The sequence below is a fragment of the Pristis pectinata genome, chromosome 24 (assembly GCF_009764475.1).
Source record: "Pristis pectinata isolate sPriPec2 chromosome 24, sPriPec2.1.pri, whole genome shotgun sequence".
NCBI classification, from domain to species: domain Eukaryota; kingdom Metazoa; phylum Chordata; class Chondrichthyes; order Rhinopristiformes; family Pristidae; genus Pristis; species Pristis pectinata.
In genome coordinates this window covers 32503017-32791374 of record NC_067428.1, presented here as the reverse complement: position 1 = coordinate 32791374, position 288358 = coordinate 32503017, and the positions used below count along the sequence as shown (strand labels likewise).

At 43.0% G+C, this 288358-nt stretch overlaps 2 protein-coding genes across 3 annotated transcripts; both read left to right on the top strand.

The window, feature by feature from the left end:
• Window positions 1-17485: 17485 nt before the first annotated feature.
• org (oogenesis-related gene) lies at window positions 17486-33036 on the top strand. 2 transcript variants are annotated; one of them, XM_052038175.1, is made up of 7 exons: window positions 17486-17555; window positions 17639-17713; window positions 20062-20281; window positions 21108-21253; window positions 25565-25701; window positions 27030-27084; window positions 32942-33036. In XM_052038175.1, exons 1-7 carry the CDS (start codon window positions 17517-17519, stop codon window positions 32978-32980), a joined length of 711 nt encoding a protein of 236 aa, XP_051894135.1. In that variant the 5' UTR covers window positions 17486-17516; the 3' UTR covers window positions 32981-33036. The 2 variants fall into 2 exon arrangements, with proteins under 2 accessions (XP_051894135.1, XP_051894136.1); XM_052038176.1 differs by lacking the exon at window positions 25565-25701.
• Window positions 33037-100577: 67541 nt separating this feature from the next.
• On the top strand, window positions 100578-254811 carry LOC127582485 (leucine-rich repeat and immunoglobulin-like domain-containing nogo receptor-interacting protein 3). The gene is made up of 2 exons (XM_052037785.1): window positions 100578-100655; window positions 251317-254811. Exon 2 carries the CDS (start codon window positions 251329-251331, stop codon window positions 253171-253173), a length of 1845 nt encoding a protein of 614 aa, XP_051893745.1. The 5' UTR covers window positions 100578-100655; window positions 251317-251328; the 3' UTR covers window positions 253174-254811.
• Window positions 254812-288358: the final 33547 nt, after the last annotated feature.

Sequence of the window (288358 nt, the reverse complement as noted above, 5' to 3'; positions counted from 1 at the left end):
TGTCTATGAGGATAGGTTGAGTGAGTTAGGGCTTTTCTCTTTGGAGAGGAGGATGACAGGGGAGTTGATAGAGGTGTACAAGATGATAAGAGGCATAGATCGAGTGAACAATCAGAGATTTTTTTCCCAGTGTGACAATGACTAACACGAGGGGACATAATTTTAAGGTGTTTGGAGGAAGGTATAAGGGGGATGTCAGGGGTAAGTTTTTTTACACAGAGAGTGGTGGGTGTGTGGAATGTACTGCTGGTAGAGATTGCGGGGGCAGATACATTAGGGACATTTAAGAGACTCTTAGATAGACACATGAATGATAGAAAAATAGAGGGCTATGTGGGAGGGAAGGGTTAGATAGATCTTAGAGCAGGATAAAATGTTGGCACAACATTGTGGGCCGAAGGGCCTGTACTGTGCTGTAGTGTTCTATGTTCCATGTTCTATGACGTCAACATCTCTTCAATTCCAATGCCCCTTCTGTCCTGTCTCTCCCTTCACTTTCTTCTGACTGCACCTCTCCCCTCAGTTCCACCAGTGCCAGCTTTTCATTGTCCCTTCTGAACTTCCAAACTTCTGAACCTCCCTTCCCTCTTGCCCTTAGCAAGGCCTCAGCTTCATCCACCTTCATCCCTATCTTAGTAAATTTCAAGCCTGGTGTGACATTGAGCAATATCTTACCTCTTACATCATGAGCTTTTATTTTACTTGGTAACCTTTAGCGGGGCACCTTACCAAATGCCTTCTAGAAACTTGAGCATCTTACATCCACTGGTTCCCCTTTATCCACTGCACACGTGGCTTCTTCGAAGAACTCCAATGCACTGCTCAAACACTGTTTCCCTTTCACAAAGCCTTTGCCTAGTCACCTTGAATTTTTCTGAGAACCCTGTTCTAATGTCTTCAGTAATGGCTTCCAACATTTGCCTTGTAATTGCTTTAAGTTAACTGGTCTGTAGTTTCCTGTTTTCTGTTTCCCTCCCTCTCTGAATGAAGAATTACATTTACTATGTTCTAGTCAAAAGGAAAGTACATGAAGGCATTCATGTACAGCAGTGGCCTGGAAGATTTCTGAAACCTGGGTGTGATATACTGAGGGAAGAGGTCCCTTTGGCAAACCACAGGTCCAGTAACTTGCTCAATTACACAGACCAAGCTCAACCTTTATGGGACAGAAATACATCTTGTCTCACTATATGTTTTTACATTGTGATATTCAGACTAACCTTGCACACAACTTCACTCAGTAAAGAAAAAAAAATTGAGAGGTTGTCCCAACTGGTTGTCCCAACTATCAGCCAAAATATCAGTTCTGAAATATTAATTCTAAATCTTCCCTCATAACCAATTTCCCAATGTGCTAATTCCTCTCCAATACATGAGAAATTCATATTTTCAAAGTACACACACCTCATCATATTAACTTGGATTCCATGTAACTGGTGTGAATCCTGGGTCTTTCTAATTCTTTGAATATTCATTCAGAAAATAAATGAAGCAAAAAGAGAAGGAAATAAAAGTGCACGTGCTTAATACAGGGGAACAGAAATAAACTAAATGCAAGGCTGTGCTTTTGTTCTGGAGAAGGCCTGCGTCACTAACACATTAGCTGTGGGTAGGACAATATAGCTGCCTTGCACAGAGAAACCTCAATCTATTTAATCAAGTTATCCACCAAATTTAGACAGTATTTATTCTCCCTGCTGGAATTGAAGAGGTCCAATAAAGTCTGTCTGTACGCACTGCCAAGGCTGTTCTGATCTTCAGGTGTGCCTTAGAGATGCTGTTCCCCTTTGTGGGTGTGGACTCTGAGCCACACACAACAAATAATTGTGGCAAAAATCCCTCACGTCCTGGACCGATAAGGCCACCATCCCACTGCATTCACTTGTTTTCCGTGCATGCTATCCATGCACCAATCAGAGGAAGTCCTCCCTCTGGGATGTGGACACCATCCGTGAGCATCATCCCTAACTGCCATTCTTTTATTCCCACTTCAGGTCTTCCATTCGGTATCTCAATGCTTGCTCTCATTTTCAGCTTCTCAAAAACTTCCCAAATCTCCAGGTCTGTTTTCTGCACTTCCTTAGGATCCCTTCCCAAATCCCACCTATTTCATCATGGTTATTTCTCCTGTTCTCTCTACTAAATCTGAGAGGCTTCCCTTTCATTGCACCTTTTCCCACTAACCTTTCCTCCTTTCTATCACCTCCCCATCCTGGCCCCATTTAGAATGAGCTTTCACTTTATGCATGAAGTTACATTTTCCTGCATTCCTACTGCCTAAAATAATCACGGTTCACTCCCTCACTACTGACTACTTGCAGAGTTCCCATTAACACTGGGCTACTTGAAAGTGGATTCAAATCCTTGCTTTTCCCAAATAGCCCAGAAATTCTGTCAGTGAATTGCGGACAAGCATGGAACCAGCAGAAACAGTGTATGTTGTTGGGATCTCAGTCAAGAGAGTCACTGTATATACAACAGCTGCCTGTTCTACCTGCACTCAGAAATCTCGGTGACATTGCTGCTTCTTTACTTGGATACCAAATGCCACAACCCCTCTTTCTCCCTTTTCCACACAACTGGATCTAGTTATAAAGATCTTCTTTCCCTGCGGCGTAGGTCGGCACAACATGGTGGGCCGAAGGGCCTGTATTGTGCTGTACTGTTCTATGTTCTGTGGGCAAATGCCCTTCACAAATCCTCCTTCCACATCCCACCTCCCTTCTGTTGTGGTTCCCCTACAAAGCCTGTGTTCGCTACCAGATCACACGATCCTAGTAACACAATCCGTCTACCAATGGTGGGACTACACACTGTCCTTTCCTCAGTCCTCCCATTTAATAACAGCTTTGTGAAAGTATGCTCAGTCTCAAGGGGGCTGTATTCATTTCTGTCAAACATCTTAATTGCCCAATAAATAGCTTAAAAGATTTCCTGTGCATGATGAAAATGCTGATTTTAGCAGAGACAAAGTCCCAGAGGCACATGCTCCTGATCTAAGTTTCCATAAGCTAATTGTAACAGTGGCTACATATATTAGACAGAAATCGTCACCAACACAGAGGAAGCCAAACTGAGGGCACTGAATGCAATAAGTCAAGTTGGAGGAGGTGCAAGTGGGTCTGCCCTTCATCCCTCCGTTATCTAGTTCCACTTATCACCTTTCAGCCTCTGTGTCACTCCTTCCTCTCATTTCTATACATGGCTATCTTCCCTCTACACTGATGCAGGGTCTCTCAACCCGAAACATCAACCATCCCTCTACCTCCACAGATGCTGCCTGACCTGCTGAGTCATTCCAACAATTTATTTTTTGCTCCAGATTCCAGCATCCGCAGTCCCTTGTGTCTCCGGTTGTATTAGAACATAGAACACTACAGCACAGTACAGGCCCTTCAGCCCACAATGTTGTGCTGACATTTTATCCTGCTCTAAGATCTATCTAACCTTTCCCTCCCACATAGCCTCCTATTTTTCCATCATTCATGTGTCTATCTAAGAGTCTCTCTACTGACCTCTTGTTACAGACAAGTCCAAGTGTACTGCTGCCCTTAAAGTAAAGGCATATTTGTACTCATCATCTTTGATTGGAAGAGACTGGACCCCATTACAACTATCCAACACTGTGTGTGCTTGGTATAGTACTGATTAAATCAATCAAAACAGTAACAGGTCGAGAGGGTTGAGAGCTTCTAGTTGCTAGGAGTGGACATCACCAATAGCCTGTCCTGGTCTAACCACATAGATGCCAAGAAAGCTCACCAGCGCCTCTACTTCCTCAGGAGGCTAAAGAAATTTGGCATGTCCCCTTTGACATTCACCAACTTTTATCGATGCACCATAGAAAGCATCCTATCTGGATGCATCACAGCTTGGTACGGCAACTGCTCTGTCTGAGACAACAAGAAACTGCAGAGAGTTGTGGACACAGTTCAGTACATCACGGAAACCAGCCTCCCCTCCATGGACACTGTCTATACTTCTTGCTACCTTGGTAAAGCAGCCAGCATAATCAAAGAACCCACCCACCCAAGACATTTGCTCTTCTCTCCTCTCCCATCAGGCAGGAGATACAAAAGCCTGAAAGCACATACCACCAGGCTCAAGGGCAGCTTCTATCCTGCTGTTATAATACTATGGAATGGTTCCCTAGTGCAATAAAATGGACTCTTGACCTCACAATCTACCTCATTATGACCTTGCACCTTACTGTCTACCTGCACTGCATTTTCTCTGTAGCTGTGACACTTTACTCTGCATTCTGTTGTTGTTTTACCTTGTGTCGCAATGTGTACTGTGTAATGAATTGATCTGTATGAACGGTATGCAAGACAAGTTTTTCACTGTACCTCGGTACAAGTGACAATAGCAAACCAATTTCAATTCTAACCTTCTGGGTATGTGCTAGAGTGTTCTTCTGAACATTCTATACTGTGTTGATTAAAATTCTCCCTGCCAATTTCAATACCTGAAAAGAAAATGAATGGTTTAATGTTTTAGGTATAGACTCTACCAGAGGATCTCCACTTACTTCACTAACACGATCTTTCACTTTCAGATTGTGGTGCGTATCTGGTTTTATATGCAGCACTGATTTTTCTTTTAAGCCTGAAAAATATATTGCACCTCAGTAAACCATAATGAAAACATCTTTCTAAACCTAAAAAGGTGGTGAAATTTGATCAGTTTTGTTGAAAGCTCCCTTTATGTTATTTGAGAATTTAATTAATCTTCTTTAATTTTGACAGCGCCATTCTCAAATGAGCTACATATCTGTCACCTGAGAAAAATTTGATCAATTTCCTTCTAAAAATTTCTTCTGCAAAAAGTGGGGCAAGATCCAAGCTTCATCAGAGGATCAGTGAAGGAAGAATAATCAGCTCATCTTACTTCACCCAAAAGATCCTTAACACCACTTCATTCTGGAATCTAGCTGCTTCTTAAAAGGTTCAGAATATTTTGCCTTCATTCCATTTCTCAGTCAATTCCATACTTTGATCAAACTTTATGTAAAGAATTCACTGATTTAATTTAACTGTTACCATGCTAATCCTGTGTCATCTTTTCCTATTTATGGAGGGTCCTCTACTACTCCCTCAGGATTGAGGGGGACTTACTGCCACTGGGAAGGTTTCTCTGGGTTCTGAGGTAGCTGTTGTGGGAACCAGAGACTCTCCCACAGACGGGGCAAGAGGTGTTTGATAGGTTGAGTGTGTGGGTAGTTTGTGAGCTGGTGCACTCCTTCATCCACTCACACTGTGCTTCCCAACGCAAGGGCTTCAGATCCTTAATACCTAGCAGTTAGCATAACGTTTTACATTGCCAGTGACCCAGATTCAAATCTGAACACTGTAAGGAGTGTGTATGTTCTCCCTGTGTCTGTGTGGGTTTCCTCCAGGTGCTCCGGTTTCCTCCCACATTCCACAGATGTACAGGTTAGGAAGTTGTGGGCACGCTATGTTGGCGCCGGAAGCGTGGTGACACTTGTGGGCTGCCCCCAGAATACTACGCAAAAAAGATGTATTTCACTGTGTGGTTCAATGTACATGTGACTAACAAAGACGTCTTATCTCATCTTATCTCCATTTTCAATGGTCATGGGCCAGACATTCCCTGGTCTCAGTAGTTTGTTGTAGTTCTTCAAGGACTCTTTGAGCATATCCTTGATTCTTTTCCTCCGTATGCCTGGTAGTCTATTTCTCTGACAGAGGTCAGATAGAATATCTATTTTGAAATCAATCTCCTATCCACCTTAGATCTCCCTATAGGATTTTGGCTCAGAAACCACAATTCCAGCTTGTAAAACCTCACCTTTCGAGTCCACCCTCATACCTGTTTGTGGGGTAATAAAAACAGAAGATGCTGGAAACATTCAGCAGGTCAGGCAGTGTCAGTGAAGAGACAAACAAAGCCAACGTTTCAGTCTGAAGACCCTGGCTGTGGGGGCTCAGATGTGGTGAACTACTGCCTTTCTAACTTTAATATTTAGTCAGAAATCAGAGTTGGCTGCTTCTTCTAATATTGGGTGTGGCAGTATGTATCTCCCTCCTGCAGCTGACTGAGTACATCAGCGAGGAGGAGGATTGTAAGAATATGGGGTGGGAGAATGGAGTGAACTTTTCAGTATGTATGCATCTTCTAATATCACGTTTCTATGTATTATTTAATCTTTCCACTACCTATCACGTTCTTCATGAGAGATCTGCAAAGAATTTGTTTACATAGAATATGGCTCATGCGTTCCCAAACTGAACAAAAATTCCTTTCAGAGGTAGTAAAGTAAGAAACAGATGAGGCCAAGAACTAGTGGCTCCCTGCATCTCTGGAAACACCTTACCCTCACTATTCTCAATGTTCACTTGGAGACTGTTAATGTGTTATTGTGAGATACCTCACCTCGAGCTACATTTAGATTCTGAAGTTTAAACCCTGATGCACAGTGAATCACAATGAAGAATGTCAGGAACCATGGGATTAATGGGAATCTCCTGTTATTTGGTTTTCATTCCTACCCTGGGACCTGCTGCTACAATAGAAGAGGGACACCAGGTTGGTTAAGTACAAAACATCTTGAATTCAAATGAAAGAGAATATGCATATCATTGCGAATGACCTGGACAATTTGGCAATTATTAATTCATTCAGTCTGTTTATTTGTTAGCCTGCTTCCTCGTTCAGTTGGAGAAAGATAGGCTCAATAACGATCATGCCTCTTAAACTCCACTGCACTGAACGGCTTGCTTGTGTAAACATTATTTTGATTCCTTTATTCTGTGAATAGATGAGGTTTGACCCAAGGTATTTCAGTTTCCTTGGGAGAAACATCGACTGTTTGACAGCCAAGTACAGGCACATCTTGAGTTATCTCTGCAAATTTTATTCTGCAGCATTGTGTTACATTTGATATGCATGCAATTCCTGCTACATCCCATGGTCTGTCATGAATAGGATTATGGACTCTGACACAGGTTTAACATAATTACTGAAGCAAGAGAAGCCTATTAATATTTTTACCCAAGGAAGACAGACTTGTCAAACTTATAGTCAAAATAGGCCAAGATGATGTATTTATTATCTGTTCCTGCTGCACATTTTGTTACTTTCCTTATGAATATGTTTGGTAGGGTTTATACTATTTTAATCTTTTGAAGATTGTACTAAAGAGAAAAAGTACAACTGAATCTGTAACTGAATCCTTGACTTTCTAACAAACAGACCGTAATCAGTGAGGATAGGCAGCAATACCTCCGGCACTATTATTCTCATTTCCAGTGGGTGAGTCGGCAGCTCCCACATTGGTCTCATCAGCCACCTCAGAACCCACAGAAGCAGAGCAGAAGGAAGTGATCCCCAAACCCAAGGGACTGCCTAAGAAGAAGGTAAATATAATAGCAACCGTTTCTGTTTTATTCACACTCTCACTCGTAAGAAGCACAGGTACCTGATGAGATTGGTTTTTTGAGTGACTTAAAAATAAAACCTTCACAAAAGTATTCCGTAAGATTGATTAAGCATAACCTACAATTTTGAAATCCATGCTAACTGTTTCTTAATAACATGTTTCCCCATTTTATCTCAAGGCACAAAAGGTAAGAAAAGGCATTGTGTAACTTTAACACAACTAAGTACTGTGTGCAAAAGGGCATTGAGTGTATTGGTAAAAATAGTAACCTGCCACATTCCAAATTCAGTTTATATCGTAGTTAATGGGTTCCATTACAACTGGGAGATTGACAACTTCCTTTGCTTTGTTACTTTTGTAGTCAGGGACAGATGGCTCTGTAGCCTTCTTGGATACAAGATTCTGCTCTGCCTTTCATGTCAGCCATGGTTAAGCTGGTTGAACTCACAATGAGTCAGAAAATTGTGGGTTCACATTCCACACAGAAAAACAGAGGCTGGTATTACTGAGGGAGTGCTGCACAATCAGAGGCACTGTCTTTCCAAAGACATTAAATCTGTCTACCCTCTAGGATGGATACAAAATATTCCAAAGCACAATTTTGAATTGGATATTATCTCCAGTGTTCTGATCAATATTTATACCACAATCAAAGTTATTAAAACAGATTACTTGGCCACATTAATGTTGGCAGGAGGTTGCTGTGCACAAACTGGCTGCTGAGTTTTCCACGTTATGACTGTGGCTACACTTCAAAAAGTACTTCATTGGTGATAAAGCATTTGGGGCATCTTTGAGGTCAGAACCAAGCCATTCTTCCTTTGTCTCTGGGGCAATGACTATCGACCAGTGGCTCTGACATCCACTATCATGAAGTGCTTTGAGAGGTTGGTCATGGCTCGCATCAACTCCAGCTTCCCAGACAACCTCGACCCATTGCAATTCGCCTATCACCAAAACAGGTCTACAGTGGATGCCATCTCCCTGGCCCTACACTCAGCTCTGGAGCATCTGGACAGTAAAAACACCTACGTTAGACTATTGTTTATTGACTACAGCTCTGCCTTCAATACAATAATCCCAAGTAAGCTTATCACCAAACTCCGAGACCTAGGACTCAACACCTCCCTCTGTAACTGGATCCTTGACTTTCTAACAAACAGACTGCAATCAGTGAGGATAGGCAGCAATACCTCTGGCACGATTAATCTCAACACTGGTGCCCCACAAGGCTGTGACCTCAGCCCTCTATTCGACTCCCTATACACTCATGACTGTGGCCAGATTCTGCTCTAACTCCATCTACAGGTTTGCAGATGATACCACCGTTGTAGGCTGTATCTCAAACGGCGATGAGTCAGAGTACAGGAAGGAGATAGAGAGCTTAGTGGAATGGTGTCACGACAACAAAACAAAAGAGCTAGTCATTGACTTCAGGAAAGGGAGTGGTGTACATGCACCTGTCTACATCAATGGTGCTGAGGTAGAGAGGGTTGAGAGCTTCAAGTTCCTGGGAGTGAACATCACCAACAGCCTGTCCTGGTCAAATCACGTAGAAGTCACGGCCAAGAAAGCTCACCAGCGCCTCTACTTACTCAGGAGGCTTAAGAAATTTGGTTTGTCCCCTTTGTCTCTCACCAACTTTTACAGATGTACCATAGAAAGCATCCTATCTGGATGTATCACGGCTTGGTACGGCATCTGCTTTGCCCGGGACTGCAAGAAACTGCAGAGAGTTGTGGACACAGCCCAGCGCATCAAGGACACCAGCCTCCCTTCCTTGGACTCTATCTTTACCTCTCGTTGTCTTGGTGAAGCAGACAGCATAATCAAAGACCCCCCCCACCCACCCAGGACATTCTCTCTTCTCTCCTCTTCCATCGGCTAGAAGATACAGGAACCTGAAGGCACGTACCACCAGACTTAAGGACAGCTTCTACCCCACTGTGATAAGACTATTGAACAGCTCCCTTATACAGTGGAGATGGACTATGACCTCACGATCTACCTTGTTGTGACCTTGCACCTTGTTGCACTGCACTTTCTCTGTAGCTGTGACACTTAGTACTGTTATTGTTTTTACCTGTACTACATCAATGCACTCTGTACTAACTCAATGTAACTGCACTGTGTAATGAATTGACCTGTACGATCAGTTTGTAAGACAAGCTTTTCACTGTACCTCGGTACAAGTGACAATAATAAACCAATGCCTCCTTTGTGTATTTCCTGCCTCCAGAAGGACTAGTGTTGCTGAGGGATTTCCATTGTTCAACTGTGACAAAACAATTCACATTCTACCATTTCTGTAACCTTCTCTTTGGTTCACGACAAAGTGATTTGTCACTTGGTTACTTGGTCTTACCCTGCCCTGGCCACATTAACCCCAGTTAACTTTTTCCCTGGCTGGGGTTATGTTGCTGAGCCAGCAGCTAGTTCTATTAAAGGAAATAACTTCTGCACCAGAGCCATCATAGTGTTAAATATCATGGGCAAACTCATAAGATTTTGATTGGAGTTTCCATTTCAATTTTTACTAACTCCCACTGCTCCATATACAATAGCACTCAAAACTGAACTCCTGAGGAAAAATATTATTAAACAGCAGGAAAATCGACCAACGCACCAACAGTTTCTCTGGATCAATTATTTGCTTCGACCTCATCATTTAAGAAACACTTTGCAGGATATAATCCTTGGCAACTGATTACATTAAAGGTGAGATATTTTTAAGTTTGCTTAATTACTTGTATGCCATTATTGTAAAAGGATTTGTTTGACTGACCTTGATTCTTTTAGATTTTATGTTCTAACAAAAATTAAAAGGTAAAAGAGTAAGCTTAGCAACTTTAAAATTAAATCTGTGGCAAATACAAAGGACATAACATGTTTCTTGATAACAGAGCAGAACAAGTGGGCTTTATTTTAATATGCAAAACATTTTTAAAAAAGGCATGAACAAATCTCATAACTGAAAATGGGTTACTCACGTTTTTACCTGCTGTAACAATTTTCCAACTGTGAGTAACCCAATTTTAAATCACTTGAAACAACTTTTCAAAATTATACCAAACTACTTGCACTGACCTACAGGCAGAGTTATGTTGGCAATGCAATGGTTAGTATCTTAGTAAAAGCAAAATTAATTTTAATAGTATTTAAAATGTATGTATCCTTCAACCCAACAGAAAGATTTTAAGGTCTGCAAATTTTTCAATTAACGCCAAGTCCCAACGGTGATTAATTCAGCTTGGGGTGTGGTCAGTTTTTATTAAGCATGTTGTTCTTTGAACTGGTGCGAAAATGTGCACTAACTTGATTTGCCCCAGAAGAAATTTGTATTTAAAATATCATGACCTTGGCTCTGGTTATGCCCACTTCAGACAAATGGGCTGAGAAAATTAGCACAACTAAGCTGAAACTTTACCCTCCTCATGCTGCCCTGAGGAACAACTCAACTACTAATCCATTCACCGATTAAGGATTTTCTAAAGGTCACGTAGATTGATTCGTGAGAAGATTGTTCATGAAAGGTGCCAACAATAAAGGCATTGTGAATTATGGGAAATTGAAGGCCTGAGCCTACCTGAGCTTCTATGAGGAGACTGGAAATCTTAACATCTAAAGTGAACATTTTTCTTTGTTGGCAGTTGAAGTTGGTTGTAATCCTAGCACTTTGCAAATGAGGTGCTGAGGTCTGGCCTCTTGTCTTTTTTTTATTTCATCTACCTTCATTTTCTTTTTCAAAAGTGAAGAAGCAGCCATGGGAGAAGGCATGTGAACCATGAGGGAGTTGAGGATTATGAGGAAAGAGCAGGAAAGTGGTGTTGAGGTCAACATTGGATCTGTCATAGACTCAGAGAGTCATGCAGCAGGGGAACAGGCCCTTCAGCCCACGGCGTCTGTGCCAACAACCTAACACCCAGTTATACTAATCCTACACTAGTCCCATGTTGCTATCTTCACATTGTCATTAACGGCTCCCAGATTCTACCACTAACCTACTCACTAGGGGAAATTTACAGCAGCCAACCAACCAACCCGCACATCTTTGGGATGTGGGAAGAAACCTGGAGGAAACCCATGTAGTCACAAAAAGAACGTGCAAGCTCCACACAGATAGTGCCCGAGGTCAGGATTGAACCTGGGTCTCTGGACCTGTGAGGCAGCAGCTCTACCAGATGTACCTCCATGCCGCCCACAATGTGACCCCACTGGATGTTGAAAGAGATTGTGCTGCCATGCAAGATCGGTCCTCCACATCTGGACCTGGTGAGTGCAAACAGGCAGCATCCCAGCTCCAGCAACATCAGACTCACTATCTCCGTTTCTTTCTCCACAGATGCTGCTGACTCAGTGAGAATTCCCAGCACATTCTGTTCAAGTTCAATGTCATTTCAATGTCCAGTTTTTCAGCTGTAGAACAGTTGTATTATTTGAGGTGTATTTTTTTGCACGCAGCTACTGAAACCTTATCAAGCAGATTCCATTCTTTTCAAACACTGCTTAATGCTTTGGAACTTTTAATGACTTAGCATTTTTAACAAACCCTATAATATTCCAATATATTATATGCATATTAACATTAAAACATGGGTTGGTGACAGCCAGCTCTTGGAGGTTGAATGTGATACAGCTGAGCAGTCAAATCAGAGGAACTGTGGAGTGTGAATCAGAGCGCAAAGGGAGAGAATTCTTTTCCTTAAGTGTTTGTGTCACAGGACACCACTCAAATTCCCTCAAGACCCTGCATTGGGACCGAAATGTCCACCATCCCTTTGCCTCCGTGAATAGAAAGTTCAATTGATAGAGTAAGCAGATACATCTAACAGGGAATCAATGGTGTGAATTGTTGGGGTACAAATAATTATTTTGGCTGTATAAAATAGAAGTGGACCATATTATACAAAATTATCCAATCACTAATAATTATGTGGCTAATCTAAAATTTACTGTCAGTGCACTTGGATTCTCTTCCAAGTTCAGTAACAAGGCCAGCATTTATTGCCTATTCCTAATTGTGGTGAGCTGCCTTCTTGAACCACTACAGCTTTCTGGTGAAGGTGCTCCCACAGTGCTATTAGGGAGCAAGCTCATGGATTTAGACCCAGAGATGATAAAGGAATTACAATATATTTCCAAGACAGCACAGTCTGTGACTTAGCATCAGAGTATTACAGCACAGAAACAGACCTTCAGTCCCTCATGTCCATGGTGACTTATTTGTCTATTTACATGAATCCCATTTTCCCACATTAGGAACATATCCTTCTATGCCATTCCTTCTACGGCAGTCGCCATCTCCCTGGCCCTACATTCATCTCTGAAGCATCTAATTGGACTATTGTTTATTGACTACAGCTCCGCCTTCAATACCATAATTCCAAGCAAACTCATCTCCAAAACTCCGAGACCTGGAACTCAACGCCTCCCTCTGCAACTGGATCCTTGACTTCCTGACCAACAGACCGCAATCGGTGAGGATAGGCAGCAACATGTCCACCACAATTGTCCTCAACACTGGTGCCCCATAAGGCTGCGTCCTCAACCCTCTACTCTACTCCTTATATACTTATGACTGCGTGTCCAGATTCTGCTCTAACTCCATCTATAAGTTTGCAGATGATACCACTGTACTAGGCTATATCTCAAATAATGATGAGTCAGAGTACAGGAAGGAGATAGAAGGCCTAGTGACATGGTGTCACGACAACAACCTTTCCCTCATTGTCATCAAAACAGAAGAGCTGGTCATTGACTTCAGGAATGGGGATAGTGCGCATACTCCTGTCTACATCCATGGTGCTGAGGTCGAGAGGACTGAGAGCTTCAAGTTCCTTGGAGTGAACATCATCAATACCTATCCCGGTCCAAACACGTAGGCGCCACGGCCAAGAAAGCTCACCAGCACCTCTACTTCCTCAGGAGGCTAAGGAAATTTGGTATGTCCCCTTTGACACCAATTTTTATCTATCCACCATTGATGCATCATGGCTTAGCACGGCAACTGCTCTGCCTGTGACCACAAAAAACTGCAGAGAGTTATGGACACAGCTCAGCACATCACAGAAACCAGCCTCCCCTCCATGGACTCTGTCTATACTTCTCAGTACCTCCGTAAAGCAGCCAGCATAATCAAAGACCCCACCCATCCAGGACATTCTCTCTGCTCCCCTCTCCCATCAGGCAAAAACTACAAAAACCTGAAAGCACGTACCACCAGGCTCAAGGACAGCTTCTATCCCGCTGTTATAAGACTATTGAATGGTTCCCTGGTGCAATAAGATGGACTCTCGACCTCACAATCCACCTCCTTATGACCTTACATCTTATTGTCTACCTGTACTGCACTTTCTCTATAACACTTTATTCTGCATTCTGTTATTGTTTTACCTTGTACTACCTCAACGCATTGTGTAATGAATTGATCTGTATGAACGGTATGTAAGACAAGTTTTTCACTGTACCTTGCTACGTGTGACAATAATAAACCAATTCCAATTAACAACAATGATTGTATCTGATTCCACCCACCTCTGGCAGCGCATTCCAGATATCCACATTCTGTGTAAAAAAACTTTCCGCCAAGTCCCTTTTAAAACTCCTTCCTCACATCTTAAAGATGTGCTTTCTTGTTTTTGAACCCTTACTATGTCTTCCCATTTCTAGATTTTACCTGCCCTATCTGTGCCTCTTATAATTTTGTACACTTCTATCAAGTCGCACCGTCAGCCTACTTTTCTCCAGGGAGAACAAACCCAGCTTCTCTAATCTCTCCCCATAACTAAAGTCGTCCAATCCAGGCAATGTCCTGGTGAAGACACAAGAGGCTGCAGATGCTGGAATCTGGAGCAACAAACAATGTGCTGGAGGAACTCAGCGGGTCGAGCGGCACCTGTGATGCTGATCACGCAGCATCAGGACTGATGCAGGGTTTCGACCTGAAACGTCGACAATTTCTTTCCTCCCACAGATGCTGCTCGACCCGCTGAGTTCCTCCAGCAGATTGTTTTCATGTTCTGGTGAATCTCGTCTGCGCTCTCTCCTGTGCAGTCACATCCTTCTTGGAAGAGAACCTGTGGGTGGTGGTGTTCCCCCGTACCTGCTGCCTTTCTTGGTGATAGGTCACAGATTTGGGAGGTTGGGATATGTTGGGATATATTATTAGATGTGCTTTATGGAGACAACAGTGAGTATAAAACTTCAAAGAAAATTTTGAGATAGCATTATTACTTTGAACAAGCATTAACAATTAAAAGCATAATGCCATGAACACCTAAACAATTGTATGTTAAGCAGAATGCTTAAATTGATAATGTGTCTAAAACAGAGACCGCCATCTGTCAGTGGGGTGAATGGGAAAGTGACATGAATGAAGAAAGAGACACATCAAGTAATTCCCATTCTATCCACCAAATGGTGCAGTTAACGGCATTCGAGCACTAACCACAGATAAGTGGCAATGTTACTCCTGGGAAAGACATAAGCAATAAAGAATCAAACACTTCCAGATTTCATTCCTATCTGCTGAGCTAAATGTGTGGGGACGTTAATTTACACAAAGAGTTCTGCATTAACTTGGCTCCTCAAAGACCAAGCACTCTGCTTTTCAGGTACACATTTACAGCTGGAGTTAAAATCAATGCCATAAAAACAGAAAATGATCCTTATCAGCAAGCCAGGCAGCTCCAGTGGAGAAAAATCAGAGTTAAGATTTCAAGTCATTGGCCTTTCATTGGAACAGGTTTCAATAGAGAGTATCAACTTTTAAGATGCAGAGTACGATGGGGAGGAGGGAGCAAAAGGAATCAGGAGGGAAGGCAGCAGAGATTATCTGACAATCAGAGAGATCATGCAGAGTAACAGAATTTTACCGGAGACACAAGAGACAGCAGATACTGGAATCTGGAGCAAGACACAAGATGCTGGAGGAACTCAGTGGGCCAGGCAGCATCTGTGGAGGGAAATGAACAGTCGATGTTTCAGGTTGAGATCCTTCATTTGGATCAGTCCAGAAGAAGGATCTTGACCCAAAACTCCTGTGGGAATGTGCCTGAAGATGGGGTCACATTGGAGGTGTGGGAGATTGTGGAGGATGCTTTTTTTTTCCACTTAATCTTAAAATATACTGTTCATTCAGTAAATCCAAAATTAAAACATCTTTCTGAACCAAAAGAAGGTTGATTGATGATACCTGATTAGTTTAATTGAAAGCTCCCTTTGTGTTACTTGAGAACTTGTGGAGGACAATGTGAATGAGAAGGCTGGTAGATCAAAAACTGAGGACATCCAATCAAAAGCTTTTCACTGTATCTCAGTACACGTGATGATCATAAAGCAATAGATTAAATGCTGGTCTTGCTGAAGATACCCAGATCCTGAAAATGAATGTCAAAAAGCCTCCAAAAGACAGAGTTCCAGATTCAAACTGTTAACTGTTTCTCACTCCACAGATTCTACCCAACTTGCTGAGATTTTTTCCAGTTTTTTTTTGTTTTTGTTGCAGATTTCTAGCATCTGCATATTTTTTTATTTCATTTTCTTGATAGAGGTGTACAAGATGATAAGAGGCATAGATCGAGTGGACAGTCAGAGACTTTTACCCAGGGCGAAAATGGCTAACATGAGGGGACATAATTTTAAGGTGATTGGAGGAAGGTATAAGGGGGATGTCAGAGGTAAGTTTTTTTTCCCCACATAGAGAGTGGTGGGTGCGTGGAACGCACTGCCGGCAGAGGTTGTGGGTGCAGATACATTAGGGACATTTGAGGGACTCTTAGATAAACACATGAAAGATAGAAAAATGGAGGGGTATGTGGGAGGGAAGGGTTAAATAGATCTTAGAGCAGGATAAAATATCAGCACAACATCGTGGGCCAAAGGGCCTGTACTGTGCTGTAATGTTCAATGTTACTGGATTATCATTGTTTTAGTGAACTAGTGATTTAACTTATGAAGCAAGAGGTTAGCCTTGCTCACCACACTATAGGAAGGATGAGATTGTGTTGGAAAGAGTGCTGAGGACATTCACCAGGATGCGGCCCGGATTGAGGACTTTAATTATGAGGAGAGATTAGATAGGTTGGGTTTCTTCTCCCTGGAGTGAGGGGGGCTGACGAGTGACCTGATAAAGAGATGGACAGTATAGATAGTCAAAATCTTTTTCCCTCATGGAGGGGCATCAAAAACAAGAGGGCAGAGGGTTGTGAGAGGTAGGAGATGTAAAGGGAATCTGAGGGGTAAGTGTTCCACACAGAACGTGCAGCCAGGGAAAGAGGTGGAATCAGATGCACTCACTATGTTTAAGAGGCATTCAGTCAGACACGTAAATAGGCAAAGCGTAGAAGGATACAGAGCTGATGTGAGCAAATGGAATTAGTGTAGGTGGGTGAAATGGACAGCATAGACATGGTGGGCCGAAGGGCTGCTTCTCAACTTCACGCACACACCAGCGACCCGGGTTCAATTCAGGCCACTGTCTGTAAGGAGTTTGTACGCTCTCCCCGTGTCTGCGTGGGTTTCCTCCGGGTGCTCCGGTTTCCTCCCACATTCCAAAGACGTACGGGTTAGGAAGTTGTGGGCGTGCTACGTTGGCGCCAGAAGAGTGGCGACACTTGCGGGCTGTCCCCAGAACACTCTACGCAAAAGATGCATTTCAATGTACTTGTAACTAATACAAAGGGACTTATACCTTTATGACTTTTCCAACTGAGCAAGCACTCGCTCAGTCCCACTGACTTCAGTGCACAGATCTCCAGAACCTTCTCACACACAGACGAAAATGAGCTCTACCCGCCCAGAGGAAGATGAGGAAAGTTCTCCCTCTCAGCTTGGAGACACTTTTAGCGTGTAGAGTTAGCCATTGTGGTGCTTAAAGGAAATAGAGGCAGTAAAGAGGTTTAAAAAGAAAGTTTACCGGAATTATAGCAATAATGAATGGGATCCCTGTCAGAGATGGACTGGGGTCTCCTCTGGAGAAGGGAGCCGAGGCTGGTGCTGTCCTTTTAAGTCTGGTTGACAAGGCTCAGGGCGCACGTGTGGCCCGTGGTGTTAAACTGGCTGCCGCTGGGCTGTTGGTGATAATTCTGGTCCCAGCCAGAGCTCCTTATTGACAATGTCTCTGCAAGAGGATGTGGTTACCGGTGAGGGTGAGGTATGGTGTGGCTCCTTGGCAAGGTTGATCAGATCACATTGTTGGTTATCTCCTTTCCCACTGATTCCTGCTTTTGTATTTAGGTGAAACATCCAGCTGCGAAGGTCGCCTCGTCGCTCACTCTGCTGAGCAGGTTGTTGGCGCCGGTCAAGTACCTGGTATGTAAGTGACCGCGAAGCTCGGGGTCTCTTCTACATAAACCACGGGCTCTCATTCCCCAACCTGAGCACGTTTTTCTCATCAAACCATTGTCCCTCATTTCGCTTCGAAGTACGTTACCCAACACTTATGTAGTGCAGTGGTATTAAACGTTATTTTTGCACGTCTACGCTGTTAGTTCAATGCTTGAGCAGCCGGCTCTGTATCTGATGCCTGGTGTGGCGTATAGTCCGCCTCAATGGCGGAATGGATACCAAGATCGATGACTTCTTAGAATGTCAGAGTAAGGGAATTGAGCTCATGTATCTAACAGAAAATTCAAATTCCCCAAATGTTGGGAACTGGGGTGGAAAGAAGCTGGAAAATGTTGGGAACATCTAGTGATCAGGCAACCTCTGTGGGAATAGAAACCAAGTTAATGTTTCATGTTGAAGACACTTCATCAGAACTGGATACTTAAGTTTTACCGACACTGCCGGACCAGTAAATTGTTAGGGGAATTGGGTGGGAGAGAATGGGTTGTGGGGATTGCTGGGAGCTGGCAGAGACTTGATGAGGTGAATTGGCTTCAGCTACACTGTTAAATGGACAGAGGAGAGGGCAAAAACTTGAACTTGTTAACAGGAAATGTGCAACAAGTTGCTCAATAACTGGTGCTGATGGCTTTGCAATACTTTACCAACCACACAAAACAAAGACGAACCCCTTGGCATTTAAGTAATTGCAGTCAATAGTTGTCCCTTTCTGCAAAATCAGGCACCCTTCAAAGCCTGTTAACTTTTGGATCTTTCCCCACCCACTTGCTTTGCTCAAAGGTAAGTCTTTGACCATCAGGGATCATCAGTGGGTGTACCCCTGCGCTTCTCTGCTGCTGCTGTTTGCCCCACCAGCCCTGACCTACGGAATATACAGATTCATCTTTGCTTTTGAAAGGCACGATCCTTTGTAACTCATTTACCCCTGATTCCCAGTTCCCTCCTGTTTGGCATCAATTTAACCTTTCTCTGTAAAACCAGTGGATGTCTTTGAATGGTGTGGGAGTGGGTCACAACATTACTAATGATCTGTGCATTTCCAACAATTTATTCCTGTTTTTAAATAATCAAATCAATTATTGTCATCTCCTTGTGTTTTTGCCTACAAGCTCTGTGTTGCTAATTAGGAATCCAGATGGGACTAATTGCATTTGCTTTTTTCTATTTTTAATGCAGTTGTTGGATCTCTCCAAATGCAAATAGGCATGTTCTTCATTTGTGTGCAATGTCACTTTAATCCTTTTGTGCATTTTATTGCTGGAATAGCAGGTTGAAAGTGTGCCAGGTCCCATCTATCTCCCTTGCAGCTTTCCAAATGGTAGTAAATACATTTGGCATCTGGTACTAGGGCTAAAAACTGGAGTGGACAAGTGGGAGGTGTGTGTGCATGGATTGGGGGAGGTTAAGAGTCTGGGAATTGAACTGGATAAGTTTGATCCCGTCAGCCGGATGGTGGTGGGAAGTACTGGAGGGGGTGGTGTGGTTAAAGGACAAAGGAATAGATTAGCTTTTTCAGAAAGGGGGGCCAATACTGACTTTGTTCAAAGTTGTCTTGGTGGTGAGTCGGGGCTGAAACTTCCTCAAAGATTGAGGACGTCTGACAAGATGGATGTGGGTTTGGGAGATGACACAAAGACTTGACATGAAAAGTAACTTGGAGATGGAGTGATAGTTTGAGGTCAAGCCTGTTTGTGAAGTGACTTGTGATTGTGGGACAATTGAGGGAAAAGAGGCTACCTGTTATAACTACCTGAGGGATATCCACAAGTTTATCAGCTAAGAGATGTTCCTCATCAGCAGGAGGCTTTGATGTGGAAGACAAATGAGGCATGCACGCTTGAGATGAAGGCTGGGAGGGAAGCATTGGCTGAGGGGAAGGAAGTAGTGGAGCCAACAGAACAAATGGTATTGATCTTTGTGGCAGAGGTTTGTTCACTTTTACAAGAAGTGGGTGGTAGGGGCAGGATTATTGTTCTAGAGCTAGTTTTAATTTTAATCATATTCCATGGGTTTAGCCTTGTACAAATTAGTCTCTGATTCAAAATGCTGTACCCAATGATAGTTCAAAATTATAGACCATCTCGGAGTAAATTCTTTTTTGTTGTGTGGTTATTTATATTGGCTGGTGGTCTGAATTCTTCCATTGCCAAATCTCAAACTCCAGGAGAAGATGGGATGTTCCTGGATCACCTCAAAGACATTGCAAGAGCTCTGAGCAGCAGGTTCAGAGCCTGCCTTTCCCTTGATTTTATATTGTTGAATGACTTCTAGATGTGACCAAAGTTCTTGCTTGTGTAAAACTTGTTTTCTAGTTTGGGGTGATCCGGAGGTTGTCAACGTGGGCCATCTTTTCTCCACAAGTGGAAGTGAGAGCTGCAGACTCCAATCTGTTCCCGGAAAGGCGCTGGCACACAGTGAAGAAACGCCTGAGTGTACTAGCTCGGCTCATGCTTGCCATTCTTCCCCGCAAGATACAAGGGAGGCTTGGCCTTCCTGTGCCACGTGATTTGGGCCGAGGTGAAATTTCAGGTGGTAAGTGTTTCTATTTCTCAATTTTGTCCAGTTTATGTACAAGTATTTTCCAAAATGTATTCTAATCAAACTTTAATTTGCAGTTGGGCTGTTGTGGCCTTGTATTGTAATATTTGCTGTTGAGAAATGAATAGAGCACGTTTGCTCTCCACAGCTTGGTAGTATCAAGGTAGGTCATGAATTATTTTTAAAATTCTGAGCTTGGTGATTCTGTTTAGTGGTGTGAAATTGCAGGTGCATTAATATAGTATTTGCAAGTCAAAAACTGAAAATGCTGGGAATCTGAAATATAAACAAAGACCCAAGTGTTAATTATTTCTTTCAGCAGGTCCAGCAACATCTACAGTGTGTTCCCAACACTATTTTTACAGTTTTTTGAACAGCACAAAGTACTATTTCCAAAAAACCCATATCATGCAATAGTTAAAATCTGAAAGACTCAGCAGATCAGACAACATCTGTGGAGTGAGATGGGGTTAATTTTTCAGATTGATGACTTTGAGAATGGGGGAGGAAGTGAGAAACCAAGCTTGTTTTAAGTTAGAGATGGGGGAGATTAAAGAAAATGCCAGGGATAAGGTGAAAACCAAGGTTTGGGTAATGGTTTCTTTGGGTGATGTCTCAATGATTTATTTTTGGTTTTCATTGGTTAAGGCCTCGTGCTGCTGGTGTGGCTTTCAGTCTGGCAGTCCTGTGGCCCAGGAAGAAGTATTAAAGTCTTGGAATATTTTTTCTTTTTTTTTTTGTTGTTTAGAAGTGAAGATTTTGTCTTTCATCCACTCCAACATACAGGAGGATGGCCAGTAATTTTAACAATTCATTTCAGAACTCAGAAAATCACCAAATAAACCACATGGCAAAGGAAGCAAAAGGAAACAAGATGACCTGGCTGAAGAAGAACTTTGTTGGATCGAATCTTTGTCTGGTGACCTGTCAGATGCTGATGATTTGGTGGCAGATCCTAATTATGAGGTGTGGATACTTGTATCATTGTTGGTGGTCTAAATGTGTATGAACAGAGATAAGTGCAATTGTCACCAAACTGTTTAATTTGTCCTGAGGGTGTTGTATCATGTTGGAGGGCTTTAGGTATTGGGGTATTGAGTGAGAGATGTCTCAACTTGCATCATAATACAAAAGACAACAGCTGTGGATACCTGAATTTAAAACATGCTGGAATACTGTAATTCATTCCTCTCTGTACCATCTTTATTCACCTTGCACATTAGCAGTTTTATAAACCCTTCTGCTTCTACCCTATCACAGAACACCCTTGTTCTCCCCTCTAACTCTACCCTGTAATAAAGTGAAGCTCCAGGACCCAGATGTTAAAACTGGACCAACCAATGTACATACCAACATCATAGGATAATACAGATCAACCCTACGAGGTCCGTGCTCTGCCTAGTCTGTGAAGAACCTAGATGCCTGAATGCATCATACTCAATGAGATTATCAAATGATTAATTCTCCAAGAAGCTCCCACATGCAACCCACTGCTCTCTATTCCTGTCTAATTACACATCCTGCTGTATACTTGCAATTGCTCTTGTTCTTTTGAGAGACCAGAGTGCAAGAGGCTTTGTTATTTTGAGATCTTTTATGTGGGGCCCAGTATTGGAAGAACTTGAGTGAAGGATCATGTTGATGAAGCTGTCTCCCATTTGTGATTGGCTTCTTGTTCCACTTTGGAATCTGGTGCAGTATAGCAAGGGTCATGGGTCTATAGCATAGCCTCTTGTCTGGAATAGAAGTCATTCTCCAGTCCAATCTGGAAATGGATAATGACCTGCTTGTACCAGGTCTGAATGATTGTCCAGCACTGGGGGGAAAATGAGAATATTTTTGTGATAGGCTGAGGTCAGTCCTCAGACTGTCTAATGCCTGTCCCTTCTGGGGCTTTGGTGTGGCAATAGTTTTACACATGTCTGCTTGGTACTCCCAAAGTTCACTTTGCCCCATTCTTACTCTTGATGGTAAGATGCAAATGTTCATGGGATCCAGGTTGGAATCCACGTCCACCAGTTATCTGCTTCACAACAAGACCAGAATCTGAAGAGTACAATGTCCTCTCCTGACACTGGCACCTCCCTTTCTTTGGGTTTACAATAACTTTTTACACTGTTTTGAGTTTTCATTTCAATAATTATCCTTTGTGTACCTGAACCTGATGGGACATCTCCAGGAGAAAACTTTGCTCACTTTGTCAGACCCAGCTACAGGGAAGGGGAATGCACTGAAGCTTCACACTGCAGTTTCATTTACCAATGCCTGAGGGTACATTTCTGCTTTATCTGCAGGTCAGCAGAGTCTTTCCCTTGGTCTGAAAATACTACTTCTGTTTCCTTTGTTTGGAGGAAACATTGGGTTTTTCATCACTTTTGTATGAATCTCCTTGACCATTTTCATTTGGGTTTCACTTTCTGAAAGCTCCAGCTTGTGTAGAACTCTTGTTCTTTCCTGATGTAATAAACCAGCTTGAAAGTGCTGACTGGTTCTTTATTGGCAAGAATAGTCTGTAAACAAAGACCTTTTGACCATCTTGAGCATCCTTATTCCCTTTCAGCTTTAGTTGATCTTGCATATTCTTTGGTCCAATGTTGACAGGTTTCCAGAATGTTCAACCATCTTGCTACAAATGATGTCCATTTGTTCAACTGGCTTTTATGCTCAAGTCAATTTGTGAGCAGGAAGATTACCACCAACTACAAATTCTGTCTCCTTTGTAACTTAAATGAATCTCTGTTGCTGCTCAAGGCCTTTATGGAACAGTCTTTATCTCCATATCTCTACAACTTCCCTTTGAAGCAATGTGTTTAACTTAGTTTCTGAGACTGAACAACCTCTTCAAGTCTGCTTTGAGCTCATCCAACATCTATAAGGTATCTTAGTCACATTTACATTGAAACACAGTGAAATGTATCTTTGTGGAGTGCTCTGGGGACAGCCTGCAAGTGTCACCATGCTTCTGGCGCCAACATAGCATGCCCACAACTTCCTAACCTGTACGTCTTTGGAATGTGGGAGGAAACCGGAGCACCCGGAGGAAACCCATGCAGACACGGGGAGAATGTACAAACTCCTTACAGAATTGAACCTGGGTCACTGGCGCTGTAATAGCGTTGTGCTAACCACTATACTACTATGCCTGCCCATAGCAGATTCTTAATGAACAATTCAAGCAGAAAGCTGGATATACTCTGCAGCTGGGGCAGTCTGTGGGAACAGAAACAGTTAACACTAAAGCCATTTTCTGTGGGTGACCTGGTCTCCCTGCTTGGAGTTTGCTTTTGTTTTGCCTGCCTGTTTCCACTGTCCTGACCTTCAATTGTTGGTTGTCATACAGCAGAGATGTAGGCCCTTCGGTCCATGTCCATGCTGAGCATCAATTTTCTTTCTATACTAATCCTGTGTTCTTCAGCCATCGAATGGTTTCTTTTGGGGAAGAACTTTGTGCTGCATTTAGATCTGAACCTTGTTGTCCATCTTCAAATCTCCCATGAAAATGCAAGACTGTCCTTTTGCCTCCTGAGCAGAGTTGGTCCATACTCTTCCTGATGCTCCTTTTCTGGAGCATTTGTCAAATTACCCCTTTTGGCAATGGGTGCCATTCTGTACAAAGATCCAATTGAATTTAAGACTTAGCCAGTCCATGAACCATGAACTGTTATACAGCTTCTCCTGACCAGTTTTGGTTGAATATTCTCATCTTTAGAAACTGCAAAATAAGTTGTTCCATGGGGCTCCATACAAAAATATTCTGTGATTGTTTAATTATTAGCTAGTGATTAATTTTCACTGACTCGAAGGTTCCCAGTTTGTAACATGCTGAGCTGAAGTGAGTGAGTACTGTGGACGTCCTTTTTTTTGAAACACTTGTGCATACAAAGCTTCTTGTGCTGTTTGGGGATGGTTGTACTGGATTCAAACGTGTGGTATCCTTCTGATTCAATTTATGTCAGAATGGGTTTCTTCCCTCCCCTACACCATGTGTAAAGCTAGCTCTCACCATGTTTCCCACTCTGCTGTATTATTGGTGGGAAGGATCACTGCTGTCCTTGAGACAAAACCCCTGCAGGCTGGGCTTGGATGTCCTGGGTCAGTAGATACCACTGATAGTTTTGTCTCCTCCTGCTAAACTGGAGCTGTGATGCACCACCAACCCACTCTGTCATTGGACACTGTCCTGTATTGGTCAATTACTCCCCAATGATGCACTCCATGCCTGAGCTAAAAGCCTCTGCCAGTCTTGCAGACTCCAGCTTTGCCTTGCCACATTGTGACTCCTCCATGCCCTGAACTGTGCACTGTGATTTGTAGGCTGCTACAGAAATGCAGGCTAACTGCACCAGATGTGACCAGGATTCCAGGTGACTGCACTCAGTACATGATGAATTCATCAAATCCATCCTGTTAAATACTCAGCTCTACTATACTGCCCCCTACCACTCCTCTGCACTTTAAAACATGCTTTCCATCCAACTTCTCCCACTTCTGTCTGATAGCTCACTGACCTGAACCATAACTGCCTCTCCACAGATGCTGCCTGACTGACCTGAGTATTATTGGTGTTTCTTGTTTTCATCCTGTCCTGGGTGATGGCATGTAGCAGCAAGTGGGATCTGTAAATGTATCCTGGGAGTATACTTTGACACTTCTATTGTTGCTGCCATTGAGATAGAATAATTTAAGAGCAAACCTGTACTATGCCCTGCCTTTAATCAGAAGCATACCTTTTGTAATTTCCTCCAATTTTGCCACCTAGAGTTGGATTAAGTTCAACATGTATTCGGGTCTTCAAAGTTTGAAGTCTGGTACTGTATTGAATACTGACAGGTCTTGCAAGTCCATAACCCACCATGTCAAGTGACAATAAGTTCCATTAACTTGTGAATAAGATCTAAAATATTGCCCTCCTCTTGGGGTAGAGGATAAAATGTTCACCAGTGTTATGGACCCTGTGGTATTGGAGAAATGGTGACCAGCACTGCTATCTGCCCTGCTGGTTTGGAGCTGTGAAGGTCCATTTCCATCAGAGACAAGTTTTCCTCTAATCAAATCGCAGTCAAAACAGTGGAGAGATTTCCCAATATTGACTGCAATTTTATGACAGCTACTTGCAGCTGTTGTCAATTTTCCAATATCAGGCAAGGCAGCCATTCTCACCTCTGGAATTGCTTGATTAGCCCCTTCCCTGTTTATATTTTTTAATGCTGAAATCTGGATCTAAGTGATGAGTTGTGAATTCACTTCAAACTGATCTACATTTGCCACTGTATTTAGCTGAGCAAGTACTACAGTGAATCTGAAGTCAGTGAGGAACACAGGGAATGTAACGATACAGAAACCAGTCTGCAGTGGAAGAAACAGAATGGCCGGGCCTTGGTAAGGCTGAAGGAAACTCGTCACCAGGAGGCAAGGTCTGTTAGCACAGCAGGGGAATGACATTTGGAAATGTTTTACTTTGAGCAATATATCTATCAAGACAGGAGACTGCAGATGCTGCAATCTGGAACAAAAAACAAACTGCTGAAGGCACTCAGCAGGCCAGGCAGCATCTGTGGAGGCAGAGGGATGGTTGACATTTTGGGTTGTTCCTGTATCAGGACTGATCCATTTTACATATTACTTTGACAATGGAGATCTGCAATAATTCAATGTCTAAGGGAGAGGTTCAAGGTATCCTACAATGCAAGTCTGCAGATGCTGGAAATATGAGATCAAAAGAGAAAACACTGGAAATGCTTAACGTCTGTAGAAAAGGAAACTGTTAGTGATTCGGCTCAAAGAAACAGCTCTTCTGATAAAGGGTCTTCAATCCAAAATGTTAACTGTTTCCCTTTACAGAAGTTTTTGTCCCTTTTGTCTCCAACCATTTTAATTTTTTTTTTATTCTGGGCTGTTTACAGAATGTTTTCTGCTGATGTCTTTCCTTCATTGGTATTAAGTTTGGAACTACAGATTAATGTGCCTGGATTACTGACTGTGGTAACTGCACTTGTCAGTAGCATGCACCTGAACTGTGCTAGAAATCTGCTTTGAACAAAGTTCCAGTATCACATGTTAAAAGTATGAAATTAAACATTGTCTTTGGGTTGATTATGTAGTAGCTTTTATTTTCAAAGCTGGTTTCTTCAGGTATTTTTGGTGTTTTAACTGCTACTTTGGCTGCCAATGTTTGTTCCAGTAATGTTGCAGTAACACTGGGTCCCAGTAGATTACTGATCCATCTTGTACAACTGGTCCTTGAATATTGGTTTCCAGGTTCATTCTCTCCTGTCTTAACCAGCCCCCAAAACAGATGGGATATGAACTCCCTTTTGCCTTGTACCTTTTCCTGACTATTCCCTTAGAATCAATACCAAGTGTAATTTGAAAATTGAAAACATCTTGTTAATGTGTTCCATTTATCTAGATTCGTCACAAAAGAATTAAGCCCAAACTAAAATACTTGCTCACTTTTTCTGAGTTTAGTGGAGCCCAGAGTGTTTTTGCACTCTGACATTACTCTAACGCTGGCACAACCTAGTTTAACCCTGGTGAAGCCGGACTGGTTCCTAGGCTGAAAATGAAGAGCAGCTGTTATTTTGCACATTTGAGAACTGAAAAAGGCAGCAGGCAGAAGAGGTGACATGACCCCACTGGCTGTGTGGCTTTATGCAGGACCAGGCTATTTGCAAAAGGCTCCATCTTTCTCCAAGTGCAAGATGCATATATTAACTCAACATTGATTATTTCCTCTTTATAGGAAGATAAAAATGTTGCAGCCTGTGCTGATTCTGAAACACGCATCAGTTCAGAAGGTAAGAATTCAAAATCTCTTGGTGTCAATACCTGTCTTGCTAACAGCACATTGTTATTGATCCAGTAATATAAGGGTTGATGTACTGTGGTCCACAAATGGGATCTAGACCATTGGACCACATGTGTTGCACATGGGGCCATGCTAGCAGGCTGTAGAAGGAGCCGAACTTGAGTCTCAATAAATTTTACAAGAAACCTCATTTTAGTTGGCAAGGTTTTTTTCATGGAGCCTTTTCCACTGTGAAAACAGACTAGACTGCTATGGAACCATTTGAGTGGTTCTTGGAGTAGATATGGTGGGAAGTATAAAACATTCCTATCTTGGTTTCAGGTTGAGGCTTTGGAACTGTTCATGGGTGTCTATTTAATGACTAGAAGCAGCAAGGAGTTTTGACTCAGCTTTTCAAACAGTGATGGTTGAAGGGCCAACATTGTGGCAGTGAAGTAATTGGTTTGATCCTGCTCACATTCAATAGGGAATTGAGAAGAATTTGGCATTTCTCAGTGGGTGCGGTTCCAATCTGAGCAGACCAGAGTTTTTCCTCATTTTAGCACATCTTATCTCCTTGAATTGTTTACTGTTGTTTGATTTTTTTTAAATGCAATCCTTACTGTTTTATTTGTCCCTGAGCTGAGCTTTCAATTTTTTTTTTCCTCGGGTCCCATTTGGCAAACCCTCACCCACATTGCCTCACCCACATTGCCTATCACCCACAACACTAACTTACACTGACTTGACTAATCTACAGCTCCTCTGATCTCATGGGAAACACTGCTCACTCCACCTGTAGTTAGTGACCTGTAGTTGGCTAAATCCAAAGGGAACCACCAAAGATCAGCAGCCCAGAATCAGCTTTGTTGTAAAATTTGTTTTGCGGCAGCAGTACAGTACAAGGCAATTACTGTAAGTTACAAAAATAAATAGTGCAAAAGAGGAATAACGAGGTAGTGTTCATGGGTTGTTCAGAAATCTGATGGTGGAGGGGAAGAAGCAGTCCTAAAATGTTGTGTGGGTCTTCAGGCTCCTGTACCTCCACACCGGTGGTGGTAATGTGAAGAGGGAATGTCCTGGATGGTGAGGGTCCTTAGTGATGGATACTGTCTTGAGACACCACCTCTTGAAGATGTCGTCAATGGTGGGGAGGGTTGCGCCCGTGGTGCAACCCTCTGCAGCCACTTTCAATCCTGTGCATTGGAGCCCCCATACCAGGTGATGATGCAGCCAGTCATCACCTCCATTGTATGTCTGTAGAAATTTGCAGGTATTTGGTGATGTACCAAATCTCCTAATGAAATAGAGCTGCTGACATGCCTCCTCCATGATTGCATCAATGTGTTGGGCCTAGGATCGATCCTCTAAGATGTTAATGCCCAGGAACTTGAAGCTGCTCACGCTTTCCACCGCTGACCGCTCAATGAGGACTGGTGTGTGTTCTCCTGGCTTCCCCTTCCTGAAGTCCACAGTCAATCCTTGGTCTTACGTTGAGTGAGGTTGTTGTTGCGATACCACTCAACCAGTCGATCTCTCACTCCTGTACACCCCCTCATTGCCATCTGAGATTCTGCCAACAGTGGTGGCATTGGTGAATTTATAGATGGTGTTTGCACTGTGCCTAGCCATACAGTCATGAGTGTAGAGAGAGTAGAGCAGTGGGCTGAACATGATCCTTGAGGAGCACCTGTGTTGATTGTCAGTGAGGAAGCGATGTTACTACCAATCTGCACTGACTGTGGTCTCCTGATGAAGTAGAGAATCCAGTTGCAGAGGGAGGTACAGAGGCCCAGGGTTTGAAGCTTGTTGATTAGTACTGAGGGGATGATGGCATTGAACACCTGAGCTGTAATCAATAAACAACAACCTGACATATGTTTTGCTGTTGTCTAGGTGCTTCAAAGCAGAGTGGAGAGCCAGTGACACTGCATCTGCTGTAGACCTGTTGTGGTTGGCAAATTGCAGTGGATCCAGGTCTTTGCTCAGGCAGGAGTTAATTCTAACTATGACCAACCTCTCAAAGCACTTCATCACAGTAGATGCGAGTTCTACCAGGTGATAGTTGTTGAGGCAGCTCACCTTGCTGTTCTTGGGCACCAGTATGATTGATGCCCTTTTGAAGCAGATGGGAACCTCCGACTGCAGCAATGAGAGGTGAAGATGTCCTTGAACACTCAGCACAGGTTTTCAGTACCCTGCCAAGTACACTGTCGGGGCCTGATGCCTTGTGAGGGTTCACCCTCTTGAAGGATACTCTGTCATCAGCCTCTGAGACAGGTCACAGGGTTGCCAGATGCTGTGGGGATTCACACATGTAGTGTTATTCTCTTTCAAAGCATGAATTAAAGGCATTGAGCTCATTGGGGAGTGAAGCATCACTGCCATTTATGCTGTTAGGTTTTGCCTTGTAGGAAGTAATGGCATGCAGACCCTGCCACAGCTGTTGTGTATCTGATTGTGTGTGTCTCTCTCCATTTGGAATTGCCTTTTTGTTCTCAGTGACCTTCTGTAGGTCAGACCTGGACTTGTAGGGTTCTGGATCACTGGTCTTGAACACCACAGATCTAGCCCTCAGCAAACTGAATCTCCTTGTCTTCACAGACAAGTCCGACCTAACCTTGTGCAGGCCCACCAGCTGGGCTGAGTGACGTCACCACTTCCACGTCACTCAGCCCCTGACTAAACCTACTCTGAGCCCAATCTTACAGGGATTCCCCAGCACTTCACCAGGGACTCTGCTTCTACAACCCAGGTCACCTGGGACATCACCAGAATTCCTGTCAATTGGAATGGGGATTCCTGACCTGGCAGATTGAGAAGAGAAGCAATTTTAGCTCTTATTTCAATGTTAAATAAGTTTAATTTATTTAAGATGAACTCTGCCCATTGGTTTCTGCTCTTTCAGTGTTTAAAATTTCAGCCAGGTTCATTTCTGATTACAAGAACACTGTTCACCTTGTTTTATCAGTTTGCAAAACAAGTCTTGTTTCTGAAGTTTATTTTTAACCACAGTCCATTAGATCACCAGTTTACCACATTCAGTCTGTAATACCTGCTGGCTGTTCAAGCAACCCCATCTTCCTACCTTGCTGGTCACTATCTTTAAATGTTAAACTTTATTTATACAGCATGGTAACAAGCCCTTCCAGCCCAATGAGTCCACATTGCCCAATTAAACCCATGTTAACCTACCTGCACATCTTTGGAATGTGGGAGGACACCAGAGCACCCGGAACAAACCCACACAGACGCAGGGAGAACATACAAACTCCTTACAGACAGTGGCCAGAATTGAACCCTGATTTCTGGCACTGTAATAGCATTACACTAACCACTACACTACAGTACCCCCATCTGTTCTGTGCATCTGCCATCTGTGTTGCTACCATATCCTTGGGTTATCTCCATACCAATGTTTATCCACTCTCCATTACTGATGTGACTGTACAACTGACCATGGTAAAACATTCCCTGCTCCAACAGTTACCACACACAAATGTTTCTCTGGGTCACTGACCCTTGGCTGCAATTTTAAGTTGATCCTTTTCCTTTCAACCGTCCTTGCCACTGGAGCCTGAAACTTTTCACCCTGCAATGAACTTCTGTTTCTCATCATTTCCAAAGCCTGGCCTCTCATCTGAACACACAGCTCCACACCTGTTGGTCCTTAACTTGCTGTTGATTCTTAATTTGTGATTTGAAATATTAACTAATGTGTTCTGAGCATCTGGCAATCACTTCCTTCATGTTGCTGCCAGAATAGTTCATGTCCTGTAGATCTTCCATGATGCATTGAAGGGTAGATGGTCATTTTCTACTGTAAGTTGGTTTACTAGAACATAAAACAGCACAGTACAGGCCCTTCACCCCTTGATGTTGTACTGACCTAGATGAACACCTGCTCCTTGATCAATCTAACCCCTCCCTCCTCCACAGCCCATAACCCTCCATTTTCCTTGCATCCATGTGCCTGTCTGTCTTTTTAAATGTCCCAATTGTATCAGCTTCTACTACCACCCCCGGCAGTGCATTCTCCTACCTCTGACATCTCCCCTAAACTTTCCTCTGACCCTAAACTGATGTCCTCTGGTATTGGCCATTTCTGCCCTGGGGCAGAGGGTGCTGGCTGTCCACTCTGTCTATACCCAATGATTATTGTCACGTACCAAGGTACAATGAAAAAATCGTCCCACCTCAGCTGCTGGAATTTCATGGTTGTACAGCAAAGACCCTTCAGTCCATGACAACCAGGTGCTCATCTCACTACCATTTACCAGCACTTGGTCTGTATCCAACTCAGCCTCAGTGATTCAAGTGCTTGTCCAGATACCTGTGGTGTGAGTACTGTTCCACCATCCTTGAAGGGCATTCAAAACTCCCGTCACCCTCTGGATGCAAAAGTTCTCCTCTTAACCTCCATCACAAAAACCGATGTCCTCTGGAAATGGACACCTCTGCCATGGGGAGATGTTTCTTACTATCTTACCAATCCTTGCTTGTAATTTTGTACATCTCCTTGACTGTTTTGCCCCCTCCCTCCATCTCCTGAACCTGCATCTTGTATGAATACCCTGCAGCCAGGAATATTGAGCTGCTAATGGTCCTTTTTCAAGCCATATTTCTTTAATCAATATGTTGCAATTTGCCCTTGGCCTTGTCTCCTGGGCATTCTTGTGTTCGAGTAGAACCAGAAAATGCTGGAAAAATACAGCATGGATGAAGGGTCCAGGATCTGAAATATTTCCTTCCTACAGATGCTGTCTGACCTGCTCAGTGTTTCCAGCATTTTTTCAAATGTCCGGCATCTGCAGATTGTCATCGATGTTGGAAAATACTTTGGCAGCAATAGTTCATTGCTTTGTAGCTTTGTTCTAATGTGCCACAGATTTATTTCATGTAGCCTGTAAATTGGTGTATCAGGCTAACTGCTTGATATTTATAAATATATAAATTAGATACAACCTCCAGAGATTTCATGTGCTATCAAATGAGGAATCAGCTACCACTGATGCTTCCCCCTCCAGCTCATGCATCAAGTGTTTGGACAATGTCATTGGTGCACCTGTCATGGGTTTACACAGGCAAATGCCCCAGTAAAATTGGGCTGCTTCATTCCAATGTAAGTTCACGCTAACAACAAGGCAACTAGAACTTGTTGCCAAACCAAATGTAACATTAAAAATTGAGCTGCCTTTGACTTTTTGTTGGCCATCTAACTTTTACTTTTGTCTGTCTCTTGCTTAATCCACTTTTTTAATCCTCTGTTTTCTGCATCTGGTATGACTTTGAATTAACTACTCTCATGGACATCAATTGTATTGGAATCTACAATTCTGAAGAATTATTAAACTGCATTGGTTAAGGAGATAACTTTGCATGGTTTAAGATGCTGTAGTGACAGGAGTTGCTGAGTGTTTTCCTGCATAGAAATCTGTGGAAAATCTCTAAGGAAACATTTGGCGTTCTTTACTTGCTGCTGACTGCAAAATCCAGGCCATGGTGTTGGTCACTGCGTGAGAACTGAAAGGGTTAGCTTGGAATAAAGGGAGTTGAAATACTGCTCTTCAGCACAAGTTTTGACAGGCTGAGAACTTGAACCACTTCCTGCACTCTTGGATGTCGGTGGCTGATTTCTCCCTCAATGTAAAGGGGGGTGGGGGAGGAGAGAACCAAAAGCTGATTTGAAATGATATTTGTCCCAGAGATTGTTAATAGTTCACCATTTTCTGCCATAAGACTTGGATCAAATTGTTTTGTAATTTTCTGGTATTTGATGTACTATCTTACCCTGGTTCCAATGTATTACCTTTTGGGGAAAATGTCCTTCTGACATTGGTAAACTGCATTTTGTTTTCTTTCTGCAGAAGCTGAGAAGTGATTGTTGCTGTGGAGGTGAACTCTAATTTGAAGCAACTGGACTTTTGTACAATTCAGTTTTGTATTTGGACTTTAATAAAATTCTGTTTATCATTAAGCTGCTTGGTGTCTAATTGGGAACTCTGCTACAGCATATACATTTTGCTTTCCTGTCTGCTCTACCTTTTTATGATCTCAGAAAGCAGTGGGACTGGCTCAAGGGCTCTTTGACCCTCTGATGGAATGTTAATGGTTTAGAGAGTAGAACTGAGTCCGTGCAGGGTCTACAGCTCGAATAGGCTGTCAACAGCACAGAAACAGCAGGGTGACCAAAACTGAACTCCACACCCCAAGTACAGCCTCAATGTCTTGTACAACTGCAATGTAACCCCCCATACTCAATGCCCTGACTGAAGGCCAGTGTGCCAAAAACCTTCAACCTGTGACACCACTTTCAGGGAATCATGCACTTGTACCCCTGGGTCCCTCTGTTCTGTAACACTGTCCAGGGGCCTACTGTTCACCGTGAAAGTCTTACCCTGGTTTATCTTCCAAAAATAGAACACCTCACTCTGGTCCAAATTAAACTCCATTTGCCATTCCTTGGCCCACTTATCCAGCTGATTGAGATCCTGCCATAATTCTTGATAACAATCATTACTGTCTATGGTGAGTTACAGCAGCATCACAGGCAGGTAGGTTTAGACAACACAAAATAAACTATGGGGGGGGAGGAGTCTTTGATTGTGTAGAGCAACACAATAGTGCACAAAGTCAAGTTCATGGTAGTGCAAGAGGTGGTCTGTAGTGTTCTGTTGTTGAGGTAGGGTTAGGGCAATTAGCACACTTGCCTTCCTAGGCTGTGGCACTAGGTATAAAAGTGGACATCATGTTGCAGCTGTGTAAGGTGGTGGTAAGTCTGCACATGGAACTGTGTGCAGCTCTGGTCACCACACTACAGGAAGGATGTGGTGGTAAGAGAGTACAGGATCGATTCAGGATGTTGCCTGGAATGGAGGGCTGTAGTTCCAAGGAGGGGTCAGATAGGCTGGGTGTATCCTCTAGAAATGTGGGAGTAAGGTGAGGGGAGAAATTTAAACGAGATCTGAGGGGTAAATTTTTTTCCCAGAGGTGGTGGGTGTCTGGATCAAGCTGCCAGAGGAGGTGGTGGAGGCAGGTACAAGTTTAAAAGACATTTTGGCTAGGTCCACATTTAGAAAGGACTAGAGGGTGATGGGCCTAAATTGGGCAAAGGGGTTGGTGTCGGCAGGAATCACAGTCGGGATGGACGAGGGGGCCCTGTTTCTGTGCTGTATGATGTTATCAAATGTCCATTCACAGAGCAAATCCTTCTTGTTTCCTGCAGTGATGTGCTGCTGCCTGAGAGACTGCCTCCCGCTGTTGGTCAGTCAATTTGATCCTGGCAAAGACTTTATCCGATTCCTGCCAGTTTTATAATAAATAAAATCTGCCTTGCTCGGATTTCAGAATGGAAGCTGATTTCTTCAGTGGAACTTCTCAAAGTTGGTAGTTTTATTCAGTGGGTCCAGGCTTGCCTTTACTGAGGGAGGTGTAGGGTGGGAGTGGATTGCTGGCTCTGTTCAGTGTACATGGGCCATTGTATGGATTTGTTTAACTGCAGTGAGACCAGGAATGTTCTCTGTGTGTTCGCAACAGAAAACAGGAAAAAGCCGCTCGGATCCTCAAATCCTCTTGTGTCAATTCACCACAGCCCTCAATCCATCATCTGTCAAAAATATCGATCTCCCAACTCTAAGCATAGAGAACTCCAGAAATTCACCACCCTCTTCAAGAAATTGCTTTGCAAGAGACCATCCCCTAATTTGTAACTATGTCACCTCATTTGTGGCTCTGACTGTTCTGTTATCCCAAGGATCTTGTTTTAATACGATTGCTACCGGGGCTTCTAAAGAAGATTGACCGAATTCTTTTCACCCTTTTAGTCATTTTAGAAATTGGCTGAATGAAGTCCCTGCAAAGCCAGAACACTTCTTAATTCACCCTTCACTGTCTCTGTAGCCCCCTCTTACCCCAACACCCCTCCCTATTGCGGGAACCCCTCCCATTTGCGGAAACAGTCCCACCTACCCCACTCTCATCTCTGGAGCATTTGGACAGTGAGGACACCTATGTCAGACTATTGTTTATTGGCTACAGCTCCACCTTCAATACTATAATTCCAAGTAAACTCATCACTAAACTCCGAGACCTGGGACTCAACACCTCCCTCTGTAACTGGATCCTTGACTTCCTGACCAACAGACTACAATCAGTGAGGATAGGCAGCAATACCTCCAGCACGATTATTCTCAACACTGGTGCCCCACAAGACTGTGTCCTCAGCCCTCTACTCTACTCCCTATACACTCATGACTGCGTGGCCAGATTCTGCTTTAAGTCCATCTACAAGTTTGCAGATGATACCACCGTAGTAGGCTGTATCTCAAATAATGATGGAGAGCTTAGTGGAATGGTGTCATGACAACAACCTTTCCCTCAATGTCAACAAAACAAAAGAGCTGGTTATTGCCTTCAGGAAAGGGGGTGGTGCACATACACCTGTCTACATCAATGGTGCTGAGATTGAGAGGGTTGAGAGCTTCAAGTTCCTTGGAGTGAACATCACCATTAGCCTGTCCCGGTCCAACCACATGGACACCACAGCCAAGAAAGTTCACCAGCGCCTCTACTCCCTCAGGAGGCTAAAGAAATTTGGCATGTCCCCTTTGACACTCACAAATTTTTATCGATGCACCATAGAAAGCATCCTATCTGGATACATCACAGCTTAGTATGGCAACTGCTCTGCCGGGACCGCAAGAAACTGCAGAGAGTTGTGGACACAGCCCAGCGCATCACAGAAACCAGCCTCTCCTCCATGGACTCTGTCTATACGTCTTGCTGCTTTGGTGAAGCAGCCAGCATAATCAAAGACCCCACCCACCTGGGTCATTCTCTCTTCTCTCCTCTCCCATCAGGCAAAAGATACAGGAGCCTGAGGGCACGTACCACCAGGCTCAAGGACAGCTTCTACCCCACTGTGATAAGACTATTGAAAGGTTCCCTTATACGATGAGATGGGCTCTTGACCTCACAATCTACCTTGTTTGACCTTGCACTTTATTGCACTGCACTTCCTCTGTAGCTGTGACACTTTACTCTGTACTGTTATTGTTTTTACCCGTACTACCTCAATGCACTTTGTACCAACTCAATATGTCTGCACCGTGTAATGAATTGACCTGTACGATTGGCTTGTAAGACAAGTTTTTCACTGTACCTCGGTACAAGTGACAATAATAAACCAATACCAATACTTTCTGCTCCTTCTCCATGTTGAGTGGTCATGGGTCAGTTGGAATGTTGGACTTCTCCAAGGAAGCTTTGAGCACATCCTTGAACCTCTTCCATTGCCTCCCTGGTAACCAGGAATCCCAGTCTCTGAATAAGGGCCGGACTATTCAGCACTGTTTCAGTAATGTTGGTTGAGAGAGTAACATTGTCCAGGACACAGGAGAGATCGGTTTTGCTCTTCAAACTATCCCCACCCAGAGGGCCTGTCATTACAGCAGCACACCACCAGGCGGGAGTGTTGTCCACAAATCAGGATTTACTGTTATTGCAGCATAACATCACCAGGTGGGAGTGTTGTCCACAAAGTTGGAGGGCCTGTCGCAGCAAAGGAACCCAGTGTTTGGACCAAAAGCAGAACACAGAAATATTTGCGTGTAGTCTTTCAAGATTTTTTGCTGTTTAGCTCAGAAGTTTAGGTAAAATTTTATATTACACCTTTCGATTCAGGAATGTGTTCATTGAATATATTTCAGAGGCAGTGCATCCCCTGATATTAGAATGGGTCTGGAATTGGAATCGGTTTTATTGCTCTTCACCCTCTTGACCTCAGCACCTTTGATGTAAACAGCAGCATGTGCACCACTCCCCTTCCTGAAGTCAACGACCAGCTCTTTTGTTTTACTGACATTGAGGGAAAGGTTGTTGTCATGACACCACCTCCAGCACGATTATTCTCAAACACTGGTGCCCCACAAGGCTTGCGTCCTCAGCCCTCTACTCCCTATACACTCATGACTGTGTGGCCAGATTCTGCTCTAACTCCATCTACAAGTTTGCAGATGATACCACTGTTGTAGGCCGTATCTCAAACAGCGATGAGTCGGAGTACAGGAAGGAGATAGAGAGCTTAGTGGAATGGTGTCATGACAACAATCTTTCCCTCAATGTCAACAAGACAAAAGAGCTGGTCATTGACTTCAGGAAAAGGGGGCGGTGTACACGCACCTACATCAATGGTGCTGAGGTCGAGAGGGTTGAGAGTTTCAAGTTCCTGGGGAGGGAACATCACCAACAGCCTGTCCTTGTCAATCACGTGGATGCCACAGCCAAGAAAGCTCACCAGCACCTTTATTCCTTAGGAGGCTAAAGAAATTGGGTTTGTCCCCTTTGACTCTCACCAACTTTTACCGATGCACCATAGAAAGCATCCTATCTGGATGTACCACGGCTTGGTACGGCAACTGCTCTGCCCAGGACCGCAAGAAGCTGCAGAGAGTTGTGGACACAGCCCAGTGCATCACGGACACCAGCCTCCCCTCCTTGGACTCTGTCTTTACCTCTCGTTGTCTTGGTGTAGCAGCCAGCATAATCAAAGACCCCACCCACCCGGGACATTCTCTCTTCTCTCCTCTTCCATCGGGTAGAAGATACAGGAGCCTGAGGGCACGTACCACCAGACTTAAGGACAGCTTCTACCCCACTGTGATAAGACTATTGAACGGTTCCCTTATACGATGAGATGGACTCTGACCTCACGATCTACCTTGTTGTGACCTTGCACCTTATTGCACTGCACTTTCTCTGTAGCTGTGACACTTTACTCTGTACTGTTATTGTTTTTTACCTTACTACATCAATGCACTCTGTACTAACCCAATGTGACTGCACTGTGTAATGAATTGACCTGTATGATCGGTTTGTAAGACAAGCTTTTCCCTGTACCTCAGTACAAGTGACAATAATAAACCAATACCAATACCATGTCACTAAGCTCCCTATCTCCTTCTGTACTCTGACTCATCGTTATTTGAGATATGGCCTACTACGGTGGTATCATCTGCAAACTTGTAGATGGAGTTGGAGCAGAATATGGCCACACAGTCATGAGTGTATAGGGAGTAGAGTAGAGGGCTGAGGACACAGCCCCGTGGGGCACCAGTGTTGAGAATAAGCGTGCCAGAGGTATTGCTGCCTATCCTCACTGATTGCGGTCTGTTGGTCAGGAAGTCAAGCATCCAGTTACAGATGGAGGTGTTGAGTCCCAGGTCTCGGAGTTTGGTGAAGAGTTTGCTTGGAATTATAGTATTGAAGGCAGAGCTGTAGTCAATAAACAATCGTCTAATGTAGGTGTCTTTACTGTCCAAGCCTTGAGTCCAGTTCTGCTCTTCAAATCATTAATTTTCCATCCGAGGGTCAAAGAGCCCTCAAGCCGGCGCTGCAGGTTTCTGGGATTGTAACAGATCTGTGACCTAAACCTTTCCCTTTTCTCTTTAATACCTTTAGTTAACCAAAATCCAGCAACCTCAGATGCAAAAATCAATGACCATTCCTGGACAAGTTCTAACTTGCTGTCACCCTCTGCATGTACAAGTGTTTCTAATTTCACTTCTGAAACGACCTCTAATAATTGGACCACATTTCTTCATCTTCCAACCAACTCCCCGACCAACACAAATACTTTCTCTCCATCCAACCTGCAGTTTTGATTCATATCCAGAAAGTTTTGATGAAGTTTGAGCACATCCCACCCTCACACAAGTAAAACAATCTTTGTCATTTCTACAAGTAACTTAACATTTAGACTCAGGTGCTGCTGTGATAAACCTGCACCGTACTCCCCCCAGGAAGATGTGTTCACAAATTGTGTTGTGTAGAACACATCAGATTTCGCCTCATGAATATTTTGTCAAGTTGCTTCAACATTCCTGTTTCCCAACACATCTCCTTGCATTTCATTCCTTTAAAGAACAATATTCAAATGGCTTTCTGATTACAGAACACAAATCAAATGCTGGAGGAAGTCAGTGGGTGAGTGGTCTCTGTGGCGGCAGGGTGGGGTGTGAGTGGTGAAAGAGAAGAATTGTCGACATTTCAGTTCGAGACCCTACATAAGGACTGAGAGTGGAGGGGGAAGGTCGCTGATATGAAGAGGAGGAGGCCTCCAGCAGTTTGTTCTCTCTCAGATTCCAGCCCCTGGAGTCTTCTGTACCTCCAGCTTTCTGACTTTGTTCTGTACTGACCACAATGTATTGGTGATTCTGTCCGTGGACTCAGGCCACTGCTGCCTTTTCATGATCTGAGCTCTGTAGGAGTAAAATGGATGGTCCTCACATGTCCCTGGATTGAAATTAATTTGCCAGTTCCCTCCCCTTCCCATTTATTTAAATCATTCAGTATTCCTCTTGTAGTGTGACTGTTCCAGCTACAGTTCTTTGTGTCAACTGCACATACTCAAGGACAAAAGGGAGTTTAAGATAGGATAAGATTTCTTTATTAGTCACATGTACGTCAAAACACACAGTGAAAAGCATGTTTTGCATAGAGGGTTCTGGGGGCAGCCCGCAAGTGTCGCCACGCTTCCGGCGCCAACATAGCACGCCCACAACTTCCTAACCCGTACATCTTTGGAATGTGGGAGGAAACCGGAGCACCCGGAGGAAACCCACGCAGACACACGGGGAGAACGTACTGTTATGTACCTGCAACAATAGAAACACAGTGAGCCATGTTTAAATGTTAGAATCTATTTATTAATAACTACTTGTAATAATCAGAGAAAATAAAAATGTTAGATATCAGACATTGACCCCAAAATAACACGAACTGTGTGTGTGGCAAGTTCCCAAACCCCAAGTGTAAGAACAGTTCTCAAAGTTCAGTTCAGCAAGTCATGAAGCAAAACGATGAGCAAAAGCTTCTGAAAACCACATTAGGATGTAGAGAGAACGTAGAGAGAAGGAGTTTATGAATGTACAACTTCCACGATGGAACCAATACGACACCCCAATTGTTGGAGAACTCTGTTGCTTTCAGTCAAAGATATCGTCCACTCCGAGGGCACTCGATACGGGGCCGCCCATACCTGATTCCTGGTACAGGTTAATGACAAAGTGGATTCCACAGATTGCTCCAATTGTGTGCTTGCAACAACTGTGCTTCACTCGTGGATAAACGGGCTGGAGGTCAGTGCTACCGACTTTTATTTTTTCATATATATGTATGTGCATATGTACATAATATGTACATATGTACATATATTTGTGTTAACATTTAGACTCAGGTGCTGCTGTGATAAATCTGCACCGTGCTCCCCCCAGCTAGATACTGCCTTTCTACCTTTGTGTTGTTACTTGTCTGTTCTGCTCCTTTGTATCTCAAACCTCTGAAGACAAAAGGCAACATCCTGTTAACTTTTGTACCACTGCACTAACTGTTATTGATCTGGTTTCAGTAATTTTAGTGGATAGACAATAGGAGAGACTCTCTGATTGCATATTTAACTGCATCTATATTTTTTAACTTTACTCTGTGACTCCGTGAAATCCAATCCATCCAAACAAACCCAAGAAAATCTATCCCAGTGTGCCTTTGTGGATTCAGTTCACTTCATGAGTTAAATGGTGAATTCCTCTTCGCCCAGTAACCGGGACCTGAGGTAATTTGATAGGTGGAGCTGCTCGGCCACAACCTCATCCCCCACCCAGGTGTCAGACTTTGCCAACTGAGGTGAAACTGGAGCTAGAACTACAACACTGAAAGGGTGCAACCTAAAGTCAGGAAGCAATATGAGTCTGTTTGACATTGAATTAACTGAAGTGTGCAATTCCTCAATGCAACTGGAGCAACGTAATGCTGTTCTGGCTGCACTAAAAATACATCAACACTGGTAACAATCTGCTACAGGAGTCTAATCTTACTGCAAAACATGCTTTAAATGAATGAGAAACATTTAGACACCCGAAGCCAGAATATTCACGAGTGTAGGGACAATTGATTTGTTGGCGGTCTTTGTTTCAAGAAGTGACTTTTACCCAAATAATCACTTACATATATTTCCATCAACATTTGCAATTTTTCTGTGAAAGGTGGATTAACCAAGACCTCACAAAACACATGCTGTTATTTTCTACAGTTAACCCATATACCATGAACTATGAGAGTCACAGAGAGCTACAACATGGAAACAGGTCATCAGCCCACGGAATGGGCACTGACCATCAATCACCTATTTACGTTCATCCTAGTTATTTTCTCATCAAGCCCCCCGCCCCAGATTCTACCACTCACAACACACAAGGGGCAGTTTACAGTGGCCAATTAATTGAGCGATCCCTACATCTTTGGGATGTGGGGGGAACCTGGAACACGCAGTGGAAACCCACGTCATCATGGAGAATGTGCAAACAAAGCATACAACACCCAAGGTCAGGATTGAACCCAGGTCTCTGGTGCCGTGAGTGGCACTACCAGCTGTGCCACTGTCCATTGAATTATCAGAGAATCCCAGGGAAATACTCTGTTATAAGTATTTTCTATTAAGCACATGCTTTTGTCCCTAGTGTTTTATATAATAATGCAAATTTATAGTTGCATGCTTTTAGCTTTGATACAGTTGGGGAGTTTCTGGGGTAAGTGAGGCAACTTAGAATATTCTTGGACCAACTTCAACCGGAAGTACTGAGGGAGGATCCACTTCAGTCTCTCCTGAACAGAGAACAGTACCGTCCAGGATCAGGCCCTGTGCCCACCATGTCTGTGCCAAACATGGTGACAATCGAAACAAAGATTGGAACTAACTGGAAAGAAATGATGAAAGTTTAAAACCATGGTGAGGTGAGGGTGGGCGCTTTGTGTGGTACAGTAATGCCAGCAGACACCAGTTGTACATATACTTTGTTTGTGTGCTGTCAGTCCCATATAGTTACAACAAAACAAGTCCTACAGCACAGAAGTTGGCACAGAAATGTTAAATGTTAATTTACAAAAATATGAGGCTTAAATACTAGTCTGGGTTTTAAATTATATTTGCACAATACAGATAATTAGGATCAATACCTTTGATTGAGTATTACAGGGCAGATGTTTGATTGTCAGTGTTGACATGAACTTATTGTCACTGAATACGTAGTTGTATTCATCCAGAATTAGGGGGGACCATTTCAGAATTAGGGCCTGCCATTTTAGATGGAGATGAGGAGCAATTTCTTCTCTTGGACGATTATGGAGTCTTTGTAAAGTGTGGAGATTGACTCGTTGAATCTATCCAGGGGTGCAACTCAGATCTTTGGTCCGCTGGGGAGTCAAAGGCGATGGGGCAGACAGGAAAGTGGAAATGAGGTCAAGATCACATTGGCAATAATCTTCTTGAATGGAGGAGCAGGCCAAAGGTCCAAGTAGCTCATTCTCGCTCTCATTCAGCAATGGATTGACTTGAGGCTGTGCATGATCTTCATGCGCTATGCCATTGAACTGAGGCACTAGGTCAATGGTAAAGGGTTGTTAGCAGGTTCCAGTGTACAAAGGGGAAATTGAACTGAGTGTGCTTGATGCACCAATGACAGAGGATGTGGAGCCCACATCTGACGTTGCCGTTGTAATGCTGGAGCAAGGTTACATGAGAATGAAACATTGTGACTCTTAACTGCGATAGCAGGGCTTAATGGAAATGGCCAGCTATGGTTCTTTTCAAAGGGACAATCCTTACTCACATCACTACGGGGGAGTCTGCCAGAGAAATAACAACGCATTTTTCGACGTAAGCTGATCCATGAGTTCTGTCAGCAGTTTGCAGATGAGGCTGCCTCTCTCTGTGCAGACCTGATTGCTCTGAACTTCTCTCTGGCTGCCTAGCCCCACCGATGTAACACCTGATCCATGGCACCTTAACGTGCTCCAGCTACCTGCAGCCAGCTCACCAGTTCCAGCAAAGGCTCCTCTAGGGAACAGCCGTTTCAGGAGCTGCTGCCGCCTGGGACAGTGCACAAGTCATGAAATGATTCCTGAAATTATGGAGTCCCTGTTTGTAACGGCAGTGAAGACTCAGGACTTGTGTTGCTTCTGTTTAGGCACCCTGTATATTGTGGGCCCCTGCCCCTGAGCGAAACAGATGTGGGACCATCACTCAGGCCCACGTCCATGCACAACACATGATCTGGGCCAATGTCTCATCATAAATATTTTCTCTCCTTAAGTCACAGTTCCCAACATCTGAGGGTTCTAAGGAGTGCTCCTGAACAGAATTCCAAAACTTTCCTTCAACTTTTCAAGTTCCAGCTGTCACTTCTTGCTGAGTTCCCACCATCTCTGTACTCTTCTGTAGGGAACAGGGGCTTGATAGAGGTGGGGGAGTGGCCGAGGAGGGTTTTATTTGCACCCATTATTTTATTCCGATTGTAACCTTCAGCATCTACCAAAAGGAATAATGCCTTTTTGAACTAGCAATCAGGGTGGCAGATCCAAAAATACTCAAAGTACTTCAGTAATCCATGTGACACGGAACAATTGGTTGCACCTGTTCCTACTGTTCCAATTGCCTCAATTCAGGTTCACAGGATCTCCTGCAGGCTCAGGGGAACTTTCCTGCAGTACACAACCAGGAATTTTGTGATCTACAATTGCAAGGAACAGGCAGAAGTGGACAGAGGCGGGAGTTATTGCCTTTACACATCCATGGACTTTCTGGAGGAGAATTTCATCTGTGGCTGAGGAGGGAGCAAACCAGGTGGCACCATGCCAGCAGCAGGGGCAGGTTGGAACTGTTCACACTGTTCTGCACGTGGATGCCCTGCACGTGGATGCCATGCCCTGTGGGTGAACAAGAATCACCAAAGAACAGGTTCAAGGCCAGTCAGTGAATCCTGCATTGGAATATTTTTCAAAGCCCCTTTCCAAAAATATTACTGGAGATTTGACACTTTCTCGCTGTCAATGAATGCTCAAGGACTGCGTGAGCAGTTTTTGTAGGCAGGCCAGTGGTGGGCCTTGACGGGGGTGTATTTGTGCTTGGTGTAGAGTTAAATTAACCAAAAGTCATTTCTGATTCCTCCTTAGTATGTGCAGTAGTGTGTAACACAAAATGTGGTGTCATCTCGGACTGTGGGAATGTTTCGAGAACTAACAGGAGTAAAGATGCACATCCTTGAGATTAGATACAGGTGAAGAATATTTTCTTCTTTACAGGCCTGTTGTCTCTGTTTCTAAGTTAGGTGTTTAGGCCGAAGGTCATGGGTGATAAGAAGGTACAGGCTAGTACCACTAAGGAATGGAAAAGCACTGGGGTAAAAGTTATGTTAAGTTTTTGAGGGGTATAAAAAGGGGGCACCTTCTTTGTGCAAATCGGGACCTTGCCTTAGGCTGGGTCATGACCAGTGCTAAGACACAGACAGAAGGCTGCGTGAAAGGCTGTTGAACACCTGAGGTTCCCTCCGGCATTATATTGATCAATTTATTGATTGGTTGATAAGTATTATTTTGCTTCCTTCTGTATTTTATTCTTTTATTCTTTTCATCTCTGTCAGGAAAGAGTTCAAGGAAACTTTCTTCTTACTGTTTTTGTGTTAAGATGGTTTGTGAAAATAAATATTACTTTCAGGATATTGACTGCAGTTATTTATTTGTATAAATAATTATGGATCAGATATTATTGAGAAGCCTGTTAATGTAGATGTTAGATTAAGGAGGGACTGACATTCTTTGCATATCCTCTAGTGGAACACTTACCTTTGATTGTGGGTGAGTGTTGTGACCAACTGTATCAGCCACAATGTGTAACTCATCTTGACAAAGACTCACTCTGTATTATTAGCTTATGACACATAATTGGGATGGTTGGTTTGTCCAGCTTGGCAAAATATCTGTTGTCCCCATGCAGAGAACCTTTGAAGAGATCAGTGGAACAGTTTTTCCAACCTGCCTTCCATTGATGCAAACCTTCTGTCAGACACAGGTTGATGCCTTTATTTCTTGACCCGTGCAGAGTCTGACTTGTTGATTTGATAACACTTTTTTTAAATAACAGATTGAAAGAAAACAAAAAGATGTTATTCCATATTGGGTGCTTTACATTGCAGTCCATTCTGAAGCTGGAAGTGTGCTGAGAACTGCAGGGCTAATTATCCTATACAGTATATCAGTCCTGCCTTGTCATCCAGTTCAACCCAAAGAAAGTCACAAAGAAATTAACAAATGGAGCAAATCATCAAATGCTGCCTATTTTTGTGACAGATGGTGTATTTTTTAATTTTGACCAGCAATATTCTAGGTGACCTGACGTTAACAAAGGACACTTGGGGCCAATACTGGTCTTTGCATCGCAAGTAAATGTAGATCATCAGAAATTCCTCACTCTGTGTGTGTGTGTTTGTGTGTGTGTGTGTGTGTGTGTGTGTGTGTGTGTGTGTGTGTGTGTGTGTGTGTGTGTGTGTGTTTGTGTGTCTGTGTCTGTCTGAGTGTGTGTGTGTGTGTATCTGTCTGTGTGTGTGCTCTCACAGGGTAAGAGTGTGCACTTATTATCGGTCAAACAAAAATTCTTTGCTTGTTCTGGTTGGAGATTTGAGCAGAGCGATAGACTTCTGCACGTGTCCATATTCCAAAATGGCCAAAGTACAAGAAATGGTCAGAAGGTAAGTTTTAAACCTATTGTGTCATCCAGCGTGACATCAATTATTTCAGTGACTCAGATAGAATAGCTATCGGAATGGTAATAATAAGCAAACCAAGAAAAGGCATCAGAGAATTTGTGAAGACTTCATCAGTTGATTGACACTCAGCATTAAATACCAATGGTCTATCTGTCTAAATTTTGATATGATCCAAGTTCTTTGGCAAGAAGCAGATTCATAGCAGTTGCTCGGTGATCACAGTGTGAGAAGAAAGCTTCAGTGTAGGATAGGATAGGTGAGCTGTCAGGCAAACAGACAGGCACAGGTTGTTCAGACATATTCCATAAAGCAAAAGCACTGCCTGCCTTAACTGTTTGAAAAAAATTAGACATACTGTAGCTCGTGGTAAACATCATCAAAATCAATGACTTCATCAGAGAGAAAGTTATAAATGTTGATAAGAACCAGGGAATTGCCAAAGTTATTATTGAAGAATAAAACTTTTAATTAGAGGTTAAACATTTATAGTAATAAATTGGAGGAGGAAATGACAGAACATATTCATAGAAACCCACTGCAATTTTGTCTCCTGGTGAATTATAACAAGGAATAGGTCTCAAATTCAGAAACGTTGATAAGATGTCATCAGCAGATGTGGTCAAGCTCCAAAACAGGGAAGCAGTTTTGTTCCTGAAAGTTTGGAAAAAAATGAGCTTGTATACTTATTGTGTCTTCCACTGCCTCAATGTACTTCAAAGTTGTTTACAGCCAGTGAAATGTGTTTGACGTGTCCCACAACAATACAATGCTGAGTAAAGCTGCTTTGGTGATGTTGGTCATGGTGCTCGCCTCCAGGATGTGATGATGCAGAACCAGATTGAGAAATCGTTTGGTCCAATCTCCTGAAGGGAAAATGACTGTAAACAGCATCTTCTTGTATCCTAAATCATGGAATATTTATTTCAAGAAAATCCAAAACATGATGGGTTAAAGCACTTTCAGATTGATATATGTAGCACTAACCACAAATCCTTTTGTTGAGTCCAGTTGGAAAGGCTCTCCCACGAGAATCTTTAAACTGTTCCATATATAGCAACTCATCATCAGGGTCCCCTGCAGTCCCTACCCCAGGAACAGGTGGCAGCACAACGCCTGCCCTCGGAATCCCATGGTAAAGATTCAAAATGATTTCCTGTTGCAATGTATCTCTTTATCGCCCAGCATATGTTTTATTAAAACATACGTTGCCTTCTAGCAGGAATAAAAACATTAAATAAAAGTGGGCATGGCTTGTGACATTTAAATCTCTAACTATTTGCATCTTCTGATCAGTTCAGTCCTTAAGCAAGTAAATACCCACAGTTTCTTTTCTGTAGCAATCACAAACACCTGGTAACATACCTTTGTATTTGGTCTGTGTTTGCGATAAAAGTCTTTGTGATAAATGTTGTTTCTGTGCATAGCTGGCCCTATAGAGCTTAACTAAGCTGGTTTTTCAGCAAAATCTGAGGGAATCCTGGTCAGTGTAGCTTGATGACATATATAAGGAACATCTTATTTATTATGCACCTTAACTTTAAAAAAACAGATCAAAACTTGAGTTGCTAATGTGTTTATTACCATTTTAAAGAGTAATATTTCAGGAAGAATCTGACCTGTGATTTATTCCAAATAATTTTATAAAATTGTCACAACTACTTGTTTCTATTAAGCTGTGACCTCTCTCTTGTGTTTCCTATGGGTTAATATTGAAGTCTGTGAACATCAGAGGTGCTGTTGCAAGTACTGGGCATTAACTGACATCACAACATGTTCAGTACTCCTGCCGTCACTTTTCAAAAAGATCTTAAGCCCAGGCTCTCATTGGTCCATTGCTTAATCTTGGGCTTTCTTCTCCGATGGGAATTATCAGTTACCCACATTTCATGCAGCTTGCACTGTGCTGGATATTGGGGGAAGCAGGGTGGAAATCTGGAGCTGGGTAGTGTGTAGGATGACACAGATGGATTTTAGTATCGTTGGGACAGAGAATCCAAGGTGTGGGCACTAGTTTGTGGCTAAGTGGCCTAACTATCAGTTTTCTTCTCCCATAATTATTAGACAGTTTCATTGTTTAACATGATAACCATCCGTTGATAACATTGCATATATGTGACAATGTTGATCATTGTACGAAACATTTCATAGATTATATAATCTAGACAATTAATATTTCTGTTGTCTGATGGTCAAAATAATTTTACCTGCCTGATTTACTAATTACTTCAGAAACTATGTTTGTAATATGCTTGTCTGCACATTAAGGCACAAACCTTTTTCAACCTATATTACTTTGGTAATAGTTGTCTGATCATAAACATTTCCAACACTCCGAGTGTTGGAAAGAAGCTGGAACATCTGGCATTCACCATTTCCACCTCCTTTTATTGCTACACATGTTGCCTGAAAGTAACTGGGCAGTAAGTCAAGATGAACATTGAGTGAAGACAAGCAAAAAGCTAAATGCAAAGTAGTTATGTAGTGATAGATTCCCCGAAGAGAAACCGTTCAGTTTACTCAGACGAGTGACATATAAGGAATATTTTATTTATTATGCTCCTAAACTTTAAAAAAAAGCATATATATATTTGAACTGCTAATGTGTTTGTTACCATTTTAAAGAGTAATATTGCAGGAAGGATCTTACCTGTGATTTATTCCAAATAATTTCATAAAATTGTCACAACCCACTTGTTTATATGACCACCTCCTTGTGTTTCCTATGGGTTAATATCGACAGCATTTAAATTCAACCTCTCTTTATTTGGGTAGAATTTAATGTCAATCTACAAGAGATCTTACTTATTCATGATGTGTGAAGATTTCTGACAAATCTGGCATTTATTGTCCATCCCTGATGCCCCCTGTACCAAATTGCTTGGTAGGACCCATCTGAGTCAACTCTTCTGGGAAGTCTGAACTCAGACGTCAGCCAGACTGGGTAAGGATGCCAGACTTCCTTCCCTGAACCAGATGGGGGTTTTCTTACAATCTGGCTCATTCAACCTGCCACTATTTTAGTCCACAAGTTTTAATTTGTTGAATTGAGATTCTCTAGCTGCCTTGGTGGGACAGTGATTGCAAGTCCAGTGACTTAACCAACATGCTGTTGTACACTCATCACTGAAGGCAGCCTCGTAGTCTGCGCCATGCCATACAAAGCCACACGTGCAGATCTGTCACACAAACCGTACCCTGCACTGAGCTCTCACAATTCATGGGTGAAATGGTGGTGTAATATAGATTAGTAATAAATGTGTCACCACATTCATTTCAAATTACCTTTGTGTGGGTTTTCATCTCTGTTAAAATAATGGAGTCCTGATTTCTATATCAAGTAATTAACACATTCATTACTAACAATATATTTCCAAGTCAGGATGGTGTACCACTTGACAGGGAACCTGTGGGTGGTGGTGCCTCCATGCACCTGCTGCCTTTGCCCTCCTGTGACAGAAGCTGTGGGTTTGAGAGGTAGCTGAGGTGAGTAACTGCAGTGCATTTTCTAGGTGATTCACACTGCAGCTCCTGTGTGCTAGTGGTGGATGGAATGAATGATTTGGTAGGTGGTTGGTGTAGCAGTGAGGCGGACTTCCTTCCACGTCTTGAAGGTGCAAAGCTTCCCGAGAGTTATTGAAACTGCACTCATCCAGATGTGGAGAGTGTTCCATCAAACTCCTGCCTTGTGCCCTGTAGATGATGGAAAGACTTTCTGGTATCAAGAGGTGAATCAGAGGAGGCTACCCAGCCTCTGACCTGCCCTCGTAGCCACTGTATTTATCCTGCTGGCCCAGTTGAATTCTGATCAATGGTCACCCTTAAGGTGTTGATGGTGGGGAACTCAGCGATGGTAGTGCCATTCAAGGTCTCAGGTAGGTTGTTATACTCTCTCTTGTCAGAGATGGTCATTGTCTGGAACTGATGAGGCTCTAATGTTTTGTGACATTTGTCAGCCCATGTTCTCCAGGTCTTGTTGTATTCAGGCTTGGACCACTTTGTTTTCTGAAGAGTTATGAATGGAATTGAATATTTCATCATCAGCAGACATCTCGCTTCTGACTTTATGGTAGAAGGAAGGAGGTTAATGAAGCAGCTGAAGATGGTTAGATCTGGCATGTTGTCCCGGTGAACTCCTGCGGAGAAGCCCTGGGGCTGGAGATGATAAATCTTGAACAACCACCACGCTCTGCCTTTGTGCAAGGTTTGACTCCAGTTTCTGGAGTGTTTCCCCTTTGAGGCCCATTGACTTTAGTTTTGCCTGGGCAACCTGATGCATAATTAGTCACTCTCACCTCACCTCTGGAAGTCAGCTCTTTGGTCCATGTTTGAATAAGGTTTGGGGCCAAATGGTCCTGGCCAGACCCAAAATGAGCTTCGGTGAGCAGGTTATTGGTGAGGAAGTGCTGCTTTCTTCACTTTGCTGATGATTGAGAGGAAATTGACTGTTGGTAATCAGGTGTAATGGAATTATCCTGCTTTTTGTGGACAGTCTGATACAGAAGTGAGAGTGCCACCTCTGAACCAGGGGTGATTCCTGCCAGAGAGAAAACCAGTCAGGCAGCACCTCTGGAGACAGCAGCTGAGTTAACCTTTCAGCTCAGTGATCTTTTATCACATCTTCCAGTATCTGCAGCATTTTGATTTCTGCTGTAGCCTTTTTACCAGGTGCCTTCTGGATGAAGCATAAATATCTCTGCAAATTGCATGTGTGGCTCTTAAACAAGCTTGCACCATCTGGATGGAGTAAAGAATTTAGGACAAAACAGCATGCCTAGAGAGAAAATTAAAAACAAGTAATTGCAACTGTTATAAGACAGAACTGTCGTGTCCACTAATTAGACTCCTGTGGCATTGGAAAATTCTAAGGCCTTGACATAACCCCACAATGGCATAGTTCCCAAAAGTAGCAACACACGTGGATGGGGTGATGAAGAAGGCACATGTCATGCTTGCATTCAAAGGTCAGAGCATAGAATATAAAAGTTGGGATGTTATGTTGCAAATTTAGAAAACACTGGGTAGCCCCCACTTGGAATATTGTGTCCAGTTCCAGTTGCCGCTCTGCAGGAAGGATGTGGTTGCATTGGAGACAGTGCAGAGAAGATTCAGCAGGATGTGGCCTGGATTGGAGGACTGCAGATGTGGGGAGAGATTGGATATGCTGGACTTTTTTTCTGGAGTGAAGGGGCAGAGAGGTGACCTGATGGAGTTGTATAAAATTATGAGAGGCATAGATGGGGTAGAGAGTCAGATTTTTTTTCTCCCATAGTAGGTGTTTCAAAGACAAGAGGACAAAAGTTTAAACTGAGAGGAAGGAGGTTTAAAGGGGATTAGAGGGGTAAGTTTTCACACAGAGGGCATTGGATATCTGGAACAAGCTGCCAAAGAAGGTGATGGAGTCAGATACAGTCACTATGTTCAAGAGATATTTAGACTGACACTTAAATAGGCAAGGCAGAGAAGGAAATAGTCCGAATGCAGACAAAGGGGATTAGTGGAGATGGACAGAAAGCTTGGCGGGGCAAAGGGTCTGTTTCTGTGCTGTTGGACTCTATGACTCAAAGAGGTCACCATATTAGCATATTTAAATTAGGCTCCCAGATTAATTTTAATTTAACTGCAACATGGTTTCCTCAGGACACACAGCTGGCAAGGAAATTTAGGTGGGAGCTCCTGGTAATTCTCTTTCCTATGAAAAACCCAAAGTGCTGGAAGTAGTCAAGAAGTCAGATGACATCCATAGATAGAGAAAAGAACGTTAACGTTTCACTTGGAAGACTTTTCACCAGTATGATCTCTCCACAGATGCTGCCTGACCTGCTGAGTGTTTCCAGCATTATTGGTTTTTGCTTCACTTTCTGTTACAGCTTCCTGTGGGTCACCACAAGGAGGGGAGCTCTCTCTGGCCTCACAAGGATGTCTCTATCTTTCATTCATTCTGCTGATCGTCTCTTTCTCTAGCCCATGACACTGTTCCGACCCTAACCACTTCCACCCCTAATGGATCCTCTCTCAACCTGAATTCCTCAACCCCAGCCCCAATCTCCAGCTTAACCCAATTCCACCATCACAATATCTTTCCTCTCCCCAACCCAAAATGAAGTCTGCCTTCCTTCCAGTTACTCCTGACTGTTCACAGGGCATCCCAGGGACACCAGTTTGGCCAAATTGTGGGTAAGGAACAGAGTCAGAACAAATGAGTTTCTATCATTAAACTTGGAAGGGTCCCACGTAGCTTACCTTTAATTATTGGGACCCAAGGTTAGTCTTCAGTAAAGTCAGGTTAGAAAGGGCAAAATATCTGGATCAGGACATGTAAGCACAGTTCAATCAATTTTAAATTCATATTATCATAAATTAATTAAGTTTTGCATTCTCTATATTTCAAAACCAAAACAGGACAATTTAAGAAGCAGTTAAATTGGGCAGTCGAGGCTGAGAAACAGGAGATGGAAAATTTAGACCAAATGCCAAAAATATCATGTTACACTGGAACTTACTATTGAAAAGTTTGACATAAAACTGTGAGAAGAAGAGTATGTTCTGTAGACAGAGAATATGTTCTGGTGTGAGATTCAAATTGGCTGCAAATTGCTGAGTGCAGTTGACTGACTGCACTCAGTGCTTTGTCCCACAACAACCAGGATGCAGCATGATCCAGGATATTTATTCAAAGTACTGAAGATTCAAGGCCAACCCTGGAGGTGGTTAATCATGTCAGTGTGCTCCCCTCCCATTGTATTTCTCTCACACTATGCAAGGACAAGGAAGCTTTCTGATCCAGTGAGTCTATGCTGGTTTTCCGAGTAATCCCATCAATCCCTTTCTCTCTCATGTGATCGTGGGGATGTGGGAGGAAACGGAAGCCCTGGGGGGATCCCTATGGTCACAGGGAGAACATGCAAACTTGCAAACTCCACCAAAGGTCAGGATCGAACCAAGGACACAGGAGCTGTGAGGCAGCATTACCACCTGCTGCTGCCCTAACTGATGGTGAGGGCAAGAACTTGGTCACCATAGAACCATAGAACAATACAGCACAGAAAACAGGCCATTCAGCCCTTCTAGTCTGTACTGAAGCTTTATTCTGTTAGTCCCATTGACCTGCAAAATGTGACTTTGTTGTATTGGCTGAGGAATAATTCTTGCCGCAATGTACACAGGCAGCTCAATGATTATTCTTCAGCATTTTAACAGTTTGAACTTCATGAGTAACTTGTTTAGTCAAGGCCAACACTTGTTCCCCATTGAAAAACAAAATCCACGGATACTAGAAGCACAAAATCAAAATAAACAGAAAATGTGGAAATGCTCAGATGGTCGGGCAGCATCTCTGGAGTGAGAAACAGGAGTAACATTTCAGTGTAATGACTTTTCATCAGATGGAACATCATGGACCTGAAATGTCAACTCCTGGGAACTACCATGGACCCAATGGGCGGAGTGGTCTTTCTATGTATAAGACAAGTACATAATATGATAGGGGTGCCCACTGGCAGGGTCTTTATTCCCTTTTCTTTTTAGATGCTAGGTTGAAGTAGTAAGCACAGCAAGTTTTTGCCATCAACAATTGGTTAATATTCAAGGGGGCTACACAAATTAAGCTTGCTTGAGGTGCAAAGGCTTTAAGTGTTTGCAAAGGAAAAATTGTACAATTGACAAAATAATCCAATGAAACAAAGTTATTTTTTCATTGTTTTGTCTCATTTATTGGAGGACTAAGCAGTTAAATCTTCGCAGAATTCAGAACAGGAGGGAACTTCAAGTTAATGTTTTTCAAAGACATCTGCAGTGATATTTAAAATCAACTACTTCATTGATGGTGAACAAGTAACCCTTGGTAAAATGTATTTTTTGTGATCACCATGTTCAGCTGTTCCAATTATACATAAATAATGTAAGTGAATATTTTTTAAAGCAAGAATTATTGTTGAATTATACAGGTAGATCATTCGGGTTTTGGGCAGGTTTATGTTTGTAATTATTTTGGGCAGAAACTTGGACCAGATTTTGTAAAAGGACAGGCTTTCAGACATCATTTGCTCCCAGGTCTCTAAATGATCTCACTTGAACTCAGGTAGTATCACCGGAGGAGTGACATGGAATTTATTAGTTTGTATTATTTGGCTTTTCGCTGTTTTGCTTGTATACGGTCACCAGGTTGGCACAAGTTCTATTTTGGCAGTAAGGTGAGTGAATGGACTTCAGCTGAGTGAGAGAATACTGATCTGTAGATGTAGCAGATGTATAATGAGTATTATGTATCAGTCCATGCCTGGCTGATACTAATTAGAGACATTATGAAAGACATTCTTTAACTCTTATCAATACAAAAAGACAATTGAGTATGTTAAAATATCTTTAAATTATACTTCTAATATATTTAAATTATACAATAAATGTACATTAGAACATAGAACATTGTTCGTAGAAAAGTACAGCACAGGAACAGGCCCTTCAGCCTACGAAGTCTGTGCCAACTATGATGCCAGCTTAATCTGATCCCGTCCACCGTACATGGTCTACATCCCTCCATTCCCTGCCTGTTCATGTGCCTGTTTAAATTCCTCCTACATGTTGCTGTCGTATCTGCTTCCACCGTCTCCCCTGTCAGCGCATTCCAGACACCTACCATTCTCTGTGGCACAAGACCGGCAAGACTACTTTAATCCTTCCCCTGCTCACCTTAAAGCTATGCCCTCTGGTATTTGACATTTCTACCCTGGGAAACAGACTACCCTATTTATGCCTCTCATAGTTTTATATAAGTCTTTCAGGTTGCCCCTCAGCCTCTGATGCTCCAGAGAAAACAATCCAAACAACCCAGGCAAATCCTGATGAACCTCTTCTGCACCCTCTCCAAGCCTCCACGTCCTTCCTGTAATGCAGCGACCAGAAATGCTCACAATACTCCAGATGTGGCCAGACCAAAGCTTTATACATCTCCTAATCTTTATACTCAATGCTCCATCTGTTAAAGGCAAGTATACCGTATTACTTACACGATTCAAAATTCTTCGGGGTCAATACCATAATGAATCTTGTTTTCTATTAAAGAACTCACAAGATAATAAAACTCTCTCATATTTCCTTACAACACAGGAGGCCATTTAGCACATTGATTCAATGTTAGCTCTCAGAGCAATCCCATTAATTCCATTCTCCAGTCATGTTCCTGTAACCTATTTATCTCTCGCTTATTTCCCTGTAACCTGTTCTCTGTCAGATGCCCATCAATTCACTGCTAATTCTCATGTCACCCACCTACACTAGGAGCTATTCACAGTGACCAATTAATCTACTTGCTTGTTTTTGGGATGTGGGAGAGACCAGAATGTGCAGGAGAAATCCTGGCAATCACAAGGACAACATGCAAACTCCACACAGGAGGTCAGGAATGAGACACAAGAGATTCTGCAGACGCTGGAATCTGAAGCAACACACACACAATGCTGGAGGAACTCAGCAGGTCGGGCAGCATCCGTGGAGGGAAATAAACAGTCGATGTTTCGGGTCGAGACCCTTCACCAGGACTGGAAACGAAGAGGGCAGAAGCTGGAATCCAGGTCACTGGTGCAGCAATGCAGAAATCCAGAAGTTGCTGTCTGAGATTCTCTGCTCTGCCATTCGCTGTGCAGAAGCAGTGTTTTGTTATCGTGCCTCATACTGAAATGCAGCGAAGCTTCTGAATTTGTTACAGGGAGACTGTAAATTACCACCAAATATCTTCTGAAGATCGACTATGAAAAGTAAGATACTCATTTCTTCAGATATTAAATGTAAGAAGTTTTGATAGACTTAAATACTTTTATTTTTTTCCCTCTCATGATTTTATTAATCTCGCCCTCTCTACTGTATATTTCTCTTTCTGGATCTGATTTTACACTGAATTCGCTCACTCCAATCTATACCTCCCTCTCGGTTGTTACTTTCACAATCCTTCAGTCCGTTTGGTAGATACAGTTACTCTTTCTGTATGATCAGGTCCCAGATGCTTTGTTTCCCTCGAAGCAATGTTATTAACTTGCACATGGCACACAGGGAATGTAAAAACCTAAATGTCCAAGGTCAAATCTAACTAATGACAGGCTCTGTTAAATACTTGGGAACTTCAAATTAAGGGCAATGTGGAAATAGGTCAAAATCTACAGAGAATGGAATGTGAAATTATATGTTATCTCCATTATTACCCAGTACTTTACAGAATCAGATCCTTGATCATCAATATGAATTTGTTGCAGAGAGCAAAATGAAAATCTGTAATATGGGAAAATATGGATAATCCCAATGAGGAAAATTAAGACATTTTTTTCAAATACAACTCTTTAATTGCTTTGTTGGACAAATGGTAATATTCCCATTGGTTGGATCAAAACATTTTTGAATAACCTTCATTTATTAACGCAATAAAACAATCACTGAAATCAAGATAAAATTTTGTGGATGCTTGATATTTACAGCATTACAGCCAATGTTTTTGGAGAAAGAATTAGCTTCAATGCCTCGGGTTGGAAGTATAAACTGTCTCCACAATAGGACTGATTTGAGTTTCCTGCACTCCTTCCACCTAATGAAGTTATTAAGTGAGATCTGTTTCATTTCTTCTTTTCCAAAGAAAATGTTTCTGAAAACACAGACAGTTCCCCGGTTACATTGGGGAACATTTCTGAGAACTGTCCATAAACTGATTTTTCTATCAGTCAAAAACAAACAATTTCAATGAGGGTCAATTAACATGAACATTTATTTATTGTCTTCTACTGTGTAGTCATAATGTTACAAAATAAGAACATCCCACATCCTATGGCTGGTTTCAATGACCTTAAAGTATCAATGAATATCACATTGTTTGGTAAAGTATTTTACAATTGTCAATAGAAGAGATTGCCTTGTCAGTTTCCAAAGCAAATCTCTTAAATGGCCTCCTGCTGTCAACCAGCACCTGTGTTCTTAACAGACAATGGTGTCTGTTTGATTACTGAGGAGAGGCCTCATGTAAACAGATTTTTTGAAGACTAGTTGTCTTTAGGAATAACTAGCTGCTACCCCTATTCTATTAGTCCTGAATATGATTGCATTCCTGTAACTAACCTTCCTATCTTGAAAAATTCTTTAAAAATTTATGGGAGAATTTGTGTAAAGCTGTATTTCTGTAAGTCAGGTCTTCTGTAACACAGGAAGATGCTGCATTCATCAAAAAATATAGAATTAAATGGTTTTGATATTTGTCGATAACATGTGTTCTGAGTTTGTTTATTGGGATGAGTACTTGAAATAATGACACTTTCCAAAAAATAAAAGAACTTGTTTTTTTGGATTAATACCAGCTCAAGAATTAAAATTTGTAATTCCTAATGTGCCCAATACTTATATTATTTTAATGGATTAGCACATGGGCCAAAGTATATCATACAAACAAATTAAATATTTGTGCACTGTTATCATAGAGCAAACTCCAAGCTCATATTCCCTTCGCTGTATTCACCAGGCCACACGCTGTTCCCAACAGATCAAACGCAGAAGTATTGTTCTCCCTTTCACATGCAATCTACTCTCTCTCATGTGCCCATCATCTCTCCCAAGATTCTTTTGCCATCCACCTGCACTAAAGGGTAATTTACAGTGGTCAATTAACCTATCAACATTTCTTTGGGATGTGGGGGAGGAAACCAGAGAACCCAGCAGAAACCCATACAATCACAGGGAGAACTCCACACAGGCAGCACCAGAGGGCAGGAACGAACCAGGATCCCCGGACTAGTGAGGCAGCTGCACTACCACTGTGCCACTGTGCCACTCGACAATCCACCAATCCAGGGATGTTTCTCACACCTGAACTCCCCAAATGATTAGATATTTTGTGCATAAATTGCTAAGCAATCATTATATTTCATATATACCCTCAGAAAAATATCCTAAAAAGTACCCTTCCATCCTCTTTGTAATCTTGCTTTTGACACCAAACCCCAAAGCACAATGGTGAATGTCCACTTTAATCAGATTCTGAGAACGTGACAGTTTGTGGATAAAATTAACAAAATCTCCCTGCTGCATTGTGCAGTGCCACATTTAAAAAACAATGAGTTTCGAGCTTTGACCCAATTCCAGTGACCTGCTTTCAAGAAGGCAAAAATAGATCAGATCTCATTTCTAATAATCTAATCTATGATTCTATTGGGAGCTGTAATACTGAAATAATTTTTGTGGAGCTGAAATAGTAATCAATCTTCTACACACCTTTCTATCTTCCAGGATTTCACGATGCAGAAGCTGTGTAGTTGGCAAAGGAGCAGTGGATATATTTCAGTCGGCTTTGCTGGAGGTGGGACATAGTTCACAGTGCAAATACACCTTTGATTACACTGGGTAACCAGCTCTTGAGGTCTCTCTTTATCAACAGATTCTGAGAACATTAATCATAGAATTAGACACTAGCCTGAAAACAGTTGCTATTGATTTTAGCAAATAAACACATTATTTTCTCAGCTATTTATCGTGGCCATTACTCATTTGTTTTAAGCTGGTTATTCTTATGAAATTTTGAGCTGGAATGTCATTTGAGCACATTGAATATTCACCTGCAAATGCTTAAGCAGCCTTTTCTAGGTAACAATTTCTGATTTTTTTCTCATTTACTATTTTATCTCATTATGAATATCCTAAGTCCATTGTTATCCAATGCAGTCCGAGGTAAAACATTTACAAAATACTCAACAAGGTGAAGAAAGTCAACCTAGCTATTCTGGAGCACTGGTGGGAGTCCTGCAGGAGTGCTGCGGGGGTACTGCAGGGGCACTGGAGCAGTGCTGCAACAGTCACTAATGACCACTTAGGTTATGGGCTGTCCCAGTGCAAACTTCAGTGCACTGGACCTCAGGAATAACTGAACAGGCATTACTTGTTTCTGGAGCAAAAAAACAAACTGCTGGTGGAACTCAGCAGGTCAGGCAGAGACAAAGGGATAGTCAGCATTTCAGATCGAGACCCTGCATCAGGACCTACTTGCATCTGCCCAGGAGTCTGAATAGAGGTTGGGTTTGGGGAAAGGGACAGGGCAGGACTGTCATTTTAGGGAACAAGGGGTCTGCTGTGATTAGTGGGGTGGCAGGAGGTGAAAGGAGAAACGTGCTTATGCTGTGGTTAGGGAATTGTTGCAAAGACCAGGTCTTGTGCCCAGTGTAGGGAATAGGTTGAGGGATGGAGGATCAGACCTGGCTGCGGTGGGGTGGGACGTCTGTGAGTGGAAGGGGTGGTAAATCAGGCCAATGATTAGGACGGATCAGGGTCTGGACCTGAGTTCAAGGGCAAAAACCACAGTCAGAATCAGATGAGAATGTGTCAGAGGAGGGACGGATGGGACAAGGGGAATATGACTCTGTAACTGAAAACAAACTTTTCTCTTTCCCAGTTCCCTCAAAGGGATTCAGATCTGAAACATTAGTTCTGTTTCTCTTTCCACAGACACTACCTGACTGGTTGAGTGTTTGCAGCGTTTTCTGTTTTGATTACCGATTTCCAGCATCTGCATTTCCAACCTAACCCAGAGGCAACCTGCAGCGGTCAGTTAAGCTACCCGCACATCTTTGGGATGTGGGACGAAGCCAGCACACCTGAAGGAAATCTACACAGTCACAGGGAGAACATGCAAACTCCACACAGTCAGCACCGGAGATCAGGATAGAACCAGATCTCTGGACCTGTGAGGCAGCAGCTCTACCTGCAGTAAGTGTGCCACCCTTGTGACTTCATGCACAAAATTGTAAATAATCATATATCCATGGTTTAGACTGCATAAAGCATACATGAAATGAAAGTATTATTTTGACAAACAGGAATTAATTACTTTATTGAGTATAAGGTGGTTTGCTTTGTGTGTCTTCTCTTTGATAAAGTTAGCTTTCATGTATCTGGCTATAGAAAAATAACCTTTGTCATTGGTCTTCATTACGAATTGTCTTCAATACATTCTTGTTGCTTTAATCCATGGACTTCTCCCAGGAGACTTAATCTGAGTTCCTCTTGCCACTGGCTGACATAAAATGTCATTACTCCTATTACTGCTTGACAGGCATGGTAGTGTAGCCGTTAGTGTAACGCTATTACAGTGCCAGTGACCCGGGTTCAATTCTGGCCGCTGTCTGTAAGAAGTTTGTACATTCTCCCCGTGACTGTGTGGGTTTCCTCTGGATGCTCCAGTTTCCTCCCACATTCCAATGACATATGGGTTAGGAGCTGTGGGCATGATATGTTGGCGCTGGAAGAGTGGCGACACTTGTGGACTGCCCCCAAAACATTATACGCAGAGATGCATTTTACTGTGTGTTTCAATATATATGTGACAAATAAAGAAACATTATCTTTTCCCCTAAGTCCCGACCCGACACATGTCGCTGCTTCTCTGATGCCACATTGAAGAATTCCTTATTTTGCAAACTTCTCAGGATACACGGCCTTCCAATCTCGTCTCTAGAGGTCAAACAGAATCCTTGTCTGTATACTAAGTTCTGAGATTTCAGTGACCCTGTTCAGCTGCTGGAAATGCAGTGGAATAGGACTCAATCATCCACAGGCATCAATGTAGACCCTGTGGCAGAGCTCGTGGCAAACACAATCTTCAGAACGTAATTCATCAGAGACATTTGCAGTCTTGTTATTGATAATTTAGTGTAACCCTCCTCCTCCAAAGGAGAGACCTGGAAATACATTGTAGGCTGGGAACGATGTATGAACATTTCTGCTCTTGAAAGAGAAACCAGCAGGAAACAGGTCCCAGCTGGGAACTTTGCTCAGCACACGTTAGACTCCACATCAGAATGTGTTTGGACTGACAGATGCTTCCAGTTTCCAAAACATGCCTGAACAATCCTAGAGTTGTAAGGTGATGAAGGAGGATAATCAACACTTACAGAGAGAGTAACAACGGTGAACACTGAAATCCTTTCAGGGCTGAGTCAGCAAAATCCCCGAAGTGAAATAGAAGTAACCCTGTTCAACCACCTCATCATCATCATGTTTGCATTTAATTTAATTTGCTGGGATATTGGAAAGCACCCAGTTTGAATACAGGAGACCCAGGAGAGAAGTGCTGTAGTTATGAGAGTGGAATCATTTATTAGGTAGAATTTTGGGGTCTGTTGATTGTAGAAAGGATAGGCCTTACCTTAATAGAGAGGGGGAGTTAGTCGGGGGTGGGGGGACGGGGGTAGTTAGAGCGGGACAGAGAGAGAACACTGCACTGGGACCTCAGAAAGGGACCAGTACAGATAGATGAAGGTCAGAGAGGACAGGGGTGAGTGGCCAGTATCCAGCTGTAACTCTGGTCACTGTGAAGGCCACCAGTGGAGGCTTTGGGCAGTCGGCCTGCCTGCCATTGAGAGCACTGGGCCAACCGATTGAAGCTGCTCACGGGGCTGGATTTGGATGAGTGTTGGGCTGGACCCCCCCGCCAGGTGTGAGGGGGAGCAAGGCAGCCCTTGCACCTGCGGCCCCCCTCCAGTGCCGAGAGCCACCACCCTCACCTCTTGGTCCTCAATAAAGAGCAACGGCTGGCGGCTGAGGAAGTGCACTGCCTGTTCCCAACTGGAGCCACAAGGCAACATCATTTTTAGCACGGATAAAAGTTTCCAAAAATATAAGTAGTGTTTGTGCAGTTTAAGCTGTTTTCTCTCCAGGTGGCTGCTGACTGTTGCAAATTACTGCTATTAATAAAAAGTCAATAATACTTCTGTACAATTTTGTCCTGTCTTGTCTTCAATTTAGCTACAGTTTTCTGAAGTTTATCCGGGAACTAGGACAGGGCTTCATTTCTAATGTTCTCCAGGGTGCTGTGGGACAGGTTGGAAACACAGCTTGCTCTCTTCCTCCATCAAGGTAGTACACTTTGGGTAGTCAGATTCTGGTAGGATGTGGAAAGTAAATGGCAGGGACCTTAGGAACATTGATGTACAGAGAGACCTTGAGGTGCAAGTACATAGCTCCCTGAAAATGGCAACACCGGCGGATAGTTAGTGAAGAAGGCATTTGGCATTCTTGACTTCATAGGCTGAGGCATAAAGATGGGACATCGTGTTGCAGCTGTACAAAACATCGGTTATTGTGTACAGTTCTGTCACTACCACAGGAAGGATGTGGTGGCAATAGAGAGAGTGTGGAAGAGATTCACCAGGATGAGGTCTGGAATGTAGGGCTGTAGTTATAAGGAGAGATTGGATATGCTGGATATATTCCCAATGGAATATAGAAGGCTGAGGAGTGACATTATAGAGGCTTATAAAATTATGAGGGGCATGAATAGGATAGATAGAGTCTTTTTCCCAGAGCAGGGGAGTCTAGACCTAGAGGCACATGTTTAAGGTCAGAGGAGAAAACGTTTGAGGAGATCTGAGGGGTAAGTCTTTCACGCAGAGGATGGTGGGTATCTGGAATAAGCTGCCATAGGAGGTGTGGAGGCAGATACAATGACAACATTTAAAAGGCATTTGGACAGGCACTTGAATAGGAAAGGCAAATGGGATTAGCATAGTTAGGCATTGCAGTCAGCATGGACCAGGTGGGCTGAAAGGATCCATTTCTGTGCTGCACGATTCTATGAAGCTTTGTATGTTTGTGTGACAAGATCCAACAATTTGACATTTCATTTGATTACCTGTTAAACTTCAATAGTCCAATTGCCTAAATTTGTCGTTACCCAGTTCACAGATGGAAAAATAACAGGTCGTACCCCATAACTGTCACAAATTGCATGTAAATTGGTTTATTATTGTCACATGTACTGAGGTACAGAGAAAAACTTCTCTTGCATACTAATCATACAAATCAATTCATTACAACAGTGCATTAAGGTAGTACAAGGTAAAACAATAACAGAATGCAGAATAACATGTTACAATTACAGAGAAAGTGCAGTGCAGGCAGGCAATAAGGTGCAAGGTCATAATGAGGTAGATTGTGAGGTCAAGAGTCCTAGGGGACATTTAACAGTTTTATAACAGCGGGAAAGAAGCTATCCTACATTGTGAATATATGGACTATAACCTGCACAAAGGACAATACTAAGAGTTGAATATCTTACAACAATATTACTCCTATTTCTTTAACTCTCTATTCAAGTTTACTTTGGCTATGAAGCCATATTCTCTCTTTGTTATTCCTTGTGGGTTTCCTGCCAGTCACATTTCCATTAGAATTCCACCTGAGTTTCAAATTAGCAGCGTGAAACAAGATGTCCTTGCTGAAAGCCCATTCTCCCTCAAACATTTACCTCCAGATACGTGATGTGAACAGTGGAATTTCACACATACATATAAAGCAATCATCTGAAGCTTAAATCTTCATGAGTGCATTTAACTAAAAGGTTTTTTCTACCTAATGTGGTAGAACTAATGGAATGTTGGTACAGGCAAGACTCTCAGTTACACGATGTAGTTATCCATGTCTGTTTCTTCTAAAAGGGGGAAAAAGATCTTTTTAGTAAGTATTCAAATGAGTGGATCTCATTTTATTTTGTATTGAGCTGTTAACTGAGTAGAAGTGACAATCAGTGCAGATAAACACATGGGCACACTAATTACTCGCCAACATGAATCTCAAGACAAAATAGCACAATACAAATTTTCCAATTTAAAGGGAGACTTTTCTCTGTTAAGGCAGCAAATTCTTACCTTTCACCTCCTGTGGGTGTGAGTGTGGCCTTTTAGTATTCCCTAAGCTCACCTCAATCAAATAAGCTGCCAGTGCTGACTCAAAACTTGAATGTATTGAAATGCTGCTCCATTTTCTGTGCTCTGGAAGAACCCAGCAAAGAAATAGAAATTGTTTACCAATACATTTCATTCTGCTTTAGGAACGTCCTTCCTGTGCTGGTTGCCATTTGATATGAGTTCAAAAATTGAACAGGGGATCTTTACTGAAGATCTCATTATCATACCTCTGATCTGCTAAGAAAAACAACACAACTTAAAGACTGTTCTCTAATGATCATACAGTTTCCGCATGGAATTAATTGACTTTACTTCCATTGGTGAATGCAGCAACATTCATAATTAGGGGCATGGAGATTAACATAAATCAATTTTACCATGCCAGTGGTAAACAGGAACCGGATGTTTTATTATTCCAGCACCAATGACCAGCGAGCGGAAAGGCTCTGTGAGGATGAGGTACACTGCTCAGTCAGTGTTGAGGAAGTTTCTACATTTCAGCTTTATTTTCATCGCTCTCTCTCTCTCTCTCTCTTTCTCTCTCGTTGCTTCTATCTTCCTACATGGTTGTTTTTACTTCAACATGCAATCTGCAAATCTTTTATTTACTTAACAGAATTATAGACCAAATTAAAATTGTATTAAACCAAATTAAATTAAAACTCAAAACGAAAGCCTCCATCAGCTGGAAGGACCAATGCAGCCACACTTGGACACCACCATCTCCAAGTTAACCTTCTAGTCTCACACCATCCTTGGAAAAATGTTGCTGCTCCTTCATTGTCGCTGGAGTGAAATCTGAGGAAACAGTATCCAACAGCAAATTGGAAATTCTTTGCTCAAGGGTGTGCAGGAATTCATGAAGGTCACTAATCACTACCTTCTTAAGGGCAATAAATATTGGCCTTAAATCCCATGAATGAACACAAAAAACTTCGTAACTCTAAGAAAGAAAATAATTTTTAATTTTTGCATTGAAGACTAGAGATAGAGAAAACATGTCAGTAACTGATCAAGGATTCATTCATTGATGATCAGTGCAGGGGATATGAAGGATTCGAACATAGAACATAGAACAGTACAGCACAGTATAGGCCCTTTGGCCCACGATGTTGTGCCGACCGATATAAACCTACTCCATGATCAATCTAACCCTTCCCTCCTACACAGCCCATAACCCTCCGTTTTTCTTACATTCATGTGCCTATCTAAGAGTCTCTTAAATGTCCCTACTGTATCAGCCTCTACCACCACCCCCGGCAGTGCATTCCAGGCACCCACCACTCTCTGTGTAAAAAAACCTACCTCTAATGTCTCCTTTAAACTTTCCTCCATTCACCTTAAACTTGTGTCCTCTGGTATTGGCCCTTGCCACCCTGGGGAAAAAGTGCTGGCTGTCCACTCTGTCTATGCCTCTCATAATCTTACACACCTCTATCAAGTTACCTCTCATCCATTTTGTGTCACTTGTGCTCTCTCAGCTGAGTTTCAGTGAACTACATCAGTGTTAATGATTGTTGTGATGACAGTGTCATTTTGTCTGCACAAAAAGTGTAATATCATCACCAACTGGGAATAGGGATCATTGGTCCACAATGTCTCAAAGTGGAGAAGAGCATTCCAGATGGCATTGACAACCTTGTCCTTTCATCAGGAGCACAGAGATTCCAGTGTAAATGGCTGAAGTGGTGTGCCATGTTCCAGACCGACTGCCTGTCCATCCCTTCAGGCACTTCCTGCCTCAGCTGTGGCAGAGTCTGTAGGTCCCACACTGGATTCAGCAGTCCCCTCGGAACCCACAGAACTGGAGTGAAGCAAGTCATCCTTGAGCCCAAGGCATTACCTGTGAAGGAGAAGAAGAGTTGGGGTGTAATGCAACCAAAATGATGAGGTCTTTGCACTAGAATATCATCTTCAGAAGCCTTATTTTGGCATCTCACTGCAGCAGTGCTCAGCCACTGCCGTTGAAGAGAGTCACTGGTGTGAGAAGTCAGGGAGGTAGAAAGTAGTCTCCGGCTTCCAAGTCAGCTTCTCCATTCATTGTTGACTGCAGAAAAGGTCCAGCAGTGCAGACTCTCTGAGGACACAAGCATTTCCTAAGCTGCTTACATTTTCTGACATCAGATGTGCACTGTTGTTTCTACACGGCATGCATCTAGTGTCCAAGAATGTAAGCAGCACTGGAAATATCCAGGCAAGTCCCGGATTGCTAGGGTGATCTAATATAGTTTAAATCACTTTCATGTGCAACTTGTGCATAAAATTGGACTCTAACTGATCCAAGTTCAAGCCAAGTGTCCTTGAAGAGTGGGAGAGGATGGTGCTACCACTAACCCTTGGTTCGTAGAAAGAAGCCTTTAGTGATAATGATGCTTGTTGCAGTAAATACTGCCTGAGACTCCTTTGCTCCACACTGTGCTGTTGACTTCACACTTTGAGAATGCCATGGAATGATATGACCATAGGGAGTGCCTTAATTGCTGTTCCCTGACTGTGAGTTTGAGGCATGTGACTGGAAAACTGCCAGTGGGATAACCTTGTGACAAGCAAACCTTTGCAGATGTTTGTTGCATAATGAAAGACACGATGATGATGGAGGAACTCAGCAGGCCAGGCAGCATCTGTGGAGAAAAGCAGGCGGTCAACGTTTCGGGTCAGGACACTTCCTCAGGACTGTTATGGAAAGATCAAACATGATCTTATTGAACGGAGAAGCAGGCTTGATGGGCTGAATGGCCCCACTCCTGCTCCTGATTTGTATGTCTGACTATTTGTATGTCTAACTCCAGAGGAGCCAGCCTAACATCAGTGGTGCTGACATTTCTAATACTCAGAATGTTTAATTTTGATTATCAATAAAAACAGAAAATGCTGGAAATACTCAGTGGGTCAGACCTCATCTGTGGGAAGAGAAGTTAACGTTTCAGATCGAAGATTGATTTTCACTTTTTAATTTTGACATGGTGCCAAGTTATAGAACATAATAAATTGGACTTAGTGAGTTTGGATAAATTTCACCCAAGGTGCTTGTATGTGTATGCGTTCGTGTGTGTGTGTGTGTGTGTGTGTGTGTGTGTGTATCTGTGAGCACATGTGTGTGTGTGTGTGTGTGTGTGTGTGGGGGGGGGGGGGGGAGGTGGGGGAGTGGTGGTTTGGGGAGGTCAGCATTTATGATGCCTCCCAGTGCACTGTATCACTGTACAAACTGGCAGTGTGACTCATGGATTCTACGTGAGTTTTTGACGTCAATTTTGCTCCATTGGGCAGTCACCTTGGTTTGTTCTCATGCAGTTCATGAACCAGCTAATCACTCACATTAGTTACTCCTCCTCTTAACTGAGATAAGTGCATGACAAAGAAGATCCAACAAAAGGAGAAGAAAATCATAGAGTTAAAATATTCTATTGAGGAGCTAACATCTCATGGTCGTGCACTCTGAATTGTCTGTAAGAAACTCTTCTGATTGTGCTAAACAGCATCATTGTTGTTCATGAATGTTATCACTGTGGCTTTTTCTAACCTTCCTGTAATTGATTATTTACTTTAAATGCCACTGCCTGGAATTGCTGCTGCATGAGAGATGATAACACTAAGTACTCTTACCTCGCCTTGCAAATGACAGCACGTTCTCAACCCTCTTAATCATGGATTTCTGTCTTAAACTGTCAATTCATTTATTTTAACGATGTTGACTTGTATGCGGGGAATCGAAGTATGAATATCAGCCCTCGCTGGTGACCCTTGATAATTGTCAGGGAATGAAGTGTCTGTCCATTATCTGATCTGAATTTCAAATTGGAATCCCAGCTGAGTTTTTGAATGGTATTCCAATGCATTGTATCCTTGGGAATGCTTACTTACACCCATCTTTGAAATAAAGAATGATCAATGCAATTTTTTGTTTGTACTTTTATCTGTCGCCACACCTTTGAGATGATGTTGGAACCAAGGTAATTTACATAGTTACAATGACAGTACCCCTTCAGGCAACAGAGGCCAGAGAAAGAAGATTTGAACAGAACAAATTATTGCACACAGAAAGATCCAGAAAACCACAGATTAATGACTGGTTAATCTTTTCTGGTTTCAGAGTGTCGATTTGGATCAGTTGCTCCTCTTCAAGAAGTATCGATGAGATCTTTCATGTGGGGTTGACTGAGCTGAAAGATGATCCTTGACAATACAGCACTTCCTCCAAACAACACTAAAGCCAATGCCATGAGCTTAAATACTTCCCACAATATTCCATCAGAGGAGAAATTGATTCAGCCTCATATTTGATGCCTTGACATAAAGATCATGAATTGAATTCAACAGAACCAAATTTCAGAAACAGAGTTCAATGCCCAGGCACGACCACATCATGTGGTTAGTGCTACTGATTCAAAGTCTAAAATCTGCAAGTCTAGTTCTAGGCCATTTGTATAACCTTGCCCCTTCTAGTGGGACCCACTAACTCCTTTGTGGACCCAACCTCACTGCCTAATATTGGCTGCCACATGGACATCAGGTCCAAAAGGAGCCAATGAAGAAGTGACTTAGTACATATGAAGTGCATGCCCCAGTTCATCTGCTCACTGGTACTTGCCCTGGAAGTGCAGGCGGAGACAACGAAGCAGTGAAGAAACTCTCATTAATAACAAAAAACTGGCATGTGAGCATTTTCCTGAGGTTTTGGCTAAGCTCATTCGATTTAGCAAGAAATTGGTGGACGCTAACTGCAGGACAGTCATTGATATTCACCAAACATCTGGTGGGAAGGAAACAGGGCTGGAAACTAATAAGTGTTGCTTTCAAATTTAGAGCATTAAATAATATCAATTTATGTAATTATTAATTATTCATGCAATTGAAACTTAGCATCTCAGCCTTCACATTCTGTTAGCTGACCAACACATGGCTTCTCGTTATACATATCCCTGTTAAATGAGCATAGGAATCTTCAGAACAGTTAAATCAATGTCTTTTCCTGCCAAACCTAATCCTTTTATTGATTTATTCACTGGACATGAATTCATTGGTAAGGCCAGCATTTATTATCCATCCATAATTGGCCTTGATTTGCTGAGCCATTCAGAGGAAAATTAAGATTCCAGATGAAGGGTCTCGGCCCAAAACTGTCGACTGTCCATTTTCCTCCACAGATGCTGCCTGACCCGTTGAGTTCCTCCAGCATCTTGTTTGTTCCAGCTTCCAACATCTGCAGTCTCTAGTGTCTCGACAATAAAGAGTCAACCACTTGGTAGGTTTGGAGTCACATGTATGCCAGATTTTCATCCCCAAAGGATATTCAGGAACCACAGGCCTGTCACTTTGCACTGACCTACTGATACTGCCTTTTATTCCATGTTCCTTGTTAAGTTACTCAGCTACCTTAAACTGCCCATCAACTGATTACTGTCATCAGCCATCCTTTGAACAAACAAGCAGAGAGTTTTTGGGAAAGGATTAGCAGATGTTTTGCTAAATACATTGTGGACATTATACATTGTTTATTTTGCATTAATAATATAATTTTCATTTGTAGCAATAATTAATGCTACATATTTGAGGGAAAACATCATTCATTATTATGATATTGAAGTGTAAATTCCATTCTTAAACATGGCCTGTGTACAATAGAGGAAAAAGCAATAGCTGACCAAAAGCAACTTGAATTTTTAGCTGTGTTTATTTAGTTTAACTTCTCGTAATAGTTTCTCGTAATGATCAAGAAATCTGCAGCAACTTTTCTGCAGAATCTGTAATCACATGGAACCAAGAACATTCGGATTATCTCTGAGGAATTTTAGAACATTGCTAAAGAGGCCTTGGGTGAAAGTGGTCATGGACTTCAACACATTGCAGGATCAGATAATGACATCCGTGAGCTTCTCAGCCTCATTGATTCATCAAAGCCATATCATGGAGTATTGGTACTCAGTGGAGGATGAACATGTGTAGTTAGCCTTACATCTCAAAGTATGGACAACAAATTCACTGGTACTGCAGGCTTCCCCTGTGCTCATTCAAATGTATGAAAGGCACAATTGCTCAACTACTCGAGTTGTTGTCTCACAGCTCCTGTGGTCGGTTCAATCCTAACCTCTGTTGCTGTCTGTGTGGAGTTTACACATTCTCCCTGTGGCTGCCAGTGTTTCCTTCCACATCTCAAACCCACACAGGTCGGTAGATTAATTGGTCACTGTTGAGTTGTCCCTAGTGTGTAGGTTAGTGGGAGAATCTGGGGGGAGTTGGTGGAAATAGGCGAATAAAAAAAGGATTAATGTAAACAGATGCTTGATGATTGGTGTAGACTCGATGGGCTGGAGGGTGTATGTGTCTCTGTGACAGAGGATTAAATATTGAGCAATAAAATTATGTTGAAATGTGCTGGCAGTATTGTCAGAATGATGGAATTATTTACATTTCTGCTTGTAGCAGATGGAAGCAGTTGGAACTGCTCCACACCTGTCTCTGTGCTGACCCTGATTCTACATAAGCAGAACTTCCTATTCATTGTAAAGTAGGTATGCTGGTTTACATAACACTAGTTACATACAGGCTAGTTCGACGATCTGGCATACATCTTCTGGCATTCAATGTTTTCGTATTTTGAAAGCAAACCCCATACCTAATGTAAAGTTTCTCTCATAGAATAAATGCATCCCTTCCTCAACTTTCCCTACAGCTGAAATTGCAGCTTGTCATGAAAACCCACACCAAACATGCTGACTTAACAAAACATTTGAAGTATGAACGACTGAATCCGAATTTACATGTCTCCGAATTTACATGTGTCAAACAGTTAAAATAAATGTGCAAATGTTGTATCCATCAGCAAGCAATTTCACAAGGTATATTTGGAGCAGGAATCCAGGGACTTCACATCTGGAATAATTTGAATACCACAGAAGCGTTCCTATGCATCTGAATGTTTCTAATTTAATTTCTTACCTTTGGGCTTAAATGTTCAAACTATTAATTGTTAGTACACTTTTTTTTCTTTTATGGATCTCTTCGTCGTCTCTCTCCTCACCCCCTCTCTGTCTCTCCCCGTCTTTTTCTCTCTTTCTCTCTTTGACTGTCATTCTCTCATAGTCGCTCTGCATCTTTCTCTGCCTCCTCTCACTCTATCCAGTCAGAGAATACAGTCACTCTATCCAGTCTGAAGCCAGTCTTACTTTCAATTTATTTCGGTTATGTTGAATTCACTATTCTAACCGGCACTTTCTGGTTCAAACATTTCACAAGATGCTAACAATTCTTCAATGAGATTAGTTAAAAAGATTGTTCCTCCAGTATGCAAAGATTGCCTGATGCAGGGTCTCGACGTGAAACATAGACTGAGACACAAGTGATTCTGCTGATGCTGGAATCTGCAGCAACACACACAAAAAGTGCTGGAGGAACTCAACAGGTCAGGCAGCATCTATGGAGAGAAATAAACAGTCGACGTTGAGTGCTGATGAAGGGTCTCAACCTGACATGTTAACTGTTTATTTCTCTCCACAGATGCTGCCTGACCTGCTGAGTTCCTCCAGCACTTATTGTGTGTGTTGCTGAAACATAGACTATCCCTCTGCCTCCACAGATGCTGTTCAACTTGCTGGACTCCTCCAGCAGTTTGTTTTGAGCTCCAGAGTCCAGCGTCTACAGTCTCTTGTGTCTCTGATTGCCTGCACTCAATTGACTGTGTCTCAATTTGCCATTTCCCACAGGTCCCAGTTCCTCCATTATGGGTGCCAATCTGATCAGCAACTTGCAAAACTTCATGGAAATTAAAAACTCTAATGAATAATGGATAATTTTCCTTCTTTCCCTGAATATCCTGGAGCAGTATATATCACAGTGTGTCCTCCAGCTTCAATTTGTTCCTGCATATACAGCTCAAGTATATTCTTGTCCTGTTAGATATTGGAAGTGTGATCTGATACCACATATTCTGAGTATCGACACATCTGTCACCCTGGTTAAAAACAAGGACAAATATTTGAGAATTATGTTGGGGGAGGAATGTTGGAAAGAGGGTGAATTGGAGTAAGGGAATTTCGTATTAAAATTAGCTGCAGAAAGGGAACAGAACATAAAAATAAGGTATGGAAAGTGAAAGTAAAGGAAAATCACAAATAATCATTCCCAGAATTGAGGCTCCATACTTACACATATGATTATTTTTTCCAGCAATTTCCAAGCAAAAGGTATTTGTATATTTGAATAATCATATTGATTATGGACCTTAGCATCTAGGGTACAGCAAGTTTACACTTTATTGAGAAATAAAGTCTATAGCTTCTGAATACAAGATCCGGATAAATTAATCATTGTAAACATCTGAATAGTACATGTCAACGATTATTTCTACTGCATTGGTTCACTGATGGAACTTTAGATGCCATGAAATAAAATTTGAAAGTGCTGGAATGGCTTTGCAGTTCAGACACCATCTAAAGTGAGAGAAACTGACTTGGTGTTTCAGGATGATGAGCTTTGTTGGTTTCAAGGACTGTTTTATCCATATTGTCATGGTCTCTTGTCTATAGAACACAGCTGTTTGAATTTCTGATTTAAGCCAACACCGCCTTCTATAATGGACATTACACCACTGTCTTCATGTTAATAGCTCCAACATCTCAAATGTATTTATCTTTTCTTATTACCCACACATCTTCCAGTCTCCTTTCCTTGGCTGAAAAAAGCTGCTATATTGCAGTCCGCCTCCGATTCTCTACAATTGGGTTACTGTCTCTCCAATTAACTCATTCAAGTACCACTTCCTTCTTTTAGACCTTTGCTATTATCTGAAGGTCATCCATTTTCAACTACATATAAATCATTTATTTTCAGTTGTACTCCATTAATATTTCCATTACATTAATCTGATTTGGTACTCAGCTCACCTTCTATGTGTTTTGTAATATCTCTGGTTTTACTTTGGATTAATTATACCCGCTGCTGTCTCTTTGCCTCTTCTCTTTGTAATTGCTCTTGGATCTTAGATGGGGAATTTACTGAATTTTTTGCTTGATTTTCAATGGTGTACTTTTAATCTTCTGAATCTAGTTTTTTTTATATTTATGCATATTTCTATCCATTACAATAATTACCTTTTTCTCATTTTCTCTCGCTAACTACTCTCATCTCTTCACATGAAGGGTACCTGGATCTCCAAGTTGTAAATGTTGGTATACCTCCCCTCTGAGACTGTGGTCTTACATTGCACCTTGATTATGAGATGTAAAATTGAACCATTAGGTGAACGTCAGTATTATACCAATTAATATAATCCACAGCCCACTCTCCACTGTCCCAGTTATGCTGGCAACCTGTGCAAATATAGATTGGCTCCATATATTACATAGACCAAGATTGTGACTCTCAGCACTGAAAATATCGTAGGAACTTGTTTTTAATTATTCAATACAGAAAATAAAAAATATTAATATAATCTCATAGAAGACTATTTATTTATTTTTGTAATTTATAGTAATTTTATGTCTTTGCACTGTACTGCTGCTGCAAAGCAACAAATTTCATGTCGTATAAGTCAGTGATAATAAATCTGATTCTGATTTGATATGTTTAAAACTGGAGTGTAGATTAGAATAATATTAGCGAAAATTAACAATTTTGCATGGAATTTAATCCATGTACAGTATTATCTTTTGTTGGACATTTTTATTCTTGATTAAATATTTATTTATTATGTAGAAATTTTGAAAATTCATAGTACAAATGTCTCACTGTTATCTTTGGCCATGATGAGCATAATGACAGTTACACCTTCATCTCAGGGTTGGCAATGCAAACAGACATTTCCTGTTGCAAAAAACTAGAGGAACTCAGTGGGTTGAGCAGCATCTGTGGGGGGAAAGAAATTGTTGAAGTTTCAGATCGTGGCCCTGTATCAGGACTGGATGTAGTTGTGTAGAGACAGTTCTTAACGAAGGAACAGATATGGGGTTGAAAACTCAGCTCAGGATCAGAGAGAAAATTCCCAGTTTATTCAGTTCCAAAGCTGGTTATAGGTTCTGGGTTGTGGTTAAGAAACAAGGAGGAAAGTTTGGATTGCTTATTGCTGGAACGTAGGAAGTTCTAGCTCCACCAGAAACTCAAACACTAACACTGACAACGGGGATTTCCAGGGAGATATAACCAACTGATGACACAGGTTGATTCTATGGGTGAAAATATTGATTCACTTTCGAAGAAACAGAACTGATATCAGCTGAGAAGTGGGTTTAGGGAAGAGAAGGATTTAACAATACTTCAAGTCCAGGGGAGATATCGTCCCACAGATCACTGCCTCGGCAGAATCTCTGAAGTCTGCCCACCCACCACAATACTCCTCCCTCCATCCACCAGAATCACCAGCCAACCAGCCACTTCCAGCTCACCGCAACCTCCACTCCCTCCACCCCCTCATCCAATCCTACTCACTCCATGTCTTCCATCACCACTCCCTCCACCACTCCCAACTCATTCAACCCCCACTCCCTCAATCCCTACCTCCACCACTCCCCCTGCCCCTCATTCCATCCCTCCCAGCCCATCCAATCCCCACTCCCTCCACCCCTCCAGCCCATCCAACCCCCACCCCTCCACCCCTCCCAGCCCACTGCAGACTCCGCTCACTCCAACCTTCCGAGCTGAATGTGACCCCTACTTTCTCCCATCCCTCTGTACCTACTACCCTCTTTATTCCCACTTGCTCCTCCCATCTTTCTGTACCCTAACTCCCACCACTCCCGTGCCCACCACAATGGGATCCTGGCTCCCCCCCCCCCCCTTCACTGTATCTGTGACCTCCTGTAAACTTCCCTCCAACTCCCATATCAATACAACGTCTCATTTACTCTTCACACCTTACCCAAAGCTATATTTTCACCCACCAGCCCCCACCAACCTAACATAAACTACCCCCATCCCAAAACAGTCTTCCCCTGCCTACTGCAGGTCAGTGAGTGTATCTCACCATTCCAATAGTAACGTTCATTATTTATTTAACTGGATTGATAGCTCCACTGAAAGAGCAAAGACAGTAATGTGACATGAATGCGTTAAATATTCATAGAATAAGTGCTCAAGGTAATTTCTAGTCCTGTGATTGTTGGTGTGTGTACTGACACTGATAATGAACTGCCATCCTGCAGAGCACAAAATGTGTTCTGCTCCATGTGAGATGGAGAATTTTGTGCTGCAGGGTGAATATTTAATTTCCATTTACATATCCTTCCAGCATATTTCATTGTGCAGCCAGTATTAACAGCTGTGCAAGCAGCTGAGACATAAAGGAGACATTGTCTTCCAAAATCAGTAAAATACAAAGACGTTGCAATGTCACAAACCTCATCTAGAAATTAGAACAATTCAATCTATCATAGCAGTTTAAACATAAAATACTTCTTAAACATAAGATATACAGAGGGATCTTGGAGTCTAAGTGGCAACACAAGTGGATAGGGGGTAAAGAAGGCGTACAGCATATTTGCCTTCATCGGTTGGGGCATTGAGTATAAAATTTGGCAAGTCATGTTGCAGCTGTATAAAACTTTGGTTAGGCCACAACTGGAGTACTCTGGTCAAAATTTCACAACATATGTCAGTGATAATAAACCTGATTCTGAATCTGGAGGCTTTGGCAAGAGTGCAGAGGAGGTTCACCAGGATGTTACCTGGATTGAAGTGTATTAGCTAGAAGGAGAAGTTGGACAAATTGTTTTCTCTGGAGCATTGGAGGCTGAGAGTGACTTAATAGAAGTAAATAAAATTATAAGAGGCATAGATGGAGTGTCTACTCTCCCAGAATGGAAATGTCAAATATAAGAGGACAAAGAGAAGTTTGGATAGGTACATGGATGGGAGGGGTTTGGAGGGATATGGTTGGGGTGCAGGTAGATGGGACGAGGGAGACGATCAGGCGGCATGGACTTGATGGGCCAAAGGCCTGTGTCTGTGCTGTAGTACTCTATGACTCTAAAGGTTTAAGGAAAGTTTAAAGAAGATTTGCAAGGCAATTTCTTTTCCACAGAGAATGGTGGGTGTCTGGAACACACTGTCAGGGGAGGTGGTAGAAACAGATATGATAGCAACATAAAAGAGGCATTTAGACAGGTACATGAACAGGCAGAGAATGGAGGGATATGAATCATGTGCAGGCAGATGGAATAACAATGTTTAAAAGGCATTTAGACATTCAGGCTGGTTCGCAGGGAATAGAGGAATATGGACCATGTTCAGGCAGATGGGATGGGTTAGATTGGTCAACACAGACATGGTGGGCCAAATGTCCTGGTCCTGTGCTGTGTTGTTCTATGTTTTATGTTCTTAAGTACAAGAGGGGACACTCCAGAGAGACAAAAACAACCAGTTGTTAAAGGTGGGATGAAAAAGATCGGCTTGGAGCTAGTACTTGTGGGAAGACAGAGAGAAGCCAAGGTCAGGGATTTGGAGAGGCTGGAGTCTGAAGGTGAAATGGCTGGAAGGTCCATGGATGAGGAAGACATGAAAAGCAGAGTGTTATCCGAAGAAGAAGGGAACCATACACTGAGGATGAAAGAGGTGCAAAGTATAGAAGACAGAGGAATTTTCACACTGATTTCTTGGGATGTAAGAACCCAGTGAAGATAGCCAAGACTGAGAGAAGGGAGATGGGAGGCTTTGGATGGCAGGATATGGACAACAAGGTTTAAATCAGTTGCAATTCCTGAAGGGCTGCCATAGGCCAGTCAGCACGGACAATCCAGTGATGGAGTCACTGTGTCACTGGAGATCAAGTGAAGGGAGGACGGCCAGTGTGTAAAGTCCGAAAATGACGGTCTTGTTGGTGACGAGCTGTGGTGTCTGCAGCCCATCAATCCCAGAAGGCTGACTCTATGATGGATGGAAGAGGCACAGTTATAATATTTTGGCTGACCTTGACCAAGAATGTCTTTGCAGCTTCGAGTTTAAGGATATTTGTGTTCGATCCTGGCCTGAAGAGCCACAGATGGGGGGAAAAGAGATACACTTGGGTGTCAACAAATACATTGAAAAACTAAAACACAGAATTTAGTTGATTGAAAAAAGTAATGCTATTATACGGTGTGACAGTGGGAAAGGACAGAGATGTTTAAGGGAGCATAAGATGGAGGTTTATGGTGGGAGATAGTGTCCTAGTGGAGCTCCATGCAAACAACCACCTCAATACATGAGCAGCTCAGTGGGGAAATTAAGATCTAATGATTAGCGATGCAAATGAGGAAAGAAGGGTTGCCTGTAAAAGGAGGAGAGGGTAATAATAAGCAGGTAAAGGACATGTTAAGCAAATGCCTTGTGAGAGGGGCATGAAAGTAAAACGCTGGTTAATAGCTGAGAATAAATGCTGTCAGGGTGGGATAATCAAATGAGATTATTCAATCAGTTTACCAAGTGTCACATTATAAAGACCAAAAATGAATGTACATTTGCAAAGTGTAAATTGAGCATTGTTTGAGGGAGTGAAGTCAGAGACTCTCGCAGGTGCCCACAATTTTACCGCCTGTTGTCAGGAGGTGATACCATGTTATCTAAATGATGATAGAGTGCGGCTTCCAGCCAAGGAGGGGAAGCATTTATCACGTCAACACCTTTGAAAGGTGCTGCCAGTCATGTCAAACATTTGTGTTGAAATCTGCCAGCCAATTCCAGATATTTTCAAAAAAAACCATTACAAATCAAGTTTAGCTGCAGCTGGAAAGCCTGATTTGCTGACCAGAAGCTTGTGACTCCATGAGAAAGAGTAAGAACAAAGGAGGCTGTTGACAGTACACAAGAGCACCCAACCCAAGCTCTCGCTTCCATCCCCAGTCCTTCCCTCTCACCTCCCTGCAGTGTGTTGTTCAATGGGCAATGCAAACATCCTGGAGCTTGGGGACTCAGCCCATGCCTGACAGATCTGGCAGGATCCCAGGAGGAAAACATTAACAGAAGCGTGATGAACGTCTGCCAGAGGTATGAAGATTCCTGACAAATCTCACACCTGTTACTGCTTCTCCACATGAGGTGCTAATCAACCTGGATTTCCAGACGTGGAAATTAATCTTTGAGAAGCTGATTGACAAGAATGCAGAGGAAATATGAAGAAATAGATGTGAAGAAGTGACAATGTCTTGCAGGCTGTTTCCATTAACGAGGGGGTAATGGGCTGATTTGCACTGGTGACCTCAGTTCCTGAGGTGCTTATCGTGGAACGGGAAAGATTTCTGAAAAGGGAAAAGAAAGCAGAAAAATGAAGAGGAGGAACTAGCTGGGCTAACTGAAGGAGGTACAGGATGTTGTAACTTGGGCTTCAGCAGGGGAATGATAGACTTGAAGCAATCAAAGTTTTATTGAGTGCAGAAGCAACGCTGTGATAAAGAAGTCCCCGGGTTCAGAAAGGATATACCCCAGGTTACTATGGGAAGTGAGAGAAGAGATTGCTGGGGTGTTAACAATGATCTTTGTGTCCTTCCTGGCCACAGGAGTGGTACTGGAGGGTTGGAGCATGGCAAACATTGTTCCATTGTTCAAGAACGGTAGAAGGGATAATCTTGGGAATTATAGACCAGTGAATCTTAGGTCAGTGGTGGGCAAACTATTGGAGAGGATTCTTAGGGACAGGATTTACGAGCATTTGGAGAAACATAGTCTTATTACAGATAGTTAACATGGCTTTGTGAAGGGCAGGTCGTGCCTCATGAGCCTAATAGAGTTTTTTGAGGACAAATTGATGAAGGTAGTGTGGTGGATGTGGTATATATGGATTTCAGCAAGGCGTTTGACAAGGTTCCCCATGGTAGTCTCATCCAGAAAATCATGAGGCATGGGATTCATGGAGAATTGGCTGTGTGGATTTGGAATTGGCTTGCCCACAGAAGGCAGGGGCTGGTTGTAGAAGGGAAGTATTCGACCTGGAGGTTGGTGACTAGTCGTGTTCAGCAGGGATCTGTTCTGGGACCCCTGCTCTTTGTGCTTTGTGATTTTTATAAATGACTTGGATGAAGAAGTGGAAGGGTGGGTTGGTAAGTTTGCAGATGACACAAAGGTTGGTGGTGTCATAGATAGTGCAGAAGGTTGTTGTAGGTTGCAACGAGATATGGACAGGATGCAGAACTGGGCAGAGAAATGGCAGATGGAGTTCATTCTGGAGAAGTGTGAAGTGATACACTTTGGAAGATCGAACTTGAAGGCAGAGTACATGGTCATTGGCAGGATTCTTAGCAGTGTGGAGGAACAGAGGGATCTTGGGGTCCAAGTCCATAGATCCCTCAAAGTTGCCGCAAAAGTTGATAGGGTGGTTAAGAAGGCATATGGTGTGCTGGCCTTCATTAGCTGGGGAATTGAGTTCAAGAGCTGAGAGGTAATGTTGCAGCTCTTTAAGACTCTGGTTTGACCGAACTTGGAATATTGTGTTCAGTTCTGGTCACTACATTATAGGAAGGATGTGACAGCTTTGGAGAGGGTGCAGAGATTTACAAGAATGCTGCCTGGGTTGGAGAGCATGTCTTATGAGGAGAAGTTGAGCGAGTTCTGGTCACCTCACTACAGGAAGGATGTGGAAGCCATAGAAAGGGTGCAGAGGAGATTTACAAGGATGTTGCCTGGACTAGCATGGCTTATGAAAACAGGTTGAGTGAACTTGGCCTTTTCTCCTTGGAGCAACAGAGGATGAGGGGGGACCTGATAGAGGTGTATAAGATGATAAGAGACATTGATCGTGTGGATAGTCAGAGGCTTTTTCCCAGGGCTGAAATGGTTGTCGCAAGAGGACACAGGTTTAAGGTGCTGGGGAGTAGGTACAGAGGAGATGTCAGGGGTAAATTTTTTACTCAGAGAGTGGTGAGTGCATGGAATGGGCTGCCGGCAATGGTGGTGAAGACAGATACGGTAGGGTCATTTAAGAGATTTTTGGATAGGTACATGGAGCTTAGAAAAATAGAGGGCTATGGGTAAGCCTAGTCATTTCTAAGGTAGGGACATGTTCGGCCCACCTTTGTGGGCCGAAGGCCCTGTATGTGCTGTAGGTTTTCTATGTTTCTATGTTTCTATGAGTTCAGGCTTTTCTCTTTGGAGCGACGGAGGATGAGCGGTGACTTGATAGAGGAGTATAAGATTATGGGAGGCATAGACAGAGTGGACAGCCAGCACCTTTTCCCCAGGGTGGTAATGGCCAATATTAGAGGTCACCCGTTTAAGGTGCATGGAGGAAATTTCAGGGGAGATATCAGAGGTAGGTTTTTTTACACAGAGAGTGGTGGGTGCCTAGAATGCACTGCTGCGGGTGGTGGTAGGGGCCAATACAATAGGGTCATTTAAGAGACTCTTAGATAGGCACACGGATGAAAGAAAAATATAGGGTTATAGGAGGGGAATAGATTGAACGGGGATAAGGTTTATATAGGTCAGCACAACATCGTGGGCTGAAGGGCCCGCACTGTGCTGTACTGGTCTATGCTCTCTATTCCATGTAACTGTGCGGACCAAAACCTACAGTCGTGTCTATGTGCTGAGAGCACCTAACCATTAGAATTAGCTTGATCATATTAAATAGCATAAAAACATAATGTTCTGCCATTCAACAAGGTCATGGCTGATCTTTTTCTGCAGTGTCACTTTCCTGCACTTACCTCACATCCTCGAACCCCTTCATAAGTTAAAATCTGTTGACCTTTGTCTTAAAGGAAAAATGGTTCTGGGACAGAATTCAAAGAATGTTTGCAGCACTGAATGCTTGTGGTTATGGCTTGAAAAGTTGGGGCATTTTCAGTAAAGATCAAACAACATTTTAAAAAATATGTTTGGAGAGTGAACAGTGAAGGGTTATTTCTACTGGCTGGTGACAAAGAGATATGGATTCAAGATTCATCACTGAAAGAACGAAGGAGAAATTTGGAAATGCTTTACACCTAGAGCCTTGTTAGTGCTTGCCATTCCACAAGTGACAACTAACACACAGGTTACATCATTTAAGCTGGAACATTGAAAGATTTGCAGAGTTAGTCAAGTCGTGTTAGAGTGCAATGAGCCAATGAAGCTCCTTCTGTGGTTTCTACTCACTCATGATTTGTACAAATGGCAATAGTCATGCTTTGAGGCAATAACGTAATTGTTATGTGGGTTTGGGAACCAGTGAACAGAGTAGAACTTCAGTGGAAGTACTTTACAGTTAATGCTTGGAAATGAATTGAACTGGGTCAGGCATCATCTCATGATCAAGAACACTGAGCAGTTTTTGTTGTGGTCTGGAAGCTGAGACCACACAGGCAAACTGAGATCGCTGGCCGGCATTATCTTCATGATCCACGTGCCATGGAACTCAGCATGGGTTATTGCTTTGTAGTGTGTCATTGAACAGTATGAGGTCGGCCAACATTCATGATGTCGGCCAGTTCGAAGCATCCATCAGAATGCAGCTGCAGAGACTTTAGTAATTTGCATGATGATTTATTTGGTATGATGTGAAGGACGAAGGCAAGTAGTGATGTTCCCTCAGTCCCACAACCACTGCTTTTCTTAATGTATATTGATAACCTGGGCTTGTGTGCACAGGGCACCATTTCAAATCCTATACATGACACAAAACAGTAGTTGGAGCAAGAAGTAAGTAACTTCATCTCCAAAAAGTACCAAATCTTCAGAAGTGACAGGAACATCCTGTGGAACCCAGTCACCAGACAATTATTTCAATGTTGGTTTGGCAAGAACTTATTCTTGACCTGACTCCTCCTCAGCTCCCTTTCAGTTAACAAAGGGGGTAGAGTCCTAAACAATCCTTCATTATGCAAAAAATCATACAGCAGGAGTATAGTAAACCCCCAACTTTCACAGGGATACCAGTTGCCAAGGATGATCAGAAGGCAGTCAATCTCCTCCCGATGAGGATGCAGGAAATCAAAAGCAAACCATGCTTGTTTCGACCAGCTGAAACATACAAGTGAAGACTGACAAATACTTCATCCAATGGCCATTGTGCCAGAGGGAAAGCTCAAGAGAGTTTTTTTTGACTTTTTAAATTGCTTGTTTAGTTCACAGATTCCTTCCCATTAACACAATCAAACAGAGTGTTAAATGTTACTGTTTTTTTTACAGACCCATGTTTGAAAGATAGTCTACAAATATGTTCCCTACCCTTTCATGTGGTGAATAAAACCTTTATTAACCAACAAATTCAATAAAATGGAGAGAGGTCACAGATGCTGGAATCTGGAGCAAAAAACAATCTGCGAGAGGAATGTAACAGGATCTGAGGAAGCAAAGGGATGGTTGACTCTTCGGGTCGAGACCCTACATCAGGACTGAGAGGGCAGAGGGGAGATGGCCAGTATAATGAGGTGAGAGGTAGGGGTGAGGCAGGGTCTGGCAGGTGACAGGTGGAACCAGGTGAGGAGGGAGATGACGAGCAGATGGAACCAGGTGGGGCAGGGCGAGGGGGAGAGTCAGGAGACAGTGGCCGGTTGGTGGATAGGTCGAGGGATGATAAGGAGAGAGAGAGAGAGAGAGTGAAAAGATCAGATGGAGGGAGGGTGGACGTAGAGACAGAGGCTGGGAGAGAATAAGTCAAGACACAAGAGGCTGCAGACGTTGGAATCTGATAAGAAAACAAGGTGATAATTGGAACCAGATGAGTGAGGGATGGTGGACAGGTGGAACCAGTGGGGGAGGGTTTGGGGAAAAGGGGAATGAGAGAACCTGGGGGGATCAGAAGGAGAGAGAAGGATGCACAGGGGCCGTGGGCTACTGGAAATATTTAATAGAAATTAAATAAAATCTTTTGCTGCAGTGAAGATTTGTTGGGTAAGCTTTCACTATCCGCGGGGCAGTTGTACTCTGTACAATCGTCATGGCTATCCCTCGAGGTCGAGGATGATGGTCTTCATTTCATTGACCTATTTATGGGCTCTCAAGAGGCTTATGAGTCCAATCTTGGCTCTGAAAGTTCTTCCGCGTTCAGGACAGGTAGTTCCAGACGGCAGATTGGGCTTTGGGTGTCGCTGCCTCTCTTTCCATCTTCTTCTCTTTTAATCTGATTCTGCACATCTGTCGGCTTCAAAAGTTGCTGTTCCTTCTCGGATGCTGGTTTGCCAGAGTTTCCTGTCCTTGGCATTGGTTTCCCAATTGTTGATGTCGATGTTACATTTCTTCATGTTGGCTTTTAAGACGTCTTTGAATCTCTTCTGTTGTCCGCGTCTTTTACGTTTGCCTACTTTAAGCTGGGAGTAGAAGATTTGTTTTGGCAGACGTTCGTCTTTCATCATAGGCTTCAACGCTTGTTGTTTTTGCTTCATTTAGCACGCTGATGTTGGTTCTTCTATCTTCCCAGCTGATATTTAAGATATTTCGAAGACAGCATTGATGGAACTTTTCAAGTGCCTTCAGATGTCGTCGGTATGTTGTCCAAGTTTCTGATGCATACAGGAGCGTTGGGATCACCACTGCTTCGTACACTAACATTTTAGTGTCTGTTCGGATGTCACGATCATGAAAGACTCTTGTTCTGAGACATCCAAAAGCTGTTCCAAGCGCATCTAAGACGATATTGGATCTTGTCATTAAGGTCGACATTGGAGGAGAGGTGACTTCCAAGATATGGAAAGTGGTCCACATTTTCCAGGGTTGTTTCGCCAATTTGAATTGATGGTTCCATCCAATTTGTCTCAGTTGGTGACGGTTGGTAGATGATCTGAGTCTTCTTCAGAATATGGCCCACGTTGAAGCTCCCTTGCAAAACAATGTTCTGGTTGCACAGACTGCACCCAGTGATAAGCACTCAGGACACCTCAGATGAATCCAAAGCTCTGCTTCAGGATCACAACGATCGCAGTAGCACTGGGGCAGTGATTTTGCAGAAAGGAAGGAGCAGGATTAGGTAATGGGCTCCTGCAACACCTGAACATGATTGATGAAGGAGGAGATAATCAGGTCAGGAATGGGTCCTCCCAGAGAGGAAGAACACGGATCAGGAAAGGAAAGAACTGGAGAGGAGGATTGTTGGCTCAGGGAGCAGGGCTGGGGGAGATGGAGTGAGCGAGGAAGCAGGGAGACAGGTTTGGAAAGGAGAAGGTGATGCCAGGGATTGAGGGTGCCTGCAATGCCAGTCGGTGACATCAGTGCTCAGTCTTTAAACGCAGAGTCAGCAAGGATCCTCCAACCATTTACATGTATTTGTCTTGTGCCAGTCAACGAGTATCAGATTCAGTTCATTAAGAGCATTAAATACAGGGGTCCAGATGCTAGGCTAGCACGTACACAATGACTGACCCAATCAAACGCAGACTCATAGGCACGTACTCCCCTGATTTACCAATGCTGTTGATCAATTGGGAGCATCATAAATTTCAGAATACAACACCTGTTATCTCCTTGATAGATCACAATCAGCTGGCTGACATTATTTCACCAGAGCTTGCCTGGAAATACTGCAAAACATGGAAATTTTAATTGAGATGATTTCGAGGAGCACAATAGGGATACCTTTCTGTGTCTGGCAGCTTTCACTGAGGAAATGACATCACTCCTGGACATAAGTACCAGCTCGTTTTACTTCGAACAATGGACCAATCCCATGGACTGTAACAAAACTGTGCACTCATCCTTGCATACACTTGATTCAACAGTTTGTTTTTCCCCACCTTTGTTGATTGTTCTCAATTAATTGTATTTCAAATAGTTGCAGCAAATAATCCTTGAGAGAAAGAGAACGCAGAGCCACAGTTGAAGTAAAGGTTGTTTTAATAAGCTTTGGGAGCAAACCACCAGAAAGTGGGAGGGAATTGTGCAAGAATATACAGAATGAAATGAAATTAAATGATTCTGCTATTAACAGGCTTAACAAGACAGAAGCCTAGATTCAGCACTGTAGCATTGATGAGCCATTTCATTTCAGCTGAAAGTTTCCAGTGATCTTGCTGCATTCCTGCATTAATTACGGCCTAAGGCATCAATAACAAGGCCTAATGGTGACACCAATAGCATTTCCTACTCTCAAAACATCAATGCCAGATATCAATGAGTATTTCGTAGTTCTTATCCTTAAATGTTACTATCCTGCAGAAATGATTGGTTTGTTCTCATTTTTAATAGGCTAAGTTCTATTCTTGTGTTCTCTCATTACATTTTCATTTTTAGATAATCTTCTTTACTCATTTCTAATCTGTGTCTTTAGTTATTTTATACCTCCATCCATCCCTTTCAGTATTCTCGGCCTTAACTAGTTGCCCAGTCAACTGGAGAAAATCAGCCCAATTTCTCTCCGGCAAAAATCAGTTCACTCACCTGAACCATTTGTCATAACTGAGTCCTCCCTGACTCAGGTTCATTCTGTTCGTTCACTTTAAAACTATTTTAAGATTACACATCTGTGTTTGGCACCTGACTAGGCCGCACGTTGTGAAGCTGCAGTGTCTCAGGTTGCGTTTTGTTTCTATAGCAGAGGGCCAGCACTTTTGAACTCTTTTTCAGATTTGCAGTGCACCAGAAGTGGCTGCTTTCTGATGACATTTTAACTTATTCTGGCTCGCAGCTGATTCTCCCTGGATCTACTGCACTACCTTCTATGCTTTATTGATACTCAGTTCACACCAGTTAGTTTCTTTCAGTGTATGATCAATGATCATGACAAAATTATTCTCCTCTGCAGCTCCAGGGCAGACACGGTAGTGTAGTGGTTAGCATTATGCTATTACGGTGTCAGGGACCTGGGTTCAATTCTGGCCGCTGTCTATAAGGAGTTTGTACGTTCTCCCCGTGACTGCATGGGTTTCCTCTGGGTGTTCCAGTTTCCTCCCACATTCCAAAGATGTACTGGTTAGGAATTTGTGGGCATGCTATGCTAGAGGCGTGGTGACACTTGCGGGCTACCCCCAGAACATTCTACGCAAAGATGCATTTTACTGTGTTTCGATGTACATGAGTCTAATAAAGGAATGTTATCTTCTGCTGGTATTTTCACAAAACCATTCAGCCTACTTGTTGGGTTAAACTGAGTTAATGGATAGAAAAATCTCAGATTGTGTACAGTGTTACAAAATGCTTTCTGAGAACCATCGGTAACTAATTACACTACCACACCATCTCTCTAAGTTTCTGTTGGCTTGACCTCAATCATCCTCTCTGCCAAGACAGTCCAACTGCAAATAAATCTCCTAATCGTTCTCTTTACTATCTTAATAACATTTTAAAATTGATAGTCCCTTGTCACTGACTCCCTAATCAAAGGAAATGTGTTTTTTCTACCTACCCTATCAAAACTCTTCATAATTTTAGAAACTATTAAATCTGGTCTTAGCATTCAGTCTACCTGGGGGATATTGTGCCAGTATCTCTAGCCTCTCTTCATTATTAAACTTTCTCATCTTAGATACCATTTAAGTGACTCTGTACATTATTCTCTCTGTGGTTTTAATGCTTTTCCTGTGGTTAAAAATGCACAAGATCCTTTATGATTAGATATATCATTACCTCTTCAATCTTCTTTTCTGCGGGCATCTGCAAAATCACCAAAAATATTATCCTCATTTAAATTTAACTCTATTTTGAACAAATCATTCATCTCTCACTCTCAGAAGCCTCACAATCAACTACATCATTTCATTCCTTACTTTTCCTCCAGTAGTTACTGCGGAATAGTAAGTTTGCAAATGACACAAAAGTCAGTAGTGAGGAAGCTTGTTGAAGGCTACAGCAGGAAATGGATCAGATGGAAAGTTAAGCAGAGTGTTGGCAGATGGCATTTAATCTGGACAAGTGCGAGGTGATACGCCTTGGGAAGACAAATAGTTGTTGGACATACAAAGTAAATGGTAGGGCACCAAGGAATGTTGAACAGAGGGAGCCTGCGTTTCAAGCCCACAGTTCCATGGAATTGGCAACACAGGTACCTATGCTGGTGAAGAAGGCATATGGCATGATTGCCTTCAGAGGTCAGGGCATAGAATATGAAGTTAGGATGTTATGTTGGAACTTCACAAAATTCTGGTTAGACCACATTTGGAGTGTTGTGTGCAGTTCACTCTAAGAAGGGTGTGGTTACACTGGAGAGACTGCAAAGGAGATTCACCAGAATGTGGCCTGGATTGGAGGACTTTAGTTACGGGGAGAGATTGGACAGGTTGGATTTGCTGACCCTGGAGCAAAGAAGGCTGAGGGCTGACCTGATACAGATATATAGAGGCATAGAGAGGGTGGATAGTCATTCTCTTTGCCGTGGTAGGGGTATCAAAAACAAGGAGGCATAGGTTTAAGATAAGAGGAAGGAGTTTTAAATGAAATTTGAGGGGAAACATTTTTTCATTGATATCTGGAATTTGCTGCCAGAGGAGATGATGAAATCAAATATAGTCAACTACGTGTCAGAGACATTCAGTCAGGTATTGAAAAAGCCAAGGCACAGCAGGGTATGGACCAAGTGCAGGTAAATGGGACTCGTGTAGATGGGCAAAAAGGTCAGTGTGGGTGTGATGGGTCAAAGGGCCCATTTCCGTCATGTACAACTCTGTAACTCTGTGACTCATTAAACTACATTTCCCTCTCGTCTGCCTATTTGATCAATCTGACTTTTTTGTCCTGAAGTCTTTTAAAGCCCATCTTATGCTTTGCTAAATACATTTCCCCCCAGTGATGATTACACTCGTGCACTGTTTCCAACTCATCTGCAATCTGACCTAACCCTGCTGAAGCAGTGTACAATGTACAGGACAAAGCAATCCCACAAGCAATGGATCAGATCAAACACCTGTAGCCCTGCCATATCGAATTATGAATGGTGGTAGACAAACTCTTAATGGGAAGAAAGTGTCTCCAAGAAGACCCCCACCCCCACCGATGACAGAGGTCAACATATGAACGCAAAGGCATTATTTGCTGAAGTGCCAAAGATCTGATCCATTTTGGTTTCCTCTTGTGATTCCTGCCATCTCAGAAGCCAGTCTTCAATCACTTTGATCTTATTCTGCCAAGTGTCCAGAAATAGTTGAGAACAATGCATAAAGCAAAGCCTCTGTGACCAGATGACTTCCCAGTTGTGATATTCAAGACTCACACTGCAGAATTACTTGCACCTCTACCCAATCTGTGCTGGTACAGTTCCAACACTGGCATCTGCTGGACAAGGTGGAAAATTGCCCAGGTATGTCTTGTTCACTAAAAGCAGGACAAATCCAATCAGATTACCGTAAAATACTAATAATCGCTATCCGATTGTTTGGGAATCCCAGTGGTGTGGCATCCAGCTGGACAGGATCTGTTTCCTGTACTCCCCAGTTCCCTTTAAGCTCAGCAGGTTCACCAGAAAATGTATTATACCGCAGTGTAACATCTTAATAAAATGTAAATTAAAACTGTTTTGTAATATTACTGGAAGTAATATATAACAGAGGGGAAGATCAGCCAGTCCAGCACCACCAATGTCGGATGATCAGAGTTCCGCTCTAGTTAGAACTTCAATCACCAGCCAAGTGATGCAAAGTGCCAAAAATACCAACCTCAGGTGCATGTTGGTATTGGTATTGGTATTATTGTCACTTGTACCGAGGTACAGTGAAAAACTTGTCTTGCATACTGATCGTACAGGTCAATTCATTACACAGTGCAGTTACATTGAGTTAGTACAGAGTGCACTGAGATAGTACAGGTTAAAACAATAACACTACAGAGTAAAGTGTCACAGCTACAGAGAAAGTGCAGTGCAATAAGGTGCAAGGTCACAACAAGGTAGATCGTGAGGTCAGAGTCCATCTCATTGTATAAGGGAACTGTTCAATAGTCTTATCACAGTGGGGTAGAAGCTGTCCTTAAGTCTGGTGGTACGTGCCCTCAGGGTCAATGGAAGAGGAGAGAGAGAGAATGACCCGGGTGGGTGGGGTCTTTGCCATACCAAGCTGTGATGCATCCAGATAGGATGCTTTCTATGGTGCATCGGTAAAAGTTGGTCAAAAGGGACAAACTGAATTTCTTTAGCCTCTTAAGGAAGTAGAGGCACTGGTGAGTTTTCTTGGCTGTGGCATCTACGTGATTTGACCCGGACAGGCTGTTGGTGATGTTCACTCCCAGGAACTTGAATCTCTCAACCCTCTTGACCTCAGCACCATTGATGTAGACAGGTGCATGTACAATAATAAACTGATCACTTGGGCTTTACCAGGCCCTTCCTGCTCCAAACCTTATCTCAGCCTTGTTCCGAACGGGGGAGGTGGGTTGAATTCCATGGTTGGGAGTTATTCCCTTTGACATATGGACAGCATTTGACTGAGTGCAGCACTGTGAGCTCCAGTTAATGAAAATCAAGGCTAAGTGGGGAACTGGAGTCGTATCGCACACAATACAGCCATTCTTGATGCTGGAAAGGGACGCCTTTCTGCAAAATGTTTCGTCAAGCCAGTTTGGATTTTGTGGTACAAGGTATTCACTGCACACCATTCGTTATAGCAGAGAAATGGTTTCATAAATTCAAGACACAACCTCAAGGAGTCAATGGAGTTGCAGGGATAATTTCTAAATTGAACATCCATGAATTGAGGGACTACATCCATAATTGAGGGCAGACATCCCAGCCATAGGACATCACTGTAGCAGTTCCTCGTGGAAATGTCCTAAGTCCAATCATCCTCCGCTGATGCAGTTTCTTCTTTCTTCCATCATAAGCTTTGAAGTGGGGATGTTGGATAATAGAATGCAATAGAATCATAGTGTCACAGAGCACACAAACAGGTCCCTTGGCCCAACATGTCCACGCTGACATCAGATACCCATCAATACCAATACACCAATCCCATTTACCTGCACTCGATGCAAAGCCTTCTATGCTTTGCCTTCAATTGCCCGTTTAGATACACTTAAAATGTGAGAGTATCTGCCTTTAACATCCATTCAGTCAGTGTGTTCCAGATTCCTACCACCCTTTGGTTATAAAGTTTCTTCCTCAGATTACCTAAACCAATGTCCTCCAGTTTTGGATCCTTCTGTTATGGGGAAAGGTTTCTGATTACCTACCCTATCTTTGCCCCTCATCAATTTTTATACTTCTAGCAGGTCCCTATTCAACCTCCTCCTCTCCAAGGAAACAAACCTAATCTCTCCAGTTTCTCCTCATAAGTGAAACATTCCATCCAGGCAACATCCTGAAGAGTCTCCTCTGCACCCTCTCCAGTGCCGTCACATCCAATTGTTCAATTTCATTTGCAAATCCCCAGGAAATGCAGCAGTTGATTCCTGCATGGAGCAAGGCTGAGACTAATTCATGTAGGGCCTCATAAGTAAGAAGTAACATTTGCACCAAGCAAGTGCCAGATAGTGACCTTCTCCAACAGGAGGGAGTCTAAGAATGTAGTGGCTGAGTATCTTGTGATGAGTGACTCCTAACTCCCCAGAGCCTTTCTTCCATCTATAAAGCACGTCAGGAGCATGATGGGATATTGTCCACTTGTCTGGATGAATACAGGTTCAGAATTATTCAAGAAGTTCAATTACATCCACCAATCGAAGTCCACTTGATTGGTACCCTTTCACCAATCTCGAATGAACAACCTTCCCCATCAGTGCACCATGGCTGCAGAGTGCACAATCTACAAAAGAACTTCTTCACCTCGACGACTCCAGTAGAATATTGCAAATCCATAACGTCCAATACCAAGACAGATATGTCAGCAGGCGCAAAGGAATAACCCCTGCGGATTACCCTGCTTGCTACTCACTATCCTGATCTGGACATTGCTGAGCCTTAATTTTGGAACCACCTTCCTCCCACACCCATCAGCATTGTGGGAGCTCCCTTGCTGAAGGAGTGCAGCAGTTTCATAGATTTATAGAGTTGTACAGCACTGAAACAGGCCCTTTAACTCAACTCATCCATGTCAACCAAGATGCCTATCTATGCTAGTCCCATTTGCCTGCGTTTGGCCCATATCCCTCTAAACCTTTCCTATCCGTCTACGTCCAAATGTCTTTTAATCATTGTAATTGTGCATGCCTCTACCACTTCCTCTGGCAGCTTATTCCATGTACCCATCCACCCTCTGTGTGAAAAACCTGCCCCTCAAATCTCCTTTAAATCTTTCCCCTCTCACCTTAAACCTGTGCCATTTAGTTTTAGACTCCCCTACCCTGGAGAAAAAGACTCTTATATACTTATTTACCCTTGCTATGCCCCTCATAATTTTATAGACCTCCATAAGGTCACCCCTCAGCGTCCTTTGCTCCAGGGAAAACACTCAGCCTATCCAGTGTCTCCTTATAACTCCAGTCCTCCAATCCTGGCAACATCCCTTTGAATCTTTTGTGCACCTTATCCAGTTTAATCACACCCTTCCTGTGGCATGGTGACCAGAACTGCACACAGTTTGGGAAGGCTGTTTATCACCATCTTCTCCAGAGCAACTAGAGATGGACATCAAATGCCAAACTGCTTGAAATGCACACATTCCATAAATGAATAAAAGAAAGACTATTTGTTTCTTCTCTTTTGGCCAGCTTTCTGTCAATCCTGCTACATTTCTTCTTGTTCCATATGACAGAAGTTTTTGTTATATGTATGCAGTTTATTAAACACCGAGAATCCAGATTAATTAGGTCTGTTTTCCCTCATCAATGAATATTGGCATTTCTCAAGCATTCGCATTTTTCAAAAGTAACTTTTCTTTAACAAACCCTTGCTGATTCTTTTTGATTTTCATCTGCATCCAGTCGCACCCAATAGTTTAATTTCACATGATGAGTTGTACAAGTTCATGTTCAATCCACAATTTGCACTGAGATGATATGTAAGTGATACATGCTATGAATAATGTACAAATTGGTGAGCAACCTGGTGCAAGGAAGACATCCTCCATTAATTGTAACTCATCCCCTGTTCCTGACTGATTTGTGTCTCTCCACCGGTAGTTTTGGAAATACAGAGCTCTGCCCTTAACCTCGAGATATGGTTCAGAAAGTCACTGCACGTCCATATTAATCGCTCATTAAACTTGCCACAGTAAGTTGAAGCTGGGCATTAATGGTGCAAGGATTCTTTTACTGATGTGATAATTCCTAAGGGTCACTTATCAACTTCTCTTGCCAGAAAAATGAACAACCAAAAGTGTGAAATCAAAACAGAAAATGCTGGAAACATTCAGTAAGTCAGGCAACATTCACAGAAAGAGAGCCAATGGCCCAGGTCATTGACCTTTCGTCAGGCTCTGTTTCTCTTCCCACAGATGCTGCCTGATCTGCAGGGAACTTACAGCATTTTCTATTCTGATTTCACCTTCCCAACACTTTCAGTTTTTTTTTACTTTCAACTAGAAGTGTGATGTCTCACATCTTTAGATGGTGAATTATTGTTGATGATCTTGATGGAATTTACTTACCTTCCCCATTTTTATTTTTATCTTAATCCACATCAACGTTTTTATCTACATCAACGGTGCTGAGGTCGAGAGGGTTGAGAGTTTCAAGTTCCTGGGAGTGAACATCACCAACAGCCTGTCCTGGTCAAATCACATAGAAGCCACGGCCAAGAAAGCTCACCAGCGCCTCTACTTCCTCAGGAGGCTAAAGAAATTTGGTTTGTCGCCTTTGACCAACTTTTACCAATGCCAATAGAAAGCATCCTATCTAGATGCATCACGACTTGGTATGGAAACTGCTCTGCCCAGGACCGCAAGAAACTGCAGAGAGTTGTGGACACAGCCCAGAACATCACGGAAACCAGCCTCCCCTCCGCAGACTCTGTCTTTACCTCTTGCTACCTTGGTGAAGCAGCCGGCATAATCGAAGACCCCACCCACTCAGGTCATTCTCTCTTCTCTCCTCTTCCATCAGGTAGAAGATACAGGAGCCTGAGGGCACGTACCACCGGACCTAAGGACAGCTTCTACCCCACTGTGATAAGACTATTGAGTGGTTCTCTTATAAGACGAGATGGACTATGACCTCACGATCTACCTTGTTGTGACCTTGCACCTTATTGCACTGCTCTTTGTAGCTGTGATACTTTACTCTGTACTGTTATTGTTTTTACCCGTACTACATCAATGCACTCTGTACTAACCCAATGTAACTGCACTGTGTAATGAATTGACCTGTACAAACAGTATGCAAGACAAGTTTTTCACTGTACCTTGGTACAAGTGACGATAATAAACCAATACCAATACCAATACCTTCTTTGTCCTCTCTTTACTACTATTCTTACACCTGATTGCAAAATGAATTCAACCCCTCGACTCCAGCCTCCTCCTCGTTCTTTCCTCCCTCTAGTTTTCAACCCTGGGTTTGAATGGAGATTAGTCGTCGGTACCTGGACCACTCCAGCTTCCTTCAGGGAGTTAGAGCGCAGTCAACACCAAGGTGTGACTTGTCCTTATCGAGTTCCATTCTACTCAATATTTTTGGACATTACCATTATCAACTGTTTCACATCATCTTCAAGTACATTTAGACTATTGCCATCATCTGCCAAACCTGAAACGAAAGCCCTGTATTTTATCATTGTCAGTTATGTGACTCTTATCTCTTCTTAACCTATCTTAAAATAACACAGAAGGGGGCCATTTGGCCAATCAGATCCATACTAGCTCCCTGGGGAGTAATGCCAGCATTCCCATTTCCTCCCCTGATTTGCTGTACCCCTCCAACATTCTCTCTCACACAGACCCATCAAATCCATGTTGATGCTTTTGCCATTAACCTGCATGAAGGGTAATTTACAGTGGCCAGTTAAACTATCAGCATATTTTAGAGATGTAGGAGGAAACCAGAGCACCCAGAAGAAATCTGTGCTCACAGAGATAATGTGCAAACTCTGCACAGACAGCTCTGGAGGTCAAGATCAAACCCAGGTCACTGGAGTTCTTTAACCACAGCTGAGCTGGAAAGTGATTTTGTTTGTCAGCAAGGGGAACTTCCTGACCCATACCAATTAAATATTTTCTTGCAGCTTTCATGTAACTGAAAGGTACAGATAAGATTTAAAATTATTGCCCCATGTCACTAGGACAATTCCGTTCAACAGCAACTTAATTCTTTCAAATCACTCCTCAGAAGGCACACATTGTCTCGCAGAAAGTGCTTCTGTCATTTTCCACTTAGTCAATTGTCTCTGTCTCTACTAACGTCACCAAACATCAAACAGTCATCTGTGCCCATTGGCCTTATATCATGGCAGTAGGAGGGTGCTGGGAGGATAGTTTGCACTCTGATTTGCAGGAGGTCAAGTCTTATTCCCCAGTAATCTGAATTAGGAGCTTAGGTTCCACCAAATCAGTCATTTGGATATAACGTTAACTCTGGTTCTCTCTCCACAGATGCTGCCTGACCTGCTGAGTGGTTCCAGCATTTTCTGCTTTTATTTCAAAAGTCCAGAATCTGCACAGTGCTTTTTATTTCCTTTTCCATTGATAGCGGGTTATAGATCCAAATTTTATGACAGCAGTGGGTTAGAAGGTGCAATTTATTGTGGATGTGGGAGGAGAAAGTTATAAAAGGTCATAGACACAAGGAAGTGGACAAAACAATGGCAGATGACATTCAATGTAGGCAATGAGGTGTTCCACTTTATTCAGAGTATTTCCTCGAGAGTGAAGGATCAGGAATTGTGCTTAGCAAAGGGACTTAGATGTCTAGAGCAAAATCAAAGCTAGAGCAAGCAGTCAAAGAAAGGCTCGTGTAATGTTGGCCTCAAAGGGGATTTGGAATTCAAATGTAAGGAAGTGATGCCTCCCTTGAGTAGAGTTGGAGAGATCATATGTGGGGCTTTGCAGTTAGTACAAGGCAAAGACCTTTAGGAAAGATATATCACCCTTGGAAGTGGCAAATCCACCAGCATTATACAGTGCTTTGAAGGGTGAAATTATGAGGAGAGGCTGAATAAACATTGGTACAGAGAAACTAATTCCTCTGTAAATGAAAATCAAGATTCTGCAGATACTAGAAATCAGATTTCTCGATGGGGGAATGCATAACTTTAGAGCATTGTCCTTAAATTTGAGCTAAAACATTTAAGGGTAAAATTAGTAAGCACTTTCATTCACAAAACCCAGAGGATATGCAATCACTTTAACTTTTCAAAGCAAATTGAAAGATTTTATTGAACAAGAGTGTGAGGTGATATGTGACAAATGCAGAGAATTAGAGATGAAAGCCAGATCATGCAGGGTGTATTTGAGCGGAACAAGCTCAAGGAGATCAATGCAACAAACAATCTGCTGGAGAAACTCAGTGGGTTGAGCAGCATCTGTGGGGGGAAAGGAATTGTCGACGTTTCGAGTCGAGATTCTGCATCAGAAGCTCAATGTCCTGCTTCTGGTTCCATGACCTTCGACTTCCACCCTCATTCCATCTCTCATGTCAAGTAACATTCAGAATTGGTGGTCTGCACACCCTGGTTAGTTGGCAATTATAAACTTCCATGCACCACACATTTACCCTGTGGAAATCCTTATTTGTCAACAGTGCAGTGAGTCAGGAAATAAAGCTCTCAGTAGATAAGACTTCATTTAAGACTTCACACCACTGAGGATTCCTGGCAAGGCTTCACTGAGCCAAAGTGAGAGAGTCATAGAGTCCTGAAGTCATACAGTACAGAAACAGGCCCTTCAGCGCATCCAGTCCACACTGTCCATGAACCATGCATTTACACTAACCCAACATTAATCCCATTTTTTATCCTCCCCATATTCTCATCAACTCCCCCCAGATTCTGTCATTCACCTGCACATCAGGACCCCTGTAGTGGCCAATTAGCCCACCAACCTATACATCTTTATACTGTGGGAGGAATCCAGAGCACCAGGAGGAAACCCACGTGGTCACGAGGAGAATGTGCAAACTTCACACTGAGAGTTCCCAAGGTCGGGATTGAACCCGGCACTGGGAGGAAGGGGCATCACTAGCTGCACCACTGTGTTCTGCCTTTATACCATCCCATTCAAAGAAGATACATCTGAAGTCTTGTCACTGCAGTTCCTGTGTCAGTGAAGGTTCGTGCAGAATATATTCACTGATGCTTCCTGTGCTGAGAGTGGACATGCCTGGTTGCAACACAGAAGAACTGGATATCCTTGTGAATGGAAGACCTTCTCATTCATCTACTTTACCAGTGGCCCATTCAGCTCCTTTGTCGCCATGTGCTGCCATCTTTGTACTCCGCATGTGATTGGTCCCTAAAGTGGGCATCCTTCACCTGTCAGGGACAACGTGACCCAACAGCTCCCTTGCCACCACTGTGCAAAGAAGCTAGCAGATGTCTAGAATGTTGGGCTGGTGTTAAAACATTTGGGTGGTGCTGTCATTGTAACTACAATGGACAGAGCAGAAGTGGAAGGGAAGTGAGCTTAACAATCCAGAAGCTAGCAGTAATGCCAGTGGAATCTTTCAGAGGATATTGCCTGTCTTCAGGGAGATCCTCATAGTAGTGGAACACAAAGTGGGAAGGGTGGTACTTGGTGGAGTGCTGCTGGATTCTCCTACACTTGACTCATTGTTTCTGCAACTTCTCCTCCATTTCAATGACACAGTGGTACACCCATCCAGGGCTTTAAAACTATGCTCCTTAAAAGTCCAAAGTGAGTCTAGTACCCTGTTCAAATCACCTGCATTGTACCTAAACTTGCCTGAGACGCTGAAGGGAACAGTTGAAGCACTTTTTAAAATAATGTAAACTATTTCCAAGCTAAAGAATTCTCATTCACACAAACTGTGCAGCTAACAAGTGAACAATGACAGGTGTAACATTTATACAGTTAAAATGATCAAGGAAATGTTTCTCTGGTGCTAGATAATGAAATACATCCCCTATTTCAGGTGCTGATTAGGAATGAATATTGACAAGAGCAGTGATCTTTGAAATATACAATGACACTTGTTACGTTCATCTGAGAGGACAGACAGGCCCTGGTTTAAGGTTTGATCAAGTTCAACCTGGACTCTGCTTCCAAGTCTCTGGAATGAGGAGAGAACTCACAACCTTCTGACACAGAGAAAAACTTTACACAACTAAAGAAAATAGGAAACAGTGCCTGAAACAACTGCACAAAACAAAGTAACCACAACGGAAATACTGACAGTGAAAAAATGCATCAAATGTCCATCGGAGACACAAGAGACTGAGATGCTGACACAAACTACTGGAGGAAGTTGTTGGGTCAGGCAGCACCTGTGGAGGCAAAGGGATGGTCAGCGTTTCGGGTCGAGTCCGTCAGGACATTTGTCAGTAACAGTCATTATATAGAACTGATAGAAGTATGTCCTTACTTTAGTTTTGCTGCTCAATAAGGCTTGCATCATTGAACTAAAAAAATCCAAAGTGATATTTCAAGCTTTACAAATGATGACGATGAGTAGGATTATAGTTATAGTATCAGTGCGCACGGGCTGTGTGTGGAAAAATACTGAATAGAGATTCTGAAATCTCCACATAGATTCTCCAATCATCGCTACATCTACTGAATGGCAGAAACACTGGAGGATGGTTGTTTTCAACATTTCTCAACAATTTTGCCAACATCACAGCACAGAAAGCCCAACGGAAAGTTTCTTGTGTTATTTTGTTTCTAACTTCGTCAGAACTGGAGCAAGTGACTTTGGTCTGATAGTGCCAATGCTACAGACTTCTTGGTGTCTCTCAAGTCCGCCTAGTAATCATTCAGGCAGGGCCAGGGCATCCTGAAGCAGTCTCAGTCTCCTGGATTGCTCCACTGCCCAACACTAATATTATCACAAACACACCCTGCATCATTCCAAATGATTCAATCCAAATTGTACACAATATCACTGGTGTACACCCTTAGCCCATGGATCGGACCCATCTGCTTCCACCGGCAACCCAGTCTCCCCAGAACCTAGAGTGAACCCCTGTATTGTTGCCCAAAACCATTTTCCTCTAAGTTCAACAGAAAATGGCTGAGGTATCTCCAACATATATTCTACCCCAACACAGACTGACTTAACAGTATCAATACCATTAGTTTCATAATGACATAGAAGAAGGACATTTGCCCCATCAAGTCCCACCCTGATTGCTCCATTATTTCTCTGTATCCTATTCTCTTTCACAGGCCTATCAACTCTTCCCTGATTCTCCCACAGCCCTCCTACACTAAGGACAATTTACAGTGGCCAATTAACCTACCAACCCACAAGTCTTTGGGCTGTGGGAGGAAACCAATATGGTTACAGGGATGGGAACACAGACCACCACTCCCATTTCTGTGGACTTGGCCCCTTGTACTTTGGTATTATGTCCCATACTGGTGACTCTTCTGCCCTTTCCCTGGAACTTTGAAAGCAGTGAGTCAGACAGTTTCAGCTGAATTTTATCACAGCTCACTAACCAATCTGCAATGCCCACCCCAGAAGGATATGGAAGTTGCTCTTTTTTTCCAGTGTCTTTAGTCTGATCATATATTTGGCAACCACTTCTTCTGGCCCTTGATTTCATGAGTCACTGTCGCTCTGAGAAATCTCTGAATGTGGTGGATTAAAATGTCCCTTCAAGGAGCTAACAATGTTCCCATGAACCCTCATGTGCAGTTTGTGGTGATGGTGGACTCTCTAGTGTCTCATAGTTATCCAACACTACCACCTTCCACTTGGAATTGGCTACATTTGTTCTGTATCTTCAGTGATGTTGCTCATTCTTAGGAAGCTTTCTGCTCATCTCACATTTGTCTGAGACCAGTGACTGAGACTGAGACATATCCTTCATGTCCACTGGCAGTCATCGTCAGTGCTCTGCCTAGAGAACCCCAATGCCATTACCTCCCTCCTGCTCTCCCACATCCCAAACTTCAATTCTCTGGTTTCCAGAGGTTCCAACAGGGATACACCAGCAACAAAATGTCCTTTATTAAAGGCAGTCAACTCCCAGCCAACAGCAGTGGCTGGCACACAGTGAATGGAACTGTATTGTACACTTAGATTTTAAAGCTTTGCATACCTTCACACATATATAATCCTTCTTCCCAGTTCGTCCTTTTCTTTTAAACATACAGGCTGCGGATTATGTATGTATTCACCTCTCACCCTCCCCCAACACCCACCCCCACCCCCCAACCCTCCTCCTCACATTCTTACCCTATTCCTTGCCCTTTATACAAGCTCAAAGAACAGCACCTCATCACCCATCTGGGCAGCCTGGAGGACTCAACATTGAACTCTCCAACTTTAGACAACTCTTTCTTTCTGTTTGTTTGAGATTGTCCCATTTTTGCCTCCTTTTGTTTTCTTTTTTTTGTGCAGTCTGGTTTGCTGGCATGTCCTTCTGAGCCGGACTGTACAACATTGTACTTGCTGTACAACAGATGCTGCTCAACCTGCTGAGTTCCACTAGTAGATTGTTGCTCCAGATTCCAGCATGTGCCGTCTCTTGTGTCTCTATACAACATAACACCTACTGTATAATAATGGCAACACATTACACACAAGCTTAATCTGATTTAACCGCTCCTTAACTGCCACATAATTTCACCCAATCAGCAAAATTCCCTTTGTTCCATCCATTGCCTTCCCTACCTCACTCCTACCAAGAGTAACTTGTTTCTTCTCCAGTTCTGATGAAGGGTCCTGGACTGGAAAAGTTCATGGTTTCTCTTTCCGCAGATGCTGCCTGACCCACTCGGGCTTTTCCACCATTTTAGAGCCACAGCACAGACACAGGCCCTTCAGCCCATCGCATCCATGCCACGCATCAAGTACTCATCTACACTAATCTCATTTACCGGCACTTTGTCTGTAGTCTACCGTTCCGTGGTGATTCCAGCACTTGTTCAGATACCTTTTCATGCTGTGAGAGTAACTGCTGACTCCACCTTCCCCCAGGAGTGCATTGGTTTAACCCACAGGGAGTTGGTGGGTTCAGCCCTGGGTCTGGGTGGCTTTAACCCCAGGGTCTCGGTCGGTTTAGCCCCAAGTCAGTGGGTTCACTCCTGAATTTTCTGTTTTTATTTTAGATTTCCAGCATCTGCAGTTTCTTCATTTCCCAACCCATTTTGCTGCTAATAACCAAGAATTGGAATCTGGCTGCAGAGAGGAAGAAGAGATCAATGTTGAAGAGCCGCCATAACTTGGTCTGACACTCGCCACCACCGGTTCAGATAACAGAACCACATGGTCCAAGAGAATAGATTAAAAGCAGCACCTGAGCACAAGTACACACCAGCCAGGCCAGGAGATACGGACATGGGTGGCCAAACAGACTGCAGATGCTGGTACCTGGAGCAAAAAACAAGTTGCTGGGGGAACTGAGCGGGTCAGGCAGCATCTGTAGAGGAAAATGGACAGTCAATATTTTGCATCAAGACCCCTTCACCTACACCCATTCTGGACCTGAAATGTCAACTGTCCACTTCCCTCCACAGATGCTGCCTGACCCGTTGAGTTCCTCCAACATACGTGCCCCATCTCTGCGGGGCACAGCTGCGCACAGACTCCACTGCAGACAACTTATTGGAACAGAAGACCTTTGTGTTCAGGTCTCTGGGGTAAATTGTGGTGATTTATTTGATTGGAAAAAATATGAAAACTAGAAATGCATTTTTCTTCTAACCTTTCACCTGATCAACTCATCTTTGACAACAGGGGAATTTTATTAAAAATAAAGCAGCAGCAACAAGCTAAATGTGAAGTCTTTTTTCAAATTACCAACAGTTCTGTGTCTGCCTGCTATGCTCACTGCTCATTTGCTGTCCGTGGAATAACTTTGGCAACAGACCAGGAATGGTTACAGCAGAGGAAGGATACCAAACAAGCCAGCACAGACAGTGTATGTGACACACAGGAAACTAGAGCTGTCTTTGTCATTTACTGTGGCTGCCTGCGAAGATCTCCTGCAAATTATAACAACGAACCATTAAAGACAAGCTCTAGAGGCTCCTGGATCTTAATGTATAGAATGACTTTTTCTATTGTGGCGTTAATTGCAAGGGCAGGGACATTTGGCTGTAGTGAGTGACAAGTGGTTCTATAAACACCTCTGGCAGATGTAAGCTTGTCAGAGCTTTTAACATTGAAGTTTTGTCTGGAAGCAGATCTCTAACAGCAGATGAAGTGAAGGTTGATTCTGGGACACAAGCTCTTCTCTAAGCTGTCCCCAAAGGAAAGAGAAATGAGCAAAATATATCTGCATTCCTAAAATAGCAGCAGGCAGTGTGAGCTGACTGGACTGCAGAAAAAAACCATGAAAAGTACCTTACAGGCATTCCATTCAGATTTTATTTTGTTCAGTGTTTTACCACAAGTCTTTCACAGTCTGCTTCTGGTCAGCAGCTTAGACTAAAGCTGCAGCTGCTACTAAAGCTACCCCACGATTATGGTATGGACAGTGGGGATGAATACAAACCTAGGTAAGTGTTATATTGCTTTGATAAATATTGCTTTATCGTTTCTATTGACTTCGAATATGGTGTTAATGATTACAGCTATTCCTGTTTCTCATTGTATCCTTCCAGATAAGTATGCATGCAGACAAGTGAAACCCTGTTTTTCGGCTATGTGATTTTAATGCTGCACATTAAATGTCCTGTACTGGAGAAATGGAAAGGGCAGTGCACGGAATTGTTATTGAATTCTAAATTCCCATCACTTCCACGATATGTCAACAATATCTGCAGCCCACAGGGCATTCTGTACAATGAGCTGCAGCTATTCAGCAATCTCTCTGAAGTGGAATATTTCAGATTATGGTGGAGTGTTGCAATCTTCTGTTAACCTGAATTAGAAACTGCATCCAGATACACCATGAAGCACATTACTGCTTGGATCAGATAGAGTGATTGTTAAAATTTCACAGAAGATTAATAAAACTTATTTAACAAGTAGATTTTATATTGTAACACTGAAACCCCTTAGTAAATTGCAATTATTGCTTTAGATTAGATTTACCAAAAATTTTGATTTGGATTAAAAATTACTGAATATCTTCAGCTATATTTTATTAATTTCCCTGATCATAGCATTTTGTTCATTAATTATATAGATGTAAAACTGTATTCATTATTCTATTTCATTTTTGAATTTAAAAATTGATAAGATATCCTTCTGGTTCTTTAAACCCCATGCAGACATTTTTTTAACTATTTTCTGTCAGACAAAGAAAATTGTTAGTTCAACACTTTGAATACGTTTGGATATATAATTTTGATCAAAGGTTTAAATAGAATTTCTGCTATAGATTTGTGAATTAAATTAATTGCTTCAGGAGTGTGATGGAAGATAATTGCAAGGTTTAAATGAAGTAATTAGTTTTTGCCAGCAATGTTTTGGTAAAATACATCAGCACTGATGATTGCATTACTGTTTACCTTGCATGGCTGCAGTACATGCTTGGATGTTGAGTACATCAGCTGACACGTTGTTTTCCAAGCTGTCATAGATTGCTCATCTATTACTTTTAGTCAGTGTCGATCAACAGAGGAATCCAAACAATCTCAAAAGAGTAAAATAGCATGAAGTGCCTTCCATCAGAAAGACAGAGGGTGAACTGGAACTGTATGAGATATTATGCTGCTGGTTATGGGGATTCAATTTACCAATGTCAATTAGATTAATGCAAGATATAACTGGATATTTATATCAACGTTGATTATTTCAAATTGTCTTTTTTAAAAATTGTGTACTACATTGTTTTCTGTGAATTTTCTAAAAGCTTCCCCAAAATAGTGTTCAGATAAAAATTGCCAAATAGAAATATTTTAAGAATATTGCTAAAGCACTTGCAAAATCCACTAAAATGTGAACAATCCCTGCTATTACCAACAGAGTGCACGTTCAGTATATTGGCATACCAGCACCTGCAGAGTTTTTTGTGTCTCAGTATATTGGCATGAAACTTTTAGGGTTGAACTGGATTTTTTAAAGAGTCATTTTCTGGGATCTGGACAGCGCTGGCAAGACCAGAATTTATTGCCCATCTTTAATTGTCCTGGAGAAGGTGCTGGTGAGCTGCCTGCAGTCCTGCTGTTGAAAGTATTCCCACAGTTCTGTTGAGTGGGGAGTTCTACTACAGTGCCGGAAAGCCTGTGTTGTTATGATGGTGAGTGACTAACCAACGGATGGCCTGATGGAACGCACTTTATCATGATGGTGGCATGCGGTTAGCGCCAACTGCAACACCATAGGTCTTGGCGTCAAAGCACAGCAGTTCAAGCTGGCTTGCATGGACTGAAGTCGACTTGTAACTTTTAAAGGGGCAGGGCTTTGCAGCTGGATTTGGTGCTGGAGGTCATTCCAGAGATAGCTTTGGAAGGGATGATGGAACATTGGAGAGTATGGGTGAATAACACAGAAGGTCCTGGTCTGTGACGTGAAGAGGGAGAGAGCAGTCCTCTATCCACAGGGCTTCATAGAATCATAGAGTAATACAGAACTGAAACAGGCCTTTTGACCCAATGAGACCACGCTGATCATCGAGAACCCATTAACACTAATTCTGCACTATTCCCATTTTATTCTCCCCACCCCCCATCCCCACCCGATTCTAACACTCACTCACAATTTACAGTAGACGTTTAACCTACCAACACTTCTCTGGGATGTGAGGTGAAACTGGAGAATCCCGGAAAAACTCGCATGGTCACAGGGGGAACATGCAAACTCCATAGAGCACCAGAAGTAAGGATCGAATACATGTTGCTGGAGCTGTGAGGCAGCAGCTCTACAACCTGTGCCATGTGATGCCCAGATACTCTGAAATCTGGGTATGTGCTAAAGCAGCCATGGGCGCAGATATTTTTGGAGCTATTAGAAAGAGTGCAGTCTCAGGATTCTGGAAGTGGCGTCAAAATAAATTCAGTGACCTCACAAGCGGTCAACTGAATAAAAATGCCATAACTCATCAAATATACCTGCAGCCTCACACACTAACTGCAAGAAGTCCCTTTCACTAACCTACCAATAACTTCATCAGTTAGGACTCCAACCTAACATTCATTGGTCGGCTGTGTTCCTTCATACTCACCAGTATTCTGTGCCTCAGAGCTTGCACACACTGCCTGACGTTCAACTGCAACAGACACATTAACACCATGCAACACTCGCTAATGTACCTTCTTTATCACAGGGTAAGACAGCACAGCAACAAACTGGTGGCTCTACACCATTATCGAGTGCATGGCTAGTGACGAGTCAAGATCATTGAAGATACCTTCTCCATATATCCCATTTCCTCTCCAAACACCATCTTCTGGTTTCCAAGCTCAAAATAGTGTAGGTGTGTTCTTATTACTTTTCTCTCTCCAATCGTTCATCCATATCCTTATGCCTTTCTCCTCTAAGCCATCAGAACATGGAATCTGACAGGTGGTGGTTAGAGATATTGTATCACTCAGCTTGACACTCACAGCTACCAGTTGAGATATGGACACTCGGCGCACTGTCGAAGTTAGGGTTACACACACTTCCTAATGTGAGGACTAGTACCAGCAACCTGTGCCAGAGAAAGGACAACACCAGTGCCATCATGGCCACAGGTGTACGGGCAACTGCTACCTGCAGGTTCCCTATATCCTGACGTCTATCACTGTTTATTGTCATCACAGGATCTAACCCCTGGAGGTGGTGGTGCAACAACACTGTAGGAGCACCAGTGATGCCCACATCCCAAAAAGTGAATACACTAAAACCTGCTTCCCAGGGGCGAAGATGTGTTCACAAGTGAGTTCTGCTGGACAGGCCTCAGATCAGATTTGGATGGGTCAGCCAACAAGTGAAGGTTGATTCTCATGTACAATAAACGTTCGGTGCATTGACTAACTTCTCACTGCAATTCCGAGGAACACAGGGGACTTCTGAACATCGCATACCCTAACTTGTACCAGAGCTTGGAATTCTTATGGAACTGGATCCCTGTGTTATTTCCTTTCCCACTCCCACCAGTCCACCCAGGGTCTCTCTCCACTTGTTCACCTTCTCCATCCCTCCCCACTTTCTTTCCAAGACCCATCATCCTCCCCCATCTGGTTCTGTCTGCCCATCTATTCACCGGAGTTTCTGCTCCCTTGGTTCACCTTTCCTCGGCCCTTGCCCATCTGCTTCTATCACCTTATCTGGTTCCATCTATCACCTACCAGCCTCCATCTCTACACCCCCCCTCATTTCTGCCTTCACTGACACTCTCGGTCCTGATGCAGGGTCACAGCCCCCCACCTCCTTGCCTGCACAGTTGCTGCTGGACCCAATGAGTTCTTCCATTTTTTCCTTCCCCCTTGTGTTCCCCTGGGTTGTGTGTGTTACTGTAGTCGAGCAAATCACCGGGATTACTGAGGGAGTGACAGTGCCCTCTCTCAGGGAGAAACAAACACAGTCTGATGATTATTTGGCAGCCAAAACGTCTGCAGGGCTGCTGTCTTTGGCAAAAGGTGGGTGAGTGGTGCAGCTGGTAAAGGAGTTGCTTCACAGCGCCAGCTACCTGGGTTCAGTCATGACCCCCACTGCTGTCTGTGTGGAGTTTGCATTTTCTCTGTCACCATGTGGATTTCCTCCAGATTCTCCTGTTTCCTCCCACATCCCAAATTGTACAGGTTGCTAAGTTAATTGGCCACTGTGAGTTACTCCTAGTGTGAGTGGTAGAATCTGGAGTAAGGGTGTGGAAGTGGGGGAATGTGGGAAAACAAAATGGGTTAGGGGAGGATTAGTATAAGAAAGGATGCTTGGTGGTTGGCACGGACTGTGTCCATGCTAAATCTCTCTATAACTCTATAAAGAGAAGTAGTGTGAAGCCAGGCATTCTCCAGATCTGCCAAAGATCAAACTCCTACACCATCTGCGGCCTCCTCCGTGGAAGCTCAGCACCTTTCAACAGTCACGTGCCAACCACTGTGTCTAAGCGGTAGGATGGAGGAATACACATGGAATGTTCAAGGATTTTAATCAACATTTGTTTGTCTTTTGTCATGACTGGTTATAAAAATGTATTTATTTGGAATGTTGATTTAGAATTGGCTTTTATCAAACGCATGCTGTGCTGACCAGTAACAGTGATGTTAAAATGTGAACTGTCGTGGGAAAGGTGTTTATCAATACATTGGCTTAATGTGTTGGATCAGTTGATTGCTTGGCCAAAGATAGCCCGTCACATCACTTCTCTTTCCCTTGTCGCCTCCTTCAGCTGCTGCTGAGGACTGGCCCACATGACTGCAAGATTGTGCAACAAATAACGAACCTTGAACCCCATCTTCGGACCGACAGAAAGGCTCTTCCAGAGTGATCGAGGCCACAGAAATGCCGGTGGACTCCAGTCACCGGGTCTGTGAGGTTGCAGGTGGCAACGTGGTTTTCATGGTGCCTTGGTATGTCTGGGCCGTGCTCTGCAGTAGGTTGCCTGCGACCAAACGATAGCCCCTGTGTCTCAGTGGCCATGCCCAGTGGCTCTGGCATTGTGACTGAAAGATGGAGGGCACTGCAGATCAGCAAGAAATAAAAGTGATGTGACTGCCCTGAGGGAACTGGGCAGTGGCCATCCTGGCACACTGGGCATGGTACATTCTCCTTTTTTATTATGGCTTTGCCAGCATTGCCTTTCCTGGTAAGACAGCTGCAGTGTGTTCACTTCCTGCCTCTACCATGGCCCCTCACTCTCTGTGAAGGTTTACCTTTTGTTTTTTAATTATCACTTTATGCTGCCCATTCATTATTTATATGCCTGCAGCAGACTTACTGATTCAGTCTTTCTTTATCTTTCTTTGGGTGTGTATACCAAGGCCCACACTGTAATATAGGAAACATCACAATGGTGCTAAGATTGATATGCTAGACAGTCATGTGAATAGACTGCATTAAAGAACCAGAGAAAATTCCATTGATTTATGTTTAAGACCATAAGAAGAACATTCTCTGAAGTTTCTTTTTTGGACCCTGTACATCATATCATGTGAAGAACATACTTCTACTATCCACGTTTAAGCTGATCTATTCTATGAGCATATTCTCACATGAGAATCTCTTTTGCTTTTGAGAATCCTTCAACAGGAGTGATTTCATTGCCACCAGAAAAATACCAGGCTGTGAAATTGGACAACCTAGCTCCATTCTTTTTCACTGTACTACTGTTTTTGATTTGCTTCCAAATGAATTCAAGAATTGTGTGCCAACATTTTTAATGCAACTCACATCACTCGATAAATTGGGAAACAGTAGCATGGGTGCTGCATGCTAATGTTGAGTATTGCAGCAGGTCATGTCAACCCCCATGCAGTGCTGACTTGATGCAGGAACTGCTAAACTGGGTTGTGATCTTCAAGTTAATGTCACTAGTTAAGAATGCTCAGGAAATCTGCCATTGTTTAGTGCAGGAAACCATCCCCTCTGCTCAAACACCACCAATTACCTCATGCTAGTTAGACAGAATCACAATGATTTACAGAATGGGTCAGTGGTCAACAGGTTTGAGTGGACCCTGTTCATTTGTTGGGGTGAGGTGGTGAATATGGGTATCTTGGCAGAAGGTGTTGTGTCCGAGTAGCTTATCTTGGAATCTCCAGTTATCCCAGTTGCCATCATACTTGGTTGGAGACCTTGGTGGCAATTTCTCTGAGCCTGGTGGAAAGGATGAAGAGAAGTCAGGGCTCTGACCAGGAGAGCCAGCTTTAGGGAAAAACTTCCACACATGCCTGGGGTGGAGCAATGCCTTCAGGAACAAGGAGATGGTGAATGAAATAGAGTCACAGAGTCATACAACACAGGAATAGGTTATGGAGGGAATGTGTAAAAACACATACAGACAACACCAGACGTCAGGATTGAACCCAGGTAAGTATATCCAACTGCTTTTGATGTTTTGATTTCTGTTTACTATTTAAAAATAATTTGATTGCTTTTGGGTGATTCTAAATATCACAGGCACTCAGAAATATTGACCACCTTCAACAACTAGCTGATGCAAAGGGCAAAGGTTAGCTTGCTGTCTGTTTGTTTAACAGCTGTTTAATGCTGGGGACTTCTGGCATGCTGTCCCAAAGGTACTTACACCTAAGACCTCGGCATCATATGTTGGATCAGCGGAAAATTGAAATGAGGGGATCTGAAAAAGTTATGCTTTGACATTTGAGGTGGGCCAGCGGATAGCGAGGGAAGCTTGCTGCAGGCAGGAACTTTGGAATTATTTTGTGAAGAGGATGCAGGAATATTTTTAATTAAGCAGCTTCATTCTGTACAAATCAGGAGCCCAAGTAGTCCTCTCAGCTGCTGGGACCAGCCCTGCCTGACTGTGACCTCGTTTGCATTCCCATCTACCCATGGTAACTGCCATCTCCTTGTCCATCACCAACCTCTGCCTTCAAAATGTTCAAAGACTTTGCTTCCCGTCCTTTAATGATGAAAATTCCAAACACCTCCAACCCCCTGAGAGGAGAAAACTTGCATTAGCTCTGTCTTTAATGGGTGATTCCCTTATTTTTAAACGGAGGTGCTAAATTCAAGGTTCTGAGACATCTTCTGCATATCCATCCTTCAAGATCATTCAGGTTCTTATGCGTTTCCACCAAGCTCCTCTCATTCTTTTAAATTCCAGCAGATTCAAACTTTCAGTCGAGCCTTCCCTCACAATACAAACTACCTGTTCCAGATATTAGTTGAACAAATCTCTGAAATTCTTCCAAAGCAGTTCCATCCTTCCTTAACTAGTGCGACCACCACAGTAAGCAACACTCCAGATGTGGTCTCAGCAATGTGCTGTGTAACTGAAGCACAATTTCCCCAGTTTTATTCAAGAGGTGCAGCGGAGGTAAACCTGGTAATGACGGGCTTGTCAGTCGAACATCCATGGGAGGGAAGTTACTGGAAACAGTCCTGAGGGACTGGATTAATCTACACCTGGATAGGCAGGGATTAATCAAAGATAGTCAGCATGGCATTGTTAGGGGAAGATCCTGTCTGACCCATTTGATTGAATTTTTGAAGAGTTAATATAGTATATTGCTGAGGCAGCACAGTGGATGTAGTCAATATGGACTTTAGTAAGGCCTCTGATAAGGTCCCACATGGGAGACTGGTCCAAGCTGTTAGAGCCCATGGGATCCACAGGAAGTTGGAAAATTAAATCCAAAATTGGCTCAGTGATAGGAGGCGGAGGGTGGAGGGATCTTTGTGATTGGAAGCCTGTGTCCAATGGTATTCCACCGAGGTGGGTGCTGGGATTCCTACTGTTGATTAGGAATGCTGACAACTCGGATATGAACGCAAGAGATATGATTAGTAAGTTTGCAGTTGACACGAAAGTTGGTGTTGTTGATAGTTTTAGGTTACAGGAAGATATTGGTTACTTGGGAAGATAGACAAAACAATGGCAGATGGAATTTAGTTCTGACAAGTGTGTGCTGATGCACTTTGGGAGGATGAATGAGGGTCGTACATACACAATGAATGGTAGGGCCCTGTGGGTATTGAGGAACAGAGCGACCTTGGCACACAAGTGCAAGGATCCCGAAGGATAACAGTATAGGTAGATAAGGTGATGAAGAAGGCATATGGGATACTTATCTTCATTACACAGGCCGTAGAATACAGGAACAGGAAGGTTATGGTACAAGTTTATAAAATATCTGGAGTACTCTGTGCTTATCTGGCTGCCACACACAAATGTGATTGCATTGGAGAGGGTGCAGAGGAGACTCACCAGGATGTTGCCTGTAATTGAGTTGTTTAGTTAGGAGGAGACACTGGATAGTCTGGGTTTGCTTTGGTACTGGTATTGGTATTTGTTTATTATTGTCACTTGTACCGAGGTACTGTGAAAAACTTGTCTTGCATACTGATCGTACAGGTCAACTCATTACACAGTGCAGTTACATTGAGTTAATACAGAGTGCATTGAGGTAGTACAGGTAAAAACAATAACAGTACAGAGTAAAGTGTCACAGATACAGAGAAAGTGCAGTGCAATAAGGTGCAAGGTCACAACAAGGTAGATTGTGAGGTCAGAGTCCATCTCATCGTACAAGGGAACCGTTCAATAGTCTTATCACAGTGGGGTAGAAGCTATCCTTGAGTCTGGGGGTACGTGCCCTCAGGCTCCTGTATCTGCTTTCCTTGGTGTGGAGGAGGCTGAGGGAGGACCTGTCTGAGCTGTACAAGATCATGAGGGGCATAGTAGGGAGATTTTTCCCTATAACCAAGGTATCAAAAACATGAGGACATAGGTTTAGGATAAGGGGGAAAAGGTTTAGATGAGTTCTGAGGAGGATTTTTTTAGATCTGGAGGATAGTTGGAATCTGGAGCTCACTGTCTGAGGGCTGACAAATATGGGATCTCTCTCAACATTTGAGAAGTACCTAGATGAACATTTGAATCACCAAGACGTAGAAGGTAACGAACCACATGTTGGTAAATGGGATTAGTGTAGATGGGTACTTGATGGTTGGCATGGACATGGGGGTGCTGAAGGGCCTGTGTCTGTGCTGTATGACTCTGTGACCTGTGTATTCAATATTCTGTTAGCTTTCCTGATTATTTACTGTGCAATCAGACTGGCTTGTTGCAAACCACACACAAGGACACCCAACTCCCTCTGTGTCTCAGAGCCCTGCAATCTCTCACCATTTAGCTAAGTTGCTTCTTGTTTATTTTCCCTGCCAAAAAGAATTATTTCATATTTTCCCCCATTTTCCTCCATTAGCCAGATCTTTGTGTAATCACTATCATGTCCCTCCTGATGTCCTCTTCCCAACTTACTTTCTGACCTATCTGTGTGTCATCAGCAAAACTACTTTCAGTAGCTTTGTCCAAGTCCTTTTCCTGCATTCTAAAAAGTTGAGGGCCTGTCACACTGACCTGTGTGACACACATTCCATCTGGTCAACCAGGACAAGACCCATTCATGCCTATTCTTTGTGAGGAGGGGACAGAAGAAATCAGGAGTAAGATGGGGAGGAAGACTATGAGGGGAAGTCCCAGCAGAACACCAGCAGCTTCATTGCACATCAGTCCGGAGGAAGGATTAAACCAGCAGCAAAGGAATTCCTTGCAACGTCATTAAGCGCCTGAGGATCATCGTCCCCTTTGCAGACAAAGTGAGCCTCTTCACACTCCAACACTTAGCACCAATTTAAATGGCCAGAAGTCGGCAAAGAGAACCCAGGTAACACAGAATACACCCTCCCATCCTTCTCTACAGGACCACCCATACCTATCATAAGAGATTGATGAATGATGCTCCGATACAGTGACTGAAGTGACTTGTTACAACTGGTTCCAATGTTCAGCAACTCAGCCTGACGTGTCTTGTGAAGACTTGAGATTTATTTATGCATTTCTCCTTCAGTTGGGGATTCTCCCTCCTGACAGGGGAGCTTGGTCCATTTCCTGTCAATGTCTCCCCCTGATGATCTTGGGGATCTCCTGCCCTCACCCCCAGCATTTGTCCCTCATGGCATTTATTTCACTGAGGAGAACGTTCAGGTCTCTTTCAGTAAATGTCTGGCTCCCTCCTTCTTGCTGGCTGCCTCTCTCCATTGCGTCTGTGGTAGATGTCTGGTTGTCACAGGGAGTGTGACTTTAAGGGATGATCTCCTTTCCAATCTGGCATGCAGCAACAGTGCTTGGTCTCAGCGGGATTGCCCACACCCTGTTTTAATGCACATTCTTGGTATAAACATTTTTTTGAACAATTTCTGTGAGAAAATTGAATGGGCTTTAGTGCTGAATGCAGCATCAGATTAACACACAGTAAAGGAGTTAATTCCATCTTCTGTGCAATGGTGTATTCTGAAGGCATCTGCTGTCTTAGAGAATATTTACCGTTTAAAAAGAGAGATTTGAGAAACATTGACAGAGAGCTATGGTTAATTTGAAAATATTAATCAGAAAATACTACAATTAAAAGTGAATGTATAATTGAATGACAGCAATATAATATTTTAAAATTAAACATGGGGTTTATCTATCAGAATAAACCCAGATGCAATTTTGAATTAATCTACTTTGCAAGCATTAGGCATAACTTTCCTCTTCAGAGGCACAAACCAATTGATTGCCCCCAATGCATATTGTTGTCCATGAATCATTTTTCACCTGCACAAATTAATGAACCAGTTTAAGTATTAAATCTGTGCCTGGTTTAGCTAGCTTGCAATCACTGCCCTGATGCGCTCATACAAATGGTTGATGCTTTCAATATGAGTGAGCCCACATTTTGATCAGAGTGTGGTCCCTGTGTAAACAAAAATCCTTCTTTTCACCAGTACACTTATTTAGAACAGTCAGCTCCATTTCCAATGTGAATGCCAGGCAGAAATTTGATTCCCACACATTATCTCATAAGAATATTAAGGCTACTATGCCCAATGAAGTTTGTCCCTTCAGTAATCAATCTCTTTGCCTCTATGTTCTTGCCTGGAAGATTATTATTGCAAATATTAATCACCCTTTGAAAAAATATCTACTTTTGTTTTAACTTTGTAATGAATTATAACGTAAATGTATATCCTTTGTCCTACTGACCCTACTTACCTTTTGGATTAATATTTTTATCATACAATTTAATACTTTATATTCCTCGATGAGATGCCTCTTAATCTTCTCTCTAGACTGAAGGGCTTAACTTGCCCTAATCTGTGCCAGTAGCTCATCCCCCAGACACTACAAGATCGTTCTTCTGGTGCTCTGTGCTCTTGCTGCTCTTTGCCAATTGCCATATCTTGTGTAAGGTTTGTTGACCTTTGAATTTCCACCTTTGGTGGCACTGTAATGTACAACAAATCCAAAGGATGCAGCAGTGTAAAAAACAGATTACTCCAATGAAAAAAACTACAGCCACTGTTGAAGAAGTCAGTTTGGTGGATCTTGCATGGTTGAACTTTTTAGCAGATTTAACACTGAACTGTCAAAAAATGCTTTACAAACATAAAATCCAACAGCCTCCAGATACAAAATCTTTTGTTTATGGAGATTTCATGGTAGCCTTGCTGCAGGAGAACATTAGAATGATTGAATCTGGAGGGAACAAAAACATTCATAAGAGACTTAGCTGCAGATGAACTGAGCGAGGGAGAGTGAAGAGGGAAATTTGCAGAAGGGTCTTGGTGACAGAGAGGGTATGGGATTGGAAGCTCAGCTCAGGGTCTAGTAGATAGAACATAGAACAGTCAGCACAGGAACAGACCCTTCGGCCCATCACGTTTGTACCAACCATGATGCCAAATTAAACTAATCCCACCTGCCTGCACATGATCCATATCCCTGCATGTTCATATGCCTGTCTAAATGCCTTTTAAATGCCACCATCATGTTGGCTTCCACCACCTCTACCCCTGTAGCATGTTCCAGGCACCCACCACTCTCTGTGTGAAGAACTTGCCTGTCACATCTCCTTTAAACTTTCCCCCTCTCACCTTAAAGTTATGCCCCCTAGTGTTTGACATTTCTATGTTGGGAAAAAGACTCTGATAGCTACCTTATCTAGGCCTCTCAGGTCTCACCTCAGCCTCCAATGCTCCAGAGAAATGGGACTCTCATGGGACTCCCAGGCTGAACGTAGCAGGATCATCCCCAGGCAATGGTCAGGAAGAGGGGTGGGTATGTGGCTGGGGACTAGTGAACCTGGTGGCTTTGTTCATCTCAGTCATAACTTGGAGCAAACTAATGCTCTTGCAACACTGAATGTCAGACACACAATGCGACAACTCAGAAGAAATGGGGGCTATGAGAGAGATGATGACAAATTCGAGCTTCAGGATAGCAGAAAACTTATGGAACCTGGCCTTGACTTGGATATCGCAGTCAGCTACGAAAGGATCTCAGAGACAACGGCTGACCAAAGGTTAGTGAGCTCTGCAGCAGTGAGTTCCCCTTTCCCGGTGTGACTTGCACTCTGGTCCATCTATGAGGAATCCGTACTGTCTGAGAACAGTGAGGTCATCATGAATACTGACTGGAAAATTCTCACGGACAGCACACCAGGAAATGAAAACAATGATTTTAATTCAGGCTTTGCCCCTTTTTTTAGATATAACAATGAGAATGTGCTCTTACAATTAGAGCCAGCACCTATTTCTCATCCCCATTTGTTCTACGGAAGATGACGATAAGCCATTGTTTGAATTGTTGCAGTCCTTTTATAAACAGAGCAGCAATGACAAAACTGAATGGCTTGCTGACTACTTCAGAAGGCATGTAAGGGTCAACTATGTAGACCAGGGTGGCAAATTTCCTCTCCTGATGGGCATTAACAAACCAGATGGGTTTTTATGACTGTCCGGTTTTCTTTGGCCCACCATTACTAAGACTAGTTGCTGTTGTCCAAATTACAGAATATTAATTAACTGAATTTAAATTCTGCAGAGGCTATGGTGGGAGATGAGCTCAGGTCTCTGGATTGATCATCCAGGTCATTAGTTTACTGGTCTAGTAAGTTAATTGTTGTGCCAACACTGTACCCTGACCCAGGTCTACACCAGAGCAGATTGTACCAGTTTGTGTTTGTGTCAGGAAGTAGCTACAGCTTCATACTTGGCCATCAAACTCCATGAACGCATTCTTGAAAAAGCTGAGAGCTTGTGGGAAAATCCTGAATCCACATCAGTTAGAGTACATGGGTAACCCCCGACATTTCCCTAACAACTCCCAGCCATTGTTTTTATGTGAGAATCATGGCTAAAGAGTTGAAGTCAATATCCAGTCACTGACTGTGTATTGACAGCCTTTGTGAAGATGGAACAGCTGGTCGTGGGGAAGGCCAGAACTGACAGCAACATCTGGATCTCCATTGTTTCATGCCTGATGTACAAAAGCCAGATGTTGGCCATAGTTTTCCTCAGTATAGGGTAGACAGTCAGAATCTTTCTCCAAGGATAGAAATGTCAAGTACTGGAGGACATGCATTTCAGGTGAGAGGGGTAAAATTTGAAGGAGATGTGTGGGGCAAGTTTTTTACACAGAGGGTGCCTGGAATGGGTTGCCAGGGGTGGTGGTGGAAGTAGATATGATAGTAACATCTAAGAGGCTGTTAGACAGATGAATATGCAGGGAATGGAGGGATATAGATCATGCATTAAGGTGGGCAAATCCCCAGGGCCTGAACAATTGCACCCTCAGACTTTATGGGAGGCCAGGGAAGAAATCGCAGAGGGCCTTGTAGAGATATTTGCTTCGTCCTTAGCCACTGGCGAAGTTCCAGAAGACTGGAAGGTAGCTAACGTTGTTCCACTGTTCAAGAAGAGTAGCAAGGACAGGCCAGGGAACTACAGGCCTATGAACCTGGCTTCAGTTGTAGGGAAGTTACTGGAGGGAATTCTGAGGGACAAGATCTACCATCACTTGGATAGTGAAGGCCTGATCAGGAATAGTCAGCGTGGTTTTGTGCATGGGAGGTCATGCCTGACGAATCTTTTGGAGTTTTTTGAAGAGGTATCTATGGGGATAGATGAAGGTAGTGCAGTGGATGTTGTCTGCCGGGACTTTAGTAAAGCCTTTGACAAGGTCCCACATGGCAGGCTGATCTGGAAGGTTGGGTCGCATGGGATTCAGGGGAGCTAGTGAGGTGGATTCAGAGTTGGCTCGATGACAAGAAGCAGAGGGTGATGATTGAAGGTCGATTCTCCGACTGGAGGCTTGTGACTAGTGGGGTGCCCCAGGGGTCAGTGTTGGGACCTCTGTTATTCACTATGTATGTAAATGATTTGGATATGAATGTACATGGCACGATTAGCAAGTTTGTTGATGATACTAAATTAGGGGGTCTTGTTGATAGTGAAGCAGGTTACAATGAATTGCAATGAGTTCTTGATCAGTTAGGGAGATGGGCTGAGGAATGGCAAATGGGTTTCAACTTAAAAAAATGTGAGGTGATGCATTTTGGACAGTGAAACCAGAGTAGGACTTGTACAGAGAATGGCAGGGCACTGACGAGTGTTGTGGAACAGAGGGACCTGGGAGTACAAGTGAACAGTTCACTGAAAGTGGCCCCGCAAGTAGACAGGGTGGTGAAGAAGGCGTGTAGCATGCTGGCCTTCATCAGTCAGGGCATCGAGTTCAGGAGTAGGGACGTTATGTTGCAATTATATAAGTCGTTGGTGAGGCCGTACTTGGAGTATTGTGTACAGTTTTGGTCACCCTGTTATAGGAAAGACATTGTCAAGCTGAAGAGGGTGCAGGAGAGATTTATGAGGATGCTGCCTGGACTAGAGGGCCTGAGTTATAGGGAGATGTTGGCCACGCTGGATCTTTATTCCTTGGAGCGAAGGAGAATGAGAGGTGACCTCATGGAAGTTTATAAAAGCATGAGGGGTATGGATAAGGTGGACGGTCATAGTCTTTTCCCTAGGATTGGGGAGTCCTTAACTGGAGGGAACAGATACAAGGTAAGATGGAAGAGATTTAACAGAGACCTGAGAGGTAACTTCTTCACACAGAGGGTGGTGAGGACCTGGAATGAGCTGCCAGAGGAAGTGGTCGAGGGGGGTAAAATTGCAACATTTAAGAGGCATTTGGATAGGTACATGGAGGGGAGGGGCTTGGAGGGATATGGGCTAAACACAGGCAACTGGGACTAGCAGGGAGGATGCTGTGGTTGGCACGGACCGGTTGGGCCCAAGATCCTGTTTCCGTGCTGTATTATTCTATGACTCTATGTGCACGCAGAAGAAATTTACTTTAATTAGGCACCGTGGTCAGCACAGACATTGTGGGCCAAAGGGCCTGTTCCTGTGATGTACTGTTCTATGTTCTATGGACGGCAATGACAATTTCACCAAAAATACAGCCACATGATCCACATCATTGTGAATAGAGACAGTATAGTGAAATGACAATGTAGGTAAGAAATAGGAATTGGGCTATGTTTGTTCTTTAGGGAGGTAGGGGTAACATTACCAAAGATCAAGGATCATCTAGAGTTAAAGAGTGAGTAATATTTAAAATTACAGGGCCCAGCTTTCAATGGAAGTGTGGACACAGATGATTGCCTGTTCGGAAGGGGATGGGCTCCTTCAAATGCTGGAGTGAGTTGTGTTCAGAGTTAGAATGAAGTACACTTGAGAAGAAGTCACAGTTATAGAGAAGCATTAAAGCTGTGTAGGACCAATGGAGATCTGACGGATGCATGATATTTTGTAATATTTCATATCATATAATCTTTGGTAGTTTGCTGTAACATTTTATGTTATATTGTTTGTAGTGCATGTATTTATATTATCTGCAGCATTTGCACAGACTTAACAAAGTTTTTAAAGAGTTCTGGGTTGTGCTGCTCTGTAAACCTCGAGCAGTTTTACCTCAGGTTAGGGATGAACTCAGAAACACAAAAGACATGTGTAAGAGATAAGTACATGTGAATAACACAACCCAGAACAATTCATTGCTTCTTTCAATTAATTTCCTGCTTCAGTCACTAGGAGGCACTTCTGTGCTCCTGGTAAAGCACGGCCACCATTTCTTTTATGGTTCTCTTTAATTTCCTATCCAACTCTCACCTTTGTCAAGATCAATGGCACTGCCAACTGGAGTGAGTTTGAGCAAATGCTGAGATTACTCTGAGAAACCATTGTGTGGTTTTCCCCCTCCATGGATTTTACGTGTTTGGACATGAACCAACAAGCCTTCATACAGGTCTCCAACTGTTGTCCTTAAAGTCACCATCATTCAAACATCAGAGTTTCACAAAGATTGAAAGGATGTTCAAGATGACCTTGTCGGACTATAATGCATTTTCCCATTGTTGCTCAAGGAAGGGGCTAAATAACTTAGGGACTTAAAACTGATTACTCACTTACCTTGAACATCATTAATTGATTTCTTGGATATTCAATAAAACCATTTACCTTAAACAACATAATCAGAACTTCAATTGAACAAAACTAATTTGATGCTTGCGTTGAACACACTCCGAGTACCACAAATCAGGTGACCCAAAAGCCTCCAAACTGGCACAACCATAGTCCTAGAGGTGGGGTCACAATTACAGAGGAGGGGCAGCTGAAGCACCGATAACACTAATGGAACATTCCTGCTCTTAAACCTTCCCATTCCTGAGTTGCTTTGCCTCCACATCATCAGTGCATCACCCTAACCATTTGATCTTTGAATGGCAATCAGTATCCGATCTACCACCTTAACAGACAGGTGTTTTGTCTGTCACTGACATGACCTTGTGAAAGAGATGGTGAGACATCAGTCAGTGGAGAAGATGATAAGTTGGATGATCCCACCACTACTGCCTAACTCTGTATGTTAAAATCAGACTCAAACTGCATTAGAATATCTGTGCTGAAATATGAGGTCCGTTACTCTTCATTAACATGCTTCTCCATGTGCTCACTGTGAGTTTTGCAGAACGGCACAAATAAAGCAAATTCAGAATTCACACAGGATGCTGAGACCATTTCAGATCCTTTTCCCTCTGAGTGAACAGAACAAATTGCCTTCTTCCTTCCCTCACAGAAGCTTCAGTCCTCAAAAATGGTACTGATAGAACTCTGAATCTGCAGACTTCCCCCGCCCCCCACTGTTCCAGCATCGCAGTTGGCTGCATGATGAGGTCTGTATCCATGTCGTTATTTTTATGCAGCAGAGTTGCAACTTCCAAGAGAAATTGTTGTAGATTTTTAGTGAGAGGTACTGAACCAAAAAAATATTCAAAATGCATCAAACCCAGTCAAGCCGAGGAAGATTTGGTGAATTCTCTTTAATAAAGGGGAACAAAATTAAGAGCTGTTTAAAACATTTTAGAGTCATACAGCACGGAAAGAGACACAATGAGCCCGTGCGGCCATTGTGGTAGTTATACTTGTTACTTAGTTTCAATAAACTTTTACTGAGTTCTTGGTTGTGCGGCACTCCAAGTCTCAGCAAGTTTTACCTCACCCAGATGTGTTCAAACAGAACACAGACAGTGGGCAGAAGAAAAGGCGACTGACACTCCCACCTCACCTCTGGAATTCAGCTCATTGGTCCATATTTGGAAGAAGGCTGTGATGAGGTCTGGAGCAGAGTGGTCCTGGTGAATTTCAAACTAAACATTATTGAGCAGGTCATTGATAAGAAAGTGCAGTTGATAGGACCTTCCATCACTTTACTGATGACTGAAAATGCATCAACTGGGCATTGTCTGTGGCTTCCAGATTCACACATGTCTTGCCTGTTCAAGCAAGCAGGAAAGTAATGTGTGCTCACCTTTAGAGACCTCAGTCGTGAAATGGCTTCTGGGGAGATGTCTCAGTCACTCAGGAGCTCTCTGGTATTTGGTAGCCTGTTATCTCCCAGATATATTGGGGCCATTAATTGGAAGCTTTCCAGTGTGAAGTATCAACTGACCGGTTTTGTACTTTTGAAAAGGGGAGAAAGTTGCTGGATCCCTTTCGAGCGATAGTACGAGTTATGATGCCTCTTTCTTTCCATTAGTTGCTTTGAGCCTGGCTGCACCAAGATGCACAACTTTTTGTGTGATGAAATGTGAAATGACAGAGGTCTGTGACCACTCTCCCTGAATTACTCAATTGCTGTTCATTGATGGTTATTTCAGTTGTCGAATGGGCGTCCAAAATCTGCACTCATCATTTTGTTCAGGAATTTGACTTTTCTGGTGAACCATTGGTTGGTACTGGACAGAGTGAGCACAGTTCTGCCCTGCTCAATCCTAAAGTATACCATAGAACCTGGGTTTCCAACACTTAGATCAGCTGTCGGAGAGCTACACAGGTTCCATACATCAAAGGGCACAGAAAATAACACAATGATGGCAAAAAAACAGGCATCTTATCTGTTCAGGGCATCCTTACACTGCTTCTGTCAGGCCTGAGGCCTCAAAGTCTCACACGTAGTTCTTAATCAAATAACTTGCACTTCTTCCACATTTGCAGGTTATGAGGGAGAGCTCAAAGCTCTTTGTTGAGGTATGGATAAGAACAGAGTGGAGAGAAAGCTAAAGGGGGTCAGGAACAGGTGGATATGTTGAGTCTTAGAGAGTGGGGATGAATGAAGTCCCATTGACGGTGTATGGGAAAACAGTTCGGTAGTCCCTGTGTAGGGACAAAGGGCTGGAGGACAAGAAAAAGGTAAGGAAAAGGAAGGGAAGGTGTTAGGGACCTGAATGTGAAAAATCATTTAGGAAATCGAGATCTTTTGTCCCATGCCGCACCTGACAGATATGAATCTCCTTTATTATAGAGATTTGATTCTTAAAGTGTATTGCCTTCAGTGAAAGCAGAGCTTGTTGGTGGTTATCATTTTCTCTGCTCAACCGTGTGTACTTTTCCTGCCATTATGTTTCAGTGGAATGAAATGACCCTCCCTCCCCCTCCCACACCAAGTCTCCGCGTGTCGGCGCTGGCCGTCCTGCACCGGATAGTTGGAACTTTGCAGTGATTGGTAACTGACCTGTTGAATAGGACTGGAGGCAGGGACAACTTAAACGCACAGAATTCACATCTGCCTGCCGTCTGTGGGGTTAACCAGCAATAGATGCATGGGTCAGGTGATGTAGGATCAGCTGTCTGTGATATACCCCACCCAAGGTACCATTCCATTGAAATCAATGGAAGGAAAATCAGCCACTGTGTACGGTGCTGGAATTCAACTACTCTATGCAGCTGCCAAATTTACATGTTGTTCCTGGTGTCAAAATAATACTATAAATCCCAGGACAATATTTTCCTCACTGTCTGGTATAATTTATATCACACTGTAGTGTAGCGGTTAGCATAACGCTTTATGGCGCCGGCGACCCGGGTTCAATTCCGGCCGCTGTCTGTAAGGAGTTTGTACGTTCTCCCCATGTCTGCGTGGGTTTCCTCCAGATGCTCTGGTTTCCTCCCACATTCCAAAAGACGTATGGGTTAGGAAGTTGTGGGCATGCTATGTTAGCGCCGGAAGTGTGGTGACACTTGCGGACTGCCCCAGAACACTCTACACAAAAGATGCATTTCACTGTGTGCTTCAATGTACATGTGACTAACAAAGATATCTTATCTTATTTTATGATTTATGTCCTGTGTGTTGTCTGAATCTACATACCCGTGATGCAGGTGCAAGCAAGTTTTTCATTGTACTTGTGCACATGACAATAAATTCAACTTGATTTGAGTTGAAAATCTATGGAGTCAATTCTATAGTATTCCATCCACAACAATTGGCAGTAGGTCCCACAAGGGCTGTATATGTACATCATCTTGTTATCTACTATATTAACAATACATTCTTACTTGGGCAAAAAAAGAGGCTCTGAGGAGAGGGCTGTGATGCCAAAAATATACACTTCCAAAGAATGTATACAAAAATATCAGAGAGAGGAAAAAAATCAATTTGCAGCTGATAATCCACTGACATAGTTTGAGAACTGATCCAGATTACAGCTCCAGGCTCCAACGCACGTATGGCTTTGCATGTCACAGAACAAAACTCATTGTGCAATGCAGCACACCATGGGAGCAGGTTATTTCATCTCAGTGAAGAAGAAAGGCTGAGAGGGCTCCTCCCTGCAGGGCATTTATCAGCCACGTGGAAGGGTTGTGTTCATATCTGCAGAAGTGAGGGGTTCACGTTGCAGATGGTACTTGACCTAGGATGAAGGAGGAATGGGAAAAGGGACCTCAAAATGGTAGGGAGCAGCTTGTGTATGTGTTTGTGTGTGCTCGTGTGCACATGAGCAAAGTTTAGTGACAAACACATTTTAAATTGAAAAGGTTTTACTCTGCTGAAGTGAATTACAATTAATTTGAAAATATCCTCAAGTCACCTTCAAGGTGTAAACACTAATTTTGAATTTCTCTAAAGACAGAAGGATAATACCTCAGACCTGTCCAGTTATAGAGTCATACAGTCATACAGCACAGAAACAGGCCTTCGGCTCTTTGCCTACCAAGGTTCCCATCTAAGCTATTCCCATTTGCCTGCATTTGGCCCATATCCCTCTAAACCTTTCCTATCCATTTACCTGTCCAAGTACTTTTCAAATTAAATTGTACTATCCAAATACAACTTGAATGTTTGCAGTGGTCGCAAGGCTACATCCAGTAACATTCTCCTCCTGCCTTCATGGTGGGGATTGCCATCTGACAATGGGGGACAGGGGTTGCTCTTACTTGTCACTTGTTTGTTAGGGAGTTGGTTTACAGTCCTCAGCCCAAGACCTCCGTCAGCACGTGCGACCCCTAACCAAGGTTCACTTCTGCAGGCACAAGGCTCATGCTGAAGCTTTCAAAAACACATAGAAAAAATTGTACTGATGACCAAGTGATGGATTTAACTCTCATTTTTTAGAATATTCAAAATGACCGATGGTGCGACTTTTAGAAATAAATCAAGAGATGCTCAACTGCTGAAACTGCATTCAGAGAATGGTTGGAACAGTGGTAGATGCAAAGGACCTTGACTTGCCATTCGCATCTGTTTGAGCACCCAGGTCACCTAGTGAATATATACACGTCTGTCAGTGAATTGAAAATAATGCGGGGCCTTTTACAAACAGCCTGCTGAAGGTCAGAAGAGGCCATCCATGGAATGCTGGGCCAGCGTATGTGTCTAGGGTTGGAAATCAATGCGTGCAAATGTTGAAGAGATCTGGAAGATGAGTGAATAAGCATGTACAGGCAATATTATAATAGCTTTGAAATAATGAGGGAAGAACAAAAGTTTGAATGGTTCAGTTGATGAGGCCTTGCTTTGACTTTAGACCACTGACCACTCCACTTTACAGACATCAAAAACTATCAATTAACCACAGTCGATGCTTCACCAGCTCTAACTTAGCGCAAGTTTTACAAGACCTTTTTGAATCATATTTATTATAACAAACTCAGTTATGCCAATTGATGTCCTATTTATGGCAAATGTTAGTGATGTAACAAATTTCAAGCAAGCAGAGAGGCAGGGAAAGTGGAGCAGGATGAAGAAGTAACAACAGCGAAGGTTTGCGATGAGGTGGAAATAGGGTGAGGTTAAAGTATCAAAGGGGAGATGGTGCATGGCAAGAAGGAGCGGTAGTGGGACAACAAAATCTCTACCTGAGATTCCTGACCAAGGTAATAGGAGCAGTGAGGTTGTTGGTTTTAATGAGCTGAAGCATATTCACCTCTGTATGGAATAAGCCAGTGATGTCCTCCTCATCGATCAGCTCACCTCTGACCCTAATGCCTACGATTTGCGATGTGGAAGTAAGAGACAGGGATGTAAAGGCAGCATATGGCACGCTTGCCTTCATCAGTCGGAGCAATCAATATAAGACATTAGGGAGACTGCCCTTATATTGTGTGCACTTCTGGTCACCATGCTATAGGAAGGATGTGATTAAGCTAGAAGGGATACAGAAAAGATTCCCAAGGTTGTTTCCAGGACTAGAGGGCTTGAGTTTTAAGGAGAGACTGGATATGCTCGGACTGTTTCCCCTGGAGCGTAGGGTGCTGACGAGTGACCTTATGGAGGTTTATAAAACCATGGACAAGCACGAATAAGATGGATGGTCACAGTCTATTTCCCAGGATATGGGAGTCTGAAACTAGAGGGCGTGGGTTTAAGGTGAGAGGGGAAAGATTTAAAGGGGGCTGAGGGGCATGTTTTTCACACAGAGGGTGGTGGGTGTATGCAATTATCTGCTAGAGGTAGTAGAGGCAGATACAATTACAACATTGAAAGGGCTATTAGACAGGTACTTAGATAGGAAAGGCTTAGAGATACGGATCTGTGCAGGAAAATAGGATTAGCATAGACAGGCATTTCGGTTGGAATGGACAAGGTGGGCCAAGAGGGCCTGTTTGTGAGCTGTATGAATTCCATGACTCTATGATTCATGGACAGTGGGTTAGATTACATATAATCCATCCCACTGTTGATTCACAGTGACTAAATGAAATATCAGAGTCTGTTTCTTGACGTTCCATTGAAGCTTACACAGGCTGGGATGTGGATGTTTAATATTGTTCTAGTTACGGTAGTGTGTGGGTCTCCAAATTACCTTGCCAATACCTTCAATCAATAATTAAGGCATTGCTCTGTTTCTACCTGAAAAGGTGTGGCCAATAAAACAATGATAAAATAATGCTTAAATGTTATGTTACAAAATTAGTATTTCATGCACAGAAAAGATTTATATTCAACAGATGAGGGATGGGTATCAGCTATTGTTTACCCCTGACATTTGTCAACTGAATTTCCGTGGGTTTAAGCACTGGGACCCATGGGAAACTGAGATCAATTCCACCACAGAGCCCTTTCCTGGGACTTTTGGACCTGTGTGAACAGGGAATGCATCCTTTACCATTCAGATTAAAGAATCATCAATGAGCAGCACATCAACAAAACCAGTAAGGGTCAACTTAAATGGTGAATGCAATGCCAAATCATGTGCAGAAAGTGAAATAACGAGAGATAAAAGAGTCAGGCAGGGAAAGGTTAGAGAAAGTTATTTGCAATCTTTTATGTTTTTAAAATTCCCAACAATAAGTAAAATTCAAAGTAATTTTGAATTCCACATTATAAAAACAAATGTTCAGTGCCACGGAGGTTGTGTGGCAGTAATTCGTTAAATGCTGAAATGGAGAAGCCACAACATTTCCTGGTATATTTAATGGAGGTCTGAGTGCAGAAACGTTAGGTGCTTCATGTGCCTCTGCGGTGAGTCATGGAGAGTCTTACTGAGCGAAACTACCAGAGGAACAGGGGATCCCAGAAGCAGGTTTCTTATTTCCATGTTTAACTCTGCATACGTGACCACTGGAAGTTCTCCAATTTATTCTGCTGTAACAACTAGCAATGAAAAACTATTGTTATTTTATGGTACAATTCTTGCCTTAACACTGTGATGGTGTTTCAAGTGTATTGCTAGCAGCTTTCTTTGTGACAGTTGATGTGATATTTGTATTGGAGCACCTGGAGGAAACCCACGCAGACATGGGAAGAACGTAAAAACTCCTTACGGACAGCGGCCGGAATTGAACCTGGGTCGCTGGCGCTGTAATAGCGTTACGCTGACCGCTACACTATTGTGATCTTCCAATACTTGTTGCAGTTTTTTCTATCGTTTAAATGATGGGGGAAGTAGATAACAAGCCTCATTACATTTCCTTTGCTGTTTCATGGTCTGTCAATAAGAAGGGAATGGATCGTTTCTAGGGAGCACACATTTCTCTGGAGATAAAACAGGGCCAGATCTCAACCTCTCTGACTATAACTCAGAATTGTTGAGCCAGGCAGGGACAGGAGGGTTGGAGGGACAGATGGAGAGAGCTGAAGTGTGAGGACATAAAAACAGATAATGTCGGAAACACTCAGCAGGTCAGGCAGCCTCCAAGGAGAGAAATAAACAGTGGACGTTTCGGGCCGAGACCCTTCATCAGGACTGGAAAGGAAGAGGGCAGAAGCCAGAATAAGAAGGTGGGGGGAGTGTGAGGAGCGCACGCAAACAGGTGATAGGTGAGTCCAGGTGAGGGGGGTAGGTAGTGGGTGGGGGGGGGGAAGATTAATAAGCTGAGAGGTGATAGGTAGAAGAGGCAAAGAGCTGAAAAAGAAGGAATCCTGTAGGAGAGGGCAGTGGGCCATGGAATAAAGGATGAAGGAGGGAGAGGAGGAGAGGAGATGGGCAGCTCATCAAGGCAGGGGAAGGGAGCCACAGGAATGAGGAAGACAAAAGATTGGGGGGGGCGACAAAAAGAAGGGGTGGGGTTACCAGAAGTTACAGAAATCGATGTCGAGGCCGTCAGGTTGGAGACTCCCAAGGCAGAATATGAGGTGTTGTTCCTCCAACATGCATCTGGCCTCAACGTGACAGGAGAGGAGGCCATGGATAAATATGTCAGTGTGGGAATGGGATGTGGAACTGAAGTGGGTGGCCACCGGGAGGTCCCGGCTGTTGCAGCGGATGGAGCGAAGGTGCTCGACGAAGCGGTCACCCAATCTGCGTCGGGTCTCACCGATGTACAAAAGGCCACACCAGGAGCACCGCATGCAATAAGTGACACCCTTGGACTCACAGGTGAAGCGCTGTCTCACCTGGAAGGATTGTCTGGGACCCTGAATGGTGGTGAGGGAGGAGGTGTAGGGACAGGTGTAGCACTTGGCGTGGTTGCAGGCATAAGTGCCAGGGGGGTTATCAGTGGGGAGAGACGAGTGGACAAGGGAGTCGTGGAGGGAGTGGTCCCTTTGGAAAGTGGAGAGAGGGGGTGAGGAGAAGATGTGCCTGGTGGTGGGATCCCATTGGAGGTGGTGGAAGTTGCATAGAATGATGTGTTGGATACGGAGGCTCATGGGGTGGTAGGTGAGGACAAGGGGTACCCTGTCCCTGTTAAGTCGGGGCGGGGGTGTGAGGGCAGGTGTGTGGGAAGTGGAGGAGATGTGGATAAGGGCAGCATTGATGGTGATGGAAGGGAAGCCCGGTTACTGAAAAAGGAGGACATCTCTGATGGCCTATAATGGAGAGCCTCATCATGGGAACAGATGCGGCGGAGGCAGAGGAACTGGGAGAAGGGGATGGTGTCCTTACAAGTGACAGGGTGGGAAGAGGTGTCGTCAAGGTAACTGTGGGAGTCAATGGGTTTGTAGAAGATGTCTGTGGTTAATCTGTCTCTGGAGATGGAGACAGAGAGGTCCAGAAAGGGGAGAGAAGTGTTGGAGATGGACCAAGTGAATCTGAGGGCAGGGTGGAAGTTGGAGGCAAAGTTAATTAAATTGAAACAGCTCCAATGCAGTCATCAATGTAGCAGAGAAAGAGTTGGGGGGTGCTACCGGCATGGGTGTTAAGGTGGGTACCCCCTCCCCCCACCTTCTTATTCTGGCTTCTGCCCTCTTCCTTTCCAGTCCTGATGAAGGGTCTCGACCCGAAACGTCGACCGTTTATTTCCCTCCATGGATGCTGCCTGACCTGCTGAGTTCCTCCAGCATTTTTTGTGTACTGCTCCAGATTCCAGAATCTGCGGAATTTTTTGTGTCTCAGTGAATATTTCAGGCCCAGGACCCTTCGGATGGGGACATTCCGAGAGTAAGGAGAAGCTGAAAATACAACTCTTCATTTTCCCCACATTTTTCCCACTTACAAAATTACTTGTCTTTATAACTCTCACTGGGGAGCTGGCTGCTCAGCTGTGAACTCACGCAGAGATTAACCCTTTGACACATCACTGGAAGGATTGTGTCCGACTGTGGTGAAGTGGAGAGAAGTTCTTCAGTATTGAGTAAACAGAACAGATTGCTCAGGCTAGTAACCAAGTCAGAGAAGCGATACTGGAGTCCCAGCCCTAATTCCACCTCAGTTTGTTCTGACATGTTACAATCTTGAGTCTTTTGCAATGTTATTTTTGTTGTCAACGGTGAAAGTTATTTTGTGTTTTAATCTCTTGTCAAAATCTTCTTTCCTAGCTCCTTTTGCCTTTCTAATTATGAATGTCCTCTCACACCTGGTCTGCTGCCTTGTTAAACAACAGGTTCTATAGATTCCGTAGTTAGAATGAATATGTCTGACCTATAAACAGTTTATTTTAAAATTTGCAAGTAAAAGCCGGGCACATTCTGCCTGCTGCACACTCTGAAGATTTGTTGAGGGTGGGTGTGTGCAAGGCAGAGGGCTGATAGGGTGGTAGGTAAGAGAGTTTCCTGTTTCTGTGTGCTGTAGAGGAGTAGGTCAAGAGTCTGGGCGCCTTTTCACAATCAACCATCTCCTGAAACCCTAAAACTTTTCCAGGATCTAGATTAGTTGACAAACATTCCGTTCTTCACCCTACACTTTCATTTCCTCCAATGTCACATCATGGGTGCAGTGTGTGCCATCTACAAGATGCACCATGGTTACTTGCCCAGGTTATTTTCGTAGCACCTCCCAAATTCACAGTCTCCGCCCTCAGGCATGACAAGAGCAACTGCTATGTGACAATTCCCAACAAATATCCCCTCCAGTTGTTACTGTTCCTGCTACGTCACTGGATTTAAATCCTGAACTCACTACCTAGCACTTCCCTTTGCTAGAAAGACTGTGGTGGTTCAAGAAGGCGGCTCACTGCCAGCTCCTGAAAGGCCAACACACATGGGCAGTGAATCCAGCCTTGTAAAAGATGCCCAGATAGGCCAGATATTGTGTTCATGGCCTGACAGTGAGTTGAATCGTCTGACAGGAGTTTTGACAGTCTCATTCTCGGGATGTAAATTGGGAATGGGATTTTACTGAAGATGAATGACATATAGAACATAGAACAGTACAGCGCAGAAACAGGCCCTTCGGCCCACAATGTCTGCACTGACCATGACGCCAATCTAAACTAATCCCATCTGCCTGCACATGGTGTGTAGCCCTTCATGCCCTGCCTGTTCATGTGCCTGTCTAAATGCCTCTTAAATGTTGCTTCATGTCTGTTTCCCCCAGCTCCTCTGCACTGCGTTCCAGGCACTTATCGTTCTCTGTGTAAAAAATCTTGCCTTGTAAATCTCTTTTAAACTTTTCCCCTCTCAGCTTAAATCTATGTCCTCTAGTATTTTACATTTCCACCCTGGGAAAAATGACTCTGACTATCTACCCTAGTTATGCCCCTCATACTTTTATGTCCTGTTATCAGGTCACCCCTCAGTCTTTGATGCAGGGGCAACATGTAGATAAGGCCTGCTTAAGGCTCAGAGAATAGCTAAAGAGTGTGAGTCTGTACTACATCATTGAGGTAAGATTAACAAATGCCACTGAGACAGGGTAGGGGAGTCTAAAACTAGAGGGCAGGTTTAAGGTGAGAGGGGAGAAATTTAAAGGCGATCTGAGGGGCAGGTTTTCCACACGGGGGTGTGGTATCTGGCATGAGCGGCTGGAGGAGATGGTGGAGGCAGGTACATTTACAACATTTAAGAGATATTTGGACAGGTACTTGGATAGGAAAGGTGTAGGAGGATATGGGCCAAATGCAGACTAATGGGATTAGTGTAGATAGACATGATGGTTGGCATGGACAGGTTGGGCTGAAGGGCCCACTTCTGTGCTGTCCAGCTCTGTGACTCTGTGTCTCTGTGCAGCTGGAGCTTTGTACAGGAATTAAGGAAACTTCTCAGTGGAATCAGCTTCTTTGGATTATATTCATGTTGGAAATTATCAACACAGACCACAGCAGTTAGTGCAGCTGCCTCCAGGGACCCGAGTTCAATCATTTAGTGCACATTGTGTTCAGTTTCATTGATTCCTTTTGACATTTGCAGTATAGAACATGTAGAACAAGCAATTTTTTATCCATCTGTCCAGGCTTTTGGAGAGTGGTCACGTTGTAAAATTCTCTGCATTTTCTTAGTCCATAATAAATGTTTTCTTTCTCAAACTGCATGCTCTTCTCTTTTAACGGTTGATTGAAAAGGCACAATGGTGCTTCAGCAATGCTGCTGTCTCACAACTTCAGAGACCCGGGTTCAGTCCTGACCTGGGTGCTGTCTGTGTGGAATTTGCACGTTCTTCCTGTGACTGTGTGGGTCGGTTAATTGGCCACTGTAAATTGCCTCTTATAGATAACTGGCAAAAAGAATCAAAGAGGAATTGGTAAGCATGTGTGAGAGAGAATAAATTGCAGGAATAAGGAGAGGGGAGTGGGGAGAATGAAATAGCTCTGTTGGGATCGAGATGGAGCTTTCTTAACACTAATGTCATTTGATAAGCTCTCAAGAGGTGCTTTATTAACTGACTGCTTTTGTTACCTCTCAGCACTTTCCATAGAAGGGAAAATCACATTTAAGTAATAAAGATGCATTGTAGAGTCACTCTATGGAAGCAATCAGACTGCCTGTAGATGTACACATGCTGTGCTTTTTCTAATGGATTTCCAGACAAAGTACCAACTTTTCAAAAGAAAAGTTAAACTGTTTTATCTCATAGCTAAGATTTAATTTGCAATATGTTGAAATTAGAACTGCCATTCATATTTTTAATCATTGCTGACTGCTGTAAGACTCCAGAGCAACTCTTCCATCATTGTCTGGGAATTAATTTGCCTACAGGCCTCCAGTAAGATCAAATTAGAAAAGGATCATCTTCACCTATGGTAGATTAAGCTTTCGATTTCTTCTCAGCACTGTTACAAATTCATTGTGGACCTGAAGATATTGAACTGCAGAAGCAAGCTGAAAGGTAATACTGGCGGAGTTTTCAGTCAGCTTTGTTGCAGATCTATTCCTCGTGATCGGCTGTGACTGTAGGTGTGTGTAAGCTGAATGTGTGTGCCTCAGCAGTCCATCTGCACTGCGCATGAATGCTTCAGTTACAGCTGTCGTTTCCCATTGAAATCAAGTGCAGGGTTGAGGAGAGACTCCTTTTGTTTATAGGGATATTGACAATGAGGCTGGAGGCAAGAGATTCAGGCTAGAGGGAAGCAAGCCAAGCTCAGCTTCAAAATCCACAGCAAGTAAATATCAGCCCAAGGATGCAACCCAATCATAAAGACACATCTCTGACATTTTCCATGTCTACAGCGTACAAACTTCGTTCCTTGTTGTCACATCTCAGCTGGTTCTCATGAGTTGAGCTTCAAAGAAAAGAATCAAAGGTTCTATAGAGAACATTTTGTCGTTTATCCTGTCGAGGCTGGTCTCTGTTGGACTATCCATCTTGTCTTTGCTCGTTTCCTTAGTCCTGTTATTTTTAATGTTTTGAGTATGAATCACTTCACTTTTAAAAGCTATAGTGATCAGCTTTCACCATCCTCTCTGGGAGAACTCACTGCCCTGTGCAAAGATGTATACTCTTCACTCACTCTTTTCACTTGGAGAAGATGTTCCTCTAGTTACAGACAGTTCCTGCCTAGAATAATTCATGTTGGTGCCATAATTTGATGCTTTGCAATTCAATTTCAATGAAAAGGTGATCAGAAGGGAAAACTGAGGACTGATCAGTAGTCCACTGCTAACACTTGAAGGAGGGTGGTCCTGTCCCTAACACTAAGCAATTGTTGTCCAAATGACCCAGCCAGGTGTACAGAGGCTAGTCTTCAGCTTCATTCTTACTTCATGGTGTCTCAGCTTTAAGCAACGTGACCCACTCAGTTTTGAGATGCTGGACCAATAGCCTGTCCTGGTCCAACCACGTAGACACCACGGCCAAGAAAGCTCACCAGCGCCTCTACTTCCCAGGAGGCTAAAGAAATTTGGCATGTCCCCTTTGACACTCACCAACGTGTATTGATGCACCATAGAAAGCATCCCATCTGGATGCATCATGGCTTGGTACGGCAACTGCTCTGCCCAGGACCGCAAGAAACTGCAGACAGTTGTGGACACAGTCCAGCGCATGATGGAAACCAGCCTCCCCTCCATGGACTCTGTCTATACCTCTCGCTGCCTTGGTGAAGCGGCCAACATAATCAAAGACCCCACCCACCCGGGACATTCTCTCTTCTCCCATCAGGCAGAAGATACAGGAGCCTGAGGGCACGTACCACCAGGCTCAAGGACAGCTTCTATCCCATGGTGATAAGACTATTGAACGGTTCCCTTATACAATGAGATGGACTCTTGACCTCACAATCTACCTTGTTTGACCTTGCACCTTATTGTCTACCTGCACTGCACTTCCCTGTAGCTGTGACATTTTACTCTGTACTGTTATTGTTTTTACCTGTACTACCTCAATACACTGTGTAATGAATTGATCTGTATGATCGGTATGCAAGACAAGCTTTTCACTGTACCTCGGTACAAGTAACAATAATAAACCAATACCAATACCAATACCCTTGATGGTTTACACCCACCTCGTCTCTGACATAGCCCTTTTAATTCATCAACAGGCATCAGGGATGGCGTGCAAGCAGAGCTACTTATCACAAAGGGAAGGAGAGGGAGATGGAGAAGGGCCTTCAGCAGGAGATATTCAGCATGGACTTTAGCAAGAGGCAACAGTTGCAGAGACTCTCCTTCTTGAAAGAGATGCTGAAGAGATATCCCACTTGCTGTAGCAGAGCAGGGCTGGAATGGCAGTGTTGAGGGCTGTGAAACTGAATCAGTTTTTATGGCTCTAGGACATTCTCATTTCATCTGGGGGATATAAATAACATTTCTGAGGGAGCAGAATGTGGGAGAGTCAAATAGGATTAGTATAGGATTAGTGCAAGAGGGTGCTCGATGAACGGCAGCCTCAGTGGGTTGAAGGACGTGTTTCTGTGTGTATGACCATGACTTTTCATAATTTCAGAAGGTTTAGAAGGACATGGGACAAACAGGAGCAAATGGGACAAGCTCAAATGAAAAAACGACAAGATGCTGAAGGAACTCAGCAGGTGAGGCAGCATCTGTGGAGAAACATCCGTGGACACATCCAATGTCCTGAAGAAGTGTCCTGACCCGAAACGTTGACCATCTGTTTTTCACCACGGATGCTGCCTGGCCTGCTGAGTTCCTCCAGAATCTTGTTGTTTTTTCATCTAGGTTCCAGCATCTGCAGTCCTTTGTTTGTCTGGGACAAGCTCAGGTTGGCAACTTAGTTGGCATGGACAAGTTGGGCTAAAGGGCCTGTTTCCATGCTCTATACCTATTTGACTCCATGACTAATTTGTCATGAACCTTCTGCCAGTTATGCAAGGAAATGTTTGAAGTTACATGTGGCACTAATGGTATCTCTCAGCAAAGTCCAGGTCTTCATAATGTCAAATTATGTCCACAGCTTCCTCTTGTTGTGTAAAGCTGAACGACTGACCAAATATCTGGGTTCAGTACTGACATGGAGCAGATATACCTGCTGAATCGAAAGTGCACTCAGGCTGTCTTTAGGACACCATTCTCTCCTTGTTATTTACATGCTAATTGCCATTTCATCTGCTATAAGCTCAGATGTCACTCAGGCCATTTGCTCTACATTGCTCTAAAGGCTTTAACCTTTAGTATTTTACTCCAAATGTTTGACATTAAAAATGAGACGAATCAAAATTCCCTTCAGCTTAGTATTTATAAAACTAAAACCATTGCCTGTACTTACTGCCAGTATTTACATGCCTTGGAGTTAGTCTCCATAGTGGGTCATGCCAGACTTAACTTCATCGACTTGCCTGCCTGACGATGTTCGGCTCTGCACTGTTCAATCTCCCCTCCAACCCCCCAAACTTTTCAGGTTCACCACTATAAATTCTGCAACATCACACACCTCGACACTTACCTCATCCCCACACAGAATTACATGGAAATTACAATATGGAATCAGGCCACTGAGCCCAACTAGTTCATGCTGGTGTTTATTCTCCACAGGAGCTGTGGTTCCAATCCCATATGTCCTCCTGGTTCCCAAATCCTTGCTAACTCATTGCCAAATATTGATATCGTCTCTGCCTCAACTTCTAATCTTCCACAGCCTTAAAACATCCCTTGCTTTTTATTACTTATTGATTTCTTCTGGGGTATCTGCTCCAGCAGTCAGGCCCATTTATCAGAGAAACAAAGGACTGCAGATGCTGGAATCTAGAGGAAAAACACGATGATGCTGGAGGAACTCAGCAGGCCAGGCAGCATCCGTGCCTTACCATTTACCCATCCCCCAGTGGATCTGCTCTCCTCTCCTCCCCAGCACCTGCCCATCACTATCTCTTACCTGCATCTACCTATCACCACCTTGTGCCCACACTGCCTCCCCTCTTTTGTCCACCTATCACTGCTCTGTTTTTCCCTCCTATATATTGGGCTTCCCCTTTTCCTATCTTCAGTCCTGAAGAAAAGTCCTGACCCGAAACGTTGACCGCCTGCTTTTCTCCATGGATTCTGCCTGGCCTGCTGAGTTCCCCCAGCATCATCATGTTTGTCATTCAGACCTATTTATTGCCTGTGGATAGGTTATGGTGAGACACCCACTTGAACTACTGCAGTCCTTCTGGTGGAGAGATTCTTACAGCACTGTTGGGGAGGGACTTGCTCAGAAGAAATGCAGGGCTGGCAATATATTTCCAGATCAGGATGGCGAACCACGAGGAGGGCCAGTGGTGGTGTTCCCATCTGCCTTCTACCCTTTCTTTCCTAGTAGTACAAGTCATATGCTTGGGAGGTGCTGTTGTACTAACCTAGACAAGTAAATGCAGGTTATTTTGTGGATGGCACACATTACAGCCACTAATCATGGAGGGGATGAATGTTTAGGGTGGTTCATGGGATGCAAATCAAATGAGCTGTTTTAACCTGGATGGTGCTGAGCTTTGTGAGAGTCCTTGGAGTTGTATTCATCCAGACAAGTGAAGAGTATTCCATCATAATCTTGACTTTTGCCTTGGAGATGGTAAAAAGGCTTTGGGATGTCAGGAGTGAGTCACTCACCACACGATACCCAACCTAATACTTATGTGTCTGGTCCAGTTGAGCTCCAGGTCAATGGTGGGCCCCAGGATGTTGATGGTGGGGAAGTCAGGGATGGTAATGACACTGAACGTGAAAGGTAGGTGTTTAGACTCTCCCTTGTTGGAGATGGTCACTGCCTGGTAATTTTGTGGTTCAAATGTTACCTGGGCCTGAATGTTGTCTAAGTCTTCTGGCAGGTAGGCATGGACTGCTAGAGTTGAAAATTGTAAAACCATCAGCGAATATCCCCAATTCCGACTTTATAATGAAGTAGCTGAAGATGGTTGGAACGAGAACTCTGTCCTGAGGTACTCCTGCAGTGGTTCCTTGCAGCTGGGATGATTGACCTTCAATAACAACAATCTTCTTCCTTTTATGTGAGGTGTGATGTTGTCTCCTGATGTCTTTTAACTTCAGTTTTACCATGCTGCCTTGGCACCATGCTCAGTCAAATGCAGTCTTCATATCAAGGGCAGTTACTTTTAATGCCTGGAATTCAGCCAAGGTTGCAGTGTGGTCTGGAGCTAAGTGATCCTAAGCTGGGATCACCGATCTCCAAGCTGGGCATCAGTGAACAGGTCATTGATGAGTAAGTGCTTCTTAGTTGCACTTACAACACCATCCATCGTCTTACTGATAACTGAGAGTAGACTGATGGGGTAGTAATGAGCCAGATTGGATTTGTCCTGGACAGTTTTCCACACTATCAGATGAAGGCCAGTGCTGTAACTCCATTTGGCTCATGGTGGGTTAGTTCTGAAGCACGGGTCTTCAGTACTATACCTGGGATGTTGTTTGGTTCATAGACTTTGCTGTATCCAGTGCCCTCAGCTGTTACTGGAGTGGCCTAAATAAAAGCAAAGCAAGGTAGCTAAGGAAAGAACAAAAGTAAGTGAGAATATTGATAGCAATGGAACAAATAAAGTGATAAAGTCATGTTGTGGTGGTGTGGATGGGAAGGGGAGAAATTGGTGTGATTTGTCTGTGTCTGTGGCTGTCAGTCATTTGGTCTCACTTCTCCTTGAGAACAAACAGTAGAAGAAATGATTTACAATGCATTCCCAAACCACCAGAAGATGGTTAACCAAAAAGTGAGAAAATCCAATTAAAAGTTGTCATATCTCAGGCAATGCACACAGTTTCTATAATGAATTCGGATCTGGAAGCAACCATCCATTAGGAGAATCAGATATGGGATGATTACTGAATCATGGTTACAGAAAACTCAGGGCTGGGGTTTAAGATGTTATATATATTTAGATATAGAAAGGATAGAAAAACAGTGAATGTAGACTAACAGTTGCTATTAAGAATGCTGGTAGAGGAAAGATATTCTCCGATAATGAAGACAGAAGTAGAATGCATACGGAACAAGCTTAATAAAAAAGGATTAATTATGCTTAAAGTCAACAATGGGAGAGAGATGGAGGAAGAAATATGCAGACAAACGGGAAATTAATGGACAGCAGGAAGTAATAATGATGGGGAATTGCAATTACTCTGACATTAATTGGGCTGAAGAGGTAGGTAAAGGGATAAAGGATTGCAGTTCTTCCAATGTACAGGCCTCCTTCCTAACACAATAAACAATAAAACCCAACAAGGAAGGAGTCACTGTTGGATACAGTGATTGAGAATGAACTTGAGCTTTTAATAAAAGTCGAGGAACATTGAGGCCATAGTGATGATAACATAATACACTTTAAATGATAATAGAAGATATAACTTGATGGATTCCAGAGTTAAAGGTTGGTGAAAACTTGAATTTGTGGGCCAGAGAATTACAATTAAAAATGGAATTGATTTATTATTGTCACATAGAAACATAGAAAAACTACAGCACAATTCAGGCCCTTCGGCCCACGAATCTGTGCCAAACATGTCCCTACCCTAGAAATTACTAGGCTTACCCATAGCCCTCTATTTTACTCAGCTCCATGTACCTATCCAGCAGTCTCTTAAAAGACCCTATCGTATCCGCCTCCACCACCGTTTCCGGCAGCCCATTCTCCGCACTCACCACTCTCTGAGTAAAAAACTTACCCCTGACATCTCCTCTGTACCTACTCCCCAGCACCTTAAACCTGTGTCCTCTTGTGGCCACCATTTCAGCCCTGAGGAAAAGCATCTGACTATCTACCTGATCAATACCTCTCATCATCTTATACACCTCTATCAGGTCCCTCCTCATCCTCCGTCACTCTAAGGGGAAAAGGCTGAGTTCCCTCAACCTGTTTTCATAAGGCACACTCCAGATTCCAGGCAGCATCCTAGTAAATCTCCTCTGCACCCTTTCTACGGCTTCCACATCCTTCCTGTAGTGAGGTGACCAGAACTGAGCACAGTACTCCAAGTGGGGTCTGACCAGGGACCTATGTAGCTGCAACAATACCTCTTGGCTCCTAAATTCAATTCCCCGAATGATGAAGGACAATACACCATATGCCTTCTTAACCACAGAGTCAGCCTGCGCAGCCGCTTTGAGCGTCCTATGGACTCGGACCCCAAGATCCCTCTGATCCTCCACACTGCCAAGAATCCTACTATTAAGACTATATTCTGCCATCAAATTTGACCTACCAAAATGAACCATTTCACCATTATCTGTGTTGAACTGCATCTGCCACTTCTCAGCCCAACTTTGCATCCTATCTCACATGACCGAGGTACAGTGAAAAACGTGTCCTGCATACTGTTCATACAGATCAATTATTTACATTGTGCATTGAGGTAGTACAAGGTAAAACAGTAACAGAATGCAGAGTAAAGTGTCACAGCTACAGAGAAAGTGCAGTGCAGGCAAACAATAAGGTGCAAGGTCATAACGAGGTAGATTGTGAGGTCAAAAGTCCAGTTTATCGTACTAGAGAACTGTGCAATAGTCTTATAACAGCAGGATAGAAACTGTCCTTGAGCCTGGTGGTAACATGCTTCCAGGCTTTTGTATCTTCTGCCTGATTGGAGAGGGAAGAAGAGAGGATGTCCAGGGTGGGTGGGATCTTTGATTATACTGGCTGCTTTACCGAGGCAGCAAGAAGTATAGACAGAGTCCATGGAGGGGAGGCTGGTTTCCATGATGTGCTGGGCCGTGTCCACAACTATCTGCAGTTTCTTGCGGTCACGGGCAGAGCAGTCGCCATACCAAGCCGTGATGCATCCAGATACGATGCTTTCTACGGTACATCGATAAAAATTGGTGGGGGTCGACAAGGATATGCCAAATTTCTTTAGTCTCCTGAGGAAGTAGAGGCACTGGTGAGCTTTTCTGGCTATGGCTTCTACGTGGTTGGACCACGAGAGGTTATTGATGATGTTCACTCCTAGGAGCTTAAAGCTCTCAACTCTCTCGACCTCAGCACCGTTGATATAGACAGGAGCATGTACACCACCCCCCTTCCTGAAGTCAATAACCAGCTCTTTTGTTTTGTTGACATTGAGGGAATCAGAGCAGAATCTGGCCACGCAGTCATGAATGTATAAGGAGTAGAGGGCTGAGGACGCAGCCTTGTGGGGCACCAATATTGAGAATAATTGTGCCAGAGGTGTTGCTGCCTATCCTCACTGACTGCGGTCTGTTTTTCAAGAAGTCAAGGATCCAGTTGCAAAGGGAGGTGTTAAGTCCTAGGTTTTGGAGTTTGGTGATGAGTTTGCTTGGAATTATAGTATTGAAGGCGGAGCTGTAGTCAATAAACAATGGTCTAAAGTAGGTGTCTTTACTATCCAGATGCTCCAGAGCTGTGCGTAGGGCCAGGAAGATGGTGTCTGCCGTAGACATGTTTAGGTGGTAAGCAGATTGCAGCGGGTTGAGGTTGTCTGGGAGACTGGAGTTATTGCATGCCATGACCAGCTTCTTGAAGCACCTCATGATGGTGGATGTCAGAGCCACTGTGTGTCGACATTGAGGCACATTACCTTGTTTTTCTTACGTACAGTTGGCCTGATGGTAGAGAGCAGAGGGTGATGATAGAAGGTTGTTTCTGGGCCCATTGTTGCTTGTCATCTATATCAATGATTTGGATGAGAACGTACAGGGCATGGTTGGTAAGTTTGCAGATGACACTAAAATAGGTGGTAGAATGGACAATGGAGAAGGTTGCCAAAAATTACAGGGGGATTTTGATCAGCTGAGTAAGTGGGCCAAGGAATGGCAAATGAAATTTAATTCAGATTAGTGCGAGGTGTTCCATTTTGGAAAGTCAAATCCAGGTAGGACTTTCACAGTAAATGGCTGGACCCTGGGGAGTGTTGTAAAACAGAGGGAACTTGGAGTACATTGTTCCTTGAAAGTGACATCACAGGTAGACAGGGTGGTGAAGAAGGCTTTTGGCCCACTGGCCCTCATAAACGAAGGCATTGAGTATAAAAGTTAGGAGATCGTGGCGTGATTGTACAGGACACTGGTGAGGCCGCATTTGAAGTATTGTGTTCAGTTTTGATTGCCATGCTCTAGCGAGAACGTTATTAAGCTGGAAAGACTGTAGAAAAGATTTACAAGGATGTTGCCAGGACTTGAGAGACTAAGTTATCGGGAGAGGTTGGACAGGCTAGGATTTTACTCCTTGGAGCATAGGGGACTGAGAGGTGATCAGATTGAGGTGCATAAAATCACGAGGGGCATAGATAGGGAGAATGCTCTCAATCTTTTTCCCAAGGCTGAAGAATCAAGGACAAGAGAGCGCAGTTTAAGGTGAGAGGATAGAGATTTAATAGGAACTTCAGGTGCAACTATTTTACACAAAGGTGATATGTATGTGGAACGAGCTGCCAGACGAAGTGGGTGAGGCAGGTACAATAACAATTTTTAAAAGACAGTTGGACAGTTAAATGGATTGAAAAAGTTTACAAGGTTATGGGCCAAACGCTGGCAAATGGGACTAGCTTAAATGGGGCATTTTGGTTGGCATGGACCAGTTGGGCTGAAGGGCCTGTTTCTGTGCTGCATGACTCTATGACTCATGAGTTTCCATGGATGAATAATAGTGTAAGGGAGCCACTGTGGATGGAGAAGGAGGCAGACACATTGACAGCACAGTCAATGACTGGAGAGAATATGAAGAGGTTAGAAAAGTCAAAAACACAATTAGGAACCTGAAGAAGAACTATGAAATTAAACTATTATGGAATATAAAATAATATAATGAAATATTTTGCAGATACATCAATCAAAAAGGAAAGTTGGGAAGAAACCTTTCTCCAACTACCTTAATAAAGGTTTTGAGGAGGTGACAGTGAGCAGACGAGGATCCTGTCACAGAGCAGCTCAATGACACTTTGACCACAACAGCAGGATCAGAATCAGAATCAGGTTCTCTATCACTGACTTATATGTCATGAAATTTGCTGTTTTGCAGCAGCAGTATAGCACAAAGACAAAAATGACGATAAATACAAAATAAATAAATAGTGCAAAAACAAAGAATAACGAGGTAGTGTTCATGGGTTCATGGACCATTCAGAAATCTGATGGCAGAGGGGAAGAAGCTGTTCCTAAATTGCTGAGAGTGGGTCTTCAGGCTCCTGTGCCTCCTCCCCAATGGTAGTAACGAGAAGAGGGCATGTCCCAGATGGTGAGGGTCCTCAGTGATGGATGCCACCTTCTTGAGAAACCACCTCTTGAAGATGTCCTTGATGGCGGGGAGGGTTGTCCCTGTGATGGAGCTGGCTGAGTCTACAAACCTCTGCAGTCCCTTGTGATCCTGCGCATTGGAGCCTCCATACCAGGCTGTGATGCAGCCAGTCAGAATGCTCTCCACCGGACATCTATGGAAATTTGCAAGAGTCTTTGGTGACGTACCAAATCTCCTCAAATTCCTAATGAAGTAGAGCCACTGGCATGCCTTCTTTGTGATTGCATCAATGTGATGAGCCCAGGATAGATCCTCAGAGATGTTGACACCCAGGAAGTGATCACCCTTTCCACCGCTGACCCTTCAATGAAGACTGGTGTGTGTTCTCCCGACTTCTCCTTCCTGAAGTCCACAATCAATTCCTTGGTCTTTCTGACATTGAGTGCGAGGTTGTTGTTGCGACACTACTCAGCCAGCTGAACTATCTCACTCCAGTACACCTTCTCGTCGTCACCTGAGATTCAACCCACAACAGTGGTGTCATCGGCAGATTTATAGATGGCATTTGAGCTGTGCTTAGACACACAGTCATGAGTGTAGAGAGTAGAACAGTGGGCTAAGCACGCATCCCTGAGGTGTGCCTGTGTTGATTGTCAGCGAGGAAGAGATGTTACTACCGATCCGCACTGACTGTGGTCGTCTGATGAGGAAGTCAAGGATCCAGTTGCAGAGGGAGGTACAGAGGCCCAGGTTTTGAAGCTTGTTGATTAGTACTGAGGGGATGATGGTGTTGAATGCCGAGCTGTAATTAACAAGCAGCAACCTGACATATGTTTTGCTGTTGTCTAGGTGCTTCAAAGCAGAGCGGAGAGCCAGGTGAGATTGCGTCCACTGTAGACCTGTTGTGGCGGTCAGCAAATTGCAGCAGGTCCAGGTTCTTGCTCAGGCAAGAGTTAGTTCAAGGCATGACCAACCTTTTAAAGCACTTCATTACAGTGGATGTGAGTGCCACCGGGCGATAGTCATTGAGGCAGATCACCCTGCTCTTCTTGGGCACCAGCATGGTTGATGCCCTTGTGAAGCTGGTGGGAACCTCTGACTGCAGCAGTGAGAGGTTGAAGATGTCCTCGAACACTCCAGCCAGTTGGTCGGCACAGATTTTCAGCACTCGGCCAGGTACACCGTCGGTGCCTGACGCCTTGCAAGGGTTCACCCTCTTGAAGGATGTTCTGATATCAGCCTCTGAGACAGAGATCACAGGGTCACCGGATGCTGTGGGGATTCGCACAGGTGTAGTGTTATTCTCCCTTTCAAAGCGTGCATAAAAGGCGTTGAGCTCATCAGGGAGTGAAACATCACTGCCATTTATACCGCAGCAACATTCATTCCAGTGACTGATGTTTCACAGCCAATGCCCAAGTTCAGTTTCTGCAGGATACTGAGATGGTGTAGTTCCATCCAAGTGAGATAGCTGTGGTTACTGAGGTGGTGAACATACAAGGGCTGTCCCAAGATCAGGTTAGGGAGTGACCCATGGCTGCAGTAAACAAGGCTTGTAGTTACGGACCAGCAGACTCCTGTACACTCCTCCTGATTCTCAGATTTCATGGGAAGGTTAAAGTTTTCTACATGCATGCTCTGACAATATTTGAACCAGCAAAATTATGCAAATAGATACTCATCCGTCCTCACAACAAACTCCCTGCGGCCATTAGTGATACTGCTATTTATTCAATGAATATCTCATTCACGCTGCACTGGGACCCATCCAGCTGTTTACTGCTGCTCTCTGGTCGTTTATACCAGGTTGACTGATTTTTGAGAGAGATTTTTTTCCTGCAGTTTTGATCAGCTAAGCAGAACATTCCATCTCATGGGGTTAATGCATTTACTTTCTCCTGTAGTTTGCTTCTGTTTTTTTTGCCACTGCCCACATCTCTGATACACAGCAGCATATTAGCTGTCTCTTGTTACCAACTGCAGTGCCCAGCATGACTGTTTCGATGGGTCCACCAACAGATGACATGGATTTGCCAGATGAAAGGCAGCCCCTCTATACAGAAGGCAGAAGAGCAGAGGTGTACCCCGCCGCTTGGCACCCACCTGCAGACTGATCCAGTCATGTCTGCTTGGATTAGTCAGTTTACAGGATTAGTCAGATATCATACCTCAATACACTAAGCAGGTCACCATAGCCTTAGTATAAATAAATTACAAAGAATTCCATTTGCTCAGTATGTACTCATTGGCCAGAACCTTTGTTGCAAAGTCATATTAACATTAAAACACTTTAAGGCTTTAAAAGCCAAACAGATCATTCTCAAGGAAAGAACTGGAGAAATGTGTATTGACAGTATTTATAATTGTAAGCATTTCTATTCGTTTTAATGTGGTTATTTCAATGACTTTAATTTAATATAAATCATTTTAACTCTGAACACTTCACTCTCAATTTTTGTAGAACAGGTTCTAGATTGATTTTCTCAGTGTGCATTATTCTGTGATACCTATGGGTCAGGATTGAGTTTTTCATTACATAACAATTGTGTCCAGATAAAATCAACTAGTTTCACCTCTCTGAAATTCACCAGAAGATGAAACAAAAATAGCAGTAGATTTTACAGTGCGGCAATTTGTAGTTCACACCAGGACTGTGTCCCTCCCTATCCTAATCTGTGGATTCTGAGGTGACTGACGAGGACAATGTGGGACACTTCCACAGATCAGACAGGAGGTACCTGATGGAATGGGCAAGTGAGCAGTTAGTGAGGTCGTGAGCTTCTTCTACCAATGACACAGAGCCTGTTGATGTTCGCCAATGTTCGCCATGTTCGCCAGCATTTTGTGAGATCTCACAGTATGAATTGAATTGGCTGAGGACTGAAGACCAGTTCCTTTGAGTGGAGGCTAAAAGGACAGCCACCCAGCACTTCAACCTTGCCTTTGGCCACACGTGTTGGGCTCTGCCTTCACTGAGGTTGGAGTAATAGAACCTTCTTTCCTTGGTAGTGATTACAGGAAGTCCCCGGGTTACGAACGAGTTCTGTTTTTGGGACTGTTCGTAACCTGCTTTTGTATGTAATTCGGAACAGTGTCCGCGCATGCTCACTTGGGCCAGGGATGGCGGCCGCGCATGCGCACTTGGGCCGGGGATCGCGGCTGCACGTGGCCCCGGCTGCACATAGGCACTTGGCCCAGGGTTGGGCCAAAGAAGGTGTACCACCGCCGTGGTAGGATCGGGGGCCGGGCCCGCTTATGAACCGACCTTCGTGGTCGGTTCGTAAGTACAGGCGTTTGTAAGTCGGGCGTTCATAAGTCGGGGACTTCCTGTACTTATTCCCCAGCTTTCAGTACTGCTTCAATCGGAGGTTCCCGCTTGCTTTAAGAAGACCACTATCATCTCAATAGCTAAGAAAAACAAGGTAACGTGCCTTGATGACTACCAGCCGGTGGCTCTGACATCTACCATCATGCAGTGCTTCGAGAGGCTGGTCGTGGCACCCATTAATTCCAGCCTCCCAGACAACCTCGATCCAAAGCAATTCACCTATGACTAAAACAGGTCTATGGCGGACACCATCTCCCTGGCCCTACACTCATCTCTGAAGCATCCAGACAGTAGACACCTACGTTAGACCATTGTTTATTGACTACAGCTCTGCCTTCAATACCATAATTTCAAGCAAACTCATTACCAAACACTGAGACCTGAGATTCAACACTTCCCTCTGCAACTGGATCCTTGACTTTCTGACCAACGGACTGCAATCAGTGAGGATAGGCAGCAATACCTCCAGCATGATTATTCTCAACATTGGTGTCTCACAAGGTTGTGTTCTCAGCCCTCTACTCCCCATACACTCATGACTGTGTGGCCAGATTCTGCTCTAACTCCATCTACAAGTTTGCAGATGATACCACCGTAGTGGGCCATAACGCAAATAATGATGCCAGAGTACAGGAAGGAGAAAGAGAGCTTAGTGACATGGTGTCATGACAACAATTCTCAATGTCAGCAAAACAAAAGAGCTGGTCATTGACTTCAGGATGGGGGACAGTGCACATGCTCCTGTATACATCAATGGTGCTGAGGTCAAGAGGGTTGAGAGTTTTAATTTCCAAGGAGTAAACATCACCAATAGCCTGTCCTGATCCAACCACGTAGACGCCATGGCCAAGAAAACTTACCAGTGCCTCTTCTTAATCAGCAGGCTGAAGAGATTTGGCATGTCCCCTTTGAGACTCACCAACTTTTATCGATGCACCTATCTGGATGCATCGGGGCTTGGTACGGCAACTACTCTGCCCATGACTGCAAGGAACTGCAGAAAGTTGTGGACACAGCCCAGCGCATCATGGACACCAGTCTCCCCTCCTTGGACTCTGCCTACACTTCTTGCTGCCGCAGTAAAGCAGCCAACATAATCAAAGACCCCACCCACCCCGGACATTCTCTCTTCTCCCCTCTCCCATTGGGCAGAAGATACAAAAGCCTGAAAGCACGTACCACCAGGCTCAAGAACAGCTTCTATCCCACTATATAAGACTATTGAACGGTTCCATAGTACAATAAGATGGACTCTTGACCTCACAATCTACCTTGTTATGACTTTGCACCTTCTTGTCTGCCTGCACTGCACCTCCTCTGTAGCTGTCATGCTTTATTCTGCATTCTGTTATTGTTTTACCCTGTACTACCTCAATGCACAGTATAATGAATTGATCTGTATGTATATTACTGCTGCTCTTGGTACTGTATGTTCTTTTGCAATCCTGATTGAACCAGACTTGGTCTCTTGGTTTGAGAGTTAGGGATATGCAGGGACTTGACGATATAGTTATGGATTAATTCAACATTGGGACATTAAACACTAGGTCACTAGGCAGAACTTCCTTGGAAACAGGACTCCTCTACTTCAGGTTAGGAGTCTTCAACCTTGTTTATAACTGCTAGTTTATAATTTAACAATTACAGTTAGGCTGTGTCCTTGACTTATTGATATGTAGCTATCAGTTTTCTACTGATATCTTCCGTGCTAAGCAGCTGGCTTCAAACTTATGCATAAATCATCACATATCTTGCAGGCTGAGTCTGACACCTCCTGAGAGCTCGAGTCTAGAAATGAAGAGATACACATCGGTGCTGTATCACTACTCTTCCAGCACTTTGATGTATCATTTTAGAGTTAATACTCTATTTGGTTTATTTGCAAGATTCAACAACATTAGGCTTTAAAGTAACAATTATTAGACAGGTAGAATCATCTGAAAAAAAGAGTTGAATGGCTTGCAAATGACACCAATGTATTACATGGTACAGGAAGACTTGGATGGCCCATTGAGCTAACTCATTGCAACAGATCGCATTCAGTTTGTTCTGTCATCAAATCCTGGTAATTAGTCCAATCTCCTGATGTAAATAACCAAGAAACTTCCAGGAAATAAGGCTGAAATGTCTCCGTCAGCTTCAAAGAGAATGGAGACAGTTGTCTGGATATTGCTATAACATTCTAATTTATATTATTCATCTCTGTCCAGTTACATCTCACAGATAACAATAGCCTAACAACTCAGAAATCAAAAGGAAAAATATTCTCTGAACATTATTTGTAGGAGCACAACCACTTGCATGGACCTATTAGTCTAATTGGCTCCACACGGTCAATGTAGTTTTATTTAGATCTACTTCAACAAAAACAAGATCTTCTATTAAATAGCATCTTTAATTCAGACAAATATCCCTAGGTTGATTTGAAAGGGCATTATCCAGCATTCAGCCACATACAGTGATATTAAAGCAAAGGATAAAAAACTTCTTCAAAAAGGTAGGATTTGAAGGATATCACAAAAGAGAAACAGTTGTAGAGAGGCTGAGAGACTGAGAGAATTCTAGAGTTTAAGCCTTTGGCAGCAAAAGCATGGTTTTCAGAAAGGGAGGAATTAGATTTAATGATGACAAGAGACTGCGAGCAGATATCCTGGATGAGAGGAGACTGAAGTCATGGAGGGCTTTGAACCTAAGGATATAAATTTTAAAAGTGAGGCTTTGCTTTTTCAGGACCTGATGGGGATATCGGTTGGATCGGACTCAGTGTGTGTTAGGGTAGGTGTAAAAGAGATTTAAAAGACCTAAGGTTTTCAGAGCACAGAATGAGGTAAAGCAGGCCGGAGTGTGCAGGAATAGTCAACTTCGGACGTAACAAGAGCTTGAGGGTTTCTGCTGCAGATGAGCTGAGCCAAGGCTCAAGCTGGCAATGTACAAGGTTAGAAACTGGCAGTCCAAGTGATGGAGGAGATGTGTGGTTGAGTTTAACTCAGGATCTAATATGCCACCAAGGTTTGCAAATAATTTGAAAAACAAAAAGGTAGAAATGCTGACAATCCAAAATATAAACAGAAACCGCTGGAAACACTCAGCAGGTCAGGCAGCATCTGTGGAAAGAGAAACAGAGTTAATGTTGCAGGTCAAAGACTCTTGGTCAGAACAGGGAAAGTGAAAAATCTAGTTTTAAGTTGCAGAGGCTGTGGGGGAGGGGTGAATAGGTAAAGGGAATCTGTCCCAATGGGACATGTTAAAGCCATGAGATGTTTTATCGTCTAGTGACACAATCAGGGATTCAGTTGCACTTCTTCTAATCTAGTGCACTGCATTTGGTGTTCACAATGTGAGCTCCTCTACAGTAGATTAACCAAAGGCAGACTGGATGACCTTTTGGCATGGGAACAGGCCTTTCAGCCCACCAAGTCCACGCCGGCCATCAACTACCCTTTAAACTAGTCCTATATTAATCCCATTTTTCAATCTCCCCACATTCCCATCAATTCCTCCACCACCCCCCCCCCCCCCCCACCCAGATTCTACCACTCACCTGGATACTAGGGCTGGTTAACCTACCAACACACATATCTTTCGGATGTGGGAGGGAATTGGAGCACCCCGGATGCAAACTCCAGACAAGCAGGACACAACATCAGGATTGAATCCAGGTCTCTGGCACTGTGAGGCAGTGGCTCTACTCGTGGTATCACTGTGCCACCCCACTCCCACTCCCACCTTGACCTCCTTTTTGTTTGCTCCTGCAATATTCCAATGAGGTCCAATGTAGGCATTGGGAACAGCACTTCAAATCCCATCAAGTCACAGCCCTTAGAACTCAATATCAAATTCAACAATTTCAGATAACTTGTTTTTCTGATAGTATCAAAACTGGCCATTTGTGCTGTAAGTTCCCCATTTGTGATACTGACCGAGGTGTTCTCTCTCCACAGGCACTGCCTGATCTGCTGGGCATTTCCAGCATTCTCCTTTTAATTTCAGGTCTCTGCAATAGTTCTGACCCGCATTTCACCATTTTGACCTCACTTTGTTTTCTCTCTTAGATAGATTTTTGCATAGTTGGGGAATTAAAAGTTATGGGGAAAAGGCAGGAAGGTGGATCTGAATCCACGACCAGATCAGCCATGATCTTATTGAATGGCGGAGCAGGCTTGATGGGCCAGATGGCCTCCTCCTGCTCCTATTTCTTATGTTCTTGTGTTATTAAATACACCTGCCAGCCAGCAGAAACACTGCCGTTCAGTTTGAACCTTTCCGAAGTGGTACAATAGTGCAGTGATTACAACTCAGAATGTTTTACCATTGCTCCAGAGACACACGTTCAAATCCCCTGTCAGTGTTGCACTGGCAGGAGACAGGCTAAACTCTCTCAGTGTTTGCACGGGTAATGTTAGTGCCTGACTGAGAGGGCCAGGGAAATCTCCCACCTCTCCCTGGTGAACTTACAGCTACAAATCTTTACAGGTTAGAGACAGGAGAAACTGCAAACGCCAGAATCTGGAGAAACAAACAATCTACTGGAAGAACTCAGCGGGTCGAGCAGCATCTGTGGGGGGTAAAGGAATTTGTCCTGATGCAGGTGTTCAACCCGAAATGTTGGCACTTCCTTTCCCCCCCACAGATGCTTCTCAACCCACTGAGTTCCTCCAGCAGATTGTTTGTTGCTCGACAGGTTAGAGTGTGGACATCTCATATTCCCAGCTCTTTTTATTCCATTTCGTTTTTACCCTTTCAAGTTAATTCCATTCATTTGATTCTCATTTTTATTTACTGTTTTTGTTGTCCGCCGTGGCCTTCCCCCAACATAATGTGAGGCTGTGTGTAGATTTACAACCCTCACCTTCATTCTCAGATGAAATCGATGGGTATGTTTTATCCGACAATTCTGCCATCTTCCTGCATCCTCCAAAAGCCCAACCAAAATCCTCCTTCACGGCTCTGATAGAATCACGATTGTAAAGTCTGACTGGAGCATCCAACTCCCTGCAGTCCTGCCCAGTACTGGAGAGGTCACACTTCAAGCTACACAGTGGGAATTTGAAGCAGGGTAAGCACTTTAGTATTTCAAGCAGTTTATTATTTATTTAGGATAACAAATAAGCCTTGTACTTAAAAATTCTGACTTAAAAAAGGTCTGAGCTACCACCCTGCATCAGCACCAGTGTTGGACACCCGTGTCTCTCTGCAAAAGTCATACAAAGTGACGAGTTAGGAGCAGGTATGGACCACTCAGCCCATCGAGCCTGCTCCACCATTTAATAAGGTCATGACTGATCTGATTGGAAACTCAGCCGTTCCTCCCTGCCTGTCCTCAGTAAGCATTCACCCTCTTACTAACCAAGAAATATCCACCTCTGCTTTAGAGTCATACAGCACAGAAACGGGCCCTTCGGCCCAACTGCTCCGTGCCAGACAAGACTCCCATCTAAGCTAGTCTTGGATATATTCAAAGATTCTGCTTCCACCATCCTTTGAGGAAGTGAGTTCCAAAGATTCACAACAGCATTATCTCCGTCTTAAACACACAATTCGCTACTTTCAGACAGTGACTCTAGTGCTTGATTCTCCCACAAGAGGAAACACAAGACCACAAGACAATGGGGGTAAGAGTAGCCTCCGGGCCCCTCGAGCTGGCCCCACCATCCAGTCTGACGATGGCTGATCCATTCCAGGCCTCAACTCCTCTTTTGTGCCTGTTCCCCAATATCCTCAGTTCCCTCATCTTTGGAAAATTGATCTACCTCCATCCTGGGCACGTCTAATGATCTGGCCTCCACAAACCTCTTGAGTTAGAGAATTCCAGAGGTTCACTGCCCTCTGGGAGAAGAAATTTCTGTGCACCTCAGTTTTAAATGACCACCCCTTAACTTGTAATCATGTTACCATTCCTCTCTGTCTTCCTTTCCACATCCAACCTGTCAAGACCCTCTGTCCCAAAATCCACCATTATCACAGGCTTAATCTGGCTGTGGTATCTCCTACTGTACCGCCTGTGCTACCATCTGTCCCTGTAACAGGTGGATTGCAGGAGATGCCAGTGTCAGATTAACCCATTGAGTCCAAGGGCCGTGCCAAGTTCCACACATTCCACAGCTGTCACAGCAGACACATTGAAATGAATCAGAAGGAACTGCTGCCAGAAAAATAGTAAATAAAGCTTTTCATTTAATTTAATTCAGTTAGTTTGAATGTATTTAATTATTTTTAACTGCGTAAGAGTAGTTTTAATGTTTTAATGGTTAAAAATACTTCAATAACATTTTTATGTAATATTATTTTTATATTTGAATAGTTTCCCAATGTTTATGAATGTGAATGCCAGAGGCAGAAAGAATCAAACTCAGTAACATCTTTGAGAAGGGAAGCAGAGCCTTGTCGGCTGCCAATGCCTTTCTATGAGTGCATCTGGCCAGTTGGGTTGGGAGTGGAGTGGCCCCACTCTGCGATGGGCCACACCGATGTGCAAAGGGCTGGCCTCAAGGCAGAACACCCCACCTGGGACCAGGCTGCGAGAAATGATGGCAGAAGATCTGCTCCAATAACTTAATTAATGGGAGCTTAAAGTTTGCCATGTATGATTACAGGGGAGTTTCTTAAAACACTATCAACAAGCATCTCTGAAAGACTCAGCTTTACTTCATGTTGTCAATCAAGATTAAGCCTCTATCTGTAGGTTTCATGGTGTCAATCTCATAAACCAAGCTCCTTTTCTTAGTTGCGACTTGAATATATAATAATTCATCTTCCAGTGTGTTCCCTGAAACTGTTTTGATAATTGCAAATGTAATTGTTATTGGGACTGGTTTGTCGAAAGAGTGGTTTTTTCTCTTAAGAAAGAGTGGTTCAAAGCAAAGCATTTCCTTTGCTTCTGAGCTGTCTGGTCTCTGCCGGTGTTAAGAGATTAAGGTGGATGTGCAGGTTTATAAACCGATTTTACTCATTGTCTTAAAGGATATTTTAGAGCTTAGGTAGCTTTCTGCAGACTGCAACAGAGAAGTTTTAATGCAATGTAGTGATGGGATCTAATCTCAGAGATCACTTGGACATGCAAAAATTAGTTAGAAGATTGTTGATAGAGCTTGTGGGTATCAACTATTTTGATCTATTTTTTTATTTTAATGCAATTCACTCTATTTGTAACATTAAGGTATAAAGACAGACATATTGAAGGAGAAGCAATGAAGTAAGTAGCTTTCATGTTTAATGATATTGCAGTAAATTTACAAAATCTTTCACTTCAGTTTCCTGACAAATTAAGAGGATTTAGAATATCATTAATACTAAATTGCAGTCATTAGTGAAGACAGTGGATTCACAGCTTTGCAATGAGTAACAGTTACTTATCACTTGGCTGGATATGTGTTGTGTTGCTATTGCAAACTGAACATTAGTAGCAGTAAAGCATTCCTGAAAGAAATGACTAAATGATAAAATAACCAGGAATGGATCAGTTTATATCTAATTACTGGGCTGCTTTCTTGCAGACCTTTAAAGGAGACACATTGAAACAGCTAAGAGTGCTGCTATCTCACAGATCCAGTAGCCTGGGTTCAATCCTGATCTACAGTGTTGGCTGTGTGGAGTTTGCACCTTCTTCCTTTTGACAATGTGGGTTTCCCCCGGTTGTTCTGGTTTCCCCTGCATCACAAAGTTATGCTGGTTGATAGATGAATTGGCTGGTGTGACTTACTATAAATGTGGGTGGGTGGAGGCTGTGTGAGAGAGTATAAATACAGGGAAATTAACTGGGAAATGATGAGAGCCGACATGGGCTCGATCGCCCAAATGGTTTCCTTTATGTTGTATGGAAATATGAGTTTGAATAATGAATATTAAATGGAGGTGAATATTTTTCAGAAGAATGCAGTGAAACTTTGTGCTTTGGTTGAAACATTCACTTAACACAGCCTCTCTCCTTTGCTAAACTAGTGTGATCCAACAGGTATGTTCATAAATATGTTACCATCTTTAAAAAAATATTTTTGCTTTTATCTACCCAAGGAAGGTAGTAGTATGGGCTTTTACAATTATGATGAAGGGCTTCAGTTATGAGGAGGTATTTCAGATACTGGGGATTTTTCAGAAGAATGAAAATGGTAGAGGTGAGTTAAAGTGGTGCTCCAAATGAATGACAGTCTTTGTGATAGAAATCAGAGGTATAAAGCTTCTTCCTCTACTCACAAGAGGACACAGAGTCAGAACCATAGAGCTTTACAGCACAGAAAGAGGCCCTTCGGCTCAACTCATCCGTGCCGATCAAAATTGCCTAAAACCAAGTTACCTAAGATTAAACTCATCACCAAAAGCTCAAAGAGAGGGTTTAGGAGGTTAACTACATGGCAGGTTGCTCATATTTGGAATGCTTGAATAGAACAATGAAGAAAGCAAAAAATAACAGAAGATCTGTTAAATGAGAAATGAATGATTATTTACGTTTTTCTTCAGAAAGGTTCTGAGAAATGGGTTGGACAGTAGGATTACGCCAACAAATTTTTCAGAGAGGGTTAGTGCAGATCAAATGACCCAAGATGTCATGTAGTGTATCGTCTTTGGGTAAATTTATCCCAGAAACCCTGCTGATGGATGATCCAGCACAAAAAAGCAGCTGAAAGGTTCTGGGATTGTTTCCAGTGGGAAGCCACTCAGCCAAGTACATTTCATGGCTGTCAGAGGCAAGACTGATTTGGGACACCAGGGCTTCATTTAAATCTAACCAGTCCACATCTATTAGGATAGGAGTGGCAGCAGCTTCAGAGTTTCCACTCCACCTTCATCTGTTCCTCCTCCCTCCAGAAAGGACGTGTTTTGATTTACCTGGTTAACCTCTTTAGTCGTGCTGCAGTCTACCAGCTGATTAATGGGTTAACATGCAGCTGAAGCATCATCTTCCTGTGCTACTCTTTGCAGTATTATACATCTGCCTTTTAAAACACTGCTGGCTGCTTAACGTGAGGAAAAGAATGCCAGAACAGCTTAAATATTGAAAAGTTATTTAAAGATTCATGATTTCTCTGCAGACAGCCCTTTCAACTTGCATTTTTTGAGAAAGAAGGCAGACAGAAAGTCTGGTTTTCAGGTGGGTGGAGCTAGCACGTCACCAGTTCTTGCCTTGGTTCTGCAGCTCCCAATCATGAATATAACGAGACCCACTTCACACGAGGATCACGTCTGAATATTCCATTGGCACCTTTTATCCTCTTCAGCTGTTCAAACACCAGCTTTCATCAAATAAAACATACTTATCTGCTCCCTATAAGAACCACTACTATGTACTGAACCAAAGAGCATAGAAGACAGTCAATGCTTGATCATGAGAGTTCAAAATTGCACATCAAATATGTGTTCCAACTTGAAATAAGAGGCTGACTGAGCCTTGCAAAGAGCTCAACCAAGTAGTTGGGTGGGATCCAAAGCAGAAATGAGGCAGGTGGGAGGCTGTAAGTTGAGACAGAATTCACTAACAGTACAGTCAGTAGACAGGAATTAAGGAAAGACTGTTGGATTAAATTGCATTTATTTCAATGCAAGAGGCCTAACAGTTAAGGCAGATAAACTGAGGGCATGGATTGCTACATGGGACTGAGATATTATACCCATTACATAAATATGGCTAAGGGAAGGACAGGACTGCCAGCTAAATGTTCTGGGGTACAAATGTTATACAGTAGGTGGGATAGAGGTGGGGGGAAGAGAGGGGGGGGAGTTGCATTTCTGATGAAGGAGAATGTCATGGCAGTTGTCTGAGATGAAATTACTGAGGGATTGTCCAGTGAAGCTTCATGGGTGGAGCTGAGAAATAAGAAGGGGATGATCACCTTGTTGGGATTGAGTCCGAATAGTCAAAGGGAATTAGATGAACAAATAGGCAGGGAGATTGCAGAAAGTTGCAAGAATAACAGGATTGTCATAGGAGGGGATTTTAACTTGCCTAATATAAACTGGGATTGCCATAGTGCTAAGGGCTTAGATGGGGTGGAATTTATTAAGTGTGTTCAGGAAAGTTTCCTCAGGCAATATATAGAGGGAGGGGGCAGAGCTTGACCTACTCTTGCAAAACATGGCAGGACAAGTGTCAGAGGTTTCAGTAAGGGAGCACTTTGGGACCAGTGACCATAATTCTATTAGTTTTAAATTAGTTATGGGAAGGGACAGATCTGGTCCACAAGTTTGAAATTGGGGCAAGGCAAATTTTGACGGTACAAGACAGGACCTTGCAAAAGTTGATTGGTGCAGGTTGTTTGCAGGCAAAGGGACATCTGGCAAGTAGGAGGCTTTTGAAAGTGAGATATCAAGAGTTCAAGATCTGCATGTTCCTGTTAGAGTGAAGGGCAAGGCTGGCAGCAGAAGGGAACCCTGGATGATGAATTGAAATCGGTTTATTATTGTCACAGGTACAGTGAAAAATTGTCGTGCATACCATTCATACAGATCAATTCATTACACAGTGCATTGAGGTAGTACAAGGTAAAACAATAACAGAATGCAGAATAAAGTGTAACAGCTACAGAGAAAGTGCAGAGCAGGTAGACAATAAGGTGCAATGTCATAATGAGGTAGATTGTGAGGTCAAGAGACTATCTTGTTGTACTAGGAAACTGTACAATAGTCTCATAACAGCAGGATAAAAGCAGTCCTTGAGCATGGTGGTACGTGCTTTCGAGCTTTTGTATCTTCTTCCCAACAGGAGAGGGGAGAAGAGAGAATGTTTGGGGTGGTTGGGGCCTTGGATAAGATAAGGTAAGATAAAATATCTTTATTAGTCACATATATATCAAAACATACAGTGAAATACATCTTTTGTGTAGAGTGTTCTGGGGGCAGCCCGCAAGTGTCGCCACACTTCTGGCGCCAACATAGATTATGCTGGCTGTTTTACTGGGACAGTGAGAAGTATAAACAGAGTTCATGGAGAGGAGGCTGGTTTCCGTGATGTGCTGAGCTGTGTCAGGAAAACGAAGGAGGCATGGGTTAAGTACAGGCAGATGGGATCAAGCGAATCCCCAGAGGAATATAGGGGATACAGGAATATACTTTAGAAGGAAATCTGATGGGTAAAAAGGGGGCATGAGATAGCTTTGGCAGAGAAGATTAAGAAGAATTCAAAGAGATCTTATGTATATTAAAAGAAAAAAGAGCAACTAGAGAGAGAACTGGGCCCCTCAAAGACCAAAATGGGCATCTTTGTGTGGAGCTGCAGAGGGTTCTCAGTGAATATTTCTCCTCTGTTTTTACCACGGAGAACGACATGAAGACTTCTGAACTAGATGGTTAATGGGGACGTTGTGGGGATAGTCCGCATTATAGAGGAGGAGGTGATGGATGTCTTAAAATGTATGAAGATAGACAAATCTCCAGGGCCTGATCAAGTATAGCCAAGAACACTGTGGGAAGCTAGATAAGAAATTGCAGGAGCTCTGGCTGAGATATGTGCATCATCGTTAGTGACGGGTGAAGTGACAGAAGACTGGAGGGTGGCTAATGTTGTGCCTTTATTTAAGAAGGGCGGAAAAGATAAATCTCGGAACTACAGATCAGTAAGTCTAACGTCTGTGGTGGGTAAGTTACTGGAGGGGGTTCTGAGGGATAAGAAATACACGCATCTGGAAAAACAGGGGTTGATTCAGAATAGTCAGCATGACTTTGTGCGAGGGAGATCACATCTCACAAATTTGATTGAGTTTTTTGAAGAAGTAACCAAGAAGGTCGATGAGGGCAGGGCAGTAGATGTGCTTTGTATGAACTTCATTAAGGCCTTTGATAAGGTTCTGCATGGTAGGCTGCTCTGGAAAGTTATGGGATCCAGGGAGAGCTAATGAATTGGATACATAATTGGCTTGACAGTAGGAAGAAGGCGGCGATGGTGGAGGGTTGTTTTTCAGACTGGAGGCCCATCACTGTGGTGGTGTTCCCCAGGGCTTGGTGCTGGGCCCATTGCTATTTGTCATTTATATCAATGATTTGGATGAGAATATACAAGGCATAGTTAATAAGTTTGCAGATGACATTAAAATATGTGGTGCAATAGACAGTGAAGATAGTTATCAGGATTTACAGAGGGTAAGTGGGCCAAAGAACGGCAAATGGAGTTTAATTCAGATAAGTGCGAGGTGTTGCATTTTGGAAAAACAAATGAGGGTAGGACTTTCACAGTGAACGGCAGGGCACTGGGGAGTGTTGTACAACAGAGGGACTTAGGAATACAAATGCATGATTCCTTGAAAGTGGCGCTGCTGGTAGACAGGGTGGTGAAGAAGGCTTTTGGCACGCTGGCCTTCATCAGTCAGAGCACTGAGCATGGAAGTTGGGATGTTATGTTGCAGTTGTACAAGATTTTGGTAAGGCTGCATTTGGAGTATTGTGTTCAGTTTTTTGGTCACCCTGCTATAGGAAAGATGCCATTAAGCTGGAACGAGTGCAAAGGAGAATTACGAGGATGTTGCTGGGACTCAAAGGACTGAGTTTTGGAGAGAGGTTCAGCAGAATGGGACTTTAGTCATTGGAGCATAGGAGACTGAGGGGTGATCTTATAGAGGTGCATAAAATTGTAAGGAGCACAGTAAAAGTCAATGCAGACAGTCTTTTTCCCCAGAGTTAGGGAATGAAGAACTAGAGGGCATAGGTTTAAGGTGAGAGGGGAGAGATTTAATAGGAGCCTGAGGGGCAACTTTTTCACCCAGAGAGTGGTCAGTATATAGAATGAACTGCCAGAGGAAGTGGTTGTGGCAGGTACATTAATGGCACGTTAGCGTATCAGTTAGTGTGATGCTATTACAGCGCCAGTGATCGGGGTTTGATTCCCGTCGCTGTCTGTAAGGAGTTTGTATGTTCTCCCGTGTCTGTGTGGGTTTCCTCTGGGTGCTCCGGTTTCCTCCCACATTCCAAAGACGTACGGGTAGATAAATTTGGGTTTAAAGTGGGCGGCGCGGACTTGTTGGGCCAGAAGGGTCAGTTACCACGCTGTAAATAAAATTTAAAAAATTTTAACAACATTTAAAAGACACTTGGACACATACATGGATAGGAAAGGTTCAGAGGGATATGGGCCAAACACAGGCAAATGGGACTAGCTGGGTCAACATGGGCCATTGGGCTGAAGGGCCTGTTTCCATGCTGCATGACTCGAGGACTCTTAAGTAGCGACAGCAATAGAATTCCTGGAGCACTGCTGGGCATCAGCAGGGGTCTTCGTGGTTCCCTTGCCCAGATTGTCTCAGTTACACTGAGGATCCAGAATCTAACATAAGAACTGATATCATGACATAAGAACAAGAAAGACAAGCCCATTCATGGTGGCACCAAAGATTCTGCACAGAGAAGACTGACCTAGCACACCTGTGAATTATTTGAATTGCAGTTTAAAAGGAGTTTAAAAGTATTAAGGTGTCCTACTGTACTGACTTCTCTATTACACTGATTGTACATTGACTGCAATATTTTGCTCCTTTCAACCATTTACCTCTGTTTAAAAGCACTATTGCTCCACTTAAAGCAAAATAATTCCAATAGATCCTGAATCTATCTGAACAAAACTTCCCTGCATTTTTAATTCAATTCCTTCAAAAATGAACCCCAGAACTTTTCATTGTTAGTATTTTTGTGTCCCTGGATCTCTACTCTTCTACCCACTTTGTCACATACCAGCAACAAAGGAAACACACCGAGTCATGTATGAATGTTGGAAACTGTTTTATTAATCACTACTTATGATAATAAGAAAAATAAAAGTAAAAATGTTAGAATGTTAAAAGTAAAAAATGTGAGATATTAAACATTAACCCCAAAACTAACTAAACTTGAAGTGTGTGTGTGTGGCAGATTCCCAAACTCCAAGTCCAGGAATAGTTCTCAAAGTTCAGTTCAGCAAGCCATAAGGTGAAACGTGAGCAAAGGCTTCTGAAAAACCACTGTTGACTGAAAAGAAGATGTAGAGAGAAAATAGAGAGAAATTACGTCTACAGGTTAACGACAAAGTGGACTCCACTAGATTATTCCAACAATCCATACGTGGATTGTAGTGACAGACACAGTTATTGTTTTTCATCCATCGATACAGAGACCAGCAGGCAGGGTGTCTCTCTCCCTCTCCCTCTTCTCTGACTGTCTGCTCCAAAACGTCAGCATGTCCTTATCTCCTGTTGTTGTCGTAATCACGCTCCCCAGCCCCCCACCCCCCCCCCCCCCCACACACACACACACACACACACACACACACACACACACACACACACACACACACACACAACTGTACTATGTCTTAAAAGGGATATTCACCAAATAGTAACCTAATCCGTAACAACTTAGCCTCTTATTTTGCAAGAATCCTTCCTTATTCCTTCCATCAAACTGCACCACTCCACATTTAGATGTATTAAATATAATTTTTATAGCCATTGTGTAAGCTTAAAAAGAGCTATCCCCCACACACATTGTTAATTCATCAATGTCGTGTTATGTATTTTCATTAACAAATCTGAATACTTGACTTTATGTCACATTGTACATTTAAGGATATGATTGGGAATAATTGAGGCCCCACCACAGTTCTTTTGGGATTTCACTAATGACTTCCTCCTTTTTCCAGTACATAGCCATCAAATGCAGCCTCTGTATTCTATCCAATCTCTTAACCAGGTCAATAATTTGCCTTCAATTCCATAAACATTTAATCTTAGCTAATTTTAGCTGAAGTCTTACTTAATGCCTGCCACGTCTATACAGAGTACCCCTGTCAGTGTTCCCCTGTCTACTACTCAATTAGGTTCATTAAACATGAAACCAGAAAGCACTCAGACATGTCACTTACTTACAAAGAAGCTAACCAAAATATTAAAGTATAGATAAGTGGCTTTTTTTCTTATTAGAGACTAACACACCTAATTATAAAAACAGTAAGTGTAAAGAAATAAAATATTTACAATATTTACAGTGAATAGAAAGTTCAATGCACCGTGACAAAATTTTCATAACAATTAACCAATAGGGACCGAAACTCCCAACAAACACTGCAGCATGGGTTATCAAATTGTCTGCAGTTATTTTTCAATTAATTTGACAATGTTTTAAACTATGCAAATGATTAAGTATTTTCAGTAAATGCAGGAGCTTTTTTGGTAGAAATTTACAAAGAGATGATTTCTTTATTTTGTACACACCAGTTCGGGACCCACGAGTGTCAAATATACTTGTCAATGGATAGCATGTAATGATCTGCCAATCTGCTGCTGGGTTTTATTTATAACCACCTCACCATAAGTGGAAAATTGTTAGATTGTAATCAGAAGGATATGGAGCAGGTTTCTAAATAAGCTGTCAACAAAAACAAACCTCTTACCAGTAAATGTGGAGACCCAGCACAACTGTGAATAGTATCTCCATGTTGCTTTCAGTATTTAAAGTATTTTTAAAACTCAAAAACTGAAAATAGTTTTGCACTGCACGATTATGACTGATTTCTCTGTCAGTAGTTATTGACACAAATGACAGGAAAATTGATGGACATTCGCTGTTGCATTTCTTATGTTAGCCTGCGGTCTCCAAAGCTTCCATGAAGGAGCAGGTCTGAGCTCACGTCAAGTGTTTCTATGGAGATAGGATAGGAAGAGCTCAGTTTGCTCCACTGTGAGCCAAAGGCAAGAGGTGCCCATAGAAACTGCCCATTATCTTCCACATATGGGATGCCATTGAGCAGAAGGTTAGATGATCCAGTCAGCAAGGCAAAGGAGTCCACAGAACCAGCTGATGTCTTTCCCTTGAAGCTTTCCAATAGGTGTTGGAGCAGGCATGAATCACATCAAATGCATTTTACTTAACGGGAAGGCAGGTCCAGCAGGGTAGGTTAAGATTTGGAAAATTATCACCCTAGACATCAGGAGCAATACTTTGTGGGTATGTATTGTCTCTTTTTATTCATTCACTTGATATGGACTTCACTAGCAATGCTGGCATTTATGGTTTCCCTAATCTCTTGGTCTGAAGAGGCAACTTAGAGGGAATTCAATTAGTGGGTCTGGAGTCACATATTGGCTATACTGAGTAAAGATGGCAGATTTCATTCCCTCAGAGAACCAGTTTTTACAATAATCCAATAATTTCATGGCTATCATTAATTAGTTAACTTTTTAGTTTCAGTTTTATTTAATTGAATTTAAATACCACAGCTGCCATGGTGGGATCTGAATTCATGTCCTTGGACTAATGGTGCAGAGTTCTAGTTGCCAGTGCAGTACAACCACGATGCTACCAAATCCCATTAACTGATATTCACTGATCAGAATACAAACCAAAGGGCAAGGTTAAGATACTGATAAAAATTAGGAAACGGAAGCTTTTCTGAATTAGTGCGGGAATGATCTGCCCAAACTAAATGATGAGACAATTCACACCAGAGCAACGACAAAGGATTGCAATGATGTAGTACTGGGAAGATGTAAAAACCTTGTCAAGAAACAAAACTCATCCTAATCTTGTCAAAAAACCAATATGATCAGCTGTGACTTTTGCCATTTTGTAGTCAGCCCAGGTCAGATGTGTTGGAAGACTGCCATCTCCTGGGAGAGACCTTGATACCAATCCTGCATGCAAATTAATCCATGTGCGGATCTGATTGGAATAATCTCATGTCTCTTAAAGGCACAAAAACTTTTAAGGATGCAAATATATGAATACTGTGTGCTTCAGAGCTGTGTTTATAAACTGGAAAGATTTTCCATTTTTTAAAAAATTAAATTACAGCAGGTTTGACTGCAGTACAATGATTATACATTTGACAGGTTAAAAGTGTGGCTCTGGACCATGATCTGCAGAGTTATTAATTTGTTTAATTTTCATTACCCCTTTTCTGAAATAATTCATTACCAACCATACACTCCTCATTTTGAGCAAGAATCAATAACTGTGCAAAGAACAGACTGCTGGAGGAACTTAGCGGGTCAGGCAGCATCTGTGGAGGGAACTGTGTCGAGGTGAAGGGTCTCGACCTAAAACGGTGACTGTCCATCTCCCTCCACAGATGCTGCCTGATCCGCTAAGTTCCTCCAGCAGTTTGTTTTTTTTGCTCCAGGTTCCAGCATCTGCAGTCTCCTGTGTCTCCATCAATAACTTGAGTCACTATTATGTATTTTCGATGAAGTAAGCAGCTGCCTTATCAATCATTGACTGTTCACATCTGTGAATTCAAACACAATTTCCAGAGGTAGAAGGCTTAAGCCTCTGGCTCCACTTTGAATTCAGTGGCAGTTTCTCAGAGCCCTTTCTTTCAGCCACAAGTCTGACATATCAAATCATGAAAGATTATTGTCCTGAAAATCCTCCGGGTAATCCAAGCATTCCCTTCAATGACTCCTCGCTTGCTCCCCTCATTCACACCGGGTCAGCAAGACACCAAGGCTGTTCATAGCACCCACCCAACCCCCACTTCCACCACCAGTTTTTTCTGGGGATGTTTAATTTCCCCACTCCGATCCCCAGCCCCACCTCGCCTTGCTCCCATCCATCCATCCATATAAAAACCCAAAGCATAATTTTTAAAAATCATTCCTGTCTTTCTGGCCAATTGCTACACGTGGAGACTTTCTCTCAAATTACTGTTAAATAATGAAGGAGAATGAATATTTGCTCCAAAATTTGTAAAGAAACCTTGCAGGTAGTAACTAATAGGATTAAATGTGATTAGGTTTGAGAGGATAAGGTCAAGTTGCTGGCACCCACGTCCTGATATGTAGATAAAACAAAACAAAACTGTACATTTGTGAGCCGAGCTTTAAAGGGGTGAGGAACAAACCGATCACAGTAAAGTGAACTCAACTGTGGGTAAAGCTACAGAGAAACGGAGATCACTGTTTGAAGATGTATTTGGTGCAGTACAAAACCAGTCACACTGCCACTGCATGGGGTCACCCAGCATCTTGCAATACATGTCACTTCCACAAATGTCACTTGCAAGTGACATGGTGGCACAGGACTTTGTGCTGCTGCCTCACAGCTCCCGTGACCTTGGTTTGATCCTGACTTCTAGTACTGTCTGTGTGGAGTTTGCACATTCTCACTGTGAGTGCGTGGGTTCCCCTTGGGTGCTCCAGTTAATTCCCACATACCAAAGACATGCAGATAGGTAGGATAATCGGTTAATGTGACTTACCCCCAGTGTAAGCAGGACAACCAGGGAGTAGTAAGGATCAGTAAGGAAAGGCAGCAATACCTCTGCCATGATCATCCTCAACATTGGTACCCGCAAGGCTTGTCCTCAGCCCCGTACTTTGCTCCCTATACACTCATGACTGTGTGGCCAGATTCATCTAGAAGTTTGCAGATGACACCACCGTAGTGGGACAGATCTCAAATAACGATGAGACAGAGTACAAGAAGGAGGTAGTCAGCCCAGTGGCATGGTGTTATCACAACAACCTTTCCCTCAATATCAGCAAAACACAAAAGCTGGTCAATGTCAGCTGGTTACAAACACTGCTCCCTCACCCAGAAGGCATGGCACCACCCTCGAGGTTGTGATCCAACCCCCAGTGACCTTCCCCTCCACACCCCAGACCTCTCTTCACCATGACCCTCATAACCTACCATCTTGACTTGTACCTACCTGTTTTTACCTGTTCCACTGTTACAGATTGAGCAATGGAAAGGTCTTCAAGCTCATTAAATATGCTCCATTGTGCATGTTTACTTTGGGTCTCATGCACAGAGAAAGACCCTCGAATAAAAATACATAAACTTCCTCCTCATTGCATATTTAAATCATCTTTCCCAAGGCAAAAAATATTCCAGGGCATTAATTTTCTTGCTCATTTTAACTTCTTGATTCCTGTCTGACCAATTATATATGTTTAAAATTTACATAGCATGGGAGAGAATGTTTGCAGTTGTGCCTAAGGCAGTTTGTATCTTTTTTACAGAATAAAATTAGGAGCCCAATGTTTCTCTGTTTCTCTATGTGCCTGAACGTTACAGTATCATTTTGATGGGAGTAGCTGGAGCAAGGCTCCATTTGCAAAGGCAAAACATTTTGCAGCAGTGCAATTTAGGAATTTATTTCAAAAGAACAAAAATGGAGAATTTTGCCACGCTGTCTGCACTAAATCAGACATTGTTAAACATGTGGCATTTGTTGGGGCATGTATAAATAACAGTGCCATTGTTTTTTAATTGCATATATTAACATTGCATTTTAACCTAGGTAGTTCCAACCCTCCATATCTTGAGGCACAGTGAGACTAACAGATCGATGCTGCTTCTGACATATTCGCAAAGTGGTGTCCCACACATCAGGAATAGAGAGTTCTATTGATTGTGAACCAACCTCCAGGTTGCCTGTTGATTCCTCACAAATATCAAAACAATCTGTTAAAGGAAGAGGAAGCGACAACGAGAAAAAGGCAATCACGATCGCAAACTGCTTCCCAACTCGCTTTCAAGATGCATCACCTAATTGATGGCCAGTGTGATATAGCACCTTTCCCCAACATATCTCAATGAGTTTACATTTAATCTGAGGAAGGTAATTTTCAGTGCTTGTTATTAACATTAAAGACAGATCATTAACCTTTATATCATAAACAAGGAACCAAAGTTTTGATTGAGATAGACAAATTGCATTTATTTTATAATGTTTTCCAATTAAAATTAATTTTAAAAATGATCCAAATTTTTTAATGAGTACAGGAACAACATGCAAAGAGTCATTTTTTAAAATTGGTGTTCAGCTTGATGCTTAATGGATTAATGAAGAAAAAGATGGAAAGAACATTCCTTTACTTCATCAAAAGATAATCAATAACAAAGCCCAACAAAACATGAACATTGATATATGTGAACAAATATTGAAAAAAGACCATGAGAGAAATCCTTCCTTCAAATGGGTGGTCAGAATTATACAAAGATGATGTACAATGAAAAGTGTACTGAATTTGTAAAAAATCATTTCACAAGTTCAGCCGGCTGAGAATTAATGACCAGGAAACAAAGAGGTATAAAAGTGTTTACCGAAAGACTGGACCAGCACACAAAGCAGGCTGCCAGCATCTCAAGCCCACAAATTTACTGCTGGAATGTGTTATTGTGTCAACACGTTTTACGTACATCACACACAATGACTTACTTTCTGAAGTGCAGTAAACACAGCAGCAAACTCTCAGTACTCCATCCCATAAACCACACTGAACCTACTGAGCAGATCTTGTTTCTTGGTTGGTATTGACTGACGGAAGAAGGTTGTTCAAGAGTTTGGTTAGAAAATCTTTAAAGTTTACATTAACAGTACGATTTCAAGTCATGGAGTCATACAGCATGGAAACAGACACTGCGGCTCACCAAGTATGTGCTGACTGGCAAGCAATCATCCAGACTAATCCCCACATTCCCAACACATTCCCACCACACTCCACCACTCACCTAAGGGCCAACTTACAGTGGCCAATTCACCGATCTACCCGCACATCTTAGGAAACCGAAGCATCCGGAGGAATCCCATGTAGTTACTGGGAGAATATGCAAACTCCATCCAGACGGCACCAGAGGTTAGGATTGAACCTGGGTCACTGGAGCTGTGAGGCAGCGGCTGTACCCGCTGTACCACTGTGCTGCCCTGCATTTCAAACATAGAGCAGAATCCTGGAAATTCACACTGTTTCAGTACTACAACGGATTGCCTACATTACAAATTTTACAAGTTGGCATGGGAAATGAATCCACAAGCATCTGACTTCAAGAACAAATATGATGTTGGTTAAGATGTTTACAACATAGGACCAGAAACATAAACAATCCACTCAGTGTGGATGCCAGATCTCAGCCAGTGTAAGATGAAACTCTGGCACAAGTGTGACAAATAGCCCTTGACCTGCTGGTCTAAACCACCTGGTCATTGATAATCCCACACATCCAGTCCACATTCCTGCCACTTTCCCACATTTTATGTTTCCCTTAGTGTCTGAGAATTATTGACCAATCTTGAATATACTCTTGACAATGCTGTTGGTAAAATTAGCGTTCGTAACTTGGAATAGGGGAAATGAGGCAGTGTTCTCCTTCTGCTGTGTATCCAATATATCCCACACATGAACGTTAAATGGAATCATGCAAAGGCACTTGGTTATAAAAACAGAGCGAGGCCATGTTTAGTTGTGATGTCCCAGTTACCTCGTCTGCAACACTCACTGTCAGGGCTCATACATGAATGCCAATCACTTTGCTGGCAATAATACCTGGCACCCAGGACACTGTACACAGCAGAACGTCGAGGCTTTCAAGGAGGGATGAGGAGGTGAAAATGCAGACAGGCAAATCTAGATAGAAGAGAGAAGAAGATAATTTGGAATATGACTTTTTTAAAAACTCATTGACATGATACCAACTGTCAAATCATAAACCACTTTGTATGCTGTCTAACTGAGGGTTTGCACATTCAGTGCTTAAAATGATCTTACTAAATGCTGAAAATCTGCCTTATATTTGGAAGGATTGTTGCCAGTCATTCTGCAAAAATTCACTGAGCTGCTAGTTAACCAAAGTGTGATTGTTGGGAGATAAGGCCAGTGCTTTACCCACACAGGTGTGCACCCACACACAGGTGTACACCCACACACAGGTGTGCACCCACACACAGGTGTACACCCACACACAGGTGTGCACCCACATACAATTGTGCATCATACAGGTGTACACCCACAAACAGCTGTGCGTCACACAGATGTACACCCACATACAGATGTACACCCACACACAGGTGTGAACCACCCAGGTGTACACTCACACACAGGTGTGCACCACATAGGCATGTACCCACACACAGGTGTACACCCACACACAGATGTACACCCATACACAGGTGTACACCCACACACAGATGTACACTCACATACTGGTGTACACCCACACACAGGTGTGCACCCACATACAGGTGTGCACCCACATACAGGTGTGCATCACACAGATGTACACCCACACACAGGCGTGAACCACTCAGGTGTACACCCACACCCGGGTGTGCACCACACACAGATGTACACTCACACATAGGTGTACACCCACATACAGGTGTGCATCATACAGGTGTACACCCACACACAGATGTACACTCACATACTGGTGTACACCCACACACAGGTGTTCACCCACACACAGATGTACACCCACACACACGTGTACACCCACACGTGTCCACCCACACACATGTGTACACCCGCACACAGGCGTAAACCCACACAGGCATGCACCCACACATGTGTACATCCACACATGTGTACACCCACACACACGTGTACACCCACACACACATGTACACCCACGCAGGGAATGCCATTCCACCGCACAACGTGTGACAGCACTGACCACTGGCACACTGAAACAATTCTGCTGCCTGGAGCACTGTCAGAGCCCAGACAGGGTTCCTGTGCAGTCTGCAGGGTCGAGCACAGCCAGTTAGACATCAATCAGACGTAGGGAATGAGGAGGAGGAAAAGGAAGCAAGGAGCAAATTAGACAGCCTTCACCGGGCCAGGCTGCCGACTAACAACTTGCCAATTGTGGTGCCAGGAAATGCAATCCCAATCCGTCAATCATGGGCAATTGTCCAAGGAATAGCCGAGCTCGCTGGAGAACTTGCTGCAGTTTAGAAGGATGAGGGGGGGATCTCATTGAAACCTACCGGATACTGAAAGGCCTGGATAGAGTGGACGTGGAGAGGATGTTTCCAGTGGTGGGAGAGTCTCGGACCAGAGGGCACAGCCTCAGAATAGAAGGACTTCCCTTTAGAACAGAGCTGAGGAGGAATTTCTTTAGCCAGAGGGCAGTGAATCTGTGGAATTCATTGCCACAGAGGGCTGTGGAGGCCAAGTCATTGGGTATATTCAAAGCGGAGGTTGATAGGTTCTTGATTAGTAAGGGCATCAAAGGTTCCGGGAGAAGGCAGGAGAATGGGGTTGAGAGGGAAAAATAAATCAGCCATGATCGAATGGCAGAGCAGACTCAATGGGCCGAATGGTCTAATTCTGCTTCTATGTCTTCTGGCCTTATGGAATACCATGCTTGCTAGTGGGCATCACTGTGCCAGTTTAATCACGATGCAGAAATAAAAGCCATCACTAAATAAACATCCTGATCCAAGTTTATAATTGGAGGCACTCTATCCACACATTAACTGATCACGTCTGTGCCCTCTCTCAGCGCCTGTATTCTGGTCCTTTGCCTGGTTTGTGTCCCATCCAGTGTTGACTGGACTGTTGCAGAATGGCTGCCAACTTTCAGTGGGGACGCTGTACCAACCTTGGAGGTCCCAACTCCAGCACCTCTGGGCCAAGGAGACCCGACATAGGACTGCACCTTCTCAGCATGAGTGGCACCGGCCAGGGTTGGCTGTTGTTGGCAGAAGCAAGGGGTGACAAATGCTGCTTTCCCAAGAGAGGATGGCAGATTCGTGGTCCACCAACCCACCACTGCCCTCTGGGTCTGGTGCCTCAGTGCAGGGGTAAACGCCTGGACCACTCCCACAGCCTGCCTTCCTTTGAGCAGCTACACTCAGAGCTGGAGTGGCAGATGTCTGAGCACCCACCACAACCATCAGATGTTGAATATTTTCTATTTAGTGTTGGCTATTATTTCTGCGCTGTGACTAATTAAGACATTGTCTTCTTCTCAGGCAGTCTCTCGGCATCGAGGGTGATTTGTTTAAACCCTGGTTCTGTGGGTCTGAGGGGGCTGAAGTGTCCAATGAAGGATCCACAGACTTTGCCACAGGTAGGGCAGCGGGATGGATTGTTTGGGATGCCGTGCACTCCTTCTGCCATCTGTGCACGGCCTCTGTGCACTCCCATCATAGAGACTCAGGGGCTCTGTGCGTTCCCAGATGTCCATTGGTCATTCTGAGTGGTCAGGGCGGGGATTCCATGAGTGAGGATGTTTCCTTTTTTGAAGGAGGCTGAGAATAGCTCTGAAGTGTTTCCTCTGCTTTCTTGGAGATGTCTTGCCATGTTGGGGTGCAGAGGAGAGTGTTTGTTTCTGGAGTGCGGTCAGGTATCAGGCATTGTGGCCTGCCCCACAGAGCTGTTGGGAGTGGTCCGAGCTTTAATGCTGGAGATGTTGGCTTGAGAGAAGCTGCAGAGTTTGGTTTGCCAAGAGGGCGAGATGATTTTATGGGGACAGAAATGGTGGTACCTCTTTATTCTTCTGTCCATGTCTCTGAAGCTGACAGGAAACCAAGGATCACTGCTGGCTGGTAGACCATGTGATTTGCACTGGGTTTGACAATAGGTGGCTTTTCTGAGGTTGAGAAGGCCATCTACAGCAGGTTTATGTCTCAATGGGCAAAATCCACATGTTGACTCTTCACCCGCTGGGTGAAGGTGGTTGAGGAGATCCTTGCAATGACTTTCCCTGAGGCAGACACCTTCCTCTGCAATTATTACCATTGGACTTGTCTCCTTTCTTGAAGATGGTTATGATTACTGCACCCTGATATCGCTGGCATGCTCTCCCTTCCCAGATAAGGAAGTTGATATAGTGTATTCCGCCAGATCTGATCTCCATCATGTTTTGTAATCCCCTGCCGGAGAGGGTAGCACTGAGGTTGTAGCCATCATATGTTGAGGCACAGAGTCATCACGTAGCAGGTATTGCAGATGGGTGAGTCCTCGGTGTGCCAAGGAAGTTCCCTCTAAATCCACTCTGGAAAGGATGGACTCCACATTTCTTTATCACGTAGAAGGAGCCACTTCAGCCCATCGAATCTGTGCTGTGCAATCCCATCCACCATTAATTTTTCCCTTTAATCTGTTCTCCCCAAATTCCCATCATCTACCCCCCCCCCCCCCCGCCCCCAACAACTTGACAACTCACTTACAAACAAAGGGCAATTTATAGCAGTTAATTAGCCTTGTTAATTAGTTTTGGGAGAAAAATATTTACTTTTCCCAGGGTGGGGTTGGTATGCGGCTGAGTAACTGACTGTCCTCAATTTTGCTCAGATCCATGTGAGTTTCATTGGAAATTAACAAGATTTTCATGCAGATGACTTTGCCCAGGAGCTCATTTCAAAGGCAGTCTGAAGCTAAACACATTGTTATGAAAATTCCTTTTCTGCTGAACTCTTTTGAAGCCTGTAAAGTTATATTGAGGGAGATTTTCTTGAGAACTTTACTTATTGGAAGTGAATTGTTGGTACTGACTGATATTTACTGGCTTCAGAATGAAATAGAAAATGTGGCCCTGGAATTTAATGCTCCTTACAAAGGAGCTGAGAGGATTAATATTTGTTTGAGGCCTGGACCAAACAAAATAGGACATTGTGTGAGGCAGTGGTGAGATCACACCTGAAATGTTGTGGGCAGTTCTGGTCACCTTACTATAGGAAGGATGTGACTAAGATAGAGATGGTGCAGAAAAGGTTCACAAGGATGTTGCTGAGACTGGGGTGTTTGAGTTGTAAGGAGAAACTTGATAGGCTGGGACTTTTCCCCGGAGTGAAGGAGGCTGAGGGATGGCCCAACAAAGATTTACAAAGCCATGAGGGGTGGAGATAAGGTGGATGGTCGCACTCTTTTTCCCAGGATAGAGGAGTTTAAAACTAGAGGGCATAGGTTTAAGCTGAGAGGGGATAGATTTAAAGGGGAGTTGAGGGGCAGGTTTGTCACACAGAGGGTGGTGCCTATACTGTATGGAACAAGCACACTTTGAAACTCTACCTCTTTTATGGTATTGCAAATATTATTTTCCCCATTCTTTCCAATAACACTTGCAGGACATTTTGTTGGAGAAAGTTGTCTGTGGTGCTAGTGCCTGGGTGTGTGTGTGGCATCAGCTGCGGAGTGGGCTCAGTGGAACCGACTGTCTGGGAGTTGAGTCTGACCACAAGCTGATGCTCCCATGTCTTCAGAACCAGCAACTAAAGAAGAATATCCCTGTCCATCAGCAACTCTCTGCAGGAAACAATGAGGCTCTTCTTCCAGTCCCTGAGATTGCCAACTCCTGGATCGCACTCAGTGTGATTAGGGGTAGAGTCTTCCACTGGGAGCTCAGCTCCCAACCATGGGGGAAACCACGTGCGCTGATTTAAAGCACTGGACCTCACCCAGTATAAGTTTCTGTTTGCAACCTCAGAACAACTGTGACAGGCAGCGAGCAGCTGATTTCTCCTGTTCATTTTATTGGGATGGTTGTACCTCTGTCAGACCCAGCTGGTGTGCAGACGCGCAGCCCCAGGATGGGGGAACCTGTGGAGGATGCTGATGCACCATTGGAGATTAGTGTTGGCCTGCACTCTGCTGCACTGGAGGCCTGCACTGCAGGTGCAGGATTACCTGTCCACAGGTCCTGGCAGAAGATCTGCCCCAGTATAAACCCTTCATTCTTTGGTGTCTAAATGTAATTCTGCTAGTCACCACCTGATGGTTTTCTGCATCAAAACTCCTCACACCTTTACATCTTCAAAAGTCATCGAGTTATAAAGAGATACAGCTCAGAGACAGGCCCTTTGGTCCATTGATTCCACACCGACTGTCAACCTCCCCATTTTTTACACTAATCCTACCCTAATCCCATGTTATTCTCCCCACACTCAAATCAACTCCTCCCCGATTCTACCCCTCACCTACACACTAGGGTCAACTCACAGCGGCCAATTAACCTACCAACCCTCATGTCTTTGAGATGTGGGAGGAAACTGGAGCCCCCAGGGAAATTCACTTGGTTACAGGGAGAACATGCAAACTCCACACAGACAGCACCTGGGGTCAGAATTGAACCTGGATCACTGGAGCCGTGAGGCAGCAGGTCTAGCAGCTGTGCCACTGTGCTGTTATGGTCATAAACATACACAGTTGTGATGAAAAGGATTACATTTATCAGCTTGCTTCTCTCACTTTGGCTTTTATAGGTAATTAAATGGTTTGGTGATAGGTCCCCAAGCCACAGCAATGAAATCTGAGGAAGTGTACTCCTTGAACCATACACCAACTCCAGGAAAGCTAAATTATGGAGAAAGATTCTATGAGATTGCAAAGCTGCAGGAGCTTTTCAGAGACACTTCCAAAATGGTTGAGAGAAGCAACGCATTTTGTCCCCGGACATCCTGAAGTGAATCAATGGGGCATTTTATGAAGGAAACCAACCAACCTCAAGAAAAGTTTGGAAAACGGTGCACGAAAATTAACTTTCGGTCTGAATCTTTGGGTTTAGTTGATACATATGATTTCAGACACAGTGCTTATACTGGAAGAGATTTATATTACCTCAATCCTTTTAACTTAAAAAACCAGACTGCTGATAAATAAAGCACCCAAACATTCAATGGACATCGAGATCAGGAGGAAACTGATGAAAAGTCAAATGTAGGAGCGACTGCCTCGGCTGGGACTGTTTTCTCTGGAGCAAAGGAGGCTGAGGGGTGACCTTATTGAGGTTAATAAAATGAAGACAGCATACATAGGATGGATTGTCAGTCTTTTTCCCAGGGTAGGGGAGTCTAAAACCAGAGGGCAAAGGTTTAAAGAGTGAGGGAAAAGATTTAAAGGGGTCCTGAGGGGCAAGTTTTTCACACAGAGGATAATGGGTATATGGAACAAGCTGCCAGAGGAAGTTGGAGAGGTGGGTACAGTTACATAATTTAAAAGACATTTGGACAGTGTATGAATAAGAAAGGCTCAGAGGGATATGAGACAAACGCAGGCAAATGGGACTAGCGCAGGAAGACACCGTGGTTGGCATAGATAAGTTGGGCCGAAGGACCTGTTTCCGTGCAGTCTAACTCTATGAGTATCAGAAGAGGTCAGGTGTAATAACCTGGGCAGAGAAAGCCCAATTGCACCAGGAGTTATCAGGAACTCGACACTTGTGCTGTTCACTGTAACCTAGTCAGTTAAAGAGTTAAGTCAGAGCAAGCAGGAACAGCGCAAGATCAGTCTGCAGGATGCCTCTGAACATTAGGAGCTGAAGCTCGAAGCTTGAAAGAGGTTCCGTATTAAATGAGGAGAAGAAGAACTTATTTTGTGTATGGCTCCATTACATTACCTAATGCCTCCAAGCACAGCAGCAGAAATGTGACAGGTTTGTGGGACAGCTGAACTAGAAGCAATGAAGACATAAATATTAAGGTACAGATGGTGACTCACCACATACATTCCCAAGAGGAAGTGGAACATCGAGGAGGAAGTCAAACGACCTGTGAAATGAAGTCAATCTACCAAAGAACAAGGTGATAAGTAAATCGAATAACCCTGCTATCTGGGTGATATTTTTATCTGCTATGACTGATCCATTAATGATAAGTAATCTAAACACATTGTCAGTATCTAAAGCAGATCCCTAATCCCTCTAACTTTAGGAAGGAAAGTTGCAATGTGATGCTGGTAAATTCCCATCTGTAAATTGAATTCCCATTTTAAATTTATCTTTACAAAATATTGCCCATACCAAGGGACTTCACCAACATTGTCAGTTGACTAATACGGCTCATGAGAGAATATTAATCGAGATGCATAATACACTTATTTATAGTCAGTGTCTGTGACTTTTTTTTGCCTTAAAGCAAGTACTAACTCAATTTTCTTGAATTATAATGGGATGGTTTATTAATTGGTTTGGGATGCAAATGTTGAAGTATTCTAGATTAATATGCAAGACAGTTCAGCATGAGCGAATGTTGCCTCATACTAACCGACAATGAATATGGAGGAAATGTAACAAGCCCTTTATATGAATGGGATTTGAAAAAGCAAAGCTTGGTTAAGTTTTTCTGATTTAGCAGGCCCAGGATCAAAAAGTGCAAGTATATATTCTGTACGCACATGGGTGACAATCTGCTCAAATTACCTCTTGGCTTATGGTTTTATGGAAAAATATTGTCAACAGTCTTAAAAACTGATTATTTAAATCAAAAGTGATAGGTAAGTTGAAAAAAACCTGCTGAAAGTTCACAATGACTGGTGAAAGTCAGCCCTCCTTGTCAGCCACACAGAAACATTTATAAAGCATTGGTGTGGCCACTGCTGGAATATTGTGTGCTGTTCCAGTTACCACACTGGGGGAAGAACGTGATGCTCTGGAGAGGGTGCAGATTAGATTCATCAGTCTGTTGCCTGGATTGGAGCTTTGCAGTTATGGGGAGAGACTGAATCGACGGGGTTTGTTTCCTCTGAAGTGGAGGAGGCTGAGTGGTGACCGAACAGAGTTATACAAAATTATGCCTTTTTCACACACAGATGATAATTGTTTGAAGTCCTTGCTCAAACACTCAGTTTCCCTGGGGTAGCCAGTCCATTGTGTTGCATTCAGGGAGGTATTAAGGTATTTAAGGAAGGAAGTTTTAAAAAAAACATGGAATTGAGGACGACAGGGAGATGGCAGTGAGGGGGAGTGGAGGCTATGGGGAGATCATTCGTGATCATATTGAACGGCAGAGTAGGCTTGTGGAGACAGGTGACTTACGCCTACTCCTATTTTCTTGGATGATGGGAATTATGTGGGATTAGCCACATAATTCCCATCATACCTTCAGCCAACTTCCTGCTCATCTTCCCAACACCATCCCAAACGTCTGGTCCTGGATGAGGTATTAATGTACAAGGATAAATAAATTCAAATAACTACTGTTTTATATTTGGGCCATATCAGTGAGGTGTTTATTTTATACCTTTAAAAATCTCTGCTAAAATGACTGACAAGGTAATACAGCAGAAAATTGTTGTGTGTTTGTGTTCTAGTATCTGTTCTTTTTCAAGTTTGCGTGGTTCTTAATTCACCTTCATTTACAAGCTAGTCAAGTACACTCTGCCTAGATCTCCATCGATTTCAGATTAAGATATGCAGTGTGTCGTGCGGAATGCTAATCAACTATCATCCCCAATATTAACTGCACAGGAGTCCACCAAGCATCATTTAGGTTATTCTATGCGTCAAATACAAAACCTAGCTTTGACCTATGTTATGGACTATCTCATTAACATGGCATTGAAGATGCTTTTGGATTTTTTATTAGCCTGATGTCCTTCCAAAAAGAAAACAGTCCCACAGCTAAAATGTCACCCAAAAGCCAGAAGAGATAGGGTTTTCCAGAACTCCGAATTCTCAATGGCATCTTTAAGGTTTTTCTTTATTAGTCAGTGGAGGTGCATCATGGGCTAAATTCTATCTTTGGTGTTCCTGATGGGAATTCATTACATTGTTACTGATTTGATTCAAAACTGTGTCAAATCTTTCACATTGATGACTCATTTAATTAAATTCATGACAACTTTCACTGGAGAAGGTACAGAGGAAACTTACCAGCATGTTGTCTGGGATGGAACATTCAGTTATGAGGAGAGACTGGAGAGGCAGGGTTTGTTTTCCTTGGAATAGAGAAGGTTGAGGGGGATCTGATAGAGGAGTACAAAATGATAAGGGGTCGAGATAGGGTTAGGGTTAGGGCAGGAAGCTATTCTCCACAGTAACTGAGTCTAGAACTAGAGGGTACAGGTTTAAGGTTAGGGGTAAGACATTAAGAGGTGATCTGAGGAAGAATCTTCTCCCCCAGAGGGTTTGGAATCTGGAACACACTGCCTGAGGAGGTGATGGAGGCAGAGATTCTCATTTGTATCTAGATGAGCACTTGAATCCCGAAGGGATTGAAGGCAACAGACCAAGAGCTGAAAAATAGGATTAGTATTGATGGGTACAATGGTTATCACATACACAGTAGGCCAAAGGGCCTGCTTTTGTTCTGCATGACTCTATGACAACAATAAACTGTATCTTTGATGTTTGCATATCTAGGGCAGTAGAGTGGTGTAGCAAGGTAGTGCTGTTAGTCCACAGCCCCAGTGAACCGGGTTCAATCCTGACCCCCAGTGCTGTCTGTGTGGTTTGTACATTCTCCCTGTGACCACATGAATTTCCCTCGGATGCTCTGGTTTCATCCCACATGCCAAAGGCAGAGTCAGTAGGTTAATTAGGCGCTGTAAATTACCACTGGTGTGTGGGTAGTAGGAGAATTGGGCATGTAAATGAGAACGGGTTACAGGGGTATAGGAGGAGGGAATAGCTCTGTGAGATGGCACAGGTGTGATGGGCTGAATTTCTTTGCCATTGGATAATATGAGAAATCATCCAGTCGTTATAACCAAGCAGTGTGAGAGACAAAGGTTGACTCAAGTCGAGCACTGCATTTTGGTGTTTCAATCTATGTTCATCGTTCTGAATGGTTGTGCTTTGCAGCTGATGCAACCTGACAATACACGACCAGTAAATTTAACCAGCTGGTTCTGGGTCCAGGGAATCTGCTCTGGCTACTTGTAGTTTGTGATATTCATTCAGCAACCAGATTCTGAACTGAATGGGGGATTTATTGTCGCGGATGAGACGGGATTCTGCAGGAAACCACAATGCTGTGAGGAGACGACTCATCGGGGAATGAACATCTGAACGTCTGCAAGACAAATGCTGCTTATTATTGAGAGATGGAAGGTAATGTGCTTCATTTTTACTCATAACTGGAAATATGATAGCAAAGTAGGGGAGACGTCATTCACTTGGATCAAATAAATAACCTAAGAAGCAAGCAGCGTTTCATAAGGTGCTGATTTCCAATATAAATCTGACACTGTATTGGGTGAATAAATATATAAAATTAAACTGAAAGGAGGCAGAGGCTGAGAATTTCCTTAGATCATTGCACTAATAGGAAGAACTTGTATTTACAGAAGTTATTACATCAGGACATGTTAAAGCCCTGTGATATATTTTTGAAGAGTTAGTATTTGTGATGTTTAGAGACATGGCTTCCAATTTCTGTGCCATATGAACATTTCTTTTTTGTGTTGACAAGCATTAGCCTGATCACTTGGAAAATTACACTTTTCTTCAAATGTGCCGGAGGATTTTTAAAATTTCAGCTGCTGATGCCTGTGTTTAATATTATCCTAAAGGAAAGAAAGTGTAGCTTTTCACTGAGTCCTGCACTGAAGTGTCTACCTGGACCGTGTGCTGAAGTCTCTGGTGTCCTGCCTCACCACCTACTCAGATGTGAGGGAGCTACCTTTGTACCAAGGTAGATGTCTGAAAGGATGGGTGAGGTGATTCTTTCCAAAAAACTAGATTATTGTTAGAACAATGGTAGAAGTAAAATCCATATATTTTGTTACAACACAGAAGGAGGCCTTTTGGCCCATTAAGTCAATGCTAGCTCCCTGAGCAATGCCATTAATCCTATTCATAGAACATAGAACAGTACAGCACAGTACAGACCCTTCGACCCACGATGTTGTGCCAACCTATATAAATCTACTCTATGATCAATCCAACCCTTTCCTCCTACACAGCCCATAACCCTCCATTTTTCTTACATCCATGTGCCTACCTAAGAGTCATTTATGTCCCTATTGTATCAGTCTCTACCATCACCCCCGGCAGTGCATTCCAGGCACCCACCACCCTCAGAGGTAGGTTGTGTAAAAAACCTATGTCTGACATCTCCCCTAAACCTTCCTCCACTCACCTGAAACAATATCCTCTGGTATTGGCCATTGCTGCCCTGGGAAAAAGGTGCTGGCTGTCCACTCTGTCTATGCACCTCATAATCTTATACACCTCTATCAAGTCACCTCTCATCCTCTGTTGCTCCAAAAAGAAAAGCCCCAGTTCGCGCATCCTTTCCTCATAGGACATGTTCTCTATTCCAGTGGACCCCAAGATCCCTCTGTTCATCCACACTGCTGAGAGCCCTGCCATTAACCTTGCACTCTGCCTTCACGTTCAATCTTCCAAAGTGTATCACTTCACACTTCTCTGGATTGAACTTCATCTGCCACTTCTCTGCATCCTGTCTATATCCCGTTGTAACTATCACAAACTTTTACACTATCCATAACACCTCCAACCTTCGTGTCATCCACAAAATTACTAACCACCCTTCCACTCCCTCATCCAAGTCATTGATAAAATTCACCAAGAGCAGGGGTCCCAGAACAGATCCCTGTGGAACACCACTAGTCACTGACCTCCAGGCAGAATACTCTCCATCTACTACCACCCTCTGCCTTCTGTGGGCAAGTCAATTCTGAATCCATGCAGCCAAGATTCCCTGGATCCCATGTCATGACTTTCTGGATAAGGAACCTTGTTAAATGCCTTACTAAAATCCATATACACCACATCCACTGCTCTATCTTCATCAATTTGTTTTGTCACCTCCTTGAAAAACTCAATTAGGCTCATGAGGCACAACCTGCCCTTCACAAAGCCATGCTGACTATCTCTAACAAGACTATGCTTCTCCAAATGCTCGTAAATCCTGTCCCTAAGAATCCCCTCCAATAGTTTGTCCACCACTGACGTAAGACTCACTGGTCTATAATTCCCAGGATTATCCCTATTATCTTTCTTGAACACCAGAACAAGATTTGCCTTCCTCCAATCCTCTGTTACCACTCCTGTGGTCAGGGACAGAGCAACGATCATCATCAACGTCCCAGCAATCTCTTCCCTCACTTCCCGTAGTAACCTAGGGTATATTCTGACCAGCCCTGGGGATTTATCTGTCCTAATGTTTTCCAGAAGCTCCAACACTGCCTCTTTCTTAACCTCAACATGCCTGTTCTACTCTTGACCTCACATTCGTCAAAGTCCCTCTCCCCAGTGAACACTGAAGCAAAGTATTCATTAAGGTATTGGTATTGGTATTGGTTTATTATCATCACTTGTACTGAGGTACAGTGAAAAACTCTCCTATCTCCTCCGCCTCCAGGCATGTTTCCCCCTTTATCCCTGAGCGGTTCTGCCCTCACTTTAGTCATCCTCCTGTTCTTCATGTAGGTGCAAACACCTTTGGGTTTTCCTAATCCTACTTGCCAAGGCCTTCTCCTGTCCCCTTCCAGATCTCTTAAGTCCCACCTTAAGCTCCTTCCTGGCTACCTTATAACTCTCAAGAGCCCTGTCTTTTTTGCTTCCTAAACCTTTATGCTTCCTTCTTCCTCTTGTCTAAATGTTCCTCCTCTCTTGTCAACCATGGTTCCTTCACCTTACCATCCTTTCCCTGTCTTGGTGGGACAAACCTATCCACAACCCCATGCAGGTGGTCCCTAAACAACTTCCACATTTCTGTTGTGCATTTCCCTGAGAACATCTGTTCCCAATTTATGTTCCTAAGTTGCTATCTAATACCATCATAATTAGCCCCCCCCCCCAGTTAAATACCTCCCCAATTGTCTGCTTCTATCCTTGTCCATGGCTATGCTAAAGGTCAGGGAGTTCTGGTCACTATCTCCAAAATGCTCACTCACCGAGAGGTCCGTCACCAGACCAGGTTCGTTGCCTAGTACTAGATCCAGTATGGCCCCTCCTCTAGTCAGCCTGTCCACATTCTTTGTCAGGAATCCTTGCTGGACACATCTAACAAATTCTGCCCTGTCTAAACCTTTTGCATTAAGGAGGTGCCAATCAATATTAGGGAAATTGAAATTACCCATGACAACAACCCTGTTATTTTTGCACCTTTCCAAAATCTGCCCACTCGTCTGCTCCTAGGTGTCCCGGTTGCTGTTGGGGGACCTATAGATTACTCCCAATAGAGTGATTGCTCCCTTCCTGTTTCTGACTTCCACCCACTCTGATTCAGCAGACGATCCCTCCACAATGTTCTCCCTTTCTGCAGCTGTGATACTTTCCCTGATTAGCAATGCCACTCCCCCCCCCCCCCTTTTACCTCCCTCCCTATCCCTTTTGATATTTCTCAACCCTGGAACATCAAGCAGCCAATCCTGCCCTTGCGACAGGCAAGTCCCTGTAATGGCTACAACATCATAATTCCATGTACTGATCCGTGCTCTAAGTTCATCACCCTCATTCTTAATATCTCGCATTAAAGTAACCACATTTCAACCTGTCCAACTGACTGTACTTATGCCCTATCCACTGCCTATCCTTCCACACAGTCTCTCAGCACATTGCATCTAACTTTACTCCAACTGCTCCATCATCTGACCTAACACTCTGCTTCCCATATTTACTCACTTATTTCCCTATTACCATGTCTCTCTCATATATACATTTGCAGCGCCCTCCTGACCAACACTTACCCCTTTCCCTGTCAATACTCTTGTCACCCACCCGTACAAGGTGTAATTTACAACAGCCAATAAACCCACCAGCCAGCATATCTTTGGGATGTGGGAGGAAACCTGAACACCTGGGGAAACCAACATGGTCACAAGAAGAACGTGCAAACTCCACACAGACAGCACCCAGGTCAGGACTGAACCCAGGTCTCTGAAGTTGTGAGACAACAGCATTCCTGAAGCACCATTGTGCCTTTTCAATCAACTGTTAAAAGAGAACAGCATGCAGTTTGAGAAAGAAAACACTTATTAAGGACAGAAAAAATGCAGAGAATTTTACAACATTGATCATTCTCCAAGATCCTGGACAAATAGACAGAAAATTGTTTGTTGTACATGTGCATCACAGTAGCAGCAAAGTCAAAAGAAATCAACGAAACTGAGCACAATGTGTACTAAATGCAAGAAATGAAGGAGGAGGCTCAACTCTGTGTAAGTTGGCAGGGCAGTTGGACTACTTGGAGCAGGTATCTCTGAGGGCTTCAGTAGGCAAACCATCCCATTCACATTCAGGCTTTTGACATGAAATAAAAACAGGGCAGCAGCCAGGGAGAAGGAAACAAGTTGAACATTTTCTGTTAATGATCTTTCATCAGAACATAACAGACAGCAAGTCATGTTACAGCTGTATAGAACTTTAGTTTGGCTGCAGTTGGACTATTGTGGGCAGTTCTAGTCACTCTACTACAGGAAGGATGTGGAGGCTTTGGAGAGGGTGCAGAAGAGGTTCACCAGGATATTGCCTGGATTAGAGAGTATTAGCTATAGGGAGAGGTTGGACAAACTTGTGTTGTTTTCTCTGGAGCATCGGGGGCTGAGGGGAGACCTGATGGAAGTTTACAAAATTGTGAGAGGCACAGAAAGGATTGATAGTCAGTGTCTTCTTCCCAGGGTGGAAATGTCAAATACTAGAGGGCACAGGTTTAACATGAGGGGGGAAAATTTAAAGGAGATGTGCGAGGAAAGTTTTGTTTCCAGGTGCCTGGAAAATGCTGTCAGGGGAGGTGGCGGAAGCAGATAGGGCAGCAACGTTTAAGGGGCACTTAGATAGACACATGAACAAGCAGGGGATTGAAGGATACAGACCATGTGCAGGCAGATGTTTCTTGTTCCTCTGCTGTAAAATGTCTTTATTTTCCAAATAGATTGACTTCAGGTCCTTTGCTGCATTTCCATCTCATTGACAGAAGCAATGTTATTAATCAGTGCTTGATTTCAACGTGTTCAAGAGGAGGAAATGTACAGATGACACAAAGGTAGCTGGGGAAGTAAGTTGTGAAGAAGACATAAAAAGACTACAAAGGGATACAGCAGGTTAAGTGCAAGGCAAAGTTCAGCCAAATGGAGAAGAATATGGAAAACATGAAGTTGCCCAATTTTGTAGGAAAAATAAAGAAAAGCATCTCAACTAAATGGTGAGAGCTCTGAAACGGGGAGAGATCTGTGTGCTCCTGCAAGCAAGTACAGCAAGGAACTTGGAAAGAATGTTATTGGTTATTGCTGGTGGAATTTAATACAAAATCAGTGAGGTTCCAACCTTCAGAACCAATTTTTGAAATAAGGTCTAATACCAGGGGAGTACTGACTTAACATTGCCAAGTCCTGCTTAACAATCGAGTTTGCTGAGTTTTGGAAGGACAGTCAGCAAGTAACTTACTGTTAGAATGTTCTTCTGCCTGCTGTCTTTGTTAGAATGTGAAGGTGATCAGATTGAGAAGTTAGCCTGTGATTCTTACCTCTGTGACCCTTAACCCCAGGTCCTCCAGCACGACAGTCATAAGCAGAAAACAAATTGCTAGATCGGGTCAGGAAGCATCTGGGGAGGGAAGGGACAGTCGATGTTTCAGGTCGAGACCCTTCATCTGGGCTCTATCAGTCCAAAAGAAGGGTCTCAACCTGAAGCATCAACTGTCCATTTCTCTCCACAGATGCTGCCTGACCTGCTAAATTTCTCCAGCAGTTTGTTTTATTTGCTCCAGATTCCAGCATCTGCAGTCTCTTGTGTCTACAAGACAATCACAATGTTAACAGAATGTGGCATCAACTAAAACTAAAGTTTGACCTTTTATAGAACCATAGAGCCATACAGCACGAAAACAGGCCCTTTGGCCCAACTGGTCCATGCTGACCAAGATGCCCATCGAAGCTCGTCCCATTTGCCAGCGTTTGGCCCATAAACTTCTAAACCTTTCCTATCCATGTACCTGTCCAACTGTCTCTTAAAAGTTGTTATTGTACCTGCCTCAACCACTTCTTCTGGCAGCTTGTTCCACCCTCCATGTAAAAAAGTTGCCCCTCAAGTTCCTATTAAATCTTTCCCCTCTCATCTTAAACCTATGCCCTCCAGTGCTTGATTTCCAACCCTGGGGAAAAAACTGAATGTATTCACCCTATCTATGCCACTCACGATTTTATACAGCTCTATAAGATCAGTTTTCAGTCTTCTACACTCCAAGGGAAAAAGTCCGAGCCTGTCTAACCTCTTGTAATGAAAATATTTTAAAATTTTGTTCCTTGTTCTTTCCTGATTCAGCAGCAAGAGGTATTGACAAACAAAGGAGGCACTGTCCACATGTTAAAGGTGATAAAAAAACTACTTCATTAGGATTATATAAAGACTACTCACTAACAACTTCAACGAAATACAGAAAGAAGCAAAATAATACTGGTCAACCAAACAATGAACTGGTCTATATAATGCAGAGGGAACGTCAGGTGTCTGACAGCCTCTTCTGCAGCCTTCTCTCTGTCTCTTAGCACTGGTCGCAACCCAGATTCCAATTTGCACAAAGAAGTTACCTTTTCTCCTTACACCTCTCCCTATACTCAGTCCCTCAATTCCTGGCAACATCCTCGTAAATCTTTTCTGCACTCTTTCCAGTTTAATAACAACTTTCCTACAGCAGGGTGACAAAAACCGAACACAATACTCCAAGTGCGGCCTCACCAATGTCTTGTATAACTACAACATAACATCCTAACTTCTATATTCAACATCCTGACTGATGAAAGCCAGCGTGCCAAAAGCCTTCTTCACTACTTTGTCTACCTGTGACTACACTTTCAGGGAACCATGTACCTGAACTCCAAGGTCGCTCTGTTCTACAACTCTCCCCAGTGCCCTACTGTTCACTATCAAAGTCCTACTTTGATTTGACTTTCCAAAATGCAACACCTCACACTTATCTGAATTAAACTCCATTTGCCGTTCCTTGACCCATTTACTCAGCTGATAAAGATCCTCCTGTAATTTTTGATAACCTTCTTCACTGTCCACTATATCAACTATGCGTTATCTGTATTATCTGCGAACTTACTAACCATGCCTTGTACATTCTCATCTAAGTCACCGATATAGATGTCAAACAAAAATGGGCCCAGCACCAACCCCTGAGGCACACGGGCCTCTTGTCCAAGAAACAACCTTCCATCATCACCCTCTGCTTCCTGCCATCAAGCTAATTGTCTACCTAATTAGTTAGCTCTCCCTGGATTCCATGCGATCTAACCTTCCAGAGCAGCCTACCCTGTGGAACCTTATCAAAGGCCTTACTGAAGTCCATATAGACCATGTTTACCACCCTGCCTCATCGACCTTCTTGATTACTTCTTCAAAAAACTCAATCAGGTTTGTAAGACATGACCTCACACCACAAAGCCGTGCTGACTACCCCTAATCAACCCTTGTCTTTCCAGATGCATGTACACCTTAACCCTCAGAATCCCCTCCAGTAACTTACCTACCACAGATGTTAGACTTACTGGTCCCAGGCTTTTCTTTGCTACCTTTCTTAAATAAAGGCACAGCATTCGCAACCTTCCAATCTACCAGCACCTCACCCGTGGCCAATGATGATGCAAATATCTCAACCAGGGGTCCCACAATTTCTTCTCTAGCCTCTCACAGTGTTCTTGGATAAACCTGATCAGGTCCTGGAGACTTGTCCACCTTCATATATTTTAAGACATGCAGTACTTCCTCTATTGTTATGCAGACTATCCCCAAGACCTCTTCATTAACTTCCCAAGTTCCGAAGTCTTTATTTCTTTCCCAACGGTAAAAACAGAGAACTATTCAGTAAGGACTTCGCCCATGTTTCAATGTTTAATTTTCATCAATTCTGATGAAAGACAACCAAGCTGAGTCATCTAATGGTTATGGAACAGGGAGTTCATTGCTCCACTGAAACAATGCCAGCTTCTGCAAATTATTCTCTCTCAAATACCCATTCAATTCTCATTTGAAAGCCCTAATTGATTCTGTTTCCACCACTTCAACAGGCAGAGTTCCAGATTGTTACTGTTGTCTGCACAAATAAAAATATTTTCCTCACATCCCTTGCATCCTTAAGATGAAATATTAAATCAAAAGATTAACTCCTTTTCTCCCGCCATAAATGTTGTTTCACCTGCTGAATGTTTTCAACATTTTCTGTTATATTTTTCCAACATCTGCAGAATTTTGGTTTTCCTTACCTCTTTTTATTTGTTCTTCAAAACTTGAAAGGATTTTTTTTAAACTAACCTTTTCTCTCAAGTCACTTTCCAAAGATCATGAATCAGCATCATGAATGATATCCCATGCAACAGAGGTAACCTAGTTTGCTGGATACACTCACCCTGTTAAATTGTCTCTCTCATTGTCCTCCTGTACAATTTTAAGTTGGACATGTATCCCTGTCTAGGATTTTGAGCACAGTTGTAATTTCACTGCTGAAATTTAATGCACCTCTCAGAGATCTTAATGAGTGGGTTTAGAATCTGGGTTAGCATCATTGCCAGATTTCCTGCTGGTGTTTCAAACATCAGCAGATTCCAATCCATCATTTAGCTAAGTAAATGTGTGTCGTCCTGGGATTTGGACAGAAGAGCTTTTGTAAGACATGCACAAGAATGAAGGAGCAAAAATAGAACCAAATTACACTCTGTTTCATTCAGAGCTCTGAAAGGGCATTGTTTGATAATTGCTAATTCTTCAATTTTGCTTCAATTATATTGTGCATTCTCAATTTGCAATGAATGAAATATTTTAAGCAGTCTCCTCCAGGAGAATGGAATTAATCTCATTCTTTCCTGTCAGAAAACAACAGGAAGAGAGAACCTGAGGCTTTATTAGGCATATGTCTTCCCAGTGATAAAGGTCGTCATGAACCATGTCTTATTTTCAAAGGTCAGATGTAAACTCTGAGATGAACCACTTCCTGAATAGGCTGAGCTGGTACTGTCTACCCACACAGAGTGCACTGAGGTGGTCAGAACACAAGGCCCAAGAAGGTCCAAGAAGCAACACAGTGTATTCATATGGGAGGTCTGCTGTGCAATCTATATTTTAGCCAGTATACCGCAGCCATAGACTGGGTGATAAGGGCTATCATCTTAACACATTTCGTTGGGATGTGGGAGAAAACTTGAGTTGCAGGAGGAAACCCATGTGGTCACAGGGAGAACATGAAAACTCCACACAGACAGCCCCTAAGGTCAGGATTGAACCTGGGTTGCTGGAGATATGAGGCAGCGGCTCTGCCCGCTGTACCACAGTGGCTCTCTCCGGCAGCCCTGCGCCAGGAAGCCTCAGCTACAGCTTCACCTTCTCACCATCAGCAGCACTAAACTGTGCTGACAGCAATAAGGTCACTTCTCCTTTTGTTTAATCAGGGCAGGAAACAGCAGAGAAGGTGTGCAGTAATTAGAGTCCAATGCTGAAGGTCATTGGTCAGATGACAATATTGAGATGACTTAGTGAATTGCTTCTGTCCTTCCGTAATGTATGAGGCCAGGGCAGGAGTTGGCAGTGTGATGCCTGACTGCACTTCACCACCTCCCTAAGGCCTGATTTGTTCACCAAATAGGCTGACCTTCCATATTGTACATGGCTGTGAATTCAATGCAGCTTGCGATAAACACACCAGACAATGACTTTACCTGATAACTATACTTTTTTATTAATCATGATAAGTTTCAAACAACACAAATGTTCACTACTTGGTTTCAAACAACTCCAAGTCTCACTGCTTGGGTTCAGATATTACCCTCTTTGATGAACCTGGCCAGGGATCGATGTAGCAAACTCTTCTGAGTCCTTGAACTCAGGTCTTTTGCAATGCTTGGTCTCCAAAGTTATTGCTGTCAGTTATCCTGTGAGACACCTTTTTACACATTCCTCTGTGTATCATTCTATCATAGCCTGGTTCCTTACTGCCAATGCATGACTTTGAATCGACTTCTTTCCCCACCTTGTTGACCAAGGCCTCCAGTGATGCATCAGAAAGCTGTGAAATTTGTCCTTTCCCTCCAGCTCCCTTCGGCAGATGCCGGCTGGAGTTCATCAGCTCTAGTTACATCAACTGCTATTTGCCAGATGGTATTGGGGATGCACTCAGACAATCAGCAGTCATGGCTAAGTCCTGATTGGATGCCAAGATCACAAAAGTGAACCGGCAGCACAGATTTTGTAATCTACAAATGTAGATTCAACACTCCTTTCAATCCCAGCATCCAATTTCCAACACTGTGTGAACTTAGCCCTCTGTTATCAGAAAGGTCAGTGATAGGCATCATTCATTAAAATGTAGTACTAATCATTTTAGCATAACTTAGCATAACTGTTTGAAAAATTGTGCATCTTTACAACTGATCAATCAAACTGATAGACTATTCATAACCTAAAAAGACACTTTTTTTAATGTTCTTGATCTTGGTGCAAAGCAGCCATTTCATCACAGCTTCTGAAATGTCCTCCTCCTTCGTGAAACATGGCTTCTCCTCTGCCATAGTTGATGGAACCCCCACACGTGTTTCCTCCGCATCTGCTCTGACCACCCCCTCCTCCCCAGACAGCACAGCAACAGAGTTCCCTTTCACCCCACCAGCCTCAGCATCCAACATATTATCCTTCACTATTTCCACCAGCTGCAATGTGATCCCTCTGAAGGAGTGCTGCACTATAGAGGTGCTGCCTCACCACTGTACAATTGAACTGAGACCACCTCTGCTGTCTTAGGCACTAACTCAAAGAATTGTAGGGATGTTATCGCTGGCATCTGATCAATATTAAACCGCCAATGAGGATCACAAAGAATAAAGCTTTGCATAATATGACTGTTGGGCTTCCTTCTTCACAGTAATGGTTACATTTCAAAAATCACTTGCTGGGTGTAACAAAAGCATCAGCAGTTTGGGCAACTACAGGGGCACTGATGGAATGGCAGTGCTGAGATCGTGTACACTGTAATTCTGAAAGATGCTGGCTGGAGATCCAGCCACTGATATGTCGAAGAGCAGACTTCTATGCAGCACCAACCCCGACAGTGACAGGTAATTGAGGCAAGGAAGCCAGTAACCTCATTGTCCACTCCTACATCGGGCACCAGTGCCCATGTTTGCATTGCACTGGAAGCTGCAGCTTTGGCCATTAGACGGTGTGTTATGGCCACCACATCCTTGCTGGAAACGATGGAATCAAAGCCCTGAGAAAAAGACTTGTGCATTTTTGGCACTGAACCGTGTGCTTTGGCACTCCACAAATTCTTTCTGCGAGGCCTATCAAAGCATCATGGATTTCATTATTTTCTCAGGTCTTGTAAACTAATGGGTCTGTGGTTACCTGGCTTTGTTCAATATGCTTTCAGCAAATCAAGTTCAACAACAACAATCTATCATATAAAAGGTGAAAGTTACTTATTTTGGAAACTTTTACTTTTGGGTAATTCCAAGAGGGTAGCAGAGAGGATAATCTCCTTCCTCTGACAGGAATCTTTTTACTTGGTAAAGTCTTTACGATCTCTAATGCTTTCTTTTGCATTTCCTGTTAAAAAAAATGAACTCCAATAAACTTGCACTGTGACGGATCGGCAGTAAGCGATATAGTACATTTCCTTCTTACAATAATAACCTAATTGTTTAATCTCTTAAACTGCTTTGTTGAAATAGTGAATGTAATTTATATATCACAGAGAATGAATGCATTTTTCAGTGTTTAAAATTATTTTAAGCTACATGGTGCAAAATTTACATGTTATTCTGCCTTACTTTATATGTAAAATTAATATAATTTTTGCGGCAAAATAAAGTTCCTGATCATGGATTGATATTTTGTTTAACATTGACTTTTATAACCCAGAATAATCCCCCAAATTTTTCATTTGAGAGATTACATATGTAGCAGTAGTTGGAGCACTGTTGGTCCGACTGTTAACATTAGTCAGGACAAGGCAGGACATACTGCAGTAGCTGGTGATAAGGAGAACATTGTCATGAAGGTGACAGAGTGATGATAATATGTCCACCTGCAGGTAATAGAGTAATATTTAACTTATTTGTAAATTCAAAGATTAAATTCAAATGTAGAAGTGTGTTCAGAGGTACTAATAACATAGAATACAGAACAAAATATACTGATGCCAATGAAGAGATAATGAAGGTATGTGTTAATGAACAAAGGTGTACATAAATCACAGAATCTTTGCTCTCAGAGTTCCAGATACTCCAGACATCAAATGTTATCCAATTGCAAATTTTGCACAATCAGTCTGCTGTGATTGAGGTCAGCCAATTAAATGATTGTGTTACTATTAAAATACCAAATCTGTAATTTAGACACCAATCTTCCTTTATGTTATTATATTTTGTCCAGTATTCTATTTCCTTAGCACCTCTGTACATTCTTCTGTATTTTATATGAATCATTGAATTTACAACCAAGTTAAATGTTACCCTTTTACCCATTGAGGTAGTGTGTGGTAAGCATACAGGGATGTTGCTTATTAACAACTGTACAAAAATGTGGTACTACCTATTGTACTGATCCATTCATTTGTAATGCCATCTAAAAAAACATTCTCACGATTATGCTTAAAAATTAACTCCACTTGAAAATTATTCCACTTGCCAGTTAAAACATCAGTCTCAGTGGAAGCTCATCATCTGTTTACATTGGGACTTATATAAATGAGGATGAGATGAAATTACATCATTGGTTGTGTAGCCATTTGTACCACCCAGAAAATAAATGAAAACATTTCTTGAGCTCGATATATCCTTTTAAATGTTAATATTCAACCTCATTTTTTTGAATAATTATGTCCGGGGAAGTGATTTATAGCATGTTTCTATCGATAGCAAATCAAATATATTTTCCATTCCTGAAGCATTCAATGTGGCAACATCATCTGTATCCATTTCACAGCCTCAAACTACAGGCTTGAGATTCAGACAGTGGTTGACAGTTTTAGCTGTGGTTTTAAGATTAATGTTGTTGTGGTTCACCTTGCTTCATAGTCTCAGATTAGTCTATAAAATTTGAAGAAAAGATTGAATTGCAGATTCTAGCTCATTTAGCAGTGGTTGTAATTACCCTGTAATTTATGTCATTAGTGAACTATCACAATACACTGTTTAGCATCAGTGCGCTGGCTGCAAGTTCCTGCTTCTGGTAAAGTCTGCAGCATTGCAGTTAGTGCACAAAACAATTCCTTCCCCAATGACATCAAAGGAAGGAACTGAGAGAAAAAACATTCTTAAAATTCGCTTTCCACTCATTATATAGACAAGCAACATTTGTGAATTACTGCTAAACTTTATGTCAGAAGGGAGAAAAAGAAATTGATTTGAAAGTAATCGGACTAACAGTTACAATTAATAGTTTATTTCCCAAATGCCATTTTATAAGTTATAAACAGACATTGGGTGTCATTGACGTTCAGCTGTTGTTGAAGGGTCGTATTCTGAGTGGAGGTCGGTGACCAGTGGTGTACCTCAGGGATCTGTACTGGGACCCTTACTCTTTGTGATTTTTATGAACGACCTGGATGAGGAAGTGGAGGGGTGGGTTAGTAATTTTGCGGATGACACAAAGGTTGGGGGTGTTGTGGGTAGTGTGGAGGGCTGTCAGAAGTTACAGAGGGACATAGATAGGATGCAAAGTTGGACTGAGAAGTGGCAGATGCAGTTCAACCCAGATAAGTGGTTCATTTTGGTAGGTCAAATATGTTGGCAGAATATAGTATTAATGGTAGGACTCTTGGTAGTGTGGAAGATCACAGGGATCTTGGGGTCCGAGTCCATAGGACGCTCAAAGCGGCTGCGCAGGTTGACTCTGTGGTTAAGAAGGCATATGGTGTATTGTCCTTCATCAATCAGGGAATTGAATTTAGGAGCCAAGAGGTATTGTTACAGCTATATAGGTCCCTGGTCAGACCCCCCCTTGGAGTAATGTGCTCAGTTCTGGTTGCCTCACTACAGGAAAGATGTAGAAGCCATAGAGATGGTGCAGAGGAGACTTACAAGGATGCTACCTGGAATGCAGAGCATGCCTTATGAAAGCAAGTTGAGGAAACTCGGCCTTTTCTCCTTGGAGAGACGAAGGATGAGGGGGGACCTGATAAAGGTGTATAAGATGATGAGAGGTATTGATCGGGTAGATAGTCAGAGGCTTTTCCCCAGGACTGAAATGGTGGCCACAAGAGGACATAGGTTTAAGGTACTGAGGAGTAGATATAGAGGAGATGTCAGGGGTAAGTTTTTTACTCAGAGAGTGGTGAGTGTGTGGAATGGGCTGCCGGCAGCGGTGGTGGAGGTGGATACGATAGGGTCTTTCAAGAGACTGTTAGGTACATGGAGCTGAATAAAATAGAGGGCTATGGGTAAGCCTAGTAATTTCTAGGGTAGGGACATGTTCGGCACAGCTTTGTAGGCCGAAGGGCCTGAATTGTGCTGTAGTTTTTCTATGTTTCTATGTTCTAAATGAAAGATGCATAAGAACTAATTCAAGCAGGTCAACTTAGATGTTCAAGTAGCTTTATCTGAAGTCTGTTCTGGGTGAAGCAGCTTGTAATCAGCAGAACACAAGACCTGACCCTAGTCTAGAGCACCCTATTATTGCTCAATTGAACAGTATCCAATCATCTTCCTGCACCTGGGCCTCAGGAGGTGGGAGCTCAATGTTTACTTTTATTTATTCATACACAGGACTGGTATGGGCAGCATTTATTGTCCATCTGTAAGAGCCCTGAAACTAAATGGCTTTGGTTTTAGTTAGGAATCAACCACACAGCTGTCGTTCTGAGTCACAAACAAGGCAGGTCAAGGCTGGAATAATGGGTTTCCTTATCTAAAGAGCACCATTGAACCAGATGAGCTTTAACAAGCCATGTCACCATTACTTACACCAGCTTTGTTCTCCAGATTGTTTCTTCTGTTTCAGAACTCACTCCACTAGAGTTCTGAATTACCTGTCAAGCAATATAGCCACTATACTATGGAATCCCACCCATTTCTTCTTCTGCCTACAGGACATCGGCTTCACATGCACTATTGGCCATGAGAAAATTTGGACCCAAGATACACCAACAGTAAACATTGTATCCCTGACTCAGGGCAAACTCTTTCTTGTCACCCATCTTGAATGGAATGGTGTACAATCAGGTTCAAACAAAACCATCTTATCAAGAAACAAGAAACTGGATCACTAAGCAGCAAAATGTAAACTACTCTGCAAATCACTCGAGGAGATTGAGCTTAGTCCATCTCCTCCACATAAAACAGAGCTTGATTAAGGTTCATTCTGTATCAAATGGACCTACTTCATGTACATTCTCTGTCTGAAGGGCTGGGAGTTCACACAGAACAGCTCCCATACCTGTTGTCGTAACTTCATTCAAGGTGCAGTTGAAAACTCCTCGAGGGAATTCCCAGACCAAGTCCTCAGGTAAACACAGAAACGTAATACCTCGCAGTTGCTGTAGAGAGAGAGTAGTTCAGTGTATGAAGTTCAGTCCACTTCCCATCCCCTGCTCCAATAATTCTACAGGAGTATTCCTGGCTCACATCAAACAGCTATTGAACACAAACATATGAATTAGAAGTAGGAGCAGGCCACTCATCCCCTCAAATCTGCCCTGCAAAATTCTCAAGAGAAAATCCAATTCCAATTTGCCAGGTGAGGTTATGAAAGTTTATCCTTCAGCTTAAGGCATACTGGGAGCAATAAAAAACTTAATTAGCATAACTTTCATTTGTCTTGGCCAACTGCAGAGGAGATTATCTAGTCATTTCCAATGAAAGGCAGTATTAGCAAACTGCAACATTTTAAAATTTGGTGGCATGTAAAATTTGAATTTTAAATTATTACAGTTTTGTTTTAAAGAATCATTTTTGTTAAGGTCAGCCTAGCTCTTGATACCACTCTCTCCAGTGCTTGAATCTAATTTAGCCTTACACTTCAGTGCAGAACAGAGAGTGCTGCACCCTGGATGAGACATTAGAACATAGAACAGTACAGTACAATACAGGCCCTTCAGCCCATGATGTTGTGCTGACCTATATAAACCTACTCCATGATCAATCTAAGCCTTCCCTCCTACACAGCCCATAACCCTCCATTTTTCTTACATCCATGTGCCTATCTAAGAGTCTCCTAAATGTCCCTATTGTATCAGGTTCTACAACCACCCCTGGCAGTGCATTCCAGGCACCCACCACTCTCTGTGTAAAAAACCTACCTCTGACATCTCCCCTAAACTTTCCTCCATTCACCTTAAATGGATGTCCTCTGGTATTGGCCATTGCTGCCCTGGGGAAAAGGTGCTAGCTGTCCACTCTATCTTCTCATCCTCCATCATTCCAAAGAGAAAAGCCCTAGCTTGCTCAACCTATCCTCATAAGACATGTTCTCTAAACCAGGCAGCATTCTGGTAAATCTCCTCCGCACCTTCTCTAAAGCTTCCACATCCTTCCTATAATGAGGTGACAAGAACTGAACACAATATTCCAAGTGTGGTCTAACCAGAGTTTTATAGAGCTGCGACATTACCTTGCGGCTCTTGAACTCAATCTCTCGACTAATGGAGGCCAGCACACCAATCACCGCCTTAACCACCCTATCAACTTGTGCGACAACTTTGAGGGATCTATAGAATTGGGTCCCAAGATCCCTCTGTTCCTCCACACTGCTAAGAATCCTGCCATTAACCTTGTACTCTGCCTTCAAGTTCGATCTTCCAAAGTGTATCACTTCACATTTCATCTGCCACTTCTCCACGCAACTCTGCATCCTGTCTACATCCCATTGTAACCTACGACAAACTTCTACACTATCCACACAACACTAGCAACCTTCGTGTCATAAGCTCGATGCCCCTTCCAATATCTTGGGTAGATGGACATGGTTCATGATGGAAGAGCAAGGACTTCTCTTGTAGGATTGCTGAAGATCATCCCATAATGAACTGGTTCTCAAAAGCTAGTCCAAGGATTATGCTATGTACAAATCAACTTCCACCTTTGTCACAGCCAATACTTCCTAAACATTTTTATTGCCTGTGTACTGCACAGCAATACCTTGTGGATGTAAAATGACATATAAATGCAAGTTCAAGCTTTCTGTACTCTTGAGCACTAAAGGGCTAATGATGTTCATTACGTCATACATATAATCCACAAAATAATGGGTGACATTCAATGAACTACCTCTCTCTTCAGAATAGGTATTACTAGTTGATAGGTTGATTTTCCTTGCTTGCTGCATAACGGTACACCTACTGCTGATTTGAGAAAAATTGAAGATGTTGGAATGATAAACAGTTAAAGCCATATATTTGAACCTGCATCAGTGATTGCCTATTTTAGTTCATAGAACCATAGAACCATAGAAAACTACAGCACAGAAAACAGGCCATTTGGCTCTTCTAGTCCATGCCGAAACATTATTCTGCTAGTCCCATTTACCTGCTTCCAGCCCATACCCCTCCAGACCTCTCTCGTCCATGTATCTATCCAATTTACTCTTAAAAGTTAAGAGCGAGCCCACATTTGCCACATCAGATGGCAGCCCGTTCCACACTCCCACCACCCTTAGAGTGAAGTTCCCTCTAATGTTCCCCCTAAACCTTTCCCCTTTCACCCTAAAGCCATGTATCTCTGTTGGAAAGTCAACTGAAGGGCAACGTTTCTTGCTTTCAGGAATATTATGATGAGCAAGAGTAATAGTTAAGAAAGGGAAATCAAAATACCGCAGATTCTGGAACACTCAGTAGAAAGAGAAAAGAGTTCACATTTCTCATAACTGCGAATGAAAGGAAACAAGTGAGTTGGCCAAACAAGTAAGAATATTATTTATTCTTGCTCATCTCTCTGACCGTGTCACATGCCAGCATCAACCATACTGCTGGCTCAACCAAGCAGCTCTTGTTTGATTTGAAGTCATTATTGGAGGTCTGAAATGCTCCTCAGTTTTTAGCCACGCCACGAAATGCGGCAAAGAGGCTCAGCCAGAGAACATTAATAAAGGCATCTCCTCTTTGGCTTGGTCTATTTAAATAATTTTAGTCCAGGTGCAAGTGAAATATAAATTAGTATCTCTGGAATAGGGAAGGAAGGGTGAAGGCCCCTGTCAAAATTCCTATTATAAATTCCTGCAGGAATTTATGCAAATATGGACATTAAGTGAACAATTGAATATAACACCCTCTGTGGACACCTAGTGCCTGGGCTGAATCCAATCATTTTTTCAACTCACTATTACTAAACGAGCACTGTGGCACTGAACTATTAAAAATGTTCCTAATTTTAGAATAAGTGCCTTGTGATCAAGCTAAAAATGAATTACATGTTTATTCATTTGATAGCCTTTTTATGCTAGCAATATTTAAATCTAAATTATTAAAAGCAGGTATTACTGATGTAAATTGGAAAGACATGTAAAATCCCAATGACATTTAAGACAAGTTTGATTCATATATTATTTCAATTTTTTAAAAAAACCTTGGCAAATTGGCATTTATTATTGCTCGTGACGTGGAATGATCATTATTGCTTTGTGTCTTTTCCGTTTTCAGAATGACCTTAAGGTAGCATGGAATATAAAACAGTTTTATTAACACTTATGGAGATATGTTTCTCTGTTCACTAATGTTAATGGAAATGTCATCACTCTAAATCATGTTGACCTTTTTGTTAGTATTAGCAATCTGAATAAAATATCTCCTAAATGAAAAAGTTCCAGGTACATGAGCTTTATGGGAGAGGAGGTAGTTCTTTGGTGTCTTGGTTTAATGTCTCACAATCACGGGACCAGGTAGGAATGCTGAGCCAATTTCAGAAAATATCCATTGCTATCAACACATTTAGCCAATATTGCTCAAACTGCTAACTGTGACATTAAAACTGCTGCCTGGAACAAGAGTAATGATTAACTGTTGACCACGTACCATAAGGTGGAGTTTTGGGGCTAGTTTCAAAGCAAAAATTGTAAACGTACTATTTCACACAACTATTTTAAGTATAAAGTCCATCCTGAATGATCTTACAAGTATTTTATATAAATGAAAAATATACTCCTAAGATATTAGGAGGATTTTCCAAGTAGCAAGTGTAAGGTTAGCAAGAAACAGGAGTCGACTAACACATAAAACTTATCATTTGCAGTCTTACAATTATGCTGCATGCTTCGGTGCCCACTCTAAGAGTGTCCACTTTTAGCAGTGGTTCACTCAGTGATACTTCTGCCCATTCAAACCACAGATGAACAGTAAATTGCACAAATGATTGAAAATTAAAGAGTTACATAGGCATTGTTGCTACAGCATTTAAATGGATGTGCCCTAGATTTTCCTGGATCTCGGAGGATTTGTTTCTAATCAGAGATAAGTGGATGAATCATTTTTCGATTTTATTACAGAGGAACCTTGGCTATAGTTCACTGCAACTGTTTTTCATTCAAGTGGATCTCAATGCACTGACATTCATTTCACTTCAGTTTGAGTCATGAAACTACAAAGATCAGGGCCCTCCAGTAAATTATCGGTACTCTTCAAAGGACCTTAATCACTGTGCAAGATGAAGCATGCGTGCCTACCAATGAATCTTTAGGTAGATATGGTGTGTTGAATGGGAGCTGTGTACAGCACAAATTCAAAGTCGCAAAGAAAATCAGAAAATTGGTCCGTCCTTGCTTTAAGAGATAATTATAGTGTAATGTTAAGAACATTAAAACCGGACAGTGCATTTCTCAGGTGGAAAGTGCTAGTAGACAGCCTGCCACTGTATTGTTTGCACACAGACAATGGGAAGCGAGTCGGTGCTTTCAAAACAATTTCTCCATGGCAACTATGAGAGGAATCCCAAAAAACGGGCAGTGGAGTAACAGTGCATGGGCCTTGCCCACTAACACTACAGTGGTAGTGAGGTGGATGTGTTACCAGACCAGTTACCTAGAGGCCCAGACTTAACAATCCAGAGACATGAGTTCAACTCTCACCATAGTAACTGTGCTATTTAAATTCAGCTAGTAATTTGGAGTTAATAATGATGACCAGGAAACTACTGAATCTTTGCACTAGCAAAGGAGATCTGCCTTCCTTAATTGGTCAAACTTCTCTGTGACTCCAGTTCTGCAGCAATGTAGTTGACTCAGAAATGGCCCAGCAAGTCACTGTGTGGAGAAGTAGGGGTGGCCAATAAACACTGGCCTTGTCCATCATGAAGAATGAATGGCAATAACAGATGCCGTGGGTTGGTTGCACCTCGTGGTGTTTTTGTGGACGTCCCAGTGTGGAGCAGGCACTGGGCTCATGGACTGAGGGGTCTATGAGCTGCAGTGGGCAGTTCTCAAACTTCTTGATCGTTATAGAGGATTGCCAACACTCAGCTTTTAAATAAACCTTACAAGAGTTGATATTTTTATTGCCATTTGTATGTCACTACATTTTGACCTAATTTCTGTCATTAAGTTAAAAAAGCAAGTCACTCCTGTAGATGTCATCATCATGTATTAGTGTTGAGTGAATGCTGACAGGAAGGGCAATGGTCAATTTGCCATTGGGTGGGGCTTCAGTGGGAAACAGGTGCAAATGTAGGAGCAAAGGGGGTCCAATTTCTCGTCAATAATTTGTTCACAACCTTACTTGTAGCAAGTGGAAATGGATAGAGTCAAAACATGTACACTGTAGGGTCGTTCAGCTGGAGTTATCGATACCCCGTTTCAATATCACTGATATTGAAAGTATTTTCTTTTTTTTATCGTTCAAGCAGAATGAACACAAATGTCATATCATCTGAACTCTCTCCTCATTATCTCCAGAACATTTAACTGAAGTCTCAACTTCTACAATGCATTCTAAACAGTTCAACTTTGTGAAAGGTGCTGTACAAAGCACACTGTAGCCATCCATATCTCTACAGAATTAAGACTTCTTTTTTAGTCACATGTACATTGAAACGCACAGTGAAATGTATCTTTGCGCAGAATATTACGGGGGCAGCCCGCAAGTGTCGCTGTGGTTCTGGCGCCAACATAGCCCACAACTTCCTAACCCGTACGTCTTTGGAATGTGGGAGGAAACTGGAGCACCCGGAGGAAACCCACGCAGACACGGGGAGAACGTACAAACTCCTTACAGACAGCGGCCGGAATTGAACCCGGGTCGCTGGTGCTGTAATAGCATTACGCTAACCGCTACACATCAGTGAATGTTTTCTCTGTAGTGTTCGGGACTAATCTTCTGCACAAAACTATACTAATTACATAGGAGAACTACCCTCCTTCTCAGAACTATTGCCAACTTTGTGAACATTATGAAGAAATCACCCTATAGCTTAATTATTTGTGACTAAAATCTCAGGGTGCGTATAATCAGTGAGAATGGCTACAGAAGGCATAATGTAAAGGACTTATGCAACAAGTCTTTATCAAATCCCCTTCTGTGTGGATAGATGACAATTCCCAACAAGGCTGAATCACTGTACACTATGGCTAATTTCCCTTGGCTGGTGCCAAGTGCACTCTTTATATTCGAGTTTGTCTTCCGCTCTCAGACCAGAATCAAATTAACTATAGTAAACAGATTTGTGAACATGCTTCCAATTTTCCTACAAGTGGGAAAAAGCAGACCATCTCAAATAGCTTCTGAAATTGTTGCATGTTCTGATCAGGGGAATGTCGATCAACACATTGAAAGTGGTAATATTGAAAAGTAACTAGAAATTACCACTTGGGCTTTGCCTCCAATAGAATCCATGCATTAATTTACCATACTACACTCTATGGACAGGTATTCAAGGCATGTGTAGGCATTCCCCTTGTCCTATTGCAGTTGTGCATATCATTGGGAAAGAGAACCTTCTTCCCCCTATTTACCTGCTAACCAACCACCTCACGTCACTTTCGGAGGATCTGACATAGATCCGCCTGCACTAAGTTTGAAAAAACAACTGTGATATTATCCATATAAAATCTGAACTTTTCCTTTCACAGCAGTAGTAGGCATAGCCCCAATGGGGTTTGTACCCGCTCCGTCATTGGTGGGTGCAAGAAATACTGGTATTGGATATTCAAATGAGGCCCAAACAGGAAAGTGATCTTAGCCTCTTGCTGACAGTATCAGGTTGGGAGTAAATGTCCTAATCTCTCATATTAGGAAAGTTGTCCACTGCATTCCCAACAAGAATCCAAGGGATTACAATTTGATGCAATGAGGAAATGTTTTCCATTTTGTATCGTAATATAGGAAGGCATTTGGACATGTGCTCGGCTCTTCACTAGCACAGTGATAAAGTGATGCAGTGCAGTGTTGTGTTTGCCAGTTGTGTCCAGTTGTAAAATGGACGCATGGACCAGTGCAGACAAACCAACTTCTCCACACAGAGCTCCATGATTCCAGCCAGCCTCAGCTGTGTCCTGCAAACCTTGGCAGCAGGATGGTAAAGATCAGCTTCTATCAATTCCTCTCAGGAGGACAGGGTGCGTGATATTAAAAGATTTAGGGGATTATGGTGGAAAGAGAATTACAAGCAGAAATACAGCGTCACTGTTTCATCCCAATTATTCTGGTTGATACTTGGACACAGTGAAGTTCACTAATCCAAACCAGAGGATATTTTCAAACATATCAATGCTCTCTGTATATTGTACATAAAATGATGCGAAGAGTTATTGGCATTCAGCCCAGTTAATATCCAGTGTATGGTAATCTAAACCCCATTTACTGTGCCAATAAAACCTCTCATGCTTAGCGATCACATTATAGCTCCATAAGGATAGCCAATAGACTTTTCTCAGCGGTTTGTATTTCACTTGCCTAAAGCTGTCCATGAACAAATGCATACTAGATATTAGATGGCAAGTGTGCTGCGTGGAGTAACTTTACCTTTCTTCAAAATTCTAATCAGTTTAATTCGAGCAGAGCTCTGACAAGGGCTCTGTGTGTCAATTTGGTCTACAGCAAAAGTGAATTCAAAGATGATCCTGTTTCTGCTACCTTGTAAATAGAGAGGACACAGTATTTCAGCTGGTCTGGGACAGGAATCACTAACCATCATTATTTAATTCCTATGCTCTGAACACTCACGTTGTTCCCTTACTTTCTATTATTTCCTCATATCACTGCATATTTAACATGCTACAGCAGTTGCTTATACACAAAACACAATATTGTTTAACACAATTGTGTTTTAGAATTTGTGCTGTGAATTCCAGGTGCATATCTGGAGTAAGGATGTGTTTGTGGCTTCAGGCAGAAAGCTTTTCTGCCAGCTTCTTGCCATTAAATAATTGTCCATGAACTGCTACTGCTCTAGTCACTGTCCCTCTTCATCGAGGATGACTCACTTCCGATCCAGTTGTGTGGGTTCTGAGTTGGCTGATGGGGCTAACATGTGGGAACTGTGGACTTTGCTACAGATGGGGCAGGCAGTTTGTGAGCCGGTCTGCCCTTCCAGAAGGTGCACCCATCGCTTTGTTCTTCAAGCTGACCACGCCCTGCCCATTGTGTCTCACTCAACGCGGCGTCATCTATGCCAGATCATCTGAGTTCCCGAGCTATGACATCAGAGCAGCCTCCAGGTCTGTTATTGCTGGGATTGTCCATGGGGGCCCTGACATTCCAGATCCTGAATTTCATAATATGGAGTGGAAGAGGCCAGTGTGTGGTTTCTTCTAACGCGGGATAGCCATTGCACATGGACTTCACAGACACATTTTGCAACAGCTTTGTTGTGTTTTGCTGTGGCTGGGATTTAGACCCAGGAACATTCAAATTGTTAGCTACCAAACCAAGTGTAGGATTAAGATCTTGCCAAGACAATTGGAGCAAATTAGCATAAATAGCAGACAAGACAAGCACAAAGGGAACTGTTCACATTAGATGAGACTGCCAGCCACATGGATCAGTAGTTTTGAAATTCTCCTGTCTGCTTTGGTTCATAAATGAGAATTATTATTACCTTCACATCGAGTCCTTTCCAATCATTAGCTCACTTGTGACCCTGGAAGTCACAATCATTTAGTTGCTTGTGGTATAAACATTATATCCCACATATAGAATGATTCCAAATGTGAAAGAGAGTGCAAACAGGAATTAACTTTTGGAATTTTTGATTAACTATTCAAACGTGAGCATGGATATTTGATAATTTGTAAAGAGAACAACTCCCATCTCTCCAAAAAGGACAGCAAATCTGCTCTTTAATGAATACTCTGTCTTGATTACTCTTAGACCCTCGCTAACAGATTGGAAAGTGATTAACAGTGGTCAAGACCCTAAAGAAACTGCAAAACCAGAGGACTGAGGGAGAGATTGACAATAATATCAGTCAATTGTCAGATGAATACAACTATGTCAACAATAGGCACTGTCAACAAAATGTAACTGAGACGAGGAAGCCAAAATTTTTAGCTCCATAGAAATTTTAATTGGTTCCAGGAGTCAAACTGGGGATCATGAAACAGCTCTCCTAGTTAATAAAATCCCATTCCAAGGGTCTATCCTCCTTATTTAGCAAATTTTTTGTCACTTTCTAAGTCCGAAATAAATAATGGAAACATACTGAGAGCAACCAATCAGGGATGGAACGGAGGTATGATTTTCTTTTAGTTCCAATGCCTGTGATGAAAGTATAGGTCAGCCAAGAAACCATCTCTTCAAACAAAATAATAAATATGATTTGTAGCAATGTGACAGCATAATTATACTTGATGTGAAAGCTGGTATTCCTGCTGAGCTCCTGGACTTCTATCAAAACCACAGGATAAATAAATGAGGGTAAGTACAAAGTTGATGGTATTGCAGTCTGTGTATTTTTCATGCTCTGCCATGGAACCCAGTTGAACATAAAATTATTCAAATTCCTCTAAATTTCAAAAATATCTTGTTTAATTACTAACAGGAGTTTTTCCTTTGTTATAGGATTGCGTGATAGATATTCCTGCCATAATGTTTGATCTCTGATGTTTATTTATGGTGTTAAAAACTCCAGAGATATCTTAAGTTGCCTTTGAACCTTTTAAGAAATATTAGCTTTAGTCACAGGGGAAGAAAACAAAAGTTGTGAGGAATTTTACCAACATTCTACTTGTCAGTAAAAAATAAATTGAGGATTGTCAAATAAATGTTATTGCAGACAAATCCAAGGGACTGAGGTGCAGGAAGAGAATTAATCTTTTTGAATACAGACAGGACAGCTTTAAGCTTCAGACCAGAGCACAGGGAGGGATTACAGTGGAATGCTTGTTGGTGGATGAAACAAGAGCACAATGTGCACTGGGGTAAGGAAAATTAATTGGATTTGGGGATTACAGGGTCAAAGGACAGAACAGAGAAACACAAACCCAACAACCTGTTAATGAGTCCATGTGAGACACTGACAACACTGTGTCCAGAGCACTGTGAATAATTCTGGTCACTGTATTACAGCAAGGCTCAACACTCACTGGGGGTAGGGGCATGAGGGAAGTCCAACAACCCTTGAAGGAAAATTAAAGAACCTGAAAAGTAGTAACTTTTGGTGAGAGACAGTGGTCACTTTACTACATTGCATATGATTAAGTGTAAAGTACATTTCTCACATTGTATTTAAATTCAATTTTAATTTCCACTCAAAAGAACCATCACATAAGATAGCAAAACTCCTACAACAAAAATCCTCTGCCCTCCAATCCCACCAGCCCATCTCCCTGGGCTACTTAACTTTCTGGCACTTGAGGAGAGGAGCCAATTACAAATAACGAGGTGAATTAACAATTGTATATTAGTAACCACAGACAGGTCCCTAAATCTTTCTCTGTTGCATAGTTGTGCCACAGGCTTTGTGTTTGTAATTGGTCAACTACTGCTAAGAAATGCAATGATTTCTTCTTTTGCTTAGTGGAAGTGGATGTTCTTCTTCCTGCAGTTCCCCTCCACTAGAGTATCCAGTAATATGCTGGAGAAGTGGGTGGATTGTGGACCTTCCCTTGGGGTCCCAACTTCTAAATTGTCACCTACTTGCCTACAGTTAGAAAGCTGTCTTTAGATGTCAGGGATTACAGATACTGAGTGCATTGTTGGTCAACAGTGAGTCTAACACCATCACCCTGCCTAATAAAATGATAGCGGTCCCTGACCAGTTGTCTTTCTCAGTCCATCCACTTGATTTGGCCCAAACTGCCAGTGTAACACTGGCTTTAGCACTGTAACTTCTCTCTCCTCAACTTCAATCTTGACTTTAACGGCCTAGTTTCTAGCAGACCCTCAACAAATGGAGGAACAAATCTGCTGTCCTTAAAAGAAAACTGCCTCCAGGGCAAAGGGGAACATATTTAAGATTTTCCTCTTGTGTCGTTCACCTAGTTAAGAATTGGGGTGTCCTCTCTGAGTAGAGACGTGCTCCTTCCTCAGTAGGATGCACCGTGACCCTGCGATGAGTATCTAAACCATTGAGATTAACAACAAAATGGCCAGCTGGTCCAAAAACTGGAATGGAAGCTCTAGCTTGGTACATTCCAACTTCCTCAGAGGTTCAGAAAGGGTCAAGTCCACTCCCCGTGCTTTTGCTCTTTTCTCTCAATGCCCCCGTGGTGTTCAGCTCATTGCTTTTGAGGCATTCGTTTATTTGTAATTAAGAAGAAACAAATGCTCAAAAGACTTGGCAGTTCAGGCAGCATCTGTGGAAATTTACTGTTTCAAATTGTTCGTTAGCTGCTCTGTACCAGGTTTGGAATGCATAATCAGCAACCTTAAACTGTGAAGCCATGTAGTACAACACTGGGGAATGATGGAACTCACTATTAACAAGAAATTGGGTTGAAATTTCCCACATTATCAGGCAGTTAACTCCCATTAACTAACAAGTGTTCAAGTCAGTCACATGTTATTTATCACATTTCTGTTCACTTTTCATTTCTTTTAACTCTGTCTTTATTGATGATGATCTTACTCTGTTCTACCATGCAACAGTTATAAAATTCCAGCTGTGCATTCTGCAAAATATTTGCACAATTACCCTGTTCCTTGCCTCTAATACAATTTGTAATATTAAGTATAAAAAAGTTTTAACCTAAGAATCAATGTAATATCATTTTCCGGTAACACATGAACATTTCTATCTTTAGTAAAACGTGGAAAAAAAGTTAGTGTTATGAAATCTAAAATTTTAAACTTAGAACTTAATATAATAATTCAATACTTCTATTTTCATAATTATCTTGGATCATGATTATATTGATTCCTTGAGGGTATCTGTAGCACTGATTCTGCAGACCTTTCAAATGCTAAATTGAATTAGAAATTCACAGCAGTTGGTTTTTATATATTATTTAGTTTCTGAATTAACCCACTGAGTTCCCTGTCTATCTGAAGTTATCCACCTGAACAAACGTGGTGTAGTTCCTTGAGTATTTTACATGTTTCAATCAAGTCTCAGCTTGTATTACCTTGTTCTTATACACACAGTACGTCCACTGAGCTGATTGTACAACTTGATGGAGTTAGGGGTGCATCATAAGCAGTGAAAGAGCTTATGTAAGGTTTGGAGTGATCTGGAACAAATCCAGTGGTAACCAGTACTGATCACGGGGCTCAGTTCAAAGGGAAGCTGGTGGATATCACACTCGATTCTTGTAACACTTGGAACAGGAAGTTTATCCTAATATCTAAGTAGCCTTCATAAACTGACTATTATTTCAATGAACAAGAAACAAGTCAATACCTAAGAAAACAGTAAATTTAAATAACTCCCCATTTAAGAAGCATTCACATTCCAATGTGTGTCATGATGCTGTAGTCCTGTTGAGTTTATGATCAGTATTTAAGTCTAGAAATGGCTATTGTTAGTGCCAGCAAGCAATCACTTAGAAACAGGAGTAGGCCACTTGACCCCTTGAACCTGCCTGCTATTTAATAACATATGGATGATCTAACTGTAAACTCAACTCCCCATTCCGTCTACCCCCAATAAACTTTCACCCCCCTTAATTATCAAGAATGTATGTACCTTTGCTTTAAATATATTAACTTATTCTAACACTTGCTGAGTCCATATTTTCCAAGAGTTAATAGAGACATTAAAATGGCAGATGCACGTCATGTTAACCTGTTAGTAGTATAAGTATTTCCAGGTCTTATCTCCATTCTACTGGTCCCCATGTATCAGTGACATCCAATTAACTGTCCTGCTTTATTTCATGGGATTTTACCTTTTATCATCTTTATATCAAAAATGGAATGTATGTTATATTGACGTTAAATTTCTGCATCAGAGAGACATGAAAGTACGGTTCCACATCATCATCTAAAGCATGTTAAAAATATTTAGTAAGTTTTACATTCTGCCGTTGATATATCATTAAAATACTTTGGTGTCATTTAACTGCCAAGATCATCAGCTTGTTAATTGGCATGTAGTTAGTTTACCTGGTGTCAGGGTGCTCTGTTCACAATAAAAATAATCTCATCTTCGAGAACATCAAACAGTTAATGAAAGCAAAAAACTGCAGATGCCAGAAATCAGAATTTAGCCCATAAAATGCTGGGGATATTCAGGTGAGATAAATGTTGCCTGACCCACTGAGTAGCCACAGCATTTTCTGTTCTTATGAACATTGAGTAATAGGGTTTCCTCCAGGGACGTGACTGGTAGAAAGTGTTCAGAATGCACTGGACTCTTGTGTGAGCTTTGCCATTGTGAATGCACAATTATTTCTCCACAAACATGTCACTAGAAGTCCACTCATAAAATTTCCCTTAAATAAACAGAATCATGGAACATAATAGTCACTGTGTGACTGGAATAAATCACCCTATGGCGTCACAAGAAGATAATTACCAATTTTCAAAGTTTTTGACAAATTGACCTGTATCTGATAAACTAACTGATTTAATGTTGTTAGTCTTATTTTGTTTGAAGTTAATTGATTGCTAGTTCATTGATTAAGGCAGGATTCATGTCTCTACCAGTGGCTGTGTACCCATTATCCAGGCACTATGCAATGAACACCTCAGAATGTGGTGTTCATTGTGGTGTTCACAATTCTGTTCAGGCTTCTGACAAGGAACCTAGACAGGAATGGCATGAGACTAAGAAACCTTTTAACCAATGTAAACGATCGGGGAAGACATGAAATCATTGATTAAAATTCCTTGATGTTTTGCAGTAGTTCATTTGAATCCATTCAGATTAAGTTAACATTTGGATGGAATTTATGTTGAAGCTCTAGATTGTGATTAATTATTGAACCAGTGTGAAATACAATTGTAAATTTTCCAAAAAAATGGCAAGAGACAACTGACCCACTGAATTCTTCCAGCACATTGTTTGTTGATTCTCAAACATATTGGTGATGTTGGTGGGGGAAGGTTTTGTGGGGAATTCTCCACAATGTCCAGTGGACATTAGACATTTCCCACTGTTTAAATGATGAATGTATCGGATCGATGCTCCAGCCCATCACAGTCTGATCTCAGAACTTTTACAGTGCTACCAGGATTGGATGATCCTTCTGTTCAGGCTGAAATGCTGCAAGGTTTTGCTGCTCGGAGATGAAGATTCTTTCTTAGAAGTCATCAAGGAATGGCATTACAGTGAGACGAAAGTAAGGCAGACTTCACCTGAGCTGTAGGTGACAGGCCCAAGATAATTAATCAGTTAGTTAGTAAACTGGTCCCTGGCAGTGCATTCAGGAAGCATATTGAAAGAATATTTTTTAAAAAATTATTATTTCAGAATCAGTAACTTTTCCAAACTGTAAATTAACACAGTCAGTGTCGTCAAATGGTGTGAAATTCATGAAGTCTCCTGAAATTTGATTTTTGCTCCATTCATCTATACCATGCAGGATGTTTTTCTCTGGATTAATACATTACAGACAGGAAATGGTGCTGGAGTCAAACATCACTGGCCAAGCACACTTCCCCCCCACTAGTAACCTCACAAACCACCCACTCCCCCCTCCCAACCCCCTCAGGCACTCTCTGCCCCATCAGTGTAAGAGTTCGCGGTTCCTCATTGCCCTCATCAGCCACCACAGAACTTGCAAAGCCAGAAAAGGTCATCCCCAATCCCAAGGGAGTGCCTAAGATGTAAGGAAAAGAAGAACATGCCATCTCAGCTCTTCAGACCTCTTCAAACCACAGAAGAGCATTCTCTGATTTTGTACATTGGTTGTATAAATTAAAATGTCATGCCATAATCCATCAAGATGCTTTTGAAATGAGCACTTTTATCAATTTGCCATATGTTTTATCCCCAAGGATGGCAAATGAGAAAGCTTATAATGCTACAGCTAATATGCTGTCTTTGGAATTTGTCCAGGAAAGCAGTTCCTTGATGTCTGGCTCAGTCCAGATCCCAACTGCTACCTGGATCTTGGCCCTGCCTGTGGGTGGCATTCGCCTGGTGGTTGTGTGACTAACCTCGAGTTTGTGAGTTCAAATCCCCATATAGCAAAGAATGAAATTGAATAAACCTAGCAATTTATTACCTAGCAAGAACAAATTCCTATTTTAAAAAGCCTCTGATTGTTGTTATTAATGCAGATTAGGTCACTGTTGATCTCTGGTTAGAGAACTTGTCAACTCTTGTTACGGCTCACAAATAACCCTGACCAACAACATGTTTAACCTTTAATGTGCAGATGTGTAATTACTGTAAACAATACAGTCATTATCTCAGGGACATCAGATTAGAAATTTCCACCCATGGTACTAATTTTTTGTCTCAGGGAGAGGGTGAGGTAGAAGTTGCAGTGACACTGCGAAAGGTGATTGGTTGGTAAGTTTGGGATGGGGGTTAGATGGGTTGCCTGGCCTTGAACGGAAGTGAAAGAGCAGAAATGTCTGATACGGACAGGGACGTGTATGTGCACGTTCTAGTTCCTACAGGTGGCAATTAGAGCTCATGCTGGAAGATTCTGCGAATGTTCTGCCCACTTCCAAGATACATTTCATCTCTGAGGCCTGTCACCTACTCTGGGAAGAAAGATTCTGGCTGTGCACTGCCCTGGAAAGTTTTCTTCTCCGATAGCCTTCCTCTGGGCTAGAACCTACCATGTGCTCTTACACAACAGACCAATAACATCAGAGCTGGGACTAATACCTCACTGTGGGGAAGTGAACTGTCAAGTACGCACATTTTTTATTTCTTAATTAGATTCAGATTAATTCAGAATTATGTTAGAACTCACATTGTCAAAAGGCCGGTTTCAGTAATGATGGCCTTGAAATTACATCATTGTTATAAAAATCCATCCACTTGATGAATTAGTAGAGGAAATTTACTGTTCTTACCCTGGTTAGAACCCAAGATGTCACTGATTTTTAATTTCCCTCTCAAACAGTCCAGCAAGCTGGTCAGCTCAAGGGCAAAATGAAAGAAACAATTACATTTGCCACCGGTAACAGCCACATCTGGTGAAATAATTAAAAATAGTAAAGTGTATGTGTTACTTGGTAAGTTTAGCAGTTCTGTTTCCAGTGAATAGTTCCACTGAACAGCAGAATCCATAATCAAATCACAGATTGAAACCTTGTCACTGACTGCATTTCCCGTGAGCTCTGAAAATCCAGGGGAACTGAAATTATGCTGTTACTTCTCTATTTTGTACTTGATGCCTTCAACAATTTAGTTTGGATTCAGACTGTTCATTCCAATCCTCTGTCAAGATACCTCACTGAATCTCAAAAGAATGAAGATCTCTGTTCTTTCCTTTATCTGAACCAGCCAATCTTTATCAGCTTTGAGTGAGGCCACATGTGGCCGTATTTGTTTTGTGGAAGTAGGTTCAATGATATTTGGTTCATGCACGTTGACAGTTATTTTATTCCCTCTTGCAGTGGAAGAGATAGAAATCTCATTAGTCCAAACTGGATTCAAGCCCTGGCCCCAAAACACAGAGGAGCTGATGCAGTATACCACTACACGCCTGCTCTCTAGTAAGATGTAAGATCTCTTTATTAGTCACATGTACATCGAAACACACAGTGAAATGCATCTTTTGCGTAGTGTGTTCTGAGGGCAGCCCGAGTGTGTCGCCACGCTTCCAGCGCCAACATAGCGTGCCCACAGCTTCCTAACCCGTACACCTTTAGAATGTGGGAGGAAACCGGAGCACCCGGAGGAAACCCACGCAGACAGGGGGAGAATGTACAAACTCCTTAGAGACAGTGGATGGAATTGAACCTGGGTCACTGGCGCTGTAATAGTCTTATGCTAACCACTACACTACCGTGCCTGTACTTATTGGCACACTATGTGTTGTCCACTATGCTTCATGACAAGTAATGGGAATGCATAACTGTATTCATCGAGTCTTACAGAATAATTTATAAGGTGAAAATTAAGTAATCCCTGATTCTTTTGTCCTACAACATTTATTTGCCATTTGGTCATGGTTCACTGTAAATACAAGTGACTTTAATTGGTTTCGAAGCTGATTCTGTTGTACATCAATGTTACCTTCATCACCTGTAACACTGTTTAAGGCTTTCTCTGGCAAACAAAGACAAAATAAATATTTAATTTTTTCCCCCAAATTTATTATTATTTTCTGGTAATGAGATCACTGTTAGAACTGGCCATTATTGAGAAATAAGAACCTTTTGGATGACGTAGATGAGACAGCTTCTGTTTACATAAAACTTCCTATAATTTCCTATCTTGTGAGTGCATCAAGGTGCTTTACATCCAATGCAGTCACTACCATTGACTGAGCCTTATGTGTTCCTTGTTTGCAAACATCTTAATCACCTCTATCCATGTGATTCTCAACATTACACAGAGCCTGCACTTGCCATTTGGTGCAATCCGGCCTTTCCATCATGAACCACAGTATGTATCTCTCTTTCCAGGATATCCTTTTTCACTACTCCATCAACCCTACATCTGGCTGTTGTTCCAGTCACTTACCCATGCAATAGTGCCAGACGGCACATCTGTTCCAGTGACGCTTGTATTACCATTGCTATATTAGCTGTTCACAGCCTGTTTCCCACGACAATGCAAAAGACAGACTACTTGACCACTTTGTCTAATGTTCCAATCTGCATGTCTCTCTTTTTTATCTTTATAAAGAGATCTGCTCACAATCTACTAAAACCTTTAATTCCTCCTTTGCGATTATTGCAAGTACACACAGATCCCACCTTTCGCCGCCCTTCCTTTCTTCAAATACGTTTTTCATCTTCGGGTTTTGGTCATTGCTGGCAATCCCAACAAAGATCACTCATCCTGAAGATAATGAGAGCAGGAATAGGTCACCCGGCTCCTTAAGCCTAACTCACCACTCAATATGATCATGGCTGATCTACCCTGGCCTCAATTTGTCCTCTGTACCTGTTCCCTGTGGTGCTCCATTTCACAATCTATCAAAAAGTATCTACCTCTGTCTTAATTACTTCTATTGATTTGATCTTCATAACCCTCTGGGGTGGAGGATTCCAGAGATTCACCATCCTCTGCGAAAAACAACTTCTATGCACCTCCATTTTAAATGACCAGCCTTTATCTTGTCACCATGTTCCCTCATTTGAGACTCTCCCACTGGTGAAAACATCACCACTCGAGGCTCCTCGGGGTATTGTACGTCTCAATAAGATCACTCTGCATTTTTCAAAATTCCAAAGAATGCCGACCCAACCTATTTAGCATCCCTTAACGGGACAAACCTCTCATCTCAGGAATTTGGCTGCTGAATTTCCTTCAGACTGCCTCCAATGTTACTATATCCTTTTTTAGGTAAGGAGACCACAACTGTGCGTGGTACTTCAGGTGAGGCTTCACCAGCACTCTGTATAATTGCAATAAAACCTCCCAATTTTTAAACCCTTTGCAATGAAGGCCAAAATGCCACTTGCTGCCTTAACAACTTTGGCCCTGCCAGTTAACATTTTGTGATTCATGCATTAGAACAACCAGGTCCCTCTGTATTATCGCTCATTTGCAGTCTCTCTCCATTTAGATACCAACCCGCTTTAGGTTCCACTTACCAAAGTGCATGACCTCACACATGCCGACATTAAACTCCATTTGCCAGGTTTCTGCCCAGTCGCTCATCTATCTGTGTCACAATGTCCTCACCACAACATGCTCTTCCACCTATTTTTGTTTCATTGGCACGCCTCCTCCTCCAGGTCGTTAGTGTAAATAGTAAATAAATCAGGACCAAGAACTGATCCCTGGGCACTCCAAAATTTACATCTGAAAGACACATTTATTCCAGCTCTCTTTCCTATATGATAGATGTTCGTCATTCCAGCCTCTTATGTGGCACCTTGTCAAATGTCCTTTGGAAATCTAAATACACTGCATCTACAGGTTCCCATCAATCAACTTTTCCTGCTACATTCTCAAAGAACTCAAGCAAACTTGTGAAACCTGACTTACCTTTCATAAAACCACTTTGACTAGGTTTGATTATATTAAACTTTGCTAACTGATTAGTGATTTCCTCTTTGATTATTGACTCTAGCATCTTGCCAACTATAGATGTTAAACCAACTAGCCTTATAGTTCCCCACCTTTTGTCTTCCCGCCCCCCCCCCCCCCCCCCGCCAACTTGAACAAGGGAGTCGTGTTTGCTGTTTTCCGAACTTCACGTTCTCTGGGAAATTAGTGGGCTTTGAAAGTTTTCAACCAATGGGTCCACTATTTCTGTGGTCCCTTTAAAATCCTTGAGTGTAGGCCATTGGGTCCTGGTAACTTGACTGACCTTGGTTCCCTGAGTTTCTCTAATACTTAGCCCCTTGTGATTGAGATTTTTACAAACTCTTCTGTGTCAATTCAAATGAGCCCATCTGTTATCTTTAGATATTTTCAGTGTCCATGAGGAGGTGATGATGAGCCACCCTATTGAGCCTCTGCAGTTCATCTGGTGAATGTCCTCCATTCTGGTGAATGCTTTTGGACTTAAAAAGAATTAATTAGGCTGTGCTGATATTTCTGTCAATATAAAATATTTTGTTGCACTTAATCTGAAATGCAATCCAGAAAGTTAATTGGCCACTGTAATTTGTTCCTAAAGTGTAGGTGAGTGGTAAAGTCTGGGAGGAGTTGATAGTAATGTGGGACTTCTGTAAAATGGGTCCTCGATGATCAGCATGGACTCTGGACTGAAAGGGCTGTATGACCCTAACACTCTACGAGAATAGAGGACCACACAAGTTATTAAAGCTCAAACCAAGTCCAATTCCTGAAGGTGTCAAGGACATCCAAAAGTTACATCACTAACCATAAATGTATGGTTGCATTCTGTCACTGAGGTTTACACACAGATATTCTCCCTCAAACCTATTAGATTGACAGCCATCAGTTTATAAATACATTCTACTTGGTGACTATTTACCTTTATAAAAGATTTTGAAAATTGGATCTGTGACTATTTCATTTCCACTGTCTAGAATGTCAATAATTCATTTGAAAAAGCAGGCAATAGATACAATCTGCTCATTCTTGAAAACCTGCTGCAATTAGTTAGACAAACTATGTGTAGATTGGACATAGGAAGGGGGGATAGCTATGTTGTTATCCAGTGAAAAACAATGTCAACTCTTTGTGACTGGAGTCACCTATAAAAGATAGTAAAGGCACCTGATAGTTCTTGCTGCCCTTGGAGTCGTACCTAGTGTGAGTCATATTCTTGGGTGAACGTAAGATAACATAATGGTTCAAACTCTTTCCACACCACTTTGTTTCAGCAGATTTACCAGACTGCCCTTGAACAGACTATGCTACACCTCAGCTGCTAAAATGACTAATCCAGAGATCATAATCTTATTATGTGGTAACACAACTGATTTTATGAGGTTCAATTCTAAGTAAATTACCTAGCAACGCATAAGGCTGGAACTATCAAAAACAGACCCAGTTTGTATCTTAAATAACTAATCATTTTTATATAATTGGATGATTTATAGAAGTAGAAGTAATTGGAAAATATCTTACAGGATTGCAAAATCCAGGACCATTGTACGAAGTGTTAATTTTCTCTTTACAATCATGAGAAAAGCATCTTCTGGTTGTATTGTACAATGGAACCTTCTGCAGAGTATATTTGGAGAAGGGAGAATTTTTGGAAAAAGAAATCCTGTCTCCACTTTGGTGCATCTGACAGTAATGTAGAAGATTGCTGGTTTAACATAAGAAACCGGGTTAAAGTATGTAGGAATATCATGGACAGGGTCTATAAAGTATAACAAACTTACACCAGCACATGCTCTCTGTTTAGAAGCCTTTTGTCATATTCCTTTCATTTTTGTCACCTCCTTATATCCACACTTAGCATGGAAACTGAGTTAAATGTGTTGTGCTATAACTGCAGCCTCTTGCTGCTCATATCTTAGATTTGCATTTCCTGATTCCTCAGCCTGTGTTACAGAGGAACCCTTGACTTCCAGCTAGCTCTTCTCAATCTGCCGCAAGGTTTTCCATTAAACTATAAATAAAATCAACTTTAAGAGTTCTAGGGATCTAAATTCAGGAGGAATACTTAGCTCCAGACTTCATCAAAACCTTAGTCCAATCATGGACCAAAAAGCAGAACTCCAGAGGTGACAGTGTTTGTCCTTGATATCAAGGCAGCAGTTGACTGAGTCTGGGTTCAAAGAGGCCTCTTAAGACTGAAGTCAATGGGCATCAAGGGGAAAACTCTCCAGTGGTTGAAGTCATACCTCAAACAAGGGAGATGGTTGTCGTTGTTGGAGGTTAATCATCCCAGCCCCAGGACATCACTGTAGAAGTTTCTCAAGGCAGTGTCTAAGGGCCAAGCATCTTCAGCTGCTTCAACAATGATCTTCCTTCAATCCATGGGGGGATGTGCACTGACGATTGAGCAGTTCCATTCACTACTCCTTCGCTAATGAAACAGCCCCTATCTACATGCAGCAAGACCAAGGCAACATCCAGGCATGGGCTGTAGCAAATAACATTCGCACAACAAAAGTCCCAGGAACGACCATATCTAACATCAGAGAATCTACCTACTTACTATTGACTTTCAAGGGCATGGCCATCTATTTATCATATTGAGTCTAAAAAATTCATTTTAAGAATATTAAAGTCAAACTTGAAATGCTCCTCTCATAAGGCTCCTAGAATTAAAACTGATAAGAATGGTATCACTTGAATCCATGTCAACAGTGTAAAAACACATCCAAAAGCTGCTCCCTCCTCTCTCTCCTGACAAACATTGCCCCAGGAATTTGGCCTCTGTGTATTTTCATTTTATGTGAAAAGAATTGTAATAATCTCAGGTCAAATTTGTTGGTGGAATATAGTCTTAATTGTAGGACTCTTGGCAGTGTGGAGGATCAGAGAGATCTTGGGGTCCGAGTCCATAGGACGCTCAAAGCAGCTGCGCAGGTTGACTCTATGGTTAAGAAGGCATATGGTGTATTGTCCTTCATCAATCGGGGAACTGAATTTAGGAGTCAAGAGGTATTGTTGCAGTTATATAGGTCCCTGGTCAGACCCCACTTGGAGTACTGTGCTCAGTTCTGGTCGCCTCACTACAGGAAAGATGTGGAAGCCATAGAGAGGGTGCAGAGGAGATTTACAAGGATGCTACCTGGGATGCAGAGCATGCCTTATGAAAGCAGGTTGAGGGAACTCGACCTTCTCTCCTTGGAGAGATGGAGGATGAGGGGGGACCTGATAAAGGTGTATAAGATGATGAGAGGTATTGATAGGGTAGATAATCAGACGCTTTTCCCCAGGGCTGAATTGGTGGCCACAAGAGGACATAGGTTTCAGGTGCTGGGGAGTAGATATAGAGGAGGTGTCAGGGGTAAGTTTTTTACTCAGAGAGTGGTGAGTGCGTGGAATGGGCTGCCGGAAATGGTGGTGGAGGCTGATACGATAGGGTCTTTCAAGAGACTGTTAGATCGGTACATGGAGCTGAATAAAATAGAGGGCTATGGGTAAGCCTAGTAATTTCTAGGGTAGGGGTATGTTCGGCACAGCTTTGTGGGCCGAAGGGCCTGAATTGTGCTATAATTGTTCTATGTTCTATAATAAGAACAATGGATTGCTGATCTGTCTCACATTGCAGATTCCTGTAGCTCTCTAAAGATCTAAAAATCATTACAAATTCAGAAAATTCCAAGGGCTTGGAATATCTGAAGAAATCTATTGCTTGTACTCCTTGAATCTAGGTGTCAATATATTGCAATTAATCTCATTCATCTGCAGATGTTCAGAAATAATCTGAGCTGTAACTAATGACAAACGGCTTGAAATGTATGTGACACATCAGATTAATTTTTTTTCAGGTTAATGGTGACTGCGCATTGGATTGCAATCAGTCACAGGGGCACATAAGCAGACGAGGACAGCCAGTGCACTTACGTTGGTCTCTACATCAGGAATGTGCCAGGACAGAGCACAAAAGGCAACAACTTTCCTGAAAGATAATTTTGAATTTTTTCCAATAATTTGCAGTTAGGCTGACTGTGCTGACTTTAGTTGATCTATTCATTTCTCCCTTTTCACGCAACAGCACCACTTCGTCTTGTCCTTTGTCACCATTATCAAGCCAAATATCATTGGGAAAAAATGGACGATCTCCAGTATTTCCTTCCTCAATTATTTTAAGAGCTGTGATACACTTTATCAGGCCTGGAGGTTTGTTCAGTTTTATAGACCTTTGATATTTTCTCTTTCTCTACTGTTTAACCCACTTCCTCCTTAATGTCAACAACATCTATATTGCTGCTTCCTTTCAATAAGGTGAATACAAAGTATTCATTTAGAACCATGACCATGTCTTCCACTTCTGCATTCAAATGACCTTTCTGGTCTTTAATAGGTCTTTTCCCTTCATAATTCACCTTTCCTTTACATATTTATTAAACACCTTTTTGCTCCCTTGATTTTGTCTGACATTATTCCCTTTGACTTATTAAATGCCTTTTTTTAATTTCGTTTTTGCAGTTTCTAAAACCCCTCTAGGCTTCCTGTATCATTGACCACTTGATACTTGTTATAAACTTCTCTGACATCCCAGAGTGAGGAAGGTGAGGGAGGGAGGGAGGGAGGGAGGGAGGGAGAGTGGGTGCCGGTGACTACATTTGGGAATACTTCCCTTTTATGGTTTTTCCCTAAAATATTTTCCAAGTTGACAGTAAAGCTGCCAGGCTGATCAGACTTGAGGAATATGACAAGTGCAAATACAAACAACTTGCAGGTGGCAGTTTCATCATGGTAATTTGTCTTTATCATGATGCCCTATTAATCAAATCCCGACTGCGCATCATCACAGAGCTTAGTGTTATTCCATTCAATTTCCCTGGTGCCCAAAAGCTCAAAATGTAATGACACACATTACTCAAAAAAACCCCAGCAAATGGAGCAGTCGCAAAACCCATTTATATCAGGAATAGAAATCAATTCATTTAATGGGATCTAAATTGCCAGCACCTCAGATCTCATCTGCACATGATGATTTGCAAAAGGTTGGCAGAGAGACTTATAGGTTTTGATATGGATTGCCAACTAATTCTTGCCGTATTTGTTGTCTTATGATACTTAAGCTTGTGGACCAAGACTTGGTGACATCAGCAGATGATAGCAATGCTTTGCTTCGTCGTCTGTGACTGATTGCAAACTGATGTGCAGTCACCATTAACTTGGAAAGCTGTGTTTGTTCTAAATTAATCTGATGCTGCACGTCTCCCATACTATTCAAGTCATTTGTCATTAGTTACAGCTCGGATTAACTCCAAACTTCTGCAGAAAAATGAGATTAATTGCAATAGTGGACACATCTAGATTTAGATTATTAGCCAAGCAAAACCATTTTTCTGATATTCGAAACCCACAAAGTTTCCTGGATTTCACTGATGTGCAAGTGTTCCTGGAATTTACACTGGTTTCTAAACTGGTCCAAATAGAACGTAAAAGACAGTAAATATCACTCAGAAATGTAGCTTTGGTAATGAGGGTTAATAGCAAGTAGGTTACTGTTAACTGCCCTGGTGTCACACTCTCAGTAGTTCTTGCCTCCTCAGCTTTTTTCTCTCCCAGCTTTATTCAGCAGTTTCCCTGTTGGGAAGGCAGATCCAGCTGTTTGACTCACAGGGGGTCAGGAGCCTGAACATGTTGTGCACACTGAGGCTGAGAGACATTTGATGAAGCTGAGCACTGCTGTCCAAGATTATCAACCTCAGTCACACTAAAGTCGACAGCACTTTAAAGAAGAAAGTTCCATTGACTCCCAACTCTCTGAGAGAAAAGTCTTCAGTCATCCCTGTTTTAAGTGGGTCACCCCTTATTTTTAAGCAGTGACCCCTAATTCTGGGTTCTCCCAGAAGAGGAAACATCCTCTTCACATCCAGCCTATCAAACCCCACAGGACCTTATGTTTCAATCAAGTCCCCTTTCACTCTTCTAAACCCAAGCTGGAGGAACTCAGCAGGACAGGCAGTAGGCAGGCACGGTAGTGTAATGGTTAGTGTAACGCTATTACAGCGCCAGTGACTCAGGTTCAATTCCGGCCACTGTCTGTAAGGAGTTTGTACGTTCTTCCTGTGTCTGCGTGGGTTTCCTCCGGGTGCTCCGGTTTCCTCCCACATTCCAAAGATGTACGGGTTAGGAAGTTGTGGGCATGCTATGTTGGCGCCGGAAGTGTGGTGACACTTGGGGCTTCCCCCAGACAATCTACACAAAAGATGCATTTCACTGTGTGTTTCGATGTACATGTGACTAATAAAGATATCTTATCTTATCTAATCAGACAATGTTTCGGGTCAAGACCCTTCATCAGGACTGGAACGGAAGAGGCAGAAGTCAGCCTGTCCAACCTTTCCTCAAAAGTCAACCTGCCCATCCCAGTCAAACTTCCCCTGAACTGCTTCCAACACATTAACATCCGTATCCAAAAACCTGCAGATGCTGGAGGTCTGAAATAAAAGTAGAAAATGCAGGAAACACTCAGCAGGTCAGGCAGCATCCATGGGAGAAGAAACATGGATTACTATTTCAGGTGAAGATCCCTTTATCAGAACTCTTAAGAAAAAAATCATCTGTTGCAGCATTGGATGCAACAAAGGATGAAGAGAGACTGCGGACCATGACAACTTTGAGATCGAGTCAGTCAGTGTTGTTCTGAGAGAGGATAAGAGCATGCAGGTGCTGCACATGGCATCAGTCATGGATCTCATGATATGGTGAGAACACTGGTTCAAGAAATGTTGGATGGTTTGAATATACCTGTGATCCGAGGAATGTTCAAACCATCCAACCTGGGTCTGAATTGTGAAGGGTGGAATTTCATATAGAACATAGAACTCTACAGCACAGCACAGGCCCTTCGGCCCACAATGTTGTGCCAACATTTTATCCTGCTCTAAGATCTATCTAACCCTTCCCTCCCACATAGCCCCCTATTTTTCTATCATTCATGTGTTTATCTAAGAGTCTCTTAAGTGTCCCTAATGTATATTCCCCCACAACCACTGCCGGCAGTGTGTTCCACACACCCACCACTCTCTGCGTAAAAAAACTTACCCCTGACATCCCCTTATACCTTCCTCCAATCACCTTAAAATTATGTCCCCTTGTGTTAGCCATTGTCACACTGGGAAAAAGTCTCTGACTGACATTTCAGCTGCAATCCCCGTGAGTTGAATTGGAGTCAGAGGCATTTGCTTAGAAATGTGATTGTGGAAACAAGAGTGGGTCAAAACCTTATCGAAGGCAAGAAGGGAAACAGAAACTACTGAGAGTGAACAAGACACAAAGAGGAACAGAGCCACTTTAAGGTGGGCACTTCTGGAAGAGTGGCAGTGAATTAAACTGCAAACAAAAAGCAAAATACTGTTGATGTTGGAAGTTTGAAATAAAAACAGAAAATGCTGGAAACACTCAGCAGTTCAGGCAGCATCTGTGGGGATAGAAACAGAGTTAACATTTCATGTCAATGACATTTAGAACATTACCATCCTTCCTTAAGTAAGGAGACCAATACAAAACAATTCTCCAGGTGATAATCCTGCACTGTGCTATATAACTGACACCTGACTTCCTCACCTTTGTGCTCAGTTCCCCCTGCAATAAATGAGAAATGTTCTGTTAGCTTTCCTTATTACTTGCTGCACCTGAATACTACTGCAAGTCATACACTAAGACACACAGATTCCTCTGCGTCTCAGAGCTCTGCAATCTCACATCAGTTTGATTATATGCTTCTTTTTGATTTTGCTAAAATGGAAAATTGCACATTTTCCCACCTTATACTCCATTCCTCAGATCTTTGCCTATTCACTTAACCTATCCATATCCCTTCGTAGCCTCCCTCTTACAAGTTATTTGCCAGCCTCTCTTTGTGCTATCGACAAGTTAGGCAACCAACCTTCATCTAGGTCATTTATTTAAATCAAATAAAGTTGTGACCCCAACACCGATCCTATGGCGCACCATTCATTATAACTTGCCTGCCAGAAAAATAACTATATTTGCCTACTCTCTGTCTCCTATTAGCCAGCTAATCTTCTACCCATGCGTACACCATGAGCTTTTATTCTCCACCATAATCTTTGACGTGGCACCTCATCAAATGTCTGCAGGAGCTCTGAGTATAGCACATCCACTGATTCCTCTTTATCCACAGCATCTGCTACTTCATCAATGAACTCCAATACACTGGTCAAATATAAATTTCCTTTCACAAAATGATATTGCCTTTGGTTGATTGCATTGAATTGTTCTGCTTTAGCATCTTTTAATAATAACCTGACATTTTCCTTATGACAGATGTTAAGCTAACTGTCTGCAGTTTCCCGCTTTCTCTTTTGAATAAGAGTTACGTTTGATCTTTTTTTTCAATTTACTGGAATCTTACCTGAATCCAGGAAATTTGGAAAGTTAAAAGCAACACTTCAACTATATAACAATAATTCCTTCAAGCAATGGAACAGCCCTATCATCCTGGTGCAGTAATACCTGTTCATACATCTTTCGAAAATAAATGGCTGTCTAGTTTTCTCTAATTTGATCATTGTAAATCAGGAAACTGTTAGATCTGCAGAAAGTACTCTTAAGAATTGAAACCCACCTGAAAGATAATTATACTCTATTGTGCATTGCCATAATTAGTAGGCATTTATATTAAACAAGTATAAAATACATTTCATATCTACTAAAATCATTGGAATTAGTCTATTCATATTGAAGGGTACCGTGCCAGTTATTAGCTACAGCAGAAGTGAAATCACTTAAACTATTTGACTAAAATTCTTGTATGCTGTCCTCCTAAAATAAAGCATGATGCATTTGTTTGGCCTAAAATTTTAGCAGATTTGCTGATTGTCTAAGTGACCATGGGTACACAAACTGATGCAGGGAAATGGAGACATGATTGTCATTGGTCCACTGCTGAAGACAATTCATTTATTTCTATAAAATGCATAATCCATCAGCTCAAAGTCATTTGCTGACCAAATATAACAACACTGTATCTTTTTTTCTAAATTAAACTCTTTTCTGATAAATCACATAATGGTAGTTGGTACTGCATCAAAAGTCAAAAGCCTTGAGGCAGTTGTTTTAACCATTTTAGTCACTGAACACTTCGGTTTATAATCATCCCAGTTCATTATATACTGGTGAAATTAGTTTCCACTCTGCTTACTCTTAATCTCAGAATGGCAGTTCATTTGATTTATGGTCACTTTTGAATATTAAGGGAAGCAAGAGATAAAGGATTAGTGCAGGGGAGTTTTACTGAGGTAAAAGATCACCCATAATGTTACTGAACTACAGAATGGCCACAGGGCTGAGTGGTCTATTCCTGGGTCTATTTCTTCCATTCTTCAGATGGATGCTGCCTGGATTGGAGAGCATGTCTAATGAGGATAGGTTGAGTGAGCTAGGGCTTTTCTCTTTGGAGCGAAGGAGGATGAGAGGTGACTCGATAGAGGTGTACAAGATGATAAGAGGCATAGATCGAGTGGACAGTCAGAGACTTTTTCCCAGGGTGAAAATGGCTAACATGAGGGGACAAAATTTTAAGGTGATTGGAGGAAGATATAAGGGGAATGTCAGAGGCAAGTTATTTTTACACAGAGAGTGGTGGGTGCGTGGAACACACAGCCAGCAGAGGTTGTGGGGGCAGATAAATTGGAGACATTTAAGAAACTCTTAGATGGCCACATGAATGATAGAGAAATGGAGGGCTATGTGGGAGGGAAGGGTTAGATAGATATTAGAGCAGGATAAAATGTGGGCACAACATCGTGGGCCAAAGGGCCTGTACTGTGCTGTAATGTTCTATGTAAGTATAAAGATGTAAGATGAAACAACAGTAGTGTAGAGGTTAGCATAACACTATTACAGCGGCAGCGATCGGGGTTCGATTCCCACCGCTAACTGTAAGGAGTTTGTACGTTCTCCCCGTGACTGCACGTGTTTCCTCCGGGTGCTCCGGTTTCCTCCCACATTCTAAAGACGTACGGTTAGTAGGTTAACATGGGTGTAATTGGGCAGTGCGGGCTCGTTGGGCAGAAGGGCCTGTTACTGTGCTGTATAAATAAAGTTTTTAAAGTTTTAAAAATAAAGTCAAAAAGGTTTTTAAAGATATTTTCACATCTGGGATTTTCAGAAGCAGCCAAATGGCCTTAACTACCAGTGGATTTGAGTACAGCAGTAACGTTGTCCTACAAAGTCAAAGTTGAGTTTATTGTCACATGCACAAGTCCATGTGTGCACAGGTGCATTGAAAAACTTGCTTGCAGCAGCATCACAGGCACAGAGCATCATATAAGCGACATTCTCAAAAAAACATAAATTAAGCATAACTTATACACAATTTTTACAAGAAAGAACACATTTAGAATAAAAAAAATGGAGTCCCATTTTAGTGCAAAATGATCAAAGTGGTCATAGTATTTCTATGCTGTGGTGATTAGGGTTTTGCCGGTTGGTTCAAAAATGGTTGAAGGGAATTAGCCGTTCCTGAACCTGGTTCTGTACCTCCCGCCCAATGGTAGCTGCGAGAAGATGGCACGGCTTGGATGGTGGGGATCTTTGATGATGGATGTTGCCTTCTTGAGGCAGCGCCTCCTGTAGATACTACCGATGGTGGGGAGGGATGTGCCCGTGATGTATTGGGCAGAGCTATGAGATAGAGCTATGAGACAGAACAATTAGATAGAACTATGGTAAGGCCACACCTGGAGTGTTGTGTACAGTAAAAATGGATACACTTTTCATTGAGGGAGTGCCACGAAGATTCACCAGACTGGTTTCCGGGTGAATCTACTGCATGAGGTGACAGTGTGTAGGTCAGGCCTGTATTCTCCAGAGTTTAAAAAAAAAGGTGATGTCATTGTAACTTACAAGATTCCAGCAGTACTTGAGAGGAAAGATACTTCCTTTGGCTGAGGAGTCTAGGACCAGAGGTCACAGTTTTAGAATTAGGGATATACCATTTTGCAAAGAAACAGGAAGAAATTTCCTCACTCAGAGGGTGGTGAATCTATGGAATTCTCTACCTGGGATAGCTGTGGGAACTCAGCTGTGGATTTCATTCAAAGTGGAGATTGATAGATTTCTGGATATTAAGGGAATAAAGAAATATGGACATAGTACATGACATGGGCCTATGGTAGAAGCTTATCCATGAGGCTGATGAATGGTGGAGCAGGCTCAACCCAGTCCAGCTCCTAATTCTTATGTTCTTCTGTCCTTATAAGCTAAAGGTTAGAAGCCCAAAGGCCCTGAAGTAACAGGGCTCTCGCCTGTGTTTGTGCATCAGTTTGTGAGCCCTGCCACTCGGTTCAAGGTTGTAGGGACAGGGTCATTTTCTTGACCAGTACATAGGGCAGACTGGCCTTTGGCAGTCCTGCCACAGGTCACCTCAGGCTATGGGACCATTATTACGACTGCTACACCTTCAGTATAAGTCATGATTCTTTACCTACAAAGTCTTGTCTGACTCACCTTTCTCAGCCAGTAATAGTTCCCTTGAAACCTCATAAGAGCCGAAGTGCCAGAATTCCTCAGTGTAGCCCAAGAACTTTACTGGCAAACATAAGGACAGAATCTGGGGTCAGTGACTGGCCACTCATGCTTGCTGCTGACCTATGAAAAGAGCCCACTTATTTTGTGCTTATCTCCTGAAAACAACTGGCCTAATGAAGGCAGTCCCTCTTTCATGTCCTGAGTCACACAGGGCCTCCCATGCAAGCACTGATGTTGAATTTCAATGGTTGTGTAAAGTCAACAGAGTTATTGGAAGAGCAAGAATGGCAGAGTGTGTAACGAATGATCAGTCCTATACCCCTGGCCTTATGCTTCACTGACATTAATATTTCGAGACATAATTTCAAATTGTGAGGGATTAATCTGGAAGTTGTTCCTGTATTGAACCACAAAACCAGGAAAAGCCAGATTGAGAGCACAGAAACATGTCTTCTAAACTGGAATTAGTTAAGGTGAAAAGTATTTAATGGCCAGAGTAACATGTTTAAATTGTTAATGTATACAACTCTGGCAGAGTGACCAATGCAAGTTCCAGTTGGGTCTATCTGTGAAGACGAGCCATTTGGAAATGTAAAACTGTTAGAGGCTATTATTTTGCATTTTAGCTGAGATATGAAGGAGATTAATATTTTATTTTCTTGTCTACTTCAAATAAGTAGCTGTACAAGTAGTGCCATTGGGTAAATGTTCGTTACTGGGCTTTGGTTCTGTTGAATGTTACTACGAGTAATGTTTCATCCAAGCAGTACCCAGTGAGTGCTCACAGTGATTTGGAAATGCAAATTCTGGTCTAAGTGTGGAGATCCCCAGAGGACATTCCAGATCTGACTCTGTTCTTCAGTAACTTGTGAAAATTAAGGGAGCCCTGGGTGACCTTCATGTCCTGGATCCCTCGTGACATCCTTCCCCTTTGTCCAAGTGAGAAGGCTACTGAATATGGTGGTCCGTGATCTTTTTGCCTTAAAACCAGTGTTAAGGAATCCAGCACCACTCACCAGGAGCCTGGATGCATGGGGAAGAGGAGGGGAGTAGTGTTCTGCATGCTGTTCCCAGTATCAGGTAGGTACAAAGCACATTCAGACTGTGCTAAATCAGAATGTCTGTCACAGGGGAAATGCACTTCAGGCACGGGCCACTCGTAAGAACAGAAGGACATTTGAAATAAAAGCAGGAGTAGGTCAATCAGTCCCACGAGTCCACTCCGTCATTCAATAAGATTTTGCCTGATCCATTTTGGCCTCAGCACCACTTTCCCGCTCTTCCCCATAACCCTTGACTCTTTGTATTTAAGCAACTGTCGATCTCTGTTCAATGGCTCCACCTCCACAAGTCTCTGGAGTAGAGAATTTCAAAGATTCATGACCCGCTGAGAGAATAAATTCCTTATCATGCCCATCGTTAATGGGTGGTCCCTTGTTCTGAAACTGTGATTTTTGATCTAGATTCTCCCACTAGGGGAACTATCTTCTCAGTATTCACTCTGTCAAACCCCTCAGAATGTTATATGTTTTCAAAGATCGTTTCTCATTCTTCGTAGCTCCAATGAGTGTAGACTCAACCTTCCTTCATACACAATTCCTTCATCCCAAGAATCAACCTGGTGACCTTTCTCTGCACTACCTTTAATACAACTACATTAAATATGGAGACCAAAATTGCATGCAATACTCCAGGTGCAATCTCACCAATGTCCTGTAGAGTTGCTATAACTCCCTAACTCATAACTCCCTAACCTTTATACTCCATGTTCCTTGCAATAAAGGCCAACTTTCCATTAGCTTGTATGCTAATATTTTGCACCACTCCATTTTGTGACCTTACTCCATTTCAAAAATAATTTGCTTTTTCATTCTTCTTTCTAAAGTGGATAAATTCAGATTTTCTCGCATTATGCTCCATCTGCCAACCTCATGCTCACTTACTTAACCTCTCTAAACCTTTTGCTGGCTCTTTGTGTCCTCATAACTTGCTAACTAACTATCTTCGCACCATCACCAAGTCTGGCCACAATATATTTGGTCCATTCAACCAAGTCGCTAATTTAGATTGTAAATAAATAAGGCCCCAGCACTGATCTCTGCAGCATCCTATTTGTTACTGTCCGGCGATTTGAAAATGACCCACTTATCTTGACAGTTTCCTGTTGGTTAACCACACTCTGCCAATATATTACCCCCAACCCGACATCCTCTTTTCTTGTGCAGGAATCTTTCCTGAGACATCTCTGGAAATCCAAATAGACATTTACTGGTTCTCTTCATCCACCATGTTGTTACATCTTCAAAGGACACTGGCAAATTTGTTGAACATGATTTCCCTTTCTAAAACTCTACCCCCTCCTTAATAATGGATTCCAGCTTTTTCAGCTAACTGGTCTACAGCTTCTGTTTCCCTCCTTTCTTGGGGGAAGAGGCAAGTATTTTTTAAAAACCCTGTCATTGGAGAGTAATCGATATGAGTTCTGACGAAGGATCTCGACCCGAAACGTCGACTGTCCAGTTCCCTCCATAGATGCTGCCTGACCTGCTGAGTTCCTCCAGCATTTAGTGTGTGTTGCTCCAGATTTCCAGCATCTGCAGAATCTCTTGTGTCTTTAATCAATATATTATTTCACTTCATCAGAGTTCATTCCCCAACTCAATTACAGTAAATGTCCCAAGAACACTGCTGATTCCTGCTCCTTATTTTAATGTTATGGAGAGAACCATGCCCTGCAATAACTGTTGGTCCTGGATTAGCTGATAATAGTAAAATTAAATTATTTAGAAAGTATCAGCAAAAGTCAATTATCTGTAAATCCTTCCAAAAATACATACTTTATTACTTTCTCATTGAAGGTAAAATTGCTTGGTTCAGGAAATGTGCTCCGGAGCTTTACTGATGAATAACTTCCTTTTTTTATGAATTACGATTGCACCAGACATCATCACAACAAATTCCCTATCTAGTTATCTGACCCTCAAACTTAAATAAGGAGAGACATTGTTACTCAGGTTGGAATGTGAATCTTGCCAATACATGGCATCTTTGAGGCAAACAGCACTGATGTATTTCAGGGGGAGGACATTGACATCGGAGAGAAGGGAGCAGAAGGACAGTGACAGGGTGAAGACGATAGGGAGGGATGAGGCTCATCTCAAACTTTTATGGGGACGTGAATTGTGGACCAGATGACTTTCTGCTGTGATGTATAAACCTTTGATTGTGCGTCGGATGTCAATCATAGCAACGGGTTTTGGATTATTGGGAGCAATTATTCAGGCTTTTGATTTAGCCCACTCATTGAATCAAAATGGCCAAATAATATTGGTATAGGACAACTTTAGCAATAATCCTTACAGCCGGTTCTCAGCTCCTCCATTCTCACCATTAAATGACATTTGTGACACACAGTTAATTTAGTACCAATGAAAGCCTTGTGCAATCTTCAGGGAGAATCTTGTGATGAAGTAGACATATTGTTCCACTCTTGAAAACACAATTCAGCCCATATTTCTATTCAAATGAAACAATAAGGATCCCACAAAGCAAACCTACAGCAAAATATGGTGCAAAATATCTGATATAAAAACAGAAAATGCTGGGTTTTGATGAAAGATCAACCTGGTTGATGATCCCCAGGAGGGTGATGCTTGGGGACTTGGCAACATCACCCTCCTCATCTCTGCCTGGAGATGAGGCTGCTGGTTCTTCTAAGAGTTCCCCTGGTCACCTTTCTCATCATCCTGTTCCTCCCCCAGCTTCAGCCTGGGATTCAGACCCATGAGAGTCCAGGTCTAGTTTCTGTTCTTCCTCTGGCACCCGCTGCAGTCCTCAGATTGTAGTTTTTGTATCTGCACGATTCCCCCAATTCCCTTGGACTGACGAAGGCTCTAGAATCCTGTGCAAATATTAGGCATGGAATAACACCAATACACAATGCTCTTTGTATATTCTTTGAGTATTTTTTTATCATGAGCATAATGACATTAAAGCCATTCAAATGAGACATTACAGCTGGCAGTGCTCTCTTCTTGAAGGAGACCTTAACCTAAAGCTTTAGCCTCCTGTTCAGGTGACTGCAGAAAATTCCATGGTTTTATTGGAAGAAGAGCCAAGGTTCTCTGGGAGGCTGAGCAAACATTTATGCCTCAGAACTGGGTACTTCTCGCACATGCTGCTGTGGGCTATTACTGGTCACAGATCACTGTCAAATCTGCATAAAATCAGCAAATTCACTTTGGAGAAAGTAACTCATTGGCAGGATGCAGAATGGAATATTGTTTCTGCTTACTAGGCAAATTAATTATTTCACACATATGTGAGCATTAAACTTGTTCCCACTCACTGTTAGTAACTCATACAGTGTAGTGGGATGCAGTCTGTATACACATTCAGGGGGGACAATGAACCAGAGCTTGGATAACACCTGAGCCTTACAAGTGCCAGAAAAGAAAGTGTCTAATCCCCTGTCCTTGATTTTCAATGAAATATCCTGTACATCTGGGAGATGAGTAAAATCTGGACAAGCTTCAGATGTCAAAGTCTAGGTATCCTGCAGCAAGTTACTCATCTTTCTACTCCTAGAAGCCGTTTCACCATCTATAAGAACTCTAGAAGACTAGTCAGGCACAATTTACTTTTTAATAAATCCATTTTTGGAAGATGAAAACCTGAGCATCTATTATCTCAAAATACACCTCTGTCAAAACTCTGTCAAACCATCAAGTCCTTGTGATCTATCAACTTTCAAGCTCATTAATTTCCCCAGTACTATTTTTTGACTAACACTTAGTTCCTCATTCGCACTAGATCTTTGATTCTCTAATATATCCAATGGTTTTGTCTACTGCCTTCTGTGAAATCTAACATAAAGTAATTGTTTAAATTCTCTTCTATTTCCTTATTCCCCATTATAAATAATGCCTCTGTCTGTCAGGGGCTCAAATTTGCCCTTACTAGTAATTTCCTTTTTACATATCTATAAAACTTTTACAGTCCACTTTTGTTCCTCACCGATCTGCTCTCATCTACTTCTTGCCTTTCTTTATCAATGTCTTGGTCCTGCTTTGGTGAGTTCTAAAATGTTCCCAGCACTAAACATTGCCTGTCTGCTGTCAAACCTCTCAATGTGAAATCCCAATCCACCACAACCAAGTCCCTTCTTGACCCTTCATAGTTTTCTATATTCAGATTTAAGACCACAGTTTCTCATCGAACCACCACACTTTCAAACCTAATGTAGAATTCTATCATATTATGGTCACTCTTCCCCAGAGCCCCTGGACCACAAGATTATCAATTAACCATAACTTTTTGCACAAAGCAAGGTCCAAAATAATTATTTCTTGATTTGGTTCCTTGACATATTGAACCAGAAACACTTCTCGTATACATTCCATGAGTTCATCATCCACCCTATTGTGGCAAATTTGATTCACCCAGTCTATACGAAGGTTAAGGGCTTCCAGGATTATTGTATAACCCACATTACCCTCACTGTGCCTCTAATTTTAATTCCATGCCCAATATTACAACTACTAATTGGTGGCCTATAAGTAACTGCTACCAATATATTCTGCCCTTTACTATTTCTAAGCTTGATCCAAATTGATTTGAATTCTACATCATGATCTGTCAAGCTGTGATTATTACTCACCACTCCACTGATCTCTCCCTTATTAACAGTTAAACATCACAATCTGCCTTGTTGCCTGTCGTTCCTGAATGTTGAATATCCTGAAAAGTTTATTTCCCAGCTTCTGTCACCCAGCAGCCATGTTTCTGTCATGGCAACATGATCATAGGAATTTCCTTCTACCAATGTCATTACCTATCCTGCTGCAAGATTCATAAACAGTGGCCTTAATTTTGTTATTTTTCTGGACTTTGACCCTGTTCCTGCTTAACTTTGTTCTTGTCTATTTATTTCAATTACTTCTAACTTTCCCTTCCTGCTCTGTTTCTCTCTCATTCCTAAGTTTGCCCCGTGGTTCCTATCCTCCTTCCAATCTGGTTTAAACGCTCCCCAATGCTACCAACAAGCCTCTCTGTGAGGATATTGGTTGTGGCCCTGTTGATGTACAACCTGACTGATTTCAACAGGTCCCACCTGCTCCAGAAATGGTTCCATTGTCTCTGAAATCTAAAGGCCTTCCTCCTGCATCATCTCTTCAGCAATTGCTCTATCCTCTTACTTCTGTATTTATTAGCACATGGCACTGGGAGTAATTCTAAGATGACTACCTTTATGAGGTCCTGCTTTTTAACCTCTTTCCCAACTCCCTAAACTCTGAGCAGGTTGAGCTGATACTCATTGGTGTATGGAAGAGTGAGAAGAGATTGTACTGAAACATACAAGATTCTGAGAGGAGACGGGCTTAGAAAATGTTCTCCTGGGGGGTAGATAGAGCAAGGGGGGCATCGTTTCAGAATAAGCTCTTGCCCATTTCAGGTGAAGCAGAATTTTTTCTCTCAAAGGGTCACAAAACTCTGGAATTCTCGACCTTCGAGACCTGTGGAGACATTGAATGTGTTCAAGTTGATGATTGACTGACATTTGAACTGCAAGGGTGTCAAGGGGAATGGGGTCAGGGTGAGAAGCTGGTATTGAGGCTGAGATTGGATAAACTTATCAAATGGCATGGTCGTCTTGAGGAGCCAGCCAGCCAGCTCCTGTTCCTTATGTTCTTAAGCACAAATCCATCCGGCAAATGGAAAGCCACCACTTTCAAGTGCATGCAAGCTGCACACCATCCTGAAGTGGAAATCTTTCATAATTCCTGATCAAAATCAAGATACAGGAACTGTGTTGAAGGGAGTTCCTTCACCACACAAACTGCTACAGTTCAGGAAGATAGCTCACCACTACTGAGTCAACAGTAATTGAGAATAGGCTATACTGCTGCTCTTTTGTGTAGTTTTAAAAAATTAGTAGTGAATACTTGTCATTTAATTTATACTGCAGGAATTATCAATGTGGAGATGTGTAGTTTTGTATAATGTTATATTGCATTTTTTATTTCTAATGAACTAAAATCCAGTTGCAAGAAAATAACTGGCTAAAATAACTAAAAATATCACACAAGTGATAACCTACATCCTCTTAGAAATCATAAAACAGAGGAAAATGAAAAAGCATAATCCTGTTCCAAGGGAAAGCTTATTACCAGAGGATGATTGCTTAGAAATGGAAGGCCAATTTAATTATAACAAAGACTATTTGCACTGACGGCATGAGATTAACGCTGATCCCACAGACAGAATTTCCCAGTAAGAAGAAGTCACTGAGAAGGAGTGATCATTAGTGCTCATTCTTTAGGCGGGAAAGTGCCCCCAGAGCTCCAAATTAGTGCTGGCATATACCTGTGATTGCAGATCACTTGTTAAATACACTGGGAGGGGGGGGGGCACGAGCATTCATGTACATTGAACATCTGCTGGAAGTGTGCAGAATGGGGAGATCAGAACAACTATCACTGTTATGACTGACTGGGCATAAGTGGAGTACAGGGGGACCTGGGTGCTCTTGTGCATGAGAAGTAAAAAGTTATCATGCAGGTAAAGCAAGTAATTACAAAGGCAAATGACATATTGGTCTTTATTACTCGGGGGTTAGTGTCTAAAAATAGAGAAGTAATTTTACAATTGTACAAGGATGTTAGTGAGACTGCGCAGTTTTCAACCCCTTATTTAAGAAAGCATTTACTAGCATTGGAGACAGTGCAGAAGAGATTCATTAAATTAACTTGGTAAATTGATTTATTATTGTCATATGTATCGAGGTACAGTAAAAAACTTTGTTTTGCATACCATCCATACAGATCATTTCATCACAAGATTTATACAAGGGAAAAGCAATAACAGAATGCAGAATAAAGTGTTACAGTTCCAAAGAACGTGCAGTGCAGGCAGACAATAAGGTGCAAGGTCATAACGAGGTAAATTGTGTGGTCAAAAGTCCATCTTATTGTACTGGGGGACCATTCAATAGTCTCATAACAGTGGGATAGAAGCTGTCCTTGAGCCTGGTGGTACATGATTTCAGCCTTTTGTATCTTCTGCCAGATGGGAGATGGGAGAAGAGAGAATGTCCGGGGTGGGTGGGGTCTTTGATTATGTTGGCTACTTTATGGAGGGAGCAGGAAGTGTAGACAGAGTCCATGGAGGGGAAGCTGGTTTCCATGATGCGCTGGGCTGTGTCCACAACTCTCTGCAGTTTCTTGTGGTCACGGGCAGAGCAGTTGCCATAGCAAGCCATGATGCATCTGGATAGGATGCTTTCCATGGTGCATTGATTAAAAATTGTGAGGGTCGACGGAGACATGCCAAATTTCTTTAGTCTCCTGAGGAAGTAGAGGTGCTGGTGAGCTTTCTAGGCCATGGTGTCTACGTGGTTGGACCAAGATAGGCTATTGGTGATGTTCACTCCTAGGACCTTGATTAACACTGGGTTAATTCCTGGGGAGAGAGTTTTGTCTGTCACAAACGACCAAAAAAGTTAGATCTCTATTCTTTGGACTGCAGAAGAATGTGATGTGATCTTATTTAAACATATAAGATCCTAAGGGGGCACGATAAGAGATATTTCCAATAGTGGGAGAGTATTGAACAGGGGAACAGTCTGCGTTGCCTTCTTTATTTAAGGTGCTATAACAAACAATAGGGAGTCAATGGTGGGGCGAGAGAGCTGTGGGGGATAAGGGTGTACACAAGTTCAGCTTTACATCACTGAAAGCCATTCTGCCTCACGAGATGCATTCCAACTGGTGAACAGGTGCAAAGATCCCTAAAGAAGGCATACAGGATACTAGCCTTCGTTGGCCATCATCGGATATAGGAGCAAGAAAGCTATGGGAGAATTTTACAAAAAAACAGATGAAGCTACATTTGGAATATTGTGTACACTTTTGGTCATTGAGTTTATTGTCAGACGCACAAGTCCATGGGTGCACAGGTGCGATGAAAAACTTACTTGCAGCAGCATCACAGGCACATAGCATCAGATAAACATCATTCACAAGAAAAACAGAAAGTAAACATAAATTATACACAATTTTTACAAGAAGGACCACAATTAGAAAAAAAAACAAATTCACTAGAGTATAGAAAGGATGTGATTGGTCTGGAGAGGGTGCAGATGAGAGTGCAACTAAGATGTTGCCTGGGATGGAATGTTTCAGTTGTGAAGAGAGACTAGGTCGACTGGGTTTGTTTTCCTTGGAGCAGGGAAAGCTGAGAAGGTGCACAGAATTGTGGAGGACATAGATAGGGCAGACGGTAGAAAACATTTCACCATAGCAGAGGTATCTATAGCCAGAGGGCAGTGGTTTATGGTAAGGAGGGGATAGAAGGAAGATATAGTTCACGCCAGAGGTGGTTGCAATCTGAAACACGCAGCCTGAGAGGGGGATGGAAACAGATAATCTCACACATGTAAGAAGTAAATATCTGAGCACTTGAATGCCCAAGGCAGAGAAGGCTACGGACCAAGTGCTGGTAAATGGGATGAGTGTAGGTGAGTACCTGATGGTCACAAGGACAGTGTGGCAGAAGGGTCTGTTTCGGTGCTGTATCACTGTGACTCTGTGACTATGACTGGACCACTCTGGAGGAGCCCTGCAGTGCTCAGCTGTGTGGGTGTCTCCTGCAACCTCAAACCCAGTGTTTCCATCAACTACATGCTGAGCAGCTGAGGACCAATCACAAGTGGAGGATTGGCTCCTGCCATTCACCTCCTCTGCGACCTGTCTGGTGGGCCTCAAAATCCCTTGCAAATATGGGACCTCTCTCCTACTTTGCAGCTCCTTCTCCAAGGCTTCCAGCACAAATATCTTGGATTTGGTTCTTATTATTCATTGCTCTTTAATGTTTCTCAAGGCTGGTCTCCTTAACACACAGGCTGGCTCTAGCTGCAGTTATATCTAGTTGTGCATTGGAAGCAGAGAAGGCTGAGAGGTGTACAGAATTACAAAGGATATGGAGAAGGTAGATAGTGGTAAACTTAAGCCCTGTGTAAGTGGGAGAAGAAGTGCACCACCTCACAAGCTACCCACCTGTCCTTCCAATCAGCCACCTCCTGTCATGTCTGTGGGAGAGTCTGTGGTTCCCACGTTGGCCTCAGCAGTCGTCTCAGAACCCACAGAACCAGAATAGAAGCAAGTCATCCTCAGATCCGAGGGACAGCACAGGGAGAAGGATCGAGCCAATGAGCAACCAGACTAACTCTGGATAGGACCAGAAATAGTTGACGTAAACATGCAGAACAAACTTGGCATGCTGCCTTCATTGGCAGACTCTGGTTAGTAACACAATGCAAGCATAGCCAGTGTTTTTGTGCTTTATAAAATTTTTCTCCCAGCAATTGTTAGAAAAGGGACCTTCAATTCAGACTTTACTGCACAATAAGAGTAAGGTAAATTAGTCTCAGTGAGCATGCAGCACTGCAAGATGTTGAAATAACCTATTAACATATACATCTTAGGTCAGCAGCCATCTCAGAAATAAAGTCATAAAATTTTCCCAGTGCGCTGTTTAGCAGTATTTTTTTTTGGTTGATTTTTGTTCCAAGTTTGACTCTAATGAGAAAGTAATATAATTAATTGATCAGACATCAGGAAAATATGCATTCCGTACATCTCTGCATTTCAGTTTTTATGTTCCTCAGTTCATGCTTTCCCTCTCTCTCCCTCACTTCCCTCATTAATCGGTTGACTGGACGGCTTCATCCACAGCTGGTCCCTACAATAACCCTCACCTCACCCTATCAGAGATATTCCTTTTGTCCCATCCACCCACCCTTTCTGCTGCTTAAAAATAAATTGTTTTCCCTCTGTCCCAGTTCTGATAAAGGATCTTCGCTCTGAGACGCTAACCCTGCTTCTCTCTTCATATTTGCTGTCTGACCTGCTGAGTGTTTCCACCATTTTGTGTTTTTTTTAATTTCAGATTTCCAGCATCAGCAGTTTTTTTCTGATTTTCATCGAGAAAGTACAAATGCCGCTTATTGGGAATGGGTTTCAATATTACCGAGAATCACAGCCTCCCTGCTCTTTGGTCAGCTTTTGAAAGTTCAGAATGAACCTCGCTTGTACATTTTAAGTCAAGATCGTCAGGGGTACATGAAGCTGAAAGGTTGAGAAGCAAAGGGCTGATTCTCACTCTGTATCTCCTCTTCATCAAACGTAACTGTGGAAAACAGCGTCTCTGTGTCCCAGTCACTCATCTCTTTCTCCTCTCCACCCACCTGCAGCACAGCCTCTTGGTGCTTATTCAATGGCTTCAATGAAACGACAACATAGCCAGGCCATTGGGGCTCTGACTGAAGGAATTGTGTGTGCATTGCCCAATATCCACACTGAGTGGAATGGCTCACTAGGCAGTAAAATTTGTCCTTGTAAGATGGGTTAACTTTAACTATCCTTCACACCCAACTCACCAGGTGGACAGTACTGGCTACTGGTGACTGTGGTAATTAACAGTGTGGATTGTCACTTTACCCTTTTTCAGTATCAACCAATCCTTTTAATGACATGATGGGGAACAAATTTTATATTTATCCACGTGCAACATATTGAACTGATCGTCAGATCTTCAAAAGGCACCACTTCCCAATCACTTCTCAGATGCTTTCAAATATGTGTCAATGGACTACACTGTCACCTTTGTCTGAAAGGTCTTGCTGCAATACAACCGAAACTGGGCTCAGTAGAACATTATTGGTGACACAAAAGGCTGCAGATGCTGGAATCTGGAGCAACAAACAATCTGCTGGAAGAACTCAGTGGGTCGAGAAGCATCTGTGGGAGGAAAGGAATTATGGACGTTTCAGATCGAAACCCTGCATCAGGACACATGATGCAGGGTTTCAACCCGAAATATCAACAATTCCTTTCCTCCCACAGATGCTGCTCGACCCACTGAGTTCTTCCAGCAGATTGTTTGTTGCACAACATTATTGGTACCTTCCAAGGACTCATCCCCTTTAGGATCTGTGCTTCATCCTCCCTGCTGTGTATTCCAAGGTCCAATTGACTTCCCCGACCTAACTGTAAGTTACTTCCTTTTCCTCATCTCATTTCTTGCCATTTTTCCATAATAAATGCCATTTGACAGCCCTCCATTTACTTTTGTTGATGGAATTATAGGAAACTTCCTCCTCCTTCTGTGAGGTGAACTTAATATTGATTATATCAAAAACTTCAGAAGCTAATTAAGATACCTCATTGAGGGAGGGGTGGCTTAACACTGTCGTGCATGGAAGATCAGGCTTCTAAGTTGAAAAATCAAACAAAGATGAAGATCCTCTTTGCTTTCATTTGTAAGTAAACAAAATGTTTCTTAAGTTTTTAAAAATTCTGTAAAACAATGTTCTACCTTGCTTAAGTACCACGAGGTTCCACTGCAGAACTAGAAAAATATATGAGCTGCAATATCATCTATTTTTTATTTTGCATCCTTCATTTCTCCTGTGGTTTTGTTCGAAGTCCAAGAGCCCAGAAGAGCACTCACTTTATATCAGATATAATTATGCTGTCAGATTGCTATAAATCACATTTATTATTTTGTTCCAGGAAATGGTTTCTTGGCTGACCTATACATTCACCACAGGGATTGGAAGCAAGAATAATTCATGTCTTCATTCTACCCTGATTGGCTACTTTCTGTAAAAGCCAAGATTTACATTATTTACTCAGGAAAAGTCAGGAAAATTCACTTAAGCTCTTGGACAGGAATATTATTACCTCAGAGAAATGGTTAAGTAATCCTGCGTTTAATTCCTGAGCCCAATTAAAACTTCCGATGGAACTAAAAATTAATTCAACAATTTTGGTCTCCTCATCTCAGTTACAGTTCCTCATTTTGCCAGTAATGTGATAAATTTGTATTCATCTGAGTAATTACCAAAGTTAGTATCAATCTCTCAGTCAATCCCGCGCATTTGCAGTTCCATTGGGGTTTTACCAACTGCTCAGGACAGAATAATCATTAAAGAAGATTTGTTGTTCTTTGTAGAATGATGTGAATTGTTACCTTTACTAATTATCAGATAACAGTGCTTGTATTTGAAAGATTACTCAAGAGTTCTGGATATTTCCCTTTGTAAATATCTTTCACATTTCAAATGCATTAGGATATAACGTTTACATTGCAAATGACTAAATAAACATGACTTCCAGGGTCACAAGTGAGCTAAAAATTAGATTGCTTCGATCCAGAGGTAATAATTCTTATTTTGAAACAAAGCACAAAGGGGTATTTCAAACTGCTGATCCATATAACCGGGAGTCTAATCCCCCTGAACACCTCCTTTCACTGCTGCCATTGTCTGCTATTTATAATAGTCAGCTACAATTTTTTCGTCAAGCACTTAATGCCAGAATTGGTTTGCATCTAGCAATTTGAATGTGTCTGTGCCTGAGTCTCAGCCACAATAGACACATAGCAAAACTATGAAACAGTGATGCTTTATATGGAAATTACTTTACTACAATCTAATGGCATTGGAATCACTCAAACACTGTTTGTGAAGGAAGATCTTCATTTGCAAAGTTCATAGAATGACATTGCTGTATTTCTCCATGTAACGTTGCACTGAAATGGATCCATTAACTCAACAATTTTGCTATCTCTGTCACTTGCTCTTAACAAGCCCTCACAAACTACTTGCAGCCACAGGAAAGTACTGCACATGAATGACGGATGTTGCAAAGACGTAGAGGAAGAGAATGGTGGAGTATATTTCCAGAGGGTGAGAGGGAGCTGAATGGGTGAAGAGAAGTGTATTTGGAGCTCTCTCCCTCAGAGGGCGGCGGAAGCAGAGTCTTAAGGCAGAGGTGGGTAAATCGGTATTGGTATTGTGATCAGCCAGAGGTGAAAGGCTACTTGGGCTTGGTGGGTACATGGGAGTGAGTTTACAATCAGATCAGCCATGGTCTCACTGAATGATGGGCCAGGCATGATGGGCTGAGTGGCCCCTATTCCTATCCCTACTCCTGTTCCTACTCTTATTTCATGTGCCTGCAGGAGACACATTTTGTGTGCAAGAGGCTCTCCCAGACCGAAGCCAGGCGCTCCGAGCAGGAGGCTGCCAGGAAGTCTTTGTAAGGGCAGTAGGGCAGTCTGTGAATGCCTGTACTCTGGGGAAGCCTGCAATACGTTGCCCGTACCTCTCTGTGTGACCCTGTGGGCTGAAGGAAAAGTAGATAAAGTCATTTGGCACCATGTTCAACACAGACATTGTGGGCCGAAGGGCCTGTTCCTGTGCTCTGTGGTTCTCTGTTCTATATTCTGTTTCTCCTTGAGAGAGATTAATCAATGTCAAAGTCGAGTTTATTGTCACATGAACAACTACATGTATGAACAGGTGCAATGAAAAACTTACAGCAACATCACAGGCACATAGCATCAGATACACAAGATTCACAAGAAAAATATAAACATAAATTATGCAAAATTATACAAGAAAGAACACAATTAGAACAAAAAAACAAAGTCCATTGTAGTGCAATGTGGTCCAAGTGGTCATAGCATTAACCATACTGAGGTAGCGATGCGGGATCAGCAAGCTGTGAGATACGGATAACTCAGCAGCCTGGAGTGATGCTGAGGCAAGGAAGATGAAATAACCATGGTCCTGTCCTCCAGGGAAAAACATTGAAGGCACACGGGTGTGGTTGTACTTGAGGTTATTGTAGATCATATGTCTTGGTGAGGACACAGAGTGCAGTGTGAGTGTTGGCCTTGGAACTGACACAGAGCCAGTACAGCTCGGTTGTTGTGTGAGTGACTGACAATTCTCACTGAAGATGCATTTAGGAAGTTCTATTATTGTTGATGTTATTTGGGGAGTTAATGATAATAAAAAAAGGTGCCAAGGCAGTCAAACATCCTGCCAGGATTTGAATTGAATTCTCAATTGAAGTGCCAAGGCACCCAGAGGTCTGTGCAAAACTGCTCTTCTCCAGGTTAAAGCAATTTTCAACAGCACAGCCCTTGTATGGAGATGTGAGAATGAACTTATTACAGCAGGTACATTCCCTGCACCAATCCATTAGTACTGGAGATCCCACAGAAGTATTATTGAGGACGAAATTATTTTCCTGATAGGCACTGTAAGATCTTTTCTGTTAAGAGACTCTAGTCAACATTTTAACAAAAACATTGATCTTTGTTTAAGTTACCATTACATAAGACATAAGACATAGGAGCAGAATTAGGACATTCAGCCCTTTGTGTCTGCTCTGCCATTCGATCATGGCTGATTTATTTTTCCCTCTCCTGCCTTCTCCCCTAACCTTTAACACCCTCATTAATAATGAATCTATCAAACTCCGCTTTAAATACACCCAATGACTTGGCCTCCACAGCTGTCTGTGGCAATGAATTCCACAGATTCACCACCCTCTGGCTAAAGCAATTCCTCCTCATCTCTGTTCTAAAGGGATGTCCTTCTATTCTGAGGCTGTGCCCTCTGATCCTAGACTCTCCCACTGTTGGAAACATCCTCTCCATGTCTACTCTATCCAGGCCTTTCAATATTCGGTAAGTTTCAATGAGATCCCCTCTCATCCTTCTAAACTCCAGTGAGTACAAGCCCAGGGCCATCAAATGCTCCTCATAGGTTAACCCTTTCATTCCTGGGATCATTCGTAAACCTCTTCTGGACCCTGTCCAATGCCAACACATCCTTCCTTAGATATGGGGCCCAAAACTGCTCACAATACTCCAAGTGTGGTCCGACTAACACCTTATAAACCCTCAGCATTACATCCTTGCTTTTATATGTATACTAGTCCTCTCAAAATGAATGCTAACATTGCATTTGCCTTCCTTACTACCGACTCAACCTGCAAGTTAACCTTTAGGGGATCCTGCACTAGGGACTCCCAAGTCCCTTTGCACCTCCAATTTCTGAATTCGCCCCCCGTTTAGAAAATAGTCGACGCCTTTGTTCCTTCTACCAAAGTGCATGACCGTACACTTCCCTACACTGTGTTCCATCTACCACTTCTTTGCCCATTCTCCCAACCTGTCCATGTCCTTCTGCAGACTCCCTGCTTCCTCAACACTACCTGCCCCTCCACCTATCTTTGTATCATCCGCAAACTTGGCCACAAAGCCATCAATTCCGTCATCCAGATCATTAACATATAATGTGAAAGGTAGCAGACCCTGAGGAACACCACTAGTCACCGACAGCCAACCAGAAAAGGCCCCCTTTATTCCCACTCTTTGCCTTCTACCAGTCAGCCCATCTTCTATCCATGCTGGTACCTTTCCTGTAATACCACGGGCTCCTATCTTGTTTAGCAGCCTCATGCGCAGCACCTTGTCAACGGCCTTCTGAAAATGCAAGTAAACAACATCCACCGACTCTCCTTTGTCTATCCTGCCTGTTACTTCCTCAAAGAATTTCAACAGATTTGTCAGGCAAGATTTCCCCTTAAGGAAACCGTGCTGACTTCGACCTATTTTATCACGTGCTTCCAAGTACCCCAAAACCTCATCATTAACGTAACATAAATAACATAATAAAGACTTATAACCAAATATTGTGAAGGAGCTCTTTCTGATGCATTGATTCTTCTTGTCTTGTATTCAAATGAAAGTAGTTATCGTTAGGAGTGAAGAAATAGAAGCAGGGGTTTGGTGTACTGCACCTTGACCCTGTTCCACCATTCAGTACGGTCATGGCTAAACTTAATATCCAGTCTGCTTTCCTGAATTAAACTCATATCCTTTTCAATCTCAGCTTTGCATCTATACAACTACTGAGCATCTGGGAGCTAGAACATTTCAAACATTCACAGCACTGTTGGTGAAAGAATTTCTCCTCATCTAAATGGCCAGCACCTTATCTTGGGATTGTTAAATCAAGTTCTAGACTCTCCAACAAGTTGAAAGAGCCTCTTGCTGTCCACCATTTCAAACCTTCTGAGAATTCAATAAGTTTCAATGAAATCAACTCTAAGATCAAACTAACAGTCTTCCACATAGCCCAGCAGTCTCACCCAAGAATTAATCTGGTCAACCTTTCCTGCTTCTGCAACCCTTCCAAGGTATGTAAATACTTCCTGAGATAAGGAGATTGACTCTGTGCCCTCAGGGGAGATAAAATAGACACCACAAAATACAAGCAGGAATTTCCTTGTAAGATCTTTTCTGTTGAGATTCCTGTCACCATTTCGACAAAAACTTTGATCCTTCTTTAACTGAGTATTACATTACAAAGTCTTGCAACGAAGTATTATGAGAGAGCTCTTGTCTGCTGCACTGTTCCAGTCACATTATCAGTGATGTTATCCCATTATTGTGACAAACTTCCATTTGGTGATTTACTACTACAGTTATATTTGTGCAAATTCCTTCCTGGACTAACACTGTCTACAAACACTTAATGCTGCCAACATCGAGCTGGGTGATGTCTGTCAGATGAACGTCACTTAATGAATCAGGGACTGAGCAAGGTCAACTTCTAACAACCCTAATGCACTTGCTCACTATTATTCAAGCAAGGCCACATTTTACATAAAAGCTTTTAGGTTCTAATATTCCATGGAAAGATCCCAAGGAAACATGCAGCAATTGTTGATGAAGGTATTTGACTCAATTACATTCAGATGAAATAAAAATGCAAAATACTTCAGTTCAACCAGGATTGAGGTCGCTTAAACTCCAATTATTCTAACTAGTATGCTGAAGATAATAACCAAGACTATTAATTGAGAAATGAAACCAACTGATTATTAACAGTTCAAAGAGCATCAAATCTGTGTTTTTGACTACACAATCTTCAATGATTCAAGATCAGCAACAACCTCGAGATTATAAAGTTCCTTTTAGTCTCTGGCGTTACCATTCAACAACTGAGGGAAAAAAACTCATTCAGGGACTCTGTGATGTCTTGAGAGCTTTTAATTTAATTTTCCGGCTTGGTTCTGGATCACCAGGGACGGCAGTAGAAGCAGAATCCACTGTGGCGCTCAAAGGGAACTGAGTGTGTTGCAGGGTGGTAGGTGGGAGAGGGACTGGCTGGACTGCTGTTACATTGAGCTGGCATGGACTTGACAGGCTGAATGGCCTCCTTTCGTGCTGTAACCATTCTGTGATTCTTTAGTTATTCAGAACAAGATAGCGCCAGATGTATGCAAGCTGTCCCCAGCAGATGTACTCACTTCATTAATTATCATCATTCTACTGTTTTACGTCTCAATTCTAAGACTGTAAGGATTACTAACAATGCTCTACAACACCATATTCTGCAGTTTGTTTTCCTTTTTACCACTTCAATGTACGTATGTATGGCATGATCTCACTAGATGACACGCAAACAAAAGCTTTTCACTGTATCTCAGTACATGTGACAATAATAAACCAATAATAATAATATCCCATTTATATCTTCTTTTTGTCATTGAAATTACCTCTCCCCAAATGCATTGCTCTTTTCCTGATTGCTATTCCAACCCCTGCCTCCTCCTCCCCCCCCCAACACACACAGCAGGACACCTCATAGTGAGTATCCCTGATGATACCCAGAAGTGGCAGCCCAGTGGGAAACAATAATTAGGTTGTGCCATGAGATCTGACTGGGACATCCTGAATTTCCCCAACTCAGCATGCCTGCAAATGCAGATGACACTAAAATTGGTGGTGTGGTGGACAGTGAAGAAGGTTGTCGAAGGTTACAACAGGATCTCGATCAACTGGAAGAGTGGGCCAAGGAATGGCAGATGAAACTTAACTCAGACAAGTGCGAGGTGTTGCATTTTAGGGAAGTTAAACCAGGGCAGGATTTACACAGTAAATGGCAGGGCTGTAGGGAGTGTTGCAGAACCGAGAGACATAAGGGTTCGGGTACATGGGTCCCTGAAAGTCTCAACACAGGCAATCAGGGTGGTGAAGAAGGCATTTGGCAGGCTTACCTTCATCGGTCAGGGCATTGGATTCAAGAGTTGGATAGTCATGTAACAGCTGCACAAGTCACTGGTGAAACCATGCTTGGAGTATTGTGTGCAGTTCTGGTTGCCCAGCTATAAGAAAGATATCATTAAGCTGGAAAATGTGCAAAAAATATTCACAAGCATGTTACCAAGACTAGAGGGCTTGAGCTATAAGGAGTGGCTGGATAGGCTGGGACTTTTTTCCCTGAAGTGGAGAAGACTGAGGGGTGACCTTACAGAGGTTTATAAAATCATGAGGAGCATAGATAAGGTGAATGGTCAAGGTCTTCTTCCCAGAATAGGGGAGTCTAAAACTAGAGGGCACAGGTTTAAGGTGAGAGGGGATGATTTAAAGCAGACCTGAGGAGCAGGTTTTTCACACAGATGGTGGTGGGTATATGGAACGAGCTGCCAGAGGAAGTGGTAGAGGTGGGCACAATTGCAACACTTAAAGACATTTAGATAGGTGTGTGGACAGGAATGGTTTAGAGGGATATGGGCCAAACATAGGAAATAGGACTAGCTCAGCTAGGAAGCTTGGTCATCATGGATGTATTGTACCGAAAACCCTGTTTCCATGCTGTATAACTCTATGACTCACTTTGCTCTCTCCTCATCTCCCCTTAAGCACTGGGACAGCTGCTTACCAAAGCGTGAAATGCACAGCAATCAGAAAGATCCAGCATTTATGAGGCAATTTGTTTGATAGCCAGGTTAATCATGCACACATTACCTCCCAGGTTAATTTTCCAATTTCAATTCATAGAAAGAGTGGGGTTTACTTGTGTCAGGCACCCTTTGCAGTGATCACCAGGGAATGTAATTGGAAATTGCCTGAATCATGGCAGCCAATACCCAAAGAAGTATGACCAAACAGGAGAGTCCAGGTATACTCTGAATACAGTAAGGCGAGTGAACAAAATGCAATAAGGCCCCATTCATTTAGAATTCCAGTCAAACATCACGGATGCATTTCAAATGAAAATTGAAATCCAGTTTATGTACCATGTTATATGTTAGCCAAGCCCCTTGGGATTATTGCAAGGCAATTAGTGAAAATATTCCATGAAAGATGCATGAAAGATGGTTAGAAGATTAATTTCCCGGTTGGCTAACATGTATTTTTTTAATCTGCTATTTCCTTTTAAGGTACCTTTTATAACTGTAGGTTTACACTAAACTGCTGCTTGCATTGAAAGATTTAATCCTGAAGGAGCAGCAGAATGACTTTATGTAACACTTATTTCATTTTCATTTCATAAAATATGTTCAAGATTAGAGACATGAATTTCAGAAACTCAAACAAATAACTTGTGATTTATTGAGAGTAATTGAGCTTAGCACACAGCTCATTCTACCGGAGAACACTTTCTCACCATGGTGTTGACTTAATTCAGAGTTAACACTGAGAGAGAAAATTAGATTGCATTCATATCTCCGCATGTGTATCTCTGAGGTGAATTTCCATTGTCCTATCAGCTGTTGGATGTATTTGGGATTTCCTGTTTCTTGTAGGCATTTAACATCCTGTATGGGTTACTGAGCTTCATTATTTGCATTGTATCGCTAAATCCCCTTTGGAAAAAATGGATGTAAATTGGGATCCACGAAAAATATCAGCCTTCCAACAGTCCAACAAACCAGAAGGTCAAACTTTAACTCCACTGATAGGTCATCGACATTTCTATCAGGTGGCAAATAAGCAACGGGTAAAGCATGTTTTAACACCGTGGCTGTGCATGGTATGATGGAGGTGATGTGACAACATTGTACTGTATTCTTCACAAGCCTCTTGCAAGACGGAAAGCAAAAACCACGAGTCATACAGCACGGAAATAAGCCATTGGGCCCACCACATCCATGCTAACCAGTGAGCACCCATCCATGTTAATCCCATCCTCCAGTACTTGGTCCATAGCCTTCTATCCCTGGGCCATTCAAGTGCTTGTCTAGATATTTCTTAAATGCTGTCAGTTACTCTGCTTCCACCACTCTCTTGGGCAGTGTATTCCAAGTACTCCCCACTCTCTGGGTGAAGAATGTCCCCCGCAGGACCCTTCTGAATCTCTTCCCCCTTACCCTGAATCTATGTCCTCGAGTTTTATCTACCTCTGATATGGGGAATGATTTCCTGCAGTCAACCCTGTCTATAACCCTCATAATTTTATATACCTCAATCATATCCCCTCTTAAACTCAACTGCTCCACGGAGAACAGACCCAGCCTCTCCAGTCTCTCGTCATAGCTGAACTGCTCCATCCCAGGCAACAACCTGGTGAATCTCCTCTGCACCCTCTCCAGTGCCATCACATCCTTCCTGGAGTGTGGTGACCAGAACTGCATGCAGTACTCCAGTTGAGGTCTGACCAAGGTTTTACAAAGTTGGAGCCCAACCTCCCTCCTCTTGTATCCATTTCCCCAACTAACGAAAGCCAGCATCCCATGTGCCTTCTTAACCACATTATCTACCTGTGCTGCCACTTTCAAGGATCTTTTGACTTGTACACTCTTTGGACTTTTTCCTCTCGACTTCCCAGGATCTTGCCATTCATGATGTATGTCCTAGACTCACTGGTACTCTCAACATGCATCAATTCACATCTATCTAGATTAAATTCCATCTGCCATGTCTCACAAAATGCTGGAGGAACCCAGCAGCTCAGGCAGCATCTATGAAGAGAAATAAACAGTCGACGTTTCGGGTCGAGCCCCTTCATCAGAACTGGAAAGGAAGAGGGCAGAAGCCAAAATGAGAAGGTCAGGGGAAGGGCAGGAGCACAGGTTGGCAGGTGATCGGTGAGTCCAAGTGAGAGGGGGAAGGTAGGTGGGTGGGGGAGGGGGGTGAGAGGGATGCTGGATGCTGGATGCTGGAATCTGGAGCAGATGCTGGAATCTGGAGCAACACACACACACAATGTAGGAGGAACTCAGCAGGTCAGGCAGCATCTATGGAGGGAAATAAGTGGTCAATCATTCGAGTCGAGACCCTCCATCAGGACTGGAAAGGAAGGGGGCAGAAGCCAGAATAAGAAGGTCGTGGGAGGGGGAGGAACACAGACTGGCAGGTGACAGGTGAGTCCAGGTGAGAGGGGGAAGGTAGGTGGGTGGGGGAGGGGGGTGAGAGGGAGTGATGAGAGAAGCTGGGAGGTGATAGGTGGAAGACGCAAAGGGCTGAAGAAGAAGGAATCTGGTAGGAGAGGGCAGTAGACCATGAAATAAAGGGAAGGAGGTGGGGAATAGGAGGGAGGTAGTGGGTAGTGGGCAGGTCATGAGAATGGTGGAGGGGAACAAGAAGGGGTGAGGGGGCCACAGGAATGAGGGTAAACAAAGGCAGGGGAACAGAGGGGAGGGGTTACCGGAAGTAAGAGAAATTGATGTTGAGGCCATCAGGTTGGAGACTATCAAGGTGGATTATGAGGTGTTGCTCCTTCAACCTGTGTCTGGCCTCAACCTACACCTGTCCCTGCACCTGCTCCCTTGCCACCATTCAGGGCACTGGACAGTCCTTCCAGGTGAGGCAGCGCTTCCCCTGTGAATCCCAGGGTGTCATTTATCGCATCCGGTGCTCCTGGTGCGGCCTCCTGTACATCAGAGAGACCCAAAGCAGATTGGGTGACGGGTTCGTCAAGCACCTTCGCTCCGTCCGCCGCAACAGCCAGGACCTCCCGATGGCCACTCACTTCAATTCCACTTCCCATTCCTGTACTGACATGTCTGTCCATGGCCTCTACTGCCACGTTGAGGCCAGACGCAGGCTGGAGGAACAACACCTCATATTCCATCTTGGGAGTCTCCAACCTGATGGCCTCAACATCGATTTCTCGAACTACCCCCCTTTCCCCTTCCCCGCTTTGTTTTCCATCACTCCTGTGGCCCCCTCACCCCTCCCCTTTCCCCTTCCCTGCCCTCACGATCTGCCCATCACCTCCCTCTGGTTCCCCACCTCCTTCCCTTTATTCCATGGTCCACTGTCCTCTCCTACCGGATTCCTTCTTCTTCAGCCCTCTGCCTCTTCTACCTATCACCTGCCAGCTTCTCTCATCACTCCCTCTCACCCCCCTCCCCCACCCACCTACCTTCCCCCTCTCACCTGGACTCACCTGTCACCTGCCAGTCTGTGTTCCTCCCCCTCCCCCGACCTTCTTATTCTGGCTTCTGCCCCCTTCCTTTCCAGTCCTGATGGAGGGTCTCGACTCGAATGATTGACCACTTATTTCCCTCCATAGATGCTGCCTGACCTGCTGAGTTCCTCCTACATTGTGTGTGTGTGTTGCTCCAGATTCCAGCATCTGCAGAATCTCTTGTGTCTGTCATTTCTCAACGATTTCACCAACACATAGAAGACTCACAAATATACTTTTTACTCCCAACAAGGTTATAATGTCTCCTTAATCTCTAAATTAGTTATGCACATTGTGGGAAAACAGTGGTGCAGCTATTAGATTTAGTGGGGTTCAGCCCTGACCTCCAGGGCCTTCTGTGTGGAGTTTGCACTTTCTGCCTGGAACCACGTGTGTTTACTCCGTGTGCTCCGGCTTCCTCCCACAACATCCCAAAGACGTGTGGGATGTTGACTTGTTCGGCCACTGTAAGTTGCCCTTGGTGAGCGGTAGAATCTAGAGGCGGGCTGGGAGGCCTCCCTCTACTCCTCACAGCTTCAGCCTGAAATGAGGAGCCACTGGAGAATAACTTTTTCACTATCCTACATGACAGGCTTGATCTATGTGCTGAGATGCCCCTGTTCTGACACTGGGGAATCTGCTGATAGACCCAGCAACAGGTTGATGTGAGATCCATAAGCCGTTTCATTTGAATGGAAAGTCTGCAGTGGTGAGGAAGGAGGCAACTTCCTGTTAACCAGGCTTGTTTGCATTAGGTTTACAAAGATTTTTAAATGTTTTAAGAGTTTTTAAATATTTTTTTTTGTTAAACAATTTTAAACAAATGTGAAGTGCTTATTTCATTATAGATTTTGAATTCTTCTGAAAGATTGACAGCTGACAAAGCTGAGGGTGTGACTTTGCTGTCTGTCAACCATTGATTCAGCTGTTTCCTGAACCATCCATGTGACTCCGATGTATTTTGCAGAGCCCTGCCCTCAGTGATCAAGTCCGGGACACGTTCTGTCAGAAAATTAGATCTTGAGGATCAGACCCAGTTAAGCAGAGGGTAACAGGGAATCTGAATGGCAAGTGTGGACAGATGACCTCAGTCAGCAAAGTCAGGACCAATGAATTCATGGGCTTGTTTATTCTGTTAACTGAAGTTGAAATCCATTAGGGTTCCGATGTCCACTGAGAGCAGAGAAACCTAAATACTTAAATAGCAGAAAATTCTGCAATTATCTTTAATGAGGGCAAAGCAATAATTTAATTGCACTGCAAAAATTATTTTCTGACCTGTTCCAATTATGTTGAGCAAAATATCCTGAATTTTACATTTCTCACACTATACTTGTTCAAATTAATTTCTGCTTTGCAAGAATACACATGGCATATTACAGTCGTTTACATCTGTTTAGCCATTATTTTAGTAGATATGTTGTTTCCCGAAATGACGAGAATGTCTTTGGGACAACAGCCACTTCCTACCTGGATGACTGAAAGAGGGCAACCACTCAACTGGCATAACTACAGGTGAAACCTGCCCCACTCGGCCCTTGTAGTCCTCCTGTTCAGTGTCTGATAAACTTCCACTAAATCACTTACATCTAAATGGAAGTTACATCATTCACACCGCTGAATTAATTTAGACTCAACTCACTGTGAAGGTTTTGAGGTAAGGAAAATAATGAAATATTGCATATATAGGGGCAGTTGGAGATGGCAAGCTAAGTGGTAAAAATTTTAAATAATAGACAGTGTAGTCAACGGAGGATTCTGTCCAGAAAAAAAAGTCCAGAAATTCTGCTGCATCATGTAACATTGTTGTGCACTACATGCAATTACCCTATGGGATAGGCATGGAAAGAGGCCATTTGCCCATCAGTCCATGCTGGTGCCTCTGCACCACTTGATCTTCTCATCTTTCCTCATCTAAATCCATCAGCGTGACCCTCTGTTCCCCTCCCTCTCATTCAGTGGTTGAGTCTCCCCTTAAATGCATGGGCACTATTCACCACCAACCTATTCACAGACCACTGTGAAAGTGAGCTCCATATTGTTGCCACCACTTGTGAAAACAACATCCTTCTAACCTTACTGGATTTCTTGCTGGTTAGTGTAATGCTTCACAGCGCCAGCGACCCAGGTTCAATTCCGGCCGCTGTCTGTAAGGAGTTTGTACGTTCTCCCGTGTCTGCGCGGGTTTCCTCCGGGTACTCTGGTTTCCTCCCACATTCCACAGACGTATGGGTTAGGAAGTTGTGGGCATGCTATGTTGGCGCCGGAAGCATGGCAACACTTGCGGGCTGCCCCCAGAACACTCTACACAAATAGATGCATTTCACTGTGTGTTTCGATGTACATGTGACTAATAAAGATATCTTATGTTATCTTATCTTATCTTATCTTATCTTATCTTATCTTACATGGGGCTCCTCCCCACAAGTAGAAATATTCTCTCTGTGTCCATTCTCAAACTATTTCATAAAATCTTTCAAATCATTCACACTGAGTAACTGTCATTTTCCTGGCACCCCTTGTGTGATGACACAGTCCACGCAGGAAGCTGTGACAGGCTGGAGACACTGAGCTTGTACTTGGGTTTACACAGAGAGACCCAGGGCAGAGGCATTGAGTAATTGAGTCACTGGAGCTGCTTAACGTCAGGGATGTGGAGCTGGGGATCCGTGAAGTACAATGGCCCCACCACTGGTAGGCAGATGTGGCAGCTTTAAGTTTGCATTATGAAGACGGAGTGGGGGACTTGAAAGGAAAATACTGGCAAAGTGTTACTAAAGTGTCACAAGAATTGTGTTGTTGACGAGAAGTGTGACAGATTTTAAGAATGCTACAGATGAACAGTAGCATATAGCCATGTGTTACCTGGCCTATTTTTGTGTTAACTGAACAAATACCAAGGCTGCCGCTGTCTTCTCTCGAGAGGAAGGAGACAATAGAATATTATCAAAAGCTTGATTAGGTTTGTATAGTGTGCCAGCAACATACAACCTTATGTGAGATGCTGGTCCTCGTTCATGTGAGGTGCAGGTATGTGCAGGTCACTAAAAGTGTACGCTGGTGTCAAAGGGCTTCAATTATGATTTGACGAAACTTCCAAACATTTGTTCTGTGCTTCTCTAAGTGCTGCACAACTTCTAGCCTGATATTTTTCTCTCCTCCAACAACTTCATTTACTGTACCACATGGTTCAAATACATATTAGAAAGGAGAAAGATAAGCAATGTGATTACAGCTCAAGACCGGTGCCACTCTTCTCAACGTCTGAGGCTCTTCGTGAAGCCCCAGCAAAAGGACCTTCCATTCCGTTCTCTCTCACATTTGTCTAACTTGTCTTTACATGCAATTATGGTAATCACTACAACTAAGAACTACCAAACAGTGCATTGAGGTAGTACAAGGGAAAACAATGACAGAATGCAGAATAAAGTGTTACAGTTACAGAGAAAGTGCAGTGCAGGCAGACAATAAGGTGCAAGGCCATAACGAGGTAGATGGTGAGGTCAAGTGTCCATCTTATCGTACTAGGGGACCGTTCAATGGTCTTATAACAGTGGGATAGAAGCTGTCCTTAAGCCTGGTGGTACGTGCTTTCAGGCTTTTTTATTGTCTTCCCGACGGGAGAGGGGAGAAGAGAGAATGTCTGGGATGGGTGGGGTCTTTGATTGTGCCGGCTGCTTTACTGAGGTAGCAAGAAGTGTAGACAGAGTCCATGGAGGGAAGGCTGGTTTCTGTGATGTGCTGAGCTGTGTCCACAACTCTTGCAGTCTTGAGCAGTGCAGTTGCCATACCAAGCGTGATATATCTGGATAGGATGCTTTCTAGGGTGTGGTTGGTGAGTATCAAGGGGGGCATGCTAAATCCCTTTAGCCTCCTGATGAAGCAGAGGCACTGGTGAACTAGACAGGCTATTGGTGATGGTCACTCCTAAGAACTTGAAGCTCTCAACCCTCTCGACCTCAGTACCGTTGACGTAAACAGTGCGCAAAGTTTTGGAACAGAAGCATGCAGAAAATAGTGATCATAACTTCATAAGATTTAGGTTAGCTATAGAAAATCCAGAGTAAAAATAATTGACTGGAGGGAAGCCAGTTTCACTGGAATGAGAATGGATCTGGTCCAGGGAATTGGAACCACAATTTGACAGACAAAACTGCAATAGAACAATGGGCTGCCTTGGAACAATGGGATACCTTTAAGGAAGAGATGGTTCAGGTATAGTTGAGGCACATTCCCATGAGCAGCAAGAGAAGAACAAATAAATCCAGGGCTCCCTAGATGATAAGAGTTACAGAAGACAATGAAACAAAAGAAAGGCTGCTTATGACAGCTGTCAGGTTGTAAAGTCCAGTGGGAACTGAGCTGATTATAAAGAATCAGAAGGGGATTGAAAACTAAAATTAGAGAGACAAAGAGAGTGTATGAGGAAAGATTAGCTGCCAACATAAATAGTACTATGAACTGTGATGAGGATAGTGACAGATTGCAGCAGGATATACACAGGCTGGTAGAATGGGCAAACATGGGGCGGGTTTAATTTAATGCGGATAGACGTGAGGAGATGCACTCTGGTAGGAGGAATGAGGAGAGAGACTGGAGGATAAAGGATTCTGTTTTAAAACGGGCTGCAGGAGCCCAGGGACCTGTGGTCTGGGTGCTCATTATTGAAAGTGGGAGGGCAGCTTGATGAAGTGGTTGATAAAACATGCACAGTTCTGGGCACTAACAACAGAAACGTGAAAGCAGGGAAGTGATGTTAAACCTTTACAAAACACTGGCCCAGCCTCAACAGGAGTTTTATGATCGAAAGAGGCTGCAGAGGATTGTCAACTCAGCCACTACCCAGGACATGCCCTCTTCACATTACTACCAACAGGGAGGAGGTACAGGAGCCTGAAGACCCACACTCAACGATTCAGGAACAGCTTCTTCCCCTCCGCCATCAGATTTCTGAATGGTCCCTGAACCCATGAACGCTACCTCATTATTCCTCTTTTGCATTATTTATTTATTTTGTAACTTACAGTAATTTTGATGCCTCGCGCTGTACTGCTGCCGCAAAACAACACATTCCAAGATACATGTCAGTGATAGTAAACCTGATTCTGAATTCTAGTGGCCTCATTATAGGAAGGATGTGAAAGCATTAGAGAGGGTCCAGAAAAGCTTTATGAGAAAGCTTCCTGGAATGAAGGACTCCGGTTACAAGGATAAAGTGGAGTGGCTGTGACAGGTTTCTTTTGGGAATTAGGAAGGGAGATCTGATGGAAGTACATAAAATGATGAGAGGTGTGGATAATGGGAGGTTGTTCCAGTTGGTGGAGGGGTTAAGGACTAGAAGCACAGGAATGAAAGGGGAGAGAATTAAAGTGACATGAGGAAACGCTTTTTATACAAGTGCATGGTTGGAACTTACAACAACAGCCTGAAGATGTGGTGGAGGCAGGTTGTGCCCGTGATGGAGCTGGCTGAGTCTACAACCCTCTGCAGCCTCTTGCAATCCTGCACATTGGAGCCTCCACACCAGGCTGTGATGCAACCAGTCAGAATGCTCTCCACTGTACATCTGTAGAAATTTGAAAGAGTCTTTAGTGACGTACCAAATCTCCTCAAACTCCTAATGAAGTAGAGCTGCTGGCGTGCATTCTTCATGATTGCATCAATGTGTTGGGCCCAGGATAGATCCTCTGAGATGTTGATGCCCAGGAACTTGAAGCTGCTCACCCTTTCCACTGCTGACCCCTCATTGAGGACTGGTGTGTGTTCTCCTGGCTTCCCCTTCCTGAAGTCCTCAATCAATCCTTGGTCTTGCTGACATTAAGTGTGAGATTGTTGTTGCGACACCACTCAAGCAACCTCCTCCACGCTACCTCGCTATTCCTCTTTTGCACTATTGATTTATTTTTGTAACTTACAGTAATTTTTATGCCTTGCACTGTACTGCTGCTGAAAAACAACAAATTTCAGGACATAGGTCAGTGATAATAAACCTGATTCTGATTCTGATTCGATTGTGATCTTCAGGAGGAATTGGATGATAAGTTTGCAATGATACGGAGAAAGGATGAATGATTGGAGCTAGAGAACTATTCTGGTCAAGAGCTGAGATGGACACCTCCTTCTGTGCTGCAACAATTCTACGGTTCTGTGATCTACACATTTTAACTATTCACTGCGAGGACTAGTGTGGGAGCCATCTGTGTTTCAGTAAGAATGTATTGAAACATGCCACCCATAAAACTTCAGGCAGAACACCGATCTCAGAGAGAGTCAAGAACCTTTAAGCAATGAATTCTCAGGATTACAGCACTGGTGCTCATTACCACTCACCAGCATCCCTCCTGCTCTCACCTGAGAGAAGAGCAAGCTGAATCTGGACCCTGTCAGCTTCAGCTGCCCAAGGTTGCCCTGCAAGGCCATCGGCAGTGTCCTCCAAAGTCTACACCAGCCATACTGCAGCTTGAGGGTAGCTCTGCCTCAGAGCACTGCACAGGCAAAGAGGCAGGAAGACGGGATCAGTTATTCAGTCAGTGTGTGGGTCTACAAGGAATTAACCAATTTGTTCCTCCCGTTAATCAGTTAGAGAAGAGGTTACTGAACTCCCATGATCACCAGAAGCCCCTCTGAATGCTGGTCTCCACCATCATGGTACCAGTCTGAACTCACAGGGCAGTAACGTGCATTTCTACAGTAGTGCCCAGCTGTTGGTTGGCACTCCGTATACTGCACTGGAGTCTGAGGAACCAATAGTGGAGACCGCTTTGTGGTTGGGTCAACACAGAAATACCCAGAACCCCCAGTGATGGATAAATTAGCCTCCACCCTCTGCAGAAAGCCCTGAATAGGGTTGATCCTCGACTCTTCCTTGCCCTGACGTTTGCTTTCTGTCAGGGCTAACAATTCACCAGTATTTCCTGACGCATCCAATCAGATTTTTCTGCAGATTGCCCCATAAGGTCCTCATCTCAGTCCTCTGCAGAAGAAACCAGTATGAGAAAGACTGCAGCAACGAAGAAAGGAGGAGTATGTTCTGCCGAATTTCTGAAGGTCTTCTTTCCCTCCCTGCTTCTATCACATATTCTGGCTCTTGGCCTCAGGATCTACATTGGAAAAAGACTGACAACTTCATCATCCAGCACCTTCTGAGAGCCAGATTCAGACTTAAACATGACCTGTGAAATTGTGTCACTGTTCCATCAGTGCATTTGAATTGGAGGAAGAAAAATACCCATCACAAGCACAGGACATCCCATCTCATTACATATTTCCCTTTGTGACCTTCCTCTCTGATGACGCAGCTACCCTTTCCCTACCACTCACTCACTGAATACAGATCCCACTCCCAAATGATGCCCCCCCCCCCCATCAGTGTCTGAGCTGCCACCGGCAGTGTCAAACCCTCCACCCTCACCCTTCCCTCTCCCTCACGGCAGCGCCTGGCCCCACTGCAAACCTTGGCCTCATGACGCGTGCTTGTGAATCACAGAGGTTATGGAATAAGGAGTTGTAGAGAGGTATGGTGTGGAAACAGGCCCATTGAGTCCATGCCAACCATCGACCAGCTGTCGGACGAAGTGGATTTTGAGAAGCCCAAGTGGGTGTGCGGCCTGTTCCAGCTGCTCAGGGAAAATCCAGAGAGTCAGGAAGAGGGAACCTGTCCACCTACCCCAGTGTCAGGGTTGGTACAAGGAATTGTCCAGGCCTCCTAAAGGTTAAGGCATCCATCTCAATACAGTCAAACATAAAGCGGACTTGACATGGACAGACAATTGAAATTAAATTAAATTAGATTTTTTAAACGAGCTGCAGGAGACACTGAGTCAGAATTAAAGCTGAAATCAATAAATCTGCCCAGCACACTGCCTGTCGAACGCGGCTGGAGGGAGCAGCAGTGTCAGCTGACGGCCAGCCCACACCTGCGACCGGTCTGTTGCCCCACACGCTGCCCCCGGTATTCTTCTCTGACCTTAAAAACGCCCGGATGCCCAGTTTCAGTCTCTTAGTGTTTGACACCCCCTGACCCGCCTCTGTGCTTCTTGGCTGCTTTGCTGAGGTTTGAGAGCGGGACAGTGGGCGGGACCCGGCACCCGGATAGTGGGGTCCAGCAGGGAACAGTGAGCTGAAAGGGAAGACCACTGGTCCCAACATGGTTAAAAAAAACACTTAGGCTTCCAACAAAGAGCTGAAAAATTAACGATGACGTGTCTGTTGAAGTATGGTGAACCTCTCCAACAATGTCAACCACAGTTGATTGCTTCAAACCAAAACTGCTGGAACATCTCAGCAGCATCTGTGGAGGCGGAGGAGTGGTTCCCGGTCGAAACCCTGCACCGGGACTGCTCTGGAGCGAAAAAAAAAAACCCCAAGCTGCTGTCCCGATGCAGGGTCCCCACCGAAACGTCCACCTCCACAGACGCTGCCCGGCTCGCTGAGTTCCTCCGGCGGTTTGGGGATCGTGGCTCCAGTTCCCAGCGGCTGCAATCTCTCTCCTGTCTTCATCCAGCTGAATTTTCCAGCTTTCTCTGTTTTTATTTTACATGTTAGATCAAGGAAGTTTATTTCTCACTAAAGTCCGTGTGTTTTCTACGCAGGTGCATGGGAGAATGATCGACTGCACCAGTAACATCATGTTTTACACCATGGCGTCGTGCTGGCAGCAGCTTCTCGGCCTCACCCTGATGATTCTGGTCACCCGTTCGACAGTTAGCTGCCCGGCGCGATGTGAGTGTGCGCCCCAGATCAAGTCGGTGGTTTGCCACAGGAAGCGGCTGACTGCCATCCCGGAGGGCATTCCCATTGAGACCAAAATACTGGACCTGAGCAAGAACCGGCTCCGGTGCATCAGCTCCGGGGACCTGGCGACCTTCCCTCTTCTGGAAGAAGTTGACCTGAGCGAGAACATCATCACAAACGTGGAACCCGGGGCTTTCAGCAACTTGTTCAACCTCCGGTCCCTGCAGCTACGCGGGAACCAACTGAAACTCATCCCTACCGGCGTCTTCTCAAGGCTGGCGAACCTCACCCGGCTGGACCTCAGCGAGAACAAAATCGTCATCTTGCTGGACCACATGTTCCAGGACCTGAGGAACCTGAAGCAGCTGGAGGTCGGTGACAATGACTTGGTCTACATCTCGCAGCGGGCCTTCAGTGGTCTACTCGGGCTGGAACAACTCACCATTGAGAAGTGTAACCTCACCACCGTTTCTGCCGAATCCCTGTCCTACCTCCAGAACCTGGGCACTCTCCGGCTCCGTTACCTGAGCATCAGCTTCCTGGAGGAGCAGAACTTCAGGAAACTCTACAACCTGAAGGAACTGGAGATCGATTCCTGGCCCCTTCTGGAGACCATCACTCCCACCACCCTATATGGTTTGAACCTCACCTATCTCTCCATCACCAGCACCAACCTCTCGTCGGTACCTTCCGGAGCCTTCAGAAACCTGATCTATCTCAAGCTGCTGAATTTGTCCTATAACCCCATAACTACCATCGAATCCGGCTCCTTCCGCGACTTAATCCGGCTCCAGCACTTGTACCTAGTAAGTACAATGCTCAGCACCATCCAGCCTCACGCCTTCCTGGGCCTGAGACAGCTGAAGGTGCTCAACATCTCCAACAACCTCTTGGTGACGCTGGAAGAGAACGCCCTGCACTCGGTGGGGAACCTGGCCGTGCTGCGCTTGGACAACAACCCCCTCTCCTGCGACTGTCGCCTCCTGTGGCTTCTGCAGAAGAGGAACACGCTGAGCTTCGATCACAAGCAGCCAGTGTGTGCCTCGCCAGCGGACATTCAGGGCAGCCAGCTGACAGACTTCGAGGACTCCGCCCTCCACGACTACTTCACTTGCCAAAAGCCCAAAATACGGGACCGAAAGCCACAGCGGGTGACGGCGGGTGAAGGTCAGACTGTCTACTTCACCTGCCGGGCGGACGGCGAGCCAACGCCGGTGATAATGTGGGTGTCTCCCCAGCGGAGGATGATCACCAGCAAGAGCATCGGCCGGGCCACCATCCTGCCGGGCGGCACCCTGGAGATCCGCTTTGTCCAGGTCCACGACAGTGGCACCCACATCTGCATCGCCAGCAACGCCGGCGGCAACGACACCTCCTTCGCCGTGCTCACCGTGAAGGGACAGAGATCAGACGGAGTCCCTTTTGCAAACAGGACCGCGTCCCTCTCCGAGTTCAACGAGACCGCCTTCAACGACACGCAGGTGCTCCTGAAGTTTACACTGGATCTGAAAACCATCCTGGTGTCCACGGCGATGGGCTGCATCACCTTCCTGGGAGTGGTGCTCTTCTGCTTCTTGATCCTGTTCGTGTGGAGCAGGGGGAGAGGACACCACAAGAATAACTTCTCGGTGGAATACTCCTTCCGCAAGGTGGACGGACCGACAGTCAGCGGCGGGCAAGGAGGAGCCAGAAAGTTCAACATGAAGATGATCTAAGTCTTTCCTGGGGCCCCCGAGGTTACATTCAGTTGTGGTCAATAAGCTGATTGATCATTTGATTCATACAGACGTTTGCTTATAATGTTCTAATAATAAGCATAATCCACAATATGTGTATGAGTTACTCTGGCTCAGGTGAGAGCTGGATTGCATGCTGTAAATAGTCACTCTGTCCGGGGACCGATTTGGACCATCACAATCATTGGCACCCACTCGATTTGCACTTTTTTTTTCGACACATCGGGGTAGAAATGAATTTGTGACTGAATTTGAACTTGAGTCCAGCAGTAATAGGAGGACAGCGCGGAGTCGCTACTGTGTTCCCCCTGGTTACACGCTCTGCAGAGGGAGCTGATGGTAGTTTGTGGGACGGTGCATTTGAGCGGTTGCTTTGATGCAGCAGGAAGCTGGTCCGGCCTACCTGTCACAGTCAGACATGGCCCAAGGGTTGAGAGAGGTGAAGAGCCCTTCATTTGTGCAAAACCTCAATTCAGACAGATGCCCAGAACAGCTGGCTGTCCCTAACCAGAGGTCGGCCAATGCTGGTCACCTTGGCAAGGAAAGTTCTCAGTCTGGCTCCCATCTGCAGCCCAGAAAAGCAGGGGCCAGTTTTGTTAGGGTCCATTGTCTGTTCACTCCACTCAGGTAATTTACCTTTCCAATTAATGCCACAAGTCCAGGAAGCATAAACACCCAGAAATGAATGGTCGGTTTAGTTACCCATGACCCTGTCATACTTGATTGAATATTCAAACACATTGATTAGTCAGACAAATAATCTATGTGTGACAAGCGAATACAGGTTCTAAATACTGCCAGCCATGTGTACATGACCTTGAGAATCCATAATCACGTCCCCTGAGACATGGAAGGTTGAAATCTTTTGGTAATGTTGGAAGCATTGTTTGGAGATAAAACCCAAATTATTTTGGCCAGTCATTTCACCTCTTGGATAATGAAATGCTGCTTCAAGATCATATCAGTTTGAAGTTCCTTTAATGGGCAATCAAGTGGATAATTGTTCAGATTTGCCCATGTTGTACGATCGTCTTGTTATCAGAAGGTAATGTAACTGCACATTATTTCTTTATGCATTTTTTAAAAATCTGACTGTATTTTGATTTAAATAAGAATCCATTCTGAACTTTTTGTATGGAAAAGCCTGTGTCAGATTTCTGAATTATATCACTTTTTTTCTGCTTACAAGGACAAGCAAAATGTTACCATGGCAACATTGTTTAACTTAATGTTTTTGTTATTTTGTAAAGAATGTCCCTGCAAAGATATTATGTCTTTACTAGTGGCTCGCAAAGTGTTTCTGCAGCTTTCCACATCATTTACCCCAGCCACAACTGTCTCCCAATCCCAATCCCAATTTATCAAAAACTCTCACTCAAAGCAATTATGTACTTTCCATCCACATCTTTTTACAGACACAATAAACAACATTCAAACAGTATTATACTTTAATAAGCAAATACATAAAAAACAGCTGACAGGTTTGCCATTTGAAATGCAATTCACTACAGGAGCGAACAATTGGAAAGAAATGCAAGTGTATGGGGTGTTCAATGTGAATTTTCATATTAAATAACTTGCATTTTTGATGCTGTAGTTTTGGAGCAGATGCAGGCTACAAACTCTTCCTCACCTTGAAAGGCTAAGAGGTGAGGGGTGGGGGTTGGGAGATGAACTGGGAGGGGAGTGAGGGGAAATGGGGGGAGGTTGGACTTGAACAGTCAGGCTGGGACATGAGGTCACTAGGACCTGGAGAACTGATGTAGCTGGGGCGTGGTGGGAGGATGGGAAGGCACCAGAGAAATGGTCAGGGAACCTAACTGGAAACAGCGAACAGTATGGAAAATCCTAAAGCAGAGCATACTGTCGGGAGGTTGGAGTGTCAGACTCTCTCTGGCATGGACCAGCCAGGCTGATCTCCTTCAGTTAGCTCAGCATTAGGCCTGAGCTGAGCTGTCAAGGCCTGTGTCTGTGTGTGACTGGCCCAGAGCAATCACAGGCCACAGATGACCATCGGACACTACTATACAGGTGTGGCATCCTCTGTGCCATACACACACGAGGGCCTGGAACAAAGGTATTAAACAATGTGACCTATCTATGCCTTCAGTTTGTAGATTAAATTCCTTCATTTAACACACATAGGAATTTCTAGGCATGGAATTTTATGCCTTGAGTAATCTCTTGTGATGGAGGATGATTGGCTTCCACTCCATTTGTGAGGGGGCTGCTGAGGGCACCGCAGACTCTGCCACGGCTGGGGCAAGTGTTGTGTGGTGGGGTGGATGGGTGGTAATTCAGGGTTGGTGCTCTCCTTTGCTAACTGTTGACACTGGACTCCTGACCCATGGGCTCGAGGTTCACGGTGCCATCCTGAATGCTCCTGCTCCACTTTGGGCAGTCACTGGGAGTCCTGTTGGTCAGTGGGGATGTTACACTTTTTCAAAGAGGCTTTGAGAACATCCATAAGTGTTTTCCACTGTCCAGCAGGCTCTTCCTGTGACAGAGGTCAGGAGAGGGTGCCTGTTTCAGGGGTCTGGTGTTGGATATGTGAATGATGTGGCCCATTCATTGGCGCTGACTGAGTCTAATTAGAGGCTCATTGTCCTGGGAGAAATCAATGACATTTGTCACATTATCTGACCAGTAGATTCACAGAATGGCACTTTATGTACCTGCCGGCAATGTGTGACAGACTCTGTAAACTGGCCAGTTCCCATGATGATCACCCGATTTTATATTGCTTAAAGACCAGCCTTATCATAGGGCCAAGGTCAAAGTGTTATAAAGCCATACAGCACAGAAATGGGCCCTTCAGCCCACCACATCCATACTGTACACTAATTCCATTGCCCACATTAGGACTGTATCCTTCTATTGACCATATGGGTTCCCTGACTGCTTTTCTGATGCCCAGCACCAGGCCAGAGTCACTAATCACAACATGAAGAGTAAAGGAAACAATCTAAGCTATGAAATTTGAAAATGAAGAATCAGAGTAAATATATTTTTCCTTTGATATAAAATACAAAAGTATCAGGATGAACAGACACACTTGTGAAATAATGCTTTAAAAATATATATTACTTTCAAAGTAGTTTTCAGATAGTGCTGAAAAAAAATAACGCTGGAATTCATTAAGTCATTTATCCACATCTGTTGTTCAGTATGAGTATCGACTGACTGAATTTCTGAAGTATTCAGATAGAGTTAACCATTTTTATACTATGTAATATATGTGCATCTGCCAAATGTGTGCAGTACGAACGTGTTGTAGCAATGAGGTCTTCACATCATTGATAACAAGCACTGCTGCAATGTCGCCTGTGCTTCCAACTCGAATGGCAATAATCTGTTTTGTTTTAAAACTTGTTCAAAATATATAAATATGTAAAAATGTAACAGGAGAACAATTTTTTTGAAAAATAAATTACTTGTCACACAAAATGATTATTTTTTCTCTAAACCATGGGTTTCCATTGGATGCTGTAGTTGTCTGTGTAAACTGGAAATGGGTTAATATAAATCTGGGAATGTCTCGTGAGTAATTGTGATTAATTGTGCAACAAAAAATAATCGTGAGTTTATCATGGTTTTACTTGCACTGTTATGAATAAAATACCGATGTTTTTCAATAGCCTAACAGAACTTTGCCTTTAATTTTGATTGGACCAATGGAAAACGGGTGCCTTAAAATATGTAAACAAACATCATAGGAACAGGAGTGGGCTCAGATAATGGTGACAAGCTGTTGGATATGACTACACAGGCATGGAATCCTCCAATCCATTGGCACAGACGGCCTGGAAAAAATAGTGAACTGTGTGACCCACGCATACCTTCAGCTTTCAGATTTAAATTCCTGTAGCACACAAAAGAATTTCGAGGCATGGGATTTTACACCTTCTTCTTAGATTGTCTCTTGGGATGGAGGATGAGTTGTTACCACTGTCTCAGTGGGTTCTGAGGTATCTGATGAGGCCAAAATGGGACCTGAAGATTTATCGCACAGGTGGGGCAGGAGGTGGTCAATGGGGCAGATGGGCGGGTAAATTGGGTGGTGGTTCAGTCTTTCTGCTGTTAAAGTTGGCCCATGGACAAGGTTCTCAGTATAATTTGGAGATGGGTTAATATAATAATTCTCCTGCTTGACTTTGGGCAGTCATGGATGAGGGCTTCTCACCTGTCAGTGGGGACGTTGCACTTTCTCCACAAAGGTTTTGAGAACATCCACAAATCTATTCCTCTGTCCACCTGGAAATTTTTTCACATGAGCAAAGTCAGGGTAGAATGCCTGTTTCGGGGCACTGCTGTTGGATATGTGAACACATGGCCCACTCACTGGAGATGGCAGAGCCTAGTTAGATCGCAGTGCTGGGATGTTAGCCTGGGAGAGGATGCAGAGATTGGCCACATTATCCTACCAGTAAATTTGGAGGATAGCAGCTTACGTGCATGCCAAAATAAATCAACTTCACAGACCGGCCATTTCCCATGAGCAACTGAAGATGGGTGGTCCCCAAGAGAGGCTTGATTCTACATTGCCTAAAGGAGACCAGCCTTATCTGGTCTGTGGCCACAGGGTCTAACATATTGTCAATGTCGTTTGGACTCACTGATTGCTTTTCCAAAATGCACCACCAGGCCGGGATCACCAATCACAACAGGAACGTAAGCCATGAAATCTGAACATGAAAAATCAGAAAATGTGTTATTCCATTGTTACAAAATGCAGAATGTGAAATTGAGCCAACACAAGGGTTTCGATCAGACTCTCTTTGACATATCTGGGGCTTCTTTTTCAGATTGATTGAAAATAAGTAATTAGCTCCATTCCATAGCATTCCAGCGACATGTAGAACCATCAGGAAGACACTGCAAATCTTACAGGATTCTTTCAAATCTTTTGCATGGCCCAGAACTCACTTTGCTCCAAATGAACATTAGTCTGACACTTACAGACTTCTCTCCAAACTAGCAAGGCCCTACCAGATGGCAGGGTTTTGGAGATGAAACTGTTGACGAGGGTGGGCTGGATCTAAGTCTAACAGCTGCCAAAGCTGCACTCACGCTCGTTGATTTCTTTGTCAGAACAGTCACATCTTTCAGTGCTTAATATTTCTGACTTTCAAAAAAAGTTTTAATTTTAATTATGCAATTAGAATTTATTGAAAATGTTATTCTTAAATATTAACTTACAAAACACTTTCAAATAATTAAAAATACTAAACTGAACAAAATGAATTGGAAAAAACTAGATCATTTTATCCTTTCCATTCTTCTACACTTCTGCTTCTGTCCATTCAAATAAACAGCTGGCAGCACAGCTGGGATATTGCCAGCAGAGGCTGACCAACAAGTTTGGACTTCCACATTCATACCAGTGGTCCAGAATTTGCTAGCACTTAACAAGGATAAATTCTGACTGGGTTAAAGGCTTCACAGAAAATTCTGGCCCTGTCTCCATCTTCAGCTGCATTTGTTCAGTTTTAATGTTTGCAATATGCTTAATCTTCATCATTTATCTGCACACAGTCAGAGAGATCTGAGTCTACATGAAGAATGCTAATCCATCCCCCCATTTGTCTAATTGAAGTCTTCTTCATTTTCTTGTCTGACAAATTTCCCGTTCTCTCATCTTTGTATTCCCGTTCTGATTTCCTTAGTCCACATTTACAATGGAAAGAGCCCCTGTAAGCACATCACACATCCACTTTGGTGCTTTGTTAAATTGCACACCATTTTTATTTTATTTCCAGCTCAGGAATTTGCTTGATGCAAGGTGACAAGTTTTATAATATTGATAAGTAAAAGGCTTTTGCATCAGATTCCACCATTTTAATTTATTTTATAGTTACTAAACACCTTGAATCTGGCCACAGTTTATACATGTAAAGATATAATTCATGCTGTCAGTTTTTTTACAGCAATTCATGCAAGTTTTATTTCCAATGAAACATCCTGAGGAACGGGGTTCTACCTATCTGTAATTATAAGATCTGACCACAAGATGTTCCTTCATGATATTTTCCACACAAGATGCTCAAAATGCATTGCAGAACAATTCCTTTAAATAAAAGTTTTATATCCAAAGTAACACCTGACTAAGGAGAATAGAGTCATGGAGCTGTTCAGCATGGGAAACTGGATCTTCAGCCCAACTCTTCTATGCTAACCAAGGTGTTTACTGAGCAATAACAATTTATTCTGAGAAATACCAGTTTATTTATTATCCTTTGTGTCTTCCAGTGCCTTCCCATCCATGTTTCAGACTCTCTGACTGTGCAGGCTGGTATTGAGGGAGTGTGACTGAAGTGGCCCTTAGTGGGTAACTGGAGTAGATTTTGTTGAACTCAGAATCAGAATCAGAGTCAGATTTATTATCATTGACGTATGATGTGAAATTAGTTGTTTTGCGGCCGCAGTACAGCGCAAGGCAGAAAAATTATTATAAGTTATAAAAATAAATAAATAGTGCAAAAAAAGAAGGAATAACGAGGTAGTGTTCATGGGTTCATGGACCGTTCAGAAATCTGATGCCGGAGGGGAAGAAGCTGTTCTTGAAATGTTGAGTGTGGGTCTTCAGGCTCCTGTACCTCCTCCCCGATGGTGGTAACGAGAAGAGGCCATGTTCCGGATGGCGGGGGTCCTTAGTAATGGATGCTGCCTTCTTGAGGCGCCATCCCACGCTTGAAGACTGCAGCCTCACGGCCATGGTGCGCTGGTTCAGAGGGAGTGAATGTTTATGGGGTTTTGTTGGGGGCATTCAGTAGGGGAGGGGTGTCGTTGATGGAGTGCAGGGGAGATTTAGTCTATCATGAGAGCTATTTTGTTCTGGATAATGTTAACCATTGTCGGAGATGCTTTCACCAGGCAAGTGGAGAGTATTCCAAAACACGTTTAATTTATGCTTGTGGATGGTGGGGTGGAGTTCCCAGCCACAGATATCCTGATTATGAGCAGTTTCTGTAAACACAATATTTATGTGACTGGTCCAGTAAAGTTTCAGTGTAATGGTGAGCCACAAATGTTGGTGAGGACCTCAGCGACAATTACCATTGAATGTCAAGGGAAGCGGGTTAGATTCAGTGTTGTCTAAGGCGATAACCATCTGGCTGTACAGCGTCAATCTGACTGGCAACTCTCCAGCCATACCTGAAGGCAACTGATCGTTTCTGAGGGAGATGCGGATGAAATTAAACTGCATGGGTGCTGCTTTGATGCATGGCCTTGACCTCCAGTCCACCCAGAGATATGCGACATCCTCAGAAAGATCTGCAGCAGATGCAGGGGTGACCTTAGCAGTCTGTGCCTCCTCCTCAGTGTTTGCTGTTGAGAGGCTGGAGAGTTCAGGCGGTGAATCACAACACAGCAAGGCCCGGTGGCTGGAGTCCAGTCAGACATGTTGGCTTCCAAACTGTGGAACATCAGTTAGTCTTGGACATTCAAGCATCCTGCTGTTGATGCCGACTCCAAGACTTACTGAGGGACAGATGGTGCTGCACCTGCCATTACGCCAACATAGTGGGGCTCCTGCGGAGTCCATTCTCAGAGTCCAGTCCAGCAATATTCTGCAGTGTCACCACCCAGATCCAGTGCCAGGTCAGAGCCGGCATTAAATCAGAAACCCCGCTGAGTTCTATGGGTTTCCAGGCCTTGGATCAGGAAGCAACAGCAAAGGTAAGATAAGAGATAATATAAGAGAATAGATAAGTGATAAAATAAGATCTCTTTATTAGTCACATGTACATCCAAACACACAGTGAAATGCATCTTTTGCGTAGAGTGTTCTGGGGGCAGCCCGCAAGTGTCGCCATGCTTCTGGCGCCAACATAGCATGCCCACAACTTCCTAACCCGTACATCTTTGGAATGCGGGAGGAAACCGGAGCACCCAGAGGAAACACACGCAGACACGGGGAGAACATACAAACTCCTTACAGACAGTGGCCGGAATTGAACCTGAGTCGCTGGCGTTGTAATAATGTTACGCCAACCGCTACACTACCGTGCCTGCCCTTTCTGCTTTAATTACCTCATTTGAGTCAAATGTCCTTAATTACTTTTTTCACTGTTTTTTTAATTAACCACTTTTTAATACTGATGTTCTGTAACCACTATTATTTCTTCCAATTTTAATTATTTTTTTATTTGGCAGACTAATTTACATAGTGTTCAAATGGCGCACGGTTTTGATGAGACAATGCTCCGCCCCATGCCACGTGACGGACAGCCTGTAGTGGGCAGGGCTTTGCCTGACCTGCCTGAAGCCTTGGCACTGTCGTATTCACAGCTGCTGACAAAGGCCAGTGAGATCCGCCTCAGCATCAGGTCCAGGGCTGCGGAGCCAATGAATGGCAGGCTTGAACTGGACCAGTGCTAGGCGGTTAGAAGTTTACACCTACACACTTTGCAGACACGATTGGAATTTGGGCAGCTGTTGTCCTTGACTAGTTTTGCAAGAATCTGCATTAGCCCTTGCTGAGCAACAGTACCTTTCATAAGCAAAAGACAAGATGCTGGAGGAACTCAGCGGGTCAGGCAACATCTGCAGAGGGAGATGGACTGCGGACGTTTCAGGTCGAGATCCTTCGTTTGGACTGTGAAAGTCTATATACTGGCTACATCCCCTCTGATCGTTCAGTCCAGATGTAGGGTCTCAACCCGAAACATCGACTCTCCACTTCCCTCCCGCAGATGCTGCCTGACCTGCAGAGTTCCTCCAGCATCTTGTTTCTTGCTCAGATTCGAACATCTGCCGCCTCTGGCGTCTCCAGCACATTTCATAAACTCCTCTCCAAGCTGATTAGAAGCATGACCTCCTCAAAGTGAGGAAGATCCCCAGACTGCAAACATTATTTTTAAGCTCAAAATTAATACGGCATGAAACGCGTAAAACTGCTTCATTTCATTTGTGATCTTATTTTCCTTATTGTAATTGGCTCACATATTTACTTCAAGCTTTATCTGTGATATTGATTGCGGTGAAGTGCAAAAGAGCATCTGTTGACTTGCCCTGAGCTCAGGAAGCTGCTGGAGTAGTTTGTCGCTGGATATCACCTTGACTTCTGAGAGTTTCAAGCAGAATTAGTCTCTACCTTTCAGCAGCTCCTAAACCATCTGGGTAACATCCCAAACCTCAAGTTTAGAAAAGAACTGCCGGACTATTAGATCCTGGGAGTAACTGAGGCTTCCCCACAAAAGGACCTGGGCTTTTCACTGTATTTTTCTGTTTTTGAAACGGGAAGGGAGATTGTTAGTGATACAGTCACTGTAAATAAAATAATTCATAAAATCACAGAGTCAATTCTGTAAAAACCTGTCTTAAAATTGAAGACAAAACTTGCAATGCTCATCAAGTATAATCCATGCCTCCATTTTGGAGTGTACTTGGGGTGTTTGTTAGCCTTATATCTCAATTTTTATTCATATGGAAGTCTCTTTTGGAAATATTTCTCAGACTAATATTGGACTAAGATTCATTAAAATATATCCGCTTTTACTTTCTACTTTTCCACCTGCATTATATGTATTACCGTCGTAAATTATCTTGTACTGTTGCTGTGATGATATTCGCTGTAGATGACTGATGGTGTGGATCCTTTGTGGTGTGGAGTGTGGGAAGTTGTGGTGGAGGGGCACTGGTTCTTTGTTGCTGTTGGATAATGTTACATACAACGGCCCCGGGATCCACCACACTTCACCCCCATCATCCCCCATCATGACTACGCAAGGAAAGACAGATCACTCAAGTTATAATGCTCTGTCAGTCTCAACTTCATGGAAACTGTCAAAGCAGGCATGGTAGTGTAGCAGTTAGTGTAACACTATTACAGCGCCAGCAACCCCGATTCAATTCCGGCCACTGTCTGTAAGGAGTTTGTACGTTCTCCCCGTGTCTGTGTGGGTTTCCTCCAGGTGCTCCGGTTTCCTCCCACGTTCCAAAGACGTACGGGTTAGGAGGTTGTGGGCGTGCTATGTTGGCGCCGGAAGCGTGGTGACACTTGCGGGCTGCCCCCAGCGCACTACGCAAAAGATGCATTTCACTGTGTGTTTCGATGTACATGTGACTAATAAAGATATCTTCTTATCTTATCTTAAGGAGCTGCTTCCAGGCACAGAGAAAGTGAGAAAGCATTCAATGAGCAGCAAGTCACCAAGACCTCCTTGACAGATTTCAGAAACCTCAAATTGTCATCTCAATTTGGCAAGGACAGGAGGGGCTTTGGGACGTCAACATGAGCATGTTTCCCATCGCCACTCTCCATCCTGTCTCAGAACAGGACCGTCCTCCCTCCTCACCATAGGTGTAAGCCCTGAAGCTTGTGACGCAGCAGGGCTGTGAGAGTGCCCTCACCAGAAGGACTGCAATGGTTCAAGAAGTTGGCTCAACACCATCCTATGGATAATAAAAGATGGCTTTGCCTACATCTGTGGGAGAATAAAGAAAAGTTGGTAATCTGAGTGGAAGGAATTAAGACAGAGGGAGCTAGTTGTTATCCAGTTAAATATTATTCCAACTCATGTCTGTCCTTCCCCAATAACCTTGTCTTGTCCTGTTGTCTGGGAAACTGATGTTACAATACACTTCATTCAATCTGCTTGTCCTCAATTTGACTAATTTCAGATTATTTGATACTTTCCTGTCATTTGTAAGGGATTTCTTTCATTCTTGTTTTAGCGTATCACCTAGACATTAATTTGGACTTCAACCCAAGTGTTCCTCTGTTTAAGGAAACATCACAAAATACAGGGGGATGAAGTTAGTGTAAAGTTACCAGATTGTAAAATAAAATAATTCTGTAATAACAAATCTTAAATATGGAAGATGAACTTTGCAATGCACACCAGTCACCAAGTCTAATCCACGTCGATGCTTTGAGTGTAACTTACCTACTGCCAAAATTGAATTAAAACCAATTTGTTGTAAACTGTGAACACATGTTCCACTGGCAAAGAACAATACTGTTAAAAATGAAGGAAGGGCAATAGGTCTGAAATTAGACAAAGTTTAGTGATCACATATGTTTGCACTACTGAGAGATCCTTGTGCATAAACACCCTGTTCTTGCACTTCCTTAGATTGTACCCATTTGTTTCGTGTGTAGCTCCCATTCTACCTACCAAAATGTACCACTTTTACCTTGAATTTCACCTACTATGTAATGGGAAAACTAACAGAATTTTATTGTTTATAGTGTGGGGAATTGAACACAGAAGTAGGAAGTTTGAGTATGTAGGTGATTGGTGGAACTGCAACAGGTTCAGTATTTAAGAAAGCACATTAATGTGTTCAGAGAAAGTTCACTGGACGGATATGTGGAATGGGCATGTTGTCTTATGAGGAAGGTTTGGACTGGTGAGGCTTGTATCCACTGAAGTTTAGAAGAGTGGGAGGGGACTTGACTGAAACACACAGGATCCTGAGGGGCCTTGACAGAGTGGATATGGAGAGGATGTTTCCTCTTGTAGGAGAATCTAGAACTAGGAGGTCACTGTTTAAAAGAAAGGAACCGTACCTTTAAGTCAGAGATGAGGTGAATTATTTTCTTTGCCTACAAATGTTTGGACCTCTCTCCTTCAAAGGGCAGAGGAAGCAGTGAGTTTGTTTATTTTTAAGTCAGAGGTATTGGTATTGCTGTTGGTTTATTATTGTCACTTGTACCGAGGTACAGTGAAAAACTTGTCTTGCATACCATTCATAAAGATCAATTCATTACACCGTGCATTGAGGTAGTACAGGGTAAAAACAATAACAGAATACAGAGTAAAGTGTCACAGCTACAGGAAAGTGCATTACAGGTAGACAATAAGGTGCAAGGTCAAAGAAGTCCATCTCATCGTATAAGGGAACCGTTCAATAGTCTTATCACTGTGGAATTGAAGCTGTCCTTGAGTCTGGTGGTACGTGCCCTCAGGCTCCTGTATCTTCTGCCTGATGGAAGAGGAGAGAAGAGAGAATGACCCGGGTGGGTGGGGTCTTTGATTATGCTGGCTGCTTCACCAAGGCAGCGAGAGGTATAGACAGAGTCCATGGAGGGGAGGCTGGTTTCTGTGATGTGCTGAGCTGTGTCCACAACTCTCTGCAGTTTCTTGTGGTCACGGACAGAGCAGTTGCCATACTAAGCTGTGATGCATCCAGATAGGACGCTTTCTGTGGTGCATTGATAAAAGTTGGTGAGTGTCAAAGGGGACATGCCAAATTTCTTCAGCCTCCTGAGGAAGTAGAGGCACTGGTGAACTTTCTTGGCCATGGCGTCTAAGTGGTTGGACCAGGACAGGCTATTGGTGGTGTTCACTCCCAGGAACTTGAAGCTCTCATCCCTTCGACCTCAGCACCGTTGATATAGACAGGAGCATGTACACCGCCCCCTTTCCTGAAGTCAATGACCAGCTCTTTTGTTGACATTGAGGGAAAGGTTGTTGTCACGACACCATGTCACTAAAGTCTCTATCTCCTTCCTGTACTCTGTCTCATCGTTATTTGAGATACGGCCTACTATAATATGCTGGTAACTGCCCCCACTCACCACTTTACAGACATTGCCCATGTTCTACACATTGTTCCTCCACCTTCTCTCCTCCTGAAAACTAACTTGTAGTTCTCCCTTTTCCAGTTCTGATAGGGGGACTTTGACTTGAAACGTCTCTCCACAGACCTCCTGAGTGTTTCCAACATCTTCTGGTTTTGCTTCTCATTCCTTTGTATTTGCCTGTTGACTGCTCTTGAAGTTTGAAGGTTGTTTGCTATATTAATATTATCGGTTCTGTAAATCTGAAATTGAAATAAGAAAGAGGAAGTTAAACATAAAAACATAAGAAATAGGACCAGGACAAGGCCATTCAGCCCCTCAATACCGCTCTGCTTTTCACCAGGACCATGGCTGATCTTCAACTCGACACCATTTTCCTGCCCCATTTTCATCACTTGAATCCTCTTGCCAAAAATCTGCTGATCTCTGTTTTGGATGAAATCAACAACCGAACCTCCAGGGTAGAAAATTCCAAGGATTCACCACTACTTGTGTGAAGAAACTTTCTGTTCATTTCATTTCTAAATGGCCTTCTCCTTATTCTGAGACTGACCTCTGGTTCTAGACTCTACAGCTGGGGAGAGGTCCCCCCCCCACCCCCCCAAGCCCAGCCCTGTAAGAATGTTGTAGGCTTCATGGAGCCACCAAGAGGTATCAGAGAAACAATCCCCAGCCTCAAACACTGGGAACAGCAAGCTGTGTGTGGTTGTGGGAGGACAAGGCTGTGGGAAGAAGACCTGCTGACGGAATGAGACCAGTGACTGGGATAATGGGCCGAAGTTTAGTGATGGGGTGATGTCCAGTGCGAGAAATGAGGAGGTGTCTGAGAGCTAAGGTAAGGCTCTGTCAGGTAGGGGTCAGTTGGACAAGCCACAACAATGCCTGTATGGTTACTTCAAACGAACCTTGTTCAGTTACAATGAGACAATGCACACCTCGCTGGGTTTTACCCCTCCTTTAACTTAGAAACTTAGTTCAGGCTAGCCCTCTTCCCAAAGCGGCTGGGTGGTTCTCTGCACACTGCACACTGCACTCTGTACACGGCACACTGCACTCTGTACTCTGTACTCTGCACTCTGTACACTGCACACTGCACTCTGCACACTGCGCATTCTGCACACTGTGCACTCTGCACTCTGTACACTGCACTCTGTACACTGCACTCTGCACTCACAGGAGCAGGGAGGTTTCAGGGGATCAGTGCCATGAGGTTTAGCAGAGTTCTGGACCATGGGACCCACCCGAGAAGTTTTAAGGCTGCAGACTGTGAATGGTGCCTGAGAAACCCACTGACATTGGGCTTGTGCTGGTGCCAAATGAAGTCTCCAGCGGGAGAAGCATTGGGTCAAGGTGTATTCACAGGTATGAGGTAAGGGTCTGTGCCTGGGTGTATGCTGGGGTGGGTCTGAGGTCAGATGCCCACATGAAACCTTGGGATCACCTGTGCAAACGCAGGCCTGAGAACAGTCCCATGTTCAGGTGTGCACACGCAGGCCTGGGATAAGTGCACTGTCTTTGGATTGGCTGTGCCTTCATAAGTGTGAGATCAGGTGTGCACACACAGGCTTGGAATGAGGTGTTCATGCACAGATCTGGGGTGGAGACCGCACTGGTGGTTAGTTTGGGATGTAGTATTTCTGGTGACACCCAGTGGAGAAGGATTTGCATCACAACAAGTTAAGTAAAAAGATCACACATCAGATTATACAGAAATAAATTGTTTTGAAAGTGGGAGGTGATTATTGTTGAAGACGTTTTAAATATTTAGCCAAGAAAATTATTTAACAGCCTGTTAAGGATCATTTAGTCTCAATTTCAACACAGAGCAGTAATTGGTAAGTGAGTTGTACACTACAATACAGTATACATTGCTGAATAATTTCTGTTCTGTGTTAAATTGTCAGGAGCTTACAATGAGTTAATGTTGGTTTACTTCCGCTCCTGGAGACCTGGTTGGAATCCAGTGAGAGGGAAACCATTGCCCTCTGCTGGCTGGAAGTTGCTTCAGCATCCCTGACCCAGCCACTGAGTGAAAATCCTCATCGTTAACCGTCCTCAGGACTGGTGTTGGTTCAGGCTGAGCGCTGAGCACAGACTGTGAACTGATGCACGAGGAAATCTGAGCCTCTCTTCAATCAGGCTGAAGTATTCGACTGATTTCCACCGGCACTCCTGAGATAACATGAGAGATAAAACTACCTCACGGAACTGTTTGATGAACTGTTCTTCCTCCCAACTATGAAATGAAGAATCCTTGTACTCTCCCCCTCAGCCAATGGTGTGTGCTTGGCATAGTGATACCAGCCTGGCCTCTGGGTCAGAAGGGGCAAATTTCACCTTTGACCCCAGAACTTCATTGGCTGCTACTCTGGAAATAATTCTCGCAGAGGGTAGTGAACCTCTGGAGTTCTCGGCCTCACAAGGTTGTGGAGGGATCATTAGAGGTACCTAAAGGGGAAGTAGATCCATTTTTGAAAGATTATGGAATTGAGGGCTATGGGGAACTGGAAGAGAATATGAGGCCTGGGACTGATCAACCATGATTATTTGAATGGCTAGATTGGCTTGAGGGGCCAAGTGGTGGGCACGGTAGTGTAGTGGTGAGCGTGACGCTATTAAAGCGCCAGCGACCCGGATTCAATTCCAGCCACTGTCTGTAAGGAGTGTGTACGTTCTCCCCGTGTCTGCATGGGTTTCCTCCGGGTGCTCCGGTTTCCTCCTACATTCCAAAGACGTACGGGTTAGGAAGTTGTGGGCAAGTTATGTTGGCGCCGGAAGCCTGGCAACACTTGCAGGCTGCCCCCAGAACGCTCTACGCAAAAGATGTATTTCACTGTGTGTTTCAATGTACATGTGACTAATAAAAATCTTATCTTACCTGAGTGGCCTACTCTTGCTCCTGTTTTCTTATGTTAGCTCCAAGCTCTGGAATTCCATCCCCAAATCTCAGCAGCTCTCTCCCCTCTGTTAAAATTTTTCTTAAAACCTACCAGTTTGACCAAGTTTTTGTGCTAATTTTCCTCAAGTGGCTTGCTGTCAGATTTTGTTGGAGATTCCTCTGAAGAACCTTGGGGTATTTTACTACATTAAAGGCAGTGGATAATACAAATCGTTATTGTTTAAATGCTGCCCCAGGCAATTCCTGGCAAATAGAAATGTCTGGAATCTGTCCATGCTATTGGTCAAAGGGTTGTCCAACATCCTCTGGAGAATCCCTGTGGAAATTCCTGGGATTTCTCTCCCCAACACTCCCGATAAACCCAATGGTCCCAATCCTCTGAGGCTGTGGATCTGTGATCACCCCGTGGTGCTGAGGCTTTGACTGGTCAATAGTCTGAACCTACCAATCCTCTACTGGTCCTGACCTTTCAATCAGCAGATCAATGATCCAACCAACTTTCCAGGGGCCCTCATCTCCACCAAGGCATCAATCCTCTGATCCTGAGCCTTATTGAATGCCCTGGTTCTCAAATGACTGACCAGATTCAGCCTTGCCCCACTCGATCCTCACTACCCCCCTAGACCTGAGCTTCCAAGTGGCGGCAACCTCAATCCCTGGCCCCTCTTGACTCTGCCTCAACCATGGACAGTCCACTTCTCATGGTCAACATCTGATTATGTAGCACCTATTTTAGGACATTAAGGATCTCTTTCCTTTCTATTCCCCTCACTCTTGCTGGGTTAATGTTTATCTGTCGCCTCACATAGATGCAGCATTGTGCGTTGCCAGGTGTCCCTGATACTCAAGGATGTTTGACTGTTATTTATAACTTTTGGCTATTTCATGACCCCAGTGTTTTAGGGAATTCTGCATTACATTTTGGCTTCACTGTGTGGACCCTGAGGGTCACTTTGAGAATGACATTTTCAGACCCCACGACACTTTGACACCATCACCAACACATTCTGGCTGCTATTGTATTTGTGATGTTTGGAGGACGAGGAGGAACAATGAGATGTCAGAATAAATGAGGTAATGTTACAGGACAAGCCGCTCTCAGTAATTACAGATCTGCAGTATTTTGATAGAATTCAATTTTCAGGAAAGTAATGGCACTGGGTAACATGAAACAAGAAAGACCCACATCTGTATCGTGGCTCACAAAGTGCTTGATAGCACTTGACAGGAAGGCTCTCTATAAGGGTAACCATAAATAGATTGCAGGAAACCCTAGCAGCCAAACTACAATGTGTTAATGGCCAGATAATTCATTGCTTATGAATGTTGTTTGATCAATGAATGTTGGTGCAGACACTGGAACTAACGTGTGTGAACTAGTGCCATGGGATCTGACACATCCATGAGAGAGCAGGCAGGACCTGGGGACATGACTGTGGACAGCAGATGTCCACGAGGACGACTACTGTGTTACCATTGGTGGTGAAGTTGTAAACCACATGAAACGTCCCGTCTTTCTGGGGTTTAGGAATATCAGATAGCAATGTAACATTGTTTTAAGAAGATAATTTTTAAAAAAGCATATCTTTTAATCGGATAATTGATGTATTGTTTGCCAGAATTGATGGTTGGATAATTTTGCTCACAGCAAGGATCTAAAGAGTCTCATTGTCAATATCCACACAGACCCACACCTTCTCACAAGCTGCATTGTTTCGTCAGGCATGGTTACTACAGGGGACTGTCTGCAAAGGATGATGCACCTGAGGGGGACTTCCCTTCATCTTACAGTTGTCCCCCATGTGGGCACTGTTTACCGGCACAAACATGATCTGAGTCACGGTACTGTTGTGGTTTTCTTATTGGGTGATTTATCCAGGTGGCTCAGCCAATGATTGGGAGGCTTGAATTCTAATTATAGCAGGACAGCTGGGGAATTGAAACTTAAAGGATTCAATAACCTGAAGTTAGTGTCAGTAACGGTGACTATGAAACCGTCGGATTATTGTAACTAACCCATCTGATGCATGACTGCCCGTTAGGGAAGGAATTCTGCCTTCCTTCTTCATTCTAGCCCATACACGACTCCAGGCATACAGCACTACGATTAGCTCAAATTTGCCCCAGCCAACCAATCAAATGCAGCAAAGCCTCCATGCAGTTTGCAAGTACAATCAGCACATGGACTGTAGCGGTTCAGAAAGGCAACTCCCCACTACCACCACCTGAAGGGTATTTAGTGATTGACAACCAAGATTCACCTTCCCAGTGAATGTAGAGTAAGTGAAGGAATGGATTATGGAACTCAGTCACATGTGCCTTCATGAGCTTTCTGTACATTCCTGAGGCACAGGTGGGTGGAGGCACACCAGAAGAAAGCTGCAGCTCAAACTCTGAACACTTGATACGATAAGACCGTCACTCAGTATGACCCTAACAAAGTTTCCTATGTAATTGCAGTCTGCTTCATACTCTGCAATCTTGCATTCAAAGACATCCACTTCGAGCAAATCCATGACAGCCAGCCAATAAACAACTCAAAGAGGTTACCAAGATGTTGGCAGAACCAAGGGCGCAGTGACCCGCAACTGCATGAGCCAATTAGATCACAACATGGGAGAACATCCCCCAATAATACTCTGCAACCTTTGCAAGTGCCACTTCCTTTTCTTCCCGTATTTCTGGAGACAACCATGGTGGCATGGCTATTTCTCATCCTCCAGGCAGCACTGCTCTTGATGTTAAACTATGTGCACACATTGAAACTACTGCTAGAATAATTCATCTCTGTATCTACCTGCCAACACTCTGGCATTCCATTATAGTCCATCAGCAGCTGCAGTCTGGAAGCTGACTGACAGATTCAAACCCTTTCCATCCTCCCAGGACCTCCTCACGTACGGATTGGGAAAAGCTGCAGCTCAGACTCTGAACACCGGATACGATAAGCAACCCAGCATCATATCAAGCTGCGGTACATGCACTGCCCCAGGCTAGTCTGGTTCTGCCCACAGTTTGACAAAATTAGAGAAATCAGAGTAGGTAACAGTACTGGTTCGCTGAGGCAGTGGGGAAGTTCTGCAGAGAACCCCCAGCTGTCTGCAGCGTGTGTCTCTGTTTGTTCCAGAATTCCATGCCTAAGCAGAGAAACCTGGAAGTATGGAAGTTTGTGAGTCCATGCACTTCGTACCTGGCCCCTCAGCTTTACACCAGTCATGGATGTCTAACCCTTACCCTACCTATCATAACCCTAACCCCACAGAGTCACCAACCTTCACTAGAGAGGTAAGGGGGGGGGGAATTTCCCCTTCATTTTAATTAATATTAATGTGTTCTATACATATTCCTTGCTTTAAATAAATTTAATGATTTAATACGTATAATTTTTAATTAATTAAATATTTTCCAACTGTTTTTGGATATTTCTAATCAGCCAGCACTGGCAATCAGCAGGCCATCATGGTGGTCCATGGGTGGGGCCTTTGTTCCGTCACCTGAGCCTCGTTGCTTCCCCTAGCTCTCTCTTTCTCTGCAATGTGCGGCTGAGTCAGACGCAACCTGCTTTCCCTGGTCCTGTCCTCCCCCAGTTTATTGTTGACCAGATTATGTGTTGAGCGCAGTGTTGCCAAGTCCCTCTTCGAAGCCAGTTCATCTGACCAAAGTTGGCCATGGAAGGAGTGACGCTGCATTCCAGGGGCTGTGTGTTTGGGACCTGGGGTTTTAAGAGAGAGGCAAAGTGACAAGAAGGGCCTCACCCATGAGGCCTGTGCTGCAGATGTTCCTGGAGATGGTCCAAGAACATACTGAAGATTTTTAATGCTGGAAAACTCTCCACATGCTGATTGTGAAATCTTCCCCACTGCCTGTCACATGATGAATGCTCCTGGAGAGAATTTTAATGTGGTGAGTGCATTGAAGGGCTTGTGTTATCAGGAGAGATTGGATAGGCTGGTTTTCCTTCCCTGGAGTGAAGGAGGCTGAGAGATGTAACGCAGGGTAAAAGGAGATAGAGAGCCTAGTGACATGGTGTCATGACAACAACCTTTCCCTCAATGTCAGCAAAACAAAAGAGCTGGTCATTGACTTCAGGAAGTGGGGGGGCGGTGCACATTCTCTTGTTTACATCAATGGTGCTAAGGTCAAGACGGTTGAGAGCTTCAAGTTACAAGGAGTGAACATCACCAATAGCCTACCCTGGTCCAACGATGTAGACACCACGGCCAAGAAAGCTCACCAGTGCCTCTACTTCATCAAGAGGCAAAATAAATTCAGCATGTCCACGTCGACCCTCAGCAATATCTATAGATGAACTATAGAAAGCATCCTATCTGGATGCATCACGGCTTGGTACGGCAACTGCTCTGCCCAAGACGATAAGAAACTGCAGAGAGTTGTGGACACAGCTCAGCACATCAGGGAAACCAGTCTCCCCTCCATGGACTCTGCCTACACTTCTCACTGCTTCAGTAAAGCATCCGACATAATCAAAGACCCCACCCCCCAGACATTCTGTCCTCTTCCCCTTCCCATCAAGCAGAAGATACAAAAGCCTGAAAGCACGTACCACCAGGCTCAAGGACAGCTTCTATCCCGCTGTTATAAGACTATTGAATGGTCCCCTTGTTTGATAAGATGACTCTAGACCGCACAATCTACCTCATCATGGCCCTTGCACCTCATTGTCTGCCTGCACTGCACTTTCTCTGTAACTGTAACATTGTATTCCATATTCTGTTATGGCTTTTCCCTTGTACTATCTCAGTGCACAGTTGTTGTGAAATGACTGATATAAATAGTATGAGAAGTTCTTCACTGTACCTCAGTACATGTGACAATAATAAACTAATTTACCAATTTTTCACACAGAGTAGTTGGTGTCTGGAATGAGCTGCCAGAGGAGGTGGTGGAGGCAGGAACAGGAACAACGTTGAAGAGGCATCTGGACAGGTACCTGAATGAGCAGGGCACAGAGGAGTACGGAATTAATGCAAATAAAAAACACGATGATGCTGGAGGAACTCAGCAGGCCAAGCAGCATCCGTGGAGAAAAGCAGGCGGTCAACATTTCGGGTCAGGACCCTTCTTCAGGACTGAAGATTGGAAAAGGGGAAGCCCAATATATAGTTGGGAAAAGCAGAGCAGTGATAGGCGGACAGAAGAGGGGAGGCAGGGTGGGGACAGGGTGGTGATAGGTAGATGCAGGTAAGAGATAGTGATAGGCAGGTGCGGGGGAGGAGGGGAGAGCAGATCCACCAGGGGATGGGTCAAAGGTAAGGAGAGAAAGAAAAGGGGGGTTGGAAAAAAGAGAAAGGCTAGGAAAGGGAAAAAAAAGAAGAAGCATGGTTGGGGGGGGTGTGGGGATTATTTAAAGTGGGAGAATTCAATGATCATGCCGTTAGGCTAGTGGGAATTAATGCAGGCAAGTTTATTGTCATCTGCACAAGTCCATGTGCGCACAGCTGCAATGAAAAACTTACTTGCAGCAGCATCACAGGCACATGGCATCAGATACACAGCATTCACAAGAAAAACATAAATTAACCATGAACTATACACAACTTGTACGGACATTGAGCAAGAGAACTGATCGATGAATTCAGGAAGGGGAAGGAGGCCAAACATGACCCAGTCTACGCTGGGGACTGGCGGTGGAGAGAGTCAGCAGCTTTAAGTTCATGCCCATGTTTTGGAAAGTCAAACGTCTTCAGTTTTCCTCCTCTCAGTCAAATGTTTAAGATCGCATTTGCCACGGATACCAGCTGCCTCCTCAACATCTCTCCATTTACCTCTACTTTTCTTCCACTGTGGAATAAGAGCTCCACAGGAAATGCCACTGGGCAGGTAACAGCAGCAAAAAGGCACGAATAAACCTGAGAAATAAGTATTTAACTGTGGCTGCTGCGGCTGCCACTGTGTTTAGGTCTTCTACATTTTAAAATGCAGATGCTGGAAATTTGACATAAAAGCTAAAATTTCAATTCTGATGAAGGGTTTTGGACCAGAAACATTTGCTCTGTTTCTCTCTCCACAGATGCTGCTTGACCTGATGAGTGTTTCCAGCATTTTAAATTCTGAACCACTTTCTTCTCGGCTTACAGCAAGAATGGGCACTTGCATCAAACAAACGTGACCAGAATCTAATGACGTGAGGGAGGGTGGTTGCAGGAAGCCTTACCTGGAAAATCAGGCACTGGTCTGATGTTCTTCACCACAGAATTGTACCTGATTCCCGATCACTATGACATGCATGTGCAGGGAGGTCACTGGGAATGGGCTGTGACTTCAGATGGTGCGTAACACCCGCTTCAGTGTCACTTGTGCTAAGTTGTGCTGTGCAGAAGAGCTCCACACACAGATAGAGTGGAACAGCAAAGGCTCAGCCCGTTCACTAGATGGGCCCTGACCGTTGCTGCCGGACCTGAGGGCTCTTGGTTAGATATTATACTTCGTTGTCACTGACAATTCTACCTGTCCTCTTTTGCATGCTCTGTCCTCCCAATCATCTCTATCACCCCATTCCACCCCTCATCCACCCCCTTCCCTGACCATCTAACTGACCCACTGCCACCGTCCCCTCTCTCCCTCCATGTGTCTCTTTCACACATTGCCATCAGTTAACCCCTTCCATCCACCTCCCCAAAAGCCCATCCTCTCCAAAATGGTCTCCCATGATCCCCTCTCTCCCCACCACAGTTATTTCTCTTTCACCCCCAGTAGTATTTCCCCAAGTGTCCCAGCCCCAGTGATGGTCTCTCTCTCCCAGCACACAGCAGTCTCTCCCCTACCCTCCAATTAATGATCCTTCTCTCCCCTAATCCTCTATCCCAGTCCCCTCTCCCCAATCAGCACTCCCAATTTCCCCTCAAGCTCCACTCCCCATGGTGCCAGTCCCTTGCAGATTGCACGGGGCATGACCTGTTCCATCGTATGTGATAACTTGAGGCTCTTACGTAATAGAATATTGCTCCTGGGGAGTCTTGTAAAACAGGCACACACTCCGATGTAATACCACTTCATTGTGCCTTTAATGCACGTTCCAATGGCAATAACTTCTCAGTTGGAAATATTTTTCCAAAATTCAGATGTTGCTGATCTGTATCTGATTAGCTACCTCTTCCCCAGCAGTTGAGCCATAAAGTCAGACATGGGAAAACATTGATTAAACAATGAGATCCAGCCTCATCTCAGCTGTGCCAAGGTTAATGAATAAGCAAACCTTGTCTTAATATAATTGGGAATTTATGTATTACAGTATTGTTGTAACAAGCCAGTTGGATAATTATTTCTGATAGGTCTGAAATGTAAATGTTGTGGTTAATTTGCTCAGGTTGTTGCTATGAGCTTTGTCATTAGGGACAACTGTACACCTGTCTTTTAGGCATTTATGGACTTCATTGTAACTTATAACAGAAAATGTTAAACATTTCCGTGACCACTGATTCACATAATGTCAAGAAAACTGCATCACAGGAAGATGGTATAGTCGTTTCCTATTTGTTTTGCCGTTCCTGTTAAGACCCAGGGGAAGTTAACTGATTTCAGATGTTCAGGAAGCAGCAGTTGAACAAGCTGCCATTCAGAGAAATAGCCTGATGATTTTCATTACTGCATGCAGAAGGACAACCATAAAAGATGAATCAAAGGCATATGGGATTGAAATTCCATTATTAAAGGCTAGTGAATTTAATTTATCCTGAAAGCATCTTGTCAGTTTTACAAGAAGATCAGCTATCAAGCTATTTGGATGCTTTCAAACAAAATTAAACCTTATTGGTTTCTATACAGCCTCCAGATAATCAAGTCATTTGCTGTTTAATTTAAATCCAGGATTAGGATTAGGAGTTTTAAGAATTTTAAAATGAAGAGTTTAGGACTACAGTTTCTAAACCCCAAACTTTTAGATCTGAAAGGATGAGGAGAAAGAATCAAATGTGACAGAACCTGATGCAGTTTCCTTTCCCTTGTAATAAAAGTGAAATAAACTGAATGGGAGCCAGACTGAAAGATTCGACTGTGGTCTTGTCTGAGATTAAGGACATGTGTATCGTGTCTAATTATTCCCCCTCTGCAAATAATAAAAGGGCACTGATTTCAATAAACTGACGTTGAATAAACCTTTCATTTTATTGTCTACAAGTGTGCTGGATGTTGCTCACATCAGTGGCAATGCTGCTGCCACCTAGAAAAATTACATTGAGAGGAGAGCTCGAGGAAGATGATTCATTGCACATTACAGCAAATAGCAGAGTGAAGTCAAAGACTTGAATTTGATGTGATTATAGAGTGGAACACAATGCATGTATGTGGTAGATATAAGTATGTAGATAAAGATGCAGTTATGGAAAGAAAACTGCTGAACGGATTGGGTGAATGGACTGAGATGCTCCACACCTTGTTTGCTCGGCCCCGTGCAGGTTCTGCAGCTAACTTTACTTCTGGAGCCCTGCAGGACAAACAGAGCTGCATGCAGACCTCTCTGCCCCAGCTGTCTCACACACTGGAGGGGTCCATGAGCAGCAACCTGGCCTCAAGAGGTGGACCCCAATGGCTTTTCCATGCCTTACATTATACAAGGATGTTGCCAGAACTTGAGGGACTGAGTTATAGGGAGAGGTTGGTCAGGCTGGGACTTTATTCCTTAGAGTGAAGGAGACTGAGAGGTGATCTTATACAGGTGTATAAACTCATGAGGGTCATAGATAGGGTGAATAGTCTTTTTCCTGGGACTGGGGAATCAAGAACTAGAGGGCACAGGTTTAAGGTGAGAGGGGAAAGATTTAATAGCAACTTGAGGGGCAACGCTTTTACACAAAGAGTGGTCTGTATGTGGAACGAGCTGCCAGAGGAAGTGGTTGAGGCAGGTACAGTAACAACATTTAAAAGACAGTTGGACAGGTACATGGATTGGAAAAGTTTGGAAGGTTATGGGCCAAACACTGGCAAGTTGGACCAGCTTGGATGGGGCGTCTGGTCGGCATGGACCAATTGGGCTGAAGGGCCTGTTTCCGTGCTGTATGACTCTATGACTCTATGATCTCTCTGCTGGTAAAGAGCTTTCTAACTGCTATACATGAGAAGAATACTTAAAACACTTATTTAAAAAATGGGATTTAAATAACTTGTGAAACAAAAACTATCAGAAAAGATACATATATTCTCAAGTAAATACATGGTGATATGAATTATTAGATTAAATAAAATATAGATAAACGTGAAACATCTTGAGGGGTAGAGCGGGAAGGATGGAAACACCCCGGTCACCTCATTGGCTTTGCTGGGATCCCACTGGCAGGTTAATATGTTCCCTTGTCAGAGGCTGCTGTACCTCCTGTCGTGTCCCTTACAGTTTCTTCTCATTCAGGAAAAGGGAACAATTGGCTTTTCCCCAACATCACACCTTACAAGAACAGGTCATTTGCCTTCCTTAAAGGGTAATTCAAAGATGGGAGGTGACTCGACATGAGAAACAAAGGACCGCAGATGCTGGAATCTAGATGGAAAACACGATGATACTGGAGGAACTCAGCAGGCCAGGCAGCATCCGTGGAGAAAAGCAAGCGGTCAACGTTTCGGGTCAGGACCCATCTTCAGGACTGAAGATAGGAAAAGGGGAAACTAGAGAAACAAAGGACTGCAGATGCTGGAATCCCCTCCTCCCTCACACCTGCCTATCACTATCTCTTACCCGCATCTACCAATCACCACCCTGTGCCCACTCCGCCTCCCCTCTTTTGTCATCACTGCTCTGCTTTTCCCTCCTATATATCGGGCTTCCCCTTTTCCTATCTTCAGTCCCGAAGACGGGTCCTGACCCGAAGCGTTGACCGTCTGCTTTTCTCCACGGATGCTGCCTGGCCTGCTGAGTTACCCCAGCATCATCATGTTTTTCAGGTGACTCAACATAACTGGATCTCGTCCACTTCCTTGGCTGAGGGTGGACATGTGATGAAGTTCCATCAGCCTCCCATGGATGTTCTGATGGCAGCAGGTAAAAATATGGAGTCCTGATGTCAATAGACCTTCTCTATTTCATTGGGGAGAGGAGTAGGGCTGATTAGATAATTACAGCCTGCGTTGTGTGTTTACTCTGTTTTCCTATTTTCAATTCACTAGAATTATAAATATTGCTCTATCCAATGATAGGGACTCAGTAATGAACTACCAACCTCGCAGTAAGTGTTCAACAAATTTTACACTTTATTGTGTTTTTTTTACTAATCTTAAAGTTTAGTCCAACTGCATTAGGTCAGAAGGCCAGATTTAGAAAACAGTGCTTATCCCAAGAAGCTTTAACCAGCTGGGGCATATTTCAGGAAGCTATGGAAAGTGCATCTGTGGTCTCTTGGTATCCACATGGAGTGGGTCTCCTTCATGCTAAGAATGCAACTCTGTGAAATCAGCAACTGAACTCCACACCCAATACTACTGGAGAGGCAAGACTTTGACCTACATGGATGAGATACAAATGTAGTAGTAAAAGTCAATTTTAAAGTCCAAAAGACGTTTGTTTTGATTAAGCTTCAATGTTGCTTTCTTTTGTCCTGGCACCTGTTTTCCTGATCCTTTTGTCGTGATAGTTCATTTCATTTTTTAAAATTTCAGCTCCAGTGTCCCAGGTTCAATCCTGACCTCTGGTGCTGCCAGTGTGGAGTTTTCATGTCCTTCACATGTGACTGAATAGGTTTCCTCCGGGTGCTCCCACATCCCAAGGATGTGTGGATTGGTCACCATAAATTTTACCTAGTGTGTAAGGGAGTGATAGAAACTGTGACAGGAGGTGAAGGGAATGAGGAGAGGTAAATATCGGATGAGTGTAGATGCGAATGGGATGGTTGGTTCAGATTCAGGAGGCTGAGGATCCTGTTTTCATGTTTTATTGTTGTTTCACCATAAAAGAACAAAGATGAAGTGTAAATTCTCCACACTCTCAACCTTTGTGACTTATCTTTTCCTAATTCTTTGTCAGTTAGAGGCCTATAGTTAATTAATTGACCAACCATGTAGATGCCACGGCCAAGAAAGCTCACCAGCATCTCTACTTCCTCAGGAGGCTAAAGAAGTTCGGTACGTCCCCTTTAACACTCACCAACTTTTATCGATGCACCATAGAAAGCATCCTATCTGGATGCATCATGGCTTGGTATGGTAACTGCTCTGCCTGGGACCGCAAGAAACTGCAGAGAGTTGTGGACACAGTCCAGCACATCACGGAAAGCAGCCTCCCCTCCATGGACTCTGACTTTATCTCTCGCTGCCTTGGTGAAGCAGCCAACATAATCAAAGACCCCACCCACCTGGGTCATTCTCTCTTCTCTCCTCTCCCATCAGGCAGAAGATACAGGAGCCTGAGGGCACATACCACCAGGCTCAAGGACAGCTTCTACCCCACTGTGATAAGACTATTGAACGGTTCCCTTGTACGATAAGATGGACTCTTGACCTCACAATCTACCTTGTTATGACCTTGCACCTATTGTCTACCTGCACTGCAGTTCCCTGTAGCTGTGACACTTTACTCTGTATTCTATTATTGTTTTTACCCTGTACTACCTCAATGCACTGTGTAATGAATTGATCTGTATGAATGGTATGCAAGACAAGTTTTTCACTGTACCTCGGTACAAGTGACAATAATAAACCAATACTAATACCAATAATCTGTACAGTAAGCACTTTAATGTCCTATTTTTCTTCTTTTGTTTAATTCCATTTTTTTCACTGGGTCACAAGATCAGCCCTGATGTTCCACAGGGCTCTAACCAGTGCTTGACTGTAATTATGCTGACATGCCAGAGACCTTTCACATAGTAATGGAACCAACTGTTCTCAGGAGTTCCTTGCTGGGTTTGCAGTTGGACCCTGGTTGAACCAGTGTGGAATTTCCAGGCTGATGTTTCTCCAGACATAAGAGAGTCTGCAGGAGCTGGAATCTGGAGCAAAAAACAAACTGCTGGAGGAACTCACTGGATCGAGCTGCATCAGATGCAGGGTCTCCAACTGAAATGTCGACCAACCATTTGCCTCAACAGATGCAACCTGCAGAACAACCTGCTGGGTCCTCTGCATGTGGCATCACTTTCCCCGAAGTTTATCTGGAGATGATGTACAATCTGAGGAGATGCAGTAATGACCGGTGTTCGTGCACAAACACATTTGGACAAAATTCATGGAAATTTTAATCCATTTAAAATAAATAAGTTAATTGAAACAGCAGACGAAGGAGTGTAACTTGCAGGCACGGAAGCTGATCTTTAGTGAGTGCCAATATCTATCATGCAGTTGTACTGTTTCCACACCAGTACCTGACACTGCTTGGCATTGTGATTGGTGCACATGGCTCAAGTGATGTGTCCTTGTGTGATGTGTCCCGTGTGACGTGCTCTCATGTGACGTGTCCTTGTGTGACCTGTACTTGCGTGATGTGTCCCTGTATGACCTGCACTCACATGACATATCCCTGTATGACCTGTACTTGTGTGACGTGTACCATGTGATGTGTCCCGTGTGACATGTCCCATGTAACATGTTCTCATGTGACATGTCCTCATGTGACCTGTAATTGCATGGTGTCCATGTGTGACCTTTCCCTGTGTAACCTGTCCCTGTGTGACCTGTCCCTGTGCGATGTGTCCCTGTGTGACATGTCCCTGTGTGACGTGTCCCTGTGTGACCTGTCCCCGTATGATGTGTCCTCTTGTGACCTGTCCTCCAGTGACTTGATGACACATTTTTAAGGTAGACTCACAACTTGTGCCATCCCTTCTCATTCAGAGAAATGTTTATTTCACTGTTCTCCTGAACAGCTGCTGGTCTTTGCTACATTTCTGAATAGTTTTTGTTTATTTTTTGTGAATATCTAACTACTGATCAACTTGTTTTGAAACTTAGAAATGATTATCAAGTGCTTAAGGCGACAAATGTTTAGTGCAATTTGATTAAGGATCTGGAAAGGTCTCTCTCAGCAGCTTACATTCTTGGAAATGCCTATTGTCCCAATGCTGGTAAACTTCAGGTGGTTTCATGTTTCCAGGTCAGGACGGGGCACTGTATAAATAGATTGTTCTAATCCATCTGACAGCCATGACAACAGATGTTAAGTTTGCAGAGCGAGGTTTGTGAAGCTTGTGTGAATTAAAGAGATATTTGCAATTAGCTGTGCAAAAATCCACAGCAGTTGGCAAATCTTGATGAGTTAAGCAATCTGATAGATTGAGTAATGAAGATCTAACTGCACCCCTGACCGAGGTGGGGTAATGGAGAGCAGGATCTTTGTGAACACAAGGAGCAGGGTGATCAGTGCTGTGGACTCCTGACTGTTGCAACAAGAAATTCAACAATCCCTCATGGAATTGTACATACAGCACTCCAATAAATGCTAACTGTGCGTTGGAGTGAGTTGTTCACTCATGAGGTGACAGGGACTTGTGGTGGTGAGATGGTTGTTGAGGCACTAACTAAGTTTGAAGAGGGCAATAGAGCTGATGCATCCGATACAGTAATAGAAATGTCCTCTGTTGGCACCAGGACATGTCTCTTCCAATCTTCACTCTGCGTATTGTTGCCCAAGGAATTTGGACAGTGTCCATTGAAAATCGTCACTCTAAGAATTCTTCCTCAGACAAATCAACCATAACTTACAAACATTCATTCGCCTCTCTGATTTACAAAGCTACTTTTTTGCTGTAAGGAATAACACAACGTTCTCCACCTGAAGGCAGACACTATACAGAAATCCCCAATAATGCACTTTGCTCAACATGTTCTACAGACAAAATTTCACTTAACAATATATTTTCCAGGATCATGTACCCCAGCATTTTCTGCTTATTCGTTGCACCAAAGAATGTTTCAGAGTTTGGGAAATTCGTTGCTCAATCTTCGGACTGAATTTGTACCACAGAGGGGGAAGTGGTGGTCACATAGAACATAGAACATGGAACATCACAGCACAGTACAGGCCCTTCAGCCCACAATGTTGTTCCGACATTTTTATCCTTTTATACTTAGAAAAAGTAAGTTGCAGGGATGCAGAAAAACAAGGAGAAGGGGAAGTTGGACTGATGGGATTGCCCATGCCTGGAGGTAGCATGAACCCAATGGACTGAAAGGCGTCCTCTTGTGTTACAATAAGTAAGACGTACCCCAAGAATTGTCTTAATTTCATTCAACTCTATAGGAGTATAATTGGTTTTGAATGACAGGAATGAACTTTCCAATAAACACGCACATTATAACAATTTATATTACGAAGATCCTGTGGGATATTTTGCCTATTCACCAATGCAGTGCAGGGGAGCCTGGCTGCTGAAGGTCAGAATCTTAACCAGGAGTTCAAGTTTTGCTTTTGGCAGACATACTTGGTGATGGTGGTAGGTGGGGTGGAATGAAAGGGGTCAGAAACAACTTCCTGGAGAATTACTCAGTCCAGACCATCCATACCATCCTGAGCAGGAAGGTTGGTGTGTACAACCACTGGCACAGGTCAGGTTGCGTGAAGGAAATAACGGAGGCAGGATACAGGTTTCTCACCCTGAATACTAACAGAAATCTTAACTTAATGAGTTTTAAACTTTGATTAGGCTGAATTTTGTTTAAATTGAGTTATGGAACATAGAACAGTACAGCACAGGAACAGGCCCTTTGACCCACAACACCCTGCGTAGAATGTAACGTTACAAACCAGCATACAAAGTACTGATCCACTTGAAGTTGGAAAAGTGGACCCACAATACAGACAGGACAGTAACCTCCATAAACTGCACTCTCCTGGAAAAGCTGCACTCCCGTCACTGTGAATCAACACAGCAGCTGATATATCTCCTGCCAGGAGTATACACGCACCTCCTGCCCACATCCAGGGAGCATCACAGGCTATTTAGTATCTGAGAAACAGATGGAATGGGGTTAAATTTTAGGACCTCACTTTTCTGTAAAGCTACAAGTGTTGAGACAAAGGAGGATAAAGAAATAACTGAGAACTCGCAGAAACAAAAGTACAAATAATAAATATTTGCACAAAGGAGCATTTGCTCTTGCTTATATTGTGTACTGTGAAAAGTAGCAGACCACACAGCTCCATTTATGATTTTTTCTGATTACCACCTCCCTCAGAAATCTTCCAGGATGTTCAAACACTAAGTTCTGTAAATCTCGCATTTTTAATGGTCCGTGAAATGCGAGCTCTGTAATTTGTTTTCCAAAGCCTTGCCTTGATGAATAGATTCGATTAACATAGATAATTATAGGTCCTAACTCTTTGTCTTCTGTCCGCTACGTTATTCAAGATGTTCTAGACTCAGTAATAGCTTACCAAGGTTGGATTTGGATTTCTGCTCGAGCATAAAATAAAAACCTGACCCAGACCTGACCCGAACACGCACAATATGAAGCCAATCCAAGTTTGTGGTCTTATAATTTTTTCCATGTCTGGCCTGACCAGCATATTAAATGTAACAGTCTCAGACAGACCATGGACCCATCCTGGCCCCAACCTCAACCAACCTCAACCAACCTCAATCCATACCCATCATGTGCAGATGGGTTCAGCTGGACTTGTCCATGTTCTTGGATAAACTATTTTTGCAGATATTATCAAGCAACGTCAGGAGGAAAGAAACCTTCTGGGCATTAGGAATGATTCCTCTTGTAATGGTTTGTGAAAATGTAGAATCCTCTCATTTGATTAAGTTCCTTACCGAAATACTCATTTATTTTTAGATCAATCAGACCTGATTCACCAAGCAGTTACAACTCTTTGAAATATCTGTTATAAGTTTTGGAGAAAATCAAAATATATGTGTCTTTTCAAAAAACTGTAATTTAACAAACTTAAATCATGGCTAAAAAATAACTTAAAAGATGAAATATTGGATGGAACCACTAACTCTAAATAACTTGTTCTAAATTAACCATAAATATTTGAAATTTGTTTTTTTAATGTAGGGATAATATTGAACATAATTGGAGATATGGACCGCAGTTATCTTGACAGCCATTAGCAATGAGGTTGAAGCTTGCATGGCAGCAGTCTGAGGTTCTGATGAAGCTCGCAGATGTTGGATGGATTAGGTTTGTAGTGCAATGCAGGACAGTGGCCTTCAGACGTTGCACTGTAATTGGATTCACAGATTTGAGCAGAGTTATTGCATCTGATTGATTTGATAGTTAGATGTTACCATGCCTGACACTACTCATTATTTCCAGTACTCTTGACCTGGAGCAGGATGCTCAGTTTCATTCTGGGTACTAACTTTCTGTACATTCTGCTGATGTGGTTCTATGCAGGTAATGTTTACTTTTGCCACTCTGTGATGTCTCTTCCTTCTTCCTGAAAATTACCTGAGCAAACCTTTTTTAAAATAGTGTACAAGCCATTTGTCTGACCCATAACCAACTCTCAAAAGGACTTCTGCATTGCTTTAATTAGTTTGTTATCTTTTAGCCATTTTGGCTTGGACCACATCCTGGTGTGGTCTCAAGGGAAGGCACACAATTACCTGACTCCCATTTTCTGGAAATCAGGTGTAGCTCAGGAAGATCAGCTTCCTTTCTTCTGCACAAGGTTCAGCCGGTGCTCTCATTAAACCAATCTCTGGAGTTCACCATCTTTTGTTTTCAGAATTTAGATGAAATATGAATAAGGACTTAATGAACACACAGCAGCCTAAATTTTCAATGACTGTAATCCATGCAAAATTCATTTTATTCAGTCCATGATGTTATCTTGTCTAGTTCACTGCACTAGTTCATTACTCTAGAGGTACTACTTTATTAACACGCCGTCCTTGTTCAAACAATTCCTTTGATGATAATCTCAAGCAGGATTAAATATTTGTCAATACTTTGTCTGTATTTCCTTCCTGTGTGCAAGGTCATTGATTATCATGTGTTGAAGGATAAATTCAAAGGCGAACTCACGGTAAAAAATCAGTCACACAGTACAAACTTCTGTTGTCTACCACAATAGAGGTCTAAAAAAAGTTGTCACTTAATGGCTGTGCTGATAAAGGCACTGCAAAATGAACATAAGGCACAATAAAACTATGGAGACTTACTTGTAACAACATTAATTGCACATTTCAAAATGGTGCACATTTTAAAATGGCATACAATCTAACTTCTCAGTTTTAAAATGTTAAAATCTGGATGCAAAGATCATGATGATTGGTGGATTGTTTCTGGATACACTTCTTACAAAGCCGGAGTGGGAATTATATTACCTTTGTGAACCCTGGTCTTTGCTTCTACAACACAGCAGAAGATGGCCACATTACTAAATCTATTTCAGAGCTGGCCCCCTGTTTGACAGCACGGTTAGGAACATATTGGTCAGTACCTATCTTGTTATAACTGTTTCCAGAGGATCTCTAGAATTCTCTATCCAGGAGACTGGATGACTGGGGGTATTAAAGAGGAAGAAGGTAAAGGAACGATCAAGGAATTGAAGGTGTTGGGGACTGGCACGGAAGAGGAGATGAGGCCTGCGGTAGATCAGCCATGATGATATCGAATGGTGGGACAGGCTGGAGGGGCCGAGTGGGCCTACTTGTATTATTTCCTTTTATTCTTCTGTTCGGCCTTAAGTTCTTCGCATTGTTGCTGTGGACTCGACACTGATTGTAATCTTAGCAGACTCTCAACAATGGTGGGGTCTGTTTTGACAGTAAATTAAATGACCACTATGAAAATATGAATTGCCTTCAAAAATGGGATTACTCACCCCAAAGTCTTGGCTCTCTATAATTTTCCATAAAATACAAATTTATTTGAATGTTTCAACTGTGTGGTGCTATGGCTTCACGATGTTGGGTAGATTTTTGGGTATTCGGGGAATTAAGTGATATGTGGTTAGTGCAGGTAATAGACCAGCCTCGATCTTGGGTTCTGGAGAAAATCAATCTATAGACAGGGATACACAGAGTCTTTCTCCCCCAGGGTGAAAATGTGAAATACTAGAGGGTACAGCTTTAAGGTGAGAGCAGCAAAGTTTAAAGGAGATGTGCAGTGCAGGTTTTTTACACAGAAAGTGAAAATTGGCTGGAATGCAATGCTAGGAAGATGGTGGAAGCAAATACAATAACAATGTTTAAGAGACCTTTAGACAGTCACGTGAACAGACAGGGAATGGAGGGATATGGCACATGTGCAGGCAGATGTGCAGTGCAAACGGCCATCATGGTCAGCAAGTACCTTGTGGGCCAAAGGGCCTGTTCCTGTGTTGTACTGTTCTATGATTTCTGTATGCCTTTAGCAGGAAAACTAGAATTTAACAGAATTTCATAGGGCTAAAAATTAACTTAGAAGTTGGCACCAAGGTAAAAGATTGTTTGTGATCTTATTGAACACCAGAGCATGCACAAGGGCCTCTACTCCTTATTTTCTTACCTTTCAGAGACTGTTCCAGCCAATGAAACACTGGAATGTTACGGTTGATGGTGTAGTCTTCACGCAAGACCTTTTCATGCATGTATTTGACCAAAAATTCAGAAGTCAGATAACTGCAGCTGATACCACTAAAAGAAGATAAACTTTACATGGTAGACCTCCTGGCATAAACAGAGAATCTTACTCAGGAGTCACAGCAGAAAATTCATGGCATCTTTGTATTTCTGCTCTGCTCATTTTGAATGATGCCAGATGAGAATATTCAACTCATCAAGTCAACCTCGTCATCCCTAAATTAAGAGGACATAATTTAGCTTTGAAAATGAACCGTAGAGTGCTGGATTCTTTCATAAAGATGCATTTCCAAGGCAGTCAAAAAGACAAGAAGTGTCAGCCAGTGCAAAATTAACATCCCCATTATTTTTGCTTTGCAGGAAATAACTTCAGTGGAAAACTTAGTGAAGAAGTCACAATTTAATGAATAGCTTATAGCTTCTAAATAAAGGGGAGAAATTTGAAACTAAGGGCATCATGAACCCAAAGTGACAACTTCTGATGAAATGCAAGTTATCTTTTATAGAACCTAGTTAAACCTCCCAACTGGCTGACTAGAAATTTGGCAGATCAGTTGTTTGTTAGAGTAGGGTTATGTGGAACAAATTATAACAAATTGATTGCACACTGAAACCGAGACACAGTTAAATGCCTGCTCCAGTGTTCCATTTTTGCTGAAAATAGATGGTAACAATATGTCATTAGCATAAATCATAATATATTAAGTGCAGCCAAATTGTATGCAATTCTTACCAAAGAACAGTCACCCTAGTCCTGTTCCTTTCCTTTACTATATATTTTGTAAAAAAAAATTCTAGCACTCTATTTTTTTATTTGTCTTTAATGTATACAATATATGAGAGGCATAGATGGAGTCGACAGCTGGGACTTTTCTCCCCAAGATTGAAATGTCTAATACCAGAGGGCGTGCATTTAAGGTGAGAGGGGGCAAGTTCAAAGGAGATGTGTGGGGCAAGTTTCTAAACAGAGAATGGCAGGTGCCTGGAATGCACTGCCGGGGGTGGTGGTGGTGGAGGCAGATATAAGATAAGATATTTATTTATCAGTCACATGTACATTGAAACACACAGTGAAATGCATCTCTTTGCGTGACTGAGAATGTGCTGGGGGCAGCCCGCAAGTGTCGCCACTCTTCCGGCGCCAACATAGCATGCCCACAGCTCCTAACCTGTACGTCTTTTGGAATGTGGGAGGAAACCCATGCAGACATGGGAAAAACCTACAAACTCCTTATGGACAGCGGCCGGAATTGAACCCAGGTCGCTAGCGTTGTA

Excerpts from the sequence above, each read along its gene's own strand:
- org (XM_052038175.1), top strand. The coding sequence starts at position 17,517 with ATGTCTCTGCAAGAGGATGTGGTTACCGGTGAGGGTGAG. Across the intron at positions 17,556-17,638 it reads TGGTTACCGGTGAGGGTGAG|GTGAAACATCCAGCTGCGAA; the intron begins GTATGGTGTGGC and ends TTTTGTATTTAG. Across the intron at positions 20,282-21,107 it reads CCGAGGTGAAATTTCAGGTG|AACTCAGAAAATCACCAAAT; the intron begins GTAAGTGTTTCT and ends AATTCATTTCAG.
- LOC127582485 (XM_052037785.1), top strand. The coding sequence starts at position 251,329 with ATGATCGACTGCACCAGTAACATCATGTTTTACACCATGGCGTCGTGC.